The 288,358-nt window shown below is 44.4% G+C and overlaps 5 protein-coding genes and 3 non-coding genes across 12 annotated transcripts in view; 6 read left to right on the top strand and 2 right to left on the bottom strand.

Moving 5' to 3' along the window:
• The first annotated feature begins 9,967 nt into the window (after positions 1–9,967).
• On the top strand, positions 9,968–19,760 carry PANX3 (pannexin 3). The gene is made up of 5 exons (XM_066606675.1): positions 9,968–10,609; positions 13,282–13,424; positions 14,359–14,573; positions 17,406–18,082; positions 19,370–19,760. Exons 1-5 carry the CDS (start codon positions 10,432–10,434, stop codon positions 19,396–19,398), a joined length of 1,242 nt encoding a protein of 413 aa, XP_066462772.1. The 5' UTR covers positions 9,968–10,431; the 3' UTR covers positions 19,399–19,760.
• Positions 19,761–22,333: 2,573 nt separating this feature from the next.
• TBRG1 (transforming growth factor beta regulator 1) lies at positions 22,334–48,252 on the bottom strand. Of its 2 annotated transcripts, none has more exons than XM_066606676.1 (10): positions 48,100–48,252; positions 44,004–44,137; positions 39,427–39,497; positions 37,047–37,255; positions 36,330–36,469; positions 35,311–35,457; positions 34,363–34,460; positions 32,633–32,743; positions 24,586–24,728; positions 22,334–22,672 (listed from the first exon to the last, which is right to left on the bottom strand). In XM_066606676.1, the coding sequence occupies exons 2-10, from the start codon at positions 44,130–44,132 to the stop codon at positions 22,521–22,523; spliced, it is 1,200 nt and encodes a 399-aa protein (XP_066462773.1). In that variant the 5' UTR covers positions 44,133–44,137; positions 48,100–48,252; the 3' UTR covers positions 22,334–22,520. The 2 variants fall into 2 exon arrangements, with proteins under 2 accessions (XP_066462773.1, XP_066462774.1); XM_066606677.1 differs by having other exon boundaries at positions 48,151–48,228.
• Positions 48,253–79,707: 31,455 nt separating this feature from the next.
• RPL27A (ribosomal protein L27a) lies at positions 79,708–85,324 on the top strand. The gene is made up of 5 exons (XM_066606678.1): positions 79,708–79,784; positions 81,134–81,197; positions 82,110–82,185; positions 83,331–83,505; positions 85,158–85,324. The coding sequence occupies exons 1-5, from the start codon at positions 79,782–79,784 to the stop codon at positions 85,284–85,286; spliced, it is 447 nt and encodes a 148-aa protein (XP_066462775.1). The 5' UTR covers positions 79,708–79,781; the 3' UTR covers positions 85,287–85,324.
• On the top strand, positions 80,535–80,665 carry LOC136572118 (small nucleolar RNA SNORA3/SNORA45 family). The gene has a single exon (XR_010785773.1). It is a non-coding gene; the product is annotated as a small nucleolar RNA SNORA3/SNORA45 family (small nucleolar RNA).
• Positions 81,729–81,858, top strand: LOC136572117 (small nucleolar RNA SNORA3/SNORA45 family). Its single transcript, XR_010785772.1, has one exon. It is a non-coding gene; the product is annotated as a small nucleolar RNA SNORA3/SNORA45 family (small nucleolar RNA).
• LOC136572119 (small nucleolar RNA SNORA3/SNORA45 family) lies at positions 82,780–82,911 on the top strand. The gene has a single exon (XR_010785774.1). It is a non-coding gene; the product is annotated as a small nucleolar RNA SNORA3/SNORA45 family (small nucleolar RNA).
• A 6,916-nt stretch (positions 85,325–92,240) lies between the features above and the next one.
• Positions 92,241–228,822, top strand: UBASH3B (ubiquitin associated and SH3 domain containing B). Of its 3 annotated transcripts, none has more exons than XM_066606679.1 (14): positions 92,243–92,589; positions 184,284–184,337; positions 185,312–185,498; positions 187,296–187,494; positions 201,196–201,365; positions 204,782–204,990; positions 205,086–205,215; positions 216,592–216,712; positions 217,596–217,718; positions 219,432–219,524; positions 220,373–220,517; positions 225,070–225,176; positions 225,566–225,675; positions 228,524–228,822. In XM_066606679.1, exons 1-14 carry the CDS (start codon positions 92,426–92,428, stop codon positions 228,659–228,661), a joined length of 1,950 nt encoding a protein of 649 aa, XP_066462776.1. In that variant the 5' UTR covers positions 92,243–92,425; the 3' UTR covers positions 228,662–228,822. The 3 variants fall into 3 exon arrangements, with proteins under 3 accessions (XP_066462778.1, XP_066462776.1, XP_066462777.1); XM_066606680.1 differs by lacking the exon at positions 92,243–92,589 and adding an exon at positions 158,866–158,882; XM_066606681.1 differs by lacking the exons at positions 225,070–225,176; positions 228,524–228,822 and having other exon boundaries at positions 92,241–92,589; positions 225,566–225,641.
• An 11,788-nt stretch (positions 228,823–240,610) lies between these two features.
• Positions 240,611–288,358, bottom strand: part of LOC136632075 (uncharacterized) — a 142,189-nt gene continuing 94,441 nt past the window's right edge. For both annotated transcript variants that reach the window (XM_066606683.1, XM_066606684.1), the window contains 21 exons: positions 284,963–285,007; positions 283,839–283,992; positions 279,611–279,682; positions 278,483–278,571; positions 276,054–276,210; positions 275,895–275,972; positions 273,655–273,746; positions 271,844–271,949; positions 269,610–269,689; positions 266,651–266,719; positions 266,484–266,544; positions 256,167–256,183; positions 251,399–251,456; positions 251,017–251,109; positions 247,268–247,328; positions 244,317–244,430; positions 243,981–244,038; positions 243,463–243,531; positions 241,145–241,208; positions 240,950–241,021; positions 240,611–240,864 (listed from right to left, as the gene is read on the bottom strand). In XM_066606683.1, the coding sequence (XP_066462780.1) occupies positions 240,754–240,864; positions 240,950–241,021; positions 241,145–241,208; positions 243,463–243,531; positions 243,981–244,038; positions 244,317–244,430; positions 247,268–247,328; positions 251,017–251,109; positions 251,399–251,456; positions 256,167–256,183; positions 266,484–266,544; positions 266,651–266,719; positions 269,610–269,689; positions 271,844–271,949; positions 273,655–273,746; positions 275,895–275,972; positions 276,054–276,210; positions 278,483–278,571; positions 279,611–279,682; positions 283,839–283,992; positions 284,963–285,007 (1,720 nt within the window). In that variant the 3' untranslated portion in view covers positions 240,611–240,753. The remainder of the gene's footprint in view (positions 240,865–240,949; positions 241,022–241,144; positions 241,209–243,462; positions 243,532–243,980; positions 244,039–244,316; positions 244,431–247,267; positions 247,329–251,016; positions 251,110–251,398; positions 251,457–256,166; positions 256,184–266,483; positions 266,545–266,650; positions 266,720–269,609; positions 269,690–271,843; positions 271,950–273,654; positions 273,747–275,894; positions 275,973–276,053; positions 276,211–278,482; positions 278,572–279,610; positions 279,683–283,838; positions 283,993–284,962; positions 285,008–288,358) is intronic.

Genomic DNA, 288,358 nt, shown 5'->3' on the forward strand with positions numbered 1-288,358 from the left:
GGGCAGAGGTGTTACAGAGGACGGTCGTGCGATCGGCTACATACTCCCTCACCATCCTTTTACAGTGCTCCCGCCGACTCAGCCGTGACTGGGGAGCGGTGACACAGTCTTGCTGGGGAGCCATAAAGCTGTCAAGGGCCTTAAAGAGTGTTGGCCTGCCTGTGCTGTACATGCTGCCTGATCTCCGCGCCTCCCCTGCTACCTGGCCCTCGGAACTGTGCCTTCGGCCACTAGCGCTGTCGTATGGGAATTTTACCATCAGTTTGTCCGCCAGGGTCCTGTGGTATAGCAACACTCTCGAACCCCTTTCCTCTTCGGGTATGAGAGTGGAAAGGTTCTCCTTATACCGTGGGTCGAGCAGTGTGTACACCCAGTAATCCGTAGTGGCCAGAATGCGTGTAACGCGAGGGTCACCAGAAAGGCATCCTAACATGAAGTCAGCCATGTGTGTCAGAGTACCTGTACGCAACACATGGCTGTCCTCACTAGGAAGATCACTTTCAGGATCCTCCTCCTCCTCCTCAGGCCATACACGCTGAAAGGATGACAGGCCAGCAGCATGTGTACCCTCACCAGTGGGCCAAGCTGTGTCTTCCCCCTCCTCCTCATCTTCCTCCTCCTCCTCCTCCTCCTCACCGCGCTGAGATATAGACAGGAGGGTGCTCTGACTATCCAGCGACATACTGTCTTCCCCCGGCTCTGTTTCCGAGTGCAAAGCGTCTGCCTTTATGCTTTGCAGGGAACTTCTCAAGAGGCATAGCAGAGGAATGGTGACGCTAATGATTGCAGCATCGCCGCTCACCACCTGGGTAGACTCCTCAAAGTTTCGAAGGACCTGGCAGATGTCTGCCAACCAGGCCCACTCTTCTGAAAATAATTGAGGAGGCTGACTCCCACTGCGCCGCCCTACGCTGCTCATAAAGCCTGGCCAACATGTGGAGCATAGAGTTCCACCGTGTGGGCACGTCGCACAGCAGTCGGTGCACTGGCAGATTAAACCGATGTTGCAGGGGGCGCAGGGTGGCAGCGTCCGTGTGGGACTTGCGGAAATGTGCGCAGAGCCGGAGCACCTTTCCGAGCAGGTCAGACAAGCGTGGGTAGCTTTTCAGAAAGCGCTGAACCACCAAATTAAAGACGTGGGCAAGGCATGGCACGTGCGTGAGGCTGCCGAGCTGCAGAGCCGCCACCAGCAATTACGGCCATTGTCACACACGACCATGCCCGGTTGGAGGCTCAGCGGCGCAAGCCAGCGGTCGGTCTGCTCTGTCAGACCCTGCAGCAGTTCGTGGGCCGTGTGCCTCTTATCTCCTAAGCTGAGTAGTTTCAGCACGGCCTGCTGACGCTTGCCCACCGCTGTGCTGCCACGCCGCGCGACACCGACTGCTGGCGACGTGCTGCAGCTGACACATCTTGATTGCGAGACAGAGGTTGCGTTGGAGGAGGAGGAGGGTGCTTTAGTGGAGGAAGCATACACTGCCGCAGATACCACCACCGAGCTGTGGCCCGCAATTCTGGGAGTGGGTAGGACGTGAGCGGTCCCAGGCTCTGACTCTGTCCCAGCCTCCACTAAATTCACCCAATGTGCCGTCAGGGAGATGTAGTGGCCCTGCCCGCCTGTGCTTGTCCACGTGTCCGTTGTTAAGTGGACCTTGGCAGTAACCGCGTTGGTGAGGGCGCGTACAATGTTGCGGGAGACGTGGTCGTGCAGGGCTGGGACGGCACATCGGGAAAAGTAGTGGCGACTGGAAACTGAGTAGCGCGGGGCCGCCGCCGCCATCATACTTTTAAAGGACTCCGTTTCCACAACCCTATACGGCAGCATCTCCAGGCTGATAAATTTGGCTACGTGCATGTTTAACGCTTGAGCGTGCGGGTGCGTGGCGGCGTACTTGCGCTTGCGCTCCAACACTTGCGCTAGCGACGGCTGGACGCTGCGCTGACAGGCATTGCTGGATGGGGCCGAGGACAGCGGAGGTGAGGGAGTGGGTGCAGGCCAGGAGACGGTAGTGCCTGTGTCCTCAGAGCGGGGTTGGATCTCAGTGGCAGGTTGGGGCACAGGGGGAGAGGCAGCGGTGCAAACCGGAGGCAGTGAACGGCCTTCGTCCCACCTTGTGGGGTGCTTGGCCATCATATGTCTGCGCATGCTGGTGGTGGTCAGGCTGGTGGTGGTGGCTCCCCGGCTGATCTTGGCGCGACAAAGGTTGCACACCACTGTTCGTCGGTCGTCTGCACTCTCAGTGAAAAACTGCCAGACCTTTGAGCACCTCGGCCTCTGCAGGGTGGCATGGCGCGAGGGGGCGCTTTGGGAAACAGTTGGTTGATTATTCGGTCTAGCCCTGCCTCTACCCCTGGCCACCGCACTGCCTCTTGCCACCTGCCCTGCTGCTGCCCTTGCCTCCCCCTCTGAAGACCTGTCCTCAGTAGGCGTAGCAAACCAGGTGGGGTCAGTCACCTCATTGTCCTGCTGCTCTTCCTCAGAATCCTCGGTGCGCTCCTCCCTCGGACTTAATGCCCTTACTACTACCTCACTGATAGACAACTGTGTCTCATCGTCATCGGCCTCCTCACCCACTGAAAGGTCTTGAGACAGTTGCCGGAAATCCCCAGCCTCATCCCCCGGACCCCGGGAACTTTGCAATGGTTGGGCATCAGTCACGATAAACTCCTCTGGTGGGAGAGGAACCACTGCTGCCCAATCTGAGCAGGGGCCCGAGAACAGTTCCTGGGAGTCTGCCCGCTCCTCAGAATGTCTCATTTTCATGGAGTGAGGAGGCTGGGAGGAAGGAGGAGCAGCAGCCAGAGGATTCTGAGTTGCAGCAGTGGACGGCGCAGAACTCTGGGTGGACGATAGGTTGCTGGAAGCACTTTCTGCCATCCACGACAGGACCTGCTCACACTGCTCATTTTCTAATAAAGGTCTGCCGCGTGGACCCATTAAATGTGCTATGAATGTGGGGACGCCAGAAACGTGCCTCTCTCCTAATCCCTCAGCAGTCGGCTGCGATACACCTGGATCAGGAGCTCGGCCTGTGCCCACACCCGGACTAGGGCCTCCGCGTCCTCGGCCGCGCCCACGTCCTCTAGGCCTACCCCTACCCCTCAGCATGCTGTATTACCAGGAATGCAGAAACACAACACTGTAATTAAATGTGCCGCTTATTGGCCTGTGGTTGGAGGCTGAGTTCGCTTACGGAACGCCAGGAAATAATTTGCCGCAAGCCTGCTGTAACACTTAGCTGGCTGCATATTTATCTGTAGAACTACTACACCCAGCACACACGGACCCAGAACACTGAGCACAGTGACAGGCAGGCCAAATAGATTTTTTTCCAAAGGACCACTGCGTATATTCAATCTATAATATATGTCTTCTGTCCCTGCCTACACAATTCTGTCCCTGGACTGTGTGACGGAACTGCAGTGTTGCACTGTTATTAACTGCAACAGACCGGTGATTTCAGAGCCAGGAAATAATTTGGCGCAAGCCTGCTGTAACACTTAGCTGGCTGCGTATTTATTTGGAGAACTACTACCCCCAGCACACACGGACCCAGAACACTGAGCACAGTGACAGGCAGGCCAAATAGATTTTTTTTCAAGATTTTTTTCCAAAGGACCACTGCGTATATTCAATCTATAATATATGTCTTCTGGCCCTGCCTACACAATTCTCTCCCTGGAGTATTACTGCAGGGCGCAATGCTCTGCACGGCCGATATACCAAAAAAAAAAAAGTGCAACACTGCTAAAAGCAGCCTCCACAGTACTGCACACGGTTAGATGTGGCCCTAAGAAGGACCGTTGGGGTTCTCGAAGCCTACACTAACTCCTAACACTCTCCCTACAGCAGCTCCAACACGATACCACTGTCCCTCAGCTATCTCACAACGCATCTGTGGCGAGCCGCGGGAGGGGCCGATTTTTATACTCGGGTGACACCTGATCTCACCAGCCACTCACTGCAGGGGGGTGGTATAGGGCTTGAACGTCGCAGGGGGAAGTTGTAATGCCTTCCCTGTCTTTCAATTGGCCAGAAAAGCGCGCTAACGTCTCAGAGAGGAAAGTGAAAGTAACCCGAACATCGCGTGGTACTCATTACGAGTAACGAGCATCTCGAACACGCTAATACTCGAACGAGTATCAAGCTCGGACGAGTACGTTCGCTCATCTCTAGTCCTGATACAAATTAATGGGGTTTTCCAGCGCTAAAATATTGATGACCTATTATCAGGGTAGATCATTAATATCTGATTGACGATGGATTCGCCACTTGGGCCTCCCGCCACTCAGTTGCCGCGGCTCTTCATTTTATATCAAGCACAGCACCGTACATTCCGTAGTGTCTGCGCCTGGTATAGCAGCTCAGCCTTGCTCACTGGAACAGGACTGAGCTAGTCTTAGGCCATGTGACCGATTAATATGGCGTCACAGGCCTGGGAAGATGCCCTGGTGCTCATCCAACTGCCTGCAAGTAGTCGCAGTTGTGTTCTTTTTTTCTGCACAATTATACAGTGCTTCACGCATCTCTTAGCGTATTGCGCAAGCATTTACACCTCCCCATTGACTTCTATGGGAATTTTTGCGCAGAAGAATAGCACGTGCTGTGGATGTTTTTGCGCAACTGAATCGCGCAGGAAAAGGTGCGCATCTGAACAAACCCCTTGAAATCAATGCGTTCTATTGACTGCGTATTTCACACGCAAATTTTGCATGCGTAAATACGCCTGTGTAAAAGGGACCTCAGGGCCATTTTACACACCGATTATTGTTCAGTTAATCACTGGATCGCGTGAAACGGAACGATAACGGTTCAGTGTAAACACGGCCAACGACTGAATGACGAACGATAATTCATTCGTTTATCGTTCGTCATTCTGTTTATGCAAACTAAAAAAAGTGCCGCCAATCAGGCCGTTCATCTATTCATCCATTCCCAGAAAACCCTTTTAGAGGGCTTGTCTGCCTTCTGTCACCTTCCCCATACGTGTCTATATGCATATCATCCTCATTAGGGCTCTGCACGGAAAAACGTCCGCACCTGTCAAAAAAAGGACATATGGGTGGCAATGGAGCTGGTCATGTGGATTTTTATCCACACGCGGTGCAGTCGGTTTCCCGCCTGGAAATACGCCCGGTTTGCCGCCCGTGTGACTAAGCCCTTATCAGATATTTTGGATTATCAGTCAGGCATGGAGGAATAAACATAAAATATGTAATGTCTATGAATCTGAAAATCTGTAAGTCTGCATGTGAAACTTTGGACTTTGCCAATAAGGAAGATGAAACAATATCTCTGCAGCGCCACCTATTCGAAGGCAGCATTCCTGCAAGTCAATGTTAGACTCTTTATACAAGCCTTGTAACAATGGCTGGGAATTGAAAGCCAAGCCAGAATCCATACACAGACAGCTGTTTGGGGGTGTTTGCCCCTCATCAGTGTGCAGTAGTTTTCGGGCTTGGGTAGCGAGAAGCCTATGATGTGGGTCAGAATCGCGATCTTTTCTCCTTAAGCTGCCTGACCACGGGCGGGTCGGACCCCACATGTGGGATTCCTGCAATGGAGTTTGACCCGATGTGCTACGGATGTGCCGGCCTGTGCTCCGGCACGCATGCACAGTACAGAGGACGAAACCCCATCGCTATGGTGATGGTGCGGCTTCTACGGCCATTCTGAAATGATGATTGCAGAATGGCCGTGGGACGGACGGCTTCCATTGACTTCAATCGATTTCCACTCGTGGGCAGGAAATTGCGTTTTTACATTGCATGCTGTGGGGCTGGATTTGCTGTGGACTCCGGACTGCAAATCCGTCCGTGGACAGGTGCCCTTAGGTAGAGAACGTAGAAGGGGGTGGAAACAGGCTGAACTAGCTGGACATTGTCTCCCTTCAACTTAACATAGTATGTAACTATGAGTGAGGAGACTTATAAAGATATTCATGCTCCTCTGGGTAATATGCAAATAAGGGAGAAGGAACAATACCTGTGCAGCGCCACCTATTAGAAGGCCTTCTAATAGGTGGCGCTGCATAGGTACTGTTCCATCTACCTTATTTGCATATTACCCAGAGGAGCATGAATGGCCTTATAAGTTTCCTCACTCACCTTCTAGGTGCTCTCCCTAAGGAGAAAAGATAGCGTTTCTGACTTTGGACTTTGATACCAAACTGTTACTGGATACAATCTGGTTTATTGTCCCCAGTAATCACCAGATGTCAATGTGTCCTCCCTCTTGTCTTGCTCTTTGGCATTACAGCTTCAGGTGGATTTTTCCAGCTACTTGTTGACCTTCTATATATACCCAAGTACACGGAGCCGCTCACTGGCAGGGTTATTTCAGTGCTGTGTGTGGCCGCCTCTGTGCTGTGTGTGTGTGCTGCAGCCTTGAGTTGGCACAAGGCTTGCCCAGCGTGGTGAATAGGCACCCCTCCCCATCCTGCACTATGTCATTACAGACTCCACAACCGACTGAGGACACATCTATATACATATAATAGTGTGTACAGAGCCCTCCCCCAAAATAATAACCCTCCTCAGTAAATAGAAGTCTACAAGATGTTCCCTTCTGCTAAAACGAATTCGAATGTCTCCTAGGGAAAACTAGGTGTCACCCAATGACAAGACCTGTCACCCAGCTTTCCCAGACCCTAAATGGCAAACATCCCCCAGGGCTACTAAAGTGAACTCTGATCACACTATTCTGTACTGTTGTCCAGTCTTAAGGATAGGATAGGTGATCTGATCAGTGAAAATCTGACCCCTGAGAACCCCACTGATTCCAAGAGTGTATTGACATGCATGTGCGACCATTTAATTAACTCCTTACTAGGGGGAGTGCAGTAAAGAAGGGGGACACGACCCCCGTTTTTGGGATCGGTGGGGCTCTCAGCAATGAGACCCCCCACCAATCAGACATTTATCTTCCATAGCGGAGTAGAAAAGCAAAGCAGTTTAGCGCGAGTCTAAATGAACCCGCGGTAAATTGCGATTTTGCGCGATCGCAATTTTAACATTACAAGTCCCATAGACCCCTGCAGAAAAAAAATGCTGCGAATTTCGCAGGGAAAAAAAAAACGCCAGTGGGTGGGCGACCTTACTGAGTAATGAAAAAGTTCAGAACCTTTTTGATATACTTTCCTGAATTCCTCAGCATTTTCAGGATGTCTGCTAGCTGTCAGTGAAAAGAAACATACTTGTGTTTAAAAATAATAGTCTGTGTTACATCTTCCTCAAAATGGATGATTTTTTGATCCTTGTGGCTTCTGGATTTGGTCTGTGCTGCTTTGTTGCATTGGATGGAATAGGTCGCATAACGCACCACCAGCCGCGATAAATTCTGCATCGAAATCCGGAGGCTACCCGTGGATTTTAATGCAGAACTGAAAATGGTGTGGAACCTGCCTGCAATTCCGCACCAAAATCTGCAGTAAGGCTAGTTGCACATGGTCGATCGCGATTTCACCGTAAAAAAAAAAAATTATAAAATTGCGCATTTTTTTTTTAAATCACAAAAGTGAATAAGACTTTCTAATGTTAAAATTGCATCGCAATGCACAATTGTTGTGTTGTGTGAAATAACAAGAAGCCTCTATAGGGAAACATGGGAGATAAAAAAAAAAAAACGCTCATCGCAGAAAAATAGAGCATGCTGTGATTTTTTGTTCTCTTAACATCGGAGATGGGAAGGAAACCACTGAAAATCATTGGTTTCATAATCTGCTTTTTTTACATCAGGCGAAAATCTAATGATTTTCTCACCCGTGAAACCACCCTTAGGGCTCCTTTCCATTGGTGATAGCGATATTGCTGCGAGAAAATCATAAATGGTAAAATCACATTGAATGCTACAAAATCGCAAGTTTTTCCGATGCGAGAAATCTCGTTTCCCATTGAACTACATAGGCGAGAGAAAGAAGCACATCGCAGAAACAATCATCGCAGCGCGGCCTGCTCTAAAACATCGCAAGTGGAAAGCCTCTCGTTCACCAGCATGTGTTTCTTTGTCTTGAGCGAGCTCGCACTCTCGCATCGCACGAAAATGGCGCAATTTTCTTGGCAGTGGCAAGGAACCCTTAGATCTCTGGATTTTGGGGTGGAATTCCGCAGCTGATAAACCACGTGACCATGTTCTTAGCGATGTACAGGGACACATATGCTGAGATGAGATAAGAACATAGATGAGCGAGTATACTCACTAAGGCACATTACTCGAGCGAGTAGTGCCTTAGCCGAGTATCTCCCCGCTCGTCTCTAAAGATTCAGAGGCCAGCGTGGGTGACAGGTGAGTTGCGGCGGGGAGCAGGAGGGAGAGAGGGAGAGAGAGATCTCCCCTCCGTCTCTCCCCTGCAGCTTCCCGAATCTTTAGAGACGAGTGGGGAGATACTTGGCTAAGGCACTACTCGCTCGAGTAATGTGCCTTAGCGAGTATACTCACTCATCTCTAAGTAAGAACTTTAAGAAGTTTCTACTTGGCCTCTTGGCACTCTGTCATTTTTCAAGTTTCTTGAAGGTATGCAAATGAAGGATAAGAATTAGAGATGAGTGAGTAGTGCCTTATGCAAATACCTGCCCACTCGTCTCAAAAGATTCAGGTGCCGGCGGGGGTGAGCGGTGAGTTGCGGGAGAGAGCCAGGAGGGAGTGGGGGGAGAGACACCCCCACCCCCCGTTCCTCCCCGCCGCCCCCCGCCGGCACCTGAATCTTTTGAGACGAGCGGCAGGTACTCGCATAAGACACTCGCTCGAGTAGTTTGCCTTAGCGAGTACGCTCGCTCATCTCTAAGAAGAATGTCCAATGAGTACAATTTAATTGACCAATCAAAGGTTGGATTGAAAACTAACCAATAAGCTTGCAGAGTTAATTGTCCAATGATGTTGTGACCCCCCCAATGTAAGGGGGATATAAATAAAGATGCCTGATAGCCATCAGGTAGGAACTCTTCGAAGAATCCATAACTGTGTGGGCTCTGTCATATGACGTACTGAAGTCTTGGTGTGAGCAGCCCTACTGCACGGGCCCCCTGGACTTCAGTCGCAGGGTACAGTCTGCTGTCCCTCATCAGGCTATCGCCGTAGCATGGGTCATATGTAGAGATGAGCGAGCGTACTCGTTTAGGGCGATTTCGCAATCCAGCACCGCTTTTTTCGAGTAACTGACTACTCGGGCGAAAAGATTCGGGGGGCGGCATGGTGGAGCAGGGATAGCAGTGGGGAACAGGGGGAGCTCTCTGTCTCCCCCCGCTCACCCCCGGCGCCCCCAGAATCTTTTCACCCGAGTAGTCAGTTACTCGAAAAAAGTGGTGCTCGATTGCGAAATCACCCTAAACGAGTACGCTCGCTCATCTCTAGTCATATGACGTCATTCACAAGGTCACTCAGCCTTCCTTAAACAGCTATACATTTTTGCTATAACAGACATCCATAAAAAAAGGCCCAGAAATCCCCTTTTAAGACTGGCTTAACATGGACATATTTGTACACATATCTGTGCGCGCAAAATTCACACATGCAATATGCAGAGAGTAGAATGCTCTATTTTTCAGCATATTTGCACATCCAAAGTTCCCATAGCAGTCACTGGGGAGGCTCACATGAGGCCATCTTCAGACATGCAGAATTTGATGTGGATTTTTCCACACAACGGCATATTTTGCAGTGTCTTGCGGAATATTCGTGTGTGTGAAGGCGCCCAAAGAATATACCAGCACTATAAAGGACACATTGTGGGTGAGGGGTCTGTTACAGATGTGCAGCGAGGCCCACGAGCTTCCTTCTTCTCCTAGTCAGTGTAGAGCCACACGGGGCTCCCGGGTTGTTGGTGCCGTAGGACCTGCTGACATCAGGGGTGTAACTATAGAGGATGCAGGGGATGCGGTTGCACCCGGGCCCAGGAGCCTTAGGGGGCCGATAAGGCCTCTCTACTTCATATAGGGAACCCAGTACTATGAGTAAAGCATTATAGTTGGGGGCCCTGTTACAGGTTTTGCTTCGGGGCCCGGGAGCTTCAAGTTACGCCTCTGGCTGACATCATGTTGTATGTAGCATGTGCCCCCACTGTGTTCACATGATAATGACATGTCTTCTCCCCACAGATCTCTATATAGAGCCTGCAGGGAAGGCGCCCCCTGTAATTGTACGACCCCGCTACATTGGCTGCGAGGATCCTTCTGGGCTCCGGCTGCAGTCTTACAGCTTGTGGTCAGTAAATTAGAAGCTGTCAGTAAGCAGGAACATTTCAGGGTATTTTTGCTCATCTTGTAGTTTAATGAATAAAGGGATTTATTTTTGGAAATAACCTCCTTGGTATTTAAGCTCCTGTGAAGACGGGAGCTGCCGGCACTCTCACACGGGTCTCTGGGTTATTGCTGGGGGACACTGGGAATATTTTGGGGGCTCCTTCTTTTTTGGGATTTTTGCTGATTTTCGCAGCCACCATGTCTATAGCACACAGGGCGGCGGAGTACATGCTCTCCGATGCTTTACTGCCGGAAGTCCCGCCAAATAAGAAAGGCCTCCGCCTGGAGTTACCCCTGGATCGTGTCATTAAGATCGTCTCCGTTGGTCTCCCCTTGATACTTGTCTCAATGACTTTTGCCCGGGAGCTTTCTACAGGTAAGGACAGTATGTGTGCGAAATATGTCTTGTACGACTAACCCCCCCCCCTCTACAGATACCGTATTGTATGTATCATTTATAGTCACTTTATGTCTAGTTCCTACCCAGTTCCACTTATCTATGCAACCAGAATGTCCGTTCATCCTGGGCTTCCTGGTTCTGGAACGGAATGCCAGTATTACAGTGAAGACTGACACAGGGCAGAAAAGAAGAAAAATCAAATTGTATAGCAGCATAGATTTTAGGTGTGTGGAAAGATAAGGGACAACTCCTATGGGCACTGACAGGGCTGCGCTAATGAGGAAGGGATGGATGGATGGATAAATGGTGATATTTCACCCTTTTTTTTTAATTAATGGAAATGTTCAGAAAGAATATATAATTACTGCATGTTTTATTTTGTAGCAATTTTTGGCACGTGTTTAAAAAAAAAATTGGATTAAAGTCGTACGCTGCAAGTGTCTTCTGTAGAAATGTGACATCCATTCTAGTAGACCTCTTTTATTGTAGCCCACATAGCCATCCAGCAATGGCTCCCATTAGGGATCTTTCACACGGACACAGGCGCAGCGAAATGTGCTGCCACGGAAATCCCAATTTCTAAGCTTTACGCAGGCGTATTTGTGTGCGCAAAATTTGCATATGCAATACACGGAGAATAAAGCCCAGGGACTTTTTGAGTATTTTTCCTCACTTGCAAAAAAATAGGACCTGCTCTATTTTTGCACACATTTGCGCAGCATTGGTCCCCAAAGAAGCCAGGGCGGGTGGGGGGGGGGGTGGGGGGGGGGGAGGTGTTCCGCGCCCGTGTGAACATACCCTGCATATGCGCAAAAAAACCCAGTAAAGTACACAGACACAAATCCACTTTGTTCATAGCGCCAATACGTTGTGCTGAAGCCCTATATGTGGGTCTTAATGCACAATTGAACCATTTTCATTGCATTATGGCGGTTTCACACGGGCGATAAAAGCGCGCCATCCGAGAGTAATATCGCAGAATTATAAAACCAATGATTTTCAAAGATTTCCTGCAGATTTGCGATGTTTTCACTCATGCAATGTGGAGAGAGAGAAAAATCGCAGCGTGCTTTATCTTTCTGCGATGTGCGATTTTAGTTTATCTCGCATGTTTTCCTGTAGAGCCTCCTTTTTATCGCATCGAAAGCACAAACTTGCAATTTTCATGCGATGCATTTTTAACATTAGAAAATCCTTTTGGGAAAAAAAAAAAAAGAAAAAAAAAAATCGCACTAAAACCATGAAGAAGATTGCAAACAGCAGCGATGTTTTTGCAAGAAAAAGCAGCCCTAATGCACAAAAATCTCTGGAAGAAAAGATGCGCCCGTGTGAAACTAGTGTTAGACGTGCAGATTTTGGGGTGGAACTTTCGACAGAATGGCGAGTTCTGCTGCGTCCTACGGAACAATTGCGCCTGTGTGAAAGGTCTCTTATGCAGTGTTACCAGTACGCTGTGAGATTCCATCTGGGGGATCCATTACTGCGTTGTGATGAAACCCCTAAACCGAAATGAACATTAACCCTTTCCAATCCAATTTGTATCCTGGTTTTCCTAGGGGGCTTATTCTTTTTTTCGGCCGTTATACAATGGCGCTATATGCTGGCTAAAGCCAGTACTGCATGAGGTGACACGTTGGATAGGCTCCGACAGCAGAGAGGCTGGAAATATACAGTAAGAGAACCCCGACAGACGTCTTCCAACATCGGAGCTGTACAGCCTTAAATCATAATGTCTTCAGAGGTCAGACAGTGGATTGGAAAGGGTTAACTTGCATTAGTGAAATGGGCATCACTAGTGTAGTTGAGTGCTTCCTTCTATACTAAAAATAAAACGGTGGCACATGGTACCCATGTGAAGCGGGTTTTATCGTGTATTTTCGTGCAGAATTCCCCGCTCATTAAGAGGCGAATTCCGCAGTGGAAACGGCGATAAAATTGAAATTCAGAGCCATGCCCACACGGTTTTCATGCAGATATTTCCCACAGCTTGCGGACCAGGTTTTTGAAAGGGTCCGCATCAACATTCTGCAGCAAATCTGCCCCATCTGCCTTTACACGGGCGAGCTTTATACCCCGTTTATTCATGAGTAGAGATGAGCGAGTATACTCGCTAAGGGCAATTGCTCGAGCGAGCATTGCCCTTAGCGAGTACCTGCCCACTCGGGAGCAAATATTCGGCTGCCGGCTGCGGGCAGGGAGCTGCGGGGGAGAGCGGGGAGATCTCTCTCTCCCACCCGCTGACTGCCGCAACGGAGATACTCGCTAAGGGCAATGCTCGCTCATCTCTATTCATGAGTTATTTTTCTCTTGCTGGAAATTTGACAAATCGCTCCATATCCTATTTTTGGGCAATTTTATGGGATCTCTAAAAACAAAAACATTGCATTGCACTCGCACGCCATGTGATTTTCATACGAGTGCGATACTTTTTTTTACCATTGAAAGCTGTGAGACGCACGTGAAGAATCACAAGTTCATAGATGCGATGCGTTTCTAAAGCAAAAATGCATTGCGCTCACATCCAGTCTACAAGCGCGATGCCGGTCTGTGTTTCTCGGACTGATATCGCGCTCGCCCGCGTGCATGCACAGTGCGCAGTGCGGAGGCCTGGGTGCGTATATTATCACACAACGTTTTCTCTATTTCAGGGTCACAAATTTTGTGCTTCCCTCCAAGTAATTATACTGAGAAGCAAGTGCAGTACGTGGACAAACACTGCTGGCAGTCGCTGACGCACCACGACTTCACCGCCGACGGGAAGCTGTCAGCCACATCCCTGTGGATCCACAAGGTAAGGCGGGACGTCTACATGTGTCAGCTGGAACCAGTAATTACTGCTGTACGTCAGGGTGCCCCATGTTGTATCACACTGCGACCATTCATGTGGATCATGTATTATTATACACGTTGACGCAGAGTCCATAGCGCCACAGCTTGGCTTCCCCCTCCATTGATAAGACCGCATTCACATCTGCGGCCGGACGCTACGGTCTAGTTTCGCTGTTCAGCTCCGTCCTCTGCACACGCCGGAGCCCAACAGACTCAGTGACTATAAGGCGTCCATCCAGCTTCTGGTAGTCCATCGCCATTTTCGCAGACAAAATAGCGCCGCATACCGCGGAATTTGGTGCTGGATCTACGCAGGAGCCCAACGCAGCCACCAACACGGATGTAAATGGGACCCAGGGGGGGGTTTAAACTATTATTTTAGAATTAAACAATACAAATGTATCACTCAAAGTTAAAACCATAAACTTTACCCGTAACTTGTAACAACTTCATACCTATTAAGGTCATCCTGGCAGCAGTGTTGGACCAGCCCATACTTGAGTCAAGACTATGTCCAGGGTAGAGTATAGGTGAAATCTGCGCTGCCAGTAGGCCTGGTATATAAGTATGCCAGTAAGCCTTTATATTTGTGTGAGTCTTGTGCACAAAACTGGTGCAAGAATATCCTTTAAATATTACTGAGGGTCCCTAAAGTGTGCACACCTTCTCTCTAACATAGAACCGTATGTGCCAACCACCTTGGTAGCTATATGGCGTGAAGTAAGAGCCGTAACACTGGTGGCTGGGCCCCCTCCACCACATAAGCAGACACCAGTATTCTATACAGCACATGATAGGTGGGGCACCCTTCTTGCTAGTTACACCTCTGGCACCGATGGTGGGCACAAGATTGCATATACGGCATTCTAATCAGTTCCCTCTTCCCATTCTGCTAGGTGTTCCCCTTCATGCTGATGGTTGTCGCTGTGATGATGTATATTCCAGTCGCGCTATGGAGATATATTTCCAAGTCTGCCTTATATCCAGATCTCCTCTTCATCATTGACGAGCTGGACAAATCCTACAACCGATCCATTAAATTGGTGCAACATCTACTGAAGACCCACAGGAGCTGCCCCGACCCGCAGCTGTTCTGGGAGGAGCTGAAAAGGTGCAGTGAGTATTATGCATCAGTTACAGTAACAGCGCAGACTTTTCTGGCTTATCTTACTCCTGCACAAATGAGATGAAAACTGATGGAGTAAACTCCACCCTTAATAAATTCATGGCAGCACATTAGATTATACTAATTTTTTAACACCGTTTTACCAGAAAAGGGAAGTACAGCAGTTACAAATGTATTAAAAGTTAACTGAAAATACTCCAGTCCCATCCAGAGCTGCATTCACAGTTCTGCTGGATGCCTGTTGTTAATTAGTGTTAAAATCTCTTTGAGGCCAGGAGTCTGTACTGTGATGGCTTTCGTGCAGTGCATTGTGGTTGATACATTAGGGTGGGACGGGACACAACCACGCTCCAATTTAAATGGCTATTTAGCCTTAGGAGTTCTAGATTTGTATTTTCCCACAGAATTGCGCAGCCCGTTGCGTATCCCCCTGCAGAGAGAGACGCCGTATATCGGCCGGTGTGAATACGCGGCCGATATACGGTCATCTGAATAAGCCCTTAGATCTAGTATCTTAGTACACAACATCTCCCTCACTCTAATGCCCTAAAGTTAAAGAAGTTTTCCCAAATTTGACTTTTATCATCTATGCACAGGATAGGTGATAAAAAACTGATCTGTGGGGGTCTCATTTGCAGGAGCCCCACCGATCCCCAAAACAGGGGTCAAATGTTCTCCTCAGTGCCCCTGCTGCAGTGTGGATATTAACCCCTTAGTGACGGCGCTATCGTAAAACTACGTCCTGCTGTTGCAGGACGTGTATGGAGGGAGGTAGCGCCGCTATCTCCCTCCATACAGCGCGGGCGTCAGCTGTTTATTACAGCTGACACCCGTGGGCAATAGCCGCACTCGGCTGATCGCGGCTATTAACCCTTGAAATGCCGCTGTCAATTCTGACAGCGGCATTTAAATCCCCCGAACGCTGTTTGGGGGTCCCGCACGGCCCCCCCGCGGTGAGATCGGGGGAGCCGTGCAGGTGTCATGGCAGCCGGGGGCCTAATGAATGGCCCCAGGGCTGCCTTAGCAGACTGCCTATCAAGCCATCCACACAGGGTGGCTTGATAGACTGCCTGTAAAAAAGCAGTATGACGTAATGCTATAGCATTACGTCATACTGCAGGAGCGATCAAAGCATCGCATGTTAAAGTCCCCCAGGGGGACTTCAAAGTAAAGTAAGAAAAAAGATCAATAAAGTTTTTTAAATTGTAAAAAAAAAAAAGTTATAAAAGTTTAAATCACCCCCCTTTTGCCATATCTATTATTAAAAAATCTAAATCATAAAATAAAAATATGTATTTGGTATCGCCGCGTCCGTAAAAGTCCGAACTATCAAAGTAATGCATTATTTTTCCTGCACGGTGAACGTCGTCCGAAAAAAAAAAAAAAAAAAGAATACCAGAAATACACTTTTTTAGTTATCCTGTCTCCCAGAAAAAAAATGCAATAAAAAGTGTTCAAAAAGTTGTATGTATTCCAAATTGATACTATCGGAAACTACAGGACATCCCGCAAAAAATGAGCCCTTGCTCAACTACGTCAACGGAAAAATAAAAAAGTTATCGCGCGCACAAAATGACCGCAGAAACTATATAAGTTTGGTATCGTAGTAATCGTACTGACCCATAGAATAAAAATATCAGGTCGTTTTTGTTGCAGTTTGTGCGCCGTAGAAACAGGACGCACCGAAAGATGGTGGAATGTCGTTTTTTTTTCCATTTCTCTCCGCTAATAATTTTTAAAAAGTTTTTCAGTACATTATATGGTACAATAAATAGTGCCATTGAAAAATACAACTCGTCCCGCAAAAAACAAGCCCTCATACAGCGACGTCGATGGATAAATAAAGGAGCTATGGTTTTTTAAAGGGAGTAGGAAAAAACAAAAATGGAAAAAAGCAAAAAAGCTCCGTCACTAAGGGGATAAATTGAGTGCTGCCCCATTCATTACAACAGGGCTGACGGAAATAGCCGAGTACAAGCGCTCAGATATCTCCGGCAGTACCATTGAAGATGAATGGAGCAGCACAACACATGCTCAATTATCACTCCATACAGTCTCCTCCTCACTGCAGGGGGTGCAGTGACCCCGCAGTGAGGATGAGAGGGGGACATGGGATCCCTGTTCTCAGGCTCAGTGGTGAGACACCCAGAACCTATGTTGATAGGTGATAAATCAAATATGGAGTTATCCCAAAACTGACTTTTAGGTCTCTCGGTAGAGTTGTGAATGCAGCTCTGGATGTAACTGCTGTATAACAAAAAATGTACACTAACTCAGGATTAGGACTATATCAATGTATATAAAATATACATTTTCAGCCCGTGTCACATTATTTCCATACAGACAGAATCCAAGAAGAAGCATCTATATATTTACACATATATCAGTTTCATGAAACGAAATAATACATCTGTATGCAGTGAGCTCCACCTAGTGGTGAATGCAGTAAGCCAGAATTTGATCGCCTACCTCTATCTCTGTGTGAGGGGAAGCTGGAGAGTTAGATCTCTCTATACAGATATATTATAGACTTAGGGTGCTTTCACATCTGTGATGGGGATTCCGCTACCTTTTCGGATAGGGGAATCCCCGCGCCATGTGGTTCCATCTCTGGATGTAACCGAACAGCACTGGGCGGTCACCATAATCTATAATGGGGTCCGCCTGCTTTCTGCCCAGCTGATCGGAAGAAAAGGCGCTTCATGCAGACGCATCTACGACAGAGGTTCTGACGTATACGTAAATCCGGTCTTACTCACATTAAACCCTTTGAATATATTGTCGTTGCTGTGAACTAATCAGCCCCTTCTCTTCCAGCGCCCGTCACGTCCGATACTTTGAGTTTCCTCTGCTGGAGAAGTATCTGACCTGCAAGCAGCGGTCGCACTACATTGCGTTCACCTACATCCTGAGGAACATTCTCCTCTTGGTCCTCATCCTCCTCACCTGCTTTTACCTTGGATTCTTCCATCTCAGCGTCTTCCAGCAGGAAGAATTTAACTGTCATGCAACGCCGGGATTCCTCGTGTCTGAGCCGTCCAAGTCCGAATTCGTCAAGTGCAAATTAGTGGCTCTGACCGTCTTCCAGGTGATCAGCGTGGTCAATGCGGTGGTGTACCTGCTCTTACTGCCCGTCATACTCTTCAATATGAGCAAGCTGTTTCACTGGGACAAGCAGTTCCTGAATGTCTACGAGATGCTGCCAGCCTTCGATCTCCTCACCAACAAGATGCTCGGCTGCCCCATCAATGACCTGAACATCATCATCATGTTCCTCCGTGCCAACATTTCCGAACTGAAGTCCTTCGGCCGCCTCAGTGTTCTTTGCACGCTCAAGAAGACAACCCGACACAACGAGAAGATTGACACCGTGGTGGACTTCATGACGCTGCTGGTGGGAATGGATGAAGATTACGAAACTCCTGACTTTACATCGTGTGAGGAAAATAAGGCGGCGAATGAAACCCAACCTGCGTCAAAACCCAACAGCTTTGGTAAGAATCACCTTGTCCTGCTCATTATAATACAAGGACGTTCCTTTGGGGCGCATTCACATCCAGGTTGGAGGTTCTATTCAGTGCCTCTGAAAATTCTGGATGAAATAGCAGATCATGATGCGCCATTTTATCCTGTAGAATGCCGGTTGGAATGCCGAAAACCAGACAGACCTATTATAGCCAATGGGGTCTGTTTGGCACTGGCATGTAAATCGAACAAAAGATAAACAAACTGATAAAAATGTGCCTTTTTAAAAATAAATTTGTCTACCGTACCCACTAAAAAAGTGGAAACTATGGTCTCCAAATAGTTCTGCTTTAACCCTTTGCAATCCAATTTTGGATTCAGGGTTTCCTAGGGGGGTTTCTCTTTCAGCCATTATACAATGGCGCCATCTGCTGGCTAGAGCCAGTACTGCAGTATGGGACATGCTGGAGAGGTCCCTGACCACAGAGCGGCCAGTAATATACAGTTAGAATACCCTGCCAGACGTCTTCTGACATCGGAGCTGCACAGCCTTCAATCAGAATGTCTGAAGACGACAGACAGTGGATTGGAAAGGGTTAATTCCATTTTACTATCCGTTTCATTTAAAAAAAAACAAAAAACGGATCTGGTAAAAATGGGAAGAAAAACACTGATTTGAACGGGCTCTAATCTAGATAACAAAAATATCACGCTCACCTACTGTAGCGGCCCCTGTCCAGTGCTGGAGACCCGCTGCCTGCCCCTCAGAACCCAAAAGTAGCGGCGGGCTGGTCATTGTGCCAGTTATAAACTGCAGTGTGTCCCAGCCTAACTGCAGGTCTCAGAGTTAGAGTCCGTCGACCTATGGTCAGACCACGACACATTGCTGCACTCCGTACGTGAAACGAATGGTACAGAAGACAGCGTGGCCAGGCCTCAAGTTGGCCTAATGCCGTAGCATCATGTCAACAATCTCATAACATAGTCCATTTACCAACTGCAGTGCCCATGTCTTCCTCAGACACAGTCCGGGTTTCACTCTCCAACCTAGGAGGCCTCTAGCTACCTATTGAGGGAATCCCCTCCCTTTTAGAAAACCAAGCCAGGTTACAACTTCATTATGAGAAAGGCACCCTTTTACCGAAACACTGTTACTGGCCAACTCCGGTACTGCCTCCTCAGCAAAATACTAAAAACAGGGACCTCTAATGGTGACTCCTGGTACTTCATCACAATATTTTAATGGCTGATGTGCTTTCTGCCCAGTAATATTCCTTTGATTACATGGAGTATTGTAACTTTTTTTTTTTTTGCAGAAATGGTAAAAAAGGAGGCCATAAAATAGAAGATCTCTCCGGATGAGCCGTGTTCCTGTCTTCATGTACTGTTACTAAGTTATTGGTGAGGGATAACTCCCCCATCATCTCCAGCCTCGTTGGACAGGACCTTCTTTTCTAGAAGCACACGTATGGAGCCCATTGGTGAAGGGTCTCAGGGACGGGCAGAACTCTTCATCCAATGCTGCTGGTGAGACCCCCATCAGAACTCCCCTGTACAGCATAATGTCTATTTAAAGGGGTCATCCGTATTTATGTAGATAAAGCCGATTCATTCTATAATAGGGTCTGTCCACCAGGGGAGACGGGTGTAAGACCCCTACATCAATAAAGCTTAATCGCTGTATAATGAAAAGCTCTGCTACTTTCTAACATACCTTGTGTTTTATTATCTCTGCTGGCTGTCAGGAAATGAAACCCTTCACCATTTACGTTAAGAAGCTAAAAAACCTATTTTTGCCTAACTTTGCCACGGCGTAGCCAATCCTCTGGGAGCTAAAAATCATATCGGAAGCACAAATCTCCTGTCTTGGAAGATCGCTGTTATCTAAAGTAGTATATTGGAACAAGGTGACTGAGGAGGACGGGGTCAGAATAGGCGAGATGTAAAAAGGAACAAGTACTGGGTTAACAGCGCAGCTTTCTCAAATGAACACTTTTTTATTTAAAGGTATTAACAGCACGATAAACACGTTTCGAGGCCACTAGCCTCTTCCTCAGCAGTGCTGTTTGGGAAGAGCATTAAGATGTGCGCTACATAGGTCCCCGAAGAAAAACAGCTTCTCTTTAGGAACAGATATGGTGCACATCTTAGCCGCTCTCCCCTGCCACAGCTGTGCACATTCAGCACCTGAGGAAGAGGCGTGTTGCCTCGAAACGTGTTGATTGTGCTGCTGTTAACTTTAATAAAAGAGTTGTCAGGTTTCATTTCTGACTCCACGTTCAGCTCAAAAAGTTCCAGCGAAACACCAGTATTGTTTTTTTCCTTTTTGCCTCCAACTTGTGTCACACCACCCTCCCTCACATTCCATTATTCCACTCAGACTCTCTTGGGTTTTCGGGCTCTTTAAACACGAATATTTCCAGGCGCTGACAGCAAGAAGAGATCCTGAAATGTGCTGCTACTTCCTAACACGATGGAGATGGTACAATGGAAATGTGGAGTAGTTATCCAGCCAAAAGCTGAGAGAATGTGGGTAAGGGTGGTGGTGGGGCGGGGGGGCAGGGGGCTGTGTCTCATATTTACCAGGTTCCCCATTCCAGCGCTGTTCCCCCGAGCAATCAGCGACTGTACACAGCCTTCTGAAAAGTGTCACACTGTGCCCTCGCCCTCTCATTGATTTCTATGGGAGAGCGCACGCACAGAGCCATCTGAAAAGGGTCACTCTGTGTACATGCACTGATTACTCAAAGGCACAACATATAATGAATGACACAGCTCCCCAGAACATACTTTTCTTCACCTTTGAACCCCATAGTGTAATTTAGGTGGCTCAAACATACTGACAGATTCCCTTTAAAAGGATTGTCCCTCTTCTTGCTGTTTTCTGACAGCTCTGTACATTGCACAGTGGCCAGGGCTGGTACTGCAGGCTAAATCCTATTGAAGTGAATGGTATTCAGCTTGCAGTACCAGCTTAGGCCACAGCGCAATGTACAGAACTTTCTGAAAACAGCTAAAAGTGGAACAACCCCTTTAGGGTGGTATTCCCCAAATTATCCATAGGATAGGTAATAAAAGTCTGACTGGTGGGGGTCTCGCTGCTGAGACCCCCAGGGATCCCAAGAATGGGGTCCTGTGTCCCACTTTCCTCCTGACTGCAACCCCCACAGTAAGAAGGAGATTGAATGCAGTAATGGTCACCGCTGCATTTTTTTCAATGGGCCAGACGGTAATAGAGTACAGGTGCTCGGCTATCTCTAGTATTCCCATTAAAAATGAAGGGAGTGGCACCATGCATGCTCAAGTACCGCTCCATCCAGTCCCCTCCTCACTGTGGATGTGTGAGAAGAGTGAGGAGGAGAGGGGACCCCTGTTCTTGGGATGTGTGGGGGTCTTAGTGGTGAGATTCTTAATCGATCAGACTTATCACCTAACCTGTGGATAAAAGTTCTTGGAGTACCCCTTTAACCCCTTAAGGACATGGCCCATTCCCCCCCTACCATTTTTGTTTTTTCCTTATCCCTTTTAAAAAATCCTAACTCCTTTATTTATCGATCGAGGTCGCTGTATGAGGGCTTGTTTTGGGGGGGATGAGTTGTATTTTTCAATGGTGCTATTTCATGTATTTTTGTTTTATTATTTAGATTCTTTTAATTATAAATAGGACAAAAGGGGACTTTTTAAAACTTTTATTTATTTATTTATATTAGTAAAACTTTATTGTTCTTATTTTTGCTTTACTTATCTTAGTCCCCAGAGGGGAAAACAACTTGCGATGCTTTGATCGCTCCTGCAGTATGAAGGCCCCTGGCTGCCATGACACCCGCACGGCTACCTGCGATCTCATTGTGGGTGGGCCGTACAGGACCATGGAACATCATTCGAGGGGGGGAGGGGGTTTAAATGCAGCTGTCAGAATTGACAGCTGCATGTAAAGGGTTAAGAACTCAGATAAGCCGCATGGTTTATCGGAGCTGTTGCTGGCAGGTGTCGGCTGTAAGAAACAGCTGGCGCCCACGTTTTATGGAGGGAGATCGCAGCGCGATTTCTTTTCATCCATACCCAGACGCTGCAGAACGTAAATGTATGTTAAGGGGTTAATGATCCCTACTGTAGAACAGCGATCCCAACCTGTGGCCCTCCAGCCTTTCTAAAACTACAGCCTTCAGCATGGGCATGATGGGAGTTGTAATTTTGTAACAGCCATATGTTGTGGGGAATACTGCTGTAGAAAATCATCATGAGGATTAAAGATGCCCAAAGAATTCACACAAGAAATGTAGCGTTTTCCTCTCTTTCTATTATTCAGTATCGTACAAAAGAAGATATTACCTCCACGGGGGCTTAATGATGAATAAACTGTACACAGCACAACGGAACAGCACTGCTGTATGTATGGTTCAGAGAGGAGCGGCGCACACATTGTGTCCTTACATTCAGAATAAATAGGGTATAGATTCACAGCAGTCAGTCTGGAGAGCCCGGCGGGCTGTACTGGATGGCAGATGGAGACTTCAGGTGTTGGATGTCCCTGGAGAGCTGCGATGGAGCCAGGAACATCTCCTGGTAGGTAGAGATATAATCATGTGCCGCGTGGATCTCCGGAAGATCTAATGCCCCTGATGTAGTAGAGAAAATAAGGCGCACGTTAGAAGTATATTTTACAGAGAGCTGTAGTGCATTTCTCCAGCCTACATTTAAAGCAGAACTACTAAGACATAACTCATCATGCAGGAGTGTACTGCAATACTGAGTAGTGGAGATGTGAATAAATTGCAGTAAATAACATTAAATCCAACTGTACACACGTGCAAATCTCTGATGCTCTCCTCCTACTCCCCTCTGCTCTCATAGACTTCAAATCAGAAGGATGACTCCTCCACTTCTTATTCTGTCTTGGTGCTGTTTCCAGTAATAGAGATCACACCACTTGAGAGCAGGCAGTGGACAGAAAAGTAAAAGGAAGGTAGACACCTAGTGGCCAGCACTTCAGAGAGATTTTTTCAGCACAAAAATGTCATTTTAGGTAAAAAAAGAGTGATTAGCACTTTTGCTAGTTATCACACTAGCTGTCTGAAGCGGAATACATGCTGGAAAAAAATCTGCAATGCCATTCATAAAAATGATGAGGATGTACGAGGAAAAGCCTTGGATTCACCACATTGAAGGACAGCTTTGGATTTCTATAACTGATCTTCTAGTTACAATGCATGTTGGATTGGCTGATGGCAAATCCTCAATATTTTTTAAACCCCTTCAGGACCAGAGATTTTTTCTTATTTTCAGTTTTTGCGCCCTTATTCAGACGACCGTATATCGGCCGGGTATTCACGCCGGCCGATATACGGCGCCCCTCTCTGCAGGGGGAGGGACTGCTCGCTACACCACCAGGTTGGTGATGCAGGCTGAATTCTATCGAAGTGAATGGAACGCAGCCTGCAGGATTATCCTGAGTCACTGTACAGTGTACTGAGCTGTCTGAAAACAGGAAACGTAGTAACTATAGTATGTCAGGCTGAAGAAGACAATGTCCATCTAGTTCAGCCTGTTTCCCCCTTGTTGATCCAGAGGAAGGCAAAAAAAAACCAATGAGGCAGAAGCCAATTAGCTAGAAGTGAGACAACCCCTTTAATAGTTCAGATTGTTACGTACACGGCATTACCAAATGTGGTTGGTTTTTTTTTTGCTTTAGTTTTTTTTTATGAGAATTTTTTTTTGTGTGTGTGTTTAAAGGGCCACTCCTGTGATTTTTTTATTTCATTATGTAGCCATTTCCCCTTTATATAGAAGTGTTTAAGCATTGCCTATGAAACCCTGCTACAGGCAGAGCTTGATACACATCTATGTATGTCAGTCCTGGGAACCTTCAGTAGGCTCCTGGCTGCAATTGGAGACCATCAGCCTCCACTGATTGCGTTGCAGGGGGGTGCCGAAGGGGCATGGGAAGGGGTCCTCCCACTTGTTGACTGTTTAGATGCGCCCGGTCGGCTTTGTTCGTGGCATCTAAGCAGTTAACTGCTGCAATCAGAGCTAACTGATTGCAGCAGTAACCAGAAACTCTCAGAAACAGCTGGGACTTGCCGGGTATGGAGCTTATGCACCCTTCAAGACCACATGGCGTAAATTTATGTTGTGCAGTCAGGAAGGAGTTAACATAAAGGGCTCATTCACACTAGCACATTATGGATCCCATTTCCAATGGGAAAGAAAAAAAAATGAAATATGTGTTTATTCACATTTCCCCCTTTTTTCCCCATATGCATACTCGTGTGCAGTGTCTGTTATTTTTCAATAAGCAGCATGTTCAGAGTTATCTGTACGACTACGTGTTTTACCCCATTGAAGTTAATGAATGGAGTTTAGAAATTTCAGGGGGGGGGGGGGTGTTCTCATCCGTATTTCAGCAACTATAGAAAACAATTAGGAAGAGGGCGCAGCCGCCAGCATATGGCACCGACGCAGGGGGCTTCCAGTTCATGTGGGATGTGTGGATAAATTGCCCAAAAGGGGGAAATCTAACAGAAACGTTTACCTGCTAGGACGTTTTCGGATTTCATCTCTGGGAAGGCATGTCTCTGAAAGGCCTCAAAGTTTATGGCTGGGCTGTTCTCAGACACCTCCTGTGGCATCGTCCCGTCTCCAGGCTTCCAGACCTCAAACTTCACCCATTTGTAGCTGGAATATAGAAGGAAATGGTTACCAGCTGCGCGGCACGGATGTAATTACTGCGATGAGCTAGATTAGAAGGATACACAAATAGATAGCAATCAGCCATGGCATTAACATAACATCTGCAGGACATTGTGTAGGTCAGCTTTGCGTCACCTAAAGGGGCCTGGATACCATCAAAACCTCTAAAGGTATCTGGTACCAAGACGTTAGCGGCAGATCTGATAAGTCCTGTAAGCTCCGGCCCCCGTGGATCGGACTTGGTTTTCCAGCTCATCCCACAGATACTCAATCAGATTGAGATCTGGGGAGTTTGGAGGACAAGTCATCACCTTGATCTCTGATCCCTAGGTGCTTTCGGCAGTGGACAGGGGTCAGCATGGGTATTCTGACCAATCTGTGGTTAAGCAGCCCCATATACAGCAAGCTGCGATCTTCCGTTTGATCCGGCGCCTTTCCGTCATAGCTAGCAAAAACTTTATTTTTTATATTTTGTTTCAATAATTTTTTTATTGGGTTTCATTACTTTTCAGAACAGACAGTAACAGGTTAACAAAAACAATAGTAAGGAAATAGGGTTAGAACATTCCAATAGACATATATGTATCATGAATTAGGTAGGCTATGGGGTGAAAGTAACATCTATTGGCTTAAAGTAACTAATGAGTGAAAAGGGAAAGGTAGGTGAATAACTACTGTGTTTCCCCGAAAGCAAGCCCTACCCCGGTTTTCGGGGGAGGCTTGAAATAGAAGCTCTCCCCCAAAAATAAGCCCTCGCTAAGGTACATAAAAAAAAAATACAACTCACCGGGCCTGTGGCGTCCGAGTCCCTCGCGATGATCCCTTGCGCTGTGGCACGCTGCCTTGTCCTCTGCGCTGAGATATCCCTTTCTTTCTGGTGGCGGGGCTTTGAATACTCCGCCTCCAGCAAATCAAGCGCTGTGATTGGATCGAGCGGCAGCCAATCAGAGCTGGTGCTCTCAATGAATGACATCACTGTGGCTGTAATTGGTTCATCGAGCGCTGTCACTGTGTGTGTGAGCCTCCACCTACCACACAGCCTCCCACCAGCACTGAGCCTCCACCTACCACACAGCCTCCCACCAGCACTGAGCCTCCACCTACCACACAGCCGCCCACCAGCACTGAGCCTCCACCTACCACACAGCTTCCCACCAGCACTGAGCCTCCATATACCACACAGTCTCACACGACCACTGAGCCTCCATATACCACACAGTCTCACACGACCACTGAGCCTCCATCTACCACACAGCCTCCTACCACTACTGAGCTTCCATCTACCACACAGCCTCCCACCAGCACTGATGCTCCATCTACCACACAGCCTCCCACCAGCACCGAGCCTCCATCTACCACACAGCCTCCCACCAGCACCGAGCCTCCATCTACCACACAGCCTCCCACCAGCACCGAGCCTCCATCTACCACACAGCCTCCCACCAGCACCGAGCCTCCATCTACCACACAGCTTCCCACCAGCACCGAGCCTCCATCTACCACACAGCTTCCCACCAGCACCGAGCCTCCATCTACCGCACAGCTTCCCACCAGCACCGAGCCTCCATCTACCGCACAGCCTCATACCAGCACTGAGCCTACATCTACCACACAGCTTCCCACCAGCACTGAGCCTCCACCTACCACACAGCTTCCCACCAGCACTGAGCCTCCATATACCACACAGTCTCACACGACCACTGAGCCTCCATCTACCACAGCCTCCCACCAGTACTGAGCTTCCATCTACCACACAGCCTCCCACGACCACTGAGCCTCCACCTACCACACAGCCTCCCACCAACACTGAGCCTCCACCTACCACACAGCCTCCCACCAGCACTGAGCCTCCACCTACCACACAGCCTCCCACCAGCACTGAGCCTCCACCTACCACACAGCCTCCCACCAGCACTGAGCCTCCACCTACCACACAGCCTCCCACCAGCACTGAGCCTCCACCTACCACACAGCCTCCCACCAGCACTGAGCCTCCACCTACCACACAGCCTCCCACCAGCACTGAGCCTCCACCTACCACACAGCCTCCCACCAGCACTGAGCCTCCACCTACCACACAGCCTCCCACCAGCACTGAGCCTCCACCTACCACACAGCCTCCCACCAGCACTGAGCCTCCACCTACCACACAGCCTCCCACCAGCACTGAGCCTCCACCTACCACACAGCCTCCCACCAGCACTGAGCCTCCACCTACCACACAGCCTCCCACCAGCACTGAGCCTCCACCTACCACACAGCCTCCCACCAGCACTGAGCCTCCACCTACCACACAGCCTCCCACCAGCACTGAGCCTCCACCTACCACACAGCCTCCCACCAGCACTGAGCCTCCACCTACCACACAGCCTCCCACCAGCACTGAGCCTCCACCTACCACACAGCCTCCCACCAGCACTGAGCCTCCACCTACCACACAGCCTCCCACCAGCACTGAGCCTCCACCTACCACACAGCCTCCCACCAGCACTGAGCCTCCACCTACCACACAGCCTCCCACCAGCACTGAGCCTCCACCTACCACACAGCCTCCCACCAGCACTGAGCCTCCACCTACCACACAGCCTCCCACCAGCACTGAGCCTCCACCTACCACACAGCCTCCCACCAGCACTGAGCCTCCACCTACCACACAGCCTCCCACCAGCACTGAGCCTCCACCTACCACACAGCCTCCCACCAGCACTGAGCCTCCACCTACCACACAGCCTCCCACCAGCACTGAGCCTCCACCTACCACACAGCCTCCCACCAGCACTGAGCCTCCACCTACCACACAGCCTCCCACCAGCACTGAGCCTCCACCTACCACACAGCCTCCCACCAGCACTGAGCCTCCACCTACCACACAGCCTCCCACCAGCACTGAGCCTCCACCTACCACACAGCCTCCCACCAGCACTGAGCCTCCACCTACCACACAGCCTCCCACCAGCACTGAGCCTCCACCTACCACACAGCCTCCCACCAGCACTGAGCCTCCACCTACCACACAGCCACCCACCAGCACTGAGCCTCCACCTACCACACAGCCTCCCACCAGCACTGAGCCTCCACCTACCACACAGCCTCCCACCAGCACTGAGCCTCCACCTACCACACAGCCTCCCACCAGCACTGAGCCTCCACCTACCACACAGCCTCCCACCAGCACTGAGCCTCCACCAACCACACAGCCTCCCACCAGCACTGAGCCTCCACCTACCACACAGCCTCCCACCAGCACTGAGCCTCCACCTACCACACAGCCTCCCACCAGCACTGAGCCTCCACCTACCACACAGCCTCCCACCAGCACTGAGCCTCCACCTACCACACAGCCTCCCACCAGCACTGAGCCTCCATCTACCACACAGCCTCCCACCAGCACTGAGCCTCCATCTACCACACAGCTTCCCACCAGCACCGAACCTCCATCTACCACACAGCTTCCCACCAGCACTGATGCTCCATCTACCACACAGCCTCCCACCAGCACCGAGCCTCCATCTACCACACAGCCTCCCACCAGCACCGAGCCTCCATCTACCACACAGCTTCCCACCAGCACCGAACCTCCATCTACCACACAGCTTCCCACCAGCACCGAACCTCCATCTACCACACAGCTTCCCACCAGCACTGAGCCTCCATCTACCACACAGCTTCCCACCAGCACTGAGCCTCCATCTACCACACAGCTTCCCACCAGCACTGAGCCTCCATCTACCACACAGCTTCACACCAGCACTGAGCCTCTATCTACCGCACAGCTTCCCACCAGCACCGAGCCTCCATCTACCGCACAGCTTCACACCAGCACTGAGCCTCCATCTACCGCACAGCTTCCCACCAGCACCGAGCCTCCATCTACCGCACAGCTTCCCATCAGCACTGAGCCTCCATCTACCACACAGCTTCATACCAGCACTGAGCCTCCATCTACCACACAGCCTCCCACCAACACTGATGCTCCACCTACCACACAGATTCCCACCAGCACTGAGCCTCCACCTACCGCACAGCTTCCCACCAGCACTGGGCCACCATCTACCACACAGCTTCCCACCAGCACTGAGCCTCCATCTACCACACAGCTTCCCACCAGCACTGAGCCTCCATCTACCACACAGCCTCCCACCAGCACTAAGCCTTCATCTACCACATAGCCTCCCACCAGCACTAAGCCTCCATCTACCACACAGCCTCCTACCAGTACTAAGCTTCCATCTACCACACAGCCTCACACGACCACTGAGCCTCCATCTACCACACAGCTTCCCACTAACACTGAGCCTCCATCTACCACACAGCCTCCCACCAGCACTGAGCCTCCATTTACCACAGCCTCCCACCAGCACTGAGCCTCCATCTACCACACAGCCTCCCACCAGCACTGAGCCTCCATCTAGCACACAGCCTCCCACCAGCACTGAGCCTCCATCTACCACACAGCCTCCCACCAGCACTGAGCCTCCATCTACCACACAGCCTCCCACCAGCACTGAGCCTCCATCTACCACACAGCCTCCTACCAGTACTGAGCCTCCATCTACCACACAGCCTCACACGACCACTGAGCCTCCATCTACCACACAGCTTCCCACCAACACTGAGCCTCCATCTACCACACAGCCTCCCACCAGCACTGAGCCTCCATCTACCACACAGCCTTCCAGCAGCACTGAGCCTCCATATACCACACAGCCTCACACGACCACTGAGCCTCCATCTACCACGAAGCCTCCCACCAGCACTGATGCTCCATCTACCACACAGCCTCCCACCAGCACTGATGCTCCATCTACCACACAGCCTCCCACCAGCACTGAGCCTCCATCTACCACACAGCTTCCCACCAGCACTGAGCCTCCATCTACCACACAGCTTCCCACCAGCACTGAGCCTCCATCTACCACACAGCTTCCCACCAGCACTGAGCCTCCATCTACCACACAGCTTCCCACCAGCACTGAGCCTCCATCTACCACACAGCTTCCCACCACCATTGAGCCTCCATCTACCACACAGCTTCCCACCACCATTGAGCCTCCACCTACCACACAGCCTCCCACCAGCACTGAGCCTCCAGTTACCACACAGCCTCCCACCAGCACTGAGCCTCCAGTTACCACACAGCCTCCCACCAACACTGAGCCTCCACCTACCACACAGCCTCACACGACCACTGAGCCTCCATATACCACACAGCCTCACACGACCACTGAGCCTCCATCTACCACACAGCCTCCCACCAGCACTGAGCCTCCATCTACCACACAGTCTCACACGACCACTGAACCTCCATCTACCACACAGCTTCCCACCAGCACTGAGCCTCCATCTACCACACAGCCTCACACGACCACTGAGCCTCCATCTACCACACAGCCTCCCACCAGCACTGAGCCTCCACCCACCACACAGCCTCCCACCAGTACTGAGCCTCCACCTACCACACAGCCTCCCACCAGCACTGAGCGTCCACCTACCACACAGCCTCCCACCAGCACTGAGCCTCCATCTACCACACAGCCTCACACGACCACTGAGCCTCCATCTATCACACAGCCTCCCACCAGCACTGAGCCTCCATCTACCACACAGCCTCACACGACCACTGAGCCTCCATCTACAACACAGCCTCCCACCAGCACTGAGCCTCCATATACCACACAGTCTCACACGAGCACTGAGCCTCCATCTACCACACAGCCTCCTACCAGTACTGAGCTTCCATCTACCACACAGCCTCACACGACCACTGAGCCTCCATCTACCACACAGCTTCCCACCAACACTGAGCCTCCATCTACCACACAGCCTCCCACCAGCACTGAGCCTCCATCTACCAGACAGCCTCCCAGCAGCACTGAGCCTCCATATACCACACAGCCTCACACGACCACTGAGCCTCCATCTACCACACAGCTTCCCACCAGCACTGAGCCTCCACCCACCACACAGCCTCCCACCAGTACTGAGCCTCCACCTACCACACAGCCTCCCACCAGTAATGAGCCTCCACCTACCACAGCCTCCCACCAGCACTAAATCTCCACCTACCACACAGCCTCCCACCAGCACTGAGCGTCCACCTACCACACAGCCTCCCACCAGCACTGAGCGTCCACCTACCACACAGCCTCCCACCAGCACTGAGCGTCCACCTACCACACAGCCTCCCACCAGCACTGAGCGTCCACCTACCACACAGCCTCCCACCAGCACTAAGCCTCCATCTACTACACAGCCTCCCACCAGCACTGAGCGTCCACCTACCACACAGCCTCCCACCAGCACTGAGCCTCCATCTACCACACAGCCTCAAACGACCACTGAGCCTCCATCTATCACACAGCCTCCCACCAGCACTGAGCCTCCATCTACCACACAGCCTCACACGACCACTGAGCCTCCATCTATCACACAGCCTCCCACCAGCACTGAGCCTCCATCTACCACACAGCCTCCCACAAGCACTGAGCCTCCATCTACCACACAGCCTCCCACCAGCACTGAGCCTCCATCTACCACACAGCTTCCCACCAGCACTGAGCCTCCATCTACCACACAGCCTCCCACCAGCACTGAGCCTCCATCTACCACACAGCCTCCCAGCAGCACTGAGCCTCCATCTACCACACAGCCTCCCACCAGCACTGAGCCTGCATATACCACACAGTCTCACACGACCACTGAGCCTCCATCTACCACACAGCCTCCCACCAGCACTGATGCTCCATCTACCACACAGCCTCCCACCAGCACTGAAGCTCCATCTACCACACAGCCTCCCACCAGCACTGAGCCTCTATCTACCACACAGCCTCCCACCAGCACTGATGCTCCATCTACCACACAGCCTCCCACCAGCACTGAACCTCCATCTACCACACAGCCTCCCACCAGCACTGAGCCTCCATCTACCACACAGCTTCCCACCAGCACTGAGCCTCCATCTACCACACAGCTTCCCACCAGCACTGAGCCTCCATCTACCACACAGCTTCACACGACCACTGAGCCTCCATCTACCACACAGCCTCCCACCAGCACTGAGCCTCCACCCACCACACAGCCTCCCACCAGTACTGGGCCTCCACCTACCACACAGCCTCCCACCAGTACTGAGCCTCCACCTACCACAGCCTCCCACCAGCACTAAGTCTCCACCTACCACACAGCCTCCCACCAGCACTGAGCGTCCACCTACCACACAGCCTCCCACCAGCACTAAGCCTCCATCTACCACACAGCCTCCCACCAGCACTGAGCCTCCATCTACCACACAGCCTCACACGACCACTGAGCCTCCATCTATCACACAGCCTCCCACCAGCACTGAGCCTCCATCTACCACACAGCCTCACACGACCACTGAGCCTCCATCTATCACACAGCCTCCCACCAGCACTGAGCCTCCATCTACCACACAGCCTCCCACCAGCACTGAGCGTCCATCTACCACACAGCTTCCCACCAGCACTGAGCCTTCATCTACCACACAGCCTCCCACCAGCACTGAGCGTCCATCTACCACACAGCCTCCCACCAGCACTGAGCGTCCATCTACCACACAGCCTCCCACCAGCACTGAGCCTCCATCTACCACACAGCCTCCCACCAGCATGATTCTACTATGACATCACGCAGCTCGGAACCACTACTACCAGAGCGTGGCTGCCATTTTAAATCAGTACTTGCCGAAATTGCACTTGAGCAGATGGTTTTTTTTCCCCACAATCTTATATTACACAGACGACCTCCTCCTTCGCATATAATAATATATTAATAAATAAAAATAAAGGGGCATCGCCGGGTAATCAGCTAGTATTATTAGTATATATATTTATTTATTTATTACACATATACACAACAGGTCTCACCCTCCACATTTCCGAGCACCCGGACAGCTCTGTATTAAGTTCTGAATACTGGGGTGCGTGAACCCAAAAAAGTATTCGCCTGCATCCTCCTGAGACGTAATAATTTGTCCACTGTGAAAAAAAGCAAAACATTAGGGAATGATAATTCTGAATGCTGCTTTGTTAGTGAATGGAGTATAGTACATGATGTAGACCTTGAAACAGCCCATCATACATGAGGGAATTTTATGTGCATGAATGAAGAAAAAAAAAAAAAATGACCCCGACTTCTTCACCCTCCTGCTCTCCGTAGGAATGGCAGAATAAATCTGGCTCTTCAATTCGTTAAACACCAAATCATGTGATTGCAAAATGCTGCCTGTTAATCCAAAGCGTACCTCCACATCTTCATGCCTTAACATATTAGAGCTACATACTATGTAGACCACAATAGTTACCAATCTTCATTTCTTGTTTTATTCTCTGCTCACTGAGCAATTCCAAATAGTGAATACAGTTTTGAATGTGGCTGGAGTATAAAACACGATGTGAATATTAAATGGGGGAAGTTCCAGGCAATTCTTATTGATAGTCTATCAATAGCCGATCGCCACTTGGAACTCTGACCGATCAGCTGTTCGGGCGCTCACCATCACCAAAAAACACACAGGGTACAGAGCAGAAGCAGACAGTGGCGACCCCCGTGTAGTGGCTGGTGCAGTGCTAATTAATTTAAATGGGAGCTGTGCCTGTAATTACCAGCACCGGCCACTACACAATGGTAGGAGCAAATCGCTTCTGCTCCGTACAGGGTGTATTTTGCCGGTGACAGAGAGTCCCTGAACAGCTGATCAGTCAGAGTCCTCAGTGACAAACCCCAACTGATCAACTACTGATGACCTATCCTGAGGATGGGTCATCAACAAAAATAGCGTGGAAAACCCCTTTAACTCCTTCATTGGCAGGTTTAGGTAGCCTTCAGCACATTTCAGCGCAGCAAGCCCCGTAGATTTTCTGGGCGTGCCACTAAAGGGGTTAATACTGCACTACACTGCATTGAGGGAGAACTTTTTCTCTAGACTGGGTTATTGTATAGTCCCTGGCAGGGGCATAACTAAAGGCTCAGGGGCCCTGATGCGAAACGTGAGCTGGGGCCCCCCCTCTATCTGTATCTGTACCCGTACCCATACCTAAACCATGCTGCACAGAGTCATAACTTGAAGCTTCTGGGCCCCAATGCAAAACCTGTAACAGGGCCCCCAACTATAATGCTTTATTCATAGTACTGGGCTCCCTATATGGAGGAGAGAGGCCTTATGGGCCCCCTAAGGCTCCTAGGCCCGGGTGCAACCGCATCCCCTGCACCCTCTATAGTTACGCCCCTGGTTCCTGGTGCAAACATTACCGAGCAGACTTATGAAAACTGTCTAGAAGAAAAACTGGTATTTTTTGCCCACAGCAACCAATCACAGAACAGATTTCATTTCACCACAGCACTATGAGGAATGAAAGCAGTGTTGCTATTGGCAACAAAGACTGTTTTTATTTTATAGTTTCATAAGTCTCCTCCTACATCTCTACTACAAGAGACCAACGCAGAGAATGTGCAGCAAGGACACTAAACCAGAGAGCTCAGAACAGGACTACAATGTGTGGTCAACTCCAGCAGCTTTGTGAATGCAGCTCTGAATGTGACTAGAGCATAGGAAGTGATGTGGAGTCCGATCTAAGCACAGTATGGCGGCACTTACCGTACGGCACAGATGTTCTTCAGAAGAATAGCGTGACACTCGGCTGCGGAGCTGCCAACGATGGAATTCTGAGGATCATCTTCAGGCACGATCTCAAACTGTGGCAGGAAGAGACATTTATCAGTGCTGGGAAAAGTAAAATGCAGCCATCAGGTTTCGGGTGCATTGACATGTATCGCATTCTGGTGCTGATCCGTAACAGACTTCATCTTTCCATCGAAGGAGTGACGTCTGCTGCAGATCCATGTCCAAATACGCTCTAAAGGGCTCGTTCAAATCAGCAAAGGAGGTTCCATTTGGACCCTCCGCCACGGATGTCTGCTAGAAAACAGGATGAAAAAGTGCTGCAAGTAGCGCCACGTCATCCTGTAAATTCAGGCAAAGTGCCGAATTGCTAACTGGTGATCGAACGGACCCCATTTTAGTCAATGGGGGTCTGTTCAGCACAGTAATTAGACCATATTAGTACCATTCGACCATAGGGTGCCTTTTTCCTTCTCCCCTAACACTGATGTGAATGAGCCCCTTAGGATATATTCACATGTAGTGTTGCGGATCCGCAGCAGACGTCACCTTCTACTGAACGGGGGAAATCAGCTGCAGAACCGCATCAAAATCCGCATCAATAGTGCAGATTTTGACATGGAAAAACGTAGATGCTGGTGTGGATTTTCCATTATGTGTAAACGTACCGCTAAGGTAGAAAGTTCAGCATCTCATGTGGTTTATAATCATTCTGTCCTTGCCATAATGGAAATAGCTGTACTGACTTTACTTTCTGCTGAGCTTGTTTTATACACAATAGATAATGTAAACAAGCAGAGCTGCAATGTAAATCATGGGGGAAAGTCAGACAGAAGGGCAGAAAAAGCTTCCAAATTTTCACTTTAACCATCACCAGCAATAATATCCCGATTCCTATGGGCTGCATTACCCAGCAATAATTACCTGGGGTCCAGACCAGCCATCTTTTATCTGACATGTATATAGACACTTCTGGTCAGGGCTCCTCATACTGGCATAAACTCTTGTGCTGCAGAAGCCAACCGGATAAATGGCGGTTTTGTCATGAAAGTTACTGCGGTTGGATACAATCTGCGGGAGAAATATAAAGATATCAATGAAAGAATATAGACAAATATAACAACACCCCCCGCCCCCCCGCAAAACTGTGAACCACAACTCCCAGTATCCTATGGCTGTCAGGGCATGCTGGAAGTTCTAGTTGTACAGCCAGTTGCAAAGAACCCTAAGCTGTAGACTTGTATAGTTTACACCCCTTCACATGCAGGTAAAGGGTCCTGGAGGTTAAGCACAGGCGCAGGGGGATAGCTGGTGTGGCCAGGGTCTTACCTGCATTTTGCCGTGCAGTAGCTACTTAGACTTCCACCGCTAGTCTCCCGAAACAAGGGTATGTTCATGTAGCGTATTTTGGAACGGATCTACACAAAAATCCTCACCATTGATGTGGATCAGCAGCCTGTCAATTGAAGGGCTGAGGTCTGCTGTGGATTCACTTAAAAATCCACAACAATGGTGCAGATTTTGGCAATTCAATTCAAAGGGTGAAATCTGCTGTGGATTTGCATCAAGAACAGAGTGACAATTCACAACAATGGCGCAGATTTTGTTGCGGTTTCCATGCAGACTTTAGTGTTGATTTTCCGCTGCAGAAAATCTGCAACATTTTCCGTTATGTGTGAGCTCACCCTTAGGGCGCCCACCCACTGGCGATTTTTTTCCCTGCGAAATTCGCCGCATTTTTTTCTCTGCAGGGGTCTATGGGACTTGTAATGTTAAAATCGCGATCGCGCAAAATCGCAATTTACCGCGAAATCGCGATTTTAACATTACAAGTCCCATAGACCCCTGCAGAGAAAAAAATGCTGCGAATTTCGCAGGGAAAAAAAATCGCCAGTGGGTGGGCGCCCTTACGATAGCGAAAAATCTCTGGTAATGTTGCTCACCTCTCCCAGACTGTAAACGGTCAGGTCATCTAATGCAATGGGGAATACGGGGCGACCACAGGGGTCCAGGAGAATGGGCTGCACCCATCTGTGTGGCGCTCCTCCACCCACTCTCTTCTTCTTAGATAGTTTCTTCATAACTGTAAAGAGGATAAATACATTTCATCTCCTTGACAGAGGTCAACACAATCCCCGCATTGATACTTCTTTCCTGAAATGCTCTGCGCTGCTGGAAACTACACCTTCCACTAGGCGGCGCTCATCGCCCTCCACTAGGCGGCGCTCATCGCCCTCCACTAGGCGGCGCTCATCGCCCTCCCCAAGAACTATATACTAAGTTAAGGTGCTGCTATCGGAGGTGATAGGGAGCCGGGCGAGGTTTTATTTATTATTTCTCAAATACTCACCCCCATCCTGGTTTCTGCCGCTGAAGTCCAAGTGCCGCAATGAACCTCTGGGAGAGCGTAGTGAAAAGAGTCAGACATTCAGTGCAATGCGCAGACCTTAGCAGCGGGCAGCGAGGAAACCAGGGTGCTGCCAAGTCTAGAAAAAAACAACCCTCACCCGGCTCCTTGTTACCTCTCCTAGTTTATGGCGCTGTAGGGAGGTGACGGCTTTCCTTTAACTCTGTCCTGTCTATACCCTACATGCTGTAATGGACATGACGTAACCCTCAGCATCCAGCGCAGGAGACGCACGGTGTAATGTGCCGCTTGCCTTCTGCTTTGTTTTCTTTGCCCTTTTCTCTGCGGTCTTTCTTCATCTTCTTCCCTGCGCCGTCATCCACCACGCTGCTGAGGCTCATCTCCAGGTTCCCATCGCTCATTCCAGACATGTCAAAACCGAGAGATAGGCTGGAGCTGTGAGTCCCGGCTGGGTCATCCTCGCTCAGAGCCTGGAGCTGCAGGAGCCTTTTTAATAAAAACCTGGAATATGAAAAATGGAACAAACCACATAAAACGGTGAGTTTCCAATATTACTGAGTCCCATAATCCAGAATGTCTGACAATCTGGTCCCTCGTCCCAGCGCAGACCACCCGTACAACGTGCGTCTTCACTGGAGAACAGGTTCAGCTGTAATATGTTACTTTACATCCAATAGTCCGGATTTTCTGTACATAACAGTAAATCATTGTATAACTCTCTCCTGCCCGATGGTCACTGATGCTTCTGCCCCCCGCTCACATTTCTTGCAGGTTGAGTTCTATTTTTCAATGCAACCATCTAACGTACCATATAATGTAGTGGAAAATGTTTGAAAATGTCCAAAGTGGGGCGAAATGATGTTTTATTTTTATTGTTTTTCTTAATCAACAATTGCACCACTTTAGGGGGTTGATGATGATGATGGTGGGGGGGGGGAGGGGAGTATTTTGTGGCATTCACAGTGCAGTAAAAATGTCAGAGTTAATCATGCAGGATTAATAGTATATTTTAATACATTGGCCCCTTACCGATGTTGCGATACCAAATTTTTCTTTTTTAAAAAGTGTTTTCATTTCTTGCTGCGATGACTGGGGAAAAGTTTACTTTTTTTTCTTTTTAGAAGTAGAAAAATCTTTTTTTTTTTTTTTACATATTTTGGGCTTGTTTTTTGCAGGTCGAGTTGTATTCAATGGTGCTATTTAATATACCATATAAATGTACTGAAAAACTTAAAAACAATTCTAAGTGGAGTGAAATGGGAAAAAAAACTAAATTCCACCATCTTCGGAGGGGTCTTGTTTCTACAGCGTACGACTGCACCAAAAATGACATGATGACTATATTCTAAGGGTCAGTATGATTACTAGGATACCAAATTTATATAGTTTTTTTTTTTTGTACTATTTTTTTCCCAAAGATATTTACCTTATTTTTTGCGTTATAAGACGCACGCCGTTTAGATGGGGAAAAATAGGGAAAACATTTTCTGAACTCACCCAGGGATAGTGCCGGGCGACAGAGCAGGAGGAGCAGCGGAGTTCTGAAACACCAGAGATCCGTGTCACAGCAGCGCTTGTGTACGGCAGGAGGAAGGGAAGAATCCGATTGGTGGAGGCGAGAAAGCAACAGTTCCCGCCGGCGCTCACCACCAATCAGCGGTACTATGAGTGTCAGTGGGGAGGGGGAGGGGGGAGAACTGGTAACTGATAGCACATTTGTTTGTGCGCTAAACTCGCAGTCGCGCAAACAAATTCCGGCATGTTTGCTTTATAAGACACAGCGACTCATCATTCCCCCGCCACACACTCACACATTGCAGGTAAGGGGAGGGGGGAAGGGTGCGCCTTATAAAGCAAAAAATACGGTAACTTTTGAAAATTATTTCCTGCCGCCATCTTCTGACTGCCATAACTATGTTATTTTCCTGCTGACATAGCTGTGCAGGCATAATTTTTTGCGGGACGTCCTGTATTTTCTATTGGAAGCATTTTGGAGCACATACAACTTTTCGATCACTTTCTATTAGATTTTTTCTTATGAGGTGACCAAATAAAGAGCAATTCTGGCGGTCCCTCCCCCCCCCCCCCCCCCCCCGACGACGCTCACTGTGTGGCGTAAATCATGCATTATTTTGATAGAGAAGACGCAGCGATACAAAATATGTTTTGGGGTTTTATTATTTAGATTTTTTTTTATAACATGCCAGAAGGGTTTTTTTCCCAAAAAACTTTTACCACCTTTTATTTATTTTTTTAATTATTAATAAAACTTTTTAAAGCTAATTTTTAAACTTTTATTTAACCCCCAGAGGGACGTAAATGCACATCCTGTAGCGTTAAGGGGTTAATCGCTCTGTGTAAAAAGACTCTAAACAGCACTGCAAGCAGCGCTATTCATCCGGGAAAATGAAATAGGGCATAACTGAAGTTGGACGGACCCCATTAAACCACTGGGGATCGTTCTGCACCGCTGCGTTTCATTATAGGACGGACCTTTTTGGCCGGGGATTCTTTTTTTTCTAATCCTGTGAAGGAACATGAAAACGAAACCCGTAACACCAAAGGGAACAAGACCCAAGTTGGGAAATTCCAAATTAGTAGGTAGTCCTGTGGTGGATTACTAGGATCGCCTCCTGAGCTATACCTGCTGTATGGATTCATGGCTTAGTTACCTTCGCTCTTCCTTTGCTTTGGTAAATTTGCTTTCAATCCTGGCGATTTCGTCGCACAGCGCTGCATTCTCCTGAAAACCACAGAAGACGGACAAGATGGCGTATTACTTTTCATAAGTATCAAAAACCACAAGTAAATCTAGGGGTGCATGTCCACGAGAGATACGGATGTGATGAGATCCATAGGGAATAATGGGCGAGTCTTCTGCAGAACATGGTGCATGCTGCACATATAAACAGATCCATTGCAAATAAAGCGTTCTACTTTCACGCGAGTTTTCTGCGTCGTGCGATGCACACAGCTCGCACGATACAATCGCCCATATAAATGCATCATAACTAGGAAATATCAAATACATTTTTGACAACTTGACAAGTAATTCTCTCTGTTCCAGGAAAGCTGTGTGACCACCGATATGACCACGACTGCGGACAGCGACATATCAGTACAGGAGTATACAGGAGCTGGGAGACAACAGAGATTCGCAGTCTTCTTATCCAGCTTTCCCAGAGTCATGTACAATGACAGAACTTCACATACTACAGAAATACCCATCCAGGGACAAGAGGGATCTCTCCAGCATTGGAGGAGGGTATATGTGTGTGGAGCTGCTTGTCCCAGCGCTAAAACAACCAAAGCAAATCAACTGAGGATGAATTAGCATAACGCGCAATTTCTGATTGCAGGACTTGAAACAAAAAACTTGAGCTGGAATTGGGGGTGAGCCGCTCCTTGATGGCACCCTGAATGGTGACCGATATCTGAATGCTCTGAACACGACGGTGGATGAATGGCTCAATGATTTGCTACCGGCACAATGTTAATAGATTTGGTACCAGCATGATGGCGCTCCACCTCATCCCCGGAGTGATGCGTGTCAGAGGCTTGCAGCTTAGTTAGGAACCCGCTGGATTGGACAACATAGCCCATTTCCTTGGCCACCATGTTCCTCTGGATTTCTTCCTGCGAGGTCAATTTAAGGCAGCCGTCCATGACGGATACCCAGCAGCACCTCGTGATATTGGCGATCTGGAGACTCAAATACAAGCAGTCTGTGAGATGGTGACCCCAGAAAGGCTACCCAGTCCATTCCGCCACGCTCAAACGTGTACATCTTTGTATAGCGGCTGACGGCGGTCGTTTCTAACATTTTCTGTAAGATAATAAAACTGACTTTTTGCTTCAAGTCCTGCATTTATCATTATCGTTCACAGTCAGAAAGGGATTCGTTCTTATCCAAAAAAAAACAACTATCCCCTTCGAATATTTTAGCGCTGGAACAATCATGCTTCTCACACTCATAACATCGTGTCTGTGGACACCCTGTATATATTACCATAAAGACACACGGGCTTCTGTTCAGCTTTCCTAAACTTCAGAACGGCAAATCTAGAATTATGTAGCCAATTATCCCAGGCTCGTATACCACTGCATAATTTGCCGTTCAGGGTTGCGATAACAAGACCCAATATTCATCTCTATTTTAGTTACATCATTATCTAAGAATGGTCACTCTGCTTTCCTAAAGTCCAGAACGATAAATCAGCCTAGATCAACGGGGATACATTACCAGCTCCCGTATAGATGCAGAACTGCTGCTCCCCACTATGGCAGTGGAAACCACGGCCATATTACTAGTTACCTAACCTCCCAAGGAACAGCAGAGGAAGCCTCAAGAATGATGGAAAGTCTCCTTAAAGGGGTTGTATCATGATGTAAACTCGCAAACGTCCGCAGACTTTCTCCATTACAAATTCATGCTCAGAACCGACAACCTCGCCCTCCACCATGCCAAACAAGTCTACTTCACCTCTCGTCTCCCCACTAGCTCATAAGCCTGAACGGCTCTTTGATACTTTTTACTCCCTTCTCAGCTCTAAATCGCAGCCGCCTGTGACGGATCTCAGTGCTGAAGAGCTGGCTGCTTGCTTCAGGAAAGCACTGCATCTGGCTCCTGCTCACTGTTTGTACTCAGACCAGCGACAGAGAAAGAAGTCTCCAGACTCCGCCGCTTGCCCCACCACCTGCGCTAGCGACCCTCTCCCCTCACACCTCCTCCGGTCCCTCTTCACGGTCGTCATCTTTCACCTTACCACTATTTTAAATCTCTTTCTGACCTCTGGTATCCTCCCCTCTTTACTCACACATGCTATCATATCCCTACTACTAAAGAAACCGACCGATGCTGCCAACTACCGACCCATCTCCATCCTCTTCATCTCCAAACTAGTAGAGCGCCTGGTTTACTCCCGCCCTTGAAACTATTTATCAGAAAACTCTCTTCTCAACCCCCTATAGTCTGGCTTCTGCCCTCTATACTTGACAGAAACTGCCCTTACAAAAGTGTCAAATGACCTCCTGACTCCCAATCGAGGGGCGACTACTCCCTACTGATCCTCCTCGATCTCTCTGCAGCATTTGACACTGTTGACCACAAACTCCCCCTTAGTATGCTTCACTCCATCGGCCTAAAGGACACTGCTCTCTCCTGGTTCTCCTCCTACCTATCTGACCGCTCATTCAGTGTCTCCTTTGCTGGCTCTACCTCCCCTCTTCCCCTTGCTGTTGGGGTCCCCCAGGGATCAGTCCTTGGCCCCCTTCCTCTTCTCCATGTACACAGCCCCCATTGGACAGACCATCAGATTTGGCTTTCACTACCATTTCTATGCTGACACCCAGTTATACACCTCTTCCTGTGACATCACAGCACCGTTCCTCCTGAACGCCACCGACTGTCTGTCTGCTGTCTCTAACACCATGTCCTCTCTCTACCTAAAACTGACCTACTGGCGTTTCTCCCCCCCTCTACTAACCAACCTCATCCTGACATCTCCATCTCAGTGTGTGGCACCATAACTCCCAGCATGCCCGCTGCCTTGGGGGTCATATTCAACTCCGGTGTCTCCTTCACCCCCTACATCCAATCTCTGGCCCGAACATGTCAGCTGCACCTCAAGAATCCACCCTTTCCTCACTGTGGACACGCTAAAAATGCTTACTGTTGCCCTCATCCACTCCCAGCTGAATTATTGCAATTCGTTGCTGATCGGCCTCCCCTGCACCAGGCTCTACCCCTCCAATCCATCCTGAATGCGGCAGCCAGGCTCATCCTCCTGTCCAGCCACTACTCAGATGCCTCTGCCCTGTGCCAGTCACTGCACTGGCTGCCCGTCAAATACAGAACTCAATTCAAACTCGCTACCTTCATCCATAAAGCCCTCCACAGCGCAGCGCCCCCCTACATTGCTTCCCTCATCTCAATCCACCAACCAGCCCGCACCCTCCGCTCCGCTAACAAAATCAGATTAAGTGCCCCATTAACTCGAACCTCTCATTCCCGCCTCCAAGACTTCTCCAGAGCAGCACCAGTCCTCTAGATCTCACTACCCCAAAACTATCCGGGAAATCACTGACACACAAAACTTCAGGCGTGCTCTAAAAACGCACCTCCACCGCATACCCTAAACCAAACCCTCTGTACTCCACCTGATAACATGCTCCCTGTCCTACCGACTGCAATCCCTGCCAGCCGCAATCAACCGCCTCCTGCAGTCACACCGATTCAGCCATCATACGGCTTATTTTTGTATCTTTGTCTCTTGTATCTGTTCTCCCCTATTTTGTAAACGCTGCGGAATATGTTGGCGCTATATAAATAAAGATTATCATTCACGGGATCGGGGATAAGGCCGCTTTCACATCTGCGGCGGGGATTCCGCTTTCGTGCTCCATTAAGGGAGACAGAAAGAGGAATTCCCTGGCCTAAAATATCCCTCTTATGACAGAATCGAACGCACCCCATTGACTATAATGGGGTCTGTTCTGTTTCCGCTCAGCTTCCCGGCTTTTTAATGTAAGAAAAAGTGCATGCAGCGCTATTTCTTCCATCTTTTGCGATGGATCTGCGACAGAACTTTTAACCGGAGGTTCCAGTGCAGATGTGAAGGAAGCCTAACTTTATGATTGGGGAGGAGGCCTGATCACTGAGCTGAGAACAGGGTCCCGATTGCCCCTACATGAACAGAATGGAGGTCTCACATCTGCGCCACTACTGCGCTCATTTTATTGACAGTGTCGGAAATTACGTACATAATAAAGATGGCGGCAGCATCAAAGGTGTAGAGTCTTGATAAAGACATGTAGTCGAAATGTTGCCTTTTAATGACATGGAGCAATAAAGGAATTTGGATTTTGCTCTACACCTTTGATGCTGCCACCATCTTTATCTATTATGGACTGATCTGGGGGATTGAAGGTCCATGATCCCATCTTTTGGTGGCTTTGCATAATTAGACCTCACCCTGTGTTGGGATCCATCTTTGAGTGCTGCCGGACATCTGCATATGGGATTTGGAAATTGCGTATAAGCGCTTGGCAATCTCTGGCGCTGTTGTGGAAATGAATGGAGTGGCGGCACACATGCATCACCTTTGCTCCGTTCATTCAGGGATGTCAGGACTTCCATTCTCGGGATCAGTGGGGGTCCCAGCAGTTAGAGCCCCACCAATCACAGTTATCCCCTATCCCGTGGATAACGTTAGACCTTGTAAACCCCTCTAAGACATCAGTTACTCACAAAGATCATAGCCTTTGCCATTCTCCGGAGTCGCAGACACTTGAGCCGGTATTTCTCCTTGTGACTCCTTTTCTTGGTCTTCATCTTGGCTTCGTGGTAGGAGGAGTGAGAGGAGAAGGTGGGATTCATCCCTCCTGGGTAGATTAAGAAATGCAGAAACTAATTATAATCTGATGGAATACAACATCCTAAGGCTGATGTCCCACAGGCCCAAGTGCATTTGTACTCACACGTACGTGTTTTACTGTTCTTTTGGCGCACACAAATCATGCGCCAAAAAATCATGTGACCGCGCTCCCATTTATTGAAACGGGCAATTAGTGTAATTAGTTCAATGTGTGCTCTTTCCCACATTTACTGCATGGCGCCAATCCCCATGCACTACCTCAGCGTGTATACGCACGTAATAAGCGCCATAATAGAGTATGCTGCTATTTTTTTCATATGAGTAATACTTGAGGGAAAAAAAACAAAAAAAGCTGTTGTGAGTGGCCCAATACAAATGGGCTATCGGCATCGTGTGTGACGTGTAATGACAATATGCCGCCTGAGAGCGGTCTAAGGCGTGAACATCCGGAAAAAACATCATTTGTGATTTGAATCTGTTGGCTGTTCCTTTTCATTTTCTTAGGGTCCAGAATAGTAAATTATCTTGACGAGGCCCCCGGCACAATTGTGTTTTTTTTTTTCCGTCCATGTGGGCTCCAATTAACAAAAACACAGACGGACCTGCACACGTGGGGGAAAAACATCCGTTTTTTGCAGATGTAACACGGATTAATTTTTTTTACGCAAGTGTGTGAGGCAGCAGACCCTGGGGCGTGACAGAGAGAACACGGGCACCACGCAGTAAGGGCGGTCATCCAGCCTTCCCAGAAGCAGTTGGATGGCGTGGGGGCATGATAACGTCACAGTGACAGGCTGGTGACACGTGAGCACATTATGGCTGCATATATGCGCCATTAATATAGATGAGCATCCAGGTCTGAGCGCGGGCACCCTGACCTCGTAGATCCCCAAAGTATTCTGAGTTTCGGTCCGGATACATACGGTCAGGCCAGGACTCCCATCTGTATACGGCTGGCTTGACACGAGAGTATGCGTGTAACGGACCATGTTTTGTGCCCACATCAGCGTATTTTACTGTACTTATTGTGCCCACAAGGCATGTTTATTTGTGCGCGGCAAACAAAGACAAACCGATTGAAATGGCTAATTAGTCTAATGAGTTCCAGATGTGTTCTACTTCCTGCAAGCCACAATGAGATTGCATCGCCACACGATCAAAGAGAGAAAGACAGAATTCCCTGTGGCGGAGCATTTTTCTAGTCACGGATACAACATAGAACAAATGAGAGTTATTATACTTAAAGGCAATTTCAAGTAATAGAAGAATTTGGGAAAATACATTTAGAACCATAAATGAATGAATCTCAGAGAGGGGTTTTTACATCAGTGGAGACTATGAGATATGAGAAACTCAGAGCAGAGAAAACACGCTGGCCTGCTGACCCCCTAACATCAAGTTAGGCTGCCTGTCCACAGGTGCTGCGATATCCAGCAGCGGATCTCCGCGGCAGGTGAGCAGAAGTCAGCTGACGGATCTCCGCGGTGAGCCTATCTGACAGATAGGCTCACCGCAGAGAATCATGGCAATTCGCAAGATGCTGTGATTTGCTGTCCGCGAGCGGAGAATCGCTATGATTCTCCGCTCATGGACAGGAGGCTGCGCTTTCTGTAGCAACACTATGAAAAGCATTTACTGCGTTCCCCGCGGCCGGATTATCACTGCGGGGAATGCAATGCATAATGCCCATGGACAGGCAGCCTTAGAGACTATAAACCTTCACATCCTTGTCAATGGCCTATTTATTCTCTGTGCTGCTCATCCCTCTCTGGGATTTATCTAAGTGCTATTAATCACAAAGTGTCTGTGCCCTCTCAGGGCCCATTTAGACACAGCGATTATCGCTCAAAAGCCGTCTTTTGAGAGATAATCGTTGTGTGTACCTGCACTGACATTGCGCCGTTTTCGTTAAGCCATCGCTTATTGTCTTTCAGCATGCTGAAAGACAACGATGAGCCTTATCAGGGATTCACAGCGGGATACAGCTGATACTATTGTTTCAGCTGTATCCCCCTCCCTGATGACAGGTGGGGTATGAAGAACAGAGCCGTCCAGCTGTGTTCTGCATCCCCCGCTTGAAACCCTCGGGTGTATAACAGCCGGGCGCTCCGTGCAGAAAACATCTGGATGCAGAAGAAAAGCGAGGACACCACGCTTGTCTTCTGCATCCTCCGCTGGCAGCGCAAGGTGATCGCTTATCTTGCGCTGTAAATGACACAACGATTATCGCTGAAAAGTCACTTAAGCAACATCTTTTGAGCAATAATCGTTGTGTCTAAATGGGCCTTTACCCTCTGTCCCTGGTACTTATCGAAGAGCAAATTAAGGGCTCCTGCCCACGGGTGAGAATTCACCGGCAGTAAATCGCCGGCGAATCACTCTGTCAGAAGCTTTCCATAGCGATTTGATCTAAATCGCAGCGTGCCGTGATTCTCTGTGGTGAGCCTATTGGCCAGATAGGCTCAATGCTGAGATCCGTCAGCTGGCTCCGCACGTAGACAGCCTAAGTTCACCATGTCTGCGCCCTCCCATGTGATCATGTGTATATGTCCTTATTAGAGATGAGCGAGTATACTCGCTAAGGCACATTACTCAAGCGAGTAGTGCCTTAGCCGAGTATCTCCCCGCTCGTCTCTAAAGATTCGGGGGCCGGCAGGGGGCGGGGAGCGGCGGGGAGGAACGGAGGGGAGATCTCTCTCTCCCTCTCTCCCCTCGGCTCCCCTCCGCAACTCACCTGTCACCCGCGCCGGCTCCCGAATCTTTAGAGACGAGCGGGAGGATAAGAGAACAATCGCACATCTCCTTGCGTATTCTGCGCACATTTGCGCGCCCCCACTGACTTCTATCAGGACCTTTGGTGTACAAATCTGCAGAAAAATAGGAGATGTTCTATTTTTTTTTGTTGGCGTGGCCGAAATGAGCGCACAAAATACGGAAATGCGAACGAACCCACTGAAATCAATCGGTTCTACTCTCTGCGCACGCAAATACGTCCGTGTGCAGCCGCCTCGGGGTACTTGTACATGGAGTTCGTGCGTGCCGCCCGCTCACACAGGCAGATAAATCGTTCACGTTCCGGTGAATGTGAGCGACTAAATGACCGCCGTTCACCCAACAACGCGCCTACGATTATTTTTATGTCTCTACAGAATTTGCGTCCGATCAGTCGCCGGCCGTGTTCACACCGAATGATTATCGTTGAATTTTGCGCAATCCAACGATACTTTGAGCGGTAACGTTCCGTATTAAAGGCCTCTTACGTCGGATTCACACGAGCGTATTTGTGCAAGAAAAACGTGCAATATGCAGAAAATAGGATCCGCTGATTTCATAAATGCGTGTATTTTGCGCACGCATTTGGTCGCACCTAAAAATACACAGGATGGTCTATTTTCCGGAGCATTTGCGCAGTGAAAAAGGACACATTGAACTTATAACACTAACGGGTCATTTCAATGGCTGGGAGCGCGGTGGCGGGTTTTTTTGCGCACGATTTGCAAGCGCAAGTAGTACAGTAAAAAAAGGCGTTGCACACAAAAATACGCAACATTCGTTCAGCAAAAATCGCAGTGCGTATGCGTGCGGAAATCTGCTGCGCTCGTGTGAGTCCGGCCTTAGGCTGTATTTACACAACCAAAAAAACGTGCGATGCAATAACCCGCGGTTTTCAATGGGTTAATTTACACGGATGTTTTTTCATCTCGCTTCAATAGTGCGAAACAGAAAAACGGAAGCCGGTTCTATTTTCGCGCAATTCTCGCAGAAGAATAGGACTTGCAATGTGGGGCGTCCGTGTGCCGTACGACGCAAGTGGCGTCCAGGAATCTCAGGCGCAACTTCGCTATCAGCTGTGTAAATAAGGGCTTAAAGATGGAGATATTCCGCCATGATGTGCTCATGTGTCACCGGTGTAAGTGGCCAGAAGAATGTCACAGCGGATTATAATACATCACACATTATAAAACTCACCCGAGCAACAACTGCCACTGCTGGAGGGATCAGAAGCCGCTCTGTACTGACCTCCAAGCAGCTTTATGGTAAGCAGTCCTCCCACAACAGGGTGACATGGTAAACAATAGGTCCTAATCGGCTAAATGACCTTTGGTGATGTCATGATCACGTGATCCGTTGTGCCTCTTCAGTGGCTCAAGGACCTTTGGTGATGTCATGACCACGTGATCAGTCACATGTCTCTGCCTGCTGTATATAAGGCTGGGCACAACGCACATAGATTATGGAGGATTTATGTGTGACGTTTTCCAATTCTTTGATTCCATATGTAACACACTGGGCAATAATAAGTCGCATGAAATGATTAACCCCTTAGGGCATTTTTTTGTGCTATTTTTGGCTTTTGCTTCCTGCTTTAAAAAAAAAAATCATAATTCCTTTATTTATCCATCGCCGTATTAGGGCTTAGTCACACGGGCGCATCCGGGCGCCGATGTGCCCGTCATCCTGCAGGATAAGACGGCCGCACTGCAGGTATGGACAATTCTCCGCACCGCCGGCAGAAAGAACACATGACCGGCTCCATTGCCGGTCATGTGTTCTTTCTTCCGGCGCTGCGGAGAGTTGTCGGCACTGCAGGTGTGGCCGTCTTCTTCGTGCAGGAAGACAGGCACATCAGCGCCCGTGTGACTGAGCCCCGAGGGCTTGATTTTTGTGGGACGAGTTGTTGTATTTTTTCAATGCTACCATAGGCCGCCTGCACACGAGTGGGTCGGATCCGGTAGCGAGAATTCTCGCCGCAGGACCCGACCCGAGAGCCTGCAGTGACGAGCGCGTACTCACCCGTGCCTGGCGGCCCCGGCTCTTTCATGTGCCGGCTGCGGCGCAGCCGGCGCATGCGCAGACCGGAGCCGGCGGCCGGGTGAGTGCGTGCCCCGCAGAAAAATAGGACATGTCGCGGTTTGTTTCCCGTGCGAGATTTCGCGCGGCCAAACCGCGGCCGTCTGCATAGGAGTGCGTATTGTAATGCACTCCTATGCAAACTTTCAGTGGCGGAAATCCCGCAGGAAATCCCACCGCGGGATTTCCGCCCATGTGCAGGCGGCCTTACTGTACTGAAAAACTTTATAAAAACTCTAACTGGAGTAAAATGGAAAAAAATACACATTCCACCATCTTTCAGTGCGTCTTGCTTCTACGGCGCACAAACTGCAACAAAAATGACCTGATAACTTTATTCTACGGGTCGTGCGACTACTACAATGCCAAACTTGTATAGCTTTTATTTTTTTTGCTGTACCACTTAATTTTTTTTTTCAAAGATATATATTTAATTTTTAAAAATTATTTTCTGCCGCCATCTTCTGAGCGCGATAACTTTTTCCATCACATAGTCGTGCGATTACTCATTTCCTGCGGGACGTCCTGTAGTTTGCGTTGGTAACATTTTGCAATACATATGACTTTTTAATTGCTTTTTATTGCATTTTGTCTTGGAGACCGGGTGACCAAAAAAGGGCATATTTGGTGTTCTTTATTTTTTTCTAACGATGTTCACCATGCGGGGTAAATAATGCATAACTTTGATAGATCAGACTTTTATGGACGCAGCGATACCAAATATGTATTTTTGTCTTTAGATTATTTTATAATAAATATGGCAAAAGGTTTGTTTTTTTTAATAATTAGTAAAATTTTATTTTTACTCTTTTTCTTAGTCTAACGTGCGTTGATCGCTCCTGCAGTACGATGTAATGCCATAGCATTACATCATACTGCGATTGGTCAGTCTATCAAGCCACCCATGGACATGGCTTGATAGCAATTCTGCCATGACAGCCCTGGAGCCTTTTAGAAGCCCCCGGCTGCCATGACTTCCGCATGTGATCTCATCGCGGGGGGCCGTACCGGACCCCCGTACATCGTTTGGGGGATGTAAAGGGTTAACAGTAGAGATGAGCGAGCGTACTCGCTAAGGCAAATTACTCGAGCGAGTATTGCCTTATGCGAGTACCTACCCGCTCGTCTCAAAAGATTCGGGTGCCGGCGGGGGTGAGCGGTGAGTTGTGGGAGTGAGCAGGGGGGAGAGAGTGAGAGAGAGATCCCCCCCCCCCCATTCCTCCCCATTCTCCCCCGACGCTCCCTGCCCCCCGCCGGCACCCAATTCTTTAGAGACGAACTGGCAGGTACTCGCATAAGGCACTACTCGCTCGGGTAATTTGCCTTAGCAAGTATGCTCGCTCATCTCTACAGTAGTTAACAGCTCTGATCAGCCGCATGGTGTCAGCTGTAAGAAGTAGCCGGTGTCGTGCGATCTCCCTTCATACATACCCCAACACTGCAGGATGTAAATGTACGTCCTAGAGCGTTAAGGGGTTAGGATTTACTAGAATCTGCGATGGTTTGATCGCTCCTGCATTGTGATGTGATACCATAGTATTACATCATACCGCAATCTGACAGGCAATCTATCAAGCCACGCCACAGACATGGCTTAATAGGCAATCTGCAATGGTGGCCCTGTGGGCTTTTAAAAGCCCCCTAGGTGCAATGGCAACCAAAAGACACCTCGCAATAGGCTGTTTAGGACCCCCGAACTCCAATCGGGGCATTTAAATAACACTGTCAAAATTAACGGTGACATCTAAAGGGTCAACAGCCACGATCAGTGGGAGTGCTGGTTGCAGCTGTTGCGGGTGAGTGTCGGCTGTAAAAAAACAGCAAGCACCCGCATTGTATGGAGCGGGATCGACCTCCGATTCCCCTGCATACAAACCCAGAACCTTCATGACATAACTGTACATCATGGAGCATTAAGTGGTTAAAATGTAGAGGACTGGGGATAGGGCAGGAAATAGTTAAAAATAACAAACAAGGTCATACTCACCACTTCGATCCCTTGCTGGTTCAACGCTGTAACTTCATTACATGGCTGTTGGGAGGTACAGCATCAAATCTAGATATATCACATCCGCTGCCTGACCCACATCCAGATTCACAGTTCCCTTCTCATAGAAAGCAAACACGTTGGTCAGGCACAGCTGTTTCTTCGTGACCCCATGCTGGTCATCAGTTATTAGCTTATTCACCACTTTTGCAGGTCTTTTCCTAGGATACCTTTAAATATTTTAGACACCACAGATGTCAAGCTTACTGGACAGTAGTCACATGGTAGCCCTTTTTTTAACCAAGGGCAACCCCTAGACTTTTTGTAGTAATATTTTTTCTATACAGCCACTCACATGCCTACCATGTATTGGGTGGGGGGGGCTCTTAGCATTATACGGGCCCATAGCTAAGGGTACCAGTCACACTGATACATGTAGTGCACCATGCAGGCTTACAAGGTACAATTCAGCCCAGTGGGTTGCTCTGCACCTCAAAAGTGAACCACACTGGTAATCTTGCATGGTGCATTACACATATCGGTGGGAGTGGCACCACCATGTTGATAAAAGTATTGGTACACACATACAAGGTGATGAAATTCAGTTGTATTCGCATTTTTCTATACGGTGTTGGGCCGCCTTTGGTCTCAATGACTGCAGTGACTCTCCTAGGCATGCTTCATGCTTTCCACCAAATTCTGATGGATGTGTGGAGGGATTTGCTTCCATTCCTGGAGGGGAGCTTCAGATAATGATGTGGGGGATAATGGGCGTGTTGGGTGTGCCGGATACGGGGTTCTAGTTCGTCCCAAAGATGCTCAATGGGATTGAGATCAAGACTTTGGGCTGCTCAATGAAGTTTGCAGACGTTCTGCTCCTCAAACCAAGCCTCAACACTGCATGACATGGTGCTCGGTCATGTTGGTAGACATGCGGAGCTGTACCAAAGTATTGCCATTGCGTATGTAATACCACATTGTCCAGAATGTCTCTGTACCTGTTGGCGTTGAGGGTGGATTTATAATCAATGGCCCTAGTCCTTCCCAGCAGAAGCATCCTCAAACTATAACAGGACCTCCTCCAAACTTCACTGTTGGGACAATGTGGTCGCGTAGAACCCACTCTTCAAGCAACCACCACACCCAAGTGGGGACATCTGATCAGAAGATGGTTACTGTGATCCAGCTGTCCACAACACTTGCTTCCACTCATTTACAGTCCAATGCTCCACAGTCGCCTCTGTGTATTATCTGCTGTCATGTTGGACTTGTGTGCAGCCGCTCGTCCATGGTAACGCTTCACATGCAGTTCTCTATGGAAGGTGCTAATGGATGTTCCAATTGTCTCCGAGATCTCCTGAACTAGTGTTTCGGTAGACAATGTATATGATGCATTCACAGCTCATATAAGGCTTCGTTGTCGACATTGTGTCAGTTTACGAGATCTCCCTGAATGTGGCTGCACTTCTGAGAACCTGTATATGTGGGTGGCTCGCTCTCTTACAACCTCTTGTCCCCAATATTCCTGGTTACATTCATGATTCTAAAGTTCTTCTGAGACCATTAGATGGCTGATGTGAGCTCTCTGTACATGCTTAGTCCTCATCATTTGGTTGTACGAGCGCTGGAGTGGTATTTTGAGGTATATAGCAACTGTACCTGTGAATTGAAATATTTTCTTATAAAATCAGTTTGCTATCTAGTCAGCTTCAATTGCAGATTTTCTTCAGTGTACTGGGGCCAGTATGGGAGTGAAATTCTCCCCATTCATTGCCACAATTTTTATGGCTTGGTGGGAATGACACTTTTTTTTTTGCAGTGACAACCCCTTTAATGCAGCACCTACTTGCTACGGCCGCTACATAGATGACCTATTATTCATTTGGTCTGGGGATGTGGTGGACATATCACAGCTAGAACTGTATCTCAGGAATAACCCCTTTGGGTTAACATTTCCTTTTCTCTCCATGCATTCTCGATCTCTTATCTAAATTTACAGTTCAGCGCTGACCTTGATCATCAACAGGTAAATACGCTGACATACCGAAAAAACACTGCTGGCATCATGGTGTTGCTTGCTTCGTCGTGTCTGGGGAAGATTGTGTAATTGGTCCAGTGTCCTATACCACCGGGATAAGATTTTAAAATTTAGGTCCTGGGCTTTGCAAGTGGGTGATATTTTGTGGCAAAAGACCCAGGCTCTCTCCCAATCCTCTTGTGGAAGGTTCCGCTCGATTTCTCTTTCCCATGCCTCCGCATATGTTGGCATCTGGGCCTCCGACTTCCGATTTAGCATCATCTTGTACAAGATAGAAATCATATGCCTCTGTGAGGTTGTAGACATACGAATCTGCTCAAATGTTGTGAGGGGACCAGTGAGATTCACCCGAGTGACTAGTGACCCCACGTAACCCCTCAATTGGAAGTATTGCAGCCACAAGTCGGGGCGTGGACCACCCTCTCCCATGATCTCTATCAGCGGACTCAGGCCTGAGCTTGACACCACATCCTGTATTGCTGGTAAGGGGGAGGGATGCAACTCTAGTATAGGGGACCTCCACAAAGAGGCTTCAAACTGCGGGTTGAAAACCACGGGGTAAGGAGCCCCGGGTACCAAGACCAGGCCGTTGGCCAATGCAAATTCTGACTAGCTCCTAAGTAATTGACCTATGAATGGTGAGATGTTAGGGATTGAACTAGAGAGGAGCGAGCACGCTCCTTTACGGCTGATGCTCGATCTCTCCCCCCCCCGCATAGTGTTCGGTCAAGTACTTGAGAAGACCGATGCTCGATCGAGCATCAGCCTTAAACAAGTGTGCTCGCTCATCTCTAGATTGAACTTATATATCTAGGTGGAATCCAGGCCGCTCCCCGTAAAGTTCCTGGAACTAGAGTATGTTCTGCTTCCACCCACAGTTTGTGACTCTCTCTTTTGAGTAAGTCCAGGATACAGTTGGCGAAGCTGGCTTTGTAATAAAGAGCAAAGTTGGGCAATCCCAGGCCTCCCCTCTCTTTACTTCTTGTGAGGAGTGAGAAACGCATACGTGGTTTCCTCCCTCTCCAGACAAACAAAGTGATAAAGGACCACAAACATTTTAGATATGGATTTGGGAGTTTCACTGGGACTGTCTGACATAAATAGAGAAATTTAGGCAAGGAGTCCAATTTGGATAACTTTAACCCTTCCACTCCAGGAAAGGAGCAATGTTTTCCATTTATTAAGGTCTCTCAAGCTCCACCAGATAAGGAACATAATTAAGTTTAAACGTCTGAAAAACGTCTGCTGGTAGGTGAGTTCCTAAGTATTTTATCGAGGAGTGCCTCCACCTAAAGGAGAACTGGCTCTCTAGTTGTGACACCTCGGTCTGCAGCAATGGCAGATTTAGTACTTCTACTTTTGGGTGTTTACTTTGTAGGTACTTATTCTGCTCAAACCCCAGAACTCCTGTAAAACCACAGAGTCCGAAGTAAGAGGTCGCCCATCCCATTACTTTCAAAGGGAATCCATGGCGTAGTCTACTGTACATGACGCAAAATTTAAATCACATTCTGAAAAAAGGGGACATGTCACTTTTAACACAGATTCAGTGTTGTATCCCTGTGCGTATGTGAGGGTATACATAGCCCCATGTGGTGCAGAGTGCCAAGGCAGCAGAAATGTAGTCCTAAGCTATCGCTCATGACCTTAAGGTTTCAAGTTCAATCCCCACATGGTTCAGGCAGCCGGCTCAAGGTTGACTCATCCTTCCGAGGTCAGTAAAATGAGTACCCACCTTGGTGGGGTAAATAAATTACCTGAAAGGGCTGCGGAATAAGTTGATGCTATACAAATAAGAAGATTTATTTACATTACTATATGTATAGCTGCAGATTGCTGTTGTGATTTTTAGAGCTGGATAATCTGATTCCACCCTGGTTCTATTTTATCAATGTCTTCCTGTAGATGAGGTCTCCAGAGCTGAATACAGAATTACAGATGTAGCCTCACCAGAGCTCCATACAGCAGGATCACAATCTCCCTCTTTCTACTGGTAATACCTCTAGTTATACATCCAAGCCTCCTGCTTGCTTTCTTTGCTGCCCGACTCCACTGTAGGCTTATTTTGAGGTGGTCAGAAATCACAACCCCTATATCCTTCTTGTCTGAAGTCAAGAAAAACTCAGGACAGCTGATAAGATATTCTTTTGGAGGATTTCTTCTCCGCACGTGCATTATTTTACATTTGGAAACATTGAACTGCAGTTTCCATTATTTTGACCATTTATTTAGTAAGGCTAAATTATTTTCCATGTAAAGACCTTTTTAAAATTCATTTACCCAATCATTGGGCTCTGTAAAGTTGTACCCTGATCGGCTGACAAACAAGCAAGCGCTTGCTCATCAGCTGAGCACATCTTTTAGGCAGCTGAACAAATCATCTTTGATGGCATCACACGGAGGATGTGCTGCCAACAATGGTGAAACTTTATGGGAACAAACGATCATTTTTATTAACTCTTTCCAATCCTATTTTGGATTCAGGGTTTCCTAAATGCTTTCTCTTTTTGCTATTATACAACGGTGCCATCTGCTGGCTAAAGCCAGTGTGTGTGCGCCAGAGGAGCTCCGACAGCGGAGTGGCTGGCAATAGACGGTAAAAATACCCTGTCGGATGTCTTCTGACATTGGAGCTGTACCAGCTTTAATCAGAATGTGGGAAAGCGCCAGGCAGTGGATTTGAAAGGGTTAACGTTTATTGCCCATACCTTCTGAATGCACCCGTGTGAAGACGAGTTACACGAGCGCCGATACTGCTGATCAGCCCTTGTCATCAGACTCATATCTTTTGTCAAAGAAATCAGTACGATTAGTTTGATGTGATCTGCCTGCGGTAAAGCCGGACTCTTTAGGGTCCCTGAGCCGGACTTTATTTTGCTCATCCTGTATTCATTCCCAGCCTATTATATTCCATGGCTGTATATTCTACAGTGAATTAACCATTTATAAAGATTGTTTTTATATGTATACTAATCTATCCTACCCAGAGGAATTGGACATTTGAGCAAGATTCAAAAGCAGTATTTATTTACACATTAATACTTGGGGCCTCATCTGAGCCTAATGACATCTGATACTCTCCGTAACATATTTTCTACTAATGTCTGATACACTCCAGCTGATATTTCCCTCCATTCATCCTTAAAGTGTCTGGCAAGTTCAAAATCTGAATGCTGTTCATATTTCCTGACCTGATGTTTCAAAGATGTTCAGTAGGGTGCAGGTGGGCACTCTGTGAGGGCCAGTCCAATTATGGAACATCCATACTCTTAAACCAACGTAAACCAGTGTGGGATGTGTGAAGAGGCTGATTGTCTTGTTCATAACAGAACAGAACCTCTGTCCTACTTAACAGTTGGCTTAACACACTCAGACAAAAGCCATTCCCCAGGCCTCCTCCACACGCAGGTACCTTCATCTGATGTGAAGATGTAGTAGCATGATTTATCATTACATAGAATGCTCTTCTATTGCTTAACTGTCCAATGATGATGCTCTTTGCACTATTGAGAGAACTCACTAGACATTTACAGGGTGAATGGAGGGAAAAGCTTTTCTCTCCATTCATAGAAAGTATGCCACAGAAAGTATCTGATGTTATTATGGCCACAGGAAGCCCCACATAAGTATTCGCATATGTAAAGATGTACTTCTTACTCAAGTGTCCAAGTAACTTTAGTGTATTCCATTGTGAAAGAAATCAATAGGATTAGTGTGAATTGGGTCTAGCAGCATGACTTTACTTTACTTATCCTATACTATACTTCAGTGCTGCACATTAAATAGCAAATTCACCATTTTGAAGATTGTTTCTATATGTAAATTATAACATAGTATATAAAGTGAACAACCACGTCAGAATTTGACAGCGTGAGGGCTCCTTCACACTAGTGCGAAAATTGCGTAATGCGAGTGAGTAAAAACGCAGAATTATGAAACCAATGATTTTCAATGGTTTCCTTCGCATTTGTGATGTTTTCACTCATGTTGCGAGAAAAAAAAAAACTGTGGCATATCCTTTCTTTCAGTGATGTGTGATTTTTTTTTATCTCCCATGTTTCCCTATGGAGCCTCCTTTTTATCATATCGCAAAGCACAAACTTGCAATTTTCGTGTGATGCGATACAGTTTTGAGATTAAAAAAAGTCCTATTAACTTTCTAAAAAAAATCGCGGCAAAAACCCCCCCAAAAAACGCATTTTAGTAAGAAAAAGTAGCACTGACGCCCAAAAATCTCAGGAAAAAAGTTGCAATTTTACCTCGATTTTCTCTCAGCAATATCGCGATTGCTAGAGTGATGGAACTGTTAAGTTCCTTTTTATGTACAGTTACTGATGTGATCATAAATATAATACAGATAACCATTTACTAAATTATTTCCCACTTTAACACTTTTTTTTAGGACTGTAGACTCCTGCTGGAGGTGCCAGCTGCTTTTCTCAGCCTGTGGAAGTCTCAGCTGCTTGTCTGCCTGTCTCTAACCCAGTACAAGCTTTAACCCTTTCCAATCCAATTTGTATTCTGGTTTTACTCTTTTTCTACTGTTATACAACGGTGCTAAATGCTGGCAAAATCCAGTACTGCATGAGGTGACACATTGGATAGGCTCTGACAGCAGAGAGGCTGCCAATATACAGTAAGAGAACCCCGACGGACGTCTTCCAACATCAGGGCTGTACAGCCTTAAATCATAATGTCGTTAGACGTCAGACAGTGGATTGGAGAGGGTTAATGTATAGATGGATAAATAAAAAACTCGGTAACCATTGTGCACCAGTCAATGGAAAAAAAAACAACAGGTGAGCTGGCAGCAGTAATATCCTACCTGTATGCTATAAATATATAGGACCTGGCCCAGAAATGTACAGGCAGTGATGCCGTTCTGTTTTATTAAGACTAGGACAGCGTGGGCCCCCAAGTGCTACATGTGCGGGAACGCAACTTGGCAGCAGGCAATGTGTGTCACAGACACACATTGCCACAAAGACACAAGTGCAGCAGTCCGATAACAGTGCAGTGTAAAACCCGTTTCACGCAGAACGATTATCGTTCAAAAAATTGTTGTATCGCATGAATTTGAACTGGTATAGTGAATGTGAAAGACAGAACGAAATGTGAACGCAATTGTGATATGCACGAGCGAATTCCGTCATCATTCGCTTGTGTGAACGATTTATTGCTCCGTGTAAAAGGAGCCTAATGCAGTACTTCCAGTTTATTTGCATAGGAACCATCAGCTAGGACCATGAATGATGCTACCAAGCCAAGGCCTATAACCCAAAGCAGGATCCTTCATTGTATCAGATGAGGTTGTGAAATCATTACTGCAGCAGATGTGGATTCTTTTAAGGTCAACTTTAAATAAAATGAGATGAAAGGTAAAGCTTAAAAGGAGACTTGTCTTTTCTGCAGAGACGTTCCCGCTATCCTGCAAGCCTATGTGAGAGTATACAGCGGTGATGGAACCTAGAAACCCTGGTCTACTGTACCATCATGAAGCAGCGGCACACCTTATTGCTTGAAAAGTCTTTCTTTGAGTCTCAGTTCCAATGTGCCTAAGGGAACACTTCCCGTCACATGTTCCGATAGAGCAGTACTGCCATAGCGGTATAGTATGGTTCCAAATCAGCAGTGTCTTCAATGACTATACCAAAACTACCACAACTCAAGATAGCTGGATTATAGCCATTGGTTTGCCGTTTCGATCCACAATATAGCAACACTAAGGCCCCATTCACAACTGCGCCGGACTCCAGGAGATTTCCATTGTTTGGCTCTTGGCGCTAAACAATGAAGATACCGGAAATGACTGATATGGCACATGCTGGTGCTGAACGGTTCACTTGGACTATAATGGGGTCCATCTGACTTTGGCATTCCAACCAGCATTTTACCAGACAAAAAAATATTCCGGTTTTCCTCCATCATTCTGCACTCAGTACCCCTTAAAGTGAAAACAAAGTATTCAAAGTCGTTTTATAGTTTTTAAAAATGAAACGCAAACATTTTCAGTAACTTAAGAATTCAGTCCCTTTGGGATGACATTTGAAATGTAGCTCTGGGGCCTCCCATTTCTTGTGATCATCTTGGAGAGGTTTCTACACCTTGATTGGAGTCACTTGTGGTAAATTGCCTTGATCGGACATAATTTTAAAAGACACCCCTGTCTATAAAAGATCTCACAGCTCATAATGCATATCCGAGCCAAAACCAAGCCATGAGAAGGAAAGAGCTGCTTAAGAGCTCCGAGACAGGATTGTGTGGAGGCACAGATCTGGGGAAGACTGCAAAAACATTTCTGCTGCTCTGAAAGTGCCCAAGAGCTCAGCGACCTCCATAATTCTAAAATGGAAGAACGCTGAAAGAACCAGGACTCTTCCTAGAACTGGTCTACCCAGCAAGCTAAGTAATGGGGGGAAAAGGGCCTTGGTAAGAGGGTTTACTAAGAACCCAATGGGACTGAGCTCCAAAGATTTCATCACTGCAGCGTTCTCCCAACCTGGGCTTTATGGCACAGTGGCCAGAAAGAAGCCTCTTCTCAGTAAAAGACACAACTCTTTGGCCTCAATTCTAAGCGTTATTTCTGGAGGAAACCAGTCACTGCTCATCACCAGCCCAATACCATCCCTACAGTGAAGCATGGTGGTTGCAGCATCTTGTAGTGGGGGTGTTTTTCAGCAGCTAGGTCCGCAAGACTGATCAGGGTTGGCTGAATGATACAAAGTGCAGAGACATTTCTAATTAACACCTAGTCCAGAGTGCAAGGGACCTCAGACTAGGAAAAGGTTTACCTTGCATTAAGACAATGACCTTAAGCACACAGCCAAGACAACATAGAAGTGGCTAAGAGGCAACTCTGAGAAAGTCCTTGAGTGGCCGGCCTGACCCATGATCTGAACATCTCTGGAGAGACCTGAAAATGACTGTCCACAGATGGCCCCCATCCAATCTGACACAGCTTGAGAGGATCTGCAGAGAAGAATGGCAGATTATCCCCAAATCCAGGTGTGCAAATCTTGAAGCATCCTATCCAAGAAGCCTGCAGACTGCAATCTCTGTCGAAGATGCTTCAACTAAGTGCGGAGCACAGGGTGTGAATCCTGATGTCAACGCAAAATGCTAGTTTTTAATGTTTAAAAAAATGTACAAAGATTTCTAACATTGTGTTTTCACTTTATCATTACGGAGTATTGAGTGCAGAATGACAGGAAATACTTGATTTTTTATTTTATTTGCACAAAGCGACAAAATAACAAAAAATTTAAAAAAAAGAAAAGTGAAAGGATCTAAAAACTTTACAGATCCACTGCGAACAGGCAGGGGGGACAGAACAGCAGGTATATTTATAGAGCGATGCCCATTCTTGTATTTATTGCTGTACAGATGATTCCTGCAAATGTCCCTCCTGCACTGGAACCACCGACAGATGTCCCTCCTGCACTGGAACCACCGACAGATGTCCCTCCTGCACTGGAACCACCGACAGATGTCCCTCCTGCACTGGAACCACAGACAGATGTCCCTCCTGCACTGGAACCACAGACAGATGTCCCTCCTGCACTGGAACCACAGACAGATGTCCCTCCTGCACTGGAACCACAGACAGATGTCCCTCCTGCACTGGAACCACAGACAGATGTCCCTCCTGCACTGGAACCACAGACAGATGTCCCTCCTGCACTGGAACCACAGACAGATGTCCCTCCTGCACTGGAACCACAGACAGATGTCCCTCCTGCATTGGAACCACAGACAGATGTCCCTCCTGCATTGGAACCACAGACAGATGTCCCTCCTGCATTGGAACCACAGACAGATGTCCCTCCTGCATTGGAACCACAGACAGATGTCCCTCCTGCATTGGAACCACAGACAGATGTCCCTCCTGCATTGGAACCACAGACAGATGTCCCTCCTGCATTGGAACCACAGACAGATGTGCCTCCTGCATTGGAACCATAGACAGATGTGCCTCCTGCATTGGAACCACAGACAGATGTCCCTCCTGCATTGGAACCACAGACAGATGTCCCTCCTGCACTGGAACCACAGACAGATGTCCCTCCTGCATTGGAACCACAGACAGATGTCCCTCATGCATTGGAACCACAGACAGATGTCCCTCATGCATTGGAATCACCGAAAAATGGCCCTCCTGCATTGGAATCACTGACAAATGTCCCTCCTGCATTGGAATCATCGACAAATGTCCCTCCTGCATTGGAATCACCGACAAATGTCCCTCCTGCATTGGAATCACCGACAAATGTCCCTCCTGCATTGAAATCACCGACAAATGTCTCTCCTCCATGGAGATCTCTGGCAAATGCCTCTCTTGATTTGATGGTTCTTGTAAACCTATTTCCTGCATAGGGGTATCCAGTAAATGTCCCTCACCCACAGATACCCCTGGTACAAGGTCTTCATGTGTAGATCCCTCTTCTGAAGGTCCCAGGTTCCCATCGTTGGCTGCTTTCCAGTTTCTCAATGATACAGGGTGCGGAAGACACAGAAACAGTCGGCAGAATTTGTAAGCCTTTGGGGAGGCGTAGTACAGACTCAAAGCAAACTCCTTCATGAGGTTGCTGTACTGGGTAACGCTGTGCCGTCTGTAGCCATTTTTCAGCTGCTGCGTGAACAGAATCTGAGTGAGGCCGCTGCAGTGCTCCGCAATCACCTGCTCAGGATCTCTCTCCATCATGTTGTTCTTTCGTAAATCAACCAGCGTCTTTTTCAGAACCTTGATCCTCATGCCTTGGCGCTGGACTTGCTTGTGTAAGGTTTTAATCTTTCTCCTTAATTTAAGGACTTTAGGGTCAGCAACAGGGGCAGGAACATCGTTCTCCTTGTCACCAAACACTGCGGAGTAAGCATGGTCAACGGGAATGTAATCAGCCATATTCTCACAGGGAGGTCTTGATGACTGGTTCCTAAGGTACTGGTTCACTTCTGTCATGTCTGGTAAACGATTCCCTGCCTCCAGTTTCTTGCCCTGTGATGCCACTTTTTGTCTATGAGTAGGTTGCTTAGTTGCTGCCTTCTTGCCATCTGTTACCTGCTCTTTCGATCCCTGCGGATCGCCCTGGGTTTGTGACTCCATATTTGCACAACGGTAGTCTACCACCTGCTGCGCACCTTGTACTTCTGCCGTCATTTTCTCAACCTTCTCTTCCATTGACTGCTTCTCATACTGTGTAAAGTCCCCACTCTTCTTGCTCTGCATTTCCACCACTTGCTTCCCTTCTTGGTCTTCTGCTACCCAATTCTTGCCCTGTCTTTTCTCTGCATTCTTCTGTTCTTGTGTTTCCACTGTCTGCTTCTCCCTTTCTGTGCTTTCTATACACTCCTTGCCATATAATTCCACTGCCTGCTGCTTCTCACCCTGCAACTCCACCGCCTGCTGCTCCTTCTCACCCTGCGACCCCACCACCGGCTGCTCCTTCTCACCCTGCGACCCCACCGCCGCCTGATTCTCACCCTGCGACCCCACCGCCGCCTGATTCTCACCCTGCGACCCCACCGCCGCCTGATTCTCACCCTGCGACCCCACCGCCGCCTGATTCTCACCCTGCGACCCCACCGCCGCCTGATTCTCACCCTGCGACCCCACCGCCGCCTGTATCTCACCCTGCGACCCGACCGCCGCCTGTATCTCACCCTGCGACCCGACCACCGCCTGTATCTCACCCTGCGACCCCACCGCCGCCTGTATCTCACCCTGCGACCCCACCGCCGCCTGATTCTCACCCTGCGACCCCACCGCCGCCTGATTCTCACCCTGCGACCCCACCTCCGCCTGATTCTCACCCTGCGACTCCACCGCCGCCTGATTCTCACCCTGCGACCCCACCGCCGCCTGATTCTCACCCTGCGACCCCACCGCCGCCTGATTCTCACCCTGCGACCCCACCGCCGCCTGATTCTCACCCTGCGACCCCACCGCCGCCTGATTCTCACCCTGCGACCCCACCGCCGCCTGATTCTCACCCTGCGACCCCACCGCCGCCTGATTCTCACCCTGCGACCCCACCGCCGCCTGATTCTCACCCTGCGACCCCACCGCCGCCTGATTCTCACTCTGCGACCCCACCGCCGCCTGATTCTCACCCTGCGCCCCCACCGCCGCCTGATTCCCACCCTGCGACCCCACCGCCGCCTGATTCTCACCCTGCGACCCCACCGCCGCCTGATTCTCACCCTGCGACCCCACCGCCGCCTGATTCTCACCCTGCGACCCCACCGCCGCCTGATTCTCACCCTGCAACCCCACCGCCGCCTGATTCTCACCCTGCGACCCCACCGCCGCCTGATTCTCACCCTGCGACTCCACCGCCGCCTGATTCTCACCCTGCGACCCCACCATCGCCTGCTTCTCACCCTGTGATCTGACTGCTGCCTGCTTCTCAACCTGCGACTCCACTGCTACCTGCTTCTCAACCTGCGACTCCACCGCCGCCTGCTTCTCAACCTGCGACTCCACCGCCACCTGCTTCTCAACCTGCGACTCCACCGCCGCCTGCTTCTCAACCTGCGACTCCACCGCCGCCTGCTTCTCAACCTGCGACTCCACCGCCGCCTGCTTCTCAACCTGCGACTCCACCGCCGCCTGCTTCTCAACCTGTGACCCCACTGCCACCTGCTTCTCACCCTGCGACGCCACCGCCTGCTTTGTGCTCAATGTTTCATCCTCACTCTTTACCCCTTGCATTTCCACCACCCGATTCTCGCATTGTGCTTCTTTCTCTGCCTTAAGTGCTCCCTCCTGTTCACTAGATCTTTCCTCCACTTGTGGTTCACTCTGTGTCTCCATTTGCTCTCCATGGCTGCAGCTCACACCAGACTCACTGGGGGTTTTCTGCGCCAAATCCTCAGTTTTTATTTTCTTGGCTGCTACATTTTCGCCTAACACCATCTTAGGAGATTTTCTCTTTTTGGTTTTCTTCTTCCGTTGGACCGGGTAGAGGGGGGTAGGCACCGCATCCGTGCGCAGGTAAGGACAGGCAGCTCCAGGACGTATCATATAGTCTTTCTCCGTGAAGTGGTCGCTGCAGACTTTGCTGTGAACTGAGGGTTTCCAGTCATCTCTTTGAACGGCTTCAATCCACTTTTCGAGACGTTCTGGGTCTTTCATGGGAAATCTGTAGATTAGAAGTCACGTATTTATATTGATTTATATTGGTATGTGTGTTCCTTTCCTAGCCCCTCTTGTTTGCCACAATGGCTCTCATTACTTTCAGAGTCAGAATCTAGTCAACGGTCACGCGGGCAGTCTGCAACACCCAGTGTCAATTAAGCATCACGTCAGCCATAGACACTGGGTGGGTTAGACCATTCACTCAGTAACTGACTAGAATAGGACTCTGAAGCCAACGGGAAACACTGCGGGCACTGACGTCACAGTCAGAAAGGATGCAGCTGTAAGGGTATGCAGTCCTGCTTGGCAGAAGACCAGACAGGTCTTCTTTAATAAGTCCATCGCCAGACAGTGAGGAGAGAATCAATACCCAAGATCAAACCCCCACCGATACCTAATTGAGCAGGGGTCTCAACGCTGTAACTCTCTAGCTGTTGGAAAACTACAATACTAAGCATGCACTGACATTTTGGGTTTTGTAGTTTTGCAACAGCTGGAGAGTGACAGGTTGGAGACCCCTGCAGTAAAGGGATATGCTATGTGAATCTGAAGTCCCACGAGGGGTCACAAGTGTAAAGCTACCACAAATGTAAACTCATCAATACTTAACCCTTTCCAATCCAATTTGTATCCCGGTTTTCCTAGGGGGCTTACTCTTTTTCTGCCGTTATACAGCGGCGCTATATGCTGGCTAAAGCCAGTACTGCATGAGGTGACACGTTGGATAGGCTCCGACAGCAGAGAGGCTGGCCATATACAGTAAGAGAACCCTGACAGACGTCTTCCAACATCGGAGAGAGATCTCTCTCCCCCCCGCCGCTCCCCCGAATCTGCTCGGACCAGTAAGCAGTTACTCGAGAAGAGCGATTCTTGCTCGAGTAACTGCTTTATCCGAGCGTGCTCGTTCATCTCTAATCAGGACACAGTTTCATCTCTGGATGCAATTTTTTTCCCCCCCATTCACTAACAGCAAGCAGAGATCTTGAAAATGATTTCAAAAGTTTACAAAAGTTTGAGAACTTTCCATTATACACCGATTCTACTTCACTTTCTGAATGAGCCCCTTGTGATGATGTTTGGGAGTAGTGAGCGCTGGGATTACCTGAAGTAGTGTTTGCCGCACCCCTTGTGCATGCGATTCTTACACCCGAACATGGCGCACACCGTCATCTCGCCACTGCAGAAAAACAAAAGTAAATCTTGTGAATCTGTCACAGCCCAGAACTCATCACTGTACGTCAATAATCACCGGTGTATGGCTCTCAATGGTTAAAGTTCAATCAAGCGATTAACCCCTTAAGGACATGGCCTATTTTGGCATGGAGAGAAAACACATCAATTCTGTTTTGGGTTGTTTTTTACAGCATTAATCAAACAGCGTAAATGACATGATACATTTTTTCTGCAGGTTGGAACGATTACTACAATACACAAAATCTGAGATTTTTTTTAAGGTTTTTCCACTTTTGCATAATAAAACCCTTTTTTAAAAATTATTATTTTTACATCGATGCAGTCAAGGTCCCATAACTTTTTTATTTTCCCATGGTCGGAGCTCTGTAAGGCTTGATTTACGCGTGACTTTAGTTTTTATTGGTACCATTTTGGGGAGGCAAAACAAAGAAAATAAGCATTTAGCCTCCATTTTTTTGGAGGGCGTTTTTACATTTTTTGCCATGCAGGATTTTTTTTTATTTTTTACATCCCTGTAGGGGACTTGAACAACTATGATTACTATGATAATACAATGCTGGACTTCTGTACTGCAATGCCTTATCACTTACAATGGTGATCATAGGCAATGGCAAGCTAGGACACCAGTATCTGAAATCCTGCTACTATGGCAACCCATCGGCCCTCCATGATTACATCGCAGAAGTCCGATGACGTCACAGACCACATAGACCACAGCATGTAGGGGTTAACAGTGGGGATTGCTGGTCTTATGTATCCCAACTGGTGAATCGGGAGACCAGCTATTAGCAACAACCAGCTCCCCCTGCAGGATGACGCAGGCTCTGCATCTGATCTTGCGCCACCCACGTGACATACGTTTACGCCCTATTGCGTTAAGTAACCCGCAGCTAAGACATAAAGCTTACGTCCTGTGGCATTAAGGGGTTAATTAGCTACTGGAAAAGATAGGTGACAGCCATCATGGCTACCATTGCAGTTCAAAGGGACTACAGCAGCATTACTATAAAGTTATATGGAATACAGCAGTGTATTATAGTGTAACTAGCTTGTTACCCGCGGCTTTGTCCGCATGGAATTTGTATTTTTTTAATCTAATCTGTGTTTTGCTGTATATTGAAACCTAAAAAGTTGAACTAGTGAAAGGAATGTAGCTGCAATCTGCTGTCAGCACGGTTCTGTACGGTTTTGGTCTTGTCGTCTTTTGCTAGGATATAAAGGTTTTGCGGGCTGTATACACGTGAGCCGCCACATACAGCTGCCCATGAGAAAAACATGCTTTTTCTAAATGTACACCTGCTGCCTTAAGTGTTTGCCCTTCAGCCTTATTGATTGTCATCACAAATACTATTTTTAGAGGGAATTGCAATTTTTGAATTGAAAAGGCAAATCTGTATGTATCATCAGAATGCGTGGAAGTAAAACACTTTCTCCTTTTGCTATTCCAGTCCTAATAATGGCTCTTACAATATTTTGCCCCAGGTGTGTAATTTGTAATCGCGTGCCGTTGCACAGTTTTGTATTAATTGGACCGAAACACCAAGTTTTAACCTCAGCTTATGGGAAGGCCCTGCTGACAACTCCAAAGAGTTAAGGAACTCTACAGGGTATGAGGGGACTTGTTCAGTGTCCAGAACATTATCCACTCACAGATACTCTACAGTTTCTCCTTCGACTTGTAAAATAATTTTTTCATTCATCTGTCCTACAGTTTTGTTAGTTGGTGCCAAAATGACCCTTTGACACAATCAATCTTTATTCCCCATATTAGGTTGCAGTTGAGAATAAACAAAATCTGTCTGCTTGTGTCATAAAGCCCAGCTCTCATTTGTTATACTGCTGAGGTAAAGTAAAAGCTGCGCTGTAATTGGTTACTATGGGTAATACTGATTTTCTTTAAAAATCTCAATCCATGTTAATGGTATTATTATATCTTGTCACCACCAGGAAGTACTGGTGGAGACAAGAGTGACAGGGGGGTGACGCCCCCTGTACCTGATTGGCTGCAGAGCAGGCTGGTGCGCAGGTTCTGCCAGGCAACTAAAGATCCAGAGGCAGTCTGCACAGGAGAACATGAAAGCTGGGAGAGATGGCGGTGTTTAGAGGCATCCTGCAGATGAGGTCTGCTGCAAAGCTGCCAGCGTTGGCCACGTTTAGAGGCATCCTGCAGAGGAGCGCTGCGACAAATGTGGGAGCGGTAGAGGCCAGCGGCGGCAGGAGATCGCCACTATCAACACACTGCGCCGCCAAGGGAGAAGAGACGCAAGGCTGCAAGAGGTGGAGGCCAGGAGATGCTAAGCCAGTGGCTGCGGCGCCGGAAGGAGACACAGCCTGAGCCGGCAGAAATGAGAGTGCCTGAGTGCAGCGGCATAGCTGCAGTGCGGAGCCGGCGGCTCCAGGGGACCGGCAAGGAGGACGGCTGCTGCAGGTTAACTCGTTGCAGCAGCGTGTATACAGATTGCTGCCGACCCTGGACGGTTAGGGGTTCGTGTTCATGTTAGGCTTACAATATTCACTGTAAATGCTTCCATGGTACCCCTGTGACATGCAACTATTTACAGTGAATAATGTAAGCCTAACATGAACATAAACCCGTAACCCTAACTGTCCAGAGCCGGCAACAATATCTACAGACACTGCTGTGAGGACCTTAGTGAAGTCACCCAATTAGGTGTGTGACAGGGGCATTCCTCCATGCCACCCCTAGCTTCCTGGTGGTGACAAGATACAATAATACCAATGTGTCTCTTGTTCAAGTTTTAATCCCGGGCAACGACGGGTATCCCTGCTAGCTTAATAATCACATACGTGCAGCAACAACGTCTGCCCATTTGTGTAGGCATAGCTTATGATGTGCACCCCCTGCCCCTCCGCCTCACACATTTTATTCGAGATAAAAAATAGCTTGTGTCCTTCCTCTAGATACAAGCTATCGCCCTGCCAAATTTGATCAAAATCGCTTTGGCTGTTCAGCCGTGAAAAGGAAACAAACAGACAGAGTTACTTCCGCATTTCTAATATTAGTATGTATATGAGGATATGGCAGTGTATTATAGTTGGATATGGAGATAAGCAATCTATTACTACACAAATGTCCCAAAACTCATGGGACAGGAACTAAAATAATGTAGGACCCCCTCTAGCCCCACAAAGTGCAGCATCAATTCCACAAGTAGACCGATGACATCTGGACAGATGTTAAGCCATGCCATCTGGATAGCCCCTACAGCTCCGTGGTATGTGTAGGTGCAGGGTGTGAATGGACTTCACCATAGTCCTATTAATGCTTGATTGGACTCATGTCAGGCAAGCGTTCCGGGCATACCATTAGTGGGAACTCTCTAGAATGCTCCTTGAACCAATTCTGGACAACGTCCTGATGCTACGGTGCATTATCCTGCTGGAATATCCCATCATTGTAGAGGTACATGAAGTCCATGAAGGACACTGGTAAGTGATGTGTTTAGACGAACAGTGGACCCAACCCGTGCCATGAGAACACTCCACGTCAGTATGGAACCACCATCAGCCTGAACAGTGCCTTGTTAACAACTGGGGTCCATGGCTTCATGGGGTCTGCGCCACACATTCACCCTACCACCACCCTGAAACAATTGGTACCATAACTCATTGGACCACGGCACATGTTGTCAGTCCTCCAGTTTGGTCCAGTTAGCAACCTCATGAGCCCAAGTGAAGCTCTATGTCCGATGCAATGGTGTTAATAGTGGCACTCTGGTGGGTCTTCTGCTCCCATATCCCAAGGAAGCTAAAGATCGCTGCGGGATGTGTGTGTGGGGTCTACTGCACTGAGTGTGATTTCTGCCAGAGTCATTGGTCTGTTCACAATGCCACCCAGATGCCGCCTATCGCGATCGTTAGCACCGGTGGGCAGCTACTGCGGTGTCCAATGTGGGTGGTAATGCCTTCAAGGATGTATTCCCGGACCACACATGACACTGGGGAATGAGAAATGTGAAAAGCCCACACAGCTTTGGAAATGAGATGTCCATCCCTATGTGGATGTTCCCAAATTGTCACCTGAGGTAACACAACTTCATACTCACTTTACATATTGTATTGCGTGACTTCTGGAATGTCAGTGTGAAGTATGATATGGGGATACAGCAGTATTATATAGTTTGATATGGGGGAGCAGCAGTATATTACTATAACGTGATATGGAGATATAGCAGTAGTAGGGTATAGAGTACAGAAGTTTATTACCATAGTGTGATATGGAGTACAGCAGTGTATTACTATTAGTGTGATATAGGGTACTCTAGTATTACTACCATAGAGTATCGAGTACAGCAGTATTACTACAATGTGACCTGGAGTAGAGTAGTATTATATAATGTGATACAGCAGTATATTACTATAGTGTTATATGGATTAGTCTAGTATTATTGTAGTGTGATATGGAGTAGTTAGTATTATTATAGTAGGGTATAGAGTATAGCAGTGTATTACTATAGTGTGATATAGAGGTACAGCAGTATCACTATAGTGTGATATGGAGTAGTGTAGTATTACTATAGTAGGGTATCAAGTACAGCAGTATTACTACAGTGTGACCTGGAGTAGTGTAGTATTATATAGTGTGACCTGGAGTACTGTAGTATTTTATAGTTCGATATGGGGATACGGTAGTACTACTACAGTGTGACGTGGAGTAGTGTAGTAGTATATAGTGTGATATGGAGCAGTGTAGTATTATTATAGTAGGGTATAATGTACAGCATATATTACTATAGTGTGATATAGAGTACTGTAGTATTACTACAGTGTGACAGAGCAGTGCACCATTACTATAGTGTCAGATGGGGATACAACAATATATTATTATAGTGTGATATGGAGGAGCGTAGTATTATTATAGTATGGTATAGAGTACAGCAGTGTGTTACTTTAGTGTACTGTAGTATTACTACATCAAGGTATTGAGTACAGCAGTATTACTACAACGTGACCTGGAGTAGCGTAGTATTATGTGGTGTGATATGGGGATACAGCAGTATAGTGCTTTGTTGTGATATGGAGTACTGTAGTAGTATTATAGCAGGTTATAAAGTACAGCAATGTATTTCTATAGTGTGATATAGAGTACTGTAGCATTACTGTAGTAGCGTATCGAGTATCACAGTATTACTACAGCTTGACCTGGAGTAGCGATGTACTATATAGTGTGATATGGAGTAGTGTAGTATTATAGTTTGATAGAGTACTGTAGTAATATTATAGTAGGTTATATGGAACAGCATCGTATTAGTATAGTGTGATATGGGGGTACAGCAGTATCACTATAGTATGATATGGAGTACAGTAGTGTATTAGTATAGTGTGATAGAGTACAGTAGTATTACTACAGTAGGGTATCGAGTACAGCAGTATTACTACAGTGTGACCTGGAGAAGTGTAGTATTGTATAGTGTGATATGGGGATAGAGCAGTATATTACTGTAGTGTGACCTGAAACAGTGTAGTATTATTATAGTAGGGTATAGAGTACAGTAGTTTATTACCATAGTGTGATATGGAGTACAGAAGTGTATTACTATTGTGAGATATAGAGTACTCTAGTATTACTACCATAGAGTATCGAGTACAGCAGTATTACTACAGTGTGACCTGGAGTAGAGTAGTATTATATAATGTGATATAGGAATACAGCAGTATATTACTATAGTGTTATATGGATTAGTCTAGTATTATTATAGTGTGATATGGAGTAGTTAGTATTATTATAGTAGGGTATAGAGTATAGCAGTGTATTACTATAGTGAGATATAGAGGTACAGCGGTATCACTATAGTGTGATATGGAGTAGTGTAGTATTACTATAGTAGGGTATCAAATACAGCAGTATTACCACAGTGTGACCTGGAGTACTGTAGTATTTTATAGTTCGATATGGGGATACGGTAGTATTACTACAGTGTGACGTGGAGTAGTGTAGTAGTATATAGTGTGATATGGAGCAGTGCAGTATTATTATAGTAGGGTATAATGTACAGCATATATTACTATAGTGTGATATAGAGTACTGTAGTATTACTACAGTGTGACAGAGTAGTGCAGCATTACTATAGTCTCAGATGGGGATACAACAATATATTATTATAGTGTGATATGGAGTAGCGTAGAATTATTATAGTATGGTATAGAGTACAGCAGCGTATTATTACAGCGTGACATGGAGTAGTGTAGTATTGTATAGTGTGATATGGGGACACAGCAGTACATTATAAGGCCTTAGTCAGACGGGCGTTTTTCCGCGCGATTTGCGCATGTGATTCGCACATATATAGAACCAATGGTTCGCTATGGTATCGGTCACATGTCCGCTTTTTATGCGGATATGCGATAAATTATAGGACACGACGATTCGCAGATCGCGCCTATCTGCGCTCGGCGTTTTATGTGCGCACCAAAATCATTTACTGCAGCTAGCTGCATTTTTTTCGCCGGCCAGTCTAAGTTTCATGCGCATTTTGATGCGCACGGCGATTTTACTCCAGTCAGACGGGCGTTTTGCTGCGACGATTACGCGGCTAGGTGCAGATTTTTCCCGCGATTTTACGCCCCCGGTCACGCGATTTGCGCATGCGCATCTGTCATGCGATCCGCAAATCACGCGAAAAAACGCCCGTCTGACTAAGGCCTCATAGTGTGATATGGAGCAGTGCACTATTATATACTGTGATAAGGAGTTGTGTAGAATTATATAGTGTGACATGGGGATACAGCAGTTTATTACTATAGAGTAGTCTACTATTATGTAGTGTGATATGGAGTAGTGTAGTATTATATAGTGTGATATGGGGATACAGCATTATATTACTATGGAATAATATATTATATAGTGTGATATGGAATACTGTAGTATTACTATAGTAGAGTACAGCAGAATTACTAGTATGATATTAAGTAGGGTATTACTAGTGTGATGTAGAGCACTGTGGTATTACTATAGTAGACTACGGCAGTATTACTAGTGTGATATGGGGTACTGTATTATTATAGTAGAGTACAGCAGTATTACTAGTGTGATAAGGAGTACTGTGGTATTACTATAGTAGAGTACAGCAGTATTACTAGTGTGATATGGAGGTCTGTATTACTATAGTAGAGTACAGCAGTGTTACTAGTGTGATATGGAGTACTGTGGTATTACTATAGTAGAGTACAGCAGTATTACTAGTGTGATATGGAGTACTGTATTACTATAGTAGAGTACAGCATTGTTACTAGTGTGATATGGAGTACTGTATTACTATAGTAGAGTACAGCAGTATTACTAGTGTGATATGGAGTACTGTATTACTATAGTAGAGTACAGCATTGTTACTAGTGTGATATGGAGTACGGTATTACTATAGTAGAGTACAGCAGTATTACTAGTGTGATATGGAGTACGGTATTACTATAGTAGAGTACAGCATTGTTACTAGTGTGATATGGAGTACGGTATTACTATAGTAGAGTACAGCATTGTTACTAGTGTGATATGGAGTACTGTATTACTATAGTAGAGTACAGCATTGTTACTAGTGTGATATGGAGTACTGTATTACTATAGTAGAGTACAGCAGTATTACTAGTGTGATATGGAGTACTGTATTACTATAGTAGAGTACAGCATTGTTACTAGTGTGATATGGAGTACGGTATTACTATAGTAGAGTACAGCAGTATTACTAGTGTGATATGGAGTACGGTATTACTATAGTAGAGTACAGCATTGTTACTAGTGTGATATGGAGTACGGTATTACTATAGTAGAGTACAGCAGTATTACTAGTGTGATGTGGAGTACTGTATTACTATAGTAGAGTACAGCAGTATTACTAGTGTGATATGGAGTACTGTATTACTATAGTAGAGTACAGCAGTATTACTAGTGTGATATGGAGTGCTGTGGTACCATTCTAGTAGAGTACAGCAGTATTACTAGTGTGATATGGAGTGCTGTGGTACCATTATAGTAGAGTACAGCAGTATTACTAGTGTGATATGGAGTACTGTGGTATCATTATAGTAGAGTACAGCAGTATTATTAGTGTGATACAGAGTACTGTATTACTATAGTAGAGTACGGCAGTATTACTAGTGTGATATGGAGCACTGTAGTCACATTATAGTACTGTACAGCAGTATCACTAGTGTGATATGGAGTACTGTGGTATCATTATAGTAGAGTACAGCAGTATTATTAGTGTGATATGGAGTACTGTATTACTATAGTAGAGTACAGCAGTATTACTACTGTGATATGGAGTGCTGTGGTACCATTCTAGTAGAGTACAGCAGTATTACTAGTGTGATATGGAGTACTGTGGTATCATTATAGTAGAGTACAGCAGTATTATTAGTGTGATATGGAATACTGTATTACTATAGTAGAGTACAGCAGTATTACTAGTGTGATATGGAGTGCTGTGGTACCATTATAGTAGAGTACAGCAGTATTACTAGTGTGATACGGAGTACTGTATTACTATAGTAGAGTACGGCAGTATTACTAGTGTGATATGGAGCACTGTAGTCACATTATAGTACTGTACAGCAGTATTACTAGTGTGATATGGAGTACTGTGGTATCATTATAGTAGAGTACAGCAGTATTACTACTGTAATATGGAGTACTGTATTACTATAGTAGAGTACTGCAGTATTACTAGTGTGATATGGAGTACTGTATTACTATAGTAGAGTACAGCAGTATTACTAGTGTGATATGGAGTACTGTGGTATTACTATAGTAGAGTACAGCAGTATTACTAGTGTGATATGGAGTACTGTGGTATTACTATAGTAGAGTACAGCAGTATTACTAGTGTGATATGGTGTACTGTGGTATTACTATAGTAGAGTACGGCAGTATTACTAGTGTGATATGGAGTACTGTGGTATTACTATAGTAGAGTACAGCAGTATTACTAGTGTGATATGGAGTACTGTGGTATTACTATAGTAGAGTACAGCAGTATTACTGGTGTGATATGGAGTACTGTGGTATCATTATAGTAGAGTACAGCAGTATTACTAGTGTGATATGGAGTACTGTATTACTATAGTAGAGTACAGCAGTATTACTAGTGTGATATGGAGTACTGTGGTATTACTATAGTAGAGTACAGCAGTATTACTAGTGTGATATAGAGTACTGTATTACTATAGTAGAGTACAGCAGTATTATTAGTATGATACGGAGTACTGTATTACTATAGTAGAGTACAGCAGTAGTACTAGTGTGATATGGAGTACTGTGGTATTACTGTAGTAGAGTACAGCAGTATTATTAGTGTGATAAGGAGTACTGTATTACTATAGTAGAGTACAGCAATATTACTAGTGTGATATGGAGTACTGTGGTATCATTATAGTAGAGTACAGCAGTATTACTAGTGTGATATGGAGTACTGTATTACTATAGTAGAGTACAGCAATATTACTAGTGTGATATGGAGTACTGTGGTATCATTATAGTAGAGTACAGCAGTATTACTAGTGTGATATGGAGTACTGTGGTATCATTATAGTAGAGTACAGCAGTATTACTAGTGTGATAAGGAGCACTGTGGTATCATTATAGTAGAGTACAGCAGTATTACTAGTGTGATATGGAGTACTGTGGTATCATTATAGTAGAGTACAGCAGTATTACTAGTGTGATAAGGAGCACTGTGGTATCATTATAGTAGAGTACAGCAGTATTACTAGTGTGATATGGAGTACTGTGGTATTACTATAGTAGAGTACAGCAGTGTTACTAGTGTGATATGGAGGTCTGTATTACTATAGTAGAGTACAGCAGTATTACTAGTGTGTTATGGAGTACTGTATTACTATAGTAGAGTACAGCAGTATTACTAGTGTGATATGGAGTACTGTGGTATTACTATAGTAGAGTACAGCAGTATTACTAGTGTGATATGGAGTACTGTGGTATTACTATAGTAGAGTACAGCAGTATTACTAGTGTGATATGGAGTACTGTATTACTATAGTAGAGTACAGCAGTGTTACTAGTGTGATATGGAGTACTGTATTACTATAGTAGAGTACAGCAGTATTACTAGTGTGATAAGGAGTACTGTATTACTATAGTAGAGTACAGCAATATTACTAGTGTGATATGGAGTACTGTGGTATCATTATAGTAGAGTACTGCAGTATTACTAGTGTGATATGGAGTACTGTATTACTATAGTAGAGTACAGCAGTATTACTAGTGTGATATGGAGTACTGTATTACTATAGTAGAGTACAGCAGTATTACTGGTGTGATATGGAGTACTGTGGTATTACTATAGTAGAGTACAGCAGTATTACTAGTGTTATATGGAGTACTGTATTACTATAGTAGAGTACAGCAGTATTACTAGTGTGATATGGAGTACTGTGGTATTACTATAGTAGAGTACAGCAGTGTTACTAGTGTGATATGGAGGTCTGTATTACTATAGTAGAGTACAGCAGTATTACTAGTGTGATATGGAGTACTGTGGTATTACTATAGTAGAGTACAGCAGTGTTACTAGTGTGATATGGAGTACTGTGGTATCACTATAGTAGAGTACAGCAGTATTACTAGTGTGATATGGAGTACTGTATTACTATAGTAGAGTACAGCAGTATTACTAGTGTGATATGGAGTACTGTGGTATTACTATAGTAGAGTACAGCAGTATTACTAGTGTGATATGGAGGTCTGTATAACTATAGTAGAGTACAGCAGTATTACTAGTGTGATATGGAGTACTATATTACTATAGTAGAGTACAGCAGTATTACTAGTGTGATATGGAGGTCTGTATTACTATAGTAGAGTACAGCAGTATTACTAGTGTGATATGGAGGTCTGTATTACTATAGTAGAGTACAGCAGTATTACTAGTGTGATATGGAGTACTATATTACTATAGTAGAGTACAGCAGTATTACTAGTGTGATATGGAGTACTGTGGTATTACTATAGTAGAGTACAGCAGTATTACTAGTGTGATATGGAGGTCTGTATTACTATAGTAGAGTACAGCAGTATTACTAGTGTGATATGGAGTACTGTATTACTATAGTAGAGTACGGCAGTATTACTAGTGTGATATGGAGGTCTGTATTACTATAGTAGAGTACAGCAGTATTACTAGTGTGATATGGAGGTCTGTATTACTATAGTAGAGTACAGCAGTATTACTAGTGTGATATGGAGTACTGTATTACTATAGTAGAGTACAGCAGTATTACTAGTGTGATATGGAGTACTGTATTACTATAGTAGAGTACAGCAGTATTACTAGTGTGATATGGAGTACTGTGGTATTACTATAGTAGAGTACAGCAGTATTACTAGTGTGATATGGAGTACTGTGGTATTACTATAGTAGAGTACAGCAGTATTACTACTGTGATATGGAGTACTGTGGTATTACTATAGTAGAGTACAGCAGTATTACTAGTGTGGTATGGAGTACTGTATTACTATAGTAGAGTACAGCAGTATTACTAGTGTGATATGGAGTACTGTATTACTATAGTAGAGTACAGCAGTATCACTAGTGTGATATGGAGGTCTGTATTACTATAGTAGAGTACGGCAGTATTACTAGTGTGATATGGAGTACTGTGGTATTACTATAGTAGAGTACAGCAGTATTATTAGTGTGATAAGGAGTACTGTATTACTATAGTAGAGAACAGCAGTATTACTAGTGTGATATGGAGTACTGTATTACTATAGTAGAGTACAGCAGTATTACTAGTGTGATATGGAGTACTGTATTACTATAGTAGAGTACAGCAGTATTACTAGTGTGATATGGAGTACTGTAGTACTATAGTAGAGTACAGCAGTATTACTAGTGTGATATGGAGTACTGTATTACTATAGTAGAGTACAGCAGTATTACTAGTGTGATATGGAGTACTGTATTACTATAGTAGAGTACAGCAGTATTACTAGTGTGATATGGAGTACTGTGGTATTACTATAGTAGAGTACAGCAGTATTACTAGTGTGATATGGAGTACTGTGGTATTACTATAGTAGAGTACAGCAGTATTACTAGTGTGATATGGAGTACTGTGGTATTACTATAGTAGAGTACAGCAGTATTACTAGTGTGATATGGAGTACTGTGGTATTACTATAGTAGAGTACAGCAGTATTACTAGTGTGGTATGGAGTACTGTATTACTATAGTAGAGTACAGCAGTATTACTAGTGTGATATGGAGTACTGTATTACTATAGTAGAGTACAGCAGTATCACTAGTGTGATATGGAGGTCTGTATTACTATAGTAGAGTACGGCAGTATTACTAGTGTGATATGGAGTACTGTGGTATTACTATAGTAGAGTACAGCAGTATTATTAGTGTGATAAGGAGTACTGTATTACTATAGTAGAGCACAGCAGTATTACTAGTGTGATATGGAGTACTGTATTACTATAGTAGAGTACAGCAGTATTACTAGTGTGATATGGAGTACTGTATTACTATAGTAGAGTACAGCAGTATTACTAGTGTGATATGGAGTACTGTATTACTATAGTAGAGTACAGCAGTATTACTAGTGTGATATGGAGTACTGTGGTATTACTATAGTAGAGTACAGCAGTATTACTAGTGTGATATGGAGTACTGTGGTATTACTATAGTAGAGTACAGCAGTATTACTAGTGTGATATGGAGTACTGTGGTATTACTATAGTAGAGTACAGCAGTATTACTAGTGTGGTATGGAGTACTGTATTACTATAGTAGAGTACAGCAGTATTACTAGTGTGATATGGAGTACTGTATTACTATAGTAGAGTACAGCAGTATTACTAGTGTGATATGGAGTACTGTATTACTATAGTAGAGTACAGCAGTATTACTAGTGTGATATGGAGGTCTGTATTACTATAGTAGAGTACAGCAGTGTTACTGGTGTGATATGGAGGTCTGTATTACTATAGTAGAGTACAGCAGTATTACTAGTGTGATATGGAGTACTGTATTACTATAGTAGAGTACAGCAGTATTACTAGTGTGATATGGAGTACTGTATTACTATAGTAGAGTACAGCAGTATTACTAGTGTGATATGGAGTACTGTATTACTATAGTAGAGTACAGCAGTATTACTAGTGTGATATGGAGTACTGTGGTATTACTATAGTAGAGTACAGCAGTATTACTAGTGTGATATGGAGTACTGTGGTATTACTATAGTAGAGTACAGCAGTATTACTAGTGTGATATGGAGTACTGTAGTACTATAGTAGAGTACAGCAGTATTACTAGTGTGATATGGAGTACTGTATTACTATAGTAGAGTACAGCAGTATTACTAGTGTGATATGGAGTACTGTATTACTATAGTAGAGTACAGCAGTATTACTAGTGTGATATGGAGTACTGTGGTATTACTATAGTAGAGTACAGCAGTATTACTAGTGTGATATGGAGTACTGTGGTATTACTATAGTAGAGTACAGCAGTATTACTAGTGTGATATAGAGTACTGTATTATTATAGTAGAGTACAGCAGTATTACTAGTGTGATATGGAGTACTGTATTATTATAGTAGAGTACAGCAGTATTACTAGTGTGATATGGAGGTCTGTATTACTATAGTAGAGTACAGCAGTATTACTAGTGTGATATGGAGTACTGTATTATTATAGTAGAGTACAGCAGTGTTACTAGTGTGATATGGAGGTCTGTATTACTATAGTAGAGTACAGCAGTATTACTAGTGTGATATGGAGGTCTGTATTACTATAGTAGAGTACAGCAGTATTACTAGTGTGATATGGAGTACTGTATTACTATAGTAGAGTACAGCAGTATTACTAGTGTGATATGGAGTACTGTGGTATTACTATAGTAGAGTACAGCAGTATTACTAGTGTGATATGGAGTACTGTAGTATCATTATAGTAGAGTACAGCAGTATTACTAGTGTGATATGGAGGTCTGTATTACTATAGTAGAGTACAGCAGTATTACTAGTGTGATATGGAGTACTGTGGTATTACTATAGTAGAGTACAGCAGTATTACTAGTGTGATATGGAGTACTGTATTACTATAGTAGAGTACAGCAGTATTACTAGTGTGATATGGAGGTCTGTATTACTATAGTAGAGTCCAGCAGTATCACTGTACCCTACAGCACTCAGTGTTGGTGACATAGGATATGGTGGGTGTAATGTCCCCGGGCACACACGTACCATGCACGGTCAGTGTATCCGCACTACTGCCAGGTGTTGTGTCTTCTCCAATATGTCTGCCGCCTTCTAACCGTCCTCTAGTGTTCGCCACCGCCTGTATCATGTGACCACATATAACTCTCGCGAGATCTCCGCCACGACAACCTCTGATGTCCCGCCTTCAGTAACTTCTCGCGGGATTTGCCGGGATCTCTCTCTTTCTCTCGCAGCCGCCGCCATGGTAGGTTGTGAGGCCGCGTCGGGGAGGCCGGAGGCGGGAGGACGGGCAGGGAGAAGCCGCTGTGTGTCCGCGGTGGCTCTGTGCGCTGTCTGGCAGGGCTCTGTGGTGCTTGGGCCGCGGATGGGTTGGAGTGTGCGGGCAGGAGGAGATGTGGAGAGCGGCATGTGCTCGGAGGCCGGAGGGAGCCATGCTGCTGCTTCACTCCCGGCGTCCTCCTCCGGCCCCATGTGCTGTTTAGTGGGGGTCCCGCAGGCTGTGGGTACAAGAGCTCGGTGACCCCCAGTAGCTCTATAGAAGTCAATGGACCGGTGATGTGAGTCGTCTTTTTATTGGGGGCTCAAGGATCTGCCCTGCTGGGGGGCCCGGTGGTCGGACCACACTATTCCTCCCATCCTGGGGAGTGGGGGAGGGGGGGTTGTTAGGGCCATTTAAATGCCACTGTCAGAATTGTTATCGGCATTTAAATGGTTAACTGCTGTCATTTCAGATTGCAGCTTTGGCAGTTCTTTGGATATACTATCTGTGCTTGCTCTCTCCTTTGCAGCAGTCTGATCTTGGCTGTCTCTTGGTAATGTGCCATTATGCACTACCTGGAATATATATTAGCAAGGAGGTGAACATTCACTGACAGCAAGCAGAGGACATGACAAGTATAAGCAGGTGTAACAGAATGTAGATTAGAATGTTACAGAAGAATGCGATCCTTGCTGTCTTCTGTATTGATGTGATGACTGTATTTCCTCCAGACCCCCCGAGACTAGAGTCACATCCCGGCCCCCCCGTGCCTACGGTGTGCTAGAGTTCTCGGAGAGCAATCGCTGCGCTTTATTCACTGGTTGGCCCTCGCCGTGGATCATCCAGTCACCGGCTCAGCGACACTTCTGCGGAGTCTCTTTAAACAAATTGTCTGGGGCTTCAGGTGTTTGTTTTTTTTTCTTTTATTGATGACCTATCCTCATGATGGCTCATCAATAGTTAATTAGTGGGGTCCGCCACTTGGGATCCCCACTGGTCAGCTGATTCCTGGAAGCATGGCAAACCATCTGTATTACAGCTGCCGGGTTCAGTTCTACAAGCACAGCTTATTAAACTCAATAGGAGCTGCGCCTGCACTACCAGCCTAGGCCACTGCAATATGGACAGCGCAATCCGCTTCCTGCACTATCCCTACTGAGGGTTGTCAAGAATCAGCTGGTCAGTGGGGATCCTGAGCGATGGGCCTCTGCCAATTGCCTATTGATGACCCATCCTGAGGATAGGTCAAAGTAAAAGTCCAGACAACCCCTTTAATACAAATGAATTGCACTGATTGTGGTTCTGGTGTCTAATCATACCGTTTTCTTCTACAGCCAACCAAGGCAAGGAAGACCAGGAAGCTCCGTGGACACGTCAGTCATGGACACGGACGTGTTGGTAAATTAAACTTCATACGTGTTGGAAGGTGGGGGGCAGAGGTGGTACAGAAGGCCTGCACAGCGGTTAAAAGGCTATTTATTGCTTGATCAGCAGAATCCCATTTATTTTCTGTATCTCCATAGAGGGCAATGGTAGAAATCTGCTCTCAAGACTTCTCCTGGCTTGTAGGAGTCTCAGGGGTCTTTGCCCTCAGACTGTGCTATGGTGCGTTTTCTGGTAGCGCCCCAGAGATGAGCTCCATGACTTTTCAGCATTAGCTGCAGACTGTACCATTTCTGCCTGCTGGGAGGACAGTTTGATTATCATTACCTCGCACAACTCCTTTAAGTCTTATCAGGAAGGGACATCAGCGAGCATCCTTGAGCTTAGAGTCCCACTCAAAAGTGATGGAGCCTTCAGAGTAACTCCTAGTATATTTAGGATAAAATGCTCTACGTCTTGGAGTAGAGGAAATACAAGGTGTAACTGCACAGCTAAATATGCCGTGTACTCACATGATCTACTTCATAGTAGCGTTACGTCTGATCCCCCGAGACTAGAGTCACATCCTGGCTGGCGGTGCCCTCGGTGTGCTAGAGTTCTCGAAGAGCAATTGCTGCGCTATATTCACCGGCGGGTTCTCGTTGTGGCTCCGCCGGTCACCGGCTCAGTGACACGTCGTCCTCGCAGGGCGCAAGGCTGACTTCCAGATGTGAGAAAAATGTGAACAAATCATTTTAGTGAACTGTCAGAAAATTTAAAGGGATGAGCTATTCTTTTTGGGGCGCCCTCTCCTTTAAGACATTTATACGGGTTCTGGATCCACATTTGTTTTCTGGCGGTCTTTATAATATAATAGTTCAGGGAGAGTCTTTCTTGCAGAATGAAGATGAGAAAATAATTCTGATTTCGCAATCGTTTCTCTTCTAGGCAAGCACAGGAAGCATCCCGGAGGTCGCGGTAATGCCGGTGGTATGCATCACCACAGAATCAACTTTGATAAATAGTGAGTATTGAGTGCCCCTTATGGGTGGGCATGAAAAGGGTTGTCTGGCACTAACCTGCGGATGACCTATTCTCAGGATAGGTCAACAATAGTTGACTGGTGGGACTTGAACTTGCGATCGTTTGATCACTTGTACAATATACGGCAATACTTCAGAATTCCAGTATATTGTATTTCTACAGTCAATCTATTAGTCAGCTCTGGGCTGCCATGATGTCCAAACAGCATCCCAAAATTTCATCACCGGAGGTGGAGGGAGGGGGCATGGTTTGGGCTATTTAAATGCCATTGTCAGCAGCATTTAAATGGTTAACTGCAGTAAGTTGCAGCCTTTGTCGTTTTGGTATACTTATCAGTGCTTGCTCTTTCCTTGGCAGCAATCAGATCTTGGCTGTCTCATGCACTACCTGGAATGTATATTATCCAGGAGGCTGACATTCACTGACAGCAAGCAGAGGTCATGACAAGTATAAGCTGCCGGTACACAAAGTATATTAGAAGCTTACAGGTGAATCTGATCCTTGCAGGTTTAGGGAGTTACAAAGCGATCTGTTTCCTGTATTGATGTGATGACTGTATTCTCCCCACCCCTTCCCCGAGACTAGAGTCACATCCCGGCCCTCCCCGTGCCTACGGTGTGCTAGAGTTTTCGGAAAGCAATCGCTGCGCTTTATTCACTGGTTGGTCCTCGCTGTGGATCATCCAGTCACCGGCTCAGTGACACGTCTGCGGAGTCTCGTTAAGCAGATTGTTTGGGACTTCAGGCATTCTTTTGCTATTGAAGACCTATGTTCTTGATAGGTCATCAATAGCTGATCAGTGGGTGTCCGTCACTTGGGATCACCACTGATCGGCTGATTCCTAGGAACGCTGGAAGCGCAGCTGCCGAATTTGGTACTATATGCACAGCTTCTGCACTACCAACCCAGGCCATAGCAATATGGACAGCGCTATCTGCTTCCTGCACTATCCCTACTGAGTGGTGTCAAGAATCAGCTGATTGGTGGGAATCCGTAACGGTGAACCCCGCTAATCACCTATTGATGATTCATCCTGAGCAGGTTGAGGACTTGCCTTATTAGACTTATGATGCTACAATAACTTGAACCCTGACCATAACCAACACTCTCTATTCCTTTCTCCAGCCATCCCGGTTACTTTGGAAAGGTCGGTATGAGACATTACCATTTGAAGAGGAACCAACAATACTGCCCCACAATCAACCTGGACAAACTGTGGACATTGGTCAGTGAGCAGACCAGGCTGAACCATGCCAAGAAGCCCGACGGCCCCGCACCTATCATTGATGCTGTGCATGCGGTAAGTGGAAATCCTTTATTCGTCCTATCAAATCAGCAGCTGGTAATTATATTGGTTGCCAACCCAGAAAGCTGGAGAATTGAGTGCTGTTACCCAACTTTCTTAGAGCCCTCAAGTTGCTTAAAGGGGCTGTCCAGCATTAGAAAAACATGGCTGCTTTCTTTGAGACGCAGCGCCACCCTTGTCCGTGAGTTGTCTGGTATTGCAGCTCAGCTCCCATTCACTTCAATGGAGTTGAGCTGCAATACTAGTCAAAACCCTATGGATGAAGGTGGCACTGTGTTTGGAAGTAAACAGCCATGTTTGTCTAACCATGGACAACCCCTTTAACTGTATAGCGGTGCTTTGACTCGAGTTTAAGAGGGGCCCGGACTCCTTTCTTGACCATTACAATATTTCATGTTATTACTTCAGAAGAGTCGGAGGACTGGGGATGATTCTGAATGCCAAATTGGAGTCTGGAATAAAAAAAAAAAATTCCCCTTAAATGGGGAAAATTTGTTTCTACTTCACTGGAATTTATTTTGCTTTCCAGCCTATTACCACATTAGGTAATTAATGATATCCCGTAAACCTGCTTCAGGGCTTCTACATTCATTAGAAGACCACATGATGGGTTAATGAGATGTCACCAGGCCTTCTGGCCAGATAATGTCACCTATCATGCCATGGCGCTGCACCGCTGACTATATTTAACATATTTTGGGGCCCTTTGTGCACAAAACTATATAAAAGTAGTAACTCTGAAAACCTTTAGACCTCATGTCCACGGAGAAAATCAGGCCCGCTACGGATTCTACATGGAGAATCCGTAGCGGGTCCCTCCTGCCCCGCGGACATGAGCTCTTAAAATAAGAATTAACTTACCCGCAGCGGACCGGGCAGATCTTCTCCTCTTCACGGCCGGAGCTTCTTTCTTCGGCTGGCGCATGCGCTGGGCCGACGAAAGAAGATCCGGCTGTGAAGAAGAGATATGCCCGGTCCGCTGCAGGCAAGTTATTCTTATTTTAGGTCTCCCGCGGATCCAGACGGCTTCCATAAGCTTTTTTTTTTTTTTTTTCATGCTCCGTTTTTTTTTCCCCCTAATTCCCTTTTGTTGACCATCCGCAGGTACTTATCTACCCGCGGGTGGTCAATGCATCCCTATGGGATGCGGATCCACGTGCGGGTGATCCGCTGCGGATCTAAAATCCTATTTTGCCCGTGGACATGAGGCCCTAAACAGGAAGAAATACAACCTGTTCTGGAGGGTGAGATCACATACCGGTTTTCATGGATGCTGTGTATATTACATCTATTAGGCCAGTTTCTCAGGTGAACTTGCAGGTGCACCTGTGATATGGATACTGGAGATAATGGAGACTGCAAGGCGACTGACCCAAACTTTGAGAATCATCAGGAGATGTAATGCTTTGCATTTGAGTTAGTACATTAGTGGTTGAACTGGGACAATCCATATTACGGCTGCATAAACGTGCCATATAAAACTAGCCTAAAGCATGAATACGGGGATTTATACTCCTTTTTTTTATATGAATTATTTGTAATTAAATTGGGCACAGAAAGGAGAAGGGTTGGGGGTGCAAAAGGTCACATAACACCGATGTTTCTCATATCATGCTGTTGGATTAACATTTGTTCTATCCTCACAGGGTTACTACAAGGTTCTTGGAAAAGGCAAACTCCCCAAACAGCCGGTGATCGTAAAGGCAAAGTTTTTCAGCCGCCGAGCAGAAGAGAAAATCAAAGGAGTCGGTGGAGCCTGCGTGTTGGTAGCATAAACTGTGTGCAGAGGATGATTAAACTTCCATTCTTTTCATTCTGTGATCGTTGTCTCTTCCTTTTTAGATTGCCCCCGTTCGGCATGGTTAACATATCTGCAGCCAGTATTGTGATCACAATGAATATGTAACCTCGGCTCTGGTTAGTGAGGTATTACAACTGTTAGATGTAGGAATTCGGAATTTTAAACCTCAACACTCCTTTTTGTAACCATTCTAAAAGTCAGTCTTGTGTCTACAGCTCCTATTCAGAGCTGTGTGTTTCCATGGTTACAGACTACAAACAGCCCTTGCATCGTGTGATCCTGCAGTCATGTAACGTCACTCCGTTTTCTGGCTAATTAAAAAGGCAGAATGAATAGATGTGCATCACTGCAGAATCTGACTGCTCCGTCTTTGTAGTCCAACCATGGAGACACACATGGTTGCAAAATGCATGCTGCCCTTAACATTTCTATTTCCTGCATCTGGCAACTGCAGTACATTACTAGGAAGGATTGTGATCACACCTCAAAGCAGACAGTAGTGTCTATGGAGTGATATAGGTGAGGATATTCAGCTCTCCTGCAGGATAAGTTGGACACAATCACATGGCTCATTCCTACAGTCTGCACTTAGGCCAGTGGCACACTGCTGTGACTGCGGAGTTCAATGACTGTATAAAAGGAGGCCAGGCTCCAACTGTCAAACAAGGAGCTTGAGGCTTTTGGGGCATGCTGGGAGTTGTAGCCCTTTGATGGAGTTTGATCATGTGATCTTTGTGCCCATATACCATTGAAGGTATATAGCTTCTGTGCGCAGCTGCAGTTTTTGTCCATCTTTTCCTGGGCCTGCTCTCTGGCGAGGGAGTATTGTTGGCCACTAGGACGTGCCCCATAGCAGATTACTCCCACCACATCTCATTATAGTACTTAGTGCTCCCAGCAGATACTTGGGTTACCATAATGTGACAGCGCCCCATGTGACAATTGTCAAACATGAAATAACAGTGCTTAACTACTTACCCATCACTAACGCCTACGGCTGGGTTCATTGGGGTGGAACTGTCATGGCCTTTCCACACGGAAATTCCACCAGCAATCTAAAGTTTGAGCCTAGGCAGCAAAGTGGACAAGATCTTCAAAAACAATATGTAGTGTGCGAATACACATATATTTGTTAAATCCCAATATCTCATAAAGGGGTGTAATGTGCACCACAATAAGACGTGCATATATAATACACGATGGAAAAAAACCCAGGTTTTTGTGTCCCAATAGAAATCAATGGGCTTCTAGCACAGCGTATTCTGCGTGTGAGCGAGCCCTTAGTGTGGCTTTACATGAGACGACTACCATCCGACTAGTCGCTCGATCGTCAATATACGCAGCAGTTCTGCGACGAGGGAGACTTCATTCTTTAGTGGCAGTTGCTTGGTCTCGGCTCACCTAAAGTCGCTGCTTGATTATCGCCTGCAGTAAACAGGTAATTGCCGGTCAGTGACGCCCAATAAGGTTGCAGGTAGGTGCGCGCTTCGACTATGAAAACGAACCATTATTGCTCTGTAAAGGCACACCAACTCGTGGTGATTTAGGGTGGCTTTACACGGCACAACTATTGTCTGAATAGTCGCTGAAGCGTGCAGCTTGGTGTCAGATCTCACATAATGGGTCAGGGGGCCAGATGAAGGACTTCTATATGAAGTCCCTGGCCCTCCCATGTTTATGTTCCTATTTGACTGATAAAAGGCTAGGGACCTGCGGTCTGGTCAAGCAAATTGCAGCTCAATACACTGGTGCTCCAGCTAACATGTCTGAACACACAACTTGTCGTACCTTGGACTAACTGTGGATGAGCCCCAGCGCCATTGCTGTACCAGAGAAAAAGTGGCCATTCAGTGTAATTGTGTAAGTTCATGGCTGTTGTGATCTTTCCGTTTTCAAAGTGGGCAAGGAAGGCAGCAGTGCTATGACAACACTAAGGCCAGAGTCGCACAAGCGTATGCACATTTGCTCGCACATGAGCTTAGCGTGTTTTGTGGAACAAACTATTATTACTTTGTAATATACATCGTGCATTAATTATGAGCCATACAGAAGTTATTCACTTACCTGCTCCGTTGCTTGCGCAGTCCGGTCTTCTCCCTGGTGAATGGGGCCGCTTGTGCCGGAGAGCTGGTCCTCGTAGCTCCGCCCCGTCACGTGTGCCGATTCCAGCCAATCAGGAGGCTGGAATCGGCAATGGACCACACAGAGCCCACGGTGCACCATGGGAGAAGAAGACCCGCGGTGCATCGTGGGTGAAGATCCCGGCGGCCATCTTGCTAAGGTAAGGAAGAAGTCGCCGCAGTGCGGGGATTCGGGTAAGTACTAAACTTTTTTTTTTTTTTAACACATGCATTGGGTTTGTCTCGCGCCGAATGGGGGGCTTATTGAATAAAAAAAAACCCGTTTCGGCGCGGGACAACCCCTTTAAGGACTCCCCTATAGCTGAGATATATGAATAAACCATTAACTGCAGCCTCTTCGATCACAGCTTTATGGTAGTGCTGCAGAGCAAGCAGAGGCCTGGTGGGGGCAGCACTGCGCTCTGCTTGGGCTCTAGGAACTGAAAGAGGAAGCAGAGAATGAATGCAGCAAATACAGGCGATGATTTATATGTCAGCAACACAAAGACCCTGATGCTAAACGTAATGGAGTCCATAACCAGCAGAGAGCCCCGGCGCGGTTTGCACACAAGCCTCATACTAGCTCTTGGACCTTGAGCCGTGTTCACATGTACAAAGCTGAGACAGACCTGTCCATAAGGACTCAAGGCTGGAAGTGCTGCCAATGGATGAGGTTAATACTTATACAATCTACAAGGGTCTGTAAAGGGGTTCCATACGGAGTTCCCATCGCTGAATTCTGGTAAAATACAGGATGAAATAGCGCAACACGCAGCGCCGTTCCATCTTGAACAATACTGAACAGAACTCATTAGTCATTGCCGTCTGTTCCGTGCAGCCATATGGCGGTTCGGTTTGGTCAGTGGCTGCAGTTTTCCTGCTTCTATAAAACGGAGCAAGAAAACCGAAGTGCTGATGTGAACAAGCGCTAAGAGTGGTTTAATAATTGTAGATTAGTTTAGAGATTTGTTTTCATGTGATATTCAAGGCCGGTGTCAGGAACGCTAACGGTTCTCCTTAGGGCACCTAGAAGGTGCGTGAGGAGACTTAGAAGGCCATTCATGCTCCCCTGGGTGGTAATAAGCAAATAAGACAAATGGAACAATATCTCTGCAGCGCCACAATGCTTTCAATTCCCAGTCATTGTTACAAGGCTTGTATCAAGAGTCTAACATTGACTTGCAGGAATGCTGCCTTCCAATAGGTGGCGCTGCAGAGGTATTGGTCCATTTCCCTTATTTGCATTCAAGGCTTGTGTCACGGACACATTTGCGCACGCAGAGAGACATGAACACATTGATTTCAATGGGTTCGTCCACATGCTCCTGTTTTGAATACGTAGTTTGGTCATGCCAAAAAATGCGCATCATGTTCTCGTTTCCTGCACAGGGAAAGAACATAGTCAGAATTCTAATTGGCCATTTCAATGGATAAGCGCATCATTGCGGTTCTTTTTTTTGCGCACGATTTGTGTGCACTAGTACAGTCAAAAACGCAGTTGCACGTACAAATCCAACGCTCATTCAGCGCAAATGTGCATAGAACTGCGTACGTAAGGCGATGCATGGTTTCCCATTGAAAATTATGGGAGAAACTGCGATCCTTTGCCGTGTCGGAGGATCGCTGCTCCCGCAAAGTGATGCGAGGTGGTTTTTTACAGAAACATCTCGCATCTATGGAAAAATCACGTTTGCAAATGCAAAATTAGGTTGTGAATCACGGCCACATATCGCGCTCGCCTGTGTCAAGTTACCCTAAGTGATTTTTTTATTTATTTTTTTTGCAAATTCCTTATGTACGGTCCTTCAGCCACCGCTGTGTTCGGCCGGTATCACACGGGCGTAAGCGCATTTGTGCATGCAGGTGGGTGCTTCATTAGGCGCGGCTCACGCTGCTGTAATTCGCTGCAAGCTGCCTGTGAGAGCCGTGCGCGGTACACAATGACAATGCGTACTTGCTGTGTGGCGCCAATCACCTTACACCATCTGGGTGTGTAAGCGCCTGTAATACGCGTCAAGATAGAACATATTGTGCAATTCCTGTGACCAACGCAGTGTAAGTGTATGGTAGATTGCTACTGCGCATTACACGCGGGTAAACATAATCCACATACATACGGCCTTTTACAAGGGGCTGCTGATAGGTCTTTGGCTTTGTGTTCTTTTTTTGTTTCTATGGTAACGAATGTTACATCACATGAAAGCCTTATGTGTCTAATATAGGTTTTCAAAATGTTGTGTTTGTAGCTTATGGCAACAGTGATCGAGGCACACAGGAAAACAAAATGGCGGAGTCTAAGGCGATATTCACAGCAAATGAGAGCAGAGGAGTGATAAAATTCTTGTTCCTGCAAGGAAAGTCTGCGAAGGATATTCATGGTGATATGTGGCAGACATTGGGGGATCAATGCCCTTCATGTTCTACAGTTAAGAACTGGGTTGTCAAATTTAAAACGGGCCACTTCAGCACCAATGATGAGGAACATCCTGGACGACGAGAGAGGTTGTTGTTCCGGAGATCGTTGATGCTGCGCACAACCTCATACTGGAGAATCGGCGAGTTTCATATAAAGGAATAGCCGACATCATGGGGATTTCTCATGAACGTGTTTGTGTCATTATCCATGAACATTTGAACATGAAGAAGCCATCTGTAAAGTGGGTCCCCAAATGTTTGACAACAGATCAGAAAAAACATCCCGATCCATTTGTCAGCGTTTCCGGACTGATAAGAACTTCCTGGATCGACTGGTCACTATGGATGAGACCTGGATTTATTTGTATGACCCTGAAACCAAGGAGCAGTCAGGAGTGGAGGCACAGTGGTTCTCAGCCACTAAGGTGATGGCATCTGTGTTCTGGGATAAGGAGGGCGTGCTGCTAGTGGACGACCTTCACAATGCTTCCACCATCGATGCAAGGTATTACATTGAACTTTTGGACCAATTGAAGGCAGCTCTGAAGGCCAAAAGGTGCGGCAAGCTGTCCAAAGGAATCTTGTTCCTGCAAGACAACGCCTCCGCTCACACTGCACAAGCAACCACAGCAAAACTGGTGGAGCTAGGCTTCCAGCTGGTTGACCGCCCACCTTATTTACCAGATCTAGCTCCCTCCCTCCAAACCTGAAGAAACACCTCAAGTGTACCAAATTTCACACCATTTCTGATGCCATGGCTGCTACGGATGACTGGTTTTTGGGCACAACCCAAATCCTTCTTTTTGCAAGGCTTACAGAACTTGGAATACCGATGTAAGAAGTGTGTTGACATCAGTGGAGAGTATGTGGAAGAAATGTAAAGTTTCATCTTCCTATCTCATTTCTTTCTGGGTAAAGCCAAAGACTTGTCAGCAGCCCCTCGTACTGCGCAGAATAATATTTCCTGAGGTCTTTGCCTCTACGATTCCGCTTTTTTTAACCCATTGAAATCAACACTTAATTTCACTTGAATTCGTTTTCCTGCTCCAACAATCGGGACAGACTGACCTCAGAAACGTCTAATGCAGATGAGAACGAGCGCTAATTCTGCATCGGTGACCGCAATCTAGGAAACCTCCTGGAATAGCTCTTTAAAGCGACCCTCTGGTCCTGGAGAAACAAAGATGGCGGGAGTCGATTCTGCCAAAAATTCAATAATGCGAATATATTGCGTGTGCGAACGCATACGGTCATGTGAAGGAGCCCTAGGGTTAACTTCACACGCGCTCGTGCACGCGTGATGTCCTCGCAGATGGGACATGCCCGTGAGATGCGGTCATGCGCAGTACACTCGCTGCCATACACGGTCTTTGCCCGCCTGCGGGACTCTTGCAGCATTGTACGCGTACAGTCGTGTGAATGAGGCCTACTTGTTCTTCTCCGCCACCCGTCCGATTCACAAGTTCTGCTCCTGATTTTCGGCCGGCCAAAGATGGCTGCTGCAATTTTCCATCTAGCTAATGCACACTACTCTCTTGATTGGCCAGTGCGGATCATGTGAGAAGCTCTGGCCAATCAGAGCAGGTATAGTGCATCGGTAGTCTGTGACAGTACCAATGCAAAATACGGATTTGGTGGTTTGAAGATTGAGTCAGCCTTCTTGGACGGCCGAAAATGGGACCCGAGAACCATCAGACCAGATGTGTGTGCGGTTTTTACACTTGTATTGCATCCATAACTGAGTTTTTCACGTGCGCAAAAAAAACACAAGAAGGCCCAATTGATGCCACTTTTTTTCTCCACTGTGTTTCCAGGTAACATGCATGAAAACTGCAGTGAATATGCGCGAAACTGCGCGATCCCAATGACTTTTAGGCCAGCTTCACACAGGCGTAAGCGAATGACCCGAATTGTGCGCAAAATATACAAACAAACCCATTGAAATCAACGGGTTCCATTCTCTGCTTATTGCGTGCGCAAACATGCCCGCGTGAAGCAGTCTGTAAATAGAGACGAAAATAAGACACGCTAATTTTTTTTTCCATGCATAATAACTGCACGTCTGAATACACCAATGCAAATCAATAATGTCCGTATTCCGTCCGTAAAAAAAATATGGACGCAATGCAGACAGAAAACACGCCCCTGTGAATGCGCCCTATCAGCGTCTGCGAAAGCAACACCGAAGCTGGAACCGTGTCCGGAATTTGTGAATTAAAATCCCATTGATGATTCTGTTGCAGTGATGACTTTCCAACACAAGGGGGCAGCTGGAGAGGAGCATTATGTGTCAGAAGAGGTGAATGTGCATAGAATGGGCAGGAGCTGCGAATTCCTTATTGCTGACAAATAGGATTGCTACGCTGTCCCTTTAAGAAGGAGGGGAGGGGGAGTGTGCCTGGAAGACACATCTTTTTTTGATCCATTCAAACATGACTCTTACCTGGAGGCAATAGGGGGACAGGGGGGTCTTGCGTTAGGGCTATTGCTACAATGTGTCACTTCCTACCCTGCCTGTGACTGCAGCACCAGGAAGCTGCTGCCGCTTATCACGAGCCGCTGCCAGTGACATGGCTCTATGCTGAGGGATGATACATTAACCCTTCTTCCTACTATGGCTGCAAAAGACGACCTGTACAGCAAGATCATCCCCAGGAAGAACCGGCAGCCGCGGACCGGGACCATCAAACATGGATCATCCCTTGAAATCCTACTCTCCATGGGATTCCCGAAAGCCAGGGCGTGAGTTAAGCGTACACGTTCTTATATATTGGGGCGGTTGGGGCGGCTTGGCTACTTTGCTACTCATGATTTCCACAAGCAGGCAAATTGCAGCACGGTTTGGGGACTAGTACGGTCCCGGCCGGGTCCCAGAATTTTGGCATATGTCCCTGTGTTGTGGAGCGTTCCTGCATTACAGATGGACTGCGGTGCAAATAAGACACAGCTGCAGTGCTGGAGGGATGTGGGGTTCGAACTGGGATACGTGAAGCCACGTGATGGGGAAGGAAAACTTGTGTCAAGAGGTTCTGCAGCAGTTTTTTATTTTTAGCTCGCTGGTATCTGCAATGCTTCATCCCTTGTCATGGGGCCTGTTTGTATCTGTAGGCATTTAGTACTGTGTGTGTGTATATATATATATATATATATCTGCGTACAGGGGCTGCGGCATCTTGCCGGACGCTTGATAATGATACCGCGGCAGATATGGGATGCATACAGGTGGCGTACTAGTTGTATTAGTGGAGGGGGTGTTGTACACTGAGGACCATCTTTAAAAAGTTTTTCAGAAAGCTGACGGAAACGCGTTACAGAAAGTAACCGTCATAAGCGATCTTGTCGACTTTTCTGCGGAGATGGCGGAGGTCAGATGCACCATTTTTACAGATTTAACACTTAAGTGGCCCCATAGGATTTCAAATATTAACCATTTCTATCCTTAATTTTAATATTTTAGGCGGTAATTAGGAAATAGCGCAATTTTTTTTAATACTTGTTGCTTAGATTCTGCCGAGCGAGAACATCCCGGACATCATCTGCTGAGAGCGCAGGACCCCACTATTATACGGCATGTATATACAATGTATCCGGGCACTTATACAACAGGAGCTTCAGGAACACTGGGCAGAAGAGCTTACAATTTCACCCTCTAGGGCTGTATTTGCATGGGTGATTAATTTATTTATTTTTTTCTCACGCGATTTTCGTCTAATTGATGGATAGAACTTACAAGAGGAATTGGACCGATAGTCCGAGTATGAAAAATCAGCCATCACTTTTTATGGGAGTGTGAAAACACGAATCGCACTTGCATGCCATGCGAGTTGCGTGCGAACGTAATACAGTTTTAAAGCATTTTACCGCTGGAACAACATGCGATTAATTTTTTTTTTTTCTCATGCGTGAGAAAAATTGAGGCAAATTGTGTGTTTTTATTACAAAAACGTAAACGCAGCGAAATCGCAGGTAAAACAGTCAGTTTTTCAGAGATATACATTGTACGTCCGGCTAAACAGGCGTGTGCGCAAATTTTGTTCGTGCAATATGTAGTGGATAGATCCAATGGATTCGCTCACGTATCCGTGTTTTGCTTGCTCATTTCAGTCGTGCGCAAAAAAAATAATAGAACGTGTTCTATTTTTCCGTGTGTTTTGCGCATACAAAGTCCTCATAAGTCAACGGAGATGCGCACTTGCACGCGCAATATGCAGGGAGATGCGTGAAACAACATAATTGCGCCGGAAAAAGAACACATCTGGAATGCGTTAAGACTAATTAGCCATTTCATTTGGTGCAAAAAGTACAGTAAAATACGCCGATGACCGCGCATAAAAACATTATCCGTTATGGAAAAACGTTACGCTCAGACGCGCGCAAATACACATACGCCTGTGTGAAGTCGGCATCCATTATGCAGCTGCTTGTCGTAACTTATTAGCTAAAGGGATATTAATTTGCAGTCTCCTCTCTACTTGTTGTATGGATGAAGGCAATCTATTGCTCCCTGTTATCAGCCACTTCAGGCTACAGAGCGGCCGATTGTACTGTTCTTTGATAGCATGAGTGATGGGCTGTGCAGAAGCACCTTATGATCACTACTGTATGTCACATATCTGCAGTACTGAGAACCCCCAGAGACATATATACACTGATGTTAGCTGCCGCTCTTAGAACGCTCCCACTTTATGGTTATCATCCCTCTGAGAACATTAGCAGAGCTGCTGGACAGCTCTATCACACTAGATTGTAAGTTCAGCGGGTCGGGAGAAAGTTTGCTTGGATGAAGTTGTGTAAAAAGTTGCATGAAAGTTACAGTTTCTTGTGAATTAAGGAGCAACTGCCAGCAAGTCGTTGTAAAGGAGCAACTTGTCAAGGTCCATTGGTTCTGCTTCTGTATCATAAGAAATCATTATGGGTCAGACTTGGTCATTGACTCTTGTGATTGTGATTGTGACCGCTCACCCTTCACCTTGTTTCACTTCCTAGTGGACTGCAGCATACATGGGGCCCAATACATATGAACACGGAAGGGTGACGGATTCTGCAGCACTTTACATATCACATGTCAGATCCCATCAGATGCTAAATGAAAGGCCGACTATCTGCTAAAAAGTTGCTTACATAAGCAATTTCCAGCGATACAATCCCGTGTAAAAGTGGGACCTGACAGGGAATTAGTGACAAATGAAACAACTTCTCGCTTGGTGTAAACAGGCAGTAGCTCATTTTTGACCAACTGCCTGTTCGCTGTGAATGGAGGCGGCCAAAAGAGATCTCCAGCGCGCTCCACTTCCATTCACTGAGCGATTTATTGCTTCCACGTAAAAGCAACCTTAGGGTTCCTTCATACGAATATAAGCGTATACCGCGCTTGCGAGAAGAGGACTCGGAATGGAGCCCCATCTTGTCCTCAGGCGAGCGGATCCACGCTCCTTACTGAACTTTGCCCTGCTGCCAGTCCTGTTAACTCTGTGAAATCACGCAATCACGAGTGCTATTTCGTGCACAGGGGCGAGTTTTTGCACACCCCCATAGACTCCTATTGAGCCTCGGGTGTAAAAATCGACCAGTGTGAGTGAACCCATGGTTGCGGTTCCTGTGGCCGATTTCCTTCATGCAGAAACATGCGCAAAAGCGCTCATGTGAAGGAGGCCATAGATACGATAGGAATGAGGGTCCTGATTGCCAGAGCGTATGCAGATGGTAGATATAACTGTGCCACCCATAAGCACAACCCTGGGGGCATATTCGCACAAACGCATTTGCATTGCGTATTGTATGCAAAATTTCCATGGGCATTACGCACTGAATAGAGCCTATTTAATTCAATGGGAGCTGTTTCTGCAGTACCAACCTGGGCCACTGCAATATGGACAGCGCTGTCAGCTTCGAGTGGTGAACAGCTGATCAGCGTAGATCCCGGCTGATCATCTACGGATGACCTATCCTGAGAGCAGCTCAGTAAAAGTCCTGAATAAGCCAATTAAGCTACTGAACCTCCAGTGATGGAAGTAATTATTCACTCGTTAGAAGTGAATGAATGAAAAGTAGTTGTGTGCCTCTTTCCCCTCTACCCGTTATCACATATATTGAGTGGAAACGTTGGGCATATAAACTGCCAGTCCAAGCCTATACTCTCCAGATGAGTCACCGGCGATGAGCGTGGGCGTAGATTCCATAAAATGGGGCAAACCCCACGCTGATTGATAGAGGCCATTCATCCATTCCGCAGATCTTGTATCACACAACGTTCTGCTCTCTGCCCGGTCTTGTCCTCCGCTCACAATAGGCTCATCACATCGTGTCTTCTGCGGTTGGAGATTTTTACATGTTTTTTTTCGTGTTACTGATGATGACCTATCATACATATGACCACACCGAGCTCATCCGGCCGCCCCGCCATGTCATGAGGGGAGCTGTTCCCTTGGCCGGCAGTGAGGCCTCAGTGGCTTTTTTTTAAATATTTTTTTATGACACAGTCGTGGGAGTGGAGGGGTGATCAGAACGGCAAAAAAATTTCAGATCAAAATCGCAGCTGTCTGCATAGGATTGTGGGCATGCATGCAATCCTATGGCAGCGTGCAACAGCGGAAATTCCACGCAGAATCTCGCTGCAGAATTCCCTGTCCGTGGGCATTGGGCCTTAAAGCTAAGTTAAATTTGACTGGCCAGTTCATTCACTTTCTATTCTATTACCACCGATTTAATGATTTTTAATTTTTTTTATGTTTTTCATATATTTTGTATACTTATGTATTTTATGTTTTAGTGGAACAAGAAAACCTCTTTTTTAGCTAGTGGTATTTTTATATATATTGTTATTGGCACAAACGAATGTTAACCCCTTAATGACTGCCCCTACATTTTTTATCGGCAACTCAATCAGAAGGGAGAGCGGTTGCTCGGTTGTTGGATGACAGCCTGGCACCTGCTCAAACAGCAGGGACCATAGAAACCTTCGATCCCTGCTGTTTAGCCCTTTACAGGGTCAGTGCAATGGAGGCATGTAAAAGGCCAACAGAGAGCGCTCTCTCCTACCCCCACAATGTGATCGCAGGATCCCGATGGGCTGCTCTGGCACCTGGAGGCTTGAATATGGCCTTCATGTCTGACAGTCTAGGTGGCTTATGAGGTTCTGCCTCTGGCTGAGCTTCATAGGTTTAAGTATAAAAAATAGTGAAAAAAATAATAAAAATTAAAACGCCAAAACCAACCTTTTACTATATTAAAAAAAATAAATGAATTTAAAAAAATCACACCTTACAAAAAAACTGAATAAAAAGGGAAAAACGTCACATGAATCAATAAATGGTACCAGTAAAATTACAACTCGCCCCGCAAAAAGAACCCCTCACACAGCACACACCCTCACAAAAAAAAGAAAACTTTTAAGGGTTTTGAATGCAGTAATTAGGAAAAAATAAATATATATATAATTTTTTAAAATCAAAGTGTGAAAAGGTTGCAAAAAAAAAAAAAAACCTACATAAGCCTGGGCTCACTGAGCTTTGAGCCGTGCCGTGACCCTGCGTACGCCCGCGAAATTGTACTGATGCAGACGGTCAAGCACAGCACACCTTTTTTTGTTTTTATTTCCCACGCTGTCGCTTAGCAGATACCCACCGCCCATACGCAGCCTTAGGGCTTATTTAGACGACCGTATATCGGCTAGGTTTTTCACGCCGAGCCGATATACGGTGTCCTTGTCTGCAGGAGGGGGAGGATGGAAGAGCCAGGAGCAGGAACTGAGCTCCCGCCCCCTCTCCACCCCTTGCCGCTATTTGCAATGGCAGGGGGCGGATTGGGGGGGCAGGGCTAGTGGTGCCACTTAGTTCTGCCCCCGTCCCACCCCTCCCATTGCAAATAGTGGCGAGGGGTGAGAGCTCAGCTTCCATCCTCCCCCCTCCTGCAGACAAGGACACCGTATATCGGCTCGGCGTGAAAAACCCAGCCGATATACGGTCATCTGAATAAGTCCATAGAGAACAATCGGCTTGATCTCTTGGATATCCACAGTATAATAGAATATTCTGCAATTCCGACCCGCTAACCTGATTGGGTCTGCGTAAGTCAATGCTTACACAGATTGATTCGCGTATTACCGCAGATCATACGCTCGTGGAATCCGCAATTCAAATCCAGTCGTGTGAAACCGGCCTAAACTTGGTACTGACCTAATTGTACCGGCAAAATTATTTTAACATATCATTTATTTTACATGGTGAACGCTGTTAAAAATAAAAAACACGCCAGAATTGCAGATTTAGTTTTTTTGTCTCACCTCTAGGAAAAAAACTAGAAAAAAAGGCAATCAAAATGTTACATGTTCCCAAAAAACAGTCCCTTCTAGAGCTCCGTCAGTGGGGAAATAAAAATGTTAGGGATCTTGGAATTCGGCGACACAAAAGCAAACCACTTTTTTTTTTTGTACAAAAACCTAAAAAACTGTACATATTGGTGTAGCTGGAATCGTGCCGACCCGGAGAAGACTGTTATCACATTATGTATTTTGCACACTGAACGCCGTAAAAATGAAATACAAAAACCAACCAACAGAATCTATTTTTTTTTTCCCAAATCCCTCTAAAGTAGAGATGAGCGAGCACCCAAGTGCTCGGGTCTGCGTTATTTGAGTGGAGCTTTTCGTAAAATTCGAGAGCTCTACTTGAGTAACGAACCCCATTGACTACAATGGGAGACTTGAGCATTTTTGTATGTGGGACACCGGTTCCCAAGCTATTTTTTTTTTCTAGGTTCGTCCCTCTCCCTCTCCCTCACCCTCACCCTCTCCCTCACCCTCTCTCTCTCTCTTCCTATCTCTCTCCCCTGCCAGACAAAAAATTTGCCATTGTCGCGACGGGGAGTGGCCAAAACAGGCACGTCACAGCGGGGAGGAGCCAAAAACTGGGGTGGGGTCGAACAAGGCTTGATGCTTGTTCGAGTAACGAGCACCATCGATTACGCTAATACTCAAACGAGCATCAAGCTCAGCAGAGTACGTTCGCTCAACTCTACTCTAAAGTCTAAACCAAAGAAAATAATGAAAGTTCTACAATACAAAACCTGATCCCAAAAATGATGCGATAATAAAAAAAACTACAACTTGTCCCACACGATAACAAGCCCTTATATGGCTATGATGATGGAAAAATTAAAGTCGCGGCTTCTGGTCGACGCGACGGTGAAAAAAACTGAGAAATTAGTGGGTCATTAAGGCGCAAACGGGCTTTGTCAGTAAGGGGTTAAAAATGAAAAACTAGAGGAGAAGAAGCACCAAAAATAGTCCCACTTTTATATGAAAAGTATTTTTTAATCCTAGAATAGAATGACAAACGGTAGTTAACCCTTTAACCACTAGCCATTTTTTGGGTTGTCATTTCCGTTTTTCTTTCGTCCTTACCTTACAAGAGTTAGACGTTTTTTATTTCTCTGCTGTTTCAGGGCTTGTGTTTTGTTTTGTTTTTTTTGCAAGATGAGTTGTATATTTTAATGGTGCTGTATAATGCATGGGAAAAGTTTTTAAACAATTTTTATAGGGGTGTAATGGAGAAAAACACAATTGTGCCACTTTTCGTTTTTTTGCTGCACTCATAGTATAGTAAGAATGACGTGGTACCGCTATCCTGCGGGTCAGCACCGTTGTGAGGATATGATATGATTTTTCTTTTCGTTTTCCTACTTTCCAAAAAGTAAAAAAGGTTTTTATTTGCAAAAATCCTTTTTGTCTTCATATTCAGAACCCCATCATTTTTTTTAATCTTTATGTTACTGTTGATAGGATGTGTGAGGACTCGTTTCTTGCCGGACGATCTGTAGTTTTTATTGCTACCATTTTTGGGTACACACAACGCTACGATCATTTTTTTTAATCACATTTTTATTGGAAGATGGGGTGAGCGAAAAAAAACTATTTTGACATTATACTTTTTTTTTACAACATTCCCATGTGACATATATTATATTGTAATACTTAGTTCGGGGTTGTCTGGACACAGTGATACCAATGATGTTTTAGCTCTTATTGTTTAGATTGTTTTGGGAGGTGAAAAATGGGAAAAAGGAGGGTTTTTTAAAAAAAAATTTTTTTATATATATATTTCTTGATTTTGTTTTACTCTTCAAAATCTTATTTCACTTAATTTTACTTTATCTTTAAACATTACGGAACTTGAAATTACAATCTTTTGATCACTTGTACAATATACTCCAATACCTCAGACACCGCCCACGGACAGATATGGCGCTGTTTCTGAAAATACAGCAAACCTGCTTTTCTAGTCCTGCACAAACCCTTCACTATCTCGCTGATCTGTTCCATTTGAGGGTGACTACCCACTACAGTGTTTTTTCACTGCGAAATTCGCATTTTTTTTCCTGCAGGGGTCTATGGGACTTGTAATGTTAAAATCGTAATTTACCGCGAAATCGTGATTTTGCGCGATCGCGATTTTAACATTACAAGTCCCATAGACCCTTGCAGAAAAAAAACGCTGCGAATTTCACAGTGAAAAAAGAATGTAGTGGGTAGTCACCCTGACTGGGGAATGGCTGTGGGGTGGGTTTTAATTGCAATACGAGATAAAGTAGGAGGAAAGGAAGAGATTAAAGGGGTTGTACAGTTATAAACTTTTGATGGTCTGTCCTCGGGATCGCCCATTAATAGTAGTTTGAGAGGGGTATTATTGTACCTTGACGCCACCGGAAGCTAGGGGTTTGACAGGAGGAACACCCCTCTCACACCCTAGCTCCCGATTGGTGGATTTTTCAAGGCTGGTAGCAGCATTGCCAGTATGGAACTTTTCCTTGCCTGGAGGTTTATGGTTGGTTGCCCTGTAAGGCTTACATAATATGTAAGCCTCACAGGAAAATAGACCCGAACCCTAACCCTCTAGCCCAGGCAAGATGAAATGCAGATGCTGCTGCTAATCCCGGTCCTGCAGCGGCTCTCGTGCTGCCTCCGCCGATACCTGTCCTTGTGCCATTCCCGCTCCCTCCAGCCTCCGCTACCAGTGGCTGTGGTCCTGCCACCGTGGCTCTGTGTCCTCATGTCGCCGGCGCTATGTCATGGTGCCGCCGGCGCTCCTTGTCGTGATGCCGCTGGCGCTGCATCTGCAGGTGCCAAGGCCTGCGCCTCTTTTGGGGCCGCCAGCGCTGCGTTGCCTCCTGCCAGCACTCCCTCTACTCAGGCCATTGGGGCCCCAGCCTGTACTGATGCCGGCGATGGCACCAACGCTGCCTCTCCTCAGGCCACACATGCCCCCAGCCAATCAGATGCTGGGGGTGTTACTGCATGTCAAACTCCTGTATTATGTCGCCACCCCTAACCTCCGGTGGCGACATAATACAAGAATACCTTTGACATGTATGTCTGCCACCTGCAATGTCCTCTGATTTGCTGTTCTCATGTACTGAGCTGATTTCTGCAGGAAGCAGACAGCTTCGTTCTTACTGCAGTGGCCAGGCTTGGTATTGCAGGCAAAGTTCCCATTCCCTTCAATGTCTGCAATACCAAGCCTGGCCACTGCAGTGGGAATGGAGCTGTCTGCTTCCTGCAGAAACCAGCTCAGTGCATGAACACACCGGCTCAGAGAGTAGTTTACTGGTGAGGGTCCCGTGCAGCTGACCCTTCGCCAATTTACTATTGATGAGGATAGACCATCAATAGTTTACAATTAGACAAAAAGAAATTGGACCAATTGGTGAAGATTTTGATGTAGATTTTTATGTGGATTTCACCCCCTCATTTGAAGAGTTGGCATCTGCACTGAAAATATGCAGCCTAAATTGACACGCTGCGGATTTAAATTCTGCACCGCAGGTCCGTTCTGCGAACTTTGTACAGAATGTTTCCACAACATGTGCGCAATATTATTTAAAGTGACCCTCTGGTATTGGACAAACAAAGATGGCCGCACCGCTTCTCTGATGCCCACTGTGCACTAGTGGGTATCATTAGACTTTTGCGCAATTATGGGCCCATTTTACTGTACTTTTTCAGTGTGCAAGGCAAAAAATCCGCACTGATTGACCTGGCTAATTAGTCTAATGAGTTCTTTCTTCTGAGTAATTATGCATTGTGTCACACATTTCCTAGCGTATTTTGCACGCATTTGCGCATCCCCACTGGCTTCTATGGGGAGTTTTAGTGTGCAAATATGCAAGAAAGTAGAGCATGATATGTAAACCACATCTGGAGGGTCACCGCCCCCGGTATATACTCACTGCCAGTAAATCCACCACTATGGAGAGAATCAACATGATTAATATCTGCCTTACCCAATATTGGGAATTCTGGATGAATCGTTGTGAAATGTTACATTGTAGCAATAGCTGCATTTCTTCCTGATTCATTGTCACAGTAGAGTGATCTTACAGGGCTGCCTACTAGGATTGCTCACTAGCGCCCCCTGAAGATAACCCTTTCACCCTATCTCATGGGAATCAGAGGTTGAACCGTGATGTTTCTCCTTTTGGAGAGCACCACAAGGATTTAGGAACTCTTATAGGCCATGCAATGCTCCCTGGGTAAAAAGCCATGCAAATGAGTGAGGGAATAATACTCCTCAGCGCCACCTATTGGAACGGTAGTTACTCTATGAGAAATATACTGCCTGACCTTGGATCATGGAAGTTGTTGCTGTGTTTTCCCTTTAAATTTCATCTTTTTAGGTTCTTCTTTCCCTGTAAGTGTTCTTCTATATTTAGTGGCGTTGGTTCATTTCCTTTTCTCATTGAAGGAGTTGTCTGCCCATTTTTTGACTGATGACTTATCTTCCGGATGGGTCATCAGTAGTTGATGGACGGGGGTCCACCGCTTGGAACCTCCGTTCATCAGCGGATCATCTGGCCCGCTGTCCTGTACAACGGGTCGGACGTTGTCATAAGCAGACTGGAGGAAGAGCCGGTACAGGCTTCACTCCCATTGAAATCAACGGAAGAGCTGCGCTGCTGCGGCACTTCTTGCTCCTCTTCTGCTGGATGTGATATCATGAGCAGCAAGAAGTGCCGCAGCAGCGTGCCTTCCCTGTTGATCTCAATGGGAGTCAAGCCAATGCTCCCACTTCCTGTGCTGACGGCTGATGACAAGTATGACCCGCTGCACTGGAGAGCAGGCTGGGTGATTAGCTGATCGACGGCGTGCCAAGTGCCGGGCGTTCGTTCGCCCAGCTACTGATGACCTATCCGAAAGATAGGTCATCGGGAAAGACAACCCCTTTAATTCTAAACAGTCATATACAGTGTGTGAGCGGGCTCACAGCACCTCTATAGTAGTAATCTCCTAGCGTATTTTGCACACATTTGCGCATCCCCATTGACTTCTATGGGCAGTTTTAGTGTGCAAATACGCAAGAAAGTAGAAAATGATGTGTTGTTGTTGGTTTTTTGCGCAACTGAAATGTGCTGGGAAAAGGCGTGCGAAGGAATACATTGAAATCAATGGCTTCTATTTACTGCGTATTTCACGTGCAAATTTTATGTGCGCAAATACGCTTGTGTGACGCCAACCTAAGGCGCTACATGCTGCTCTGAGCGGCCAGCATACCTACCTGTGCATACGTCTGTGTGATACCGGCCTTAGGCTTGTACACATTACAGCCCACCCGCTCTGCGGCAGAGACCGTGTATGGGTTAGCATAGGTACTGTGCATGCCCGCAAATGACGCAGCTGTGGATTTGCGCAGTGCGCGGGGTTTGTTTTCCCTTAAATTCCTCGCTCTGAACAGAGCAGGAATGTGTATTGAAACATTTCAAAGCACGCAACCACGCCCCCATTTATTGTTAATTAGTGTTCCGTATGTGCCGTTTTCATGCGCTATTAATCAATCAGTTCTATTCACTGCATCTTGCGTGCACAAAACGCTGCATAAATACGTTCACGTGAATCCGGCCTAAATGATGCAGATTTTCTGTGCAGGAAAGTTTGCAGCATTTCCACCCCGTGGGAACATTCCACACGGGTGATCGCGATTGTGCTGTGAGAAAATCGTGGCAAAATCGCATTTTTACTCACTGCGATTTGTACGCATCAGCGATGCTTCTTTTTTGGACAATAACATCGCATCGCTGGTTTCATAGTTTACTTTTTTACAGACTACCGCAGCAGGCGAAAATCGCGCGACTTTCTCGCCCGTATGAAACCACCCTTAGGCCTCATGTCCACAGATCCGCAGCGGGTGTCCCGCACACGTGATCCGCGCCCCATAGGGATGCATTGGACACCCGCAGGTAATTAAATACCTGGCGCGGATTGCGTCTGCGGGAAATCACCCGCAGCATGCTCCATTTTAGTGCGGGTCTCCTGCGGGGACGGCTCCCGCGGGCTTCTATTGAAGCCTATGGAAGCTGTCCGGATCCGCGGCACACCCGCAGCTGAATTCCTAATCTCTGAGGCAGGAGCGCGGGAGAGCAGGAGTTTAAAAAGGATGAGTGCACGGCGCATGCGCACGGCACGCTGCTGGCGTGCAGAGCACATCCGCCGGGCCGAAGAAAGAAGATCCGGCCGCGACGGAGGGCAGATCCGCAGCGTCCGGACAGGTAAGTAAATCTTCTTTTTAGGCCTCATGTCCGCGGGAAAGGAGGGACCCGCCGCGGGATTCTGCATGAAGAATCCGCGGCGGGCCTGATTTTCCCCATGGACATGAGGCCTTAGACCTCTTTCACACTGGCGTTTTTTTTGTGTGCTTTTTTGTTTCACGCAATTTTGCTGCTTTTTTTTTTTTTTTAAATAATGCGACAGTCAATGGGACTTTCTAATGTTAAAAGCGCAATGCATCGAAAATCGCTATGCGTTTTTTGAACATTAGAAGGTCCTATTGACTTTGTGCTGTGTTTTTTAATGCAATTGCGCGAGAAAAGCGCCAGTGTGAAGGCTCTCTATAAGGGCACCTTCACACTGGTGGTCGCGAGAAAAAAGTAGTAAAATTGCGACTTTTTCTCGCAAAAACATCCCTGCCAATTGCGATTTTTCTTGTGCATTATTTTCTTGAGATTTTGCCACGTATTTATTACTGCGACAGTCACTGGGACTTTCTAATGTTAAAAATGCATGTTACGAAAATCACAAGTTTGTGCTTTGCGATACAATCAAAAGGAGGCTCTATAGGGAAACATGGGACATAAAAAAAGCATAAATACTTAAAAATCGCAGGAAGAAAGCCGCAGCGATATTGCGATCACAGTGTAAAGGAGCCCTTACTGTATATTCCTAGTCAAGAGCAGGCTGACCGGGGGGCAACGACCTGGTGTCAGTTATTGGCCAAGCCCTTGCCTAGGGCGGTTGGAGCTTCTGGCGCTACGTCCTTGGGTGCTGCCCAGTTGCCCGGCCCCTCCGTCTGGCACCACCTAGTACCACGGGACCGTGTTTTCTGCGCGGTGGAGTCACCTGGACGCTCGCTCTATAAATACCACCACACATTGTCCTTGTTCGGTGACCTTGATTAAATTTGCCTATATAAACCACAAGTGCGAGAAGCCCGTGTCTCATATTCTGCTGCTCGCCCCCTTTGACCTTTACCGTATTGATCAGCGACTCTGCTGCGGTTGCGTCATCCTTTTTACGGCGATGTTCCCCGGTAATGGCCATGCTCTAAGCAGAAACTGATATTTTCCCCCCTCAGTGATGCAATGGTCACATTGTGACATAGCCAGGCGAAGAAAACAGGTTCATCTAGTGAGACAATGACTTACTGTGAGTAGCAGGTGCTCACCGAAGAGAATAGCCCTTTCTTCTCGACAGGACCTAATACTCTCTTCCTTCTTAACTTGCTGGTTGATGAATAGAATTACAGAACGACAGTGAAGACTGACAAAATCTATGCAGAAATTTAAATCTGCTGCAGCAGATGTGGATTCTACCTCCTTAAATAAGGGGGTGAGCTCTGCACCAAAATCCACGTTAAAGGGCTGTCCAGTTGTTATCTATTGATGGTCTCTCTGCAGGTTAGCTTATCGATTATATTTCAGTGGGGGTGCAGCTCAGGATCCCTGTCGACCAGCTGTTTGCCAGGCTGGTGCGTTTGTGTACTGAGCGGATTTCTGCAAGAAGCACACAGCTCCATTCCCACTGCAGTGGCCAAACTTGGTATTGCAGGCTACGTTCTTTTTGAAATGAATGGGAACGTGGCTGCAATACCAAGCTTGGTAAAACAAAAATCACAGCGCGTCCTATTCCTGTCCGATTTTCATATGTGAACAGCACAAGTCAGTGTGTGGTGGTGAGGGCATCGGACAGCACATCTTGTTGTCCATGTACCCTTAGGCCAGTGTCACATAAGTGTATGCGTATTTGAACACATTTGTTGGATGGGTGTTGCGTTTTTTGGTCGCGCAAGTACGTTTTTACTGTACTTTTTGCGTGACCAAAAAACAAACAGTGCTGTCGGCCATTGAAATGGTCAGTTCGTTGAATGAGTTTTTTCCTGCGCAATTCATACTTCCGTGTGACATAGACTTTAGGCTGCGTTCACACATGGTGTTTTTTGTTGCGATCTTTAAAACCCACATTAAAAAAACCTCCCTGTGTGAACGCAGCCTTGTGATCCGGGTCAGCGGTAGACAAGACTCAAGACCTACAATCCACCTTTTTCAGACTCTCCCATTGCTGTGGTTTGGCTTAGTATACAGAACTACACCAGGGAAATGCTGATAATACGACTCCCTAAACCCACATCTGGAGGGTCACCGCCCCCCCCCCCGGTATATACTCACTGCCAGTAAATCCACCACTATGGAGAGAATCCTTAATATCTGCCTTCCCCAACATTGGGAATTCTAGACGAATTGTTGTGAAATGTTACATTGTAGCAATAGCTGCATTTCTTCCTGATTCATTGTCACAGTAGAGTGATCTTACAGGGCTGCCTACTAGGATTGCTCACTAGCGCCCCCTGAAGATAACCCATTCACCCTATCTCATGGGAATCAGAGGTCGAACTGTGATGTTTCTCCTTTTGGAGAGCACCACAAGGGTTTAAGAACTCTTATAGGCCATGCAATGCACCCTGGGAAAAAAGCCATGCAAATGAGTGAGGGAATAATACTCCTCAGCGCCACCTATTGGAACGGTAGTTACACGATGAGAAATATACTGCCTGACCTCGTTTCATGGAAGTTGTTGCTGTGTTTTCTCTTTAAATTTCATCCTTTTAGGTTCTTCTTTCCCTGTAAGTGTTCTTCTGTATTTAGTGGCGTTGGTTCATTTCCTTTTCTTATTGAAGGAGTTGTCTGCCCATTTTTTGACTGATGACTTATCTTCTGGATGGGTCATCAGTAGTTGATGGACGGGGGTCCACCGCTTGGAACCTCCATCCATCAGCGGATCATCTGGCCCGCTGTCCTGTACAACGTTGGTCGGATGTTGTCATAAGCAGACTGGAGGAAGAGCCGGTACAGGCTTCACTCTCATTGAAATCAACGGAAGAGCTGCGCTGCTGCGGCACTTCTTGCTCCTCTTCTGGTCAGGACTGGATGTGATATCATGAGCTGTAAGAAGTGCCGCAGCAGCGTGGCTTCCCCGTTAGTTTCAATGGGAGTCAAGCCGGTGCTCCCACTTCCTGTGCTGACGGCTGATGACAAGTATGGCCCGCTGCACTGGAGAGCAGGCTGGTGATTAGCTGATGGACGGGGTCAGCAGCGCCGGGTGTCCGTTTGTCCAACTACTGATAACCTATCCGAAGATAGGTCATTGGGAAAGACGACCCGTTTAATTCTAGACATAGTCATATACAGTGTGTGAGCGGGCTCACAGCACCTCCATAGTAGTAATCTAATAAAACCCACGCAATTCTGGAGTTGTATTTTTATTTTCTGACGGCACTCGCTGTACAAGACTAATAATGTGAAATTTTAATTTTAATCCCCATAAGGGCCATGAACTTGCGAATGTTTGATCACTTAGACAGTATAATGCAATACTATGGTATTGCATTAAACTGTTTTTGAACAGGCTTTCAATTAAAGCCATGCTCAATAGGCAAACTATAATGGCAGTCCTGAGGGCCTTCAGAGGACCCCAGGTTGCCATGACACCAATACAGTAGGAACCCCGTGATCTTGTCATGGAAAAGCTGTATAGGATATTTAAAACTCGATCGATTCGGACATTTTAATGCCGCTGTCAAAAATGACAGCAGCTTTTAAATGGTTACCAGATACAGTCGGTGTCATCTCTGATTGCAGCTGTTCAGGTGGGGGGTCTGCCCAGACGCCAGATTATCACCCATAGAACATGTATGGGACCATCTGGGATTCCAGCTTTGACAACCTATGAGTTTGCATGATTTAGGCCCCCTGTCCACGGGAGTGATTTCGCCGGCGGTAAATCGCCGGCGGATAACGCCAGCTAAAGCTTTCCATAGCGTTGCTATGGAAAGCGCCGGCCCCGTGTCCACGAGCAGAGAATCATTGAGATTCTCCACTAGCGGCTGGCAATTCGCAGCATGCTGCGAATTGCCCCAGTTCTCCGCGGTCAGCCTATCTGTCAGATAGGATGACTTGCGGAAAACCATCTGCCGGCTCCTGCTCCCGGGCGGCGGCTCCCGTGGCTGAGATTCACTGTGGGATACCGCAATGCCCGTGGATAGGGGGCCTTAGAGGCTCAGTTACAGCAAATGTGGACTGATATGCTGCAGGATACCATATGGAACCTGTAGGCCTCCAGCCCGCCCATATCACATCTTGTATCAAGCTGGAGGCGGTGCAACAAGGTACTAGAGCCTCCATGCCAGCCTGTATCACATCTTGTATCCAAGCCAGAGGCAGTACAACAGGGTACTAGAGCCTCCATGCCCGCCCGTATCACATCTTGTATCCAAGCTAGAGGCAGTACAACAGGGTACTAGAGCCTCCATGCCAGCCTGTATCACATCTTGTATCCAAGCTAGAGGTGGTACAACAAGGTACTAGAGCCTCCATTTCTGCCTGTATCACATCTTGTATCACATCTTGTATCCAAGCTAGAGGTGGTACAACAGGGTAATAGAGCCTCCATGCCAGCCTGTATCACATCTTGTATCCAAGCTAGAGGCGCTACATCAAGATACTAGAGCCTCCCTTCAAGGGGTCAGTTTTTCGTAATCCATTATGCTTTTGCTCCGATATTGTAATCACTGACTTATGACAACGTTACATTTGCACAGAGAAAGTTTGAATCCATTCCCACAACTTCTAGGGGGGGGGACTGTTTTTGACAATGGGAGTATTAAAAGTTAAAAAAATAAATAAAACATTTCCTTATTGCTTCATCAAAAAACTAAAAAAGTTACTATCGCGGCATCCATAAATCTCCAGATTATTAAAGTATCATATTACTAATGCCACATAGAAAACCCATCAGAGAAAAGGTGCTAGAACCGCACATCTGTAGTCGCCCCGTATCCAAGAAGAAAAATGGAATAAGTAATCCAAAGGTTGTATGCCCACCAACATGACGTAAACAAAAACTACAGGTCAAAAAAACAAGCCGAAAAGTAAAAAAAACTACGATTTTTATGAAAGTCGGGAGGAAAAAAAAATCAAATGAAAAAACGTAAACTGGCGGGAGGTGTTATTAGACCGTCCATACGGCGAACGCTTTATGGTGTTCGGAACTGTAACTGCGTTTGCAGCATTATAAGTAGAGTGACTGTAACTGTGTGCAGTAAAGTTTTAAGCTGCTGCACCTTCCGGTCCCTGCCTGCCTGCTTACTGCCGCGCCATTCTTAACAGCTCCACTTGCATCTTTGCCCCCCATTTTGTATGAACACAGCTATGCTGGTGCCCCTATAGGAAGTAGGGAACAGTTTGGGGCTACTAATTCTGTCCCCCTGACCAAGCTGTGGCATTTTCTAAGGACTATGAAACAAAACTAAGTCCAAGCCATTCTGCCCCCGTCCTCCGATGACTATAGACGACGGCGTGCATTACAGCTTCCCCGCAGCGCCCAGCCTGCGCAGACGAGCCCTGACAAGCTCTAATTGAGTCTTCCCAGAGATTTTTATTGCATTTGTAAGACAGGTTCCCTCTTCTCCGAAAGCTGTAGAGAACGTCACCACGGAGGGGTGAAGAATTACCAGTAGCGTCCAATCAGCTGATCGGTAGTGCTTCTATTAATGCCAGCTCACTGCGTACAGATTTAGGGAACTTTCACACGGCACGTAATTACGCCACAGGACGCAGCTGCGGACTTCCACGCCATAATCTCTAGGTGTAGATTTTGATGCGGAATGGCAGGGAGGTAGCCTGCGGATTTTGGTAAGGAGTTTACCAGGTTGTGGTGCGCTGTGCAGCCTATTTTATCCTATGCAAAAGTTCGCTCATACAACTCCTGTAATAAGGGCTCTTTCACACGGGTGCTGTAATTTTCGGACGAATTGCATAAACGAGAGGCAGCCACAACCAAGTCGCAGCTGCATTTTCCGTTCTCTCACCCATTTAGATAGCTGGTGCGGCGTGTATATGCCGCAGCCCGGAATACTGTCGACTGGGGGGAGAGAGTTCAGCTCTGCTTAACTTCCTACCCCTCTCCGCCCCTTGCTGGCAAGGTGACGAGGCGGGAGCTTAGAAGAGCTAGTCGTGCTGAACTCCCTCCCCAGATTTTGGGAGCTGCAGGAAAGGCATATTTACATCTTCATTAACACTTCGGCCCTATTCACCAATCAGGTTGCTGGAATTGTGAAACAGACAACCCAAACAACCAATCAGGTTGCTGGAATTGCTGAATAGGGCCGAAGTGCTGATGAAGATGGGGGAAGTGGAGGGACTTTTAGCAACATGAGCCTCTGTTAAACTCCCTCCCCCTTCCCTTTTCAAATTAGACCCACCACTTCCAGTGGCGTCAAGGAACAACAGTACCGGCATTCAGTATGAGCTGTAAATGCTTCCACTTTAATGCTACTAATGTACGCCTAACTGTTAAACTACCCCTAACCCTTAATCCATGACAAAAGTCCTTCCATGCTCCTAGGACCTTGGAGCAGGCAGGCAATTAGGGGCTTTTTAGCCAATCAGGCACGGGGCATCACCTGGCTGTCAAGCAGCCTAACAGTGGTGTACACCCACCACTTCCGGTGGCATCAAGGTACAACAGTACCCAAATTAGAAAAATTGCTGCATGTCCTATTTTTGTAGATTCTTATCCAAAAATTGTCCATTATTATCTATTGATGCATAAAAAATGCATTGCAGTCGCGTGGCATGTGACATTTATGTGGTTTTCATGCAAGCATGATGTGTTTTTAATGCAGGTTACTATGGGGGCCACATGAAAAAAAGAACCAGGAAGTGCAGAGCAGAGAAAAACGTCTAATTAGGGACGTTGCCAACGGACTAATTTCTGTTGCGTTTTCCGCAGCAGAATTCCGCAGCTCATGGCTTTCCTGCAGCCGATGCTCACATGCGGAATTCTGCCACGGATTTCTGCTACAGGAAAAAAAACACAGCATGTTCTATTTCCCCGTGGATTTCCGCAGCCGGAGGTCTCCATTAATATAGAATTAATGGAGACCGTGGAATTCCGCAATGCTCGTGGGCATGAGCCCTTAAAAACGTGACATGAAAAATGGTTAGTTCTTTCACTGACCAAAACCGCACCTGTCGATGTGAATAAAGCCTAAATCTGTCTACAGTAATCTCCTCAGCCCCCCCCCTAGTGGTAGCTGTGGACAGACAGAATTCTATCATGCCCCTGCTGGAGCTCTTAATAAGATTAAGCTCTGACTGATATAAAGATAGATTATGGAACTGATCAGAACCAAATTTTGGAATCCTTTTTTAAGGTATTTAAGAGATATAATCGTAGTGTTTAATCAGTAACGACCAGCAGAAATTTAGAACATGGCTGAACCAGTTCTGACTGACCAGATACATTTTTAGTTGTCAAAACCGTTCAATTTAGTGTATTTATCCTAAAAATAATTAGGTTTGTCCCATCATGGAAACTTAGAGATGTCCTAGGGGCAGGTTTCCTTTAAGTGCTGTGTTTACTATTTTAGGAAACAGTAAGTTCCTGTTACAGACTAGCAGAAATGTGAAGATGCAGCAAATACATTGTCACAGACATTAATGATATCCCTGTCCCGGGGCCCTGTAGTCTCTCCTCTCCACCAATAGAAAGACTGTGTATTCCACAGCCAAATTACAGATGACAAACGACCTTGATTGACTCCCCTCTAACCAAAGCCATATTCACATGCATATTGCCATCTGCTATTACTATCGTGTTTCCCTGAAAATAAGTCCTAACAGGATTTTTCAGGACTTTTGGGGTGGCTTGAAATATAAGCCCTATCCCCAAAATAAGCCCTAGTTACAGCTCATTACAAAAAGTTAATAGGAATTCATTATGTGCATGAAAAGGACTCTTAAAATGCAATTGCTGCATTTTTACAGCGCTTTTCACGCAGGTCAGCCGAGTCACTTACCTAGCAGGTTCATTCATGTCATTCCCGCTGCTCTTCAGAGCCACGTCACTGCTTCTGCAGTCTTCGGCCACCCACACAGAATCACTTCCTGGTTACGGGATTCATAAATCCCACCTACAGGAAGCGATGGCTGTGATTGGTTCTTCAAGTGCTGCATTGATTGGCTGAGCTGTGGCACTTGAAGAACCAATCACAGCCATCACTTCATGGAGGTGGGGTTTATGAATCCTGTAACAAGGAAGTGATCCTGTGTTGGTAACGGAGGGCAACAATAGGGCTCTCACACACAGATCGAGTAGTTCCACTGTCATCAAACTAAGATATCCCCTGAAAATAAGTCTTGGCGCATCTTTTGGAGCAATAATTAATATAAGACCCTGTGTTATTTTCGGGGAGACACAGTATATAGTACTCATTGTTATTCTATGGATAGCTGCACACCTGTCATGGTGCCCCGGCTGTGACAGTATCGTGGCGCGATGTCCACTACACAGAGACAGGTCCAAGCTGGCGACATGACAGCAGCTGTGGCACATGCTCCCTGTGATTTGGCAGCAGGCGCTGACCAAGTCACATCTATTATGTGGTGTGTTGTCTGATTGGTCGGTGTGGAAGGTGTTGTCCCTGGCCGGCCAATTAGTCACTATTACAGTATATAGATTCCAGCCCTTCCTCTCAGAGGGCGCCAGTTATTCCTCTGTTGGGGCAGATATGGTCTAGTCATGACTTCCGGGTGTTATCCTGCATTAGGATACGTTCCTACTTATTTTTAGTGTTACATTTACTTCCTAAACTGTTCAGACTATTGCTATTTACATCTGTCCGTAGTCATTCCCTTATTTATAGGAACAGTTTAGGCAGGCGCTGGGTTCTGGATGTGGGGCTGCCCTCATCAGGCAGGGTTTTCCCACCTTAGTATAATAGGGTTAGATTTCCCTTTTTCTCCCTTGTTTAGTATTGTTACTGGTCCTTTTGTTCTCTCAGTTTTTAAGCGAGTGTATATCTGTCCCTTTAGAAAACTGTTCAGACGACGTGTTTAAAATGTCCATTTTGAATGCAACAACATTAATGACAAATGCATGAATTATTAGAAAATAGGGAAAAAAGTTAAAAACCATCAATGGATTTTGGCATTATGCCACTTACACCAACTGGATCCCGACAGAAGAGGTAGTCTGGTATGAACAGAGGGTTCCTTCACATCCTGGTGTCTTCTCTTTGGCTTGGACAATGGGGCAGGGCTTAAATAAGGGGGAGCAGTTTATTTTACCTGGTTACTGCAGACAGAGCAGTAGGTGGTTGTGTCTGCTACAAAAAGTTGCTTCCCAGCTACAGAGTTTTCTAAGCCCCACCCTTTTTAAAAACATTGCTTCACATCAGAGGCATAACTTGAAGCTTCTGGGCCCCAATGCAAAACCTATAACAGGGCCCCCAACTATAATGCTTTATTCATAGTACTGGGCTCCCTATATGGAGAACAGAGGCCTTATGGGCCCCCTAAGGGTCCTGGGCCCGGGTGCAGCCGCATCCCCTGCACCCTCTATAGTTACGCCCCTGGGCCTAACCCATAAGGTTAGCAGCTACGATCTTGCAAGGGGCAGACCAACAGTCTCTAACACAAGCTGCTACACTTCTGTTTCCCGTTTTTTGCTACCAAGTGTCTAACATTCAGGACCATGATGCATTGTGGCAGAGAGCATCATTCAGGTATCACCTAGGATAGGCCGGGCGTGCGTTCATCTGCGTAGAGAAGTGGAGTTTTTAGCATCCCAGAGTGCTATTCTGGGGAAGGGGAACACAAAACATCTCATAGGGGTTATACAAGGCAGTCATATTAGATTTATATTGACTTTTTGGGCTTTTACCACTTGACTAAGCCGGGTGGGGGGGCCGTGTATGGAAGGGAATTCTCCTTTTATCCAGTATTTACTGCTCATTTTCGCCATATGGATTATATTACGAATTTCGTTGCATATCATTTCCCATTTATCCACTTAATCGAAAAGACTAATACCTGCAACATGTGGTGGCAAGAAGAAAGCTTTATCGTGTAACCGCTAACTGATGCCAACAGAGCGCCCACTGGTAGCCATCTTGTATTTCAAGGTTATTCTGTTGCTCACAGATCTGCATGGCTCGTTCCTCAAAAATGTTGGTTTATCTGTTTGGCTGTAATTGGATACATTCATTTTGCAATCAGCACTAGTTTTACTCGGCGCCTCAGAGCCGCCTTTACTTGTATATGATGACTCTAGGAAAATGCCAGCAAGTTGGGGTTGTGAAAATCATGTTGTAAGGTGTGAACGGAGATGGAAAAATATATATATGTATCACTTAACACTATTATTATAACATTTCTCCCAACGATGAGGCAATTCTCCTTGAGTATAAGAACCTGAGTCATTCGACTCACTTAAGAGATAAAAATATCTATTCAGTTGTTTCTTGTTTTTGCCTTTCTGCGAAAGCTTTGCCACAACTAGTATGGTTCCCATTACAGTTACAGCAGGGGTCATCACCCAGCTTATGTACGTTCCTGAAAGGAAAAGACTATTTACATGGGCCAATAAAGTGTTCCGATTCCTGCATCCAGCGGGAATCTCACCGATTCTCATTCAGTGTAAATGCATGCCCAAACTGAATGAGAATTTGTTCGCTTCTTGCTCGTAGTTCAGCTTTTGTATGCAGAAAACTGATCGAGGGATCGGCCCGAGTAAACAGGCAGTCGTTGACTTATGATCTACTGCCTGTTTACTGTGGATGGAGGTGGCCCGCTCCACCTTCAGTCACTCAGTGATGCCCGTTCCTGTGTAAAAGCATAGGAACAAATATCGTTGGGTAGACCTGCCTGGCATCTGCGCCCAACAGGCCGTACCATGCAAGAGGGCCTTAATCATTACATCTGATTATCAACCTCAAAATTATTCACTCCTTAACAAAAATAGGTTTATTTGCCAAATTTACAAACTTTTAGCTGTTTGCACAAAAAAAAGGAAAAAATTTAAATAGCTCACCACAACGAATATAACAAAATATATATATGGTAGCAAATAATATAGCAAATTTAACACAAAATACCACTTGTAATGGTTACTGCAGTCTAAGAATTATTCTATCCCCTGAATAGAATTCCCCATAAGGGCACACATTTGTAAATCAGCTGTTGTCTCAAGCACACCTGATGCAACTAATCAAGGGCTTCTTTAGTTGCATTAGGTGTGCTTGAGATAAAATACATCTAATACCTGGACTGGCTAGGGCTTTGTAACTGTGACGTTTGATAAAAAGTTAGAAATTCAATGTCAGACTATTAGTAGAGCCGGTGTATCAGATTAGAAGACTGTATACACCATGACTTTCATATAAAGGATCTGCAGCAGGTTAATAAGACCGCTGGCTGCCTACATCTCTCTCCACTACTGTGACTACTGAAGCTTCTCTTTTCATCTCTACAGTCGCTACTGTATTTGTTGTGAGGAACAGAAAATCTTTAGATTTCAGTTCAGTGGGGACATGTGCTGTGTGTGTAGAATGTGGGGTTAAGTATGCTGAGGGGTGGGGGGACCAGTCCTGCTATTTAAGTCTATGAAAGGTTGTATTTGGGTCAGCAGAACTGTAGAAGATGAAGGCTGGAAGAAGATTCACAGATGAATCAGGGGAGGCTTGAAATGAGGCCAGAAAATAGGTCAATGTGACGCTGTAAAAATCTGAATGTGTGTAAAGATTTCTATAAACTGCAAGGTTCTCTGTGGAAATGAATGGGAACAAGACACCATTATATTATATCTTGCAGATCAGCTGAAATCGGTGAGAATAGAACTACTATAATACTGCCCTCTATGTACAAGAATATAACTACTATAATACTGCCCCCTATGTACAAGAATATAACTACTATAATACTGCCCCCTATGTACAAGAATATAACGACTATAATACTGCTCCCTATGTACAAGAGTATAACTACTATAATACTGTCCCCTATGTACAAGAATATAACTACTATAATACTGCCCCCTATGTACAAGAATATAACGACTATAATACTGCTCCCTATGTACAAGAGTATAACTACTATAATACTGTCCCCTATGTACAAGAATATGACTACTATAATACTGCCCCCTATGTACAAGAATATAACTACTATAATACTGCCCTTATGTACAAGAATATAACTACTATAATACTGCTCCTATGTACAAGAATATAACTACTATAATACGTCCCCTATGTACAAGAATATAACTACTATAATACTTCCCCTATGTACAAGAATATAACTACTATAATACTGCTCCCTATGTACAAGAATATAACTACTATAATACTGCCCCCTATGTACAAGAATATAACTACTATAATACTGCCTCCTATGTACAAGAATATACCTACTATAATACTGCCCCTATGTACAAGACTATAACTACTATAATACTGCCTCCTATGTACAAGAATATAACTACTATAATACTGCCTCCTATGTACAAGAATATACCTACTATAATACTGCCCCTATGTACAAGAGTATAACTACTATAATACTGCTCCTATGTACAAGAATATAACTACTATAATACTTCCCTCTATGTACAAAAATATAACTACTATAATACTGCTCCCTATGTACAAGAATATAACTACTATAATACTGCTCCCTATGTACAAGAATATAACTACTATAATACTGCTCCCTATGTACAAGAATATAACTACTATAATACTGCCCCCTATGTACAAGAATATAACTACTATAATACTGCCCCCTATGTACAAGAATATAACTACTATAATACTGCCCCCTATGTACAAGACTATAACTACTATAATACTGCCCCCTATGTACAAGACTATAACTACTATAATACTGCCTCCTATGTACAAGAATATAACTACTATAATACTGCCCCCTATGTACAAGAATATAACTACTATAATACTGCCTCCTATGTACAAGAATATAACTACTATAATACTGCTCCCTATGTACAAGAATATAACTACTATAATACTGCTCCCTATGTACAAGAATATAACTACTATAATACTACCCCCTATGTACAAGAATATAACTACTATAATACTACCCCCTATGTACAAGAATATAACTACTATAATACTGCCCCTGTGTACAAGAATATAACTACTAGAATACCGCTCTTCTATGTCCAAAAATTGATTTATATGATTTCTTTCGCTATCTTCAGCTTATGTCTCGCAGTTGTCAGCTGCTGGTAATTGTCTCTTCTCTGATAACAGTAAGGACTCGGCAGTTGTGTCGTTCTCCATGTGATCCTTCATTTTTTTTTCTTTGCTGGAACATTTCCCTCTATCAGTCCGGAAGTGTCATTGCTTCCTCTTTTCTTGATAACTTTGTGTTCTAGTGTAAATATAATGTACCCTCAAGGGTCGCCAGAAACTCTGTGAAGTTTTCTCCCCGGATAGGGGGAGGGTTACACTGGATATTACATTGGAGGGGCTCATTGACTAAAGCCGCTCCTGCTGCCCTTTTCTCCTGCTTGTTGTATTATAAGGTATTTTAGCAGCTTCAAAGGAAGTTCCTGTTGTTTGAGTCCTTGGATCAGGGAAATGAACTTGTTAACACTCTCAAAGACAGATGCAAATTCATTTTGTGTCGTTTTGGTGATTTGCATTGTGGATAATGGAGTGCTTACACCGGCACGGTACATCATCAGATATAGGGAAAAATAACTATACTAGTTACAGCTAAACTGTTAGATGTGTCTGTAATGCATTGTACCTACCTAGTTAGGTGGCAAGACCTGTGAGAACCGTAAGTGAGGCGCACTCTACATCCTGTGCGCTGCAGCGTGTGGTGGCGCTATATAAATACATTTCCATACTCAAGCAGCATATCTGTGGATCTGATGAGACACATGTATAGGGCAAAGGTTCATTATTTGAATTGGCCCAAGATTTTCCCTCTTCATAGGCAATATTGTAGCAGTGAAAGATGGGTTATTGTCTCAAGGATGGTGGAGTGAGGGATGGGTAAATTCTGTGCCCACTCATGCCGTCATGGGTACATTCAGTGTCATTACTGTACGAGTCATAGCCGTTGCAATCAGGCCCTCTTTCTACATTAGACCCTTCAAGCTCAGCGCAAGATGTTCTCATGTTGTGTGCTATTTTGCATACAATGTTCTGAAGCTAGATGGGGCACAAAAGCGGATACTATTATTGTGCGGGGCACGAAAGAGGTCATTATCACCATCTAAGGCATTATAGATGGTACATGTTATGTAGGTGGGGAGAAAATGGGCACTGTGCTGAAAAAGCAAGGATTAAAAGATGTCAGTGTGTCAATTTCTGCAGAGACCAGTTGAGGCTAGAAGTCATCATAGCGGTCTGGGCCGGATGGAGAAGATATGGGAAATAAAAAGCCCCAAATCAGAGAATACATCATGTGTGATCACTGAATTTAGCTGGACAGTATTCATTTATACGGTCTTCAGAGCCTGAACAGAACTGGCATCTACCACTACATGATCACTGTATGGGGGTAATATCAGTCTTAGTGATTTTTATTAAGTAACAGTGATGGTATTGTGCAGTCACTATGTGGTGGTAATAGGTAGTCATGGTGAGGCAGTATTATTTGTATGTTATATGGGGGTCTTATTAGGAATATTGGACTTGGTATACAGAGTTTTTTTTCAGTAACCGTATTGAGGTAATACACTATCCTACCAAAAGTAATTGGACACCTGTTAAGAATCAAAAGTAGTATTTATTACATATGTTAATACCTAGTGGGGCTCCTTTGGCCATAATGACATAGGATACTCTCCAAGGCATACTTTCTACTAACGTCTGATATACTTCAGCTGGTATTTCCTTCCATTCATCCTCCAAACTTTATGGTTTGTTTTCTCAAAGCAGATGGACATAGTTCATATTTTCTGACCCGATGTTCCAGCTCTTCCCAAAGATGTTCAGGTTGGGACTCTGTGCAGCAGGTCCAATCATGAAACATCCATAGCCTCAAACCAACGTAAAGCAGCATTGGATTTGTGACAAGGTGCGTTGTCTTGTTGGAAACATTGCTGACCATTCCCAGAGTATAGCCACATTGTCAGCAGCACATTATTGTCTAGGATGTCAGGTACACCTTCGTGTTCATGGTTCTTGTCACTACGACCAACGGACCGAGACCATGCCATGTAACACATCCTCCAACCATAGGAGGACCTCTGCTGTACTTACCTGTTGGCCCAACATACTCAGGCAGAATGCGTTCCCTATCATCCTTCACACCCAGGTACGTCCATCTGATTTGTAGATGGAGTAGCATGATTAGTTAATCTATAGAATGTTCTTCCATCGCTCAACTGTCCAATGACTATGTTCTTTGCATCACTGTAGACTGGCCAGTGCATTATGCTTCATGATGGACAGCATGTGTACAGCAGCATAACCCTTATCTACCGTAGTAGTGTGTAGTTCCCTTCACAAACTATGGCTGACACCTCCGAGGGTCTACATCTTATGGAGGTTTAGGAAACGTAACATGCTAATAATAAAGTAAATATATACTTATTTCTTGGGTGAACCAATATCATTCTAGACCCTAGCAATGCCATTGGGGTTTGTCACCCAAAGCAGCAACTTGTTGGTGGTGGTGGGGTTTGGTCCAGAAGTTCTCTGGGGCCCTTAGGACTCTAGTTGCAGTCCTGGGTATATTTCAGTCTATACTAGTTCCAAAGCAGGACCACATATTCTATTGTGTCTTGGGGTCACTGGCATAATTATAGAGGATGTGGTTGCACCCAGGCACAGGAGCCTTAGGGGACCCATAAGGCCTCTCTTCTCCATATAGGGAGCCCAGTACTGTGAATAAAGCATTATAGTTGGGGGCCCTGTTACAGGTTTTGCATTGGGGCCCAGGAGCTTCAAGTTATGCTTCTGTGTTAAGGGGTTAAGAGAACTTGGGGGGCCCCAAGATAAACTTTTGCACCCAGGCCCATGAGCCTTTACCTACGCCCCTGCTCTGGGTTATACAATGCTGGCATGTGAAAACTTTAGAGATGTGAAATTGCAGAAGATGCAGATTTTCTGGAGACAATAAGCTACAATTGTGTTTCTAATTAGGAGGATGTTGTGTTCTTCGGGGGGGGGGGGGGGGGGGGAGTATAGGATCCCACGGAAGGGCTTCAGTTTACACGAAGAGAAGAGCAGACAAGAGGGGATAATGGATGGAACGGTCTGCGGAGAGGGAATAGTCCACGAGGACAGAGGGAAGGTTGATTTTTCACAGAAAGGGAGTGGTGTTTGCTTCCTTTCTTTGTAAAACATTCATGCTGTAAACAGAGCGCGCCGCGCCAAGAATTCTGCAATCCTTCCCATCCCTGTTATTTTTATTTATGCTTTGAATAGTGCAGGAGAGAAATAATGAGACTTCTTCCATCTGTTTCCCCTCTGGTTACATGACTTCTCTTCGCAGATGAAGCAGACGCCATTCATTACATTATGACAGACGGCAACACATCTTATTATAGCACACCAGATATACATCGTATTAAAGGGCCGGTCCGGTTTATGAAAAAGCTCAAGTTCTGCAACCTTCTGATATACAATACTCGATATTTCATTTTAAGATACAGGCTTGCTGTCAGTGAACCGGAACATTGTTATTTTACATGCCATCCGGACTAATATTTCTCACATCTGAGGGTTTGTTACAATTGTTTTCAGTCTAGACAATCCTCTTTTAACCAATGGCAGTCTTAGGTTAGAGGACACCCTGTGTGAAATTTTTATATATTTTTTTGTGTCCCCCTCCGTCCGATCCGCGGCCCTTCCGCAATCACATCTCCTAACGATGATGCGGGAAAAGCAGGAGTTAAAAAAAAATTGTGTACTGCGCATGTCCGATGGCTGCGGACCATCCGCAGTACAGAAGAAAATTAAAGCAAGCAGGTGAACGCGGATGCCGCTGCTGGCATAGCCGGGTTACGCATTCAGAATCCGTCTCTGCAGTGTGCAGGGGGCGTAAGGCTTTACACTAAACACAGCAGCATCACAGATCTCTCACCGGTCCTGATAGTTTGTACTACAATGTATCGGTGCAGGTAAAATGTTTGAGTCTGGAGTCCAGGCTGTTGAACTTACAGAGAATCCTCTAGAATGGATACAACTGTAACAAATTTTCAGCTGTGAGAAGCATTAAGTGATATCTGGCAGATATAGAAAAGCAAAGTGAACTCAGAGCCCTGTGCATCTGCCATTGCCTGCTGTGGTTTGTGGCTGCCCCATGTAACAGTTGAGGTCATTTAAGGAATTTTTCTGTGATGGTTGTGTAGTGGCCCAGAGTTATCAGGGCCCCTCCGTAATGTTAAAGGGGTTGTCCCGCGCCGAAACGGGTTTTTTTTTTTTTTCAACCCCCCCCCCCCGTTCGGCGCGAGACAACCCCGATGCAGGGACGTAAAAAAAAAAACGCTCAGCGCTTACCTTAATCCCCGCGCTCCGGTGACTTCTATACTTACCGGTGAAGATGGCCGCCGGGATCCTCTTCCTCCGTGGACCGCAGCTCTTCTGTGCGGTCCATTGCCGATTCCAGCCTCCTGATTGGCTGGAATCAGCACGTGACGGGGCGGAGCTACACGGAGCCGGCATTCTGCACGAGCGGCCCCATTGAAGACAGGAGAAGACCCGGACTGCGCAAGCGCGGCTAATTTGGCCATCGGAGGCCGAAAATTAGTCGGCACCATGGAGACGAGGACGCCAGCAATGGAGCAGGTAAGTATAAAACTTTTGATAACTTCTGTATGGCTCATAATTAATGCACAATGTATATTACAAAGTGCATTAATATGGCCATACAGAAGTGTATAGACCCACTTGCTGCCGCGGGACAACCCCTTTAAGTGTTTGTCTCCTGCGTTTTAGTGTCAGTGTCTTCTATGTTGTATGCATTTGATGTGTATTGCCCCTCTGCAGTACTGAATGGGTTAATGTCTGGGTTATGTCTGAGAAATGTATCTTGTTGTATGCCATGTGACTGTGATTGGATTTATATATGTGAGTCAGGATGTAGAGGGAGTGAGTTGAGGGAGTCTATGCAAGAGTAATAGTAGTTGAGTCTGTCTTGGGGAGAGAGGAACTTTTAGGCTGGGTTCACACGGGACGGAATTTCAGCGGAATGACCGCACTGAAATTCAGCAGAATTGGGCGCAATGGATTGGCAGCAGCGTGTGGATCAGATTTTTGCTAAATCTCGTCCACTTTGCTGGCTAATCCCGGGATTAGTAGCTGCGGGCGGCAATTGCCGTGCAGATATTCCACACGGAAATTCAGCGGCAATTCCGTCCCGTGTGAACCCAGCCTTAGGGAGTCGGAGAAACCGTGCCTCGTGTTGGGAGGACCCCAGGATGGAAAAGGCTGAGTGATAGCCTGCTGTCTGCCCTAGGCCCAACTCACCCAGGCCCCCTTGGTGCTGATATGGAGTAGTAAGAGAGAGAGTGAGAGTAGCCGCCCTGCAACGCTGAGTGCAACTTCAAATTTGAGTGTGTACTAGTAGAGAGCTGGAGAGAGAGTGAAGAGAGTCGCCGGGAGCAGAACCCCACAGATAACAGGGACTGTGGCATCTTCTGCCATCCTGAGAATCCTCCCTGCACACCATTATCCTGTATTGCACCTGTGTTTAATTGGCGGATGTAATATTCATGGACTTTTAACGTTTTACTCAAGTAAACAAGCTCTACCAACCGATCACGGTTTTGCTCAGAAAGTTACCCCTGTGTGTGATCTATTTATTACAACTTCGTGATTTACCGCAGAGGACGAAACGATGGCATCACCCGTGACAACAGAAAACCATAATGTAAACCGCGGATAGGGTTTTCCCTGTGAAACTCTCCCAGCAGTAATTTGATCGGGTTCCGTGCTACCCCCAGGGGAGGAGATGGTAGAAAACCCCTGTGACAAGGCCTTATCTACCCCGCTATCTCCTTGGCTGTAGGCCCGCTCCTCGGATGCTGCAGTTGCATTTTCTGTGGTTGATGTTCCCTAGAGATAGTAGACATTGTGGATCACACCAGCTGGACTTTCAGGAAGGATGCAGACAAACTTCACAGGCTGAGCTGCAAGATTAATTTAGGCAACTGCATACATAACAATGCCATATTCTGTTATGAGAAGCACCTTTCTATGCGTCACGAGATTGCCATTCAGAAATGTTGGAAAGCTGGGTGATGGCCTCTGGGAACTGTAATGGCAGGCGTAGGGATTATCGCTCATTTTATTGGGGCAATGCTGTATAATAGTCTGAGGCAGTGATTCCCAAGCTTGTACCCTAAAAATCATTCCATTATTCAGGAGCCCTAATGCCATTCTTGCCTCACAGATGCCTGGTGTACGGACGGATAAGCCATTCTGGGATTCTTGTCCAGTGATGTCATTTTACTGATTTATGAATCATTTTTGAGCAGGTGAAATCAGTTTGCCTTCCTTATTCTAGGGGTTTATTCACATGAACACATTTGCACAGCGCACTGCACACACAAAATTTGACTTCAATGGGTTTGTTCCCATGAGTGTATATAGCACGTGTGTTTCGTTCACAAAAAATATGCAGCATGTTCTATTTTCACGCGTATTCAGCACAAACATAGCACACATTAAATTAATTTATCTTAATTGCCCATTGAAATTAATGGGAGCATGCGTGCAAAAGAATACAGTGCACGCATGGGCATGCAAAAATGCAACACCCATCACGCAAGTACGCAGCGCAAATGTGTGCATAAATGCGCTTCCACCCTTGTGAAGCCGGCCTGAGTATGACAGTCCTGGTTGTCTGTGTGTTCTGGGGAACCACTGGTTGGATGCACCTCCTCTGCTCTCTTCTCTCCTTTTCTGTCTCTTCATACCTCACTCTCTCACTTGCTCCTGTCTTCTTTGTCTCTTCTTCTCTTTCTCTCTCTTCTTCTTGCTTTCTTTTTTTCCTGTCCTCTCTGCCTTACAAACCTCTCCTCTTTTCTGTCTCTTCATCCCTCACTCTCTCACTTGCTCTTGCGTCTTCTCTTTGTTTCTCTTCTTCTCTCTTTCTCTCGCTGTTTTTCCTGTCCTCTCTCCTCTGCACATCTCTTCTCTCCTCTGTTTTCCTCTTTCCTCCTTCTTTTCTGTCTCTTCATCCCTCACTCTCTCATTTGCTCTCGCGTCTTCTCTTTGTTTCTCCTCTTTCTCCCTCTCACTATTTTTCCTGTCCTCTCTCCTCTGCATCTCTTCTCTTTCCTCTTACCTCCTTCTTTTGTGTCTCTTCATCCCTCACTCTCTCACTTGCTCTCGCGTCTTCTCTTTTGTCTCTTTTCTTCTCTCTCCCTCTCTTACTGTTTTTCCTCTCCTCTCTCCTCTGCATCTCTTCTCTTTCCTCTGTTTTCCTCTTACCTCCTTTTCTGTCTCTTCATCCCTCACTCTCTCACTTGCTCTCGCGTCTTCTCTTTGTTTCTCTTCTTCTCGCTTCCTCTCACTGTTTTGCCTGTCCTCTCTCCTCTGCATCTCTTCTCTTTCTTCTGTTTTCCCCTTTTCTCCTTCTTTTCTGTCTCTTCATCCCTCACTCTCTCACTTGCTCTCGCGTCTTCTCTTTGACTCTCTTCTTCTCTCCCTCTCACTGTTTTTCCTGTCCTCTCTCCTCTGCACATCTCTTCTCTTTCCTCTGTTTTCCCCCTTTCTCCTTCTTTTCTGTCTCTTCATCCCTCATTCTCTCCTGCTCTCTCTCTTTTGGCTGTATTCACACAGTCGATATTCCGGTGCGAATTCCAACCAATTGCGATATAGTTAGAACTCGCACAGAAAAGGAAACCATGCATTTGAATAGGTTCATTCACACAAGTGTTTTTCTTTTTTTTTTTTCTTCACTTGGACCAATGGCCCAAGTTTGAAAAATCGTTGCATGTCCTATTTTTGTACCAGTCTCACATGACAATAGAACATGTAATGTGCGGTGTCCCAGAAAGCACATGGACGGAGTTCCATGTGTTGCGCTTTGCGAGTTGCCCCTGACAATCTTGGGTGTCACTCGCCCTTGGCCGTGTGAATATGGTCTTCTTCTCTTGTCTCTTTTTCTCTTCTGCTCTCCTTCTTTCGCGTTCTCTCTCCCGCACCATGTCCTCTCCTTCCTGCTCTCTCGTCTCCTTCTTTACAGATTCTTCCTCATCCTCATTCACTCTTTCTCTCCTGCTCTCACTTCTCTATCTCTCTCCTACTCTCCCCCTTCTCTCTCTGCTTTCCTCTCCCTGCACTCTCGCTCCCTCTCTTTGTCTCCTCACTGTTACATCAACTCCAGACATAAAGGCCTTTTCTTCTGACATAATAAAGCAGGAAACTGTTGAAATATTTATAAACAAAAACATCCCCCCCCCCCCCCACGTGCAAATAGTTTACCGAATATTTGTCCTCAAGTAGAACCAGCCGCAGTTAAACAGCAAGAATCCATTAACTCCGCACTGTCTGCAGGAAGTTCCCTCCTCTGTGATGTGCGGGATCTTTCTTCCCATCAACAAAAGTGAATTATTTATATTCTATTTTTTCATTTATTGCTGCATTAATCTATAAGTATCTGCGCTGGGGAACTATGAGTCACTGATCAGACGACACGGCAGCGTCACTCCTGGTATATCAGATATATGTATGAGGCCCCATGTGGGTGTAAAAACAAATCTATCTATCCTATATGAAGAGCTCATTTACTCTTATGAAAAAAAAAGAACTTTTTGTATAGATCTCTGCTTGCTGTCAGTACGCATTTAAAGAATGTTCAGCTTAAGGCCCATTTAGACACAACGTTTATCGCTCAAGCGACTTTTGAGCAATACTCGTTGTGTCATTTACAGCGCAAGATGATCGCTGAAGATGAGCGATCACCTTGCGCTGCCAGCGGAGGATGCAGAAGACAAGTGGGTTCTCCCCGCTTGTTTTCTGCATCCAGCTGTTCCCCCGCTCCAAGCCGAGCACTCGGAGTGGAGGATGCAGAAGACAAGCGGGGTGTCCCCCACTTGTCTTCTGCATCCAGATGTTTTCTGCACGGAGTGCCCGGCTGTTATACAGCCCAGCGCTCCGAGCAGAGTATGGAGAACACAGCTGGACCGCTCTGTTCTTCATACCCAGACTGTGATCAGGGAGGGGGATACAGCTGAAACAAAAGGTATCAGCTGTATCCCGCTGTGAATTCCTGACAAAGCTGATCGTCGTTTTTCGGTGCGCTGACAGACAACGATGAGTGACGGCATAACGAGAACTGCACGATGTCAGAGCAGTTAGACACAACGATTATTGCTCAAAAGACTGATTTCAGCGAATTTTGAGCGATAATCGTTTTGTCCAAATGGGCCTTTAGTTATGCTCATACAGTTGCAGTTACAACTTAGGTCACTCTTACACAAGCGATTTTACAGCGTATTATGCAGCGCTAAAGCTCCATGTATTTCAATAGGACCCCTCACATTATTGTTTTTGCACTGCGTATTATTTCCGCACGCAAAATCGCATGCACTATGTCCTATTTTCGGCGTTTCAGCATGTATTTCACGGACTAAATTGCTCATTAAAATGAATGGGGTGCGTAAAAAAAACCCGCAGTAACTTAACAATTTCACATGTAATACTGCATTTTTTAACGCAGGTTAATATGCCATTGTGAGGGGGGGGGGAGGTATGACATCATCAGCTTGCTTGCCTGTGTTGCTGGTGCGTAAAAATACATAGTCAAAACGCAGGCAAACGCACAAAACCACAGCTCTGCACGCAGTAAAACGCCCTAAAATCGCTTCATTTCTACAGATGCTTGTGTGACAGTGGCCCTAGACTGGGTTCACACCAATACTTTTGTTGTCCTAGGAGCCAAAAAGTTGAAAACCGGAAGCCCCAGATCTGGCATGTGCTGCATATGAATGGCGCCCAACAAACCCCATCCACAATAATGGGATCTGTCAGGCATCCAACATCCTATGCAGCATTTTAGTGGTCAGAATAGCACAGTGTGCCGAGCCCCTCGGGGTCTTGGGCACTAACTTTTGAGAAGTTTAACATAAAATGTAACTGACCCAATCTTTGTGGATCTAGATACTTTGAATCCTTTTTTTGTGTGCCAAATGATACATTACTGTCTATGTTGAATAGAATCCATACTAAATACAACGGGGAAAACGTATTATTAGAGCAAATTCTGGCGCCACTTTTCTGGCAGAATTTTGAAATTTATCAAATGTTGCATGATGTTAATAGATTTGTTCCACCTTTGAATTTAACTAGAGACCTGGATTGATTTTGTGCTCCACCCACATACTGGAGTGAGATTGCAACACGTTTTTTTTTTAAAAAAACACATGTCATAAAGATCTTTAAATTCTGGCCAAGTTGCAAGCCACAAACCTTATTCTAGAAATTTTTGAAAAGTAGATTGAGAAGCGTAACATCTGTTCTTTTTGGAGTAAATCTATCATAAAAGGTGCAAGGTTTTCCAGAATTCTGCCCCAACACCAGTAATAAATGTTTCCCAATGCATTTCGGTTTGTGGCATTTTCTACATAACGCAGCATGCTCTAACTGCGTCTGATGTTTCTTCTGGCATTTTCCCCATAGAATCTCAAAACACCAAGAAGAGGGAAAATATAAATACATAATAACATAGTGGGTAAGCCTGAAAAGAAGACCTTTATCCATCTAGTTCAGCCCATTTCCCTCCAATGCTCATAGAATCCTAGAATGGTAGAGTTGGAAGGGACCACTAGGGTCATCGGGTCCAACCCCCTGCTCAGTGCAGGATTTACTAAATCATCCCAGACAGATATTTGTCCAGCCTTTGTTTGAACACTTCCATTGAAAGAGAACTTACCACCTCCCGTGGCAACATGTTCCACTCATTGATCACCCTCACTGTCTAATATCTAATCTGTGTCTCCTCCCTTTCAGTTTCATCCCATTGCTTCTAGTATTTCCTTGTACAAATGAGAATAGGGCTGATCCCTCTGCACTGTGACAGCCCTTCAGATATTTGTAGACTGCTATTAAGTCTCCTCTCAGCCTTCTTTTTTGCAAGCTAAACATTCCCAGATCCTTTAACCATTCCTCATAGGACATGATTTGCAGAACGCTCACCATCTTGGTAACTCTTCTCTGAACTTGCTCCAGTTTGTCCATGTCTTTTTTTTTTTATTCAGAGGAAGGCAAAAAATAAACCCCAATGAGGCAGAAGCCAATTTTCCTCATTTTAGGGGAAAAACTTCCTTCCTGACTCAAAAATGACACTAAATGAAAAATGTCACTAAAAATGCCATAAAAGATGAATGTTACATTAAAACAAAAAAAAAGTTGCAGTTTTAAAATGTTTTTAAAACACCAGAAAGAACTCTGGGTGAAGGAGCCCTAAGCCTGACACATCACATTTCCTCTTCCTGTTCTGCAATCTTCACCTTCCTTCCAATTTCTTTCTTAAAGGGATTTACCAACATGTGTATTTTCTGTGTGATGTGCAGGAGCCAAACCAACAACTGCAGAGTCTCAGTAACATGCTGGCACTTGTACCACATTTACTCTGTTGGTGGCAGTTACATTTGGCTTATTTTAAGTTTTGTCCTCCTCACGGTGATAAGGGGTGATAGTTATGTCTACTGCTGTTATCCCCTCTTCCTTCCCAGGAATTGACAACACCAGAAGGGGTAGCCACATCAAAGTATGTACGCTTTTTGTCCAAAACACTCCCGCGCCTAGAAGGAATTGTTGATTTTCTGCAGAACTTGGGATGCAGTTCCATCTCCAGCAGATATGTAAATGATGAGAGTTGTGGGGTGATTACATGAACGGTCTTGTCACCTGATGCCCTAAAAGTGGTTCCCCCTTGCCCTTTAAAAGGCTCTCGGAGACTCCTTGTGTGCAGTGACCTCTTCTTCCGCTTGTGTAGAGCTTGTTGACCACTAGACGCCTCTACGACGCAGAGAAGAGATTTCACCCGTTACCAGAGTCTGAGAGGGGCGCATTATTGGGATGGGAGAAGCTGGATGGTCGTATCGATGAATTATCCCCCATGGGCCGTTCTGATCAGACTGTTAGGAGGTGTTGGGATCAGTGAGGGCACACAAGGCAACCGGGCTCAGGATGCCCTCAACAGATGACCAATAGAGAGGATAGTCTGATAGTCCAAGAAGAACGAGCAGCTCCAACAGTTTTGCTGTCTGCCATCCAAAGACAGATGCCACCATTATTACAGGGCCCTATGTCTTCCAGGATCATTTCCTGGCACTTGGCTGAAAGAGCATTTGCTCTCGTGGAACACATTAAATGTACTGTCTTTGTCACTCACCCACAATTGCCTCAGTTTACAGTAGAGTCATGAACAACAAAACTGGACTGCTATGGAGTGGAACCGGGTTGTCTTTAGCGATAAATCCAGGTTTAGTTTGGGCACTGACGATGGCCGTGTTCGTGTCTGGAGACTTCGGGATGAGTGCCTAAATCCTGCCTTTGCTGTGGAGTGGCACACTGCCCTCTGCTAGTGTGATGGTCTGGGGGGCCATCACATACTATAGTTGGCCACCTCTAGTAGTACGACGGACTATGAATCTGTATGCCTCCCTGCCTGGCCGTATCACATCTTGTATCCAACAAAGTACTGGAGCCTCCTTGCCCCCCATATTACATCTTGCATCCAAGCTAGAGACGGTACAACAGGGTACTAGAGCTTCCATGCCTGCTGTATCACATCTTGTATCCAAGCTAGAGGCGGTACAACAGGGTACTAGAGCCTCCATGCCTGCCTGTATCACATCTTGTATCCAAGCTAGAGGTGGTAAAACAGGGTACTAGAGCCTCCTTGCATCCTGTATTACATCGTGCATCCAAACAAGAGGCGGTACAATGGGGTACTAGAGCCTCCGTACCCGCCTGTATCACATCTTGTATCCAAGCTAGAGGTGGTACAACAGGGTAATAGAGCCTCCCTTCAAAGGTTCAGGTTTCCGCAATAAGTTACAATCACACAGAGAAAGTTTTGATCAATACTGACAACTTCTCAGGGAGGGATGTTTTTTTACAATGAGTGTATCTACCTTTCAGCAGCTCACACTTTTTGTTCTGTAGCCTCACTTGCTAACCCCTATTGCTTACTAACAGTTATCTCGATAATCTCACATCTGGGGTCACATCATGACATCATTTCAAGGTGGGAGTTCTGTACACTTGATGAATTATTGTACTTTACACACATTTCTTTCCATCACTGATGTCATTTTTCCTTGCACTAACCAGTCACATAAACATCACAAACCTCATTGCTCAATCCAGAAACTGCAGTTCCATTATTATTGTGAAACTGTGCAAATTTGCTTTTGTCCTTTAGTAAACCGTCACTAAGATCTCACAATGACTATTTGTAGACCCTGTAAACACCAGAAGGAAGTGATCCAAAGTGTCTAAAATTATCAAGGACCTTGGAGTGAAATCTCTGCAGTTTATAAGACAATTGTGTCCAATGTACAAAAATATAACTACTATAATACTGCCCCCTATGTATGAACATATAACTACTATAATACTGCACCCTATGTACAAGAATATAACTACAATAATACCACCCCCTATGTGCGAGCATATAACTACTATAATACTGCCCCTATGTACAAAAATATAACTACTATACTACTGCCTTCTATGTACAAGAATATAGCTACTATAATACTGCTTCCTATGTACAAGAATATAGCTACTATAATACTGCCTCCTATGTACAAGAATATAACTACTTTAATACTGCCCCCTATGTACAAGAATATAACTACTATAATACTGCCTCCTATTTACAAGAATATAACTACTATAATACTGCCCCCTATGTACAAGAATATAACTACTATAATACTGCCTCCTATGTACAAGAATATAACTACTATAATACTGCCCCCTATGTACAAGAATATAACTACTATAATACTGCCTCCTATTTACAAGAATATAACTACTATAATATTGCCTCCTATGTACAAGAATATAACTACTATAATACTGCCTCCTATTTACAAGAATATAGCTACTATAATACTGCCCTCTATGTACAAGAATATAACTACTATAATACTGTCCCTATATACAAGAATATAACTACTATTATACTGTCTCCTATGTACAAGAATATAACTACTATAATACTGCTCCCTATATACCAGAATATAACTACTATAATGCTGCCCCCTATGTACAAGAATATAACTACTATAATACTACCTCCTATGTACAAGAATATAACTACTATAATACTGCTCCCTAAGTACAAGAATATAACTACTATAATACTGCCCCCTATATACAAGAATATAACTACTATAATAATGCCTCCTATCTACAAGAATATAACTACTATAATACTGTCCCCTATGTACAAGAATATAACTACAATAATACTGCCTCCTATTTACAAGAATATAACTACTATACTACTGCCCCTATGTACAAGAATATAACTACTATAACACTGCCCACTATGTACAAGAATATAACTACTATAATACTGCCCCCTATGTACGAGCATATAACTACTATAATACTGCCCCCTATGTACAAGAATATAACTACTATAATACTGCCCCCTATGTACAAGAATATAACTACTATAATACTGCCTCCTATTTACAAGAATATAACTACTATAATACTGCCCCCTATGTACAAGAATATAACTACTATAATACCGTCCCCTATGTACAAGAATATAACTACTATAATACTGCCTCCTATGTACAAGAATATAACTACTATAATACTGCCTCCTATTTACAAGAATATAGCTACTATAATACTGCCCTCTATGTACAAGAATATAACTACTATAATACTGTCCCTATATACAAGAATATAACTACTATTATACTGTCTCCTATGTACAAGAATATAACTACTATAATACTGCTCCCTATATACCAGAATATAACTACTATAATGCTGCCCCCTGTGTACAAGAATATAACTACTATAATACTACCTCCTATGTACAAGAATATAACTACTATAATACTGTCCCCTATGTACAAGAATATAACTACAATAATACTGCCTCCTATTTACAAGAATATAACTACTATACTACTGCCCCTATGTACAAGAATATAACTACTATAACACTGCCCACTATGTACAAGAATATAACTACTATAATACTGCCCCCTATGTACGAGCATATAACTACTATAATACTGCCCCCTATGTACAAGAATATAACTACAATAATACTGCCTCCTATTTACAATAATATAACTACTATAATACTGCCCCCTATGTACTAGCATATAACTACTATAATACTGCCCCCTATGTACAAGAATATAACTACTATAATATTGCCCCCTATGTACAAGAATATAACTACAATAATACTGCCTCCTATTTACAATAATATAACTACTATAATACTGCTCCTATGTACAAGAGTATAACTACTATTATACTGTCCCCTATGTACAAGAATATAACTACTATAATACTGCCTCCTATGTACAGGAATATAACTACTATAATACTGCCCCCTATGTACAAGAATATAACTACTATAACACTGCCACCTATGTACAAGAATATAACTACTATAATTTTACCGCAATGTACAAGAATATAACTACTATAATACTGCCCCTATGTACAAGAATATATCTAGTATAATACTGCCCCCTATGTACAAGAATATAACTACTATAATACTGCTCCCTATGTACAAGAATATAACTACTATAATACTGCTCCTATGTACAAGAATATAACTACTATAATACTGCTCCCTATGTAAAAAATATATAATTACTATAATACTTGCCTCCTATGTACAAGAATATAACTACTATAATACTGCTCCCTATGTACAAGAATAGAACTACTATCATACTGCTCCTATGTACAAGGATATAACAACTATAATACTGCCCCTATGTACAAGAATATAACTGCTATAATACTGCCCACCTATGTACAAGAATTTAACTAGTATAATACTGCTCCTATGTACAAGCATATAACTACTACAATACTGCTCTCTATGTAGAAGAATATAACTACTGTAATACTGCCCCCTATGTACAAGAGCATAATTACTATAATACTGCCCCCTATGTACAAGAATATAACTAGTATAATACTGCCCCCTATGTACAAGAATATATCTACTATAATACTGCCCCCTATGTACAAGAATATAACTACTATAATACTGCCTCCTATGTACAAGAATATAACTACTATAATACTACTCCTATGTACAAGCATATAACAGCTATTATACTGCCCCTGTGTACAAGAATATAACTACTATAACACTGCCCCTATATACAAGAATATAACTACTATAATACTGCCCCCTATGTACAAGAATATAACTACTATAATACTGCTCCCTATATACAAGAATATAACTACTATAATACTGCCTCCTATGTACAAGAATATAACTATTATAATACTGCTCCTATGTACAAGTATATAACTACTATAATACTGCCTCCTATGTACAAGCATATAACTGCTATAATACTGCTCCTATGTACAAGAATATAACTACTATAATACTGCCCCATATGTACAAGAATATAACTACTATAATACTGCTCCCTATGTACAAGAACATAACTACTATAATACTGCCCCTATGTACAAGAATATAACTACTATAATACTGCTCCCTAAGTACAAGAATATAACTACTATAATACTGCCCCCTATATACAAGAATATAACTACTATAATACTGCTCCTATGTACAAGAATATAACTACTATAATACTGCCCCCTATATACAAGAATATAACTACTATAATAATGCCTCCTATCTACAAGAATATAACTACTATAATACTGCCCCTATGTACGAGCATATAACTACTATAATACTGTCCCCTATGTACAAGAATATAACTACAATAATACTGCCTCCTATTTACAAGAATATAACTACTATACTACTGCCCCTATGTACAAGAATATAACTACTATAACACTGCCCACTATGTACAAGAATATAACTACTATAATACTGCCCCCTATGTACGAGCATATAACTACTATAATACTGCCCCCTATGTACAAGAATATAACTGCTATAATACTGCCCCCTATGTACAAGAATATAACTGCTATAATACTGCCCCCTATGTACAAGAATATAACTATTATAATACTGCTCCTATGTACAAGCATATAACTACTATAATACTGCCTCCTATGTACAAGCATATAACTGCTATAATACTGCTCCTATGTACAAGAATATAACTACTATAATACTGCCCCATATGTACAAGAATATAACTACTATAATACTGCCTCCTATTTACAATAATATAACTACTATAATACTGCCCCCTATGTACGAGCATATAACTACTATAATACTGCCCCATATGTACAAGAATATAACTACTATAATACTGCCTCCTATGTACAAGAACATAACTACTATAATACTGCCCCTATGTACAAGAATATAACTACTATAATACTGCTCCTATGTACAAGACTATAACTACTATAATACTGCTCCCTATGTACAAGAATATAACTACTATAATACTGCCCCCTATATACAAGAATATAACTACTATAATACTGCCTCCTATTTACAAGAATATAGCTACTATAATACTGCCCTCTATGTACAAGAATATAACTACTATAATACTGTCCCTATATACAAGAATATAACTACTATAATACTGTCTCCTATGTACAAGAATATAACTACTATAATACTGCTCCCTATATACCAGAATATAACTACTATAATGCTGCCCCCTATGTACAAGAATATAACTACTATAATACTGCCCCTATGTACAAGAATATAGCTACTATAATACTGCCCCTATGTACAAGAATATAGCTACTATAATACTGCCTCCTATGTACAAGAATATAACTACAATAATACTGCCTCCTATGTACAAGAATATAACTACTATAATACTGCCCCTATGTACAAGAATATAACTACTATAACACTGCCCACTATGTACAAGAATATAACTACTATAATACTGCCCCCTATGTACGAGCATATAACTACTATAATACTGCCCCCTATGTACAAGAATATAACTACTATAATATTGCCCCCTATGTACAAGAATATAACTACAATAATACTGCCTCCTATTTACAATAATATAACTACTATAATACTGCCCCCTATGTACGAGCATATAACTACTATAATACTGCCCCCTATGTACAAGAATATAACTACTATAATATTGACCCCTATGTACAAGAATATAACTACAATAATACCGCCCCCTATGTACAAGAATATAACTACAATAATACTGCCTCCTATTTACAATAATATAAGTACTATAATACTGCTCCTATGTACAAGAGTATAACTACTATAATACTGTCCCCTATGTAGAAGAATATAACTACTATAATACTGCCTCCTATGTACAGGAATATAACTACTATAATACTGCCCCCTATGTACAAGAATATAACTACTATAATACTGCCTCCTATGTACAAGCATATAACTGCTATAATACTGCTCCTATGTACAAGAATATAACTACTATAATACTGCCCCATATGTACAAGAATATAACTACTATAATACTGCCTCCTATTTACAATAATATAACTACTATAATACTGCCCCCTATGTACGAGCATATAACTACTATAATACTGCCCCATATGTACAAGAATATAACTACTATAATACTGCCTCCTATGTACAAGAACATAACTACTATAATACTGCCCCTATGTACAAGAATATAACTACTATAATACTGCTCCTATGTACAAGACTATAACTACTATAATACTGCTCCCTATGTACAAGAATATAACTACTATAATACTGCCCCCTATATACAAGAATATAACTACTATAATACTGCCTCCTATTTACAAGAATATAGCTACTATAATACTGCCCTCTATGTACAAGAATATAACTACTATAATACTGTCCCTATATACAAGAATATAACTACTATAATACTGTCTCCTATGTACAAGAATATAACTACTATAATACTGCTCCCTATATACCAGAATATAACTACTATAATGCTGCCCCCTATGTACAAGAATATAACTACTATAATACTGCCCCTATGTACAAGAATATAGCTACTATAATACTGCCCCTATGTACAAGAATATAGCTACTATAATACTGCCTCCTATGTACAAGAATATAACTACAATAATACTGCCTCCTATGTACAAGAATATAACTACTATAATACTGCCCCTATGTACAAGAATATAACTACTATAACACTGCCCACTATGTACAAGAATATAACTACTATAATACTGCCCCCTATGTACGAGCATATAACTACTATAATACTGCCCCCTATGTACAAGAATATAACTACTATAATATTGCCCCCTATGTACAAGAATATAACTACAATAATACTGCCTCCTATTTACAATAATATAACTACTATAATACTGCCCCCTATGTACGAGCATATAACTACTATAATACTGCCCCCTATGTACAAGAATATAACTACTATAATATTGACCCCTATGTACAAGAATATAACTACAATAATACCGCCCCCTATGTACAAGAATATAACTACAATAATACTGCCTCCTATTTACAATAATATAAGTACTATAATACTGCTCCTATGTACAAGAGTATAACTACTATAATACTGTCCCCTATGTAGAAGAATATAACTACTATAATACTGCCTCCTATGTACAGGAATATAACTACTATAATACTGCCCCCTATGTACAAGAATATAACTACTATAACACTGCCACCTATGTACAAGAATATAACTACTATAATACTACTCCTATGTACAAGCATATAACAGCTATTATACTGCCCCTGTGTACAAGAATATAACTACTATAACACTGCCCCTATATACAAGAATATAACTACTATAATACTGCCCCCTATGTACAAGAATATAACTACTATAATACTGCTCCCTATATACAAGAATATAACTACTATAATACTGCCTCCTATGTACAAGAATATAACTATTATAATACTGCTCCTATGTACAAGTATATAACTACTATAATACTGCCTCCTATGTACAAGCATATAACTGCTATAATACTGCTCCTATGTACAAGAATATAACTACTATAATACTGCCCCATATGTACAAGAATATAACTACTATAATACTGCTCCCTATGTACAAGAACATAACTACTATAATACTGCCCCTATGTACAAGAATATAACTACTATAATACTGCTCCCTAAGTACAAGAATATAACTACTATAATACTGCCCCCTATATACAAGAATATAACTACTATAATACTGCTCCTATGTACAAGAATATAACTACTATAATACTGCCCCCTATATACAAGAATATAACTACTATAATAATGCCTCCTATCTACAAGAATATAACTACTATAATACTGCCCCTATGTACGAGCATATAACTACTATAATACTGTCCCCTATGTACAAGAATATAACTACAATAATACTGCCTCCTATTTACAAGAATATAACTACTATACTACTGCCCCTATGTACAAGAATATAACTACTATAACACTGCCCACTATGTACAAGAATATAACTACTATAATACTGCCCCCTATGTACGAGCATATAACTACTATAATACTGCCCCCTATGTACAAGAATATAACTGCTATAATACTGCCCCCTATGTACAAGAATATAACTGCTATAATACTGCCCCCTATGTACAAGAATATAACTATTATAATACTGCTCCTATGTACAAGCATATAACTACTATAATACTGCCTCCTATGTACAAGCATATAACTGCTATAATACTGCTCCTATGTACAAGAATATAACTACTATAATACTGCCCCATATGTACAAGAATATAACTACTATAATACTGCCTCCTATTTACAATAATATAACTACTATAATACTGCCCCCTATGTACGAGCATATAACTACTATAATACTGCCCCATATGTACAAGAATATAACTACTATAATACTGCCTCCTATGTACAAGAACATAACTACTATAATACTGCCCCTATGTACAAGAATATAACTACTATAATACTGCTCCTATGTACAAGACTATAACTACTATAATACTGCTCCCTATGTACAAGAATATAACTACTATAATACTGCCCCCTATATACAAGAATATAACTACTATAATACTGCCTCCTATTTACAAGAATATAGCTACTATAATACTGCCCTCTATGTACAAGAATATAACTACTATAATACTGTCCCTATATACAAGAATATAACTACTATAATACTGTCTCCTATGTACAAGAATATAACTACTATAATACTGCTCCCTATATACCAGAATATAACTACTATAATGCTGCCCCCTATGTACAAGAATATAACTACTATAATACTGCCCCTATGTACAAGAATATAGCTACTATAATACTGCCCCTATGTACAAGAATATAGCTACTATAATACTGCCTCCTATGTACAAGAATATAACTACAATAATACTGCCTCCTATGTACAAGAATATAACTACTATAATACTGCCCCTATGTACAAGAATATAACTACTATAACACTGCCCACTATGTACAAGAATATAACTACTATAATACTGCCCCCTATGTACGAGCATATAACTACTATAATACTGCCCCCTATGTACAAGAATATAACTACTATAATATTGCCCCCTATGTACAAGAATATAACTACAATAATACTGCCTCCTATTTACAATAATATAACTACTATAATACTGCCCCCTATGTACGAGCATATAACTACTATAATACTGCCCCCTATGTACAAGAATATAACTACTATAATATTGACCCCTATGTACAAGAATATAACTACAATAATACCGCCCCCTATGTACAAGAATATAACTACAATAATACTGCCTCCTATTTACAATAATATAAGTACTATAATACTGCTCCTATGTACAAGAGTATAACTACTATAATACTGTCCCCTATGTAGAAGAATATAACTACTATAATACTGCCTCCTATGTACAGGAATATAACTACTATAATACTGCCCCCTATGTACAAGAATATAACTACTATAATACTGCCTCCTATGTACAAGCATATAACTGCTATAATACTGCTCCTATGTACAAGAATATAACTACTATAATACTGCCCCATATGTACAAGAATATAACTACTATAATACTGCCTCCTATTTACAATAATATAACTACTATAATACTGCCCCCTATGTACGAGCATATAACTACTATAATACTGCCCCATATGTACAAGAATATAACTACTATAATACTGCCTCCTATGTACAAGAACATAACTACTATAATACTGCCCCTATGTACAAGAATATAACTACTATAATACTGCTCCTATGTACAAGACTATAACTACTATAATACTGCTCCCTATGTACAAGAATATAACTACTATAATACTGCCCCCTATATACAAGAATATAACTACTATAATACTGCCTCCTATTTACAAGAATATAGCTACTATAATACTGCCCTCTATGTACAAGAATATAACTACTATAATACTGTCCCTATATACAAGAATATAACTACTATAATACTGTCTCCTATGTACAAGAATATAACTACTATAATACTGCTCCCTATATACCAGAATATAACTACTATAATGCTGCCCCCTATGTACAAGAATATAACTACTATAATACTGCCCCTATGTACAAGAATATAGCTACTATAATACTGCCCCTATGTACAAGAATATAGCTACTATAATACTGCCTCCTATGTACAAGAATATAACTACAATAATACTGCCTCCTATGTACAAGAATATAACTACTATAATACTGCCCCTATGTACAAGAATATAACTACTATAACACTGCCCACTATGTACAAGAATATAACTACTATAATACTGCCCCCTATGTACGAGCATATAACTACTATAATACTGCCCCCTATGTACAAGAATATAACTACTATAATATTGCCCCCTATGTACAAGAATATAACTACAATAATACTGCCTCCTATTTACAATAATATAACTACTATAATACTGCCCCCTATGTACGAGCATATAACTACTATAATACTGCCCCCTATGTACAAGAATATAACTACTATAATATTGACCCCTATGTACAAGAATATAACTACAATAATACCGCCCCCTATGTACAAGAATATAACTACAATAATACTGCCTCCTATTTACAATAATATAAGTACTATAATACTGCTCCTATGTACAAGAGTATAACTACTATAATACTGTCCCCTATGTAGAAGAATATAACTACTATAATACTGCCTCCTATGTACAGGAATATAACTACTATAATACTGCCCCCTATGTACAAGAATATAACTACTATAACACTGCCACCTATGTACAAGAATATAACTACTATAATTTTACCGCAATGTACAAGAATACAACTACTATAATACTGCCCCTATGTACAAGAATATAACTACTATAATACTGCCCCTATGTACAAGAATATAACTACTATAATACTGCCCCTATGTACAAGAATATATCTAGTATAATACTGCCCCCTATGTACAAGAATATATCTAGTATAATACTGCCCCCTATGTACAAGAATATAACTACTATAGTACTGCTCCCTATGTACAAATATATAATTACTATAATACTTGCCTCCTATGTACAAGTATATAACTACTATAATACTGCTCCCTATGTACAAGAATAGAACTACTATCATACTGCTCCTATGTACAAGGATATAACAACTATAATACTGCCCCTATGTACAAGAATATAACTGCTATAATACTGCCCACCTATGTACAAGAATTTAACTTGTATAATACTGCTCCTATGTACAAGCATATAACTACTATAATACTGCTCCTATGTACAAGCATATAAGTATTATAATACTGCCTCCTATGTACAAGAATATAACTACTATAATACTGCCTCCTATGTACAAGAATATAACTACTACAATACTGCCCTCTATGAAGAAAAATATAACTACTGTAATACTGCCCCTTATGTACAAGAGCATAACTACTATAATACTGCCCCCTATGTACAAGAATATAACTACTATAATACTGCCCCCCTATGTACAAGAATATATCTACTATAATACTGCCCCCTATGTACAAGAATATAACTACTAAAATACTGCCTCCTATGTACAAGAATATAACTACTATAATACTACTCCTATGTACAAGCATATAACAGCTATTATACTGCCCCTGTGTACAAGAATATAACTACTATAATACTGCCCCTATATACAAGAATATAACTACTATAATACTGCCCCCTATGTACAAGAATATAACTGCTATAATACTGCCCCCTATGTACAAGAATATAACTGCTATAATACTGCCCCCTATGTACAAGAATATAACTAGTATAATACTGCCCCCTATGTACAAGAATATAACTATTATAATACTGCTCCTATGTACAAGCATATAACTGCTATAATACTGCTCCTATGTACAAGAATATAACTACTATAATACTGCCCCTATGTACAAGAATATAACTACTATAATACTGCTCCTATGTACAAGACTATAACTACTATAATACTGCCTCCTATGTACAAGCATATAACTGCTATAATACTGCCCCCTATGTACAAGAATATAACTACTATAATACTGCCCTTATGTACAAGAATATAACTACTATAATACTGCTCCTATGTACAAGAATATAACTACTGTAATACTGCCCCCTATGTACAAGAATATAACTACTATAATACTGCCCGCTATGTACAAGCATATAACTACTATAATACTGCCCTTATGTACAAGAATATAACTACTATAATACTGCTCCTATGTACAAGAATATAACTACTGTAATACTGCCCCCTTTGTACAAGAATATAACTACTATAATACTGCTCCTATGTACAAGAATAGAACTACTGTAATACTGTACCCTTATGTACAAGTATATAACTACTATACAGGCTTTTACCCACTAGTGTTTTATTAATGCTGCGATATCGCTGCGTTTTTTATTTTTTACTGCAAATGTCAATGGGACTTTCTAATATTAAAATCGCTTCGCACAAAAATCACAAGTTTGCGCTTTTGCGGTTTTTGTGTGTTGCGATTTTCGCATGATATCGCAGCGTTAAAAAAAGACGCTAGTGGGTAAAAGCCCTTATACTGCCACTATGTACAGCAATGTGTACCTGAGCAGGCAGTGGAGCTGATCTGGTAGTTGCTCCTGTGTATTATGTAATACAGGACATAATCTTACACTTTGGCAGAGTTCACGAACTTCTCAACGATGGACAGATACCTCAATGACATTAAACGGTGCAGGAAATGGCGGTTACATTACACCTGAGTTTTGTTTTAGTCTCATGAATTATGTACAGAGGAGTCCATTAAGGAATGTCCTCTTCCTGTCGGCTCTACTGTCTATTTGTATCGATGTGGGATCACTGACAGCAGCCCATCAGATACCTTCATGGTTTACAGAAATGACAGCATGCGATTGATTGCTGTGAGATACAGCGATAGAAACAAGACCCTTGTATCTTATATTATGATATACTGTATGTAACTGCTGATCTTAAAGAGGTTGTCTGGGACTTTGGGGATTTTCTTTTGCTATTGATGACCTATCCTCCGCCGCTTGGGATAGCTGCCGATCAACTAAAAGTATGGCCAGCACAGGAAGCAAATTGCATTGTCTGTACTGCAGGGCCTGGTTTGGAGAGTGCAAGCGCAGCTCGTATGGAATTAAGAAAAAAAATCCCCGAACCCCCGTTCCATGGGTGTCCAAGTTATGAGGCGTCCCCCATGGTGTAAAATGACAAAACAGCTGATACCTATCGGAACCCCGCTCGTCCTTTACTGCTGGCTCCGTTCCCCGCTTTGGTGGTGCTGGTAATGGTGTAATATGTCTCCACCGGAAGTATGGGTGGAGACATGGGCTGGGTTACAGGGTACAGGCAGGTCGCTCCTACAGCTGCGGATTACCTGATGTCCCGCACACAGCTTCCCAGAGACACATGTACCGGCTCTCCCCGCAGACAGCTCTCACATCTCCTTGCCCTTTTCCTCCTACTTCTGGTCCTATTACTGCCATCTCCGCATCTGGCCCTGCTGTCATTCTCCTTGCTGGGTTCCCTGCCTACCCCAACTGTCACTTTCCCCACCAGGCTCCCATCTCACCACCGCTGTACCGACCCCTGCTGTCACTTTCTGTCTCCAATCTGGCAAGTTATAATGTCTTTTATAAGTCTGACAACCCCTTTAAATAATAAGTATAGCAAAAAGAGTCTCCAAGTCGAGGCTCTCCAGTTTTGTGAAACTACAACTCCCAACGTACTGGGAGTTGCAGTATCTATCTATCTATCTATCTATCTATCTATCTATCTATCTATCTATCTATCTATCTATCTATCTATCTATCTATCTATCTATCTATCTATCTATCTATCTATCTATCTATCTATCTATCTGTAGCTAGAGAGTCTTACGTTGGAGACCACTGTTGAATAGTTTGCTTGACCTTGGACTGCACAGTTTGGCAGCACTACCCCAATTGGTAGTAATTGCCGCAAAACCCCAAGGCCACAATGTTACGACCTCAGAACTAACCAAAAGACAGGATTGCAAACGCTTCTTGAATTTGCAAAAGTTTGTGAATGTGTTTTTATTTCAGATGTATCAGATACAAGATCACAGTATATCCAAGCAACGTTTCAGACAGTATATACCTTTTATCAAGCAAAGAATGAAAACATCAGAGTCCGGCATGGAGTAACTGAAGTACAATTCCAGAGGGGTTGGTGGTTGAGTCTACTGGACTATAGTAATGGAATGTAAAACAGGGCCACAGGTTTCTGCTGGAGTCCGTATTACAAAGTGTATAGTGTATACAGTATGTATATCCAGGAGCGTAGCTAAAGGCTCATGGGCTCAGGTGCAAAAGTTTTTATCTTGGGGCCACGCAACTTCTCTTAACCCCTTAACGCAGAGGCGTAACTTGAAGCTCCTGGGCCCCAATGCAAAACCAGTACCAGGGCCCCCAACTATAATGCTTTATTCATAGCACTGGGTTTCCTATATGGCGAAGAGGCCTTATAGTCCCCTAAGGCTCCTGGGCCCGAGTGCAACCGCATCCCCTATATAGTTACACCATTGTGTATATCTATGTTTGTGCACACACACATTAAATGGGTTTTCCATGCAAACCCCTCATGTACAAATGATGACCTATCCATCAATAATTGATTGGCTGGAGTCTGCTGCTCAAGACCCCAGCCAATCAGCTGACCAGGTGCCTGCTGTCATCACCAGGGGTCAGAGCGAAATGCAGTTGGCTCTGACCACTATGTAGTAGCAGGTACTTGTAATTGCAGGCACAGCTGTCATTTAAAATCAATGAGAACTGACTGCGCCTGCAATTACCAGTAACGGCCACTACAAAGAGGTCAGAGCCAACTGTTTCCACTCCAACCCCTAAGGATAGGTCCTCAATAAGGGACGCTGATTGGCGACCTAATTACTCATACTATGTATAAATACATCAGAGGACAAAACAGGTCTCTCCAATCATCTATTTATACCCAAGACTGTGACTGTAACAAGGGGGTGTCCTCTACGTCTAGCAGAAAGAAGGCTTTCTACACTGACCTACTAGGGGGTTCATTACTGTAAAAGGCTCAAAAAACTGCATCAAAATCTGCAAATGTGTTTTCCAAATATGCTGTGTGAACCCCCCCCCCCCCCCCCCCTCACATTACAAGCTACCTTTGTGGACGAGATTGAAAACTCTTGTCCACATGTTGCAGAAAAAGTGAAATCCTCCGTAGACTGGACTTTGTTGCAGCGTTCCCACTGCGGAAAACCTGCACCATTTCCAACCCATGAGAACATACCCCAAACCCCCTAATAACACCACATAGCCAAAATCACTTGTTCCCTCTTCTTTATGTTTCCCTCAATGCGTTTTCGAGGCGCTAGAAGAATTTCTAGTCTTATGACTAGTCCTGTACTGATGGGATCATCCAGAACCCTCCTCCAATCAGTACAGCTAGACACTAATTACATCCCTCTCCTGCTAATTATCCTGCACTGTTTATTGAGGATGCCGTTAATGAGGCAGCAGCGTTTGGATAACGTGTTATTGAGAGATTCTCCCTGTTTGTCTCATAATTATAAGTTAATAGAGTTCAAAGCCAAGTGTAATCAATGATTAATATGATTTCATTCACTTATTATGTGTGATCCAGTCAACTAAGCAGTATATGCAAGCCATAGGGTACATACAATGCCTATGCTTCAGAGCTGCACTCCGTATTCTGCTGGTGGAATCACTGTGTACATACATCACTTATCATGTACTGATCCTGAGTTACATCTTGTATTATACTCCAGAGCTGCACTCACTATTCTGGTGGTAAAGTCACAGTGTACATACATTACATAGTATGTTAGGCTGAAGGGAGACAATGTCCATCTAGTTCAGCCTGCTTACACCCCAATTCTTGATCCAGAGTAAGACAAAAAAAATAAAAACAATGAGGCAGAAGCCAATTGAGCCCATTTGAGGGAAAAAATTCCTTCCCAACTCCATAATGGCAGTTAGAATAATCCCTTGATCGGTACTGTTGTACCTTGTCAACACCGGAAGTGATGGGTGTCGACAAGGGTAAGGCTGCTTGACAGCCAGGTGACGCCCCAGTTCCTGATTGGCTGCAGGTCTGGCTCCCGTCCAGGTCCTGGCACTGCCATCGTCCGTCGGCCTCTAGGGTCCTGCCAGTCAACCCCCCTCCCCCTCCCTAACCCCGGTCTGCCTTCTCTGCTCCTCTCACTCAACCCCCTGCATCTCTCTTCTCTTCTAAGGGCTGCTAGCTGCTGCTGTCCTTCCCGCTCCCCCCAGTCTCCCTTTTCCGCTCCTGTACTTACCACCCCAGTCTGCGTTCACCGCTCCTGTGCTGCTGGAGGGGAGGTGCAGCAAGCTGCTAGCAGCATGGGGAATGAGTTATGGCTGGCATGGAGGGTTAGGGTTCCTTTCAGTGTTAGGGTTATATTATTAGCTGATAATGCTTCCATGTTATTGCGTCCCATTCTAACATGGAAGCATTTATAGCTAATAATGTAACCCTAACACTGAAAAAAAAAACCTAACCCTAACCTTCCATCCCAGGCAAAACTAAATGCCCACGCTGCTAGGACCTTGCAAAAGGCAACCAATCACTTGCTTGTGGGCCTACAGTGGAGGATACAGCCCATCACTGGGTCTCTACCCATTTTGGTGGTAGAGACAAGATTCAATAGTACCCCCTGGATCAACATTTGAAAGTTCCTACCTGTGTCCAAGACCCGGATCAACAACCCCGCTGTTTATTTAATGTCCATATCCTGTAATATCTTAGTGCTCTAAAAAGATGTCTAGCCCCCTCTTAAACTCCTCTATGGATTTTGTCATCACCACATCCTCAGGCAGAGAGTTCCACAGTCTAAATGCTCTTACAGTAAAGAACCCCCTTCTGTGTTGGTGATGAAACCTGCTTTCCTCTAGACGTAGCGGATGCCCTCTTGTTACCGTCGTAGTCCTGGGTGTAAACAGATCATGGGAGAGATCCTTGTATTGTCCCCTAATGTATTTATACATAGTTATTTGGTCGCCCCTTAGTCGTCTTTTTTCCAGTGTGAATAATCCCAATTTTGATAGCCTCTCTGGGTATTCCAGTCCCTTCATTCCATGTATTAGTTTAGTTGCCCTTCTTTGGACCCCCTCAAGCACTGCAGCATCTTTCCTGATTACCAGTGCCAAGAACTGTACACAGTATTCCATGTGAGGCCTAACAAGTGCTTTATATAGTGGGGGGATAATATTCTCGTCCCTCGCCCCTATACCTCTTTTAATGCACCCCAAGACTTTATTTGCTTTTGCAGCAGCTGACTGGCATTGATTGCTGCAGTTAAATCTACAATCCACTAGTACCCCCAGGTCTTTTTCCATGTCTCTTTTCCCTAGCAGTACCCCATTTAGTGTATATTGGTGACATCCGTTTCTCCTGCCCATGTGCATAACCTTACATTTATCAACATTTAAGTTTATTTGCCATTTTTCTGCCCAAGCTCCCAGCTTATCCAGGTCCATTTGTAGCCGCACATTGTCCTCTGTTGTATTAATTATCTTGTATAATTTCGTATCGTCCGCAAATATTGATATTTTGCTGTGCAGCCCCTCTATCAGGTCATTGATAAATATATTAAACAGAATGGGCCCAGTACTGAGCCCTGTGGCACCCCACTAGTGACCGTGGCCCAATCAGAGTATGAACCATTTATTACCACCCTCTGCTTTTTATCTCCGAGCCAGTTCTTTACCCAGATACACACGTTTTCGCCCAATCCGAGCTGTCTCATTTTATATATCAACTTATTATGCGGCACAGCGTCAAATGCTTTAGAAAAATCCAGATACATGAGATCAATAGACTCTCCCAGGTCCAGCCTGGAGCTTCTTTGTAGAAGCTGATCAAATTGGTCTGACATGATTGACCCCCCATGAATCCATGCTGGTGAGGAGTTATTCCGTTGTTCTCCTTAAGATATTCCAGGATGGCATCTCTCAGAAACCCCTTGAATATTTTTCCAATTATTGAAGTGAGACTTACCGGCCTGTAGTTACCAGGCTCTCTTATAGACCCCTTTTTGTATATTGGAACCACATTGGCAATACGCCAATCCAGTGGTAAAACCCCGGTCTCAATAGTGTCCCTAAATATAAGAAATGGAAGTCTGAATATCACGTCACTTAGCTTTTAGACCCCCTGGGTGTTTTCCATCTGGGCCCGGCGATTTGTCAATTTTAATCTTTTTAAACCGGCTCTGCACTTCCTTCTGAGTTAGGCAGGTGATATTTTGCATGGGGTTCGTTTTAACCCCCTGCATCTCATATGACATTTCTTTTTCCTTTGTGAATACACTTGAGAAAAAACTATTTAATTGATTTGCCTGCATTATTTGTTAAAGGGCCAGTGCTCTCAGTGCAAATCCTTTTATCGTTTATATAATTGAAGAATAGCTTAGGGTTATTATTGCTCTCTTTGGCAATCAGTCTTTCTGCCTCCTCTTTGGCAGTTTTGATGTTTTCCTCACATAATTTGTTTTTTCCCTGTATGATTTTAGCGCTCCTTCACTGCCTTCTTGTTTTAATAATTTAAATGCTTTCTTTTTTTGCTTATTGCCCCCCTTACAGTTTTGTCAAGCCACATTGGTTTCCTTCTACTTGTAGCTCTTTTATTTTTAAAGGGTATGAACTGCTCACATGAGGTTATTAGGATGTTTTTAAACTTATCCCAAGTCACATTACTTATCCTTGACTGATCCTGTGTTACACCCTGTATTATACTCCAGAGCTGTACTCACTATTCTGCTGGTGGAGTCACTGTGTACATACATTACTTATTCTGTACTGATCCTGAGTTACATCCTTTATTATTCTCCAGAGCTGCACTCACTATTCTGCTGGTGGAGTCACTGTGTACATACATTACTTATTCTGTACTGATCCTGAGTTACATCCTGTATTATACCGCAGAGCTGCACTAACTATTCTGCTGGCGGAGTCACTGTGTACATACATTACTTATTCTGTACTGATCCTGAGTTATATCCTGTATTATTCTCCAGAGCTGCACTCACTATTCTGCTGGTGGAGTCACTGTGTACATACATTACTCACCCTGTACTGATCCTGAATTACATCCTGTATTATACTGCAGAGCTGCACTCACTATGCTACTGTTGGAGTTACTTATCCTGTGTTGATCCTAAGTTACATCCTACAGTATATTATACTCCAGAGCTGCACTCACTGTTCTGCTGGTGTACTTCATATTACTTATCCTGTATTACAGTCTGTGTCAGCCCTGATCTTCTGTACATGTAGGATAGTTTTAGATGACGTGTATCATGTACTGGAAGTTTGGTCATACCCTTTAAGTCATGAATAGAGGCTGGATTACTCGCTGTATTCTCCTACCTATGGCAGCAAACAATGGATTAGTCAGAAGTAAAATGAAAGTTGTAGGATGTGGTTAGACGGGGACGGCTCCGCCAGGTGATGCTGTGAGGTCACAATGTTGTCAGTGCCTCGTTAATTAACCATCCTAGTAATGAAGGTATTGCTGGGAACTCCTTGTGGTTGTACTGAGGCAGATCCTCTGAGCGAGGGATGGTGGTGACTAACGTTTTCTGCATGGTGTCTCCAAACCTTGAAGATGCATCACTTCTCGTGAATTGAGTCAGGGGAGATATCGCAACTCCACCACCAAATATCTCTGAGTGTTGGGTTTCCTATATGTTACATTATAGAATCTGATTATTACACGTCCCATTTAGCGTACACTTCCCCTTATAGTCGTCTCTTGTGTGAAGTCTGATTATATCTTCTAGCATTTCTAAATGATCTTGGACGGCTACACAAGCTACAGGATATGGGTGACGACCACTAATGGAAGGCGTTAGAGCACCTAGAGGTTGTCACTGTGCTTCCATATACCTTGTGTAGCATATAAGTCTGTATTATGTCCTTGACAAGCCTTCCATATGAGCGACTTGTTCAGTTGCACAGGACACCGTATACCAGCTTGTAATGGGGGCGTCATACTACTGTAGGCTGGGAGCGATCACCCCCTTAGGTCCGCCTGGCAGGATGATGTTCTTCCTCCGTGCAGCAGCGTCTTGTGGAGCCACATGAATGCTCTTCCTCCTGGTTCTGTCTCTTGCCCTCTGATAGGCTGACAACAGCTCCTCAGACCATCAACACTTCTGCAACCCAGTCACTTACTTCTGGTGCTGTATCTATGTTATGACCTTGGTTCTGGTGCTGTATCTATGTTATAAGCTTGGTTCTGGTGCTGTATCTATGTTATGAGCTTCGGTCTGGTGCTGTATCTATGTTATGAGCTTGGGCCTGGTGCTGTATTTATGTTTTTGAGCTTGAGTCTTGTGCCACAGTTATGTTAGGAGCCTGATTCTGATGCTGTATTTTTATATACTGAGCTTGTGCTGCATTTTTGTTATGAGCTATCACCACGGATAACACAATGAAATATTGCCTGTGGACAGGAGGCCTTAGGGTGTTGTATTTTATGTTAGTTTGGTTCCGGTGCTGTATTCTTGTTATGAGCTTGGTTCTGGTACAGTAATTATTCACTGAGCTGTTCTGATGTGGGTATGTTGTTAGCCCATGCAGAATGCAAGAAGACAACCTATCCGTACAAATATATAATATATATATAATTTTTTCTTATGATGGCAGGGTGTCGCTAAAGAGAATTCTCCATAGAGTGATATCTAACATAAGGCAAGCACTGGTTACATCTCACCTTGCTCCCGCTCTCCTTTTACTCTCTTAGTGTCAGTCTTTACTGTAGTTCTGTCATTCTATTTATGACTTATTCATAATGAGTAATTTTTATATGTCCCTCCCAGATAGGGGTGTTATTCTGATGAGATTTTATCAGTGTCTGAAGCTATGATCTATGGAGGCTCCTGGAATAAATACGGTATACATTCTAGTTGAGTTACATTGTTTCATTAGCAGGTGGAATAACACTTTGCTTTCTGTTGGCTCTGTTATTTCATGGATGTGGGTAGAGGTGCAGCATTGTAGAAAGGGGTATTGCAGAAATGTTTGCATCAGGGTTAGAATGGGGCATGGCTTAAATAGGAGTCTATTAAAACCTTTGACTATTAGGACCAGTGGCAAGTTGTGGGTAAGTATCCCCGATGAGGCCAGTGATTGGTCACTGTGTTGTTAATGTGACATTCTTGCTGACCCAATTGTAGCCAAAAGTGAGAAACTACTGAGTGAGGCTAATTCTGTGGTTGACCGAATGCCTGCGCCATCCGTCATGAAAGAACAGCATCGGGAAATACAGACTGACTGCCAAGAGTGCGTTTCCCGTTGAATAAAGTTTTCCAGACTTTGAGCCGATATGGGATCTGTCTGTAATGAGGTGCCAAACCCCTGGAAGAGCCGGTGACTGAGCCTTTACCCAGTGCTTTCCCATAGTAAGCTCCTCGTGTTATTTTAGTACAGTTGGATATATAAGGGGAATGTTGTGCGGTAACCAGACAACCCTTTTAAAGTAAACCTGTCAGGTGATTTTTGCTGCTCCATCTGCTAGCAGGATATGATAGTGGGAGAGAAGCTGTAGGTGATAATGGTAGTAGCAGTGGTCATTATCTAAGTGATAATGGTAGTAGTAGTGGTCGTTGTGTAGGTGAAAATAGTAGGAGTAGTGGTCGTTGTGTAGGTGATAATGGTAGTAGTAGTGATAATGGTGGTAGTAGAAGTAGTGGTCATTGTGTAGGTGATAATGGTAGCAGTCGTGGTCATGGTGTAAATTTTAATGGTGGCAGTAGTAGTGGTCATTGTGTAGGTGATAATGGTAATAGTGGTCATGGTGTAGATGATAATGGTGGCAGTAGTAGTGGTCATTGTGTAGGTGATAATGGTAGCAGTCATGGCCATGGTGTAGATTTTAATGGTGGCAGTAGTAGTGGTCATTGTGTAGGTGCTAATGGTAGCAGTCGTGGCCATGGTATAGATGATAATTGTGTAGGTGATAATGGTAGTAGTGGTCATGGTGTAGATGATAATGGTGGTAGCAGTAGTGGTCATTGTGTAGGTGATAATGTTTAATAGTAGTATTGATGATGTAGATAGTGAATCATTGTACTTATACGTTACCTCATGACAGGACCCTTCTTGCTAGATCTTCCTGCTCAGTGCTGCATCTTTTCTCCTGTCTGCCTCTTTATCTGCATATTGTTGCACAATATCATCTTTAGTGGCTGATTTATTGGCGGTTTGATGTCTGGAAGCACAAAGCTTCCTGCCGCCTCTGAGCCATAATGAAATCAGATCTCATTGTGAGAGCATCGGGTGATGGAGAGGAAGCGTCTTTCCTCCACTTATGTCGCAGAGCTCAGAGATAGAGAATAGCCACAGGGCTGATGGGCGAAGCCAGGGAGGCAGCTGGATCGCTGCTGAAGGATTTGGGTCTTCATAAGACATCTCTGGGAGGAAGATGGGGGGAGGGCAGGCTCAGAAAATTGGCGCAGACTGTACAGTAGAAAATATTGCCGTATTTGCATTGTATCTGTTTTTATTTGTCTTTGTAGATTTTTGGGTGACAAGTGTATCTATATGTATCAATATGTTCGCAATGTTACTTTTGTGTTATTTTCTCCAAATTTTCGTCTTCCACCGTGAACCGCTCTCTGGTTGCTGGGAAAAACAAGGCAACTTTTTTCTCTTTGCATGTTTCAGTTTTCCTATCCAGTGTGCTTTAGTTTAGCTTTGTGCCCATCCCCCAGTGAGTCTTGCAGGTAGTCACCTGTGATTAATCATTATCCCTAAGGGTAGGTGACCTTCCATCTTGAACGCTGGTCACCCCGGTAACGATGGCAGTTCTGAGCATTTCTTGTAATTTACTTGGATGTTGTTGTCCACATGTAGAAGTATTTTGCTTATAAAACATTTAAGCTTGATACTCCAAAGTTCTATGTTCTTGCGGTTTCTATGGAAACATCATTGTATGCAGTGGACTCCTACATTTAACCCCTGAGGTACTTAATGCGTCTTAATCAAATGTGGGTTTCACAGCTGTGCACATAAAGAGCGTCTTAAAGGGGTTGTCCAGCTACCGGACACCATTTCCCCTATAGTGCCAACTGTGCTAAAATAAGCTGTACTTACATGTCCTCTGCCACTGTGGTTAAGAGCTGCAGCCCGCTGTGGTCCCAGTGTTTGTTGTGGAAGATGATGTCACTGGAAGTCACCTGACCACTGCAGCTAATCAGTTCACCACCTGTTCTCCTGGCATCAGCGCTCTGTGAGCGCCATGATGCCAGGAGTTTGGAATGGTGACCCTGCAGCCTTTGATTGGCTGTGGTGGTCAAGTGATTTCTGGTGACATCATCTGCCACAACAAACACTGGGACCACAGTGGGCCTGCATCATTGGATCACTTCAGCAGAGGAGGGGTAGGTATAGCCCATTTTTGTTATTTTAGCGCAGTTGGATCTATAAGTGGAATGTTGTCCGGTAACCAGACAACCCCTAAAGCGTAACTGTCAGTGATTTTATGCTGCCCCATCTGCTAGCAGAATATGTTAATGGGAGAGAAGCTTGGCTTTGTGTCATATGGGTTTTAGATGATTTGGAACAGGATTTCTGAGTAACTAGCAGGGCAAATCCCGTTAGGACTCCTAGGAGAGATAACAAGAGTCCGGATTACCCTGCCCACACAGTGATTGACAGTCTTCTCTGTACACACATTGATATAGGGAAAGCTGTCAATCAGCCTGTATGGGTGGGGTAATCAGGACTCTCACTGTCTTCCCTAGGAGTCCTGTCAGGATTAAAGCCACATGTATGAGATAAATTCCAAATAACTGAACCAAGTCTAAATAAATTAAATTAAATGGGTTATCTGGTTACTGGACAACTAATTTTCCAATAGGACTCCTGCAATAAAATAATCAACAGAGAGATATTTATCCCGCCCCAAGCGCTGCAGTCTGCTGCGGTCCTGGGCTTTGTTGTGACTGCAGCCAATCAGAGACTGCATGTATGTGAAGCCCATGGTTTCCAATGAAGGGTTCCTTCAGGCTACAAGACATCTAATCATGTGAAACAACGCATTGGAAACCATGGGCTCCATATACATGCGTTTTGTAGCAATGATTTTGTAGCCCGTGTGAAAGAGGCCTTAAAGTGAAAAAAAACTTACATAATATACGGGATTTTATGGGAATAGGATATTTAATGATCTATCCTCCGGGTAAGTCAGCAATAAGAGATCTGTGGGGGTCCTACACTTGGTACAACCACCAGTCAGCTGTCTGAAGTGGCCATAGCAGTGGTGCCTGGTATAGCTGCTCAATCTAATTCACTTGAATGGGTCTGCACTGCTCTCGGCCCATGTGACCGAAGAACATGATGTCACTTGCCAAAGAAGAGGCCATAGCACTTGCTGGAGTATCATTGCCCCCTGAATTGTCTGGTTGTTGAGGCTTCTGAGCTGCGGATCCCAACCAATCTAAAATTTTTGACCTGTTTTGAGGATATGTCACGAGTATCTTTAGTCCTGGAAAAACCCTTTTATTTTCCTAAATCAAAGACAAGCATTCAAAAGGATATATAACAAAATTGGCAGATCAGGAGGTAAGCAGACCATGTGCTTCAGCACTGCAGAATGAAGGTCTGCTGATTCCTGGGGCGTATGTCCGTCTTCTGAGGAGTGGCATTGTCTTGCAGAAACCAGATTCCTTTCAAAATCTGTTGATAATCAAAGGAGTTATCCGGCTACAAATCAAATGTTTTAAATTAGAGCCAAATGAGTTAAAACAATACACATACCCGACCTCAGTCCCGGTGATCCAGCATTGCAGCTCCACGATCCGCCCGATCTCTGACAGCTGAAGTCAGGTGACCACTGCTTACCAATCAGATTCTGAAGTTTTGAAATCCTGGTGCCCAGAATGAAAGCAGTAATGCCAGAAGAACGGCCGACGAGGTGACCTCTGATTGGCAGACAGCAGTCACTTGACTTCTGTCAACAAAGACCAGGCAAATTGTAGGCCTGCATTGCTGGATCGCCAGGTCTGAGGACAAGTAAATATCAATTTTCTGTCTTTTTTTAATGCATTTGTTGTCACTTGCAAGAGCCATAATTCGTTGGCCTAGCCGTAAGAAGACTTTTTAGGACGAGTTGTATATTTTAGTGGCACCACTTTAGGGTACATATAATGTGTTGTATAACTTTAATTACATTTTTTTGCAGGGGAAAGGCAGAAATTTTGCCATTGTTTTTGGGTTTCATTTTTACAGCGTTCACTGTTCTATAAGAAAAAAAAAAAGATAACTTTTTTTTTTACCTGGATCAACGCGATTACTGCGATAACAAGTTTATACAGGGTTTTTTTTTCTTTGAATTAAACTTTACTGAACTTTTTTGACACTGTTTGTATCATCAAGTCCCCTTCAGGAATGAATGGAGGGGAGAAGATTAGGGATTGTTCCAGCCTCCCCTCCTCCATTAACAGTAAGCAGGTAGTCATTCATAAGTGAACATGGAATGATACATAGTTCCGTTTTCTGTATGCAGAAGCTGAATGGTGAACAAGAAGTGAAAGACTTCTCGTTTGTCGTTCTGTCGGTGAATGCGTTTACACTGAACGATTATCATTCAGATTCTCGCTGAATCGTGGAAATCAGAATAATAGTTTCTTGCAAAAGCACATTTACTTATGTAATGCTTTCTACTAAGTCTATTAGACTCAGCAGGAGGCCGGGCCTAATAGTCTGAGTTACATGGCAGACATGAAGGTCTTTGTCAAGCTTCTTGCTGCCATGGGAACCCATTGGTAACTTACAATCGCAATGCGGCATGCCGATGGGTGACACAGCCGCCCCCCCCCCCCCCCCTTCCTGTTATCTGCTTACATGCTGCAGTTGCTATTGATTGTGGCATGGAAGTGGTTAATCTGCCAGGATCCGAGGATTCTCCGTTCCTGACTTTTAGAGCAAGAGCCTGGCTGTCAGTAGTCAACCAAGCCACCGCCATAAAAAGATGTATGTGCAGGTTTAAAGCCCATTAGTGACCGCTGTGAAAAGGTGTATTGCTGGTTACTAAGGGGTTAATATATTGGAAACCTAGTGAGAACATTGTGATCCTTTGCAGCTGCTGTGACAGCCGTGGCAGGGGATTCCTCCATCCTCGTGGGGAGTCCCCTCATCACTGAACACTGTGACAGCAGCGGCAGGGTGTCCAGTGATGAGGGGACTCCCCGAAGGGATGAAGGAATCCTTTGCCGCTGATGTCACAGTGTTCAGTGATGAAGGGACTAGAAAATCGGACTTTTTAGAGTCCCGCGCGCACACTTTCACATAGACTTGTATGGTAGAGCACGTACATGTGACTCTGAAAAGAGACGGCTTCCTGTGTGCCACACACTCTTCAGAGAGAGACAGCGCTGGATCGTTGGAGCGGGTGAGTATAACAAAATACATCACCCGATTCCCTGTCATGTTCCCTAACAGCACTACAACTTGGTTTATGGTGCTGTGGGGACGGAACAGGTTCCCTTTTAACCTGATTGTCAGCGGTAGCGCATTACAGAGAACTGGTGCAGCTCAAGAAGAGTCTTGCAGACGCGAGTGAGAGATTCAGATTTATAGAGGAATTTAAGGTCCCTTTTCACAGTTCGAACCATCGCCCGATCTAATGAGTACTGATTGACGTGCATGCTAGTCGATGCTCGTTTATTTTCTTTGACGAGAATCCGCTTATGGGGATGAATGATTGCTAAAATGATCATTTGTTCTTCATAGGCTGGTTGTACATCTCTCTGTCCACATAGGGAGATGTACAGCCACTCTGTTCAAAATGAAACCTCCGATGCTGATGTGAATGAACGCTTGGTTATCTATGATTGCAGATATTGAGCAAATTGTAGCAACTTGTAAAATGTATAAACCCCTACTCCAGCATTACCTAAGCAGCTCTCAGCGCTACGACCGCCACTGATCAGACTTTTATCATCCATCTGTTTACACCCAGGACTACGACGGCAACAAGAGGGCATCCGTTACGTTTAGAGGAAAGCAGGTTTCATCACCAACATAGAAAGGGGTTCTTTACTATAAGAGCAGTTAGACTGTGGAACTCTCTGCCTGAGGAAGTGGTGATGACAAGATCCATAGAGGAGTTTAAAAGGGGACTTGATGTCTTTCTGGAGAGGAAGGATATTACAGGTTATAAATCTTAGGTTAATTGTTAATCCGGGTATACAGGCAGGTAGGAACTATTAGGGGTTGATTCAGGGAACAGTCTGATTGCTATTAGGGAGTCGGGAAGGAATTTTTTCCCCAAAAGGGCTAATTGGCTTCTGCTCTTGGGGTTCCTTTGCCTTCCTCTGGATCAACATAGGAGGATAGACAGGCTGGACTAGATGGACATTGTCTTCATTCGGCCTAATGAACTATGTTACTATGTTACTATCCTATGGATAAGGGCTAGACCTCTATTCTGCTACACCCCTTAAATAAAAAGAGTGAAATTCATACCTTTACTCACATAGTCTGGTGCCACCAGGTGTTTAGTAGATAGTAACATGCACTTGTACCGATAATCATAGTGAAGGGAGGACACATGTGCTCTGTTACTCTCCCCAGGTCTCTGCATAGTGATCCTCTGATCACTGTAGAGTAGCCAATAGTAATAGACTTCTGCCCTTCCTGTCCGGAAGGACCCGTGTACCTGTATTAACATGACAATAAAGCTGAGAAGCCTTCTTCCACAGAAGAAGGAATAATGATTTTTATTGTTGGCTGCCAGAGGGGAAAGAAGACGGATTCTGTCCAGAGCCTCTAAAGCAGCACAGATTAGCAGCAGCACTGAGGAGGACCCAAGGAAGCAAAAGATGATTCCATCAAGAGCCTCCATTGCAGATTCTTTAACATTTGATGGAATGCAGAGCTATTTTTTTTACAGTTAAGTGACAAACAACATGGCAGAACCCAACTGATCCCATTATACGTCACTGGATTCCATAGGGCACCATTGGTGTTTGTCATTAGATAGATCCATCACAGCTTTAATTACTTTTTTCCTGTTTCTACAACGGAACAGAAAAACAAAATTCACAATTCATGCATGAACTTGAGGATTTATGGCCACCTGCCTCCTCAGGCATCTGGTGCCAGCCAATGAAAGCTTTCTTTTTCTGCCACATCCAGGTAGTGTAGTCAATGTTCCTTTAAAGTGCCACTCCGGCGAAAACACATTTTTCCATGCCTGCCCCCTCACCTGATTGCCTGTCACACTCTTGAGGTCTCCCCTGTGTATTGCAACCACTTCCATGCCTGTCTGATGCTTGTCAGGCACCATCTGGAGGGTGATATTTTTTTTAAACTTTCGCTTTCGATCAATCCCATGATGCATCAGCCCAGCCTTAATTAAGGCTATACCATATTTGCCCACAGGGGTGGACAGTTTAATTATCATTACCATGTATGTTCACCTAAATAAGTTCTAGTCCATAATTATACAGTCAGAAAGATGAGCTGTGATCTCCTCTAGTACAACTGAGTACAGGAGCTGTGTGATCATCATCAGTAACTGTGATAGGAGTGTCTGTGTCCCACTCTAGGCAGTTTCTGTGGTAGATCCATGTAATAGCATGACAAAGACTGAGAAATTGACAAGAAAAAGAATGCATAAACCTAAGAAAATCTGAGCTGCTCAGAACTCGGATCACATGACCATACGAGGAAAAAGAGGCTTGGAGATTCAGATAAAAATCAATAACTATCTAAGGTAAAACTAGCTCACTTATATATACTGGGGGTACCTACATAACGAATGCATTCAAAAAATCACCCAAGTGGCCTGTTGTATCTCTAGGAATATTTAGTGCTCTTTTTCTATATTTTTGTATATTTTTCATGGTTTGTGCAATGCAGTGATCTCTTTTCTTACCTTTTCAGAGCACTCTCTTGACTTGCTATATTTCTTATATGCAATCAAACATCACAGTCATCAAAGCCCTCATCAGTCCAGCTTTCTGATGTGTTTTATCTCAAGCACACCTGATGTAAGTATTGAAGCCCTTGGTTAGTTGCATCAGGTGTGCTTGAGTCAGATTGTGTGCTCTCAATAGTAATTCTCTTCAGGGTGTTGAATAATCATGAGCCAACAGTAGTCATTAAAAGTTGTGCTCTGTGGTGAATTTAGAGAAACCACTTGTTAGATTATGTTGAACTATTTAAATTGTTCTTGTTTGTTTTGTAAAGTTTGCCAATTTGGCAAACACAATTTGTAAGAGTTGTTTAATAATTTTGATATCCGCTGCAATGTGGTCATCCGACAGAAGAAGAGGATGAAGGCAAGACTGAAATGAATCAATACTTAAGGCCGATTTAGACACAATGATAATCGCTTAAAAGATGTCGCTCAAGTAACTTTTGAGCGATAATCGTTGTGTCATTTACAGAGCAAGATGATCGCTCAAGATGAGCGATCACCTTGCACTGTCAGCGGAGGATGCAGAAGACGAGCGGGGTGTCCCCGCTTATCTTCTGCATACAGCTGTTCCCCTGCTCCAGCACCTGGCTGTTATACAGTGGAGCGCTTGGAGCGGAGGCTGCAGAAGACAAGCGCGGTGTCCCTGCTTGTCTTCTGCATCCAGATGTTTTCTGCACAGAGCGCCCGGCTGTTATACAGCTGGGCGCTAGGAGCGGAGGATGCAGAAGACAAGCGCGGTGTCCCCGCTTGTCTTCTGCATCCAGATGTTTTCTGCACGGAGATCGGCTGGTATACAGCCGGGCGCTCCGTGCCAGGTATGGAGAACAGAACTGGACCGCTGTGTTCTTCATACTGAGCCTGTTATCAGCAACGGGATACAGCTGAAACAATAGTATCAGCTGTATCCCACTGTGAATCCCTGATGAGGCTCATCGTCGTAACGATTAGCGACGGCTTAACGGAATCTGAACGATGGGCGAACATTTACACACAACGATTATCGCTCAAAAGACGGCTTTTTAGCGAATTGCGAGCGATAATCGTTGTATCTAAATGGGCCTTTACTTGCAGATATGTTTTGGACAGGTGATAACAGAAAGGAAAAAACGTGTGCAGATAGGGGGTCATTCACACCAAGCTGCTCAAATGGAGACCTTGTTGGTCTCTGTTTGACTAATGAAAGTTTATGGTTCTGCTTGGAGTTTCATCAGGATCTAGTTTTCTGTGATTCAGATGGAACCCCGGCGGATGGACTGTGAGTGGACATGGCGGTTGTGTTAATAACCTTTAACACTCCTGACAACTAGAGGGACATCTCGTAAATTGAGCAGAATCCCCCTTCTCTCTATATATTATCCATATTTTGTCATTAACATCACATCCCATTTTGCTCCTGAAATACTCTGTGCAGCTATGACACAGGATCTTCGCTTTAGCTGCTTTCTGGTGTTCGCATGAAAGCCGTTCTTAGAATGAGCCCATCTCATTATCTGTTTCTGTATCACTCATTGTAATCTTGAGGTAGGACCTTGAATCATCTGACGGCGTGACTATTTCTAGGGGAAATATGACAAGGACGTGAATGCTTAATAGCTGCTGATAGAACTTTCATAGCAGAGAGCAGTAGTGTGTAATGTGTTTCCACTCTGTGGGAGGCAAAGTAGTTTCGGAGGTGTCGCTGCCGGCGCTACTAATTTTTCATGAATTTTCCATCAGATCTTTCTCGCTGGCACTCTGCACGTGGCAGGTCCTAGGCACTCAGCTAAATAATGTGGGCAGAACGTTACCACAATTATTTACATGTGACTCGTACACAGCAAAGCCTGTCACAAAAAGTCTATAATAATTCAAGGACAATCCTCAAAAAGTAGAACGTCATCAGTTGCGCTCTACTGTGTGGCCTCAGGGGTCGTCGCCCAGTGCAGGAGTGAGAGATGTAAAAAGTACAAACCTAATCCCCTTCATATCCATATCAAGATTCCTGTCATAGTGGACCTTAGTATAAGTTTACTATGTGTACATAGGGGGGCAGTATTATAGTAGTTATATTCTTGTACATAGGGGGGCAGTATTATAGTAGTTATATTCTTGTACATAGGGGGGCAGTATTATAGTAGTTATATTCTTGTACATAGGAGCAGTATTATAGTAGTTATATTCTTGTACACAGGAGGCAGTATTATAGTAGTTATATTCTTGTACATAGGAGGCAGTATTATAGTAGTTATATTCTTGTACATAGGGGGCAGTATTATAGTAGTTATATTCTTGTACATAGGAGGCAGTATTATAGTAGTTATATTCTTGTACATAGGAGGCAGTATTATAGTAGTTATATTCTTGTATATAGGGGACAGTATTATAGTAGTTATATTCTTGTACATAGGAGCAGTATTATAGTAGTTATATTCTTGTACATAGGCGCAGTAATATAGTAGTTATATTCTTGTACATAGGGGGCAGTATTATAGTAGTTATATTCTTGTACATAGGGAGCAGTATTATAGTAGTTATATTCTTGTACATAGGAGGTAGTATTATAGTAGTTATATTCTTGTACATGGGGGCAGTATTATAGTAGATATATTCTTGTACATAGGGTGCAGTATTATAGTAGTTATATTCTTGTACATAGGAGGCAGTATTATAGTAGTTATTTTCTTTTTACATAGGGGGCAGTATTATAGTAGTTATATTCTTGTACATAGGGGGCAGTATTATAGTAGTTATATTCTTGTACAGAGGAGGCAGTATTATAGTAGCTATATTCTTGTACATAGGGGGCAGTATTATAGTAGTTTTATTCTTGTACATAGGGGCAGTATTATAGTAGTTATATTCTTGTACAGAGGAGGCAGTATTATAGTAGCTATATTCTTGTACATAGGGGCAGTATTATAGTAGTTATAGTCTTGTACATACATGGCATTATTATAGTAGTTATATTCTTGTACATAGGAGGCAGTATTATACTAGATATATTCTTGTACATAGGGGCAGTATTATAGTAGTTATATTTTTGTACATAGGGGCAGTATTATAGTAGTAATATTCTTGTACATAGGGGACAGTATTATAGTAGTTATATTCTTGTACATAGGGAGCAGTATTATAGTAGGTTTATTCTTGTACATAGGGGGCAGTATTATACTAGATATATTCTTGTACATAGGGGCAGTATTATAGTAGTTATATTCTTGTACATAGGGGCAGTATTATAGTAGTTGTATTCTTGTACATTGCGGTAAAATTATAGTAGTTATATTCGTGTACATAGGTGGCAGTGTTATAGTAGTTATATTCTTGTACATAGGGGGCAGTATTATAGTAGTTATATTCTTGTACATAGGGGGCAGTAGTATAGTAGTTATATTCTTGTACATAGGGGGCAGTATTATAGTAGTTATATTCTTGTACATAGGAGCAGTATTATTGTAGTTATATTCTTGTACATAGGGGGCAGCATTATAGTAGTTATATTCTTGTACATAGGGGGCAGTATTATAGTAGTTATATTCTTGTACATAGGGGGCAGTAATATAGTAGTTATATTCTTGTACATAGGGGGCAGTATTATACTAGTTATATTCTTGTACCTAGGGCACAGTATTATTGTAGTTATATTCTTGTACATAGGGGGTAGTAGTATAGTAGTTATATTCTTGTACATAGGGGGCAGTATTATAGTAGTTATATTCTTGTACATAGGGGGCAGTATTATAGTAGTTATATTCTTGTACATAGAGGGCCGTATTATAGTAGTTCTATTCCTGTACATAGGGGGCAGTATTATAGTAGTTATATTCCTGTACATAGGAAGCAGTATTATAGTAGTTATATTCTTGTACATAGGAGCAGTATTATTGTAGTTATATGCTTGTACATAGGGGGCAGCATTATAGTAGTTATATTCTTGTACATAGGGGGCAGTAGTATAGTAGTTATATTCTTGTACATAAGGGGCAGTATTATAGTAGTTATATTCTTGTACATAGGGGGCAGTATTATAGTAGTTATATTCTTGTATATAGGGGGCAGTATTATACTAGTTATATTCTTGTACCTAGGGCACAGTATTATTGTATTTATATTCTTGTACATAGGGGGCAGTAGTATAGTAGTTATATTCTTGTACATAGGGGGCAGTATTATAGTAGTTATATTCTTGTACATAGGAGCAGTATTATTGTAGTTATATTCTTGTACATAGGGGGCAGCATTATAGTAGTTATATTCTTGTACATAGGGGGCAGTATTATAGTAGTTATATTCTTGTACATAGGGGGCAGTATTATAGTAGTTATATTCTTGTACATAGGGGGCAGTATTATACTAGTTATATTCTTGTACCTAGGGCACAGTATTATTGTAGTTATATTCTTGTACATAGGGGGCAGTAGTATAGTTGTTATATTCTTGTACATAGGGGGCAGTATTATAGCAGTTATATTCTTGTACATAGGGGGCAGTATTATAGTAGTTATATTCTTGTACATAGAGGGCCGTATTATAGTAGTTCTATTCCTGTACATAGGACGCAGTATTATAGTAGTTATATTCCTGTACATAGGAAGCAGTATTATAGTAGTTATATTCTTGTACATAGGAGGCAGTATTATAGTAGTTATATTCTTGTACATAGAGGGCAGTATTATAGTAGTTCTATTCTTGTACATAGAGGGCAGTATTATAGTAGTTATATTCTTGTACATAGGGGGCAGTAGTATAGTAGTTATATCCTTTGAAATAGGGGGCAGTAGTATAGTAGTTATATTCTTGTACATAGGGGGCAGTAGTATAGTAGTTATATTCTTGTACATAGGGGGCAGTATTATAGTAGTTATATTCTTGTACATAGGGGGCAGTATTATACTAGTTATATTCTTGTACCTAGGGCACAGTATTATTGTAGTTATATTCTTGTACATAGGGGGCAGTAGTATAGTAGTTATATTCTTGTACATAGGGGGCAGTATTATAGTAGTTATATTCTTGTACATAGGAGCAGTATTATTGTAGTTATATTCTTGTACATAGGGGGCAGCATTATAGTAGTTATATTCTTGTACATAGGGGGCAGTATTATAGTAGTTATATTCTTGTACATAGGGGGCAGTATTATAGTAGATATATTCTTGTACATAGGGGGCAGTATTATACTAGTTATATTCTTGTACCTAGGGCACAGTATTATTGTAGTTATATTCTTGTGCATAGGGGGCAGTAGTATAGTTGTTATATTCTTGTACATAGGGGGCAGTATTATAGTAGTTCTATTCCTGTACATAGGGGGCAGTATTATAGTAGTTATATTTCTGTACATAGGAAGCAGTATTATAGTAGTTATATTCTTGTACATAGGAGGCAGTATTATAGTAGTTATATTCTTGTACATAGAGGGCAGTATTATAGTAGTTCTATTCTTGTACATAGAGGGCAGTATTATAGTAGTTATATTCTTGTACATAGGGGGCAGTAGTATAGTAGTTATATCCTTTGAAATAGGGGGCAGTAGTATAGTAGTTATATTCTTGTACATAGGGGGCAGTAGTATAGTAGTTATATTTTTGTACATAGGGGACAGTATTTTAGCAGTTATATTCTTGTACATAGGGGGCAGTATTATAGTAGTTATATTCCTGTACATAGGGAGCAGTATTATAGTAGTTATATTCTTGTACATAGAGGGCAGTAGTATAGTAGTTATATCCTTGTACATAAGGGGCAGTATTATAGTAGTTATATTCTTGTACAGAGGAGGCAGTATTATAGTAGCTATATTCTTGTACATAGGGGCAGTATTATAGTAGTTATAGTCTTGTACATACATGGCATTATTATAGTAGTTATATTCTTGTACATAGGAGGCAGTATTATACTAGATATATTCTTGTACATAGGGGCAGTATTATAGTAGTTTTATTTTTGTACATAGGGGCAGTATTATAGTAGTAATATTCTTGTACATAGGGGACAGTATTATAGTAGTTATATTCTTGTACATAGGGAGCAGTATTATAGTAGGTTTATTCTTGTACATAGGGGGCAGTATTATACTAGATATATTCTTGTACATAGGGGCAGTATTATAGTAGTTATATTCTTGTACATAGGGGCAGTATTATAGTAGTTGTATTCTTGTACATTGCGGTAAAATTATAGTAGTTATATTCGTGTACATAGGTGGTAGTGTTATAGTAGTTATATTCTTGTACATAGGGGGCAGTATTATAGTAGTTATATTCTTGTACATAGGGGGCAGTAGTATACTAGTTATATTCTTGTACATAGGGGGCAGTATTATAGTAGTTATATTCTTGTACATAGGAGCAGTATTATTGTAGTTATATTCTTGTACATAGGGGGCAGCATTATAGTAGTTATATTCTTGTACATAGGGGGCAGTATTATAGTAGTTATATTCTTGTACATAGGGGGCAGTAATATAGTAGTTATATTCTTGTACATAGGGGGCAGTATTATACTAGTTATATTCTTGTACCTAGGGCACAGTATTATTGTAGTTATATTCTTGTACATAGGGGGTAGTAGTATAGTAGTTATATTCTTGTACATAGGGGGCAGTATTATAGTAGTTATATTCTTGTACATAGGGGGCAGTATTATAGTAGTTATATTCTTGTACATAGAGGGCCGTATTATAGTAGTTCTATTCCTGTACATAGGGGGCAGTATTATAGTAGTTATATTCCTGTACATAGGAAGCAGTATTATAGTAGTTATATTCTTGTACATAGGAGCAGTATTATTGTAGTTATATTCTTGTACATAGGGGGCAGCATTATAGTAGTTATATTCTTGTACATAGGGGGCAGTAGTATAGTAGTTATATTCTTGTACATAAGGGGCAGTATTATAGTAGTTATATTCTTGTACATAGGGGGCAGTATTATAGTAGTTATATTCTTGTACATAGGGGGCAGTATTATACTAGTTATATTCTTGTACCTAGGGCACAGTATTATTGTAGCTATATTCTTGTACATAGGGGGCAGTAGTATAGTAGTTATATTCTTGTACATAGGGGGCAGTATTATAGTAGTTATATTCTTGTACATAGGAGCAGTATTATTGTAGTTATATTCTTGTACATAGGGGGCAGCATTATAGTAGTTATATTCTTGTACATAGGGGGCAGTATTATAGTAGTTATATTCTTGTACATAGGGGGCAGTATTATAGTAGTTATATTCTTGTACATAGGGGGCAGTATTACACTAGTTATATTCTTGTACCTAGGGCACAGTATTATTGTAGTTATATTCTTGTACATAGGGGGCAGTAGTATAGTTGTTATATTCTTGTACATAGGGGGCAGTATTATAGTAGTTATATTCTTGTACATAGGGGGCAGTATTATAGTAGTTATATTCTTGTACATAGAGGGCCGTATTATAGTAGTTCTATTCCTGTACATAGGGGGCAGTATTATAGTAGTTATATTCCTGTACATAGGAAGCAGTATTATAGTAGTTATATTCTTGTACATAGGAGCAGTATTATTGTAGTTATATGCTTGTACATAGGGGGCAGCATTATAGTAGTTATATTCTTGTACATAGGGGGCAGTAGTATAGTAGTTATATTCTTGTACATAAGGGGCAGTATTATAGTAGTTATATTCTTGTACATAGGGGGCAGTATTATAGTAGTTATATTCTTGTACATAGGGGGCAGTATTATACTAGTTATATTCTTGTACCTAGGGCACAGTATTATTGTATTTATATTCTTGTACATAGGGGGCAGTAGTATAGTAGTTATATTCTTGTACATAGGGGGCAGTATTATAGTAGTTATATTCTTGTACATAGGAGCAGTATTATTGTAGTTATATTCTTGTACATAGGGGGCAGCATTATAGTAGTTATATTCTTGTACATAGGGGGCAGTATTATAGTAGTTATATTCTTGTACATAGGGGGCAGTATTATAGTAGTTATATTCTTGTACATAGGGGGCAGTATTATACTAGTTATATTCTTGTACCTAGGGCACAGTATTATTGTAGTTATATTCTTGTACATAGGGGGCAGTAGTATAGTTGTTATATTCTTGTACATAGGGGGCAGTATTATAGCAGTTATATTCTTGTACATAGGGGGCAGTATTATAGTAGTTATATTCTTGTACATAGAGGGCCGTATTATAGTAGTTCTATTCCTGTACATAGGGGGCAGTATTATAGTAGTTATATTCCTGTACATAGGAAGCAGTATTATAGTAGTTATATTCTTGTACATAGGAGGCAGTATTATAGTAGTTATATTCTTGTACATAGAGGGCAGTATTATAGTAGTTCTATTCTTGTACATAGAGGGCAGTATTATAGTAGTTATATTCTTGTACATAGGGGGCAGTAGTATAGTAGTTATATCCTTTGAAATAGGGGGCAGTAGTATAGTAGTTATATTCTTGTACATAGGGGGCAGTAGTATAGTAGTTATATTCTTGTACATAGCGGGCAGTATTATAGTAGTTATATTCTTGTACATAGGGGGCAGTATTATACTAGTTATATTCTTGTACCTAGGGCACAGTATTATTGTAGTTATATTCTTGTACATAGGGGGCAGTAGTATAGTAGTTATATTCTTGTACATAGGGGGCAGTATTATAGTAGTTATATTCTTGTACATAGGAGCAGTATTATTGTAGTTATATTCTTGTACATAGGGGGCAGCATTATAGTAGTTATATTCTTGTACATAGGGGGCAGTATTATAGTAGTTATATTCTTGTACATAGGGGGCAGTATTATAGTAGATATATTCTTGTACATAGGGGGCAGTATTATACTAGTTATATTCTTGTACCTAGGGCACAGTATTATTGTAGTTATATTCTTGTACATAGGGGGCAGTAGTATAGTTGTTATATTCTTGTACATAGGGGGCAGTATTATAGCAGTTATATTCTTGTACATAGGGGGCAGTATTATAGTAGTTATATTCTTGTACATAGAGGGCCGTATTATAGTAGTTCTATTCCTGTACATAGGGGGCAGTATTATAGTAGTTATATTCCTGTACATAGGAAGCAGTATTATAGTAGTTATATTCTTGTACATAGGAGGCAGTATTATAGTAGTTATATTCTTCTACATAGAGGGCAGTATTATAGTAGTTCTATTCTTGTACATAGAGGGCAGTATTATAGTAGTTATATTCTTGTACATAGGGGGCAGTAGTATAGTAGTTATATCCTTTGAAATAGGGGGCAGTAGTATAGTAGTTATATTCTTGTACATAGGGGGCAGTAGTATAGTAGTTATATTCTTGTACATAGCGGGCAGTATTATAGTAGTTATATTCTTGTACATAGGGGGCAGTATTATACTAGTTATATTCTTGTACCTAGGGCACAGTATTATTGTAGTTATATTCTTGTACATAGGGGGCAGTAGTATAGTAGTTATATTCTTGTACATAGGGGGCAGTATTATAGTAGTTATATTCTTGTACATAGGAGCAGTATTATTGTAGTTATATTCTTGTACATAGGGGGCAGCATTATAGTAGTTATATTCTTGTACATAGGGGGCAGTATTATAGTAGTTATATTCTTGTACATAGGGGGCAGTATTATAGTAGATATATTCTTGTACATAGGGGGCAGTATTATAGTAGTTATATTCTTGTACATAGAGGGCCGTATTATAGTAGTTCTATTCCTGTACATAGGGGGCAGTATTATAGTAGTTATATTCCTGTACATAGGAAGCAGTATTATAGTAGTTATATTCTTGTACATAGGAGGCAGTATTATAGTAGTTATATTCTTGTACATAGAGGGCAGTATTATAGTAGTTCTATTCTTGTACATAGAGGGCAGTATTATAGTAGTTATATTCTTGTACATAGGGGGCAGTAGTATAGTAGTTATATCCTTTGAAATAGGGGGCAGTAGTATAGTAGTTATATTCTTGTACATAGGGGGCAGTAGTATAGTAGTTATATTCTTGTACATAGGGGGCAGTAGTATAGTAGTTATATTTTTGTACATAGGGGACAGTATTTTAGCAGTTATATTCTTTTACATAGGGGGCAGTATTATAGTAGTTATATTCCTGTACATAGGGAGCAGTATTATAGTAGTTATATTCTTGTACATAGAGGGCAGTAGTATAGTAGTTATATCCTTGTACATAAGGGGCAGTATTATAGTAGTTATATTCTTGTACAGAGGAGGCAGTATTATAGTAGCTATATTCTTGTACATAGGGGCAGTATTATAGTAGTTATAGTCTTGTACATACATGGCATTATTATAGTAGTTATATTCTTGTACATAGGAGGCAGTATTATACTAGATATATTCTTGTACATAGGGGCAGTATTATAGTAGTTTTATTTTTGTACATAGGGGCAGTATTATAGTAGTAATATTCTTGTACATAGGGGACAGTATTATAGTAGTTATATTCTTGTACATAGGGAGCAGTATTATAGTAGGTTTATTCTTGTACATAGGGGGCAGTATTATACTAGATATATTCTTGTACATAGGGGCAGTATTATAGTAGTTATATTCTTGTACATAGGGGCAGTATTATAGTAGTTGTATTCTTGTACATTGCGGTAAAATTATAGTAGTTATATTCGTGTACATAGGTGGCAGTGTTATAGTAGTTATATTCTTGTACATAGGGGGCAGTATTATAGTAGTTATATTCTTGTACATAGGGGGCAGTAGTATAGTAGTTATATTCTTGTACATAGGGGGCAGTATTATAGTAGTTATATTCTTGTACATAGGAGCAGTATTATTGTAGTTATATTCTTGTACATAGGGGGCAGCATTATAGTAGTTATATTCTTGTACATAGGGGGCAGTATTATAGTAGTTATATTCTTGTACATAGGGGCAGTAATATAGTAGTTATATTCTTGTACATAGGGGGCAGTATTATACTAGTTATATTCTTGTACCTAGGGCACAGTATTATTGTAGTTATATTCTTGTACATAGGGGGTAGTAGTATAGTAGTTATATTCTTGTACATAGGGGGCAGTATTATAGTAGTTATATTCTTGTACATAGGGGGCAGTATTATAGTAGTTATATTCTTGTACATAGAGGGCCGTATTATAGTAGTTCTATTCCTGTACATAGGGGGCAGTATTATAGTAGTTATATTCCTGTACATAGGAAGCAGTATTATAGTAGTTATATTCTTGTACATAGGAGCAGTATTATTGTAGTTATATTCTTGTACATAGGGGGCAGCATTATAGTAGTTATATTCTTGTACATAGGGGGCAGTATTATAGTAGTTATATTCTTGTACATAGGGGGCAGTATTATAGTAGTTATATTCTTGTACATAGGGGGCAGTATTATACTAGTTATATTCTTGTACCTAGGGCACAGTATTATTGTAGTTATATTCTTGTACATAGGGGGCAGTAGTATAGTTGTTATATTCTTGTACATAGGGGGCAGTATTATAGCAGTTATATTCTTGTACATAGGGGGCAGTATTATAGTAGTTATATTCTTGTACATAGAGGGCCGTATTATAGTAGTTCTATTCCTGTACATAGGGGGCAGTATTATAGTAGTTATATTCCTGTACATAGGAAGCAGTATTATAGTAGTTATATTCTTGTACATAGGAGGCAGTATTATAGTAGTTATATTCTTGTACATAGAGGGCAGTATTATAGTAGTTCTATTCTTGTACATAGAGGGCAGTATTATAGTAGTTATATTCTTGTACATAGGGGGCAGTAGTATAGTAGTTATATCCTTTGAAATAGGGGGCAGTAGTATAGTAGTTATATTCTTGTACATAGGGGGCAGTAGTATAGTAGTTATATTCTTGTACATAGCGGGCAGTATTATAGTAGTTATATTCTTGTACATAGGGGGCAGTATTATACTAGTTATATTCTTGTACCTAGGGCACAGTATTATTGTAGTTATATTCTTGTACATAGGGGGCAGTAGTATAGTAGTTATATTCTTGTACATAGGGGGCAGTATTATAGTAGTTATATTCTTGTACATAGGAGCAGTATTATTGTAGTTATATTCTTGTACATAGGGGGCAGCATTATAGTAGTTATATTCTTGTACATAGGGGGCAGTATTATAGTAGTTATATTCTTGTACATAGGGGGCAGTATTATAGTAGATATATTCTTGTACATAGGGGGCAGTATTATACTAGTTATATTCTTGTACCTAGGGCACAGTATTATTGTAGTTATATTCTTGTACATAGGGGGCAGTAGTATAGTTGTTATATTCTTGTACATAGGGGGCAGTATTATAGCAGTTATATTCTTGTACATAGGGGGCAGTATTATAGTAGTTATATTCTTGTACATAGAGGGCCGTATTATAGTAGTTCTATTCCTGTACATAGGGGGCAGTATTATAGTAGTTATATTCCTGTACATAGGAAGCAGTATTATAGTAGTTATATTCTTGTACATAGGAGGCAGTATTATAGTAGTTATATTCTTCTACATAGAGGGCAGTATTATAGTAGTTCTATTCTTGTACATAGAGGGCAGTATTATAGTAGTTATATTCTTGTACATAGGGGGCAGTAGTATAGTAGTTATATCCTTTGAAATAGGGGGCAGTAGTATAGTAGTTATATTCTTGTACATAGGGGGCAGTAGTATAGTAGTTATATTCTTGTACATAGCGGGCAGTATTATAGTAGTTATATTCTTGTACATAGGGGGCAGTATTATACTAGTTATATTCTTGTACCTAGGGCACAGTATTATTGTAGTTATATTCTTGTACATAGGGGGCAGTAGTATAGTAGTTATATTCTTGTACATAGGGGGCAGTATTATAGTAGTTATATTCTTGTACATAGGAGCAGTATTATTGTAGTTATATTCTTGTACATAGGGGGCAGCATTATAGTAGTTATATTCTTGTACATAGGGGGCAGTATTATAGTAGTTATATTCTTGTACATAGGGGGCAGTATTATAGTAGATATATTCTTGTACATAGGGGGCAGTATTATAGTAGTTATATTCTTGTACATAGAGGGCCGTATTATAGTAGTTCTATTCCTGTACATAGGGGGCAGTATTATAGTAGTTATATTCCTGTACATAGGAAGCAGTATTATAGTAGTTATATTCTTGTACATAGGAGGCAGTATTATAGTAGTTATATTCTTGTACATAGAGGGCAGTATTATAGTAGTTCTATTCTTGTACATAGAGGGCAGTATTATAGTAGTTATATTCTTGTACATAGGGGGCAGTAGTATAGTAGTTATATCCTTTGAAATAGGGGGCAGTAGTATAGTAGTTATATTCTTGTACATAGGGGGCAGTAGTATAGTAGTTATATTCTTGTACATAGGGGGCAGTAGTATAGTAGTTATATTTTTGTACATAGGGGACAGTATTTTAGCAGTTATATTCTTTTACATAGGGGGCAGTATTATAGTAGTTATATTCCTGTACATAGGGAGCAGTATTATAGTAGTTATATTCTTGTACATAGAGGGCAGTAGTATAGTAGTTATATCCTTGTACATAAGGGGCAGTATTATAGTAGTTATATTCTTGTACAGAGGAGGCAGTATTATAGTAGCTATATTCTTGTACATAGGGGCAGTATTATAGTAGTTATAGTCTTGTACATACATGGCATTATTATAGTAGTTATATTCTTGTACATAGGAGGCAGTATTATACTAGATATATTCTTGTACATAGGGGCAGTATTATAGTAGTTTTATTTTTGTACATAGGGGCAGTATTATAGTAGTAATATTCTTGTACATAGGGGACAGTATTATAGTAGTTATATTCTTGTACATAGGGAGCAGTATTATAGTAGGTTTATTCTTGTACATAGGGGGCAGTATTATACTAGATATATTCTTGTACATAGGGGCAGTATTATAGTAGTTATATTCTTGTACATAGGGGCAGTATTATAGTAGTTGTATTCTTGTACATTGCGGTAAAATTATAGTAGTTATATTCGTGTACATAGGTGGCAGTGTTATAGTAGTTATATTCTTGTACATAGGGGGCAGTATTATAGTAGTTATATTCTTGTACATAGGGGGCAGTAGTATAGTAGTTATATTCTTGTACATAGGGGGCAGTATTATAGTAGTTATATTCTTGTACATAGGAGCAGTATTATTGTAGTTATATTCTTGTACATAGGGGGCAGCATTATAGTAGTTATATTCTTGTACATAGGGGGCAGTATTATAGTAGTTATATTCTTGTACATAGGGGCAGTAATATAGTAGTTATATTCTTGTACATAGGGGGCAGTATTATACTAGTTATATTCTTGTACCTAGGGCACAGTATTATTGTAGTTATATTCTTGTACATAGGGGGTAGTAGTATAGTAGTTATATTCTTGTACATAGGGGGCAGTATTATAGTAGTTATATTCTTGTACATAGGGGGCAGTATTATAGTAGTTATATTCTTGTACATAGAGGGCCGTATTATAGTAGTTCTATTCCTGTACATAGGGGGCAGTATTATAGTAGTTATATTCCTGTACATAGGAAGCAGTATTATAGTAGTTATATTCTTGTACATAGGAGCAGTATTATTGTAGTTATATTCTTGTACATAGGGGGCAGCATTATAGTAGTTATATTCTTGTACATAGGGGGCAGTAGTATAGTAGTTATATTCTTGTACATAAGGGGCAGTATTATAGTAGTTATATTCTTGTACATAGGGGGCAGTATTATAGTAGTTATATTCTTGTACATAGGGGGCAGTATTATACTAGTTATATTCTTGTACCTAGGGCACAGTATTATTGTAGCTATATTCTTGTACATAGGGGGCAGTAGTATAGTAGTTATATTCTTGTACATAGGGGGCAGTATTATAGTAGTTATATTCTTGTACATAGGAGCAGTATTATTGTAGTTATATTCTTGTACATAGGGGGCAGCATTATAGTAGTTATATTCTTGTACATAGGGGGCAGTATTATAGTAGTTATATTCTTGTACATAGGGGGCAGTATTATAGTAGTTATATTCTTGTACATAGGGGGCAGTATTATACTAGTTATATTCTTGTACCTAGGGCACAGTATTATTGTAGTTATATTCTTGTACATAGGGGGCAGTAGTATAGTTGTTATATTCTTGTACATAGGGGGCAGTATTATAGTAGTTATATTCTTGTACATAGGGGGCAGTATTATAGTAGTTATATTCTTGTACATAGAGGGCCGTATTATAGTAGTTCTATTCCTGTACATAGGGGGCAGTATTATAGTAGTTATATTCCTGTACATAGGAAGCAGTATTATAGTAGTTATATTCTTGTACATAGGAGGCAGTATTATAGTAGTTATATTCTTGTACATAGAGGGCAGTATTATAGTAGTTCTATTCTTGTACATAGAGGGCAGTATTATAGTAGTTATATTCTTGTACATAGGGGGCAGTAGTATAGTAGTTATATCCTTTGAAATAGGGGGCAGTAGTATAGTAGTTATATTCTTGTACATAGGGGGCAGTAGTATAGTAGTTATATTCTTGTACATAGGGGGCAGTATTATAGTAGTTATATTCTTGTACATAGGGGGCAGTATTATACTAGTTATATTCTTGTACCTAGGGCACAGTATTATTGTAGTTATATTCTTGTACATAGGGGGCAGTAGTATAGTAGTTATATTCTTGTACATAGGGGGCAGTATTATAGTAGTTATATTCTTGTACATAGGAGCAGTATTATTGTAGTTATATTCTTGTACATAGGGGGCAGTATTATAGTAGTTATATTCTTGTACATAGGGGGCAGTATTATAGTAGTTATATTCTTGTACATAGAGGGCCGTATTATAGTAGTTCTATTCCTGTACATAGGGGGCAGTATTATAGTAGTTATATTCCTGTACATAGGAAGCAGTATTATAGTAGTTATATTCTTGTACATAGGAGGCAGTATTATAGTAGTTATATTCTTGTACATAGAGGGCAGTATTATAGTAGTTCTATTCTTGTACATAGAGGGCAGTATTATAGTAGTTATATTCTTGTACATAGGGGGCAGTAGTATAGTAGTTATATCCTTTGAAATAGGGGGCAGTAGTATAGTAGTTATATTCTTGTACATAGGGGGCAGTAGTATAGTAGTTATATTCTTGTACATAGGGGGCAGTATTATAGTAGTTATATTCTTGTACATAGGGGGCAGTATTATACTAGTTATATTCTTGTACCTAGGGCACAGTATTATTGTAGTTATATTCTTGTACATAGGGGGCAGTAGTATAGTAGTTATATTCTTGTACATAGGGGGCAGTATTATAGTAGTTATATTCTTGTACATAGGAGCAGTATTATTGTAGTTATATTCTTGTACATAGGGGGCAGCATTATAGTAGTTATATTCTTGTACATAGGGGGCAGTATTATAGTAGTTATATTCTTGTACATAGGGGGCAGTATTATAGTAGATATATTCTTGTACATAGGGGGCAGTATTATACTTGTTATATTCTTGTACCTAGGGCACAGTATTATTGTAGTTATATTCTTGTACATAGGGGGCAGTAGTATAGTTGTTATATTCTTGTACATAGGGGGCAGTATTATAGTAGTTATATTCTTGTACATAGGGGGTAGTATTATAGTAGTTATATTCTTGTACATAGAGGGCCATATTATAGTAGTTCTATTCCTGTACATAGGGGGCAGTATTATAGTAGTTATATTCCTGTACATAGGAAGCAGTATTATAGTAGTTATATTCTTGTACATAGGAGGCAGTATTATAGTAGTTATATTCTTGTACATAGAGGGCAGTATTATAGTAGTTCTATTCTTGTACATAGAGGGCAGTATTATAGTAGTTATATTCTTGTACATAGGGGGCAGTAGTATAGTAGTTATATCCTTTGAAATAGGGGGCAGTAGTATAGTAGTTCTATTCTTGTACATAGGGGGCAGTAGTATAGTAGTTATATTCTTGTACATAGGGGGCAGTAGTATAGTAGTTATATTTTTGTACATAGGGGACAGTATTTTAGCAGTTATATTCTTGTACATAGGGGGCAGTATTATAGTAGTTATATTCCTGTACATAGGGAGCAGTATTATAGTAGTTATATTCTTGTACATAGAGGGCAGTAGTATAGTAGTTATATCCTTGTACATAAGGGGCAGTATTATGAATTACTGTATATAATTATTCAAGTTGCTAAACATTTTCTTTAAAAAAAAAAAAAGACACAAGTGAATTTCATGTTATAATGTCAGAATTGTGAGAAGTGTAAAATCAATTAGAACATTTAATAGGGTGAGAACAGAGCTCATTAGTTGATGAGATACAAGATTTTCCATTATCGTGTATCTAGGCCATTTACGTACCTCGCAACCTTTTCTTTTCATGTGAGTTTAGCTTGCTGTATTTGCCATTGAACTGTACAAAGAATCTTTTCTAGCTCCAAGGTGCTGCACATTGTATTTGTGACTAACAATACAGTTTTGCATGTTGTACTCGATTAGGTCTTGTATTTCGTATTTCTTAAAGGGACATTATCCCTATTTTTCAAAACATATGACGAACCATATATGCAAAATGTGTCCTGCGTTTAATTTCCTAACCTTGCCAACGATATATGTGAGGGTAGACAGAGGAGCGTATATTAGCAGTAACACATACATGTCATCAGCAGTGTGCCTAAGCCTCAAAATAACCTAGCTGATTGAAGTCCTGGACTATCAGACAAATGGCTGCTAATTCAGTGGTGGACTATTTCTTTCATATGGTTTATCTGCAGGATCCTTGAACCATCAAGCGCTGGATAAATTGAAGTTTGTGTATGTTTTATGCCAGCACCCATTAGCCTGATTGGACCGCTTGTTGCAATTGACTTGGGGTTTTGTCTGTTAGACCGCAGCTTGCGTGAGTGACATATAGACTGGGCTGATAACTCTGATAATGTACTATTTCTGCTTTATCTAGTAACCGCTCAGCAGCTCACGAGGAAGGAAAATGCAGTTGCTTCTAAAAACAGCTCTGAGTGCTCAGTGCGGGGTATATGTGTAGATGTGGTATACAGACACAGGCAGGCGCCGTCAGCATCAGACTAATGAAAAAACCCTGCTGCTAGAAATGACCACCACGGACCAGTATGGCCACTCCGAGAATTGCTGGTTTATAGGATATATACTAAGAAATGGTACAATCTGGTGAACAATGACCCTTTGTGGTTATCAATGCCTGACATTGTTATGGAAGCACTCTGTGCCCTTACCGGTCACCAATGCTCACCTACCACTTGTCCCGGCCCTGGGATGTGGTCAGTATTTGATTGGCAAACAATCAGGACTTGCTTTGGCGAAGGAGTTGCGCCAAGTTATAAAATTATTCCTAATCTACAGGATAGGGAATAAGTTTATGATCAGTGGAGGTCCGACCGCTGGAAACCCCACCGGTCTCGAGAAAGAGAGTTCCTAAGGTTCCCCATGAATGAAGCGGCAGCTATGTATGCCCGCCAAGGCGAAAAGTAGCATGATTTTGGAGGAATAAATTATTGTTTTGCACTACGCCCTGGATGTTGCCATTTCCTTTGTGAGAAATTGGAATATATCTTTGTTGGGGTCTTTGGAGGCTCTGACCCCTAAACTGCTGGCGTGCACCCCACGGACTTATTAGTCATCTCCTTAGTGGTTTAAAGAATCCTGAGGTGTGCTGTAAGTTAAATCAAAGTGAACTACCATCTCTTGATACAACTGATGAGGTCATCACTATCCTCCTGATGTCATTATCCTCCTGATGCCATCATCCTCCTGATGATAGCAGTTACATCAGGAGAATGATGATGTCATCACTTGTATCAAGAGAGTGGTAATGACATCACTAGCCTCCTGATGTTGCTGACGATAGCAATTACATCGGGAGTGGTGATGTCATCACTTTTGTCAGGATAGCAGTGATGTCTTCACACTTATGAGTGAAGGCAATGCGTCATATCCTCATGTAACTGGGCTGCTGGCATATTGCAGTGTCTTATATCTTGTCACAACCGCGAATTGAATCTTGTCCAGGCCGTCTCGGCAGCTGTCGTCTCTCGCACACAATGAAATGTGTGTTATTTTTGCCATGAAGCAATAAGAAAGGTCTGTGTCGCAGAGTGCGCCCTGCTTATACAACGCAGGCCATGCTAATACGAAGCACACAAACTGCTCTGTTCACCGGTAGTCACATGTTATGGCCGGGCGGCTATGAAAGAGCCATTCATTGTCATGTGACCTGAGCCGCAGATAAAATCACCATCGTGTCCCCTACGCCAAATCCATATATTGTCAGTAATAGATACATGCGATGCGCCTGGTTTCCTCTGTTTCATAAAGTATACTGTGTACCAGGGGCGAAACTATAGAGGTGCAGGGGATGCGGTTGCACCCGGGCCCAGGAGCCTTAGGGGGCCCATAAGGCCTCTCTTCTCCATATAGGGAGCCCAGTACAATGAATAAAGCATTAGAGTTGGGGGCCCAGTTGCAGGTTTTGCATTGGGGCCCGTAGCTTCAAGTTACGCCTCTGCTGTGTACATAAAGATACTGGGGGTGTCTGATGTAGTACAAGGACCTCTGGGCCCCTCGGTGATCCCCTGTCTCTGCATCTCTTACCACTCCACCACTGCTTGTCAATGCAAGATATCTACATAGAATAGTGATCTCTGTCACAAATTAGTATGTCATATCCATGGCCAGCCTTAGTTACTAGCAACCTGGGTGAGAGCACAAGGTGACGGCCACCGGCTTGTGAGGGGAGCACCAAGTGAATGTAAGTTGGGGACTTTTGCCTCCACCTCAGGCCTACACAATCAGATGATCTTCTTCCTCCGTGCGGCCGTGTCTTGTGGAACTCTATGAATCATCCTGCTCCTGGCTTTATCTCTTGCCCTCTGATGTTTCAAGAGACTGTTGTTTGCCCATCGGGCCCCGTAAGACAATCACTTAGTTCTGCTGCTGTATTTATGTTAACAGCTTGATTCTGGTGCTGTATTTATGTACTGATCTTGGTTCCGGTATTGTATCTATGTATCGAGGGTGGTTTGTGCTGCATTTAAGTACTACAGTATGTTTAGTTCTGGTGTTGTATTTACATTATGAGCATGGTTCTTGTATTGATTCTGGTGCTGCATTTAGCTTGGTTCTGGTGCTGTATTTATCTTAAGAGCTTGGTTATGGTATTGTATCTGTACTGAGATTTTTCCCTTATGTTGTATTTTATGTTATGAGCTTGGATATGGTGCTGCATTTATGTTATGAGCTAGGTTCTGTTACTGTATCTATCTATGTACCGAGGGTGGTTTGTGCTGCATTTAAGCACTATAGTATGTTTAGATCTGGTGTTGTATTTATATTATGGGCATGGTTCTTGTATTGTATTGTATAGTATCTGTACTGAGCTTCGTTCTGGTGCTGTATTTATGTTAAAAGCTTGGTTATGGTATTGTATCTGTACTGATGTTTTTCCCCGATGTTGTATTTATGTTATGAGCTTGGATATGTTGTTGTATTTATGTTATGAGCTTGGTCCTGGTACAGTATTTTATTTACTGAGCTGTCCTGGTGTGGTGTTTTAGCTTTTTGCACGAGCAGAATACCAGCAAACTGTCCATCGATGTAAGACTGGGCTTCCTTGAGTGTAAGATTTACCACATATCACGTGGTAATTCACAGGCAATCAAATACATTGCCTTATGCTGTTTTACTCATATTATCATGTAAGTATCGCGTTATACGCGAACGCAAAAAAGAACGCAGTATGTTCTATCTCATTGTGTATTACACGTAAGTCAGCCATTTTTCTCTAAGGGGCGTGTAATCCACGTCGCCCATTTGCAATTACATTACATATGGAGGCGTGTATATATATATATATATATATATATATATATATATATACGCGCTGGAAAACTGCGCATGACTATCTGCGTGAGATACGCTGTCATGCGCTGTACAATATCGCTGTCATATGTGCAAATAGGCTGGCTCCCTGCCAGCTGGCCGTGAGTCACGCAGGGTTTTACACATACGCATAATTGTATATATGAATGTGTATAATATTATGTTGCACACGCCACAACATTTCAGCAGACTACTGCCATCTAACATCTAACTTAGGGCTCCTTCCCACTGGCGATGGCGATATCGCTGTGAGAAAATCGCAATGTTAAAATCGCATTGCAATGCTGCAAAATCACAAGCTTTTGCGTTGCGATGCGAGAATCTGCTTTGCCATTGCACTGTATGGGCGACAGAAAAATGCAAAACGTTGAAACAATCCTCCTGCTGCGATTTTTTTTTTTTTTTTTGTTAATCCTCGCATCGCAGCTTGCCATTAAACATCGCTAGTGGAAAGGTTGTCATAGAACAACATGTGTGGGACTTTCCTGCGAGCTCTCACATGGCAAAAACGTGCGATTACCTCGCCAGTGGAAAGGAACACATGTGCCGTGCACTCTCTTTTTTTTTTTTTTTTAACTCCTGCTCTCCCGCGCCGGAGAGCAGGAATTCAGCTGCGGTCGGCCGTGGATCCGGACGGCTTCCATAGGCATCAATAGAAGCCTGCGGGAGCCGTCCCCGCGGGAGACCCGCACGAAAATGGAACATGCTGCGGGTGATTTCCCGCACACACAATCGGCGCCTCAAGGGAAAATGACATCCGCAGGTATTTAACTACCTGCGGGTGTCCAATGCATCCCTATGGGGCGCAGATCCGCGTGCGGGACACCCGCTGCGGATCTGTGGACATGAGGCCTAAGGCTGGCACTGTTTATATCACAAAATGGTATTCATTCACTGAAGTTGGCGGGTTAGACCAACATTCATCTTGCGTCCAGCTTGTTGCAGCAAACAATGTATTTGGTAACCCTACATTCCTCTGTGTCCTAGAATATGTCTGACAAGAGTCCTCAAGAGAATGCAGTCTCTTAATAGAAAACAGATTTTTTTTGCCAAAAAGTAATAATGCACCGCAGTCCTGTTACTGCAGGCGCCCTTTGTGCTGCGGAAATTAATTTTGTGACATGTAAATGTCCTTTTATTCAGTGACTGCATTTTGTACTACTAAATATTTGCCATTTAAAACCTTTTCATGTGTTTTTTCTCACTTTTTTCTTCTTTTAGCGCTTTTTGATCTCCCGTCAAGCATTAGCCCTCCCGTCTCTCTGGGGCAGGGGCTCTCACGCTCTCCTCTTCTGTCTCAATATTTTCAGTTTCACATATTAATTTGTTGAGCGGTTCTGCTTGACCTACTTTCCCGGTGAATTGTATCACTGCCCTGACAGGATAACGCCCCCAGTCTGGTGAATATTTAACAACTGGATTATTTTGGAGATTGTAGGAAGTCACAGAAGGGCGACAGGTGGTGATGTGAGGAAGGTGCGGGGTGTATGGTGGTCACAGATCTCCAGGCTAGGTAAAAGAAACCCCTACATATCCTATAGAGCTCTGTGCAGACTGGAAGAACACGGATGCAAACAAGATGTAAATCAGAAGAGGGAACCAAAGGAGCTTACAATCTAGATTAAATAAGGAGGAGATACAAAATGTTGGGGATGAGTAAGAGCCCTTATTTATATGGCACCAACATGTCCGGCCTTAGTTTTCTGTGACCCATGCGGTCACACAGGGCATTGGCCCCCAACTTGTGGGGAGGAGGGGGGCATCAGGTGGAAATAGGATGGAGCTAAGCTCCCATGTTAGGCCCATCTGACCAAATGAGCTTCTTTCTCCGTGTGACAGTATCTTGTGGAACTACATAAATCATCCTCCTCGTGGCTCTGTCTTCTCCTCTCTGATGTCTGCCTATCGGCACCTCTGCAACACGATCACTTAGTTCTGCTGGTGTATTTATCTTATGAGCTTAGTTCTTAGTTCTGGTGTTGTATCTATGTACCAAAGTTGGTTTGCACTGTTTATATGGTATGAGCTTGGTTCTGGGGCTGCATCTATGTTATGAGGTTGATTTATGTTGTATTTATATTATGGGTTTGATTTTTGTTTCCCTCTATGTATGTACTGGGCATGGTGCTGGCGCGTTTCATTATGTACTGAGCATGGTGCTGGTGCGTTATTTATGCACAGAGCATGGTTCCGGTGCTATATTTATGCACAGAGTATGGTTCTGATGCTGTATTTATGCACTGAGCATGGTTCTGGCGGTGTGTTTATGCACGGAGCATGGTTCTGGTGCTGTATTTATGTACTGAGCATGGTGCTGGTGCGTTATTTATGTACTGAGCATGGTGCTGGTGCTGTATTTATGCACAGAGCATGGTTCTGGTGCTGTATTTATGCATAGAGCATGATTCTGGTGCTGTATTTATGCACCGAGCATGGTTCTGGTGCTGTATTTATGCACCGAGCATGGTTCTAGTGCCGTATTTATGCACCGAGCATGGTTCTAGTGCCGTATTTATGCACCGAGCATGGTTCTGGTGCCGTATTTATGCACTGAGCATGCTTCTGGTGGTGTGTTTATGCACGGAGCATTGTTCTGGTGCTACGTTTATGCACAGAGCATGGTTCTGGTGCTGTATTTATGCACCGACCATGGTTCTGGTGCTGTATTTATGCACCGACCATGGTTCTGGTGCTGTATTTATGTACTGAGCATGGTTCTGGTGCTGTATTTATGTACTGAGCGTGGTGCTAGTGCATTATTTATGCACAGAGCATGGTTCTGGTGCTGTATTTATGCACAGAGCATGGTTCTGGTGCTGTATTTATGCACAGAGCATGGTTCTGGTGCTGTATTTATGCAGAGAGCATGGTTCTGGTGCTGTATTTATGCACAGAGCATGGTTCTGGTGCTGTATTTATGCACTGAGCATGGTTCTGGTGCTGTATTTATGCACCGAGCATGGTTCTGGTGCTGTATTTATGCACCGAGCATGGTTCTGGTGCTGTATTTATGCACCGAGCATGGTTCTGGTGCTGTATTTATGCACCGAGCATGGTTCTGGTGCTGTATTTATGCACCGAGCATGGTTCTGGTGCCGTATTTATGCACCGAGCATGGTTCTGGTGCCGTATTTATGCACCGAGCATGGTTCTGGTGCCGTATTTATGCACCGAGCATGGTTCTGGTGCCGTATTTATGCACCGAGCATGGTTCTGGTGCCGTATTTATGCACTGAGCATGCTTCTGGTGGTGTGTTTATGCACGGAGCATGGTTCTGGTGCTACGTTTATGCACAGAGCATGGTTCTGGTGCTGTATTTATGCACTGACCATGGCTCTGGTGCTGTATTTAATTATTGTCATGTGACCTGAGCCACAGACAAACTAACCATCACTTCCCCTACACCAAATCTATATACCGTTTTGTCAATAATAGATACATGCGATGGGCCTGGTTTCTACTGGATCTGTTTAATAAAGTATACTGTATACATAAAGATACTGGAGTCGTCTGATATAGTAGAGGGACCTCCTGGGTCCCCTCAGTCATGTAAGACTGCTGCCTCTGCATCTACTGCACCACTGCTTGTCAATGCAAGATGTCTACATAAAATGGTGATCTATGTCACAAATTGAGTATTTCATATCCATGGCCGGCTTTAGCTATGTGCAACCTGTGCGATAGTACAGGGTGCCGACCACCAGCTTGTAGGTGGAGCACCAAGTGAATATAGGTTAGGGGCAGTTGCCCCTCTTAGGTCTGCCTGGCCAGATGATCTTCTTCCTTCCTGCGGCAGTGTCTTGTGGAGCTATATGAATTCTCCTCCTTCTGGCTCTATCTCTTCCCCTCTGATGTTTAGAGGGGTTGCTATCAGCCTATTGGGTCTCTACAATACCATGGATTGTTTCTGCTGCTGTATTTATGTTATGAGCTTGATTTTGGTGCTGTATTTTATATGAGCTTGGTTCTGGTATTGTATCTGTGTACTGAGCTTTGTTCTGGGGCTGTATTTATGTGCGAAGCTTGGTTCTTTATCTGCGTATTCACTGCTGATTTTCCGCTCCTGCACCCCCCCCCCCCCCCCCGGCTTTGTGAAGACCCCTTCTGGGTGCTGACCATAGAAGCTTACAAACTATAAGGAGGAGATACCAGATATAGTGGATGTAATAGATGGCCATGTAATCGCTACTGTATATTAAAGGGGTCCACCACTATGACTGAATGCCATTATTTGTACCAAATATCTTATATAAACCTGTAACTGACACTTTAAAAGGATTGTACAGTATTATAAAAGCATGGCTGATTTCTTCCAAGAATGCCAAAAAACAGCGCCACAACTGCCCACAGATTGTGTGTGGTATTGCATCTCAAACGTAATAACTTCAATGGGGCTGAACTGCAATACTAGACAACTGTAGACAGGTGTGGTGCTGTATGTAGAAGAAAGCAGACATGTTTTCCTAAATTTGTACAACTTGCTGAGAGTTTTTGCCTCTTTTTACTCTTATTTAATTGCTAATATTTGTATCTTTCAGGCTGAAAGCATTAGCATCCACAGGGGGGAGAAGTGTCCAAGCCGCTTGTGATTGGTGGGTATTAGATTTAAAATAAAATCCTTATGTTCGTCAAAAGTTGCCATAAAACCAGTGTTACAATTTAATGAGAATTGAGTTAGCAGCTCCACCTCCTTGACGGCTCATGACCCCGGTATTCTAGAGTCCGGTCCACCCATAACTCCCTGTAACAATGGCCAACACTCCCTTACCTATCTTAAACAAAACCCCACATTAATGGCACAAACTTGCCTTTTGGATAACTTTGGCCAAGGGTGAGAGAAAAGGTGAGTGAAATACCTGATGCTGTGGGATTGCTGTCCGCTAGAGGTTCAGGATGGGGAGGGCACAAAGAGAGGGCCCTATTACTACTGGAACGACTACGGGGGGACACTATTACTACGGGGGCAGTGTTACTATTGGAGCCACTACTGCAGACACTGTTACTATTGGCGGCCCTATTATTATTGAGGTTACTATTGGGGGCACTGTTACTATTGGGGTCGCTAAGGGGGGCACAATTACTAATTGCAGCCACTAGAATAACAGAGGTAAAAACATACCTTGTAATAAGCCACACCCGCAACCCTATCCATGGATTAAGGGGACTATACTCACAATGACTGCCCTCTTACCAATTTCGGACCAACTCTGAGGCCCCACTGGACACCATCTACCATAACACCATATACCGCTGCCATCGCCAGTCCTCATTTCTAGACCACACTCTCAGCTCTCTCCGTGATGACCATTGCCAAGACCCCTGAAAACAATGGGAGGGAGGGATTGCCACTGCTCTGTCCCAGAGCTACTATGCCTTCCCACACATAGCATCTAGGTTTCATTCATCCAACATCCTCCTCTTTCACTTAACCCCTAGTCTCCTTCTCCCTACCCTACAAACCCAATCATGTGGGCCTCCCCCTATGACCTTCAGCCTATACTCCTCCGGCCCCTTACTTTACATGGTCTGTGCAAGTCATCAGACAGTCATCATTCTTATTTTGCAGGCTGTTCTCCCATGTAGACGATCCCTTCTTGAACGACCCGCTGCCTCGGGAATATGTCTTGTACCTGCGACCAATGGGCCCCCTCGCCCAGAAGCTCTCAGACTTCTGGCAGCAATCTAAGCAGCTGTGCGGGAAGAACAAGGCACACAATATATTCCCGCATATCACGCTCTGCCAGTTCTTCATGGTAAGTCACATGCCGAAGAACCACAATGAGATCTCATAGCAAAACATGAAATGGGGCCCTATAGTGCAAACGATCACTCACAAGGATCATTAAACAGATTGCACCAAGTTATAAAGTTATTTCCTGTCCACAGGATAGGGGATAACTTCATGATCAGTTGGAGTTCAACGTCTGGAACCCTACTGATACCAAGAACTGGGGTCCGGTCGGTCCCTTAGTGAATGGATCTGCGGTCATGTAGGCACGCCGCTGCTCTATTTACTTCAATGATAGTGCCAGAGACTACAGAGTTCAAGCACTTTGGCAATTACCGGAGCTGTCATTGAAGTGACCGGAGCAGCAGCCTGCCTACACAACCTCCACTCCATTCCCTTGGGGACCGACTGGCCCCCTGTTCTCTTGACCAAAGGAGATCCCAGCTCTCGAATTCCCAACAATCATAAATGTATTCCCCATTCTGTGGATGGGGAATAACTTTAGAACTTGACATCCCCTTTTAACTGTCTCTCCCTTCATAGAGTGACCTGATGGGGCTGATAGCTCATGGGCCTTACAACAACTACTTCTTCAGACATCCAGTCCTCTGTATACAAAGTTTTATCACTATATACAGAGATGTTTTGCAACTTTATAATATATTTTTAAGTTCCGTTTCTCCCAGTTTTTAAAATCTCTGCGTTCTGTCAGTGAATTGTAACATAAATTGTAAGGCTGGGTTCACACAGGGTAAATTTGCCACGGAATTTCCCTGCAGAATTTCGCTGCGGCAAATCCGCTTGCAGTTGCTAATCCGGGGATTAGCCAGCCATGTGGACGAGATTTGTCAAATATCTCGTCCACACGGGGCGGACAATCCGTCGCGGCAAAGCCGGCACTAGCCAGCACTGCGGTGCGTATTTCTGGGATGCAGCATGTCCATTCTTTCTTTTTTTTTTTTTTTGCAGCCACGCTCCTCTCTTTGGAAGAGCCAATCGCAACGGAAAAGCATGCGGCGAAGCCGCTCAAAAACTCGCGGCACTTAGCGGTTTTACAGCTGCGCTTATCCTGTGGAAATCTCACGGTTTTTTGCTGCGGCAAAACCACGCGATTTCCACTGGGAAAGCATCCCGTGGGAACCCAGCATTACAATGCATTATTTTAGACATCTGTCTGAGTGCTAAACACAGCTAGGGCTCCAGACTTTTACCTCTTACTTGCCTTGATACATTGTAACAAGCAGGTTCAGATTAGGAAGAGGTTTCCAGTCTCTGGAGGTAAACAACAACATTCCTGTTCACTGACAGTAAGCACAGATCTTGAAAATGGGGATGAATTAAAACCAAAAGTAAATTCGTAAGTTTCAGAACTTTTCAGAATACAACGATTGAGCTTTAATTGAAGATCAGACTGGGCCTACAATGGTCCTTTTTACATACTGGTTTGCTTGACAAGTGGGGCTTGTAAATGGGCAATAGGCCGGCTCCACAGCGGTCACAATGCTGACACAATATATTTATTTTCACCTGTATAGCGAGACGCTGGGAACTCAGAAGTCATTGCTCCACCTTCCTTTTATAGTTCCTAAGTTCTTAGGGCCAAGTTGAGCCATTCCACTTTAGTTGGTCACATCTGCCTTGGCTGGCAGCACTCGCTTGTTCATTGTGGGCACATTGCAGCCTGGCGCACTATTCAGAGATTTTCCTTTAAGGCGCGCGTCTGGCTTCCATTGATCTCCAGTTGCGGTAATTGAATCTGAAGCGTCCAGAAGCAAATAACAGGATTATGGTGTGCTGATATTTATGCTTTGTTTCTGTGCAGTGTGAAGATAAGAACGTGGACGCGCTGTGCGAAGCTTTACAGACCACCGTCTCCCGCTGGAAATCCAAATTCCCTAATCCCCTACCCCTGGAGCTCTACACATCCTCGAATTTCATCGGCCTTTTTGTAAACGAAGAATGCGCTGAGGTTCTCAAGAAATTTGCAGCAGATTTTGCTGAAGAAGCTTTGATGAAAACAGGTGAGAACAGAATATGTCGGCATTCGAGCAGAACGGTGTTAAGTTGGGCGTGTCCGAAGAAGGGGCGTAGTGTATAACCAAACGGGGCCCCTCCTCATGCACGCTCACTACAAGTCGCCCTCCCTCCTACCTACCACCTGCCCCCCATGCCAGCCTCCATACAATTGTCCAACACCTCCATCCTAATGCTGGAACCTTTCACATCCCCAAAGCATCATTAACTATGGTCCTTTTATATGGGATGATTATCGTTCAGATTCCAACGCTCCTGCGGGAATCTCAATGAATTGTCCCGTGTAAAACACATGCAGCAACAAGCGCTCAAATGATTGCAAGTTCAAGTCCCCTGTGGGGAACTAAATAAAAGTGCAAACAAAAAGAGAGTCAATAAAGTTTTTTTTTTTAACTGTTAAAAATTAAAAAGATACTAATTTGAAAATTACTCCCCCAAAAATTTAAACAATTAATTAAAAAACACATATTTACCATAATGTTCATCCTGACAGCGCACATGGAGGTTGCCCTCTTGTTCTCGTTGGGACATGAAGAGGAGCGTTTAAAAGGCCACCTCCCACCACCATTCTTCAGTGTTCTTCCTGTCTCAATGGGACATGAGGAGTTCCCATGTGTGCCAGAGGATTGAGCGTCCTGAGGGCTGGAAACTCACAAAGGCCAGCGAATACCTGTTCAGGAGAGCGAAGGCGGTCTCCAGATCGCTGCCTTCTGCAAATGTTGCGGCATCCCTGCAGAAGGGCCCGAACTGAGTGCCCTGCGGAGTACAAGCTCACTCAGTCCGGATACCCGTTCAGGAGGGTGAAGGCGGTCTTCTGATCGCTGCCCCTCTGCAAATGCTTGGCATCCCTGTAGAGGGGCTGGCGTCTAATGGCGGCGCGGCGACTTGCGCAGAGTGATGATGCGGCACTGCGCCCCCCACATCATGATGTCAGGCGCACGTTTGGTGGCATCTAGGGCGCCAAATTAAAATGGCGATTTGAACCCCCTAGAGCCCACCCTGTGGCATACAAGCTCTGGATCACCTCCTAGAACATCCAGAACTGTCGAGCCCGAAATGGATAACACGGAAGGGAACATGAGAATCCCACCAACTGTGATCAGTCTACTTGGACAAACCCATAGCAGTGATAGCTGTATTGTGGGTATAATGGCTTCTCCTGTATTTTCAGGAGGAAGCATCTAAGCAAAAATCTGAAAGCAAAAAGAGGATTAAAAGATGTGCATTATGTACTAGGAAGGTAGACGACAATGCAAAAAAAGCTTATTTGTGCTGAATGTACTGCAAAAATTATCAAAGAAGAGCAACAATCCCAAGTGGATGGCCTCCGCCAAATGGTAAAGGAGGAGGTTCAAGCTATAAGAGCCGAACCGATCTCCAAGCCCCAGCCTGGACCTTCTAGGCCGGCAAAAAGGGCCCGTATACAAAGTTATTTATCATCCACATCTGGACCATCTGAAGTGGATTATTCTGAGCGGGAAATTTCAAAGTCAACAGCCCCCTAATTGTAGACAACGACAATAAAAAATATTATTTTTCAAATTAAGACCTGGAAGAACTGATATCGGCAGTTCGTAACACCATGGAAGTGGTGGATATCCAACAACCTAGATCTGTCCAATTTGAGATGTTTGGGGGTCTCGGCGCAGGAAATGTTTTCCCCGTAAATGAGACTTTGAGTCAACTCATATCAGAAAGGTGAGAAAAAGCAGAGAAAAGGTTATCTATGTCTAGAGAATTTCAAGATAGACTTTTGTTCGCACCTGAGGACACCAAATTATGGAACGAGGTACCAAAAGTGGACATTCAAGTGGCAAAATTAACCAGGAAAACCTCTCTACCTTTTGAAGACGCGTCGCAACTAAAAGAGCCTATGGATAAGAAAGCAGATTTTCTCCTGAAAAGAGCGTGGGAAGCCACAGCAAATCTGACAGATGCTAACATAGCAGCCACATCTGTTGCACGGTCTATGCACCTATGGCTCTCGCAGTTGGAGTCGCATTTAAAACAGAAGACCTCTAAAGAGGAATTGTTGCAGTGTACAAACTTCGGTTTTCATCCCTTCCCCTTAGGGAAATATTTGGTTACCCCAAATCAAACACTTCTTCTTCAAGCAAGATTGGAGGAGGGGGGTAAAAATTTGTTACATATGGGAGCCATTATACCAGTTCCTACAACGGAGCACAGTTTTGGTTATTATTCGTCTTTGTTTTTGGTGCCGAAACCCAATGGTTCTTTCAGAACCATACTTAATATAAAATCCCTTAATACATATATTGCTAATCGGCAGTTTGACTGTTTAATCAAGGGAATTGTGGACCTAATAGTTTCCATTTCAAACTGTTTAATCAAGGGAATTTAAGTACAGTAGGAAACCTACTATCATGTTCCCATCCATAAGTCGCACCAAAAATACCTTAGGTACGCAGTTAGAATGGACTCCAAAATTCTCAATTTTCAATCTATTTGTCTGCCTTTTGGTATATCAACCGCTCCAAGGTTTTTTTTCCAAAGTCATGATTGAGCCAATTGGGTTCCTCAGAAGCAGGGCAATTATTATAATCCCTTATCTAGATGATCTTTTAATAGTCTCAAATTATAATTCGCACTCTATGGGAGACACAAACTTTTCACTTAGCTAGGGTGGCTTATAAATTTTGAAAATTCTAGCTGAAACCCAGATACTAGGAAAATTTTTCTTGGAGTTCTTTTGGACTCTTCTAAAGGTTACTCTTTTTTACCTCCTACTAAGAGAAAGGATATAATCCACTCCATTAATAAGCTTAAGGGAAAGGACTAGGTCTCTATAAGAGAGAGTATGAAGGTCCTCGGACAAATGATGGCTTGTCTGCCGATGGACTCAATTTCATTCCAGACCTTTACAGCAGGAGATTTTGTCTTCCTGGGATAAGAGACAATTCTCACTAGATAAAAAGTTTAAGTTGTCCACCTCTGTAAAAAAGTCTTTAGATTGGTGGTCATCACCTTGCAACCTTAAAAAGGGTAGCAGTGGTCCCTATCCCCATCCATCTTGGAAAATACTGACGCTAGTGGGTCAGGTTGAGGGGCACAGATAGCAAATGAGAACCTGCAAGGTTCCTGGTCGGTCTCTGTCAGCTCTCAATCTTCTAATTATAGAGAGCTCAGAGCAGTGTCGGAAACATTGATTCAGGACGTAGATACAGTACGGGGAAAACATGTGAAAATATTATCTGACAGTGTGACTGCAATATCTTTCATTCGTCATCGGGGCCGTACCAGACACCCTCATCTACAGCAGTTATCAAAGAGAATATTCTCCTGGGCAGAGGACCACATGAAGTCACTATCAGTGGTACATCTAAAAGGCTCCCAGAATGGGGGCGTGGCCTGGATGGAGACCGGAGTAGTCGCAAGCCTCTGAGCTCAGCGAGAACCGGCCCTTAAAGCGACTGATAATACCACTCAAAGAGGAGAAAAACAGCGCTAACACTCACCGGAGATGGCAGCGAGACGGAGGGTTAAGACGGGACCGCAGCGGCTCACCAACTTTTTTGCAGCACGGCCGAGCGGAGGAGAGGAGTCGGAACGAGCGGCAGCGGAGCGGGCAGCCGGCGAACGAGACGGGGGAAGAGCGGACGAAACGGAGGAGCAGAGAAACACTCAGAAAAAAGGTAAAGGACCCTCTTCCGTGCCCCTATCCTCAAAACCCCTAGCCACAGCATTGAGAAGAAGCCCAGGGCTAGGGAAAGGAAAAGAGGCACAGGCAGGAACATCCAAGATGGCGCCTGACACGAGGCCGGCTAACAGACCCCCCGCTACTCCAACACAGCAGTTAAATCATGCAGTAGCAGAACATACAGCAACAGAGCCCCCAGAACATGACAGCCCCCGGGATCCCCTGATTGTGCAGACCCAAGAAAAACAGGGCAACACAAAAGTAGTGGAAGTAAACTATGCTGACACTATCCAGAACATGCAATGTTCAGAACAACCAGCGTCTGAAAAATTTATAAAAAATATGATAATAGCGCTGAGAGAGTCCCTGCAAAGGGACATGTCCTCCATGTCAGCCTCATTAAACTTATCAGTGACAGACCTGGGCAACAGAGTGGATCACATGGAGGGGAAAATGGCAGAAATGACGACGTCTCACAACGACTTAATAGACGCGCATTACAGCGTAGCAGATGAGCTGGAAGCGCTAAAAAGAAAAGTGGCAGATATGGAGGACCGAAGTAGACGAAATAATCTGAAAATAAGGGGGATAGAGGAAACGGTCCCGAACTCAGAACTAAAAAGATACCTCCAACAATTTATAAAATGCCTACTGCCTGACTCGACGGAGGAGGAAAGAATAATTGACAGGGCACATAGACTGCCCCGGGCTAACTCAGTGCCAAACCACCTCCCCAGAGACGTTATTGTGAGGATCCACTTTTTTCATATTAAAGAGAGACTCTTATATGAAACGAGAAAAAATACATCATTGCCAACACCATACAATCAAATAAAGCTGTTCACAGACCTCTCACAAGCGACGATACAATCAAGGAAGAAATTCCGAGAGATCACGCTAGCTCTCCGAGAGAACAAGATTCTTTACAAATGGGGATTCCCACCCAAACTGATAATAAACAAAGAAGGAAAAAATTACTTGATACAAAACCCAGAAGAAGGCATTCAAACTCTAAAAAAATGGAACATACATACAGAAAGACCCAACGCCCCGAGACGTCTCGACCCAGAATGGAATGAAATAGCCAATGACTGAAGGTGATACCTTAAATAAGCAAAACTACAGACCAGCCGACGAGCCCCCCCTCCCCTCGCTCCCTGACAACAAAAAAAAAAAAAAAAAAACACAGAAAGAAACTAAGAACCCTCTACGAAATCCAATTACAGGTTAAAATAGGGCCTGGACACTCGCACAGGCTGGACTTTATTTCCCCCCAACAACAAGTGATGCTCTCTCTGAAGACGCCTGAAAGCCGAAAGAGAGAATCTCTCACTTTGATTTTGTTTTTTGTTCTTCTCCCCGCCTGGTTAGGGGATCAGTTTTTACCCGATTACCTCCACCCACCTCAAAGGCACAGTGCAATAGAAGAAGTAAAGCTAAACCAAAAGGAAAACAACAAAACAGAACGAATAGAGAAACCACTAAACGAGAATGATAATTTAGGAGATCCAGACTCTAGGATTACAAAGCATCTAAACATCCCGCCATCATGAAGGTGAAGATAATGTCATATAATGTAAAGGGACTCAACTCCCCACACAAAAGGTCGTCTCTCTGGAGGGATGCATTAGCCGAGGGGGCGGATATTATTTGTCTGCAAGAGACACACTTCATAAAAGAAAAACATCCAAAATTCTCACATCCAAAATTCCCTGAAGTTTACATGTCTTGTACGGAAAAGAAGAAGGCAGGAGTACTAATTGCGATTAAGGACTCTGTGGACTTCAAACTGATCGAGTCAATATCGGACGTGAATGGTAGATATGTAATACTGATCTGTCAATTGAATGATATGCTGGTAACACTTGTAAATGTATATGTACCGAACAGTGCTCAGATACACTTCCTTAACAGGCTGATGAGGAAAATTAACAAAATCAAAAAGGGTCAGCTTTTGTTATGTGGTGATTTTAACCTGATCCATGATAGAGGTATTGACACCAATAACAAAAGAATGGCATCGCCCACGTTGGCACCTTGGCTACTAAAGGAAGAAATGTATGATTCATTTAGATGCATCAACGCAAATGCCAGGGAATATACATTTTACTCCTCTAGGCACAGAACCTTCACCAGGATCGATATGATCCTGGTGGACTTCTTCCTACTACCAAAGGTAAAAGATGCCTCAATTGGGATAACCTCTTGGTCGGACCACGCTCCGGTTTTCCTAACCATGAGCTTATCACAGTCAGCAAACACTCCAAAAATATGGAGAAACAACCTGTTTCTGATGAAGGCTGACCCGTACAAAAAACAAATATCTGAAGCCATTAAGGAATATTTTACATTTAATGACCTCCCCGAAACCAGCCCATTTGTATTATGGAATGCACACAAGACAGTCATCAGGGGCATATTAATCCAGCAAGGCTCCCGCTACAAAAAGGAAAAAACAAAAAACCTTGACAATCTACTTACACAACTAAAAGACCTAGAAACAGAAATTCAAAAAACACCGACGGACATGCTACATAAAAAACTCCTCAGCACTAGACAACAACTAAGAGACCTCCTACTGTTACAACATGAAAAACAGATCAGAACATATAAAACAACTTACTACACAGAAAATAACAAGTTCACTAGCTATATGGCACGCAGAGTCAAACAAGCAAGAATCAAAGCAAGAATTCCATACATAAAAGAAATAGGATCTGAAAACAAAACACATAACCCAAAAGACATAGCAGAGATTTTTAAAAAATTCTACGCCAAACTCTACAACTTGAAAGACGACCCGACAGTAACCCAGCCTAACAAAGACAGCATTGGGGAATTCCTAGATAACATCAACCTCCCAACCATAAATAAGGAACAATTAGACAAGTTGAATGCCCCAATAACAGAACAAGAAATTCTAAAGACGATTAGCGATCTAAAAAAGGATAAAGCACCAGGGCCGGATGGGTACTCTAACGAGTACTATCAGACCTATAAAATAGAGCTAATTAAAAGCCTTACAAAAATATTCAACGAAATAAAAAAAACAGGAACCCTGCCTGCAGAAATGCTCCAGGCTACGATAGTGGCGATTCCCAAACCTGGTAAAGACCCCTCCTCTCCGACAAATTTTAGACCAATTTCACTACTGAATAGTGACATAAAAATCTACTCAAAAATCCTGGCACAAAGACTGAAAGATATCATCCCAGAATTAGTGCATAGTGATCAGGTGGGGTTCACCCAGGGCCGGCAGGCATCAGATGGGACGAGGAGAATATTGGGTCTGATGGAGAAGATGACGGAGATGCGAACGCCTTCTCTGCTCCTAACCCTGGATGCGGAGAAGGCGTTCGACAGGATCCATTGGGAGTACGCCTTCTCGGTCCTTAAAAAATTTGGATTCACAGGAGAAATATTAGGGGCCATACAGGCATTATATACAGTCCCATCCGCTAGAGTATTAATAAACGGAACACTTTCAACTCCATTCCAAATATCAAACGGCACCCGCCAGGGATGCCCATTGTCACCCCTGTTGTTCATTCTGACAATGGAACCGTTCGCAGAAACAATTAGAACAGACCCAGAAATAAAAGGAATCCCACTGCCATTTCGCCAACATAAAATCGGCCTTTTTGCGGACGATGTCGCACTACTCATGTCTAACCCACTACCTTCACTTAGGGCAATAATAAAAATCATTAACAAATTCGGACAAGTCTCATACTATAAAATTAATTCACATAAGTCCCAACTACTGGGAGTGGGAATACCCAAAACTCTCAAAGAAATAATTAAAAAAGAATTCCCCTTCTCCTGGGAAGACAAACAGATCCCATACCTAGGTCTAAAACTAACTACCCCTTTAAATGACACCCCTCAAATAAATATCAACTCATTACTTAAGTCGCTCCAATCTGATCTGGAAAGATTTGAAAAAATAGAACCATCATGGTTGGGAAGGATACTTTGTATAAGATGATGGCACTTCCAAAAGTCCTTTACATTTTTAGGACTATGATTTACCCCCTCCCCCAAAAAATAATCAAAAGCCTTCAAAAACAAATGATGGCATTTATATGGCAAAACAAAAAACCAAGAGTAGCGGCGGCAATATTATACTCTTCAAGAGATAGGGGGGGGATGGGAGTTCCCAACCTTACAGCCTATCACAGAGCAACAATTCTCCAGCAGCTGAGATCATGGTGCCAGCCCCAAAACAACACGAGTTGGCCAGAAATAGAAAAACACCTAGGGGGAGGTAGAAATTTGGGTACATTACTACTCGCAAGTGCAATAGACCCAACAATAAGAACCCCAAAACATTCAGCAATCAGAATTTCAATTGAAACATGGAGACACACGTTAAAAATCTCCAAGACCCACCAACCAAGAAGCCAAATACCTCTTCCTATTGACACATTAGAACTCCTAATCCCAAACCTGTCGCTTACTGACTGGAAAAAAAAAGGAATAGAACTAATAGCAGATATACAAGAGAACAGCAAGTTGATACCCTTCGATAGATTATGCACAGAGAGGAACTTAAATAGAGAGAACCTGTTTCAATACAGACAAATCAAAAGCTACCTGACGGACAATAAAGTCCCAACACTATCATTACCCACACAATTATACAAATTCCTGTTTGCCAGAGAAATCCCAAAAACGAGACTAAAAACCTGGTATGAGGTGCTAAATGGAGAAGCGAAGGGGGACATGAACAAACAAAAAAAAATACACATACTTAACTGGGAAAGAGACTTGAAGATATCCTATGATATGGAATATTGGGCCAAAACATGTAGAAGAACTTACAAAAGTACAGTGAGCTCCAGACTTCTAGAGGTCCATCAGAAGGTACTGACGAGATGGTACTACTCTCCGCTGAAACTAGCATCACTCTTTCCGAATGCGTCGGAACTTTGCTGGAGAGGATGCGGAAAAGCTGGATCCCTACTACACTTACTATGGGAATGCCCACATATACAGCCGTTATGGCAGTCAGTACTAGCAATGATTAACCGACTTCTAGGATTGAGATCCTCTCTTGGACCACAGACAACCATACTACTATTAGAACTAGAAAAAACGCCTCCCCATAACAGAAAGTTGATAGCACATATACTCCTTAGTGTCAAACTATTGTTAGTCAGAGAGTGGAAATCCACAAAAATCCCCACCTTAAATAAACTTATCGACATGGTAACTGAGCACTGTTCGTTTGAAAAACTGTATGCGATTAAACAAGACAGAATGCATGACTTCAGAGAGACATGGAAACCCTGGCTGGACGGAATAACAAAAGGACTGCTGCCATACCAGCATCAAACGCAACTAGGATACTAACCCAAGAAGAACCTGGATAACAAGAGATAAACGAACACAAATTGAAGAAACACAAAATTTGTTTTGTGCCTGATACCCACCCATACACCCCAACCCTGTCAACTCCCCCTCCCCACCTTCCCTACCCTTTCATACGTTCACAAAATATGTTTAAAAATAAAGAGAAAAAAAAAAAAAAAAAAATTATAAGGTTTTGATGCACAGAGATGTCCATATGTACCGATTAGAAATATGTTATTGACAATGTAAATGTGGATACTTACCAACAGTTAAATAAAAATCATTGAAATTAAAAGGCTCCCAGAATATTGTCACAGACTATCTGAGTTGGGAGAAACTGGACACAGGAGAATGGTCTTTGAACATATACGTCTTCTATTTCCTGACGTCTCAGTGGCGATACCCCCAAATAGACCTATTTGCAGGCAAAACAAATGCAAAATGCAGCAGATTCTTTTCCCTGAACCCCACGGAGAATCCTCTGGCGTTGGACGCTCTGTCCCAGGAATGGGATATGGATCTGGCATATGCCTTTCCCCCCCTCTCATTGATTTCTCGGGTCCTTCAGAAGATCAAGAACTGTCGGGTCAGGAGTATTTTCATCGCCCCAGCGTTGCCAAAAAGACACTGGTTTATGTTGTTGACCTCCTTGACAATACATATGCCAATTGCACTACCCCTCAGGTAGGACCTTCTGTCCTAGGGTCCAGTCTTCTATCTGGGTGCAGGTAGCGGCTCTTAATTCCGTGTTCGATGTCCAACTAAGCGAAAACAGATGAATACGCAGGTTTTTACAGGGAGCAGATAGGCTTAAACCATTTGTTAGGAAATCAATTCCTGCTTGGGACCTTAATGTGGTCTTGGATAGTCTCTGCAAACCTCCATTCGAACCTATACTGTCAGTATTGCTCAAAAACCTGTCTATTTAATAGCTTTTTTTTAACAGCCATTACAACTGCTAGAAGAATTGGCGAGTTACGAGCTTTATCTTGTAGGGAACCATACTTAAAAATACTGGATGATAGAATAGTCTTGAGACTAGATCCTTCTTTTCTTCCAAAAGTAGTGTGCAAGTTCCATATGGAACAAGAAATAATTCTACCCTCCTTTTGTCAGAATTTCAGGAATGATAAAGAACGGCGCCTACATAATTTAGATGTCAGACAGGCAGTCCTAACTTACAAGTCTCGCAGACCTTTAGGAAGTCGGATAACCTGTTCCTTCAGTTCCAGGGTCAAAATAACGGCATCTAAAGATACCATTGCCAGATGGATTTAAACAACAATGCAGGAAGTATATAAATCCAAAAATCTATCGGTCCCCGAAGGGATAGGAGCCCACTCTATGAGGTCATTGTGAAGGCTGAACACAGTGAAGCCTTGACAGAGCAAATTTGTAAGTCAGCAACGTGGTCTAGCATCCACACCTTTTCTAAACCCTATCGCTTGGATCTCCACTCTGGTAGGGAGCGGGCCTTTGGGCAGAAGGTCCTCCAGGCTGTGGTAACCCCCTGATGTGTCGGTGGTAATTTGGTATTGCCTCCATATGTGCTGTCAGGATGGACGTTATGGTAAAACTGGAATTATTCTTACCGTTAATTCCTTTTCCATGAGTCCATCATGGCAGCACATACTTCTCCACCCTGATGAACTACTGCATATAGTGAATGTAAACTTAACAGTATGTTGTTTTCAGCAGCAATAAAAGTTTGGGCCACGTACCCGTTGTGATAATTTGAAGCCGCTGGAGAATGATGGTGGGGGGTGGCCTTTCAAACTCTCTTCTTCCTGTCCCAACGATCTCAAGAGGGCAACCTCCCTAATTCCAGTTTTTGAATAGTTGTATATGTAAAAGTCCGAACTATTAAAATATCACAATATTTATCCCACATGGAATGCCACAATTGCGCAATTTAGGCCGCTTTCACAAAAGGGGGACAAAATTGCGCAATTTTCTCGCCATGCGACAGTGCTACAAGTCGCATGCATGTGAAGCCCATGCTTTCCGATGGGTTCCTGCACATTAGCGATGGTTTGTAGGCTGCTACATTGCGTGAAAAAGAAATTGCAGCATGCTGAACATTGCCGCGATTTGCGATGCTTTGTAGCCCATGTTTCCCTGGAGGCGGGGTTTATGAACCCCCTAACCAGGAAGCGAAAGTTGGAGACTGCAAACAAGTGCGGCAAAGCGTCAGAATCAGAAGAGTGGACAGCACCTGTTAGGTGATGAATTCGTTTTTTTAAAATTGCAACTAGGGCTTATTTTCAGGGTAGGGCTTATATTTCAACCCACCCACGGAAATCCTGGCAAAAGAGCGCCTAAAAATCCCGATTTCGCCATGAGAAAACGCAGCAATATCGCACAGAAATAGTGGGAATACAGCTGCAATATGGCGGCGATTTTTCTCGCAGTGATATCGCTATCGTCCGTATGAAAGAGGCCTCATTATTATCGCGGCTCCCAAAAATTTTTGACCCTGATGTTAAATACTGTGTGAGCCGTCTGACTTGTTTCTTCTTTTTTTTAAATTTCCAGCTTTGTCGCTTAGCGACGTTGCGTATGTACAGCGTCTATTACGCGCCCATAGAGAACGTAATACATGGAGACCTAGAACATGCTGTGTTCTTTTTTTACACGTAGATTATACACAATGTATACAATGTGAATGCAGCATGAGAATCAGCGTGCTTCCATTGACTCCATTCATGCGCATAATACATTATTAAAAAGCCCTAAAAAGCGATCAAAATGTATACATTTCCCACAATGGCAATAATAAAAACTATAGCTCAAAAAACGAGCCCTTATACAGCCCAATCAACGAAAAAGTTTTAGAAAGTTACATGTCTCAAGCAATTTTTGTTTAAGAAATAGTTGTATTTACTTTTTTAAAAATAGAAAAAAACATTTTTAAAAAACTCTATACATTTGGGATCACCGTATTGTACTGACCCACAGAACATATGTCATTTCTAATGGCTGTAATAACTACCACCCCACCAAAAATGGCGCAATTGCATTTCTTTAAACAATTTAGAGAGGACATCTTTTAAAAAACGTTTTTCTGTACATTATATGGTACAGTAAATGGTACAATTAGAAAATACTACTTGTCCTGCAAAAAAAGCCCTTATGCGGTTATGGTTCCTGGAAGGCGGGGATGAAAAAACAAGGATAAAAAAAAAATCTCTGGTTCTGAAGCGGTTAAAGCCGTCTTTTGAGCGCCAATCGTTGTGTGTAAGCGCGCGCCCATCGTGCATTTTTCGTTGCCTATTCGTTCATCATTGTCTTTCAGTCGGCTTAAAAACCATCATTTTGACAGATCGCTTTTGGTTTGATTTACATGACATCCGTTCAGCGATTAGATGGGAGTGTTTAATCATTTGGCGAGGCGTATATTCAGCCGGCTAACGGCAGAGCGATTGGCTGTCAGGAGGACAAAGCTTCGATTTTTAACAGGCCCACCTAGTGCTCCACCATTGGCCGTGCCGTTGTGACGGACCCCGCAAGCAGCAACCAAGACCGTTGAAAAATGAATTTGCCTTTTTAACCGCACGTGCGAGGGTCTCGGATTAACGGATTATTTTTGTTTTGGTTCGTTACTAGATTTTAGGTCACTAATAGGTCAATAATACACAAAAATACACGTATTTTTGACACGGATGACCATGAGATTATTTACATTCCAATGACATCAATACTATCCTTTGTACCACCTAGTTTTTTTCATATAACTTTCACAATTCCTTCACATAGATCGTCTTTTTTGAACTTTTATATTGAAGACCTCTAGTTTCTTTCTGTCACTGCTAGGTTTTCTATAAAGACCGGATAAGCGCAGCCACCATTGTCAGAGCCGATAGAAAGAAGCTCTTTTTTTTTCTCCTTCACTAAATGCAGACGCCTTCAAACAAACTATCACTCAGTTATCGCTTAATTATCGTTTAATGCAAATGCTACACAGCGATAATCTAACGACTGGAAGGCCCGGCCGTTGCGTCCATTTTCCAACGATTTTCGTTAAAACGTCCGTCTTTAAAAGCAAAACCATTGCTTAATTTTGATCGTTCTAACGAATTTTGAGCGATGTGTCTAAATGGCCCCTTAGGCCGCCTTCACACTGACGAGAAAATAGACAAGTGAATGAGTGAATACGCATGATGATAAAATGAATGATTTTTAATGGTTTCATTCTCATTTGCAATGTTTTCACTCCTGCGTGAAAAAAAACCCATCAAAAACTGTGGGAGGACATCGCGATCCCCTGCCGGATGAAGGGAACCCCCAGAGTGATGTGCGACTATTTCCTTCTCCGCCTCCAGGGGATTTCAGAAGGATTGCGAGGGCATCGCCCTCGCCGGTGTGGATCATTACGTGATCGTCCCCCAACCCCCCAGACCTCATAGCAGACATATGTATGGCTTTCCTTTACAGCTGACATTTGATAGAGCGGCACAGAACTGCCTTATGACTTTTTTTTATGAGGATCTGGATTATCAATCCGTTCTGACATATCTGTCCTAGTAAAGAATTATGATATTGGGGGTTCAGAGATGGACCCTCTGAAAAATGTGACCCCTTTTCATTAAAAGGTTGCTAACTCTTGCTGGGAACGTATAGAAGGCATGGGGTTAATATAATGTGGGATGATTGTCTGGATTTTGTCTGCTTTCAGATGTCCGAGTGGAGCCGCACAAAAAGCAGTTACATGTGACGCTGGCGTATCACTTCCAGGCAAATCACCTGCCCACCCTGGAAAAACTGGCGCAGAACATCGACCTGAACCTGGGATGTGATTGGGTGGCGACCATATTTTCCAGGGACATCCGATATATTAATCATGAGGTAACGCAGACCCCTAAAATAAATGAAAAAGCAACCCCCAAAATAGAAATCTGAGTCCCATCAAGTTCTTGAGGCACTTTTACACGGGACGCCCTGTTGGACGCGGATGGCCAATAAGTTGCCCCAGCGCTGATTGTTATTGTGCTTTTACACTGGAACGATGATCACCAGTGAATGGAGGCGGAGCGGGGATCGTTCTGGCCGCCATTCACAGTAAACGGGCAATCGTTCCTAGATGAAAAGCTGCCGCTGAGACTGCAGAGACTGTACGAAGGACGAGTTTATCATTCGTCGTTCAGGTGTGAGTGCATTTAGGCTGAACGATAATCTCGCTGATCGCTGGAATCTAAACGATTTCTCGGCCCGTATAAAAGGGCACTCAGTCCTATATGTGTCTGGGAAGCTGGATGAAAACAATGTAGAGTCCTGGTGGGATTGTAATGGGCTGGCAGCTAGCTGGGATATCCGTAGGGGCAATTCTGTTTAGCAGTAACGCCCTCCTTCTAATCTTTGTACGACTGCAAGCCTTCCACCACCAATAATGGTGCTTCCAACTATTTAAAGGCACATTAGACACTAAAATTGCAGCATAACTTTTATGATGAACAACAAACCCCCCTCTTTACACCATATTATAGTCAGACCGCAGAGCATACATAGTCCCAGTTATAATCACTGCAGTCTGAATATCTGGCCAGATCAGGCATTCAGGAGATCAGAAAAGCTGCGTCTCAACTATAATTTGTGTGTGTGTGTGTGTGTGTGTATATATATATATATATATATATATATATATATACATATATATAAAATGTATGTGTGTGTATACATACATACATACACACACATATATAATGCATGTACACAAAGTGATGCTGGAGCAGGCAATAACATGTTCACAGGTTTGGTAACACTGAAGAGGTTTATGAGCGTGGGCTGAGCTGACTTCCTGAATGCTATCTTAAACAAACATTATACAGATCGACCTTGTGGCTGGTTTCATGGACAGTGGCTGATAACAGAGAATCATCAGTTACTTTCAGTTATATGGTCGATAAACAATAATGACACATACGAACAATTTTTACAGACAGAACTCAAAGGTGTATACATGTATAGATTTTCTTGCACCCGTGGCAGAGGTTCAGTTTGGTGCACCCTCCCCTTTTGTGACCACACTTTAATAATAATAGTGCTCCCTTTGTAAGTCACAGTAATAATAATACCACTCCCCTTGTAATAAAAGTGCTCCCATAATGGCCCCCTACAGTAATAGTGCTCCCATTGTGTCCCCGCCCACAGTAGTAAGGCTCCCATTGTGGCACCCCACAGTAATAGGACTTTGCTTGTGGTCCCCCACAGTAATAGTGCTCCCCTTGTCGTCCCCAGTAGTAATAATTGTGCTCCTCTTGTGACCCCCAGTACTAATAGTGCTACTATTATGGTATCCAGTACTAATAGTGCTCCCATTGTGGCCTCCAGTATTAATAGGGCTCCCATTGTGGCCTCCAGTAGTAATAGTGCTCCCATTGTGGCCTCCAGTATTAATAGGGCTCCCATTGTGGCCTCCAGTATTAATAGTGCTCCCATTGTGGCCTCCAGTAGTAATAGTGCCCCCATTGTGGCCTCCAGTAGTAATAGTGCCCCCATTGTGGCCTCCAGTAGTAATAGTGCCCCCATTGTGGCCTCCAGTAGTAATAGTGCCCCCATTGTGGTCTCCAGTACTAATAGTGTGCTCCATATGGCCCCTAGTAGTAATAGTGCTCTCCATGTGGCCTTCAGTAGTAATAATGCTCTCCATGTGGCCTTCAGTAGTAATAGTGCTCTCCATTTCGCCCCTCAGGTGCTTGCTATTTGCAGAGGTGAAGTGTGTGTTTGGCGTGGTCCACAGCAATCCACCAACTTCCGACTTGGTCAGGCCAGTGCACCCTGGCCCTCCAACGTAATTTCACACAGGGCACATGCCGCGTCTGCACCCCCAACTATGGCCTGATGTAATGTAATCATACCCTCCCTGCAAGCCACCCCCCGTGTGTTTAAATTCCTCATCAATTTCAAAAGCTCTGCTTGCTGACAATGAATAGGGCATCCTTTTTAACATCCAGAGGCTGAGTACCCTTCTACTATTTCTCAAAGTTGTGGGTTTATTATAATATATCCAAACTAGACAATCCTCTGTGAGCTAAATACATCATCGGCACAATCTCTCCCTGTCCTGATAGTTTGTTACAATGTATCAGTGCCGATAAAACCATATCAGATAACAGATAATTGTCTAAACAGGCTACAGTTGTGACACAACCTCTCCTGTGAGAGGTTTTGGGTCATTACAGGATTTTGGCCTTTAGATGTAAAATGGCAAAATTCTGGCAATTCTGTGTGAAAATTGCATTGAGACTTTCATATTTTTGTGCGTGTTTTGACAGTGGAATATTCCACTGTGCAGAACATTCCACACCAAAAAGCATATGTGTAACATGCAAATTTTGACACAGATTTGAAAATGGCTTAAATCTGCCGGCAATTCCATGTCAAAACCCACATTTAGAGATGAGGATTTTGGTGCAGATTTTGACAGTGAAATATTGCGCAGCGCATTGTGGAATATTGTGCTATGCGTGAAAGTGCCCTGAGAGAATTACGCACCAAAATCCATACGGCTAAATGCGGATTTTAACCCTTCCCAATCCAATTTGTATCCTGCTTTTCCTAGGGGGCTTACTCTTTTTCTGCCGTTATAAAACGGCGCTATCTGCTGGCTAAAGCCAGTACTGCATGAGGTGACATGTTGGATAGGCTCCAACAGCAGAGAGGCTGGCAATATATAGTAAGAGAACCCTGACGGACGTCTTCCAATATTGGAGCTGTACAGCCTTAAATCATAATGTCTTTAGACGTCAGACAGTGGATTGGAAAGGGTTAATGCAGAATTGCAGATAGAGTTCTATCATTTTCAATTTTGTATCAAAAGTCGCACCTTAACAGTGAGGAATTTGGTGCTGAATAGAGATGAGCGAGCATACTCGGCTACGCCCCTTTTTCGCCCGAGCGCCGCGATTTTCGAGTACTTCCGTACTCAGGCGAAAAGATTCAGGGGGCGCCGTGGGTGAGTGGGGGGTTGCAGCGGGGAGTGGGGGGGAGAGGGAGAGAGGGCTCCCCCCCGTTCCCCACTGCTACCCCCCGCGCCGCCACGCCTCCCCCCGATGCCCCCCGAATCTTTTCACCCGAGTACGGAAGTACTCAAAAATAGCGGTACTCGATCGAGTAATTACTCGAAACGAGTACGTTCGCTCATCTCTAGTGCCGAATATTCCGCAATTTTTTTACGGAATATTCTGGTGCCTGACAAAGCACCCTAATGCTCTAATTCATCTTTCATAGCTGTTGCTCAGCAGGTTGTGTTCTCTTGTGTTCAGACGTTGCAGGTTTTATACCCGTACATACCACAAAACGACGACGAACTAGAGCTGGTGCCTGCAGACTTCATTTTCATGTCCCCCGTAGAACAGACCAACACCAGTGAAGGTTGGATTTATGGCTCGTCGCTCGCCACTGGATGTTCCGGTCTCTTACCTGAGAACTACGTGACAAAAGCTGATGAATGTGGCACCTGGGTATTTCATGGGTAAGGGCACCTACCATATCATCTCACTAATCTGTATCCAGCTCCTGTTTTTTCATGACATCATGTATAAGCTGCTGTGCTACATTGTGTTTCAGGTCATACTCTCTCCTTAACACGGTGAGCGCCATGTCATACCCTCTTAGCGATGGACTACTGGACAGACGACAAGATGACCAAGGACTGGTAGACACTGCGTCACTCACCATTATCTGCCCGCCCATGCAGGTGAGCAGATTGTCACAGTGTAACACAAGCTGGGTTTTGGAAAGTAGTAAGACATGGGCACCAGCACTATATGTATGCTATATTCTTGGTAACAGAGGCGTAACTTGAAGCTCCTGGGCCCCACTGCAAAATCTCTAACTGGGTCCCCAACTATAATGCTTTATTCATAGTATTGGGCTCCCTATATGGAGAAGAGAGGCCTTATGGGCCCCCTAAGGCTCCTGGGTCCAGGTGTAACTGCATCCTCTGCATCCCCTATAGTTATGCCCCTACTTGGTAATATAGTGACCTGTTCAATAAGTTGTACTCTGTTTCTTGTGTCTTATCTGATAGTGATATACGAGGGGGTGCTGATAAATATTGAGCTTTACCCAGAAAAAGCTAAGCTAGGAAGCTGAACCTGCCGCACTATTCTACATGTTCCCCCAGGATGTCGCTGCACTTGTGACGTCTCTCCCGCAGCTTTTCAAGTCCCTGTAAATAGGACTCTTCCGACTGCTGGTCAAACCACTCATTTGCAGCATTAGTTGCCTCCAAAACACTCTATAACCGTTGTCCCTTTAAGTGTTTATGGAGATTGGGGAACAGATGGTAGTCAGACGGAGCCAGGTCGGGCGAATAGGGTGGATGGGGCATCAGTTGTAAGGTGAAGGAGGTCATTTTTGCAATCCTGGCACCTGCAGTGTGTGACGGGGCCATTGTGATACAACAGGATGACACCTTTGGAGAGCTTTCCTCGATGTCTTTCCTTAATATTTTACCTCCGCTTTGTCAATAACGAACAGTAATATGTTGCAATGATGGTTGAACCCTTTGGGAGGTCCACGAGCAGAACTCCCTTCTTAGCCCAAAAATGGTTGCCATTTGCTTCTGCGCTGACCTTTGCACACAGAATATCTTTGGCCTGGGGGAACCCCTGTGCCTCCATTCCTTAGACTATTCCTTTGTCTCTGGATTATAATAGTAGATCCAAGTCTCATCACCAGTTACCAGTTTGTCTGGAAAATCGGACTCATTTCTTGCGAAATGCTCCAAAACAGCCACCGATGTCTCCACACGTCTCCTCTTCTGTTCGGTTGTCAAAGGTTTCGGGATCCACTTGGCTGTAAGCTTCCTCATTCCCAAGTCATTGTGGATAATGGCACCAACTCTCCTGTGATATCCCCAGATATGTAGCAATACTTCTGGCTGATATTCGGCGGTCCTCCATGATCATGTCATGGATGACTTTCATATTTGCAGGCAAGGAGACGGAGACAGGCCTTCCATTGGATTTCTCACTTCCAACACCATACAAAAACAATCAGAAAAAAACTTTTCTTGCAGCTGTGCTACACCACCGACCCTTTAAATGACGAGGGAATAAGCTTCTAGAAACCGCAGTTAATAGCAAGCTAATTTTATTCCCCAAAGTAACCATATACACATAGGATAAAAGCAACGCGTTTCTGCGTCAACTGACGCCTTTAGCAAGCTTATAATAGTCCTGTTCTACCACACATATAAATATATAAACAACATACCTTAATCATATGTCCCAATAGAGTACATCTGATCTACTTCCCTGCACCATGCTGGACGCCGGTCTCGCGCGTGTGTACAGGAGGCGGAGTTCCCTGCTTACGTCATCTGACAGGTCCTCCGATGTACGTGCGTTCCAACATGGGTATGGCGCTGCGTCCCCCGTCATCGCTATCACATGGGGGGCGTAGTTTGCATGAGCTCATCACGCTCCTGCATCCAGTCCTCTCAATTTCACAGAGTACTCCTACTGACTGGGCAGATTACAATACGCAAGGTGGCGACCCCCATAGATGGACCGCAGTACAAAACAAATCTTTTATGATTAAACCAGGGTTTATATCAAATACTGTAAACGAAATACCCACTTCTGGGTATATCAGAAGTATATCAGCACCCCCTATAGAATTATCAGTGCTGACTGGTGAGTTCGAGGACCCTTGGACATCTCTAAATCATCACATTCTCACCCCATAAATGAATGAGAAGAGCCATCAGCAGCATAGAGTATTTCAGTGGGCAACGTGCTGATCTTGCGGGAGTTCACTGAATGAGAGTTACATGATGAAAAGCCAGGGTTCTCCAGCAGCACAGAGTATGTAAGGAGAAGAGTGTACTGTTCATATGGAGGGAGTGTTGGAGGTCACTGACTAAAAGCTATATAGTGGAGGGAGCAAGGTTCTTTAGTAGCGCAGAGTATATCAGGAGAGCAGTGTGGGATCTAGTCCACCCTGTGGCTCTGTGTGAGGTCGGGGCCTCCTATGTATCTTGTACATATTCCATCTGCACATCTGCAGCCTCTCTTGTGGTTGGGGCCCGGCCGGCCGGACATGTGTTGCTGACTATGTGACCCTGAGGAGTTAAATCTTCCAGCCGCCGTCTTCCTGCTGCTGAGCACATTAATGTATAACCCCAGATATAAGATCTGTAGAAAGAGAGACTGATGAGGAGGCCGAGACAATGTGGAAGGAAACGACTAAATGAAGTGAAAGCAGCAGATAATTACAGCTCGGAGATAATGCTGCAGTCATCAGCCGAAGAGTCGGCGCTCACCACCATTGTCACAATGTCGCCGTGTGCAGCTGTGATCCAATATGAGACTCCGTCACACTAATATGAACGCACAGTATCTCATTATTGAGGCACACCATGAGAACGACAGATTGGGACATCATTGCTGGTGAACTCATGGCTGGTGACATCATTGCTGGTGACATCACTGGTGACATCACTGCTGGTATTCAATGAAGCAAGGAAATGGATAGCTAATAGATGCAATATTCACACGCATTGGTATATTTTACTGTACTTTTTGCCCCCACGAGGCATTTCCATTTGCGCGCGGCAAACAAAGACGCACCGATTGAAACGGCTAATGAGTTCCAGATGTGTTTTGTACGTGCAAAACATGGAAATGTGAACAAACTCATTGAAATCAATGGACTCAATTCTCTGCGTATTGCGCCTGTGTAAAGCAAGCCTACGACCTATTCACACGGGCGAGTTTCATCTGAGAATAAACTCTAAGGCTACTCTCATACATGCCGTCGGCAAAACGCCGCAATTTTTCCGCCATTTTCAGACACAGGTTACTGCCTCCAAAAGTGGGATTTAGCGCACCCCATCATTGCGATGTGTGATGAGGTGCGCTAAATGTAGCAGAATTGAGCAGACAGCGCTTGAAAATCACGACGCTAGAAAGCCACGCATTCGATCGTATGTCTACGAGGCCTCATTGAAATCAATGGGAGCGTTATACCACGATTATCGTGGCGTTCAAAGCACCGTGGTAATCGTGTTAAAAAACGGATGTGCGAGAGTGGCCTAAGGAGTCCCGAGAAAAAATAGTCCGGGTCCCTTCGATGGACGCCATGAGCCTCCACTAGGAAGTTTCTACCCCACTTCTGGCAAAAGAGGATATAGGGCAAACGCTTAGGCTACATTCACACGAACATGATATTGCGCTGAGAAATGTGACGCAATATCGCAATTGTCAACAAGCGGATGCGAGGCGTTTTTCATGTAAAAATGTGTCCTATCACACGGCTTGCGATGTGTTTGACTGTCCTGTTGAAAACAATGGGCGATGCGATCTGAGGGACAAGAAAAAATAGGACAGGCAGCGAGTTTTTACCTCGCAGCATCGCTGTGAGGGAATAAAATTGCTTATGTGAATTGGAGTCCATGTTCATGCGAGTTTGGCACGTCTCGCGACACACAGAACACGCACTCGTGTAGCCTCCCACTTGTGGACAGCCTTTTCTAAAGCTCAACCAATGTGTGCTGCGTAGGTCTTTAGTACAACCACTTATATGTCTATAGGTAGAAGCAAAAGAGTATATCATAATTAGTGACATCATAACTGGTTGTATTTGGCGGGCAAATGAAAAAGCCGTCAACTTCTGATCCCAGATTGTCTGCAACCAATCACAGCACAGCTTTCGTTTTACTCCAGCAGTAAATACCAATCACAGCGCAGCTTTCGTTTTACCTCAGCAGTAAAAACCAATCACAGCGCAGCTTTCGTTTTACCTCAGCAGTAAAAACCAATCGCAGCTTCTGTTTTACCACAGTAGTAAATACCAATCACAGCGCAGCTTTCGTTTTACCTCAGCAGTAGAAACCAATTACAGCGCAGCTTCTGTTTTACCCCAGCAATAAAAAAACCAATCACAGCGCAGCTTCTGTTTTACCTCCACAGTAAATACCAATCACAGCGCAGCTTTCCTTTTACCTCAGCAGTAAAAACCAATCACAGCGCAGCTTTCCTTTTACCTCAGCAGTAAAAACCAATCACAGCGCAGCTTTCGTTTTACATCAGCAGTAAATACCAATCTCAGCGCAGCTTTCGTTTTACCTCAGCAGTAAAAACCAATCGCAGCTTCTGTTTTACCACAGTAGTAAATACCAATCACAGCGCAGCTTTCATTTTACCTCAGCAGTAGAAACCAATTACAGCGCAGCTTCTGTTTTACCCCAGCAATAAAAACCAATCACAGCGCAGCTTCTGTTTTACCTCCACAGTAAATACCAATCACAGCGCAGCTTTCGTTTTACCTCAGCAGTAAAAACCAATCACAGCGCAGCTTTCGTTTTACCTCAGCAGTAAAAACCAATCACAGCGCAGCTTTCGTTTTACCTCAGCAGTAAATACCAATCACAGCGCAGCTTTCGTTTTACCTCAGCAGTTCGGTTTTTCGTATGCGTTTTTTTTTTTTAACCACCGGTTCAGAAGTGTACAAAAATTGCACCAAAAAATGCAAAGTGTGAATTCAGCCTTTGTCTGCTTTCACACGGCCAAGAACAGTGCACAAGATATGTGCGCTGCGAAACGAGCAAATCTCTCACAAATATGAACCCTATTCTTTTGAATAATCATACACACAAGCGATTTTTCTTTCCCCCTGCACCGTGATGCATGTCCTATCTTATCGCGTATGAGCACCATAAATACATTGCATGGCTCCCGCATGCCGTGTGATGTAGACATGAGTGCGATGCGCTGTTTCCTGTTGAAATCAATCGGAAACGCTTCTTATCCTCTAGCGAGTGTGAAACTTGTGTGAGAGGAGGGGAACGTCACAGAAGTGATAAGAGGCGTTTTTGCCTGAAAATCGTCTCGCATCCTCGGGTAAATCGCACGCTCACGAGCGCCATACCATGGGCTAGCTTCACGTGGGAAAGCACAATGTATCGATGCTGGGCACAGACCTTTCTTGTACGGTCCTACAACAGTTGGAATATGGTTAGGCTACGTTTTTAGATGCATTTGTGTGTTTGTGAACCGCAGCTAAAAAACGCACTTTAGTGCGCTGAATTACAATATGATGTCCGTTTTTCTCTGCCATGTGAGGTTTTTCAGTTATGGGGAATAATGTAATCCAATGTGCCTAGACAATTAATCCAGCCGGCTCGCCATGTCATTGGTTAGACTAGATAGAAGAATCAAAATCATAAAACAAAAATACGTGTTTGGTATCGCTGCGTCCGTAATACTCCGATCTATCAAAGTAACACATTACACCACACGGTGAACGTTGTCCGAAAAAAAAAAAAAAAAACCCCACCAGAAATGCGCTTTTTTTGGTCTTTCTGTCTCCAAGAAAAAAATGCAATAAAAAGTGATCAAAAATGTCGCATGTATTCCTGAATGCTACTACCGAAAAATACAGGACGTTCCGCAAGAAATGAGCCCCTGCACAACTATGTGGATGGAGAAAATAGAAAAGTTATTGCGCACAGAAGATGGCGGCAGAAAATAATAAAAAAATAAATTAAATGCCTGAAAAAAAATAAAAGTAGTACAGCAAAAAAAAAAAACTACATAAGTTTGGCATCGTAGTAATCGTACCGACCCATAGAATAAAGTTATCAGGTAATTTTTGTTGCAGTTTTGTGCGCGGTAAAAACAAGACGCACCGAAAGATGGTGGAATGTAGTTTTATTTTTCATTTTACTCCACTGAGAACTCTTTAAAAGCTTTTCAGTACATTATATGGTACATTAAATAGCAGCATTGAAAAACACAACTCGTCCCGCAAAAAAACAAGCCCTCATACAGCGACAGCGATGGATAACTAAAGGAGTTGCGATTTTCTAAAACAAAAAAAAAGTCTTGGTCACTAAGGGGGTTAATACCGTACTTTCCGGTGTATAAGACGACCTCCAACTTTCATCTTATACGTCGGGAATACGCTCACCTCCCACGGCGGCCCTGCAGGCTGTCGCTCCCTCCTCCAGAGCCTTGCTTTCTGGATGAAGGGCTTTAATGCCCCGCCTCCAGAAAGCTAATGCTCTGATTGGCTAACTCAGTGCGGCGTCAGCCAATGAAAGCCAGCGCTGCGTTTACCAATTAACAGCCATTCAACCTACTCGCTTGTACTCCTCTTCTGAGGCGTCTCATGTCGCTGTCCACCAGTAATCCACCAGCAGAGAAGCCTCCATTTATTCTGATGCCTTTGTTCCATTTTCGATGCATCCTGATGGAATCGCTCTCCGTGTTCGTCACTCGTCACTCGCGGCGCCGCAGTTATCAGGGAAGAAGTCCGGGTGAGAATGTAGGAAATGGATTTGGACTACCAACCTAAATTGATGGTACTTTTCTAGAAGTTCATTCACAATCTCCACGTAGTTGTCAGCTCTTGGATTTCCCAGGAAGCCACGCACAACATCTTTACATGCCTCCCATGCTGCTTCCTCAGGACCCTGAAGAACTCGCTCAAAGTTTTTATCTTTAAGATGACGACGTCATGGCCAATGAAGACGTCTTCTTTAACTTTAGCATCACTCAGCTGTGGAAATTGTCTTCTGAGGTCCTGAAAAGCTTCTCCACCCCGGTTCATCCCCTTCACAAGGTTCTTCAGCAGTCCAAGTTTTATGTGTAGAGGGGGCAAAAGAATTTTGTTTCTTTCTACTAGAGGATCATGCTGGACAAGTTTCTCCCCGGGGCAGAGATTTTCCCTTCGGGGGCCAGACTTTTGAAAGAACGCTCATTCAGTCATTCTCACTTATACCGGCAATGTGAATGACTGAGCGAATTCTCGTTTGAATGAGCCAACAATGTATCTGCTGTATAAACGGGCTGCACGAGCGAACAGGCAATCTCTGACATTCTTCGCTCGTTCCAATCAGAAATCTGCAGATCTGAATGGACCTTCACATAAAGATATTTGCGTGTGCAGCATGCTCTATTTTTGTGCGCATTTGCACAGCAAAGGTCCCCATAGGAGTGTATGGGAGGTGCGCAAAGGCACACTCAATATCTGCGCAATTCACTACACAATTGCATGGCAAAAAAAACCCCATATGGAACTCGTTAGGCTAAAAACCCTTCAAAATCATGGCGGGGGTGTGAACTGGCCCTGCGAGCGCAAAAAGTACAGCAACATTCGCAAAAGCTCATAGTTTACCAAATGCATTGTGTTTTACGCTAATGTGAAGTGGCCCTAAGAGTGCACTTCTATTAACACAACCCTACATGCAACTCAACGGGAATTATGATGTCATGTGACCTTATATATATTGCTATGAACAGAGCTTGTCATGTGACCTTATACGGTATACATTGCTATGAACAGAGCTTGTCATGTGACTAAATAGTTTCCTATGGACTGTGATTGTCATGTGACCCAATATTACTATATATTTGCATGGACTTTGACTGTCATGAGACCCAGCGTACGCCCACGGACCCCTACTGCCGTGTTTAGTTGCTCTGGTCTATGGCAGAAACTGCAACCATCCTTTTTTTAAGCCTGCTGAAAGAGAATCCTGTCGTTGCTACAAGTCACATGACTGCAGATTTTGCCCAACATACCCCGTGTGTAGCCTCGAGCATCTTTTTGGAACCATTTAACGCATTTATATCAAGTTTATGTATGTGTGTACTATAGATGTACCCATTTCTGTTCCACTGAAGGGCTCTGATGGGAGTTTTGGGCGCATCTTCTCTTTTTGTGTTATTTATAACCAGAATTAAAATATTGACATTTTGTTTCAGTCACATTTAATGTGCAAAATGACCTTAAAGTTGGAAGTGACCCCCTGCGTTGTTACCCCACACTTCTCCAAATTACTTCTGGTTCTCATTTAGCTCCATTGTGTTCTGCAGCATGCGGTCTGTACGCAGCTAATTGTGTAACTCCGAGGTTTGCGCTGGCTTGCACGTCATTGGACATTCCATTTTGTGCATTCATCACTTCTTTATCTCACATTACAGCTGTGAATGCGACTTTCCATATAGTGCTCGTTAGTCAATGCAGTTTCTTTTCCGTTGTAAATTAGTGCCCCCTAGTGGCTCATGACATTAAAAAAAGTCCACATTTTTTTTTTTTTTTGTAGCTTCGATGACCGCTTTGACACTTAATGGTGGAGTGTTCAACATCACCGCGTCTGCACTCTATTAATACAATACAGGGTGGAAAAGGGTGGGCTGTATATCTTTACAGCTCCGTCCCCGCAGGTTCCATTGCTATTTTTATTTTATCCTCCCACCCCATTTGCCTGCAGTAGCTCCCATTACTTTTATAGCTTGATGCAAGTCCATTGTTAAGTGGGGGGGTCTCCACCACCCAGTATCATTGACTGAAGGGATGTTTGATTGAGACTGGGCAGTAGCGAACATTCACTTGACCATGGAGACTCATCGGGCTCTAAAAGCAATAGGAAGCATTGTAAGCGAACAGGAAAAAGGGGAGGGACTAGAATGGAAACAAAAACACCGGAGGGATCAGCGGGGACGGGACTTACCATTATGTAGTCAGCAGGCCCTCTTTAAAGAGGTTCTCTGCTTTAGACCATCCCTACCGATTTAAGGGTCCATTTACATGAGCCGATTTTCGTTTGAGGTCGCCGCTAACTCGTTCGTACCCATACAACCTGTTTATATGCATTATGACAATTGTTCAGTCCCTGTACAAGCAAATGAGAGGGCTGATCGATTGCTGTTTCCACCGAACTATAAGTGAACAAGCCTAGATGATTTTTATGTCTGCATAAAATGGACAACGAACAAAAAAGCAAATTATTCTCGTCCGTTGTTCAGTCGTTGGCTGTTTTTAGACCAAAAAATTGTTAAAATCAGTGAAAGTGAACGATCATTCAAACGATAATCATTATGTCTATAAGCACCCTAACCGGGTTCCTTGACAATAGCTGATTACTAAATGACCCCCTGCTGGAACCCCCAGCAATCATTTAAAAACCTTCTAGTGTAACTGTCATTTACATTGTTTTATATAAAGCACAAGCGATTTAAAGACTTTTTGCAATATATTTCATTGCTTGATTCAAGGGTCTGTAGATGTGCTGCACCTGTTCCTATTCAGCTCCGGAGCGGACGACCTGTTGCTAGGGAAATCCGTCTTTAGCTGCAGAGCTGAAATCAGCAATAGACTATGGGGAGAGCTCCTCTCTTGTAGTCATCAATAGTAGTCCAGGCACAGGTCTCTAGGTTTTATGTGTATGCTCGCCACCTGTCAGACTCTGAGCCAGCACTTGTCTTATGTTCCTGCTCGGCAGCCACTCGCTGATTCCACCTCATCTTCACACACAAGAAGTGCATTCAGCTGCTTCTCTGTGACTTCCTGGCTCCCTGAGTACCCAGTGCACAGAGATACAGAACACCAGGTACTTGGGAAGCCGGGAAGTCAGAGGAGATGCAGAGCACCAGGTACTTGGGGAGCCGGGAAGTCAGAGGAGATACAGAGCACCAGGTACTTGGGGAGCCGGGAAGTCAGAGGAGATGCAGAGCACCAGGTACTTGGGGAGCCGGGAAGTCAGAGGAGATACAGAGCACCAGGTACTTGGGGAGCCGGGAAGTCAGAGGAGATGCAGAGCACCAGGTACTTGGGGAGCCGGGAAGTCAGAGGAGATACAGAGCACCAGGTACTTGGGGAGCCGGGAAGTCAGAGGAGATGCAGAGCACCAGGTACTTGGGGAGCCGGGAAGTCAGAGGAGATACAGAGCACCAGGTACTTGGGGAGCCGGGAAGTCAGAGGAGATGCAGAGCACCAGGTACTTGGGGAGCCGGGAAGTCAGAGGAGATACAGAGCACCAGGTACTTGGGGAGTCGGGAAGTCCGAGGAGATGCAGAGCACCAGGTACTCTAGAGCTGGGAAATCAGAGGAGATACAGAGCACCTGATACTCGAGGAGCTGGGAAGTCTGAGGACATGCAGCGCATTCAGAGAAGATAACCACGTACAGACAGCTGTTTCGGTATTTTTGACTCTTGTCTGTGTACAGTAGGTTTTGCGACAGGCCACAAGGCATTGTACCATCTGCCATTTTTATACCAAATTTCCCTTATGACCTCTCACCTAACAGCCAGAAACCTAACGTACACTGACAAGGGGCAAAAATCCCAAAACGGCTTGTCTGTACATGGTTATCCTTTCCTTACGGAGAGAACTCTCGTTTCAGCTTATATTCCTAGCCATGTTACAAGGCCTGTAAGAAGGTCAGACATTGACTTATAGGGAAGCTACCTTCTAGTAGATGCTTCTGCAGAGGCATGATAACAAGGTCCATTTACATCCCAAATTTCCTAGAGGAGCATTGCATAGCCTATAACTTTCCTCACACCTAGCTGGTGGTCTCCACAACGAGAAGTTACCTCTCTTGACCCCCATAACGAGCCTCTCATCCAGCCAGAAGCCTACTGTACAATGACGTGGGGTAAAAACCCTGAAACAGTCTGTTTGTACATGGCTATCTTTTCCTTCTAGTTTTGGCTTATATCCTCAGCCATGTTACAAGGCTTGTTGGGTCTGATGTTGATTTATGGAAAATCTGCCGTCCAGTAGGTGGCGCTGCAGAGGCATTGTACCATGTCCCAATTGCATCCCAAACTGAAATGCCATAAAATAGGCATCTGTTGTTCCATAGACATTGATGATCATCAGTAGTGCAGAACTAAAGTCAAGTATTTGTTAGTCAGTGAGGTCTCTTTGATGCCCTCTGCAGGTCACATGAGGGGGCGGAGAGGAAATATCACTAAATACCAAAACGTGGGTGACAGTCGAGATAAGACAGATGTGGTATCTGGGTGTTACTTGGCCTCTCCTATAAGCAACTGAAAACCTTCCGGTCATAAACATGCAGCTCATAAAACACGTCTGCATTTGAGGTCCCGTTGTTTATATTTGGGAGATTTGGTGAAAATAGAAACAATGTTCTGCGGTTTGTTACATTGTTGCGATCATGAAATAGTTCTGCTCAAGCTGTGCGGTATCAGCGGTCTAGTCAACTACACCTTGTATGTACTACAATATAATGGACGGGCGGGGGGGGGGGGGGGCAGTTTGGTTTTCACTTTTGTATAACCAGTAACCCTCATACCTGTCTCCTCACCCAGCCCCTGCGAATTAACAGTCACCCGGGCCCCAATAAACGCTGTCTGTTCGTGTGTCGGCACGGTGAGCGGATGGACGTAGTGTTCGGGAAGTATTGGCTGTCGCAGTGCTTTGATGCTAAAGGTAAATGTGATAATATAGAGATGGTAATTAGGGTATTGCAAACCTGAAATCCAAAAGCTGATGTGAATGAGCCCTTATAGTCACTTTCTGATATTCTTGCACTGCAGGACATCCTAATCTGGGAAGCTTCTGCAGAGCGCTAAGAGTTCTAGTTCATGAATAGAATGCCAGATCAACAGTGAGGACTGACAACTACACAGAGAGAGCAGTAGAAATGAACAAGTTATTATAACCATGCATAACAGTGTAGCTGTATACCCCATATATGGTCAACTATGCATAACCTTGTTGATGTATACCGCATATAGGGTCTCTGGAAAGCAGGTAACAGCTCCTATTGGCATTCTAATGGCAAGCAGTTGTGACCCTGCAGCATTTCTAACCAGTGTAGGAAGCCAAGCTGAATAGAATATTAAAAGGGTTATCCCAAAATCTAAAGTTTTCCCCTATCCACACGATAAGGGATAACTTTATGATTGGTGGGTTTCCGACTGCTGAGGCCCCACAGATCCTGAGAACAAGGTTCCCGTGTGCCCCTCGTCTTGTCACTGCCGGGTCACTCCTACCCCCCCCCCCCCCCAGCTCCCAGAGACATCAGACTGAATAGAGTGCTTGCCATTCATTTCAATGGGGCTCACTGAAATTGCCTTGCACTTGAACTGCTGCTCCATTCAATCTTTTTCTCACTGCGGGGTGTACAGTAAGCCTGCAGGGGGGAGGAGTGGGACACAGGACCCCCATTCTCAGGATCGGTGGGGGTCCAGCAGTGAGACCTCACCAATCACAATGCCTTTAAACATTTCCATGTCAATAGATCAGCAGATTACATTGTTGCAATAATGTAACACTTTCCAGACCTTTTCTTGTGTGTTCTTGTCTGCAGGCCGCTATGTCCGGACAAACTTGAATATGCCGCCCAGCTTACCGCAGAGAAGCGGCGGATATAGAGAATATGAGAAAGATGCCCCAATTACCGTCTTCGGATGCACGCAAGCAAAACTTGTTGGTGAGTTTTAGGGCTTTAATGTAACATATTTTAGGTCATTTCTAGAAAATCTACTAGGGAAGATGCTAAATGCATCAGAGTTCAGGCTCTGTCTTACCTGCCGTGCAGCGGACTTAGAATGCGTGGCTTAGTGGAAATGGAACAAGCCAAAATGTTGGCATCAAGACCTTTGGTATAAAGTAAGCAAACTAGTAGGTGCCATAAAGTTAGACTAAAGTTATCACCCAGCGTGAGCCACTGTGATCAATTTGTAGTGTAGTTCTAAGCTGTATAAATTGAAGACCAGATTACCAAATCTGCCTGTTATATTTGCAATAGATGCACAAATTACATGTATGTAGCACACACGCCTAGACATGCATTATTAAAGGGGTGGTCAAAGCTTAAAAAAACATGGCCATTTTCTTCCAAACATAGTGCCACCCCTGTCCATGGGTAATGTCTGGTATTGAAGCTCATTTCCTAATCCCTTCAATGGAGCTGATCTGCAATACCACACACAGCCCTAAGAACAAGGGTGGCGCTATGTTTGGAAGAAAGCAGTCATGTTTTTCTAACCATGGACAAATCCTTTACCGGGTATATTATCCTATAGAGGTCCATATGTAGGTTTTCATGTTCCATTTGGGGGATTATGCACAACCCATACCAAGTGGCATCTTAAAGGGGTATTCCCAAGATTGATTTTATCACCTCTCCACAGGATAGGTGATAAAAGTCTAATCAGTGGGAGTCTCGAACCACCGCCAATCCTGAGAACAAGGGTCTTCTATTGTCCTCTTCTCCCGACTTCAGGCTCACTGCACCCCCTGCAGCAAGGAGGACATTGAATGGAGCGGCGGTTGAACGTATGCGGCAACGTTCAATTAATTTCAGTGGGGCAGATGGAAATAGCTGAGTACAAGCGCTCAGCTATCTATAGCAGTCTCATGGAGGGTGAAAATGGGGCTGGAGCGGCACCGCACATGCTCAATCACTGCTCCATTCAATCTCCTTCTCACTGTGGGCTAGCTGCACCCCCTGCAGTGAGGGGAAGAAGGGACCCCTGTTCTTGGGATTGGAGGGTGGTCACAGAGGTAAGACCCCACCGATCAGACTTTTAACATACTCCTAACTTACTGATCATGAGAGGGTCCTACCACTGTGACCCTTGAGCAAGAGCCCTCCAGTCCTGGAGCAGCTTGTAGTGTCTTAAATTACCAATGTATACTAATACACATTTTGCATCAGGTAGTCAGTAAAGAGGTGCAGCCATCTTTGTTTCTCCAGGACTGGAAGGCCGCCTTAAATATTCCTATGACGCAGTATATGGTGCCAATTTAAAGGACTGGCCATCTATGTAGCACACAGAAGCCTCAGGTGTTCTACGTTTGTAGTAGCTCTCAGTTTGGCTTAAAAAATGCTGGATGCAAATGGGAGTTGGTTATCCAAAAAGTTCCACCGTTTTAAGTCGGTACTTAGTCAAAAGTAGTCATCAGCCAAACAATGCGCACACACCTTCCCAATGGTTCTGACGATATCTAGTGCACATGTGTCAAACTCCAAGCCCGTGGGCCACGTCCAGCCCGCCTTGTCACATCATGTTTGCTTAGTGATCAGAGAACACAATGTCACCACCTCGACACGAGTCATTAAGCATGCTGTGTACAGTCAGTGTAGCCGATGAATAGTGATGGCTGATGATATAACTGACGCCTATTGTCTGTATTACAGGAGAAGCTTTGCTGGAGAGTAACACTGTTGTAGATTTTGTATATTGTTCCCCATCGTTGCGCTGCGTCCAAACTGCACATTACATACTGAAAGGTGAGTAGCTCAGAGACCACCGCAGACCTCCTGAAACTTGGCACCATCTGTAGCTCTGCTCTAATAATCACATTAATTGACAAGTATTTGTGGTCAATTCTTGTAGCTTGCCCAGGACTTTTACTATAACAAGTCCTCATTAGTTGATCAGCAGTGGTCCCGCTGCTCAGGATCCCTGCCAATCAGCTGATTGCCAGGCCCTCTATCAGAGCAGACAGTGCTGGAAACCTATAGTGCTGTCAACATTGTAGTGGCCCAGCTTGGTACTACAGGATTGACTCCCATTCAGCTCAATGGGAGCTGTGCCTGCACTATCTGCTTCCAGTGCTATCTGAATTGACCAAGGGCCCAGCGATCAGTGGGGATCCTGAGCAGTGGATCCCTACTGATGAACCTATCCTGAGGACATGTTATGAATAGTAAAAGTTCCAGAAATCCCTTAAATGTCTTAGGTTGGTTTCACATATACAGATATTGTACAAGACCACTGTGGCGCTGAAACTGTGTAGAATTATAATATTACATGGCGCCAATTTAAATGATTGGGTGAACGTGGTCTTCTTAGGTCCATCAGAACTCTCCGCTCTAATTCGTACAAGGACATCCAGAGAAGGGACCCTTTTGTGGGGCGTAAGGACAGGAGTTGTTCTGATGGGTCAACCAGTCCCATGTCTTATACTCCAGGCACATGCAGAGCTGCATGTAAAATTCTGTTGATTACTGACAAAATCCTAATAGTTCCCATAATCTGTTTCCCTCCCTTTTTTCTGTTTAGGATGTGACTAGAGTAAAAGCCATAATGTTGTGTATTGTGCTGATATTTCACCGTGACATCTCATGTCCTCCAGGGCTCAAACAAGACAATAAGGGCAAAATCCGTATTGAGCCCGGTTTGTTTGAATGGACCAAGTGGGTGTCTGGCACTACCCTTCCCGCCTGGCTCACTCCGGCCGAATTAGTGGCTGCAAATCTCAGTGTTGATACAACGTACAGGTAAAAAAAAAATCATAAACACCAATAAATTGTAAGCTCTTACAACCAGGGCTGTATTTTACTCTCGTTTTATGGTCTAGGAGGAACTGTACAAACGTAGCAATCGTTAACATGACTGGCACATCATGATTTATAGCATTTTACTTGAGGCCTCGGTCACACGACCGGTTTTTGGTCCGATCTGCAGACGCGCTTGGATCTGCAGATCTATAGACCAAATGCATCCCAATGGGATCGGTCACATGTCCGCTTTTTATGCGGATGTGCGATCAATTATAGGACAACGATTCGCAGAACGCGCCTATCTGCGTTCTGCGCATAGCTGTGTTCTATATATGCACTCAATGGGGCCGGCGGCAGCAGGGGCCGACCCCATTGAGAACAAATACTATAAAGATCGTTCTCCTCTGTAACAGCTGTGGGAGAGAAGAACGATGTTCGCCCATTGAATTCAATGGAGCCGGCATTACAGCCGGTTCCATTGAAAGCAATGGGCTGCCGGCGAGCGTGGGATGAATTCTCGGGAAGGGCTTAAAAATATAAGCCCTTCCCTGAAAAACATCCTAAAATGTGTAAAAAAAAAAATATATATATATACATTCACCTTTTGCCTGCAGCCGGAGTTCAGCCGTGTCCGGCCGGCAGTTCTCCTGAACTGCTCTGTGTAGTATTCAGCAGGCGGGGATTTAAAATCCCCGCCTGCTGAATGGGCTGCCTCTGATTGGTCATAGCCCTCACCAATCAGAGGCAGCTCTCACTCACCCATTCATGAATTCATGAATGGGTGAGTGAGTGCTGCCTCTGATTGGCTGAGCGCAGGGACCAATCAGAGGCAGCTCTCAGCGTCATTCAATAGGGTAGCTTTCTGAACAAGAACCGGCAACAGTTGACTCTGTTTACTGAACACTCTTGAACTCCGAATCAAATAAACAGTCTTTGTACAAACAATTAATGATAGTGGTGCAGCAGAGAGGACTCATGAGATATTCGGATTACTCACAGTCCAAGTTATCTGTGAACTTCCTTTCCCGCGAAATGCTCTCTCTCTCTCTTTACCAGCAAACGCTCACTCTCTCTTTACCGGCAAACGCTCACTCTCTCTTCTTCTCGCTGTCTAGCAGTTGATCCTTCCTTCGGCATTCAGCATAAGCGCCAAAGCCTCCTGCATAGTATGGGCCAAGCTGAGCATGGGAAAGTCGCTCGGCCTCCTCCATGTCCCACACACAGACCGACTTGCTGACTTGCTCCTCTTAGGCTCTTACACTATGCCAGTCTGTTGACTTTCTCCCTTCTCTCCTTTTTCTTTTCTCTCTCCCACTCTTCGCATTCAGCAAAGACATATATATATCCGCATCACATGACACACAAAATGATACATTTCTCAGACAGGACAGTACATACCAGACATTAACACTTTCAGTCCTGCAGCCATGCAACACACGTAAATCAAATGCATTCCACCAACAAGACACTGACAAGACATTGGCACGAAACAGACATAGAACATTATGGAGGGGCCCCACTAACTAAGAGCCACTACATTATAATGAGCCATCAGCCAATACCTCAGCAATGATGTCACTGACAATAAAGGGGCCGCAATACCAAGTGACCCCTATTGCCTCCATTTACATATGGATGCCACATTTTATCATTTGACATTCCCTGGTCTCAGCAATCACATGTGTGCGTCACATGGTCACACAACCCGTAAGCCAGCAGGGACAGCGGCGCCCACTGCAGTTACTGGGGAGCGACACGGTGGGTGAGTATTAAAATTTTTTATTTTATTAATCAGACTAAATAAAATTACAATCAAGGGCCCGACTGCTGTGCTATGCCAACACCCGGGCCCCCTTCCCCACCTGGACCCCTGTGCATTGTAGTGCCCCCCAGTCGCAGTGGCCCCTGGCACCTGCCTAGGTTTGCCTGCACTTTCCACAGCGGATCTTTTCTGCTGTTAGTGAATGGAGTTTGTTACTCGGTTGCAAAACTTCAGTGCGGATTCCAGCACTAGTGCATAATGTGTGATACATGTCATAGACTATACATCAGTGAACTGAAACGTTAGGTTCTCTACTGTAGCTGTGATGAAGTTACAACTCCTAGCATATCCTGATGGCCATAGACTGGGAGTTGTAGTTTCAGCCCCAGGTTGTAGACCTCTGGTATACATATATGTTGGCGATGTAGCAGAGGGCCACGTGTGCTGCAGACATGTAATGATGGTGGTTACTTTGTGGTGTTTGCCACTATATATTCTCACCTGAGCCGTTCTGTCTTGGGGATATTTTTGTAACTCTCGGCTTCATTTACCGAACTACAAAAAGTATCATATGTTCTGTTAAACATTCACTCCAGTGACGTCTACAAAAACATCCTGCTGACCCCAGGAATACTGACCGCCATCCTCAAAACTAATTAGTTTGTGCTCCCAGCTAGCTAAAGAATTGAAAAGTCCTGACCAGAATACCAGAACTACAGTGAAGACTGAGGGCGGCTCGTAAATGGGACAACTATCTGCTGCTCGATCAAATGAAAGTAATGGACACTTGTTTCATATAAACACGGCCACCAAACGCGTGAGCAGTCAGAATTTGTTCATTAGTCACTTTGTTTCAGCTCACCTAAAAGTAGTTACTGGTACATTAATTAATGTCTGGTGTAAGCAGGTAATTGTTGTCTTTTAGGGTCCATCCATACTGTCTTCTGTACCATCTGTTTAACGTACGGAGTTCGGAAGTGCATATGATGCTCGGAGTTCAGGTTCACAGACTCATGATCAGGAAGGGACAGACTTCCGAACTGCATACATTAAACAGATGGTGTAGAAGACAGTGTGGATGGGTCCTCAACAACTAGCCTACAACTTTCCAAGGAGATGTGCGCTTGCTTGGCATGTGCCTCATACCGAACGCTGATTGGCTCTTATTATTTTTTTACACATTTTGCCCTCCCACTTCATGCTCATTGGTTCCCGAAAACACATACATTTATGCAGGTGATCCTCGACTGAAAAGGGGATACATCTAGTAATAGACACAAACAAAAAAAAATAGCCTTGCAGGCAAGAAGAATGAGAGGTCACCATGTTGCCTCTAGGCGGTGGTGTGACACAGAGTTCAGGATACGAGGCGGCCACCGGACATATAAGTAATATAATATAATAACGGAAGAGAACAGTAGGTGTTTGCTATGTAAACTCTAACGGTTAGTATTACAGGCCTGACTATCACTAGCTAATCAGAACACTTAGCATTCACGTTAAGCAATTTACAATTGACTACACATTTACAATAAAGTATCATGGGCAAGGGAATAGTAACCTGCTATAGACAGCGCTAACTTAAGAATGCCGGCTTGCCACACACAGTCTGTATTTAACAAAAGTCATCTGAGAAGGTTGTACACCACAGAAGAACACATACGTTTTTCTTGACACAAAATACCAGCAAAGATCTGGTTGTACAGCGTGGTCTGTTTACGTCTCTACCTAGCAGGCCTGCTTACTGTCTGTCTCTAGTCATTCGTGTGCAAACTTTTTTTTTTTTTAATTTAGGTCTGTCCTCACATCCTCCGGCGTCCTCTATACTTTGATGGGTATGAAGAGACTACCAAAATCTGTTTGTGGTCTCCGATCCGTTGTCCGCGTGGTGTAGTTCTGAAATCTACCAAGGGCCCTCTAACAAGTTTGGGAACTCTTAGTCTTGTGGGTAGCAACAGGCAGTTGTCTATGACACTCTAGGAAGTTGCAGTATCTCCTCATAGAAGTAGACCAACCCCAGCAGCCTCTTTGTCCTGCTACTTTACTCTGCACAGTTCATAAGCAGAGAATAAGGGTGCACTACTTTCTTCATCACACTTTCCCCTCTTCACCTCTGCACTGCACTCCTCACACAGATCCCGTTCTATCTCTCCACTTCCTTTTTCCTAGACCTAAAGTGCCATGTGACCCCCACTGCCAATGCGAAAATTAGTATTACAGGCCACTGCAAAGCCTGCATCTCTCAATCGTGGCCAGTAGATGACACCAAAGGAGTACATATATAAACCATACATGAACCGTATTAGATTATTCTATACGGCTTCATTAAGACATGAACCAAGCGTTCCCGCAGAATCAATCAAAGGCAAATAAGAATAAACAGCTCATAACAACCTACTACCCCTCTGCAGCAGCACTGACTGTTCAAGAGATGGCAGCAGTGAGCACTCACCTGAAGATCGCTCGGACCCATTTATATGAGTTCAACAGACTCAGCAACCAATGAGCTTGTATTTGTGGAAGGGTCGAACTTTCAAGCTCACGCCCCATAACTATTCGACCAATGATATTTCGGCTCCTGTAATACTCCCAGTAATTTGCAGATGTGTATTCTATTCATGGTCTGTGGAGAGCTGGGTGATGACGCCATTAGTAGTCTTCTTATGACATGTAGATAATCCAGGAACGGCTGAATAGGATATTAAACGAACATCACATAATTTTGTTTACTATTTTGAAGAGAAAAATGTTCTTTAGGCTTGTGGTGACATTCTGTATTTCTTGCAGACCTCACATACCGATCAGTAAGCTGGTGGTGTCAGAGACGTACGAAACGTATATGAACCGCAGCTACCAAGTGACCAAGGACATCCTAGGTGAATGTAGAAGTAAAGGTGAGACCCAGCCAGCAGCTTCTAGCATTGTAGACTGCGATGTTAAATAATGTTAGTATTCTATGAGGCTAGTCAAAGGGGCGGAGCTCTGACTACTTCTTAGACATGATCTATATATAGGCTGGTTGGCAGCAGTAATAGATGGAATAGCTGTTACTGTAGTATAAAGTGTGTGGATATCACATCTGACCACAATGTAAACCGATCGCACAGACTATTACAAATCATGTATTCTGGGTGGAGTTTCGTTTTTGAAGTCATTTAAAGGCACAGAGCATCTTTAATTCATGAGACATGTTGATGCATTTTACTTCTGTTTGGTTCAGTATTTATGACTTTTTACTCCGGTGGAAAATATTTATTTCCCACTGCTATTTCTTCATCCTCAGGTAATAATATGCTCATTGTTGCCCATGCCTCGTCCCTGGAGGCCTGTACCCGACAGCTACAGGGTCTCACGCCGCAGAATTCCAAGGACTTTGTGCAGGTCGTCAGAAAGGTAATTATCTGAGAAGTAATATTCATTATCCACCTTCCATGCTGAGATGACGTGCTTTGAGGCTCTCAGCCAGTGAAATGGGGCACATGTTTGTTTATAGAATTGTCAGATAGGAGGCCTGTCTAATGTACCACTGGTGTCTTGTATATCAGATACTGAGAATCTGGGGCCTTAATTGCATTTTAACCCCTTAATGACAATTAATTTTCGCTTTTGTTTTCCAGCGGTCATCACTTTTTTCCTCGATGTAGCCGCATGACCTGTTATATTTTGCAGGAGGGGTTCTAGTTTTTATAGGAACTAATTTTGAGTACATAAAATACATAGCAACATAGTATGTAAGGCTGAAAAAAATACTTATATCCATCTAGTTCAGTATGTTAGCCCCCCGCCCCCCCCCCCCAATGTTAATGTTAATCCAGGTTTCCAGGTGAAAATGCCTCACATTCAGGAGTTTTCAGAGGGTGGGCAATATCAGGTCATGAATCACGGACCCATATCGCTCTCACCAGTGTGCAGGAGCCCAGAGAGATGAAACCCCTTGAAGGTTTAGGATTTCCCTATAGCAGGGAGAGACCTGGCTATGGAGGATTAACCCATAGCCCCGCTCTGTCTCTCCCTGCTATGGCTTAATCTCTATAGCCCTGCTCTCTCTCCCTGCTCTGGAAATATCCCTTAGCAAAGAGCAGGGGTGAGGCTAGAGAGCTTCTCACAGGGATTCCCCATAGCAAAGAGAAGGGGTGGGGCTAGAGGATGGATCCCTCTATCCCTGCTCTCTCCTCCCACACTCTCAGGGAAGCCCTGTAACCCCGCCCCCCTCTCTCTTATCCTGCTATATGGAAATCCCTTGGGGAGAGAGGTGGAGGAAGTCCCCTACTGACTGGAGGAATTCCCAGCTGCTTACAGAGGGACATTTAAAACGTGCTGCCCAGAAGCACATTTTAAATGTCCCGCTGTAAATTCCTGTTAGTCCCTGCAGGGATTAAGGTAACCCTCCGGGAGTCCCCCCATCCATGCGGGGACTAACAGGAGTTCACAGCAGGACATTTAAAATGTGCTTCTGGGACCTTGGGATCCACATCACTAGAGACTACACCCTAAGCCTTGATCTAAACATCACCCCCTTATTGGTAACTCTACAGCAAAAATTAAAAACCTGGAGTTCACTACCGCTGTCTGTAGCAGGCAGAATAAACCTTATAAAAATGATAATACTCCCTAAGTATCTATATTGCCTAGAACACGCAGAAATAACCGTACCGCAGAAATTAAAAAATAAAAACGAATTCATTAATAGTATCATTTATTTGAGGGAATGCTAGAGCCAAACTCCGCATGGACACCCTACAGCGACCTAAAGAGATGGCAGGAATGGCATTACCAGACTTTAAACTCTACTACCTAGCGGGGCAGGTTAGATATATCCGTCACTGGTTATCAGGCTCTCCTCCCCTGAACTCTGAGCACCACTTGATGTCCTTTCTCTCAAAATCATCACTCTGGATTCTTCTGGACTACTGACTAAACAGATGTTACCCATCCATAGACTTGCAGTCAATGTATGGCAAACATGTAAGCTGCTGACTAGGCAGGATGACACTCCTTTGGAGACCCCCCTATGGGATAACAGAACATTACCGAATCTGGTGAACCTACCAGATAGACAGTTCTGGATAAACCTGGGAAATACTACACTAGAACACTTATACATTGACGGAGTACTGGCTTCCTTCGAACAATTACAGCAACTATACCAAGTCCCAAGGGTGGGCTTCTTTAGATACCTACAACTTAGACACGCCCTAGTGACACAATTCCCAGAGCCTAGACCATCTTTTTCTCTATACCCATTAATAGGCATTTTGCGCACTCAAGGACCTGAAGGCCTGATAGCGGTGCTATACACTCACCTACTAGAATCCAAGATTCCCGACACACCAATGACAGTGGTGGAAAGATGGAAAGCGCTTATTCCGTCTCTCACTAACGAAGACTGGGAATCTGTAATGTCCATATACACTATGGTATCACCAGCTGCAAATAATAAACTAACCCAACTATACATTTTACACCAGTGTTACTTGACACCGATCAGACTTCACAAAATGAAAAGGATGACCACTAGCCAGTGCCACCATTGCCGAGCACCCAATGCAAATTTTAACCACCTAATATGGTGCTGCCCAGATATTTATACGTACTGGGAAGAAGTCACAGAGTTCTTAACCCAATTGTTGGGTGTACCGGTATCACCTGAGCCAGCAATATGTCTGCTGGGTATTCTAGACGAGGAGCAATGGCAATACCACGACAGGATATTTCTCACCAAAGTATTGTTCTACGCCCGCAAAGCAATAGCTTTGCGCTGGATGGACAGGCGCCCCCCGACACTTTCAAAATGGCAAAACATTATTAATTCTATATTGCCATACGAGAAAATAGTCTATAAAAACAGAAAATGTCCCGAAAAATTCAACAAGTTAAAGGGTAGATGGTGTGGATCAACAAATACAGTCTTTACTAGAGATGAGCGAGTATACTCGCTAAGGCACATTACTGGAGCAAGTAGTGCCTTAGCCAAGTATCTCCCCGCTCGTCTCTAAAGATTCGGGGGCCGCCGCAGGTGACAGGTGAGTTGCGGCGGTGAGCAGGGAAGAGTGGGGGGGGGGGGGGGGGGAGAGAAAGATCTCCCCTCCGTTCCTCCCCGCTCCCCGAATCTTTAGAGGTGAGCAGGGAGATACTCTGCTAAGGCACTACTCGCTCGAGTGGTCTGTTTATGCTCACTTAGACCCCCAACACACTGCAGGAAGGGGTATAGCTCTGATCTTGTGTCCATATCTCATTACAGATCCCATATCTGGGATTTTGCTGTTGTGAAGAACTGGGAGAATCGGGCCTGTGGCAGCTGACTGACCCTCCAATACTTCCCCTAACTCATGGACCCACGGGTGGATTTAACTGGAGAGAGACTTTACTCCAAGAATGAGACGTGGGATGGACCAAGCTATTTATCAAACTGTAGAACATATCGCCTCTGGATGCAAATGCAGGCAAAGCGCCAGGAGCCGCCCAAATGTACCAATGTATTCCATGTTTTGCCTAATATGAATATATGTGAGGTTTCTAATAGATATTTTTTGTTGAAAATTAATAGATCTGTATCTTAAACCGATAGCTACTTGTCGGGAGTACAATAGGGCATGAATCTGCACCTACTTTATACAAGTGTAACCTCAACTCAATGTCTACGAGTCAATATGCAGCTTATGTCCTGTCCGTGGAGCTTCCTGGCATTGAGCTGACGCACAGTTACCGTCTTCCTAGTCTTCATTTCATTAAATGAGGTGTCCAGTCCTGGCTCCTAGATTTTGAGTTGTACAGCGCCCTTGTTACTATGGGCTGTGGTCCTGCACTGGTACTTGTATGGCAGAGAGAGAAAATCCTATTACTGGTTTATAGGCTTTTCTTCCGGATATCACTCAGAACGCATTTAAAGGGAACCTGTCAGACCAGCCAAGTAGGGACAAACCCAGTGATTGCAGCGCTCCATCACTTATCTATTTACCTGCTGTAGTGTGGAAGAACCTACAGCTTATTTCTTGCAGAACAAGTCTGGCAAAAGCCTGATGTATTCGCAGTATGCGAGCTCCCCCACCCATGTCGGATTGGCAGCTTTTTCCCTCTACTGTGGATAGGGAGAAAGCTGTCAATCGGCAATCAGCATAACATGAATACATCAGCCTTCACTAGTCCAATACTGCAAGGAATAAGATGTGAATTCTAAAACTATTGTACATGAATACATAAGTGGTCGACTGTTGATATCAGCCTCGGGGGACATTTACATGGGTGATTTTTATGCGTGTGTGAGATCTGTTGGAGAAACTCAGACCAATACCGCACTTGTATGGATGCGGTTTTTATGAGAGTGCGATGCATTTTACAAGAAAAACAGCACTTGTGATTTTCTCACATGTGAAAATCAGTCATTATTCCCTATGGGAGCAAAAAGAAAAAAACTGCATCGCACTGCATGCGATATGATTTTTTTTTTAGGCTCACATAGGGAAGACCGAGTGATATTGCATAAAAATAGGACATAGGGCAATTTTTATCTCGCAGTGCTGCAATAGCACAAAAAAAAATAATAATAATAAAAAAAAAAAAATCGCACATGCAAATGCCCCAATTTAAAAACAATGGGTCCTTACCCAGCAATTTCTGAGCATCTTGCAACGCATTGTGCAGGTAAATGACCCGTGTAACTGCACCTTGGAAGAGGGAAGCATGGTTGGTCTGCAAGGTTTAAAGAGATAAAACAGACATAGGTCACCCCCTTCGGTGCTGCTGAGGGGCGCTGCTTATTCCATTATTGACAGCACACACTGGTCTTGAAATGCTGTGCGCTGCCGAGGACGCGGCTCCTCCTCTATGTAGCCGCCTCCATAATGATGGTGGACAGAACTTGCGCGTTGAAATAACCTATTATTTGTAATGGGTTAATATACACAAGCGCTTTTTTTTAATTATTCTTTAGCAGCAATAGTGCAAGACAGAAAAAGCGCAGCATGCCCTATTTTGGGATGATTCCAATAGGAGAACTGCTACTAATTCCTATGGAATCCAAAAAAGGAAAGAAAAAAAATTGCATTTGCATCTAAATGTGATTTTCATACGATTTACGATACATTTTTTTTCCATTTTAATTATTGGAACCACTTACGCTTTTTATTCTCTTCACGTACGTGAAAAAAACAAATATGCCTATTGTACATATTTCGTGCAAAATACATCGCACCTGCTGGAAAGTTGCAAAAAAATTGCAAATCTACAAGTGCGATTCCCGCCCAATTTTCTGTGACCCATATCGCACTCACCCGTGTAAATACAGCCTTAGGCTTCTTTCACACGAGCGCATAGCAGCCAACCTTTTTCACGGCTGGCCAATATGCGCTGTGATCTGATGCATTGGATTCCAATGCATCAGATCACATGGGCGTATTACTGAGACGTAAAAGCGCCCAGCTAGCCCAATATAGCGCCGGGCGTTTTTACATCGGGCCCAAAAGATAGTCCTGGAACTATCTTTTGGGACGGAATATGTCTGCCGCTGCATGGGAGGGAGTTTAGCAGCCGGCTGATATGCGCTCGTGTGAAATAAGCCTATGGGTACATTCATACTAAGCAAACTTGCTGCTGTCTTTCCGCAGCAGAAAACCCGCAGAAGATATTCTGCAAATCCGCAGTGGCCAAATCCACACCTGAATGAAGAAAACTTGGCTTCTTTTTTATGTGGATCTGCTGCGGGTTTTAACCCTTGCATTCCAAGGCTTGAAATCCGCAACATTAATAGGCATGCTGTGTACTTAGAATCCGCAACATAAAAGCTTCCGAGTTCGTGCTAGATAGAATATTCTGTCTCTGCCATCAAGTGTCTGGACCCCCGTCATCCAGGGAGATGGAAGCGGTCGTTTCACACGTTACACTTCCATCAGTATCTATCGAGCTCATGAGGCGACATATATACATTTGGCATTTCAGCTGCATCTTTTCTGTAAACTCGTCATATACATCAATGTGATTAAGCTATGCAGGAGAAGGGCTGCAGTAAAGTGTGAGGTGCTGCAAAGTGGGGTGGGGGTGGTACAATGTATACCAATGAAAAGTAGCAGAGGGGTCAATTTATAGTCGCAGAAGCATAATGTCAGACTGAAGCTAATTTGCAGTAACTTAAGGGGGTCGTAACAAAATAGGGCCTTAAAGTCATAAATGCCAAGATAGGGGATAACTTGCAGATTGGTGGGGGTCTCACGGCTGAGACCCCTGCAGATCTTGCGAACGAGGTTCCTGCCTTCTTGATGTGGGTTTATGCAGGAAACGGAATGGAGCGCTGGTCACACTAGTACTCTGCTAGGCGCTCGGGTATTTCCGCCTGCCCCATTGAAATAAATGATACACTGAAGGGGGTGAAGCTGCCCTGTAGTAACAGGCAGAGGGGGACTCTGGTCCTCCGGTTTTAAGATCAGTGGGGCTTTCAGCGGTGAGATCCCCACAATCAGGAAGTTATCGCCTATCCGGTGAACTGGGATAACTTGTAATTCTGGTACAATCTCCAACTATTTTATTAAGGAATTCCACTTTAAGCAATTCTCTAATATTTAATTATTGGAATCGCTCAATTTACTTCATATACCGTCCTGCAGGACTACGGGGAAATCAATCTGTCCGCTGCCCCTCTGTAGGAAGCAGCCATGGACTTTATTGTGTAAAGAGGATATTCCACTTATCTACTGTACTGACAAGGGGGCGCAGCTTTAATATCCCCATAGTCACTGCCCTTAAAGATGAAGACCGCCCAGTAATAACATTATATTAGACAGCTGCTCCTAATACAGTTCCTTAAGGTACCTTTACAAGGGCGATTATTACCCAAATAATCGCTGGAAACTGTGAACCTGGGTGATAGTCGCCCCGTGTACAAGTGGCCTTCAGCAGGGCACTGAGCGATAAATTGGTCACTGGTCAGTCACTTTGTTTTTAGCGCGTGTGAACAGGAGATGGCTCAGTCTTTGAACAACTGCCTGTTCACTGTGAATGGAGGCAGGCGGGCGGAAGAGATCTCTGGCGCTCTCCACCTCCATTCACAGGACTACTATCGCTCCTGTATAAAAGCAAGGAGCGGTATTTGCTGGGACGGCTCTTGGACGCCCCCCGCAGTCGTCCCATGTAAAGGTACCATTAGTGTAAAAATGTGTCTGCAAACCCGAGCCTCCTGATAGCAGCTATAACCTAACACAGGATACGGTACAGTTAGTGGAGTCTTCGTTTACCCTCGGCAGCTAAGGGTTAATGGGTGATATGTGTCACTGGGAGCCACAACACTTCTTGGTGCCCCAGTATTAGCTTCCAGATGACTTTTAGTGTATTCTCACATGCTGGTTTTATGGCAAATTTTGCCGCAACTATCACAATATCGCAGCCCAAACAAGGGTGAATACATCCTTATAATGACGGTGATAATGGGGGAGGATGGCACAAAGAGGACAGAGGGATTACATTTATTAAAAAGAAAAAAAAAATAGTAAAGGCTATGGCCACCTGAAAGGGGGGAGGGGGGGGGGCATATTTCTTTTCACTTAAAGGGGTTATCCGGTTGCTCCTGTAACTGCATTAAAATTACAGAAAGAGCTGTACTTACCCTACCCGTGCTACAGCCCCACTGTGGTCCTGGTGTTTGTTTTGGCAAATGATGTCACCGAAAGTCAAGTGGCTGCTGCAGTGTCACTGTTCTGAACTCCTGGCACTGATGCCAGGAGGACGGGCAGTGGCCTGCAGCCTCTGATTGGCTGCAGCAGTGACCTGACTTCCAGTGACATCACCTGCCACAACAAACACCAGGGCTGCAGCACAGGTGGGAAAAGTATAGCTCTTTTTGTTATTTCAATGCAGCTACCGCTATCAGGGAATGTTGTCCAGAAACTAGACAACCCCTTTAAATGTATGTATTTTAGGCCAACAGTCATTTTTGCAATAGGGTATAATAAAAAGTTTTGCACCATTTGTCTTCTGCAGCTTCTACATATCGCTGTATATAGAAACTGCAGTCTTAGTCTCAGTAGGAGATCTGTAAGGGAGGCTGGACTGATGGCTTATTCGTTTTCAGCTCTTCTCTCTCTTCAGCCTGCAGTACCAAGCCAGGCCACTTCGCAATGTACGGAGCTGCCTGAAAACAGTGGGACAACCCCTTTAAAATAGAACTAGAATTCTAATAGTTAGAATCTGAGTAAGGGAAGGCAGAATCAGGGTGCGGTCACATGTAGCCGATTTGCTGCGGATTTTGAAATAGAATTTAATTGAAAGGGTGAAATCTGCTGCAGACCTGCAACAAAATGCACAGCAAATCAGCTGCGTGTGACCGCACCCTCAAACACGTGATTTTACTGCCCGAATACCAGACCGAACAGTCTAGCACTAATCAGATCAGTGTGCACGTATGTATCAAATGTATCAGACGGTGTTACACGGGCACATGGACCCCTCTGTTCTGTGCTATGGGATGGGGGTGGGGGAGAGGCGTTACGAGGAGGGGCTGTACAGGTTCATGTGGGCTACTGTAGCTATAGAGGAGGCTATAAAGGGGGCTACATTGATGGTGACTCTAATAGGGGGTTCCAGAGGGCTTCCGGTGTGACTAGAAGGGTCGCTATTAGAGATGAGCGAACGTGTTCGGCTCCGCCCCTTTTCGCCCGGACACCGAACTTCGCGAGGAATTCCGTGTTCGGGCGAAAAAAGTTCGGGGGTCGCCGTGGCAGCGCGGGGGGTTGCGGCGGGGAGTGGGGGGGAGAGGGAGAGAGAGAGGGCTCCCCCCTGTTCCCCGCTGCTGCCGCCCGCGCCGCCGCCCCCCGGCGCCCCCCGAATACTTACGCGCGAACACGGAAGTCCTCGGAAAAGCCGGTGTCCGGGTGCATAAGTGTTCGTTAAGAACACGTTCGCTCATCTCTAGTCGCTATAGAGGGAACTTGGGAGAATTCACATTATTCTTTGTGGTCGTAAATAATATATATTTGTCTACATGTGACTTTGCACATATTCTTGCATTAACTACCTGCAAAAAAAAAAAAAAAAACAGAGATAAAGTCCTCTACGGCAGAGTCTGCCCCATGCTGCACGTCAACAGAATCCGCCATGGTCACTGTGTGCCTCATGACTTCAGGTGTCGCACCTGTAACTTTGCCGTGTAGCCTGGGCCATAAGAAAACAGTGACTAGCCACCTGTGGAAGGATGATAACTGTAGTTGTGCCGCAGGCAAGGCACCGCGGTTAGCGGGTTACTATTGCACTGTACTACAGAGTATCACAATATATTTTTATTTAAAGGATGACAATCAAAAACCAAAAATTCTGAGTCTTATTTTGTGAAATGTGTTTAAAAGTTTTGATGTTTTATCAGATTTATTGTACAGAGCGAAACCGCTCCCACAGTAAAAGCAGCAATGTGACCAGGGGGTTAATATACCTTCAGGCAACTTTGACTTATTTGCTGAGCAAACATGTATGCAACTTTAACCATATACAGGACAGTATTTGCCATTAAAAGGGGTTCCACTTCTAGTTGTTTTGCCGCAGGAAACAGACAGTGCCGTACATTGCGCAGTGACCCGGGTTGGTACTGCAGGTTGATTTACCATTCACTTCAATAGGACTCAGCCTGCAGTACCAACTCGGGCCACTGCACCATATATGGAGCTGTCTTTCTTGCAACAAGCCAGCTAGAAGTGGGACAACCCCTTTAAAGCTAATTAGGCAGCCATTACCGACAGATGCATTCTGCCTTGGTTTACAGACAATTCTATTTTCAGAGGGTAGAGAAGTGGCACATAAGCACATGCTAATTTATAGTGGGTACTGCACTACACCCTCTGTGTGCCTGACAAAAAAAAAAAACGTATTAACTTTGAATTTCTAAGATCTCCATTTGAACGTAAATGCCAAATGCTCCATTCACTGACAGCAGAGGCTGAAAATCATGCTGAGCTGGTCCTGCTCACCACGTACCTACAATCATACGTTGTAACAAACCCTCTGCTGTGGGAGCAGGACTGCTGCAGGTCAGGAAGCGGTTTAAGCTTCCATTCTGGCATTTGCTTTACATTGCGTCTTGCACTCCAGTCACAGACAATTCTGCGTGTACAAGTCTTGGCTACCTGGTAAATTCCGATCCTCTCGCACAAATCTCACCTGCGATAGAGGATCGGAAGGGCTTCCCGTTGATTTTAAGGTGAAGCCTCGCATCGCACTCGCATGCAGTTGCACGGCATGCGAGAGCCAGGTGATGCATTAAAGGTCCCATTAAAGTCAATAGGCGATGCGTTCCGAGGAACGCGGAAAGATATACATGAGCGGCGCGTCCTAGGACTCTATTCAAAAGAATGGGGTCCACATTCAGCGCACAAATCCCGCCCGACTTTCTCAGCCGTGTGAAGCCGCCCTAAGGCTGTATCCACAGCGGGGATTTTCGTGCATGAACCCTATCTGATTGCGATATTGATGGAACGCTCATGTGACGAGAACACATTCATTTAAACCTGTTTATTCACACGAGTGATTTTCTCGTAAACTGACGGTCTGAGTTCGAAAAAGCGCAGCATGTTCTGGTTTACGCCAATTATTTCATATGATAGTCTGAAAAAAGACCAATATCGCCCTATATACATTCACACGAGCGAGGGCGATATTGGGCTGAGAAACCCACCCAGATATCACGCTTGCCAACTTGTGTTTTACCCGCGGATGCAGGTGTTTTTCATGCAAAACCGCCTCACATCACTTCTGGAAAGTTGCGCTTGTTTCACACGGATCGGCAAGTGTATCCCATTGATTTAAATGGGAAACAACACATTGCACTTGCATGCACATCGCACGACATGCGATATGTTTGACTGTCCCATTGAAAAAAAAAAATGGGCGATGCGTTCCGTGGACGCAAAAAAATAGGACATGCAATTTTTTTTTTTTTTTAATTTATTTATTTATTTTTTAAACGCTGTGAGGGAAAAAAATGCTAATGTGCATGACTCCCTTCATAAGAATAGAGTTCATATTCACATGAGTTTCGCGCCTGTGTGAATGTAGCCTAAACTGTATCGCCACAGGCGATTGCGATATCGGCATGACTCGCACACCTGCAGTTTTAGTCCTCATGTCCATGGCATAATTCTAATTTAAAATCCGCATTTTTCCCACATGCGGGATCCATAGGGATGCATTGGACACTCACAGGTAGTGAGATACCTGCGGATGTCATTTCTCCCAGATCCGCATGCGGGGGAAAAAATGGACATGCTCCATTTTCGTTCGGGTCTCCCGCGGGCTTCTATTGAAGCCTATGGAAGCCGTCCGGATCCGCGGGAGACCCGTACCAGAATTAAACTCACCTGCTCCGGACGATGCGGTTCTTCCCTTCTTCGCAGCCGGATCTTCTTTTTTTTGGCTCGGCAGATGTGCCCAGCGTATGCGCGCGGCACGCTGCCAGAGGGCCGAGCATATCCGTCGGGCCGAAGAAAGAAGATCCGTCCGCGAAGGAAGGAAGATCCACATCATCCGGAGCAGGTGAGTTTATTCTGATTTTTTGGCCTCATGTCTGCGGGGCGGGAGGGACCCGCTACGGATTCTCCATGAAGAATCCGCGGCGGGCCTGATTTTCCCCGTGGACATGAGGCCTTATACACAATTTTCAGCTTGTGCAATATATTTTGCATGCAAAATGTGCGATATGCATCAGATTTACTAGCCGTTTCACACAAGTGAAAAAAAAAAAATCGCAAGTGATTTCAATAGTTACAATGGAAAAAAAAAAGTGTATTGGACTCGCATTTACGTGCGAGCACACTTTTTTTTTGGGGGGGGGCGGGGGCTTCCATAGAAAATAATCAAAACGGCTAAAAATAGGGCATGCTGTGATTTTTGATCTTAGGCCGTTACATGTAACTTCACCTCACTGCAAGAAAAAGTTTTCTTATTTGTAAATTTAATGACAACATCAAAGTGGCAGTCAGCAAAATCATGAATGCAGCTCTGGGTGTGAATGGAGTATAAGAGGAGATGTTTCTCAAGATCAAGCAAATTCTCTACAACGTTTCTAATTCTATGTAGATTTCACTTCTCTGTTTAAAAAACAGTCGATTTTCTTTGTAAACGTTGCATGAAGGCGCAACAGGTTAATGTTGGCTGAAGGTTGAATCTTTCAAACCACCTCAATGTTACATTGTTTGAGGCTGGTCAGTAGGGAAAGAGAGGTTTCTATTTTATGATGTTTTATTGTATCGGCGTTTTCCCCCCAGTGAGGTCTGTGTGGTGAATATGAGGACAGATTATCACTGCAGAGGTCTCTGAGAACCAAGTACGGACACTTCCACTGAAGACCACTGCAGCCGACTGGAAGACTTCTTTGAGAAGAGCAGTGATAAATATCTCAGCCGGGAGACGATCCAGGGACGACCTTGTGGACGCGATCATTATGAATGCGACCGGAGAGCGCTGTTTTTAATGTTGCACTTTTTACGCTTTGCCGGCTGCTAATCTGCTTGGAGGATCATTGTAGCATTAACGGGGAGGGGGGATGTGAACGATCCGCAACCACTGAAAGGAAAAGACATTAAAATCTTCCCTTTTTCAGTCTATGTGCCGGTTCTGTATTGTGTCATTCATGCTTCGGTCTCCTGAAATAAATGTGACAACGAGTCTCCGGGCTGCAGTCCTTATGGTAACACAGAATGGAGAGGGATTAGGAGGGACATCACATGGGATTATGTACTGTGACCTCCAGCATCTCAGTCATGTTACTTAAAGGGCTTTTCTGGGCAAATACGATTGATGATCTATCCTCAGGATAGGTTATCAATATTGATCGGCTGGGGTTAACCGATCGATCAGCTGATTGGGCGCCTACTGTCAGTGCACAACACACAGGGGTACAGAGCAGAAATAGTTAGCATCGACCCCTGTGTAGTGGACGGTGCTAGCAATTGCAGGCATATGAACACAGGCCACTACACAGGGGTCAGAGATAACTGCTTCTGCTGTGCACTATTGTTGACCTATCCTTAGGATGCTTGGAAAATCCCTTTAACCCTTTCCAATCCACTTTGTATCCTGGTTTTCCTAGGGGGCTTACTCTTTTTCTGCCGTTATACAACGGTGCTATCTGCTGGCTAAAGCCAGTACTGCATGAGGTGACACGTTGGATAGGCTCCGACAGCAAAGAGGCTGGCAGTATACAGTAAGAGAACCCTGACGGATGTCTTCTAACATCGTACTGCCACCCTAAATCTTAATGTCTTCAGAGGTCAGACAGTGGATTGAAAAGGGTTAAAAAGCATACCCATACTTTCAAGATGACTTTACAGAATAGGGCTGGGCTCACACTAGCGCTGTAGCATTCTGCTTGGCTCCATCCTACAGTAGGAGCTGAACAACTTACAAACTGGAAGTGCCGGATGAACACCACCAGACAGACCCCATCTGACTTTCAGCATATCCTTCAGTATTCTATTAGACAACATAAAGCAGCATGCTGCACTATTTAGTGCCACGTTATGTGCTTGCGCTAAGCGGTTATATGTGTGTGCACATGAGGAATAACACCATTTGTGGCCATTATATGACTTGCATCTTGAATTTATCACTATTTTCCCCACTGCATCTTGTACACCTATTTTCAGTTGTCACTGAGCTGGGTGAAGGAGGCTGCTGTAACGATGTCTTCTATACACTGCACATAGAGAAAACAGATTTTGCTCTTTAAAAGGGTTATTCAAGTTAGAAGAAGTTATCTCCTACATGGAACAGGGAATTCCTAGCTGATCAGTGGGGATCCAATCACTGGGACCCCCACCGATTTAGACAACAGGGAGGGTTCCGTTAGTCCCACTTTTGGTCACTTCTGTATCACTGCTGCAACCACAGTGAAGTAATTTTGACTGGAAGCGCTAGCTGTTCATTCATATGAAGGTGGCTAATGGAAATGGCAGAGTGTGGGACGCACTGTAATAGGAGGAGCAATTTAGGATGCATTCACACATTAAAGGGATTTTAGCAAGATATAAAGTTACTCCTATCCACAGGATGGGGGATAACTTTATGATTGTGGGGGTCTGATCCAGAGAACATGATCAAAGGTCCCAGTGTGAAGGAAGCGGAGGTTACACATACACACTGCCAATCCTTTCATTTCAATAGCAGAACCGGAAATGCCAAGCACAAGGGATTGGATTGTGTACTGCAGGTCTGGAGTCTTGACATGAGGAGCAGACTGTAGCAAATTCAGCTGAAGTCTGAGGGGCACATGGTTCCAGAAATGGAAAGATCACAAAGGCGGAGAACATGTGTATCGTGTTGTGCACTATGATACCAAAGTGTTTAAGACAAGATCTTAAGGAGACTGGATTTGTCATTGAGAGCATGAAGAATAGTACATTGTCCTACCAAAAGTATTCAGACTCCTCTATCAGTAGAATGGATTGTGTCTTATTAGCACGTCACCTGTCCTGAACCACGCTATATATGATGCCGACTCTTGGAGGGGTCAGCCATAGTTTGTGATGGATATATAAGACCAGCCATCATCCATCATGGAGCGCAATGCATCATCCTGTCTATGGTGTTGCAAGGAGTGTCTTCATTGGAGAGTTAAGCAATGGAAGAACGTTCAATGGGATAACAAATCACGCTATTCCATCTTCACATCAGATGGGGGTACCTGGGTGTGGAGGAGGATGGGGAACGTCTTCTGCCTGAAAGTGTTGTGCCAACAGATAAGAACAGGTTCCGGGGATGTGTTACGTGGCATGGTCTCGGGTCGTTGGTCGTAGTGACAAGAATCATGAACATGGAGGTGTACCTGACATCCTAGACAATAATGTGCTGCTGACAATGTGGTAATACTCTGGAATGGTCGGCCATACTTCCAACAAGACAACGTGCCTCATCACAGATCCAACACGGTTTGAGGATATGGATGTTCCACGATCGGACCGGCTGCACAGAGTCCCGAATTGAACGTCGGGTTAGCACTGCTGCTTTGCAATGCTGGAGTCCTAGGTTCAAATCTGATCAAGGACAATACCTGCATGCAGTTTTCTAATTCCATACAGATGTTGTTCTTGGTCAGATTTAACCCTTGTACCCCAGCTCCACAAAGCAACAGTGCTCATCACTGAGCTACATCTCTTGAAGAGGCAGCATCACCACAAGGGCTGTTATAAAGCTCCAAATCTGCCTAGCTATGCAGCAAATCTTCCCTGACTTGTGTAAATGCGTCACATAACTGTAGAAAAGTTGGATGGCGAGTTTGGTGGGAGCTTTTAGAACGACCATACTGGCGGTCACCCAAGGACTGCTATAAACCAGAGATCATTTCGACTGCATGCAGCCTTAATAGCATCATTGACTATTGTCTTTATTTTATAAAAGTACCGTACAACGTAACGTGTTCTACCATCTGCCATTTCCTGCTTTTCATACAAGAATTAGATTGTTGTATTCTCGTAGTGTAGAAAAATAAAACCCGGGTACCGTGATTTAACCTTTACTGACTGGAGCCTCATCGGTTGTTCCCCTGTTTTCTGGGCAATAAGGGACTATTGAGCAAAACACAAAACCGGCCTCCTGATAGGATTTCTTCAGTTCAATCTTAAGGCAGAGAAAAAAGTTCAGTTTAGAGCAAAAGGACTGCATAATAATAGAATACTATTCCGACATATAAAACAAGACATACCAGCTTTTGGGGGTCAAAGCACAAACCGATCACTGCACCGCCACTTCCTGGTAACTTCACTGCGCATCCGTGCTGCGAAAGATGCATTGCAGAATTAACGGTTGTAATGATCACTATTAGCCACATGGTGGCGACAAAGTCCTAAAGCTGGATCCAGCAGGAATTCGAGTCATTGCAGTTTCTCTAGGATGTTACCTGTTGAGCGATTTCTATCATCTTTAGGTTTCCCGAACCAAGGCATGCATCAGTGAAGATTGATCTGCAAGACAAGGTAATGATCAAGTAATAATGGACGATTTTCCGATTCTAGCAATGATTGCTCTGATAACACATGAACTGATTTTCCGTCTATTGTCAAAAAGGAATATTCCGGACAGAAATAGCGCCACATTGAATGGGCGGATGCACATGGGATCTCTTTTACTCATATGGAAATTCCGAGTTTAAAGAAAAAAAAAATTGCAGCATGTCCCATTGTTGTCCGTGTGCGGTTTGATCTGATTTGCACCAGGGAATCTTTTTTCTCAGTCCGTGTACATATAGCCTAAGGCCACATTTGCACAATGGGCGTTACGTATTTGTACGAGTATGTGCGCCTTTACTGTATTTTTTGCACATGCAACCATGCTCCCATTCATTGAAATGGGCAATTAGTGTCATTCGTTCCATGGATTCTTTTCCTGCGCAAATACACAGGAAAATACAACATGCTGCGAAATACGCTTATATGAACGGACCCATTGAAATCAATGGGTTCTGTTCACTGTGTATTGTGCACATTTGTGTGACACAGGCCTGAGGGCGGATTCAGACGAGCGTGGTTTTCTCCCGATACGCGGCCGTGATAATCACAGCTGTATACCGGGACCAAACGAAACAATAGGTCTCCATGGGATTTCAGTGGTTTCGTCTTCACCACCTCTTTTCCCGGCTGTGATTTGTAAGATCGGAAAAATATAGGACCTGCCCTCTATTCCCCGCACATTGTGAATACATGGTGCAGGGGGAAAAAAAAAGGGGGAGTCGCTGATTTCAGGCCTATGTTTTCAAACTCCTGCGGTCTGGCACAGAGTTTAAATTGCCAGCAATGGAGAAAAAGTCTCCCTCGTTCAGGGACAGCTACACTCCGTACTGCTGAGCGTAGTTGCGCCTACGGCAGTATGAATCCTCCCTTAAGGTGTATTTACACAGGCGATTTTCTGTCCAATAAGCGTATATTCACACACATTTTTCTGTTGTCATTTAATTAGAAGAACAGAGCAAGAAAATAGAAAAATAACATGACCTATTTTGTTGCGATTTCCGATTAAAAAAATAAATAAAATAAATAAAATAAAAAAAATAAATAAATCAATCAATCACACATTCAAGCATATGGGTGGGATTAAAGAGAAAAAAAAAGTTGCACTAGTTTGATGCGATCGTGATCCGTTTTCAACGCATGCAACCATGGCATCTATAAAAAAAAGGTGTACAGAACCTTCAATTACATCATTTGTCTCATCATGCTTTTTTTCTTTTTAACCCTTTGCAATCCAATTTTGGATTCAGGGTTTCCTAGGGGGCTTTCTCTTTCTGCCATTATACAGTGGCGCCATCTGCAGTACTGCAGTATGGGACATGCTGGAGAGGCCCCCGACAACAGAGCGGCCAGTAATATACAGTAAGAATACCCTGCCAGACGTCTTCCGACATCAGAGCTGTACAGCCTTCAATCAGAATGTCTTCAGATGTCAGACAGTGGATTGAAAAGGGTTAAGGCTTTATTCACAAGAGCGCAATATACGCTGCCCATCTGATGCATTGGTTCATACGGTGCGCATTCCAGTTGGGTGTTTTTACGCTGACCAGAAAAGATAGTTCAGGAGCCATCTGTTGGCCAGAATATGGTGGCGGCTCCCATAGACTCCAATGGGAGCTGCCAGAGAAGGGAGGTGGGGGGAGTTTAGCAGTGGCTCTGCTAAACTCCCACCCTCTTCCCTTCTCCTCTCCGGTCCTTGCCGGCTGTTTGCAATGGGAGGGGGCGGAAGCTAGTTGCTAGGCTCCTGCCCTGTCCCCCCCCCCCCCCCCCCATTACTGGCAGCCGGTAAGGGGCAGAGAGGGGGCGGTAGTTTAGCAGAGCTAAACTGTCTCCCCTCGCCCGACGGTATCCCGGATTCGGCGTATAGGAGCCCAAGCAGGGAATTCTGAATGGGTACACATATGGGAGATGCAGCCGTGACTTGGTCACGTCTGCCTTTCGTTCACGCAATTTTCGGCTGCGCTGTGGCCGTGACATGCCGGACCAAAAATCGCCTATGCTTGTATGAAATAGCCCTAAGCATGTAAACATTGGATGAAAATCATGAAAAAAATAAACAAATTCACAGAAACGTAAAAAGTTGAATGAATTTTTTAAATAAAAAAACAAAACAAAACAAACAGAAAAAAAAAAAAATCGGCCTGATTTTTCAGGACACACAAAAATTTTTTTAAAAACGCCAATGCGAATTTACTGCTGGCTTCTCAGTTACCTCCTCAGTGATAGATTCCTGTTCATCAATTCTGCCAGCTCATTCCAGTTTTTCTCCTCTATGGCTGTCCTGAAAAAGGACACATTTCACCCATCAGTAATGCAAACAAACGCCGTATCTCAACAGATTAAGGTGCGTTTAGACGAAACATTTTATCGTAAAAAAAACCCGTTAAAACAACCCAAAGTGAATAGTTCCAGTTTAAACCCGAGCCAACGACGAATGAGAATCATTTACTTTCCATTCGTCATTCAGTTTCAGCCGGCATAAAAATCATCGTTGGTTCGTTCACTTCTGGTTGCAGTTAAACGCTCCCCGCTGTGTATACATAGGAATGTGGAACACGGAACGAAAGGCGAACGATTCTCAACGATGATCTGCCTGACTAAACGGGCCGCACGAACTGGTGATGACATCACACAATCGTTCGCGCGGGAAAACTAGAATCATGCATGTGTCGTTGTATGTAAAAGGGCCATTAAACTACACCGGGGACAGCTGGGGGTAAAACCTCTCACTTTGCTTTATCTGTCAGTTCAGCAAATATGGTCATGGCCTCAATAACCTCAGGATCACCTACAGGAGAGAGAGAGAACATACAGTAGATTAGAGCTCCCCAACTCCAGTCCTCGGGACCCCCAACAGGTCATGTTTTCAGGATCTCCTCAGTATTACACAGATGATATAGTTATTATCGGTGCCTCAGACATTGCCACAGGGGTTCTCTCTAAAGAAGATCCTCAAGCCATCACCTGTTGGGGGTCGTGAGGACTGAAGTCACTGATCTAGATGCAGCCAGACGGTATCACACATAAGATTAGATACGCCAACCAGAGAACAATTGATCTTCTCACCATTCAGCCATCGTTGTCGGACATTATTATGGATTAAACCGGAGTCACTTGGATCCCGCAGATACGCGAGCCAGAATGGTGGCGCACAGCTCATGTCCATGTGAATGTAGTTTCCTGTGAAAGAAGGGAACATCCACACCTGTAGTTTAGGAACTGATCGATGGAAACAGCAAGAGGAGACTTCACTGCAGAAGTCGTAGGAGACAATGTAGCAACAATGGCAGCATGTCATGTGATGCTAGATGGTACCAATGACCACAGTCAATATGCAAAGTATAACCATGGCCGACTATCTATGTGTGACCCATGCGGTAGCAGAGGTCGGCAGCCACCAGCTTGTAGGGGTGCATGCGGTAGGTCTGCCCAGCCAGATGATTTTCTTCTTCCGTGCAGCAATATCGTCCTCCTGGATCTGTCTCTTTCTCGCTGATGTTCTGAGCAGCTGCTGTCTGCCCATCAGCGTTCCTGTAACATAATTACTTAGTTCTTCTACTGTATTTATGGTAGGAGCTTGGTTTCTTTCCTGTACGTCTATTGTTGACTTGGTTCTGATGCTGTATTTATGTTATGAGCTTGGTTCTAGTGCTGCATTTATGCTACGAGCTTGGTTCTGGTGCTGCATTTATGCTACGAGCTTGGTTCTGGTGCTGCATTTATGCTACGAGCTTGGTTCTGGTGCTGCATTTATGCTACGAGCTTGGTTCTGGTGCTGCATTTATGTTATGAGCTTGGTTCTGGTGCTGCATTTATGCTATGAGCTTGGTTCTGGTGCTGCATTTATGCTATGAGCTTGGTTCTGGTGCTGCATTTATGCTATGAGCTTGGTTCTGGTGCTGCATTTATGCCATGAGCTTGGTTCTGGTGCTGCATTTATGCCATGAGCTTGGTTCTGGTGCTGCATTTATGCCATGAGCTTGGTTCTGGTGCTGCATTTAGGCCATGAGCTTGGTTCTGGTGCTGCATTTAGGCCATGAGCTTGGTTCTGGTGCTGCATTTAGGCCATGAGCTTGGTTCTGGTGCTGCATTTAGGCCATGAGCTTGGTTCTGGTGCTGCATTTATGCCATGAGCTTGGTTCTGGTGCTGCATTTATGCCATGAGCTTGGTTCTGGTGCTGCATTTATGCTATGAGCTTGGTTCTGGTGCTGCATTTATGTTATGAGCTTGGTTCTTGTGCTGCATTTATGTTATGAGCTTGGTTCTTGTGCTGCATTTATGTTATGAGCTTGGTTCTGGTGCTGCATTTATATTATGAGCTTGGTTCTGGTGCCGTATTTATGTTATGTGCTTGGTTCTCGTGCAGTATATATTCACTGAACTGTTCTAGTGTGGATATGATGTTAACTTGCTGATTTCTGCACAAGCAGAATACAGACAGACTGCCTATCAGTGCAATATATATATATATATATATATATATATATATATATATATATATATACACACACACACATACACACACACACACACACATACATACATACATATATATATATATTTTGTTTTTCTTTCGAACTTGTTTTATTGAAAATTAGGTACCATAAGGAACATACAGTCATAGACAGGTGCAGCACATATATAATACACATCACTGTATAGTTAGATTGTAGGGAGGTTCAGTCACTGATACATCAAAAATAACAAATTAATGCTGTCAAGTCTGATCAGATAAGTTGGCCAAATCTTAGAGAACACAGGTCCCGCTCCAGAAGGTGTATCCACTAGGGGGCACGTCCGAGCTCCAGAATAGATGAAGACATTAATTGTGGTGAATATAACATGAGGGGGATTCACACCACAGACCCCACAGTTTAATCAAACTTCTCAGGACACTTACGTCCCTTGTAGACTATATAATTACATGGCACCACCGAATTTACCAGCTTCCTCCACATTGAGAGTGAGGGGTTCTTACGATCCATCCACCGCAGTGCAATCGTTTTTCTACCAAGGAACAATGATTCCCGAAGAAAAATTTTATATGGTGTTGCCAGCTTTCTTTATCTAATATTCCAAATAGACAAATCTCTGGGCTCGGTGGAACAGGGACGCCCACAAGTTCAGAGAGGAAACCTGTGACCTCCCCCCAGAAACTTTCAATAACGGAACACTCCCACATCATGTGCCAAAAATCGGAATATTCGCAGGAACACCTAATGCAGTTTGTAGACTGTACTCTGCCCGTTTTATACAATCTTGCTGGAGTGAGATAACACTGATACACTATATACAGCTGGATCATTTTATTATTGGCTGCTGGGGATACATATAGAGGAGATCCTAAAAGCTCTTGGAACATATTGTCTCTTAGAGTCAGTATCGGTGCCCTTCATTTTAATAAGGCAGAGGGTATATCATGAGAGGCTCGTAGTGAGATAAGGTGGGAGTACAGTGCCGAAATGAGGTCCTGGGGGCCCTGGGAACAAAGGATACCTATAACAGGGTAATGAGTAGAGATGAGCGAGCCTACTCGGCCATGCCCCTTTTTCGCCCGAGTACCGCGATTTTCGAGTACTTCCGTACTCGAGCGAAAAGATTCGGGGGGGCGCCGTGGGTGAGTGGGGGGATTACAGCGGGGAGTGGGGGGGAGAGGGAGAGAGGGCTCCCCCCTGTTCCCCGCGCCGCCACGCCTTCCCCCGCCCCCCGAATCTTTTCACCTGAGTACTGAAGTACTCGAAAATCGCGGTGCTCGATCGAGTAATTACTCGAAATGAGAAATAGCGGGTCTGGGCAGTGGGAACTGCGCCTGCAAAGTGTGTCTGATCTAGAGAAATCTATAGAAGTGGGAGCGGGGCATAAAAAGGAAGCCAGCACAGAGTATAGCACTAAACCCATTTTTAAAGGAGGCCCTCGTATAATGACAGCAGCTGGGTAATACATAAATGTGACAGGAGAGGCAAATCAAGGCAAAAGACAATAAGATAATCCTGGCTTACATACATATCACACTCACCATAACCCTGCTCCTCCATGATGGATCTGCTGAAGTCCATGTAAATAAGACCTTCATAGACCTTAATAAAACAAAAAACGTATATACCGCCATTATAAAGGAATGCACATTATACAATACTGTCCCCGATATACTAATGCCGGACTAGTATAGTAAATCCTGTATTACTATATCCTATTACATACATGACACAGAACTTCAGAATCACCACACTGGTCTAAATGAAAGAGAACACCAACAACAGCGCCTATACCACCGACTAAGCGATATTACATGAGGGTCAAACTGAAAGTAATGCAGAAGTGGTCAAAACTTATTTTATTAAATGATATAGTTCATTCGGACTGCATGTTGCAGGTCTTTCTCTGTAGTATATCATAGAAACCCTTCTTCACTGCTGGTAAATAACGGATTCCAAGGAGAAACAATGTGCCGTCATTGAGTTCTTAATGAAGGAAGGATGCAGGCGTCCAACATCTACAGAATATTGGTGGAGAGGACACCACTGACAAGAGCAAAATGTTCAGATGGATGAAAAGGTTTAAAAGAAGGGGAGACCAATCATGAGGTCTATCCGGTTGGGCACACAGTAGCCAAATTGCTCCTGCTATCTAGTAAGGAAAATGGAGGCCTACTAGTTCCTAACATCCTATATTATTAATGGGTCTCCCAACTTCAGAGTCCCGGCCTGGTTATACTTCCTAGCGTGCCACAAATGATGGAAATAGTAAAACTGTGGCTGGCTGCTGTAGACCCCAATTCCCTTTTATGAAAAAACCCCTATGACTCCCCATCTGGTGAACAGCTGGGACCTATGGATCTTCTATGAGATGTCTGGAAGATTTGTATAAGGCAGTTTAACTTCACGTTCCCCAATTCTCTACTGATGCCATTTTTATTTCTCCCAGGCCCCCTAGATAGCCTCACTTCTACTTTGTTGGAGCCAAAGGCCCTTGTTTGTGTTGCTGATCTTGTTAATACGGTCACTAGGGCTTTGCTCTTGTTTCCAGATTTGCAAACTAAACATCAATTGCCGTGGTATAGTTACTATCACTATGTCCAAATCCAGCAATTTGCAACCTCTGCGTTTGGTGGCATTCAGGTTTCTCACTATACATCTTCTGAAAGCTTGTGTGGATCTGCGGTTTCTACAAGAGGTCCCATTTCTTCCTTATATAAGATACTAATTAGTCCTCCCCTAAAGTCCCATATACACTCATAGGACAAAGTGGGAAGAATATCTACGGGACGTTTTAACTGATGGCATTATTTGGAAACGAGCTACTAAACCCTCTTTATACCTGACTAATATAGAGAATGAATATAAGTTGCTCTTCCTCGGGTATCACTCATCTGAGCTTCTTCATAGACTTGGCCCAGCAGTTCCATCCACTTGCTGGAGGTGCGGGAGTTCAGTAGGATATGCGTTACATATTTTCTGTGACCATCCCATTTTGTGAGTTTCGTCAGGTCAACCATCAAATGTTTAGGCTCGATATTCCTATTCCTATTTCTGCGTCTGATTACAAGCTGCTGGAAACATTCATCTCCGCCATCCATTTCTGATTTTTTTTTAGACTATATACTCCTCTTAATCGGAATAAACATGACCTGTTCTCCACTGTCTGGGAGCAATTGGATACCTACTGGATACTCCGTGATCTAGGAGGTCTTGTCTTTATTTCTTGTGTAAGGTCTTCCTCGTATTCTTCTGGTTCATGTTTTATTATTATGTTTTCTTGCTTACTTACACCTGGCTTATCATAGAATGGTAGAGTTGGAAGGGCCCCCCAGAGTCTTCTGGTCTATTGCTGAGATCACTTATTGTATCGGCATGACAATTTTTCTTGCGCAATTCTCATGCATATTGTATATGTAAAATAATTCCAATAAAAATACAGTTAAAGAAAAAAAATGCAAAACCAGCATTAAAGATAAACCACGCAGCAGGAGCCCATGAAATGTGTCCACTGCCATGAATCGTCAGTGAGTGGATGAAATTATTTGTGTGTAGAGACGAGTCACAATCTGCCAGCTTGATGCATAATTGGATTTTGGTCATAATGAGGTACAGAAGATGGTCAAGACCAAAGGCCCATTTAGACGGGACGACTGTCAGGCAAACGATGCCCGACACTCATCCCCGCATACACTTGCTCCTGTGCTGCTGCATAGGAACTAGTATTGCTGGCTCGCTCACAGAGCGGCCAGCGGGGAGGCTTCAGGAGATTTCTCTCCTCACGCTCCCCCGCCCCTCTCCATTGACTTAACATATCGACCACTCAATACGGAACAGCTGCAATTTACACTGAATGATCAGCGATCAGCTCATCGTCCAGTGTTAATTGCAGTCGTTCAGCACTGAACGGCCGCTATATTTAGTCAATGGAGAGGGGCGGGGGAGCGTGAGGAGAGAAATCACTTCCAGCTGCCCTGCTGTAAGCCAGCGATACTAGCTCCCGTGCAGCAGCATGACAGTGAGTATGTGCGGGGATGAGTGCTGGGCATCGTTTGCCCGACATTCGTCCAGTCTAAATGGGCCTTTAGGGTATCAGAAAGTGTGTGCATAGTGGGTACCTAGGCAGTGGACATTCAATTTAGAGGAAAGAAGAGTAAAAATCTGCTCTGATCTGCTGGAAGATTCTGGAGTCAATATGGACACATTTTCTTCTGATCTGGTGACCCAATAAAACATGGGCACATCTTTATTATCCAGGAATGAAGAATCGATCCAAGGAATAGAGTCACACCTCATCCTCAAAGCCTAAGGCTGGGTTCCCACATGGTGGCTTTCTGGCGGAAATCTTGCGGTTTGGCCGCAGTGAAAAAACACGAGATTACCGCCGGGAAAGCGCCGCTTCAAAGCCCGCGGCACTTAGACACGGGTTTGTGAGCGGCTTGGCCACACGCTTTTCCGTTGCAGCGGGTGCTCCCATAGATGAGAGCGTGGCTGCAACAGAAAAAAAAAAAAGAATGGACATGCTATGGCCGGGCAATCCCCACTGCAGCGCTGGCTTCTGCCAGCTTTGCCGTGATGGATTCACCATCCTGTGTGGACAAGATTGTCCACATGGCTGGCCAAGCTTATGATTAGCGGCCGCAGGCGGATTTGCCGTGGCGAAATTCCGGACCAGCACAGAAAGTCATGGAGACGTTTTTTATGGAACATGACCACACCATGACTAGCAGGCAGTACATGGAGACACTGAATAAGCTTAGAGAAGCCATAAGGAGGAAGACAATGAACAAGAATCTGAATTCACCATTACTGTGTGCAACTACACACATTTCTGCCAACAAATCAGGAGATAGGCACATTGGACTGGTCGCTGGTGCCTCGTACACTGTACAACCCAGATCCAGTGCCCTCCGACTTCCAACTGCTTGGTCCAAAGAAAGGCAGTCTTCAGGTACAACGATCTCAAAACACAGACAAAGTGAAAATGGCAATGAAGGAGTCGGTACAACGGCGCATGCCTAGTTTCTTGTCAAAGAGATTCCGTGAGTTGGGTTCAATGATGGCACAAAAGAATCAGTTGAGATGGAGACTGTGTTGAGTAGTACCTTTCTACGGCTGAAGAGTTTCCCTACCAACAAGTACAAATTCAACGACCTACGTTATTTAATAAAAAAAAGTTCTGAGCGCTTTTGCATTACTTTTGGTACGACCTTCATATAAGTAACAACCTGTGATCTAGTATTCAAAGTCAAAGAAGAGAAGATATTTTCCAAGTTCTTTAGATTTTCACCTGAACTACACGGTCCTGAAGTCCGGCCGTTATAAATAGTTCTTCTTTCTCCACATCAAGAATAAAATTTGGTTGTATTGACTTTGGGAGATCCTACAAGAAAGACAACATATCCTCACTAAACGGTCCCAAAATATTGCTGAAGCTAAGCCCCACCCCTGACTGGAGGAGAGCACACCCCTGCTCAATCACCACCACACCCCCGACTAAGCCACAGTACGAGAGCCTATCATGTTTGATACTGGCTGTTACGCACCGACATCTAAGCCTCCACTGTGTCTGACAGTACCATGTATCTAATCCTTATAATGTGTGATACTCTCTACTGAACCATTTATCTAATCCCTTTCATGTGTAATACCATCTACTGAAAGTCACTTACATCATCCGTTAGATTGTAGAATTTCATGAGACATTTCAGAGTTGCCGATACGATGGCACTGAAAGACATAAAGTTAAAATATTCCTCCAGATAATAGAATTCATATGTGAATACGAGTAACAGGTGTCATTTGCTGGAGATAGGATGTTGCAGGCAGCGCATTTTAAGTAACTGCTTCCATCCGTCCCCGGAAATGATCCAATCTGCGCACTATTAAAATTAAATACCCTTTGACAGTGAGAGCGCTCATGAATGTGTTGCTGCTATTTGCAGAAGTGACGGTAAATTACTCCGTGCGGCTACGAACACACAGTGAAGGGGCTAGAGAGGCAGAACCGAAGTGACTGCGCAGCACATTTCAGCTAGAAGACGACGCATTGTATGATAAACACCAATTTACAAGCCTCCATCTACAGCTGCCATAAACTCCCTCATAATGTGCGGAGGAGACGAGCAGCGACCGGCGGCCGCTGCTTCATTTACACAGAAAATGGGAAAAAGTTTCTCAAATTGTGAAGAAAAAAAAACTGAATCAGATTATTTTACATGGAAATAGGAAATTACAATGGACAACAGAGAAGCAAAAACATGAGGGAGAAAGAGGAAAACAAATAAAGTTCCCAGTCAGACAGTAAAAAAATGTTCAATTACAGAAAAGAGAAACAATAATAGAAAAAAAAAATCATGTTCCAGGAAAACATCAGACCATAAAACACAACAAATCTGGAGTATTACTTACCATAGCTCATACAGCAGCAAACATTTAACTACTATAATACTGCCTCCTATGTACAAGAATATAACTACTATTATACTGCCCCCTATGTACAAGAATATAACTACTATAATACTGCCTCCTATGTACAAGAATATAACTACTATAATACTGCTCTCTATGTACAAGAATATAACTACTATTATACTGCCCCTATGTACAAGAATATAACTACTATTATACTGCCCCCTATGTACAAGAATATAACTACTATAATACTACCTCCTATGTACAAGAATATAACTACTATTATACTGCCCCCTATGTACAAGAATATAACTACTATAATACTGCCTCCTATGTACAAGAATATAACTACTATAATACTGCTCTCTATGTACAAGAATATAACTACTATTATACTGCCCCCTATGTACAAGAATATAACTACTATAATACTGCCCCTATGTACAAGAATATAACTACTATAATACTGCTCCTATGTACAAGAATATAACTACTATAATACTGCCCTATGTACAAGAATATAACTACTATAATACTGCCCCCTATGTACAAGAATATAACTACTATAATACTGCCCCCTATGTACAAGAATATAACTACTATAATACTGCCTCCTATGTACAAGAATATAACTACTATAATACTGCTCCTATGTACAAGAATATAACTACTATACTACTGCCTCCTATATACAAGAATATAACTACTATAATACTGCCCCCTATGTACAAGAATATAACTACTATAATACTGCTCCTATGTACAAGAATATAACTGCTATAATACTGCCTCCTATATACAAGAATATAACTACTATAATACTGCCCCCTATGTACAAGAATATAACTACTATAATACCGCCCACTATGTACAAGAATATAACTACTATAATACTGCCCGCTATGTACAAGAATATAACTACTATAATACTACTCCTATGTACAAGAATATAACTATTATAATACTGCCTCCTATGGACAAGAATAGAACTACTATAATACTGCCTCCTCATGTACAAGAATATAACTACTATAATACTACTCCTATGTACAAGAATATAACTACTATAATACCGCCCCCTATGTACAAGAATATAACTACTATAATACCGCCCCCTATGTACAAGAATATAACTACTATAATACTGCTCCCTATGTACAAGAATATAACTACTATAATACTGCTCCCTATGTACAAGAATATAACTACTATAATAGTGCTCCCTATGTACAAGAATATAACTACTATAATACCGCTCCCTATGTACAAGAATATAACTACTATAATACTGCTCCCTATGTACAAGAATATAACTACTATAATAGTGCCCCCTATGTACAACAATATAACTACTATAATACCGCTCCCTATGTACAAGAATATAACTACTATAATACTGCTCCCTATGTACAAGAATATAACTACTATAATACTGCTCCCTATGTACAAGAATATAACTACTATAATAGTGCTCCCTATGTACAAGAATATAACTACTATAATAGTGCTCCCTATGTACAAGAATATAACTACTATAATAGTGCTACCTATGTACAAGAATATAACTACTATAATAGTGCCCCCTATGTACAAGAATATAACTACTATAATACCGCTCCCTATGTACAAGAATATAACTACTATAATACTGCCCTCTATGTACAAGAATATAACTACTATAATACTGCCCCCTATGTACAAGAATATAACGACTATAATACTGCCTCCTATGTACAAGAATATAACTACTATAACACTGCCTCCTATGTACAAGAATATAACTACTATAATACTGCCTCCTATGTACAAGAATATAACTACTATAATACTGCCCCCTACGTACAAGAATATAACTACTATAATACTGCCCCCTATGTACAAGAATATAACTACTATAATACCACCCCCTATGTACAAGAATATAACTACTATAGTACTACCTCCTATGTACAAGAATATAACTACTATAATACCGCCCCCTATGTACAAGAATAGAACTACTATAATACTGCTCCCTATGTACAAGAATATAACTACTATAATACTGCTCCAATGTACAAGAATATACCTACTATAATACTGCCTCCTATATACAAGAATATAACTGCTATAATACTGGCCCCTATGTACAAGAACATATCTACTATAATACTGCCACTCTATGTACAAGAATATAACTACTATAATACTGCCCCCCTATGTACAAGAATATAACTACTATAATACTGCCACTATGTACAAGAATATAACTACTATAATACTGCCTCCTATGTACAAGAATATAACTACTATAATACTGCCCCCCATGCACAACATTAGAACTGTTATACACTTGCATATACACTACCGTTCAAAAGTTTGGGGTCACCCAAACAATTTTGTGTTTTCCATGAAAAGTCACACTAATTCACCACCATGCGTTGTGAAATGAATAGAAAATAGAGTCAAGACATTGACAAGGTTAGAAATAATGATTTGTATTTGAAATAACATTGTTTTTACATCAAACTTTACTTTCGTCAAAGAATCCTCCTTTTGCAGCAATTACAGCATTGCACACCTTTGACATTCTAGCTGTTAATTTGTTGAGGTAAGCTTGAGAAATTGCACCCCACGCTTCTAGAAGCATCTCCTACAAGTTTGATTGGTTGGATGGGCACTTCTGGCGTACCATACGGTCAAGCTGCTCCCACAACAGCTCAATGGGGTTCAGATCTGGTGACTGCGCTGGCCACTCCATTACCGATAGAATACCAGCTGCCTGCTTCTGCTGTAAATAGTTCTTGCACAATTTGGAGGTGTGTTTAGGGTCATTGTCCTGTTGTAGGATGAAATTGGTTCCAATCAAGCGCTGTCCACTGGGTATGGCATGGCGTTGCAAAATGGAGTGATAGCCTTCCTTATTCAGAATCCCTTTTACCCTGTACAAATCTCCCACCTTACCAGCACCAAAGCAACCCCAGACCATCACATTACCTCCACCATGCTTAACAGATGGCGTCAGGCATTCTTCCAGCATCTTTTCATTTGTTCTGCGTCTCACAAACGTTCTTCTTTGTGATCCAAACACCTCAAACTTGGATTCATCCGTCCACAACACTTTTTTCCAGTCTTCCTCTGTCCAATGTCTGTGTTCTTTTGCCCATCTTAATCTTTTTCTTTTATTGGCCAGTCTCAGATATGGCTTTTTCTTTGCCACTCTGCCCTGAAACCCAAAATCCCGCAGCCGCCTCTTCACTGTAGATGTTGACACTGGTGTTTTGCGGGTACTATTTAATGAAGATGCCAGTTGGGTACCTGTGAGGCATCTGTTTCTCAAACTAGAGACTCTAATGTGCTTATCTTCTTGCTTAGTTGTGCAACGCGGCCTCCCACTTCTTTTTCTACTCTGGTTAGAGCCTGTTTGTGCTGTCCTCTGAAGGGAGTAGTACACACCGTTGTAGGAAATCTTCAATTTCTTAGCAATTTCTCGCATGGAATAGCCTTCATTTCTAAGAACAAGAATAGACTGTCGAGTTTCAGATGAAAGTTCTCTTTTTCTGGCCATTTTGAGCGTTTAATTGACCCCACAAATGTGATGCTCCAGAAACTCAATCTGCTCACAGGAAGGTCAGTTTTGTAGCTTCTGTAACGAGCTAGACTGTTTTCAGATGTGTGAACATGATTGCACAAGGGTTTTCTAATCATCAATTAGCCTTCTGAGCCAATGAGCAAACACATTGTACCATTAGAACACTGGAGTGATAGTTGCTGGAAATGGGCCTCTATACACCTTTGTAGATATTGCACAAAAAACCAGACATTTGCAGCTAGAATAGTCATTTACCACATTAGCAATGTATAGAGTGCATTTGTTTAAAGTTAGGACTAGTTTAAAGTTATCTTCATTGAAAAGTACAGTGCTTTTCCTTCAAAAATAAGGACATTTCAATGTGACCCCAAACTTTTGAACGGTAGTGTATATCACACGAGGCATTTAGCATCTCTAGTAAAGGAAAACCAATTAGAAATAGAGAACTCCATTACCTGCTTCCCGCTAATCCCTGCAAAACAACAAGAGAGAAATCAGATCTTCATGGTTGTACATTTATCACTTCCTCAGTTCTTATGTATTTGTCATCATGAATATTTCTCGGTGTTTCTGTGGCATTGCCACTTATTACATCACTGAATTATATGCGTTACATAGGGCACTGAGCCTAAAATCTCCGACCCGCGATCTGTGCCCCAGCCTCCTATCTGGATCATTTACCCCCTATCACCGGCCATGTAACCCCCCAGACAACGGCCACTTACATCTTAATCTATTTGACAGAGGATTTCTGGCTGTAAATAAAGCTGAAAGGAGGCTGCATGGACCTGGAAAAGGGATTCTTATCCTGATTGGCATTGGTGACCAAGTGGGTTAGATACTAGAGATGAGCGAACGTACTCGTCCGAGCTTGATATTCGTGCGAATATTAGGGTGTTCGGGATGCTCGTTACTCGTAACGAGTACCATGCGGTGTTCCGGTTACTTTCAGTTTCCTCTCTGAGACGTTAGCGCGCTTTTCTGGCCAATTGAAAGACAGGGAAGGCATTACAACTTCCCCCTGTGACGTTCAAGCCCTATACCACCCCCCTGCTGTGAGTGGCTGGGGCGATCAGATGTCACCCGAGTATAAAAATCGGCCCCTCCCGCGGCTCGCCACACATGCCTTGTGAGTTAGCTGAGGGACAGTGGTATCGTGCTGGAGCTGCTGTAGGGAGAGCGTTAGGAGTTAGTGTAGGCTTCAAGAACCCCAACGGTCCTTCTCAGGGCCACATCTAATAGTGTGCAGTACTGTGTTAGCACTGTATTTTTTTTTTTTTTTTCAAAATTGGATCTGCAGAGCATTGCGCCCTGCAATAGGGACAGAAGTGGTGGTTAGGCAGGGAGAGTGTTAGCAGTGAGTGTAGGCTTCAAGAACCCCAACGGTCCTTTCTAGGGCCACATCTATCCGTGTGCAGTACTGTCCAGGCTGCTGTTAGCAGTGTTGCATATTTTTTTTTTTTTCTCAAAACCGGCTGTGCAGACCATTGCACCCGGCATTAATACTACAGGGATAGAATTGTGTAGGCAGGGCCAGAAGACATACATTATTCATTGAATAGACGCAGTGTGGCTTTTCCTTTGAAAAACAAGGGAAAAAATTCTATTTCGCCTGCCTCTGACAGTCCTCAGGGCTCTGGGTACGTGTGTGCTGCGTGCAGAACGTTAAAAAAAATCAGACGCAGCCAGCTACGTTTTACTGCAGGCTTGCGCCAATTTTTTTCCTGCATGGGAAATCCCTGATCTGCTGTAGCGAATAACTTTGCATCACTGCAGTTCTCTGACACATTTGCAGGGCCACAACACAGTTATTAAACTTAGTAGTATTCATTGAATACACGCAGTGTGGCTTGTCCTTTGAAAAACAAGGGAAAAAATTCTATTTTGGCTGCAGGCTTGCGCCAATTTCTTTCCTGCATGGGAAATCCCTGATCTGCTGTAGCGAATAACTTTGCATCACTGCAGTTCTGTGACACATTTGCAGGGCCACAACACAGTTATTAAACTTAGTAGTATTCATTGAATACACGCAGTGTGGCTTGTCCTTTGAAAAACAAGGGAAAAAATTCTATTTCGCCTGCCTCTGACAGTCCTCAGGGCTCTGGGTACGTGTGTGCTGCGTGCAGAACGTTAAAAAAAATCAGACGCAGCCAGCTACGTTTTACTGCAGGCTTGCGCCAATTTTTTTCCTGCATGGGAAATCCCTGATCTGCTGTAGCGAACAACTTTGCATCACTGCAGTTCTCTGACACATTTGCAGGGCCACAACACAGTTATTAAACTTAGTAGTATTCATTGAATACACGCAGTGTGGCTTGTCCTTTGAAAAACAAGGGAAAAAATTCTATTTTGGCTGCAGGCTTGCGCCAATTTCTTTCCTGCATGGGAAATCCCTGATCTGCTGTAGCGAATAACTTTGCATCACTGCAGTTCTGTGACACATTTGCAGGGCCACAACACAGTTATTAAACTTAGTAGTATTCATTGAATACACGCAGTGTGGCTTGTCCTTTGAAAAACAAGGGAAAAAATTCTATTTTGGCTGCAGGCTTGCGCCAATTTCTTTCCTGCATGGGAAATCCCTGATCTGCTGTAGCGAATAACTTTGCATCACTGCAGTTCTCTGACACATTTGCAGGGCCACAACACAGTTATTAAACTTAGTAGTATTCATTGAATACACGCAGTGTGGCTTGTCCTTTGAAAAACAAGGGAAAAAATTCTATTTTGGCTGCAGGCTTGCGCCAATTTCTTTCCTGGCTTGGAAATCACTGGTAATACAGCATGCTGAGGGGTAGGGGTAGGCCTAGAGGACGTGGGCGCGGCCGAGGACGCAGAGGCCCTAGTCCGGGTGTGGGCACAGGCCGGGTTCCTGATCCAGGTGTGTCGCAGCCGACTGCTGCGCGATTAGGAGAGAGGCACGTTTCTGGCGTCCCCACATTCATCGCCCAATTAATGGGTCCACGCGGGAGACCTTTATTAGAAAATGAGCAGTGTGAGCAGGTCCTGTCGTGGATGGCAGAAAGTGCTTCGAGCAAGCTATCATCCACCCAGAGTTCTGCGCCGTCCAGTGCTGCAAATCCGAATCCTCTGTCTGCTGCTCCTCCTTCCTCCCAGCCTCCTCACTCCACTACAATGACACATGCTCAGGAGCGGGAAGACTCCCAGGAACTGTTCTCGGGCCCCTGCTCAGATTGGGCAGCAGTGGTTTCTCTCCCACCAGAGGAGTTTATCGTCACTGATGCACAACCATTGGAAAGTTCCCGGGGTCCGGGGGATGAGGCTGGGGACTTCCGGCAACTGTCTCAAGACCTTTCAGTGGGTGAGGAGGACGATGATGATGAGACACAGTTGTCTTGCAGTGAGGTAGTAGTAAGGGCAGTAAGTCCGAGGGAGGAGCGCACAGAGGATTCGGAGGAAGAGCAGCAGGACGATGAGGTGACTGACCCCACCTGGTGTGCAACGCCTACTCAGGACAGGTCTTCAGAGGGGCAGGCAAGGGCAGCAGCAGGGCAGGTTGCAAGAGGCAGTGCGGTGGCCAGGGGTGGAGGCAGGGCCAGACCGAATAATCCACCAACTGTTTCCCAAAGCGCACCCTCGCGCCATGCCACCCTGCAGAGGCCGAGGTGCTCTAAGGTCTGGCAGTTTTTCACAGAGATGCCTGACGACCGACGAACAGTGGTGTGCAACCTTTGTCGTGCCAAGATCAGCCGGGGAGCCACCACCAACAGCCTCACCACCACCAGCATGCGCAGACATATGATGGCCAAGCACCCGAAGGCCGTTCACCGCCTCCGGTTTGCACCGCTGCCTCTCCCCCTGTGCCCCAACCTGCCACTTAGATCCAACCCCCCTCTCAGGACACAGGCACTACCGTCTCCTGGCCTGCACCCACACCCTCACCTCCGCTGTCCTCGGCCCCATCCACCAATGTCTCGCACCGCACCGTCCAGCCGTCGCTAGCGCAAGTGTTGGAGCGCAAGCGCAAGTACGCCGCCACGCACCCGCGCGCTCAATCGTTAACCGTCCACATAGCCAAATTTATCAGCCTTGAGATGCTACCGTATAGGGTTGTGGAAACGGAGGCTTTCAAAGCTATGATGGCGGCGGCGGCCCCGCGCTACTCAGTTCCCAGTCGCCACTACTTTTCCCGATGTGCCGTCCCAGCCCTGCACGACCACGTCTCCCGCAACATTGTACGCGCCCTCACCAATGCGGTTAGTGGCAAGGTCCACTTAACTACGGACACGTGGACAAGCACAGGCGGGCAGGGCCACTACATCTCCCTGACGGCACATTGGGTGAATTTAGTGGAGGCTGGGACAGAGTCAGAGCCTGGGACCGCTCACGTCCTACCCACCCCCAGAATTGCGGGCCCCAGCTCGGTGGTGGTATGTTCGGCGGTGTATGCTTCCTCCACTAAAGCACCCTCCTCCTCCTCCTCAACCTCTGTCTCGCAACCTAGATGTGTCAGCAGCAGCAGGACGTCGCCAGCAGTCGGTGTCGCGCGGCGTGGCAGCACAGCGGTGGGCAAGCGTCAGCAGGCCGTGCTGAAACTACTCAGCTTAGGAGATAGGAGGCACACGGCCCACGAACTGCCGCAGGGTCTGACAGAGCAGACTGACCGTTGGCTTGCGCCGCTGAGCCTCCAACCGGGCATGGTCGTGTGTGACAACGGCCGTAACCTGGTGGCGGCTCTGCAGCTCGGCAGCCTCACGCACGTGCCATGCCTGGCCCACGTCTTTAATTTGGTGGTTCAGCGCTTTCTGAAAAGCTACCCACGCTTGTCAGACCTGCTCGTAAAGGTGCGCCGCCTCTGCGCACATTTCCGCAAGTCCCACACGGACGCTGCCACCCTGCAACATCGGTTTAATCTGCCAGTGCACCGACTGCTGTGCGACGTGCCCACACGGTGGAACTCTACGCTCCACATGTTGGCTAGGCTCTATGAGCAGCGTAGAGCTATAGTGGAATACCAACTCCAACATGGGCGGCGCAGTGGGAGTCAGCCTCCTCAATTCTTTTCAGAAGAGTGGGCCTGGTTGGCAGACATCTGCCAGGTCCTTCGAAACTTTGAGCAGTCTACCCAGGTGGTGAGCGGCGATGCTGCAATCATTAGCGTCACCATTCCTCTGCTATGCATCTTGAGAAGTTCCCTGCAAACCATAAAGGCAGCCGCTTTGCGCTCGGAAACAGAGCCGGGGGAAGACAGTATGTCGCTGGATAGTCAGAGCACCCTCCTGTCTATATCTCAGCGCGTTCAGGAGGAGGAGGAGGAGGATGAGGAGGATGAGGAGGAGGGGGAAGAGACAGCTTGGCCCACTGCTGACGGTACCCATGCTGCTTGCCTGTCATCATTTCAGCGTGTATGGCCTGAGGAGGAGGAGGAGGAGGAGGAGGAGGATCCTGAAAGTGATCTTCCTAGTGCGGACAGCCATGTGTTGCGTACAGGTACCCTGGCACACATGGCTGACTTCATGTTAGGATGCCTTTCTCGTGACCCTCGCGTTACACGCATTCTGGCCACTACGGATTACTGGGTGTACACACTGCTCGACCCACGCTATAAGGAGAACCTTCCCACTCTCATTTCCGAAGAGGAAAGGGGTTCGAGAGTGTTGCTATACCACAGGACCCTGGCGGACAAGCTGATGGTAAAATTCCCATCCGACAGCGCTAGTGGCAGAAGGCGCAGTTCCGAGGGCCAGGTAGCAGGGGAGGTACGGAGATCGAGCAGCATGTACAGCCCAGGCAGTGCAACAGTCTTTAAGGGCCTGGACAGCTTTATGGCTCCCCAGCAAGACTGTGTCCCCGCTCCCCAGTCAAGGCTGAGTCGGCGGGAGTACTGTAAAAGGATGGTGAGGGAGTACGTAGCCGATCGCACGACCGTCCTCCGTGACGCCTCTGCCACCTACAACTACTGGGTGTCGAAGCTGGACACGTGGCCTGAACTAGCGCTGTATGCCCTGGAGGTGCTTGCTTGTCCTGCGGCTAGCGTCTTGTCGGAAAGGGTGTTTAGTGCGGCTGGGGGAATCATCACAGATAAGCGTACCCGCCTGTCAACCGACAGTGCCGACAGGCTAACACTCATCAAGATGAACAAAGCCTGGATTTCCCCAGACTTCTCTTCTCCACCAGCGGACATCAGCGATACGTAAGCAATACGTAGGCTGCACCCGCGGATGGAAGCTACGTTCTCTCTCACCATCCAAAACGGGGACATTTCTGCTTCATCAATCTGTGTCTAATATTCCTCCTCCTCCTCCTGCTCCTCCTCCTGAAACCTCACGTAATCACGCTGAACGGGCAATTTTTCTTAGGGCCACAAGGCTCACTCATCTAATTTTTCTAAACAATTTTTATATGTTTCAATGCTCTTAAAAGCGTTGAAACTTTAACTTGAACCAATTTTTATTTTAACTGGGCTGCCTCCAGGCCTAGTTACCACTTAAGCCACATTAACCAAAGCGATTAATGGGTTTCACCTGCCATCTTGGTTGGGCATGGCCAATTTTTACTGAGGTACATTAGTACTGTTGGTACACCAATGTTTTGGGGCCCTCACCTACAGTGTAATCATAGCAATTTGTATGTTCTTCGCCTGCACTCATGGTACAGAAGTGTGTGTGGGGTTGGCCTACACTTTAGCTACATAAATGTAACTTGGGCCTTGGCTATACTGCAGCTACTGAAATGGAACTAAGACTGCGCTCCCACTATAATGCTGCTAGTGATATGTTAGTGGGGCCTGTCGCTAATGCTACGGCTGAAATGTTACTAATTCTGGGCTCTGCCTATACCGCTGCTAATGGTATGTCTCTGGGGTGTGGAAACAGAGGCTTCTCAAAGACATGATGGCGGCGAGGCCATTTCCCACCAACGCTGTTACTGTTAAGGTGCATATAACCATGGACACGTGGAGAGGATACGTAGTGCCTCCAAAACATCCCCCGCCACGGCCCACTTAATCCTGGCCACATTCCGAAAACCAACAAAATAAAACCGCGCTACTAGGTCCGCAGTCACCACCACATTACCACCAACGCGGTTACTGTTAAGGTACATATTACCAGTCTGACTGGGGCATGCAGTGTTGGCCGGAGCCCACCTGCATTAAGCATGACATTACTACCTCAGCTGTGTTGGGCAATGCAATGGGATATTTCTATGTACCGCCGGTGGCTTCCTGGCACCCACCCATGCTATGGGTCCACAGGGAATTATAAATGCATCTGTTTCCACTTGTAAAGAGCCCCAGTCTGACTGGGGCATGCAGTGTGGGCCGAAGCCCACCTGCATTAAGCACGACATTACTACCTCAGCTGTGTTGGGCAATGCAATGGGATATTTTTGTGTATCGCCGGTGGGTTCCAGGGAGCCACCCATGCTGTAGGTGCACACGGAGTTTAACCTACATGTGTCCACTTGTAAAGAACCCCAGTCTGACTGGGGCATGCAGTGTGGGCCGAAGCCCACCTGCATTAAGCACGACATTACTACCTCAGCTGTGTTGGGCAATGCAATGGGATATTTCTATGTACCGCCGGTGGCTTCCTGGCACCCACCCATGCTGTGGGTCCACAGGGAATTATAAATGCATCTGTTTCCACTTGTAAAGAACCCCAGTCTGACTGGGGCATGCAGTGTGGGCCGAAGCCCACCTGCATTAAGCATGACATTACTACCTCAGCTGTGTTGGGCAATGCAATGGGATATTTTTGTGTATCGCTGGTGGGTTCCAGGGAGCCACCCATGCTGTAGGTGCACACGGAGTTTAACCTACATGTGTCCACTTGTAAAGAACCCCAGTCTGACTGGGGCATGCAGTGTGGGCCGAAGCCCACCTGCATTAAGCACGACATTACTACCTCAGCTGTGTTGGGCAATGCAATGGGATATTTCTATGTACCGCCGGTGGCTTCCTGGCACCCACCCCTGCTGTGGGTCCACAGGGAATTATAAATGCATCTGTTTCCACTTGTAAAGAACCCCAGTCAGACTGGGGCATGCAGTGTGGGCCGAAGCCCACCTGCATTAAGCACGACATTACTACCTCAGCTGTGTTGGGCAATGCAATGGGATATTTCTATGTACTGCCGGTGGCTTCCTGGCACCCACCCATGCTGTGGGTCCACAGGGAATTATAAATGCATCTGTTTCCACTTGTAAAGAACCCCAGTCTGACTGGGGCATGCAGTGTGGGCCGAAGCCCACCTGCATTAAGCACGACATTATTACCTCAGCTGTGTTGGGCAATGCAATGGGATATTTTTGTGTATCGCCGGTGGATTCCAGGGAGCCACCCATGCTGTCGGTCGACAGGGACTTCACAATAGGGAGTTGTACCTGCCTGTGTCTATGAATTAAAAAGCCCGGTCTGACTGGGGCATGCAGAGACACCTTGACAGAATGAATAGTGTGTGGCACATAGGTTCCCCATTGCTATGCCCACGTGTGCAGCTCCTGATGGCGGTGGCACAGGATTCTATTTCTCATTGCTTCTGTACAGCATTGTGGGCTATCGCCCCACCCCTTTTAAAGAGGGTCGCTGCCTAGCCGTGCCAACCCTCTGCAGTGTGTGCCTGCGGTTCCTCCTCATGGCAGACGCACTTCTAAATAGACATGAGGGTGGTGTGGCATGAGGGCAGCTGAAGGCTGCGCAGGGACACTTTGGTGTGCGCTGTGGGGGGAGGGGGGGCGGTTGGGCAGCATGTAACCCAGGAGAAGTGGCAGAGGAGTGTCATGCAGGCAGTGATTGTGCTTTGTTGGAGGTAGTGTGGTGCTTAGCAAAGGTATGCCATGCTAATGAGGGCTTTTCAGAAGTAAAAGTTTTTGGGAGGGGGGGGGGGCCCACTCTTGCCGCTATTGTGGCTTAATAGTGGGACCTGTGAACTTGAGATGCAGCCCAACATGTAGCCCCTCGCCTGCCCTATCCGTTGCTGTGTCGTTCCCATCACTTTCTTGAATTGCCCAGATTTTCACACAAGGAAACCTTAGCGAGCATCGGCGAAATACAAAAATGCTCGGGTCGCCCATTGACTTCAATGGGGTTCGTTACTCGAAACGAACCCTCGAGCATCGCGAAAAGTTCCTCCCGAGTAACGAGCACCCGAGCATTTTGGTGCTCGCTCATCTCTATTAGATACCCACTAATTTATACCAAATTACAATTTTAAGGAACCCACTGAATTTCAGCAGGTGTCATAGTCTAGTGTAAATCACCCCCATAGGGGGCACTTTTGAGCACCTTGTCTCCCTTACAGCATTGCTTCGCATTTAGAAGAATCACATGATTCCGCTTGACATTTTCAATACATATTTGGTTTCATATACGTCTATGGAAGTGGCTATACATAAGTAGAGGGGGGCAACAGACTAGACATGGGAAAAGCATTAGCATCATAGGAAATATATCTTTGGGTATCACCGCTATTGGATGAGCATTAGGGGTGCTACACAAAGAAACCAATGATCGTTGCTCCATAGTCAAATCTGTAGGTCTATGGTCCTGGTAAAGCTCTGACCGAAAAGAATTGATACTTAAATAGACTTGGCGTGAATAAGAATACCCAAATCCCACCAGTATAGACAATCCTCCCCAATGCTCTTTTTCTAGCGTTGTTAGAACCATAAGATTCTGAAAATCAACCTCTACTCAGAGTGGGCAGCAGAGGTTATCGAATGGTGGTCAAAACAAGTTGTGTGCCTTCAATGAAGGTAGAGCACGAGACTGCTACAGGGCCCGTATGACAGGGTCCAGGCCAAATGGTCCCACCCCGTGTTCCACCACTCAGTCACTGGGCCCGCCACGAAAGTTGAGCCAGCAAAACGACTCTTCGTACTGCTGGTCCAGAAGGTGCTTTGAAGCAGAGGCCGACGACTCCTTCTTTCTCCAACTCTACTATACTTAAAGAGGCAGCCTGTGCAGAATAACAGCATCCGAACCAGCAGTACTCTATGTTACGTGAAAACTGCTGGCTAGACTTAAGGGGAGAGACACAGAGCTAACTGGGCTCCATAAGTTGCAGGGGCCGCGGGGGACGACTCCGAGTCGCGGGGGCCGACTCTGAGTCGTGGGGGCCGCGGGGGACGACTTTGAGTTGCGGGGGCCGACTCCGAGTCGCGGGGGCCGCGGGGGCCGACTCCGAGTCGCGGGGGCCACGGGGGACGACTCCGAGTCGCGGGGGCCACGGGGGACGACTCCGAGTCGCGGGGGCTGACTACGAGTTGCAGGGGCTGCAGAGGAGGCACTAGGACTACTGGAAGTACTGAGAGGGGTATTGGGGTAGTGGCAAGGTGGGGAGACTGTATAGGGACAAGAGATGGCTGGAAGAATTATTCACGGCCCAGATATAGAAGAAAAAACTAAAACGGATGCCACCAATTAGAGAAGACATCACCTGTGATCGCTGTAGGTAACTTCACTGCAATCACTATCACTGTGTAGAACTCTATTATATGGTGACTTCATTATTTACAGATATAGTAGCTAAGCTCAAGTATAAGTCTGCTTTATTATAGTTATGCTATCTATATAATTTTGGGGTGGGAGGCTGATTCTTGCTACGGGGTCCCATGAGTTCTATGTACGCCCTTAGTCAAAACCAAGACCCCTCAGTCAGTTTCCGCAGCGATTGGCTGCAGCGAGTCATTACTCTCCCACCTCACCCAGAACTTATCACAGAAGAGCTCTGTGCTGTCTGATCCCTCTGATCGCCGACAGCGAAAGGAGGGATCACCTACAGCATAGCGAATCAATGATTTGCACTTACCACTTGGCGAGGAATATTCACGTTATACCTCAGGGTAAAATTCTGTTTCGACAAAGCAATTCTGAAAAGAAATGATAAAAAGATAGAAGTCCTCATCAGCACAATTTAGTCCCATGGGGGTTTCATTAATAGGCATCAGGTCAGGTTCTGCATATAAAGATTCTCACCCCTTCTCAGAGCAATACTGATAGAACTTCTTGCAGGTGGCTTGTAGAAGTCTCAGCCCTCCCAGATATCTGCCAGTCAGAAGAATTTGGGGGTCACAAAATATAAATTGTCAAAATACATATAGATACAAATAAAGAAATACACAAATATTTACATTTCAACCTTAACTGAGTAAATATTTTAAGCGGTTGTGTCAAGATGGCATTTCCAATGAACCACACAGTGGGGTACCTCACTTGGGAACCCCCCACTAAGATTGGAATAGAGGACCACCTTGTAAGAACAGCACCAGTCCGGGAAGACAATGTGTAGTCCTTGTAATTACAGAAAGGCTACTGGTGAGAACGCCTGCCCTGTAATACTACATTTTCTCTTCCAGCCGCAACGGTCGTGATAGCTGAAACTTCCCATGGCAAGATCAGCTGTTTGCCAAGAGCGGGAGCCGGGGTGATCAGCTGATTGTAGAGAGCCTGGCATTCTGAAAAAGGTTGTGCATGTTGGCACAACTCATTTAAAGGGGTTTTCCAGGAAGATACTATTGATGATCCATCCTTAGATTGCATCATCAATAGTTCAGCTGGGGCTGACTGCTCGAGACCCCAGCCAATCAGCTGCCCACTGTCAGCGCCACAATACACAGGGGTATGGAGCGGAAGCTGCTACTCCAACTCCGGTGTAGTGGCTGGCACTTCTAACTGCAGGCTAGGGTCTAATTTATATGAATTGAAGCTGCACCTGCAGTTACAAGCGCCCGCCACCACACCTGGGTTCGAAACAGCAGCTTCCGCTCCAACCCCTATGTATTGCGGTGCCAACAGCAGGCGCCAGTTCAGCTGATAGCTGGACCTGGACGATCAACTATTGATGACCAGTTTTAAGGATTTATCATCAATAGCATTTTCCTGGAAAACCCCTTTAAATTCTTCATTCCAATTTAAATAAAGCTGAAAGGGGTTGCCTCTGATAAGATGTCTGCATGACATGTAAAACCCAGCAGCGGCTTTGCCTGAAGTCAACAAGAGCGGGTGCCCACACATACGCACCAACCCCCTGCAGTTACCTATGGTGTGCATGCGCCACCAGCCACTGCCATTCACTTCAGGATGAGCCGCTGTTGGAGTGTCAGCATGGCAGGTAAAATCTATCATGAGACACCCCTTTAACGATTTCACAGTTAGAAGTTCTGCAGCTTTCGAACAGACACTGGGGGAGTTTACAAGTTTGTTTGTGGAAACATTCTGGTGTCAGAAAATCTTAATTTAGGTGCCAATGCATTTTTGCACCAAAAATTCTAACTTTTTGTTATTTTAAGCCATTTAGTGTTTGAGCCCGTCAGATCTACTATAATGTATGCCAGAAGCTGGCGTAAATTATAGAAGAACTCTATGCCAGTTAATAGCTTTAGCTTTCTATGCCAGTTCATAGATTTAGCATATAGACTTCCTGAAGATGTGCCAAGTGTATTAGGAGGCTTGTGCCAGTCTAAGTAAATCAGCCCCTTTTTGTTTTCATTCTGTACGATTTGCAAAATCTCTGCTTGCCATCATTGAATGGCTGATGGATTTCTCAGCAAACACAGAATTTTGTGTTGCTTCTGGGGAGACTTGCCTACACTGATACAATGTAACAAGTCGATTCCTCTACTGTACCAGTAGGGGCACACAATTACTTTGCAGTATTCTGTATGCAGAAAGGCCTTCATTGGTATTACAAAGAATAATCACTGCTTGGCGCGTGACATCTTGCAATCAGCAATGTGGTACCACTTGATGCCCGCATCACAATCTGTTATCAGATAATGCTGACCTCTCCTCTTTGGAGCATAAGGCAACATTTGGCAGTCATGGGTAAACATGGTGACTTGAGTAACTTTCACTGCAGGCAGATTGTTGGTGCCCGGAGGGGCGGTGCCAGCATTTCTGAAACAGTCGCACTTGTCGCCTGTTCCTGAACCACAGTACTAAGAGTGAGCCAAGACTGGATGAACCACGGATGATCCAACAGAAGATCACACATGGCCAGTCTGGTATCTCAGCAATGTCGTGGACCAACTGACCCAGCAATACAATAGCAGGGAAGTTAGACAAATACCCACAATAACCATATCAGCGTACTTTGTGTCGACTGGGCGTCAAAATCCGAAAGACTGACAAGGGTGGCCCTGATGACCTCGCGTCATCTCGAACAATGCCTCACATGAGCCAGAAAAGAGGTGAATAGACCTTAGACACATGGCAGAAAGTCATCTGGAGTGACAAATCCCATTTCTAGCTGAACCATACAGATGTGCACATCTGGCATAAAGAGCATGAAGCTGTATCTCATAGGTACACTGTTGGTGTTCAAGAGGCTGGTGGTGGCATTGTCATGGTCTGCAGAGCATTTTCCTGGCATGGTCTAGGCCCGTTGGTCATCATACCACAATCCTTGAACACTACAAGGACCTGTTGATGGACCATCTGAACCCATACCTTCAGGAAGTCTTTCCCGATCGCAGTATCATCTATCAACAGGACAATACTCCATGTCATCGAGGTCGGATCACTAGAAAGTGGTTGGAGGAACACGACAATGAATTCTCCACACTGTCTTCCCCAAACTCACTGAACTATAACCCCATTGAACATGTTTGGGATATGCTGGAAAGGGCTATGAGATTTGCTCCGGCTTATCCACAAAATGTACCCCAACTGATGGCGCTGCTCAATCGCGTATGGGGCGAGTTGAGTACGGAACATGTTTGTCACATCTATTGTCCGAAGTCTAAAAGTCCTGATCACCCAAAATCAGTTATTGAGTAGCTGTTCCTAATGCAGTGATCGTTCCCTGTATGCTGTACTTCATTTTTACCCCAATGTAATGAGTTGATGCATTACAAGTAAGGGTTAATAGATCATGCGTTCGGTAATTGCAATGCATGATCAGACTGTAGTTAGATGTGATGATACCTGCACTCACCCCTCTTTCCTGCTGATGTAATGAAGATCCAACAAACTTCCGAACTCTGTTGGGTCATTTAAGGGATGAGGGACCAAAACCTGGTTTAACAAAGAACAGAATGCTAAAACTGCATTATAGCACCAACAAAAGGGAATGTTACCGAGGTCAGAGCTGTATGTGGCGGGAGACATTTAATTCAGCAGCACAGAATATTTCAGAAAAGGGGAGTTCTGATCTTGTGGGATGTAACAGACTGGTGGAAGAGCGGGGATCCCCAACAGCACGGAGTATTTTAGAAGAGGATTGAGCTGATCTTAAGGGAGATCACCAGCTGAGAATGACATAGTGGAAAGAGCAGGGTGCGCCTATAGCGCAGTGTATTTACTGATCTTGTGGGGGGCAGTGATGTCGCCACTCATATAATATTAAGAGGGACAATATGTCAAAGGGAAAGTGCGATTATGTACAGAGTTAAAGGGGTTGTGCCAAGTCATAAAGTTAACCCCTACCCACAGGATAGGGGATAGCTTTATGATTGGTGGGCGCCTGACCGCTGGGATCCCAGTGATCTCGAAAACAAGGCTCCAGTCAGACCTTGAGTGAATGGAGTCGAGGTGGCGCTGGTGCCCCACTGCTTCATTCACTTCAACCACTGGGACCCAAACCGATCCCAAAAATGGAAGTCCAGTTAGCACCCAAGAGAATAGCGCAGAGGTTGCGTCAGTCACTTCAATGACAGCACTGGAAATTACCAAGTTCAAGCGCCTCGGCAATCTCTGAAGGCGATCATTGAAGTACATGGAGCAGTAGTGCACGTGTACAACCCTATTCACTCAGGGACCCACTGGACCCCATTCTCAATATCAGCGGGTGGGGGTGGGGATCCCAGCAGTTGGACTCTCATCGATCATAAACTTCATAACTTGGCACAAGTCCTTTAATGCACTTACATAGGATGATGATTGGGCAAGAGCGTTCATAAGATCTAGTAAATGCTCCTTTATTGGCAGATCACATCTTGAAAAAATTATGGTTACTTTCTGCACATTTCCCCGTGTAATTGGGGGATGGGCTGCGGACAATGATAAAACTGTATTGGGGACGAAAGATCGCAGTAATGATTGTTTATCCAATTGCAGAGCGCATCAACTTGTGTAACGGCCTTTTAAATGACCGGGGATCTTGTGGATGGCAATTATTACACAACTGAAATTGAGCCATGTAAACGGACCTTTAGATAGTAGAAGTAGCATAGTTCAGCAACAGCACAGAGTATTTCAGGATATAATCAAGTTGATCACAAACTGGAATTCTGGGGATGGAGCTATCAGGACTAGAGATGAGCATTGCCCTTAGCGAGTACCTGCCCGCTCGGGAGCAAAGATTCGGCTGCCGGCGGGGAGCTGCGGGGGAGAGCGGGGAGGAACGGAGGTGAGATCTCTCTCTCCCCCTGCTTACTCCCGCAACTCACCGCTCACCCGCACTGGGAGCCGAACCTTTTCTCCCGAGCGGGGAGATACTCGCTAAGGACAATGCTCGATCGAGCAATTGTCCTTAGTGAGTATGCTCGCTTATCTCTAATTAGGACCCCCAGCGACTACCGTATTCCATGTGGAAAACTGCACTTAAAATTGCATAAACTACAATAAAAACCAAACAAATTACTACGGACGCCTTAGTAATGGTAGCAGTAAAATAGAGATAAAACCCGCTGAGTAACGCACATTTCAAAAGATGATAAATAATGTGATCGATGCGGCTCGGGGAGAAGTAACGCGCGGCGTGTAGAGCAAGAGAAGAGGCCATTAAAGCTAATTACAATTCTGTCATCATGTAAAAAGCCATTCGCACTGATTACACTTTGAGGCCGCTTTAAGCCGTAAGCTTTGAACCAGACTGAATGCAATTGCTAAATGAGGACTTCACTTCCGCAAGTCTCAGATCTTCTACCCCGAGACAATGTCAACTCCTCACCCCCCTCCCCAACCCCGGGAGGTCGCCGCTGCTCTCAGGGATTTATAATGGCGCTGATTCATTGGGCTTTGATAAAGGGCAGATTTGCATATTTTGCACTTAGCTGATGCTTGTTAGACTAAAATCCTCCTTATGATGGGGATGAGAGGATGACCGAGGAACACAACAACATTTCCTGGCCGCTGACTTTTAGCTAAAGGAAAATGGGATTAAAGGCAAAGTTATCCCCATTAAAAACAACTATTATCATAATGATGGATGCGCCTGGAGCCTTTTACCAGCTTCTTGCTCTGAGAGATTGTGACCTCAGCCCAAAAGTTGGAAACGGTCATGGAAATAGTCTTCCCATAATATCCATCTGAAGGGTTTCCAATAATTCCAATTCTAAAGAAAAGGGGGAGGGGGGGGGGGGGGGAGAAAAAAAAAGTTAGCTTACAATGGGTTAAAGGGCTAATAATCTAAAGATGTCACAAAGTTTATGGCCAATGTAAGTTTTTATTGTAGCGGCAGATATTTTATCATGTTACAATCATAATAAGGCATGGAACAGATCACTAATGATGTCACTATTATGGAGGAAGATATCACAGAAAGACAGAAATATGACCGCAGAAAAAGACCCCCTGGGCCATCTAGTCTGCCCCTCTATTATTTTTCTCTCAGGACAGATATAGGCTGATTGCAGCCATGTCTGAATTCATTTACTGTTGATTTTCCAACCACACCTGCTGAAAGTTTGTTCCAAGCATCCACTACTCTGAGTAAAATAGTATTTTTTACATTGCTTCTGGATTGGATACAAGATGTGATACGGGCAGGTATGGAGGTTCTAGTACCCTGTTGTATCCAAGCTAGAAGCGGTACAAGATGTGATACATGCGTGCATGGGGGCTCTAGTATCCTGTTGTACCGCCTCTAGCTTGGATACAAGATGTGATATGGGTGGGCATGGAGGATCTAGTACCCTGTTGTACCGCCTCTAGCTTGGATACAAGATGTGATACAGGCAGGCATGGAGGCGCTAGTACCCTGTTGTACCGCCTCTAGCTTGGATACAAGATGTGATATGGGTGGGCATGGAGGATCTAGTACCCTGTTGTACCGCCTCTAGCTTGGATACAAGATGTGATATGGGTGGGCATGGAGGATCTAGTACCCTGTTGTACCGCCTCTAGCTTGGATACAAGATGTGATACGGGCGGGCATGGAGGCTCTAGTATCCTGTTGTACCGCCTCTAACTTGGCTACAAGATGTGATACAGGTGGGTAGTAGGCTCTAGTACCCTGATGGACCACCTCTAACTTGGATATGGATTGGAAGGGGGCATTCAGAGACATACCGCTCTATATTTGCTGTAACTGAGCCTCTAGATTGTGCAAACTCATAGGCTGTCGAAGTTGGCATCCTAGATGGTCTCATACAAGCACCTGGAAATGGTTCCGACAGACATAGGGGTGTAACCTGTCTGTGGATGGAGGACATTGAAGCAGTTGGAGTTGCTTGTGCTTGCTGGATGATCAGATGCTCCTCTCTACTGGTGGTCTGTAGGGGGCATCCTGAGCCCGGTCACCTTGTGTGCCCTGACACATCCACTGGTCCCAACACTTCCTAACAGTCTGGTCAGAACGGCCGGTGGGGGACAATTCATGGATCCGACCATCCAGCTTCTCACATCCCAATAATGCGCCCCTCTCAGACTCTGGTAATGGGGTGAAATCTCTTCTCTGCGTCGTAGAGGCGTCTAGTGGTCAACAAGCTCTACACAAGTGGAAGAAGAGGTCACTGCACACAAGCAGCCTCCAAGAGTCTCTTGTAGGCCAAGGGGGGAACCACTTTTAGGGCCTCAGGTGACAAGACTGTTCATGTAATCACCCCACAACTCTCATCATCTACATATCTGCCGGAGATGGAACTGCAGGACGAGTTCTGCAGCAAAACGACAAATTCTTCAAAGTGCTTGATTTTATTTTTTACTATACTGTACAAAGGTTTCCATCATGTCGTCTCTCTCCCTTCTTTTCTACAGGCTAAGCAAATTACGTTCTTTAGGCCTTTTCTGAGAAGTTTTATTCTTGACCGTTTCCTTACCTGGCGTACGCTCTGCAAGTGATCGCTTTGACCTGGGGCTTACTTTTTACTGTTGAGTAGTGAGCCAGCCATTTTGTGTAATCCGGCAATCCCTATCAAAAACATTACAACATAAACATAGTGAGCAATGCTTAATGGCCCATGCACAACAAAGTATTTTTGGACCATTTGCTGCCTGTGTTCTCCGCAGCCAGGGTGGGGTATAGACCTAGAAGGTCTGTGGAGACACCTAGGAGGTGAGTGCGGAGACTTATAAGGCCATACATGCTCCTCTGGGAAATGTATGCAAGTAAGGAAGATGGAGCAATACCTCTACAGCCCCACCTATTGGATGGCAGCATACCTTCAAATCAATGTCAGCCCTTTAAAATAGGTGGCGCTGCAGAGGTATTGTTCCATCTTCATTATTTGCTCCACAGGCAGCACACGGACCATAATAGCATATGAGGCTATTCACACGGCTACCTTTTCACTTGGACTGATGGTCCAGGTGTTTAAAAGAGAAACCTCATGTCCTATTCTTGTCCATTTTCACAAAAGAGAATAGACATACAATGTGCAGGACTTGTGATTATCAGACAGCAAACAGATGGGTGTCCACGTGCTTTCCAATTTGTTTTGCACCTGATTTTCATAGGAACTACATGGACATAGCCGTGTGAATGCACCTACCTTACGCTGGTTGTACATATATAAATATATATATCAGAAGCGGATACCCAGGTTATACCAGCATGCTCCACATTGCTATATACAGGGTTTATAACTTATACCAGCTGTATGTATATAATTATAAACAGAAGATATTAACCCCTTAGTGACGGAGCTTTTTTGCTTTTTTCCATTTTTGTTTTTTCCTACTTCCTTTTAAAAAATCGTAGCTCCTTTATTTATCCATCAACGTCGCTGTATGTGGGCTTGTTTTTTGCGGGACGAGTTGTATTTTTCAATGGCACTATTTATTGTACCATATAATTTACTGAAAAACTTTTTTAAAAATTCTAAGCGGAGAGAAATGGGAAAAAAACGACATTCCACCATCTTTCGGTGCGTCCTGTTTCTACGACGCACAAACTGCAACAAAAACGACCTGATATTTTTATTCTATGGGTCATAACGATTACTACGATACCAAACTTATATAGTATTGTTTTTGCTGTAGTACTTGCATTTTTTTTTTTAAAGTTATTAAATTTTTTTCAATTATTTTCTGCGGTCATTTTGTGCGCGCAATAACTTTTTTATTTTTCCATCGACGAAGTTGAGCAAGGGCTCATTTTTTGCGGGATGTCCTGCAGTTTCCGATAGTATCAATTTGGAATACATACGACTCTTTGATCGCTTTTTATTGCGTTTTTTCTGGGAGACAGGGTGACTGAAAAAGTGCATTTCTGGCATTCTTTATTTTTTTTTTTCGGACGACGTTCACCGTGCAGAAAAAATAATGCGCTACTTTGATAGATCGGACTTTTACGGACGCGGCGATACCAAATACATATTTTTATTTTATGGTTTAGATTTTTTAATAATAGATATGGCAAAAGGGGGGTGATTTAAACTTTTATAACTTTTTTTTTTTTACAATTAAAAAAACTATATTGTTTTTTTTTTTTTTTAACTTTGCTTTGAAGTCCTCCTGGGGGACTTTAACATGCGATGCTTTGATCGCTCCTGCAGTATGACGTAATGCTATAGCATTATGTCATACTGCTATTTCACAGGCAGCCTATGAAGCCCCCCCATGGGGATGGCATGACAGGCAGTCTGCTAAGGCAGCCATGGGGCCTTTCTAAAGGCCCCCGGCTGCCATGACACCTGCATGGCTCCCCAGATCTTACCGCGGGGGGGCCGTGCGGGACCCCCGAACAGCGTTCAGGGGATTTAAATGCTGCTGTCAGAATTGACAGCGGCATTTAAAGGGTTAATAGCCGCGGTCGGCTGAACGGCCGAGCGTGGCTATTGCCCGCAGGTGTCAGCTGTAATAAACAGCTGACGCCCACGCTGTATGGAGGGAGATAGCGGCGCTACCTCCCTCCATACACGTCCTGCAACAGCAAGACGTAGTTTTACTATAGCGCCGTCACTAAGGGGTTAAGGTTATACCAGCATGGTCTGTATCCCTGTAAACAAGAAGAACCTTTCACATCCTTAAGGAACTGAAAAGATAAAAGCTTGCTGCTGATTGGCTGCTCGGATCCAGTACACATACTCCTCTAGGTAACTATGCTGCGGGTACTCACCACTTGTCCTATAAGCTGGAAGCCGATGGGTAGTTTCATCCCGTATACAGGGAAGTTTGCAGAGTTTATCAGCCATTCCTTCATCAGGAGAGAGATGGGAAGTTATTCAGTAGCAATTCATAGAATGCAGAAAGATACAGTATATCTGTACATTGTTACCATGTATCGGCCCAGGACTCTGTCTTCTGTCTTGGGGAAGTTGCTTAGAAAAGTCTCAAGGGTTGGTATTGTCTGTCTCTGGAAGCAGTAGAAGACCACACTGGCCATTCTTGAGCTGGTTTCTCCTTGTTGGGGCTTCTCAAAAAAACCTGTAATTCTTTTAAGTAACAGAAGAGGATAATTAGTAACAACCGTAAACACATTGCAATCGATCAACAAATGACTTTGGGGTCCCACACAAAATGTTGTGACGCTTCAGTCCACTTTCAAATACAGACTGCTGTAGAAATAAGGATGGATGTTGAAAGAGAATCAGCCGAGAAGTGCGCCACATTATCGCAGCGACTGAGGCGGCAGTACAGTGGCGCTGCATACTTCGATTGAATTCAAGTACGGAGTTGTTCTTCGTTGGCATTTACAGTAATGTTAACAGAAAGACCCCGAGATCCTCCTTAACAAAAATGTGCAATCTGTAGCTGCCATCTTAAGAGGCTCATGGAAGAGCTCAAGATCTCCCAAGATATTTCACCTCCCGTTAACTCTAAAGTATTGGTATCGCCCTGCAACGTTTTGCTTAAGCATGCAGTTGCCTAGATTTTCTATAGGTGAACACTGTAAAGTTGCAGAGTCTGGTGAGTGTCATATACAGGGTGTTGTCAAAAAGACCAATTCAGCGCTATATCTCCATACTGGTGTATAATGGAATAACAATAGTGTACGTGAATAGGAAGACATGAATGCGCTACATGATGGTATGGCGCACGGGTCCCTGGGGGCCACAGGACACGGATTTCAATTTTCTGTTGTGGCCCCTGTAAGATAGAGAATAATGCCCAATTGCAAAGTTGAAGAGCAGCATGTGAGAAGCAGAAATCCACTTTCTGCATCTCTCTAGGCCCCGTGGGACCGCAGCTATGACTGAAGTAGAGAAATCGTACATGAAGTGGCCTCCTTCTGCTAGGATACTTGCATGGTGCCATTCAACAGTGCAGTCCAGGGCTAACGGTATAACCGCGGGACCGTGTTAGTGAACAGCAAAGAGCTGATTTGGTGCAGATATGATGCAATTACTACCCTGTTTCCCCGAAAATAAGACGCGTCTTATATTAATTTTTGCTCCCAAATATGCGCTACGTCTTATTTCCAGGGGGTGTCTTATTTTGCCGCGGCAAATCCGTCTGTGGCCGCTAATCCCTCAATTGGCCAGCTTTGTGGACGAAATTTCTCAGAAATCTCATCCACATGGGACAGCAAATCTGTCACGGCAAAGCTGGGAGAAGCCGGTGTTGTGGTGCGGATTCATCGGCCACAGAAACTGAAAAGCGTGCAGCCAGGTCGCTTCAATACAAGCGGCTGAGTGCCGTGGGTTTTGAAGCAGCGCTTTCCCGGCGGAAATCTCGCTGTTTATCGCTGTGGCCAAACTGCGAGATTTCCGCTGGAAATACGCTCTGTGAGAACCCAGCCTTAAGAATCACACACAGGGTGCCTGACTCACACACAGAGCCATAAAAAAATAAGGGCTGTAAAGTAACGTACCTGTCTACAGACAGAAGTTCCTGTACCACCTGTAAGCAGGGATGGTATTGCAGCTTCCGGACAACAGGGGGAGCTCATCACAGCAGACATGTACAGCAGGAACAGAACGTACAGTATGGACTTTTCAAGCCAGTAAGGGGAGCTCGCAACAGCACACTCGTACAGCACAGCAGGCTGTCTGCAGATCCACCTATACATCTGGAGGTAGGAGACAACGGGGATGGCAGCAGGGGACAGGCCTCTTGACTTGCCTGCACGCTTTACTATGCCTTACTATCGGCGGGTGCCTTATATTTGGGACTTCTGCAAATTTCAGTGGGTGCCCTATTTTCAGGGGGTGCCTTATTTTCGGGGAAACACAGTAGTAAGAGAACAACCCAATCAGAAGACAATGCAAATTTCATCATGAACATGTGGGTTGGAATTTGGCGCGATCGCCTCCTTGGACGCGTGTTCGTTCCAGGGACTCTCAATGTGGATTGGTACCTGAATCTCCTGCAGACTGTGGACGACTTCCTGGATGATCGGCCGCTATTGTAGTGGACGAAGGCCACTTCCAGTGCACTTTCCTTACTTTAGCCATAGCAGCAGGGACTTAAAGATGCAACTTTGCTATTGGGTTTTACTCTCTTTCTCTTACAGGGCGACAATACAAAATTGAAATCCATGTTCCAGGGCCCCAGGGACCCGTGTGCCATACCAACATGTAACTCATCCATGCCTTTCTATTCAAGTACGATACTGTTATTTCAATAAAGAACACCAACACTGGGATATAGCGCTGGATTGGTATTTTTGACTACTAGCAAATTCTCAGTTCTGTCACATTATAACCTGTATATCAGTGTGAACACTAATGGTTTATCACACATTTGGTATATTCAGGGTCTCACCGGTGACTGTCTGGACACACTTCTACTATTCCTCGTGTAGATGAACTTTCACCTTCTTCCATTTCATAATAAATAGCCAGTTCACCACCCTACAATAAGATAAATAAATGGAGCATATGGAGCAGTTCACAGAGAAGAACTTTACGAAAACCATTACCAGCTACACAATTATCAATGCCCCGTCCCCAACAACATATGATTTTCCCATTTCCACAATGACTCTTCCTGCCATCCCTGGCAGCATCACCATAATCTCAACAATTTCACCCAAAACCATCAAATCCACTGCAATCACACATGGCGTTATTATTAGTCACACCTGGACAGCACCACCTTAAGGGGCTATTCTGGTCATTTACTATTCATGACCTATCCGTAGGACTCAGGATCCCCACCGATGAGCTGACTATGCGACCCACTATGAGTGGAGCGGGGTTGGACGCTGTCATTAGTGGTCAGGACTGAAGGGTAACAGGCAGCATCACTCATTGAAATAAATGGAGCAATGACTGCTACTACACTTTGGCTCTCATTGCAATCAGAAACCAAAGTGTAATAGGGGGCATAATAAGTTATCAATAGTAAAAATCCTGGAATACCCCTTTAATATTAGCCATCCCACATGGCACTGCCATAACCTCAGCAGTCACATGTAGCAATACCATAGCCTTCACTAGCACATGAGACTCCACCAAAGCCTCATCAGTGACACATGGCACCAACATAACATCAGTAGTCACATATAGAAATTCCATAGTAGTTACATGCGCCATCACCATAACCTCAACAGTCACACTTGGTACCTTAATAATCTCCTAAAACACCTGCCTATTCCTGCAATAACCTAAGGCACACCGGGCAGCATCATCATATTCTCCACAATCTCACCATTAAATCCTATGCAATCACATATGGCATCATTATTACCTCACTAGTCACACCAGGCTGGCACTCTTAGCTTTAGCTATCCCACTTGGCACCACCATACCCTCAACAGTCATATGTAAGAATGCAATAGCCTTAGCTGGCACATGTGGCTCCACCTAAACCTCAGCATTAATGTGACAACACAGCAATGGCCAGAAGAAACCATAAAGCCACAAGTAGAACGAGCAGCATGAACTTCACCTTTAGTCTGAAAAACTTTAGGACTTGGGCCATGTCAAAATTCTGGTCGGCACATAACATGTCGGCAGCGATCTGTGCAGAGAGGAAGTAAGAAAGCAAACATATCAAGTCCCAAACATGTAAAATACATATAAGATAGCACCCCCCCCCCCCCAATGACATATAAGGCTGAAAATTAACCTATTCCCTCTGGTGTCACCGGTGGAAGGCTCATGACTTTTGACTAATGAATTTGGATCTGTGTTGGCATCCACTGCTGAGCGTTATCTCCACACAATAGAGAGTAGGGGAACGAAGGTAGAAAAGCCATAAGAGGCCGATTAGAGCGGGGGAGATGCTGGGAGAACACATGACGCCGCCGCTGATATTGACTAATTTTTAAACTGCCTTTGATTGGACAATCACATGTTCAGCCATGATGTTCCCTTTGCAGTCTCCATCTCTCCAAAAGAAGAAAAAGAACACACTGCAAATATTAAAGCGACGGCGGCCAAAGGGATCTATTATAAGGCTCAGCTGTAAGATCAGGAAGAGACACTTATCACCAAGGACGACGCTGGAATCCTGATCAGGGAGACACTGGAGAAGCCGCTTCTATTTCAAGGGCAATTCTGTATGTATTAAAAAGCGCTACACACAGTATACACGGATGCACAATTAGGCAAGAACAGTGTCATGGTGGCAGAACAGGTAGCTGCGTATAAGATAAGGGTCCATTTACAAGGAGTGCACATATATAACATGGCCCCAACATGTCACATTCAAAGGGGAAAAAGGCAATATCAAATGGGCCAAATGAAGAAAAACACACCCTAGATGGAAGTGTGGAGCAAATCAGAGTGGATTTTATATATTTCACGCCGTGCCGAGCTGATATACGGTGTCCTTGTCTGCAGGGGGGGATGGAAGAGCCAGGAGCAGGAACTGAGCTCCCGCCCCCTTTTCGCCCCTTGCCACTATTTGCAATAGGAGGGGGCGAGATGGGGGCAGAGCTACGTCCCGGCGCTTAGCTCCGCCCCCGTCCCGCCCTCCCATTGCAAATAGCAGTGAGGGGCGGGAGCTCAGTTCCTGCTCAGGGCTCTTCCATCCTCTCCCCCTTCCTGCAGACAAGGACATCGTATATAGGCTCGTCGTGAAAACCGAGCTGATGTACGGTCGTCTAAATAAGCTCTCACAATGTATTTATAGTCTATTCTTGGTCAGGATTTAACAGAAAACGAAAACAAAGCAAAAAAAAAAAAACAAGCCAACTTAAATTCAATGAATGTTTTGCTAAACCTAAATAGGGCCACATTTATACACTTGCAATTAAAATTATTTAACACCACCCCATATATTAGATTTATTGCCAAATTTACAAAGTTTTAGCGGTTTGCAAAAAGCCAATCAAACAAGAACAATTAAAAACAGTGGAACACAAGTAATATAACAAGTGGTGTCTCCAGGTTCTACAGAAAATGTCACTTTTAATGACTATTGCAGCCTCAGAATTATTCAACCCTTCTGAATAGAATTCCTTATAAGCACACACATCTGCAAATCAGGTGTTGTCTCAAGCATACCCGATGCAACTAATCAAGGACATGATTAGTTGTATCAGGTGTGCTTGACATAAAACACATCAAATACCTGGACTGGTTAGGGATTTGTTGACTATGATGTTTGATTGCATGTTAAAAATATGGCTAAGTCAAGTGTGTGATCTAAAGAGTTATGAGAAGAGATACATTTCTCGCACAAACAAGCTGAAGGATACATAAAGATGGCAAAAGGCACTAAATGTTTGTAGAGATATAGTTTGAAGCAGTTCACAAGTTCAAAGTTAAAGGAAACACTGGTACTACCTTGGTGGCAGCAGGCAGTGGGGTTTCCGTTTAGACGTAAGGCCCATGCTAATGCTGAAGGTCTTCATGCCTGAACTTGTTTTATTAGTGCCCTTTTACACGGGCCGAGAAATCATTCATATATTAGCGATCAGCGGGAATCTGAACGATTATTGTTCAGTCTAAATGCAGGCACGACCTAACAACGAACTATAAATTCATCCTGCATAGGATTGAACAATGTATCAGCTCGTGTAAACAGGCAGTCATTCATCCATGTACAACTGCCCGTTTACTGTCAATGGAGGTGGGCAGGATCTCAAGCCAGCTCAGCTGTAATTTACTAGCGATGATTGTTCCTGGGAAAAAACGCAGGAACGATTATCGCTGGGATGACCTGTCGGGACTCTGCACCCAACAGCTCGTTCTGTATAAAAACACCTCATTTAAGGCCTCATGCACATGGAGCAAATTGAGCAGCGGATTCCGCGCTTGTCAACAGGCACCGGCGATCCGCTGCTCAATGTGCCCACAGATGTGCATGGAAATGGAAATTCCTCTCTCCACGCACACAAGTGTATTTTATTTGTGGTGGCTACGTGCCGAAAATAAGAAAAAAAAAATTGCAGCATGCTCTATTTTAGGGCTTATTCAGACGACCGTATATCGGCTGGGTTTTCATACCGAGCCGATATAAGGTGTCCTTGTCTGCGGGGAGGAGGATGGAAGAGCCAGGAGCAGGAACTGAGCTCCCGCCCCTTGTCACTATTTGCAATATGAGGGTTGGGACAGGGGCGGAGCTAAGCTCCAGGACTTAGCTCCACCCCCGTCCAGCCCCCTCCTATTGCAAATAGTGGCAAGGGGCGGAGAGGGTGCGGGAGCTCAGTTCCTGCTCCTGGCTCTTCCACTCTCCCCCTGCAGACAAGAACACCGTATATCAGCTCGGTGTGAAAACGCAGCCGATATACGGTCGTCTGAAGCCGCCCTTAGGGCGGATATGCAGGGACAGCTTCCATTGAAGTCAAGAGCATTGAAGAAGTGTCGCAAATCCACGTCATTGCCTAGGCGACGGGAAATTTGTACTGCGCATGTGCGCCGGTGGCACATCTGCATTACAGGAGAAAAGAATTCTGACAGGTCAGCTGGGTCTGCAGCAGCAGGGATTTCCCACACAGAATCTGTTCCTTTCCATGTGCATGCGACCTAAAGTATTCTTATTTCATTGCAAAAAAAGAACAAAAAAACAAAACAGACAGCTGACAGTTTGTAAATTTGTCAAAAAAACCTAATTCGCAATGGAGGGGGTGGGGGGCTTAATACGTTTGTCTGCAGCTGTATATCTTTATAGAGGTCAGACCTTAGGTTCCATTCGGGTCTGTGTAGGAGGATCACTTTAGAGCCCGACACAGACATGGCATGAGATGTCGGACAAAAAAGTCGTACATGCAGGACTTTTACGTCCAGTAAAAATGCCAGACAGGTGCCGGAACCAAATGGATCTTATTGTACTCAATGAGGTTCTTTCGGCATAGTTTGATTCCATTACGAGACGGATCTGTTCATCCAGGTCTTCTTCCTTCCATAGCGGAGTCCCTAGCACAGATGTGAATTTAGTCTTAGATTTAGAGCTCCAAATCTTCTGTATACGAAGAGTTACATGATAAAATGCTGGCCATCTACTGCTGCCACTGGGGAATCTCCCTGTATAAGAATATATCCCATTGGTATCAGTAATACATTAGTCTTCAGTAGAGATGAGCGAGCGTACTCGGTTCGGGTGTTTTTGCACTCGAGCACCGCTTTTTCCGAGTAACTGACTACTCGGACGAAAAGATTCGGGGGGCGCCGAGGGGCGGCGTGGTGGTGCGGGGGGTAGTAGTGGAAAACAGGGGGGAGCTCTCTCTCTCTCTCTCCCCACTCCCCTCTGCAACCCCGGCTCACCCCCAGTGCCCCCCGAATCTTTTCGTCCGAGTAGTCAGTTACTCAGAAAAAGCGGTGCTCGAGTGCAAAAACACCCGAACCGAGTACGTTCGCTCATCTCTAGTCTTCAGTAATCTCATGACCTCTGCCTAGTGATGGCTGCAGTCAAATAATGTTAATGTGTAACTGTATTGTCAGTGCAAGGGATTTGGAGCTCTGCAAGAGAAAAAAAATGGAGCTCCATTCCCTGCAACTCCAATTACAAAAAAAAGCCATCTTCTAAGGCTCCATTCACACGGGGCAGTTCAGTCGCAATAAAAACGGCACCAACAAGTGCTTTTGCAAAACTGTGTGCACTTTTTGCCACATTTTACTACAAACATAGTAAAAACACACATGGTTTCACCGATGCACTTCTTGGTGCGTTTTTTAATTGCCACTGAACTTTCCCCCGTGTGAATGGAGCCTTTGAGGAGATTACTCACCACCATGATATCATCATTCAACTTCTTGCTCGATATTGCCAGTTCCAAGTCAGCGACCGCTCCAAGCCTGGTGTCATAGGTGGTCGTCCCATCATTAATGATATTGTCCACGGGGAAGTCATTGGCCGTCGCCCAACGTTCATAGTGTTTATATCTGTTGAATAATGACAGACCGAGTGTGACACACGGGAAGTCATCTGTGAGCAACATAGTATATGGGCCCTTTTACACAAGTCGATAAATCCTGCATCCAGAGAGAATCTGAAGAATATCACTCAGTGTAAATGAATGCACGACTGAATGACCAACGAGAATCCCTTCGCTTATCATTCATCGTTCAATTGCTGAATGCATCTATGAACGATTGCCTGTTTGCTGTGAATGAAGGCGGACGGCCAGAACGATCCCCGGCCGCTCTGCCTTCAATCAAGAGTGAAGCTCATTCCTGTGCAATGCTACAGATGAAGAATCGCTTACCATTGCACACTATCGAGGGTTGTGGCTGTGGAATCCGGAGCTGAACGCCCATTCCGGATTCCGCAGCATAAATCCGCCCGTGAATATTGGGCCTAGGAGTATGTTTACACGTAGCAGAAATGCTGTGGATTTTCCATGACAAAATCTGCCGCATTTCCACATCAAAAACAGAGTAAAAATCTGCACCATTCATGCCTGGGTTCAAGCTGCAGATCCACAGCTGATTTCAGCCTGCAACGCTGTTCCTCTCACCTCAAAATACTGAGCCACCCCTCTGTAGCATACACCCCTCACCTAGCAACCATGACTGAGCGCCGTGACCAGTCAGGTGATGTGAAAATAGGCGCATCACCTGAGCAGTGGCAGCGGTGGGCTCAGTAGTGGTTGCCAGGTGAGGGATGTGCGCTGCATGTGAACGCACCCCTATACAACATAAGCCATAGAAAAACAATTGAAAACAGCAAACAAACTGTTGCATAGAACTTTTTTAAAGTTAAACTTTGCTACTTCTGTAGCTACCATTTACGTAGAATTACTCCATATGCGACCTGCAATGTGGGGCACAGAACTGGAGCTAAACTTTACATTTAGGAGTCTAAAGGAAGAAAAAGTTGAGAAAAAAAATAGTTTGCCGTCAGGGATCATACTTGTCTGCATTGGTCACCAGGTAAACCTCGCTGAAGAGCTGCCTCCTGCAATAAAGCACAAAGAACAACTGTTAGAGGTTCATCTACAATGTAAGATGAATTGATCCTATTACTAGGAATACATGCGGCGGCATTTGCAGGTGATGTATGCACCGCCCTCCCCCATTCTCGTAGTAGAGAATCAAGTGCACATGTACTGTAGGGGGCAGACTAAGCGACTGCTATGGGACCCTTGGATACAGGGGCCCTACGATACTTGTTTTGCTACTGGGTATGCAGGACCTTTCTTTAAGCAAAAACAGCATTCTTAGAAGCCAAGGAAGTGGATAAGGGCATAGAATAGGAAACAGACACCAGGCCCTCATGTCCTGGGTGGCAAAACCGGACACCATAATGGGGGGGCCACAATTAAGTTTTTGCTATGGCGCCCCATCCATCTACTAATGACCACTTGTCTGTATGTTTGTGTGCGAGTGCTTCTGATGCTCCGCCCCTGGTAGCATCATCGCTCCGCCCCCTAGTGACGCCATTGAAGGTCCTACAACATATATAAAACACAGAGTCTAACCGACAGAAGAACACCACAGTTAGGGCTCTCGGAAGGGGAGGACAAAAATAACACCCTGAGAATACAACTAAGCCTGTGATGGCGAACCTATGACACGCGTAGCCATGTTCGCTGACACACGGCCGCATACAGATAAGTATGGGGCCGCATACAGATAAGTATGGGGCCGCATGCCGAGAACCGAAAAGAATGTTTCATCCTCGGCTCCTGCACGGCCAGGTGCAGTAGCCGAGGATAAAACATCGCTGTAGACACTCTGTGCCGGAGGTCTGTAGGCCAAAACAACAGAACTCCGGCACAGAGCGTCTATTGCTGGGACTTCCGGTTAGGCTGCTGACATCACTTCCGGTCGGCGGAGCAGGGAGCTGACACGCCGGGCTGAAAAGGTTGCCCATCACTGAACTAAGCCATTATTATCTTAGAAGACACAACTCAGCGGTTCTGACAGAAGACACCGACCTACCTCCACCACAGAGATCCGGTGGGCTAAAGGACTTGATGTCACTGCTGTGGGAGGAGCCAAGCTGTGTGTGTGATGTGTAGTAGAGCTGTGTGCGCGCATGTACCATGTAGAAGAGCGGTGTGGCGCATTGCGCCAGCAGAAACACTGCTACTATAATGTCCTAATAATTACTAGTCAGTTTATGCTAAGTAAAAGCCTATTTTGTAAGGATGTGCCGCCTCTGCCTCGGTCTGTCACTGCCGCACCATCTCGCATCCAGCGACACCGAAAATTACCACCGGCCCGATTCACAGGGAACTGTGATATATGTGGTCTTAAGCTGTATATCAGCAGGGATGCGGCAGCCATCTTGGAAAACAGTGAGGTGGAGAACAATCAGAATTGGGGGACAGGATAAGAAAGTACTGGCTGCGTGATTTATACCCCGAAATATGGCGCAAATACCTTTTATATCTGGAAATTTGGAAAATTTCCTTCACAAGTGGAAAACAGGAACCCATCACCTCTGAACAGCACCGTAACCCCGATTTTTGGGGGATTTTAATCTCCACATTTTAACAGGTATACCCTTTTGATTTTTCTGTCGACATGGCTGTATGAGGGCTTGTTTTTTGCGTGGCGAGCTGTAGGTTTTATTGCTACCATTTTTGAGTGCATATAATGTATTGTTCAACTTTTATTAATTTTTATAATAGCGGGGAGAGAAAACACATCAATTCTGCCGTTGCTTTTTGGGGGAGTTTTTTACAGTGATAAACATGCAGCATAAATGACAATACATTTTTCCTGCGGGTCGTTATGATTACAAGAATACCAAAATTATATTTTTTAAAATTTTTTTATTTTTAGGTTTTTTCCACTTTTCCGCAATAAAAACCCATTCTTGGAAATTATTTGTTTTTATAAATCACTGCATTCAAAGTCCAATAACTTTTTTATTTCTCCATGGACATAGCTCTGTGTGGGCTTGTTTTTTGCGTAACAAGCTGCAGTTTTTATGAGTACCCTGTTGAGGTACATACAGCTTTTTTGATCACTTTAAAAAAAAAACACATTTCTTTTTGTATTTTGCACCGTTTTGATCTTTGTTTTTTTCACACACTATTTATGTCCCTGTAGGGGACTTGTACGATACCACCGATGATCGATATGATAAGGCATTGCAGTGCTTCTGTCCTGCAATGCCTTATCGCTTATTATAGCGATCACTGGCACTGCCAACGCAGGACGCCTGTAACTGGTGTCCTGTTGCCATGGTAAAATGATAGCCCTTCGTGATTACATAGTGGAGGGTCCGATGACGTCACAGAGGAAGTGCACTCCCTCTGTGAACTCTTTACATGCCGCGATCTACATATATTGCAGCAGCGAAGGGGTTCACAGCAGGGGTCCCTGTCCCGATGCACCCCCACTGTTGCAGGGGGAGGCCGGTTATCAGTGACAGACTGCTTCCGCTGACGGATAGCGCAGGATCTCTTCTGATCTTGCGCTATGCCCAGGGCGTAAATTATTTCCTGTTGCGTTAAGCACCACCCTGCCACAACATACAGTTACGCTCTGTGGCCTTGAAAGTTAAACCAAGTTGTGGTCACAGGCAGCCAGGGGATACATGTTTATACCCACCCGCTCGCCGATCCCGCGGTGTCTGTCGGTGAGGTCCAAGTGTGGTCTGACATTCTGCCCCTTTTCAGATCGCCGTCCGATCATTTACGCCAAGTCTGTAGAATCATTGTACATGGTGCCGTGTGCCAGAATGGGGGGCGGCAGGAATAGTATTTAGAGTGGATGGTGACATCTCAATATCTCTGCTAGGATTGGTGAGAAGAAAAGGGGCGGTGTCAGCGGGACGAAAAAAAGCATAACATACATTTAAATATATGGAGAAAAACTGTAAAAAAACTTCCCATTGCCTTCTATAAGGACATGTTCATACGGGGCGGATTTGCTGTGGAATGTCCGTAGCAGATCCACAGCTGAAGTCTTCAGCACATCCCGCACAGATGTGAATTGCCGCAGGGGTTTGTACTTTTTGGTCTCTCAGATGGTCATTTATACGGAACGATTATTGCTCAGAATTTTTTTAAGCCAATTAAATTGAGCGATCATCGTCCCGAGTAAATACAAAAAAATGTTTACTATTGTTTTACTTCTCATTAATCGCTGTCTTTCAGCATAAAAAGCATCGCTGGATCGCGAGATTCTCACTAACTCAGCGCTTCACATAGAATGATATTAGATTGTAAGCTCTTCGGATCAGTACATGTACACGTTTAAAAAATCTTAAGAAAAAAACAACAGCAGAAAGTATGATGACATCACAATTAACATGATGTCACAGGGCTTATGACATCATAATTAGAACAGA

The sequence above is a fragment of the Eleutherodactylus coqui genome, chromosome 6, assembly GCF_035609145.1.
Source record: "Eleutherodactylus coqui strain aEleCoq1 chromosome 6, aEleCoq1.hap1, whole genome shotgun sequence".
NCBI classification, from domain to species: Eukaryota; Metazoa; Chordata; class Amphibia; order Anura; family Eleutherodactylidae; genus Eleutherodactylus; species Eleutherodactylus coqui.

What these genes read in the sequence shown, in the direction of transcription:
- PANX3 (XM_066606675.1), top strand. Translation starts at nt 10,432, where the DNA reads ATGTCTATAGCACACAGGGCGGCGGAGTACATGCTCTCCGATGCTTTA. An exon ending in CATCCCTGTGGATCCACAAG is followed by an intron (nt 13,425 to 14,358) that starts GTAAGGCGGGAC and finishes CCATTCTGCTAG; the next exon opens with GTGTTCCCCTTCATGCTGAT. An exon ending in TTCTGGGAGGAGCTGAAAAG is followed by an intron (nt 14,574 to 17,405) that starts GTGCAGTGAGTA and finishes CTTCTCTTCCAG; the next exon opens with CGCCCGTCACGTCCGATACT.
- TBRG1 (XM_066606676.1), bottom strand. Translation starts at nt 44,132, where the DNA reads ATGAATCCCACCTTCTCCTCTCACTCCTCCTACCACGAAGCCAAGATG. An exon ending in AAAGCAAAGGAAGAGCGAAG is followed by an intron (nt 37,256 to 39,426) that starts GTAACTAAGCCA and finishes TTCATATTCCAG; the next exon opens with GTTTTTATTAAAAAGGCTCC. An exon ending in ATCCGAAAACGTCCTAGCAG is followed by an intron (nt 22,673 to 24,585) that starts GTAAACGTTTCT and finishes CTACTACATCAG; the next exon opens with GGGCATTAGATCTTCCGGAG.
- RPL27A (XM_066606678.1), top strand. An exon ending in TCATGGACACGGACGTGTTG is followed by an intron (nt 81,198 to 82,109) that starts GTAAATTAAACT and finishes TTTCTCTTCTAG; the next exon opens with GCAAGCACAGGAAGCATCCC. An exon ending in AGAATCAACTTTGATAAATA is followed by an intron (nt 82,186 to 83,330) that starts GTGAGTATTGAG and finishes TCCTTTCTCCAG; the next exon opens with CCATCCCGGTTACTTTGGAA.
- UBASH3B (XM_066606679.1), top strand. Translation starts at nt 92,426, where the DNA reads ATGCTGAGGGATGATACATTAACCCTTCTTCCTACTATGGCTGCAAAA. An exon ending in TTATCTGCCCGCCCATGCAG is followed by an intron (nt 205,216 to 216,591) that starts GTGAGCAGATTG and finishes CTCCTCACCCAG; the next exon opens with CCCCTGCGAATTAACAGTCA. An exon ending in GCAGTGCTTTGATGCTAAAG is followed by an intron (nt 216,713 to 217,595) that starts GTAAATGTGATA and finishes TCTTGTCTGCAG; the next exon opens with GCCGCTATGTCCGGACAAAC.